This window comes from Amia ocellicauda, chromosome 19 (genome assembly GCF_036373705.1).
Source record: "Amia ocellicauda isolate fAmiCal2 chromosome 19, fAmiCal2.hap1, whole genome shotgun sequence".
In the NCBI taxonomy this organism is placed as follows: Eukaryota; Metazoa; Chordata; class Actinopteri; order Amiiformes; family Amiidae; genus Amia; species Amia ocellicauda.
In genome coordinates, this window is record NC_089868.1 from 23088481 (window position 1) to 23332273 (window position 243793).

The 243793-nt window shown below is 41.9% G+C and overlaps 15 protein-coding genes across 33 annotated transcripts in view; 9 read left to right on the top strand and 6 right to left on the bottom strand.

Annotated features, from left to right (window-relative positions):
- nos1apa (nitric oxide synthase 1 (neuronal) adaptor protein a) overlaps positions 1-36101 on the top strand; it is an 87493-nt gene extending 51392 nt beyond the window's left edge. For both annotated transcript variants that reach the window (XM_066692561.1, XM_066692562.1), the window contains exons 6-12: positions 1743-1884; positions 2722-2879; positions 13284-13442; positions 19787-19952; positions 20404-20553; positions 30310-30643; positions 31565-36101. In XM_066692561.1, the coding sequence (XP_066548658.1) occupies positions 1743-1884; positions 2722-2879; positions 13284-13442; positions 19787-19952; positions 20404-20553; positions 30310-30643; positions 31565-32138 (1683 nt within the window). In that variant the 3' untranslated portion in view covers positions 32139-36101. The remainder of the gene's footprint in view (positions 1-1742; positions 1885-2721; positions 2880-13283; positions 13443-19786; positions 19953-20403; positions 20554-30309; positions 30644-31564) is intronic.
- A 4583-nt stretch (positions 36102-40684) lies between these two features.
- Positions 40685-53048, bottom strand: uhmk1 (U2AF homology motif (UHM) kinase 1). The gene is made up of 8 exons (XM_066692566.1): positions 52399-53048; positions 51043-51335; positions 50735-50926; positions 48746-48840; positions 48085-48161; positions 47711-47809; positions 47502-47590; positions 40685-47121 (listed from the first exon to the last, which is right to left on the bottom strand). Exons 1-8 carry the CDS (start codon positions 52703-52705, stop codon positions 46975-46977), a joined length of 1299 nt encoding a protein of 432 aa, XP_066548663.1. The 5' UTR covers positions 52706-53048; the 3' UTR covers positions 40685-46974.
- Positions 52504-63517, top strand: uap1 (UDP-N-acetylglucosamine pyrophosphorylase 1). Of its 3 annotated transcripts, none has more exons than XM_066692563.1 (11): positions 52504-52626; positions 55568-55873; positions 56962-57166; positions 57992-58167; positions 58262-58434; positions 60072-60265; positions 60608-60748; positions 61431-61619; positions 61944-61985; positions 62673-62739; positions 62931-63517. In XM_066692563.1, exons 1-11 carry the CDS (start codon positions 52587-52589, stop codon positions 63021-63023), a joined length of 1626 nt encoding a protein of 541 aa, XP_066548660.1. In that variant the 5' UTR covers positions 52504-52586; the 3' UTR covers positions 63024-63517. The 3 variants fall into 3 exon arrangements, with proteins under 3 accessions (XP_066548660.1, XP_066548661.1, XP_066548662.1); XM_066692565.1 differs by lacking the exon at positions 52504-52626 and adding an exon at positions 54926-55055; XM_066692564.1 differs by lacking the exon at positions 61944-61985.
- A 1985-nt stretch (positions 63518-65502) lies between these two features.
- On the top strand, positions 65503-95969 carry ddr2a (discoidin domain receptor tyrosine kinase 2a). Of its 2 annotated transcripts, none has more exons than XM_066692024.1 (17): positions 65503-65688; positions 81315-81395; positions 86573-86675; positions 86767-86998; positions 87410-87557; positions 88034-88139; positions 89033-89216; positions 89359-89602; positions 89701-89772; positions 89911-90047; positions 90239-90452; positions 90743-90966; positions 91065-91192; positions 91319-91516; positions 91638-91872; positions 92598-92747; positions 92931-95969. In XM_066692024.1, exons 2-17 carry the CDS (start codon positions 81317-81319, stop codon positions 93060-93062), a joined length of 2586 nt encoding a protein of 861 aa, XP_066548121.1. In that variant the 5' UTR covers positions 65503-65688; positions 81315-81316; the 3' UTR covers positions 93063-95969. The 2 variants fall into 2 exon arrangements, with proteins under 2 accessions (XP_066548121.1, XP_066548122.1); XM_066692025.1 differs by having other exon boundaries at positions 65627-65688; positions 86559-86675.
- A 613-nt stretch (positions 95970-96582) lies between these two features.
- hsd17b7 (hydroxysteroid (17-beta) dehydrogenase 7) lies at positions 96583-101868 on the top strand. The gene is made up of 9 exons (XM_066691756.1): positions 96583-96680; positions 97301-97504; positions 97609-97701; positions 97875-97989; positions 98889-99083; positions 99194-99298; positions 99537-99593; positions 99702-99800; positions 100085-101868. The coding sequence occupies exons 1-9, from the start codon at positions 96646-96648 to the stop codon at positions 100217-100219; spliced, it is 1038 nt and encodes a 345-aa protein (XP_066547853.1). The 5' UTR covers positions 96583-96645; the 3' UTR covers positions 100220-101868.
- Positions 101869-109873: 8005 nt separating this feature from the next.
- serbp1a (SERPINE1 mRNA binding protein 1a) lies at positions 109874-117946 on the top strand. Of its 2 annotated transcripts, none has more exons than XM_066691758.1 (9): positions 109874-110239; positions 112002-112212; positions 113063-113203; positions 113324-113395; positions 113669-113743; positions 114851-115028; positions 115568-115633; positions 117305-117502; positions 117696-117946. In XM_066691758.1, exons 1-9 carry the CDS (start codon positions 109984-109986, stop codon positions 117753-117755), a joined length of 1257 nt encoding a protein of 418 aa, XP_066547855.1. In that variant the 5' UTR covers positions 109874-109983; the 3' UTR covers positions 117756-117946. The 2 variants fall into 2 exon arrangements, with proteins under 2 accessions (XP_066547855.1, XP_066547856.1); XM_066691759.1 differs by having other exon boundaries at positions 113327-113395.
- Positions 117947-121491: 3545 nt separating this feature from the next.
- il12rb2 (interleukin 12 receptor, beta 2a) lies at positions 121492-133248 on the bottom strand. The gene is made up of 15 exons (XM_066691757.1): positions 133071-133248; positions 132031-132288; positions 131224-131341; positions 130851-131023; positions 130176-130321; positions 129044-129185; positions 127402-127481; positions 125655-125859; positions 124909-125103; positions 124676-124777; positions 124432-124587; positions 124102-124242; positions 123637-123742; positions 123290-123365; positions 121492-122154 (listed from the first exon to the last, which is right to left on the bottom strand). Exons 1-15 carry the CDS (start codon positions 133141-133143, stop codon positions 121657-121659), a joined length of 2469 nt encoding a protein of 822 aa, XP_066547854.1. The 5' UTR covers positions 133144-133248; the 3' UTR covers positions 121492-121656.
- Positions 133249-136814: 3566 nt separating this feature from the next.
- Positions 136815-151972, bottom strand: il23r (interleukin 23 receptor). Its single transcript, XM_066692708.1, has 16 exons — positions 151757-151972; positions 150424-150550; positions 149716-150000; positions 149317-149440; positions 148592-148743; positions 148167-148309; positions 147019-147178; positions 146682-146764; positions 145770-145980; positions 145467-145649; positions 145056-145154; positions 144459-144614; positions 143330-143482; positions 142711-142810; positions 139523-139613; positions 136815-139223 (listed from the first exon to the last, which is right to left on the bottom strand). Exons 2-16 carry the CDS (start codon positions 150473-150475, stop codon positions 138564-138566), a joined length of 2652 nt encoding a protein of 883 aa, XP_066548805.1. The 5' UTR covers positions 150476-150550; positions 151757-151972; the 3' UTR covers positions 136815-138563.
- A 3344-nt stretch (positions 151973-155316) lies between these two features.
- On the top strand, positions 155317-160949 carry LOC136714747 (uncharacterized). 3 transcript variants are annotated; one of them, XM_066692355.1, is made up of 9 exons: positions 155317-155400; positions 156809-156896; positions 157267-157454; positions 157607-157734; positions 158071-158177; positions 158450-158594; positions 158827-158935; positions 159289-159463; positions 159682-160949. In XM_066692355.1, the coding sequence occupies exons 2-9, from the start codon at positions 156822-156824 to the stop codon at positions 160756-160758; spliced, it is 2004 nt and encodes a 667-aa protein (XP_066548452.1). In that variant the 5' UTR covers positions 155317-155400; positions 156809-156821; the 3' UTR covers positions 160759-160949. The 3 variants fall into 3 exon arrangements, with proteins under 3 accessions (XP_066548452.1, XP_066548451.1, XP_066548453.1); XM_066692354.1 differs by having other exon boundaries at positions 155323-155510; XM_066692356.1 differs by having other exon boundaries at positions 155323-155510; positions 158830-158935.
- A 1251-nt stretch (positions 160950-162200) lies between these two features.
- On the top strand, positions 162201-174979 carry slc35d1a (solute carrier family 35 member D1a). 2 transcript variants are annotated; one of them, XM_066691731.1, is made up of 13 exons: positions 162201-162408; positions 163425-163458; positions 163568-163654; positions 165599-165666; positions 165764-165835; positions 165948-166016; positions 166289-166391; positions 167267-167359; positions 169249-169316; positions 169925-170003; positions 170131-170213; positions 171385-171437; positions 172622-174979. In XM_066691731.1, exons 1-13 carry the CDS (start codon positions 162212-162214, stop codon positions 172630-172632), a joined length of 1017 nt encoding a protein of 338 aa, XP_066547828.1. In that variant the 5' UTR covers positions 162201-162211; the 3' UTR covers positions 172633-174979. The 2 variants fall into 2 exon arrangements, with proteins under 2 accessions (XP_066547828.1, XP_066547827.1); XM_066691730.1 differs by having other exon boundaries at positions 171385-174979.
- A 562-nt stretch (positions 174980-175541) lies between these two features.
- Positions 175542-182581, bottom strand: mier1a (mesoderm induction early response 1a, transcriptional regulator). Of its 6 annotated transcripts, none has more exons than XM_066691858.1 (13): positions 182516-182581; positions 181264-181288; positions 180651-180796; positions 180372-180563; positions 179998-180127; positions 179714-179778; positions 179541-179613; positions 179287-179438; positions 178948-179029; positions 178590-178684; positions 178146-178273; positions 177661-177788; positions 175542-177240 (listed from the first exon to the last, which is right to left on the bottom strand). In XM_066691858.1, the coding sequence occupies exons 1-13, from the start codon at positions 182522-182524 to the stop codon at positions 176948-176950; spliced, it is 1518 nt and encodes a 505-aa protein (XP_066547955.1). In that variant the 5' UTR covers positions 182525-182581; the 3' UTR covers positions 175542-176947. The 6 variants fall into 6 exon arrangements, with proteins under 6 accessions (XP_066547955.1, XP_066547956.1, XP_066547953.1 ...); XM_066691859.1 differs by lacking the exon at positions 182516-182581 and adding an exon at positions 181858-182479; XM_066691856.1 differs by lacking the exon at positions 182516-182581 and adding an exon at positions 181604-181843 and having other exon boundaries at positions 180043-180127.
- A 650-nt stretch (positions 182582-183231) lies between these two features.
- dnai4 (dynein axonemal intermediate chain 4) lies at positions 183232-189238 on the top strand. Of its 2 annotated transcripts, none has more exons than XM_066691852.1 (17): positions 183232-183544; positions 183706-183880; positions 184048-184238; positions 184350-184462; positions 184565-184721; positions 184855-184994; positions 185094-185267; positions 185354-185542; positions 185715-185884; positions 186075-186161; positions 186304-186455; positions 187318-187472; positions 187753-187880; positions 188101-188199; positions 188368-188594; positions 188734-188887; positions 189092-189238. In XM_066691852.1, exons 1-17 carry the CDS (start codon positions 183495-183497, stop codon positions 189140-189142), a joined length of 2412 nt encoding a protein of 803 aa, XP_066547949.1. In that variant the 5' UTR covers positions 183232-183494; the 3' UTR covers positions 189143-189238. The 2 variants fall into 2 exon arrangements, with proteins under 2 accessions (XP_066547949.1, XP_066547950.1); XM_066691853.1 differs by having other exon boundaries at positions 185736-185884.
- Positions 189239-191741: 2503 nt separating this feature from the next.
- On the top strand, positions 191742-193307 carry insl5a (insulin-like 5a). Its single transcript, XM_066691981.1, has 2 exons — positions 191742-191987; positions 192693-193307. Exons 1-2 carry the CDS (start codon positions 191816-191818, stop codon positions 192851-192853), a joined length of 333 nt encoding a protein of 110 aa, XP_066548078.1. The 5' UTR covers positions 191742-191815; the 3' UTR covers positions 192854-193307.
- A 495-nt stretch (positions 193308-193802) lies between these two features.
- dynlt5 (dynein light chain Tctex-type family member 5) lies at positions 193803-196847 on the bottom strand. 2 transcript variants are annotated; one of them, XM_066692387.1, is made up of 5 exons: positions 196657-196847; positions 195886-196006; positions 195399-195490; positions 194795-194919; positions 193803-194531 (listed from the first exon to the last, which is right to left on the bottom strand). In XM_066692387.1, the coding sequence occupies exons 2-5, from the start codon at positions 195996-195998 to the stop codon at positions 194328-194330; spliced, it is 534 nt and encodes a 177-aa protein (XP_066548484.1). In that variant the 5' UTR covers positions 195999-196006; positions 196657-196847; the 3' UTR covers positions 193803-194327. The 2 variants fall into 2 exon arrangements, with proteins under 2 accessions (XP_066548484.1, XP_066548485.1); XM_066692388.1 differs by lacking the exon at positions 196657-196847 and adding an exon at positions 196131-196223.
- Positions 196848-198805: 1958 nt separating this feature from the next.
- sgip1a (SH3GL interacting endocytic adaptor 1a) lies at positions 198806-243186 on the bottom strand. 4 transcript variants are annotated; one of them, XM_066692070.1, is made up of 25 exons: positions 242922-243186; positions 237421-237465; positions 220556-220619; positions 220038-220062; positions 219592-219648; positions 219353-219458; positions 218647-218816; positions 215030-215041; positions 213356-213380; positions 212963-213020; positions 212377-212453; positions 211851-211937; positions 211071-211145; positions 210385-210951; positions 209753-209877; positions 209439-209592; positions 208646-208705; positions 207144-207203; positions 204593-204704; positions 204294-204449; positions 203785-203917; positions 203255-203457; positions 203059-203123; positions 202745-202909; positions 198806-202496 (listed from the first exon to the last, which is right to left on the bottom strand). In XM_066692070.1, the coding sequence occupies exons 1-25, from the start codon at positions 242962-242964 to the stop codon at positions 202474-202476; spliced, it is 2667 nt and encodes an 888-aa protein (XP_066548167.1). In that variant the 5' UTR covers positions 242965-243186; the 3' UTR covers positions 198806-202473. The 4 variants fall into 4 exon arrangements, with proteins under 4 accessions (XP_066548167.1, XP_066548169.1, XP_066548168.1 ...); XM_066692072.1 differs by lacking the exon at positions 208646-208705 and having other exon boundaries at positions 209466-209592; positions 242922-243185; XM_066692071.1 differs by lacking the exon at positions 208646-208705 and having other exon boundaries at positions 242922-243185.
- Between the last annotated feature and the right edge of the window lie 607 nt (positions 243187-243793).

Here is a 243793-nt window from a genome sequence, read left to right on the forward strand (position 1 = left end):
CCAGGAGAAATTGGAAGGAGAAGAAATGATTCCAAAGCCGTATTGTGATCATGCCTGTCCAGATTGGAAACTTAATAGACTGTACTTTCCAAGTTTGACTTGAAAATTGCAGCATTGTTCTGAACGGTTGGAAATTTAAAACGGTATAATGCCCACAGTGATATCACTGTTCTGCCTGACTGCTGCCACGCTAAATAGGGCTTCTAAACCCTGATGTATTCAGGAGAAAGTGTAAATCTCACCAACTTGAAATTGAAGTAATCTACATAACATTAGATCTTAATACACAGACTTAGAACATGTATGGTTGACATATATGGCTGGGTCAGTTCCATTGTTAAAGGTAATTACACCACATAATACTGAAATGTAATTCTGCTATTGTTCCCTTCAGACATCTGGGGTTTATATTGACTCCAGACAAGGCAATTTAGATGGAAAGACCCTTTCTTTATACACCTCATAAGAGATTATTGCTCATCGGAGTTTCATTACCTCTGCTGGCTCATTTGACTGAGCTTGCAGTTTACACCCTACCTAAGGTCATAAGACACTCCCTGGCCATTTTTGTTGTAATGAAATGCAGATGGGTAATTTACATTCATGTTTTCATTTTAATTTCATTCGGTGTAGAAATTAATGTCTGGTACTGCACAGTTAGGAAAAAGGTGTGCTGGTATGAGGACTGATTTCTCAAAATGTTTTATTTTGCTTACAGGTGTATTTGCTATGTGTGTGTATTTCTTCACCTGTTCATTAAATGCAATTAATATCAATCCACATTATAAAGCAATTACATCCTCTTAAAAGGCAGCAGCTACTTAGGTGTTTCTCTGTTTGTTTTCATCACCTTTCGGTTTTTGTGGCTTTGACTTCTTTCCAGAGCGAGAGAGGCACTAATTTTCTCGGACTATAATTATGAGCATCACAATTGATTTGCAGTCCCACTGATGATACTGTTTAATGTAAATGAATTGATTCATCTCATGACATTGATGAGAGATAAGACAGACATCACTAGCAAGTTGCTAAAATAATTCTGACAATTTATCTTTATTTGCAACATTATAATGTGCTGATAAATACGCATGAAAGACCCCACATTAAACCTAGAAAATATCTAAAGAGACGTGCTGCGTTATGTGATACCCAGCAGTTCTGTGACTTTTGTGCAGGGTTACAACAATCCATTGTGTACAAATCCCCCAGCTAAATTACAACTACGTTACTGATCTCTACAATACAATAAATATTTGACGGATATCATTGTTGTATTAATGCTGCAGTACACTGTAGACCAATGTCACTGCTGAATTGTGACTACAAAACTAACCATTATAGGCCAACCGGGACAGCAAAATAATAACAACAATACAATACATGAATGATATAGCATAACTGAGCTGCAACTATGATACAGTACATTATGTATTGCTGTTACTACTGATGAAATGGGCACTTCAATACTACAAGGAATATTTCCACAGGATACCCAGCCTTTGTCATTCATCTCGGGACAACGTAACGACTACAGTTCTTTCAACACCACTTGCATTTCTGAAATAGAACTACAATACAGACAATATATTTTGATACCGATATAAGAGATGATCTGCTAAACTTCTTTATATACATCTCTGTTGTCTTAAAGCACAGTGATCGTCTGCAGTAGGTTTGTGAATACAGCATCTTTACATCTTCCTACCCGTCTGCTTTTAAAACCTGCTCCTCTTCCACGCCAGAGTCAAGCCATGAGGATCGTACGGACGGTGGGCCAGGCCTTCGAAGTCTGTCACAAGCTCAGCCTGCAGCACACGCAGCAGAACGCGGACGGACAGGAGGACGGGGACAGCGAGAAGAACAGCGACGACTCGGGGGTGCCAGGTACAGGCGGGCACCGGGACACTTATACGTCTCGGCTGAACGGTTACACTGACATGACTTTCTGTTGTCAAATTGTGTTTTCATTTAAAGCCATGCAATCTGTACGAATATGTTGCCTTGCAAAGATAGAGAAAAACATCAGTCTGCTTGCAACAAAAGGACATTTCCTTCTATAGAAAACTGCTTTTTTTTCTGTCAGTAAGAGTCATGTTTTTAATAGAGAAAAGTACTTAGTTGCCATAATTTTAGGAGTAGACAGTCTCAGGATTGTTCTGTTTTCTATTTATAGGTGTTTCCAGACAAAGGCCCCTGTTAGTGAGATGTCTTAATTGCAGGTTTCCTATTATCCTATTCTCAGTTAGGAGATTCGGGCAATTTCAAAACTCAGCTACTGTTGAATTCCCTCTCTTAAATGTAGGTTACATAAAACACCCACACATCCACATGACAGTAACATTTAAAGACAAAAGTAAAATGCAAAATCATAAAATATCTGTGAATATTTCCCTTTTTATGTTTATGTCACTGAGGTAGGGCTCACCTACCCTGTGTTTGCTCACAACTATGTAGTGAAAACATTATTTAAAGTAGATTATTCTTTTGAAAAACATATTTAACAAATATTGCTTGACGTACGATAGTTTTCCATTTATAGTACAGTCCTTGCAGCTTTTTTCCAGACGAATGTTGATCCCTTAGGTGTGGATCAGCCTGTATTAATCAAGCTCTTATCAAAGTCCGCTCTGCCGCTATTTTAAGCTTCTCCAATTCATTGTAAGTTCATTAGCAGTCCCCTTGGTAGAGGCTATTTACATCACAATCAAATATTTATTCCAGCGCGCCAGCTGACGGGTGCGGAGAAGACCGTGGCGGAGGAGACGGATATCGACGCGGAGGAAGTCCCCTTACCCGACAGCACGATTGATGAGTTTAACCGCGGGGTCACAGACCTGGACGCGGCCAAGAAGGAACAAGACATTAGTAAAGAGAACAAGGTACTTTACTTCTTTCTGATGGGAATCGTTGAGGAAATCATCAAAGACAGAAAATGTACATATTCAGTATTTGTTTCAATCCTACTAAATAGCTTTTCCAGTCCTGATAATAAAGCTTCCACCGTGTCATGTTTCCGCAATTAAATTCTCCTGATAGAAGACGTACATTCATATTAATTCAGTTCTATTTGGATTTTACAATGAGTTAAAATGGGTCTGTGCACTCTTCTCTGTCCAAAGCCTCATGGTTACAAAACCTAGCATCTTCATCCCGTTTTCAAGGTACAGCATGAATATTGTCTGTCTTTAGGAAGGAAAAAAGCTGCCCAGTGTTTTGGCAGACGGCAATTTCTTCAGTCTCAGAAGAGTCCGCTGAGACGAGGAGCGAAACAAGCTGTTCCTCATCGAGCATAATCAGCTGTGAATATTTTAACAGAGGAGGATCTGAAGTTGTTATGAAAAACAAACATCAAAAGAAAATAGGTGCGAGCTGTAGGGTTTTCTGAAAAGCGATATTTAGCGCCTCGGATCGTGATTGCCTTCACACCCCTTTTCCGATCATTAAAACGAGACCGTTCAACTCGACTATCCACTCCGCATCCGCCTCAGAGATACGAACTGGATTCAGATGTTTTGAGACTGAGGGCCAAGTTTCCCTCCAGCCTCATTTTAGGAAGGTTGGTGTGAGGTCTACGTGTAAAATGTTTAAAATGTTGTACTTTTACGTTTGACGGAATTGCAGAACATATCTACACCACCAGAAGTGCATTTGTGATTAAACTTCTAATGGTACTGGGAAAATGTCTTGCAATTCTTTGAAATTACTTTTATTATCGACACAGTGACAATAGACATTCACGAAACAACAAAGTGAATAAGCATTAAAGCCCCGTTGATGGATATTTATGGCTCGCATTCTCTAGTGTATGGGGTTTGGATACAATATCTGTTGTGTAATTACTTTATCATTAATAGGGTAGCTATACTTTCCAGTTCAGAAAATCAAATAATAGGGTGGCACAATTGTTTAATCCAGATAGATGCAATCAAATTAAATCTTAATGAAGCGTAATGTGTACTTAAGCAGATTGACTCGCAGTCTTTTATTGTTATGTGTATCATTTGATTAATTAAACTGCACAAGTGTAGTAAAGTGCGCACCTGACCGGAGTAATGGTCGATTTCCAATCCGTTGGTGGTGATGGCAGTTTCTGATTTTATTTTCTACTTCATTCATATAAAGGAAGGCATCGAACACTGTGTATTTATTTCATTTACGAGCGGTGTTGCCTGAGGCAGAATGAGGCCATACACTGTTCGTGTAACACGGAAATATCATGCAATACATTTAAGTGTGTCAGTTCTTATCAATGTAAAGACATGTTACGTAGTCTCAAAGAAGAGGAAAGGAAAGCATACTGTATATCAATCCTGAGATCCTATTAAATTCTCTGCCTTGCTGGTGGCCTGTTTACTTTTGAGTGTGTGTGTGTGTGTAGTTGCATACATAGAATGATGCCTTGAAGATTAAACCGCAGTAGGATACAGATCTTTACTTTGCAATTCGTGGGTAGTTCAAAGTTTTGATTTGGCCCTAAAGTAGAAGTTAGAAGTGGATTAGGAATAAACCTCACTCAGTCTTTATTCACATACAAGAATGGAATTGAAAGACTTAATTATTCAGTCCTAAAACTCTCCGATATCTTATTGTGTAGGTGCTGTTTTAATTCATGACCAAGCGACTAATCATCTTGTTTGATTATGACCCCTGAACTGTGCTTTTATTAAACATGAGACCGGGAACAGAATCGGACAGATATTCAATACTGTATGTATGCTAAATGTACATTACTCGCTCACCATTTACAGAAGAAGAAAACTAAATATGTCCCTGGCACAGTAACATGTCTAGGAGTTTATTTATTGTAATTACTGCTACACAAAATGTGCATTATTTATTCGTAATAGTCGTTGCATTGTTTTGAAACCGAAACATTCCCCAAAACCCTCACGGCAGTTTCAAATTTCAAATAGATCTGCGGTTTCTGTTTAAAGTAAATCTGTATAACAAATTGGTTAAACACATTTGCTTCTAGCTTTTTATTTTCTGTTGCCTGCAGTTATTTGTAAAACACAATCTCTGTTGTACCCAACAATATGGCTTTCAGAGATTTTTTAGATAACAAGTTACCAAGCTTTTATGACAAAACCTTTTTCATTTTTTTTAGAGACACTGAGACTTTTTAGCTGAAATATTTATTATAAACTCTTACCTGTTTCTTTGCACTTATTGTATGCATTTCATGTGAGTGATATTTAATGACAGATATCCTCAGGAGAGTTTAAGAAAATTGGCAGTCCCCCCTTCGCTTCGTTCCTAGTGCATTCACACAACTTTTAAATAACTTATAAGATGTGTTAAGACTACGTTGAGTGCCCTCAGCACTACTGTCTATCAAATCCCAAGCTTTAAATATATACGAATTAGTTTTTCAGCTTTAGTCCAAACCCACTGGTGCGATTGTTGGCCGAATATTAATACTAGGGAATTCATATTCTTTCTCGACCCTTATTTAAGTCTTGTAACTCTCTGAACTTAAAAACAGATCTGGTTCAAGTAGATTTTCCCCGTTGTTTGGATTCATATTGATTGAAATATAATCAATGTATGTTTTCTATTAATTTCTGGTGTAGTCTTTTTTTGGAAATGCTGTTTTCCAAGCACTACAGCCCTGGGGGTCGGACAGCCGTCGGCCTGACCTCACAGAACACGGGAGATTTGATGCAAACATGAAATAATAATAGCATTGACTGTAGTTTATTTATGAGTCTGAGTTTTCAATCTGGGAAGTAATCCTTTCAGAAGCTGCACTCCATGATATTGTTTTCTGTAAAGCAGCCAAATAAATAAATAACCTGTAGAAAAGAAAACAGTATAGATGTCTTACAATTCCTTCTATCTATCCATCTATATATATATATATATATATATATATATATATATAATGTATATGTATATATATATGTATATGTGTATATGTGTATATGTATATATGTATATGTATATGTATATATGTGTATATGTATACGTGTATATATATATGTATATGTGTATGTATCATCATTGGGAATGATACTTTCATGTGTTTCCTATGAATACCAATACCGGGAACAGGAAGCAATTACTGTCAAAGTACGTCAGGCCAGCAAAGGCACAGATATAATAAGAGTTTGATGTTTGATTCATTATAAAGTACGAAGCCACTGGCCTACTGGCCTTTATTCCTCGCTGGAGGTGTGACCCGTCGAAGCTCTAACATTTAGGATGCTATTCATGTCCTCCATTTGTTAAATGTTCTGCATTTAATATCCTTGTAAGTGGACACTCCGATAAAGAAAGAAAGAAAGACGCACTCGGCGCAATGTGCTTGGTGTCGGGGTGACACCTGGTGCAGCCTTTTATTTTATAATTGAATTTCTGTGAAATGTCTGAAATTTGTTCTCCTATGATGTCTGCGCTCCGAGGTTTTATTAATTTCAGGGGAAATGATTAGATGTACTTTTTAAGAGCTAGAATGTCTTCCAAAATGTGGTCCTCGGGAACTAATTTGTGAGTAAAAACACTATTATACTTTTATATTATACTATTATAGAAGAGATGTGGTTTTATTTCTGTTAACTCCAGACTTTCAAGTTAGACATCACAATCATTTATATCTTACAGGTTATTTCTACCAGATATGAACCCCTGTTTACACTAGGTGTTTTTCTGTGAATGTATAAGCTGTTGTGTTGCAGATTTTATTAAATGTAGTTGCGATTCTGTTTAGAGGTTGGTATCTCAGGACTGATAATGTAATCAGGTTATTAATTTCAAAATAATTCTCTATATAAATGGGATTACATTGCATATTTCATAACAATATAAAAAATAAGAATAAAAAAAATACCACAATACCAATGTTGTTAAACCCCTGAAGGAGAACAAGTTGTAGTTTTTTGCCCAACGCTGGTCTTTTAAATTTGTGCAAAACGTCAGACTTTGAAAATTTAACAAGAAATCCCTATAACTAGGGCATTTTCACACAAACTTCCAAAGCTGCACCCTGAAATACAGAAATGCGAGCAAAACTGTGTCGTTTATATGGAAGAACACAGATCTGTACTTTTGTGTTTCTTTTGCAAATGAATAAAATATCACAGATTCATATCTATATTTGCTCAGCACAGCTTGGTCACTTTTCAGACACAGTTTCTGGTTTTGTTTTGTGTGTTTTCGCTTTACGCTTGTCTATTATGTTTGCACTTACAGTGTGCATCTCTAGGGCCGCCGGGAATCTTTTTACACCATCAAAGTTGTGTTGTCGTCGCCTTTGATCTAATATTGCCTTTATTAACCGGCACCCTGGAGAACTGGATCTGAATACGCCGAGATATAAACAGCATTTCCTTCCAGCGGTTAGGTGTCTGTACCTTGTGAGTTTCCTGCAGATGTTGCCTTTCTGTATCTAAATTGTCTAGTTGTGCAGCTCCCCGGATTTCAAATAAGCAATCTGACAGTTTGCGCTGTGAGATGTGTTCAGGGCAGATTGGAAATGACAGTTGTTTTGTGGCGGTGATTGCCATTTTAAATGAAACTATAATTTATCATTTTATCGTCAGACTGTTTCCAGTTTCTTGTTCATCCGGCTTCAGAGTCCAATCTGAATGAAGCTGTGTGGATTGGACGTTTGTGTTTCTTTTTTTAGGGAGTAAGTGTTAGTATTTGTAGCCAGTTAATAACATTGTCAAATTGTATCAACTATTGTATGTTTTTTCCAGCCAATTCAAAATCCTTGAAGGTTATTTCTCTCCTTACAAAACTAAACATTATACAGTTTACAAATAAGGAAAGAGTCCCATTTAATGATATTTACCTTGGTTTCATACATCAGTTTATTTTTCCTGTAATTGATAATTGCATAGGAGCAAATTCCAATACTGACATTATTATCGATCAAGTTTACAGAAAATGCATTTAAATTATATAGCTGTGAAGAATTGCTTCTCTTTGGTCCCTTATATGATGTAATTAAAATATAAATTCAGTTCAAAAGAGCCACTGATTTGATCTAATAGTATTTATTTTTCAATGTCCTGATCTGAGCTGGGATTAAATCATATGTTTGACCCTCCCTCGAATCGCAAATTACAGACCCATACTCGGTGTCGGCTTTTATTTTGGTCAGAAGCTTCTTTCTTCTGCAGATGAAAAAAATAGACACATCCTGCCATCAAATACAGTGCTATAATTTGCAATTAGTGGGTGGGTCAAAGTTTTGATTTTTATCCCAGCCCGAGTCTTGGAAAAAGAAGCCCATCTCTGATCTCTGGAGGCTCATGAGATTCAATTAGTGGCGTTATATAAAACGTCTCGGATGCCAGTTTTCTCTGCTGTGTTTTTGGCTTCATGTCTGGACTCTTGCAGATGCATTGTTTACCACCGTTATTACACTATTGCTTGCAGGGGAAAAAAAGGTCTGCCAACAGAAATACAATCTGCATGGAGACAGGAGACGCTTCTTCACACAGAGAGTTGTCACAATCTGAACAAAACAATTTGGGAACATTCAAAAACAGACTGGATAGGATTCTTGGATCACTTAGTTATTAATGGACACCAAACCCGCACAATGGGGCGAATGGCCTCCTCTCGATTGGATACTTTATGTTCTTATGCATGGCTAAGATAATAAGTAAAGTTTATTATATGCCTTTATATAATATTATAACAGTACAACTGCCAGAGAAGCAACATCACGGTGTCTTTGGTTGAAAGCGAGAAGCGAAGCCAGTGCCCATGTCAGCGTCCTTTCATGACTTGGATATCAGTCCAGTTCTTGTGTAGCCAAGCAGAGCGATCCTGTGATGCCCCTTACAGATTAATAATCCTCCCTTTAGGTGTTTTATAAGATGAACACAGGGACTTTTCACACAAGCTGGCTCAGTTCTTTAGCTCAGCTCTTTTATGAATTTATTTTGTATGGGTGGTAAGAGTCTCCCTCCAGCTGTGACATTGAAAGTGTGTGTTTTTATGTCACTGGAATATATTAATGCTGTGAGACGTTATTAATTTTTACACGCTGTATGACTCAGGTGTTTAATTTTCTTTTTACACTGTGATGAAGTAAATGTCTCCATTTTAGGATTCAGGGGCTCTTCTAGAATTTTATGCTGGCTATTGTTTGAACCAATAACTGTGTGAAAGAGAATCTGTTAGTCTAGTCATATTGGTGGTGATAAAATAAGAGTACTACATTAAAATAAAGAGCCCAACCTATCATGGGATCAGTCCATCTCTCTCTCTCTAATACTCTCTGGATAACTTGGCAGAGAGATGGATTGCCCAGATTAAATACTGCCAAGAAAGTTAAAGGAGATCTGAATAAATTAACGGGCCTAGAAACTCGGAGAGTGATGCCAGCTGTTTGATCCTGGCCAAGCTAGTGGCTGGAGAGGGAAAAATAAATCTTTATACTGAATATTGTTTAAAAAAAATCGTACGCAATGGTTTTATTATACTGAGAACCGCATTAGTTCATGTAACTCTGTGGGTCTGTAATGTTTTGGCAAATGCTGGTGTTCAATGGGGATGAGTGCGAATTGGGAATGAACCAAATGTTTCACCTTTAGATTTGTCGATTTTATAAATGCGTTTCATTTCACCGAGTCGTCCTTTTCGAATAAATTGTGTATCAGATCACATTACTGTAGACAAAAGTGTATTGGGCAAACATCGTGGTTAGTGCAAGGGATGAATGAAAGCGAGAGAAAATAGTTTGACGTCTGGATATAAATGAAAACACAACTCGGTTCCAGAAAAGAGGGTCAAGGAGGGGAATAAAAATGATGTGCTGCTACGGATTAATATAGTTCGGTCTGAAATATGGGAGGGCAAGAGTTCAGCTCGGTTTTTGTGATTCTGCTCCCTTCCTGTAAACAAAATCGCAGCCGAGAGCAAATCCAATTTATTAAGCCGGTCTTCTCCGTAAGATTACTCCGCGGGAACGATGGGAAGCAGTGACATTAACTGTGCGGTGGGGAGACAACCTCACCGAATAGGTTTGTCATCTGTGAATGAAGAAGTGAAAACCAATGTGGGCCTCAACAATAGTGGGAAAACAATATCGCACTGTTTTGGAGGATCTGAGCTTTCTTTTTCTTCGTTTAGGTCTGTTTTCCTACTGTGTTTCAATCGTTCCACTTAGTGCTGCTTATTGAAAACACATATGTTAATCGGGTGTCCGGTATGATGCAATTTGGAAATCAGACACTACTTTTGGGTTTGTTTTAGGGATCCTGTGCTACAGATCACAAATGATATCAAAGTAATAAATGACTAGTGATAAACAGCAAAAGCCTTCATTAATTAAATAACTGCTTTCCTTGACTACATCCTGAAGGCCAGCTACTTCCACCTGCCTTGTGCGATACTCTGGAATGCATCCAATGTGTACAAAACAGAACTGAAATCCGACGCACATTTAATATCATTAATATCAATTTGGCATCGCCTTGATCATCGCTGACAGGCCGATATTCTCTCCTTCTGCGGCACCTTTAAGCTCCAGGGTAATGCTGGGATTAAAATTTGATGTGCAGCTTTATTTTGCTTTATTTTGCTTTATTGAGGTGATACAGCCTTGGCTTTATTCATTTGGGGACCCTCGGGGTATTGGAGGATTGAAATAGGCAGTTGAATCCAAATGCCACCGAGGTTAGCTCTGATTGCTGAGTGAACAATCACCGTCTTAATGTGTCGTGTCGTCCACGGATCGGAGGTTAAAGGTGGCACTTGATATGCATATAAATCTCAAACTGAATTATTAGTAATAATATTATGAAATGTACTATAATAGCGACCTTTTCTTTTCCCAACCCTTTTCTTGTGGACTTTCCCGTCTCCTAAGGCTTTAATAACATGTTGTTGTTTTGTATCCCTCCCCGCCCGCACCCACCCACCCCCCAAAATAACATTTCACTTGTGCTTGATCAATGGCACCTCCTGCACTGCTCAGTGGGAACCGAAATTGCAAAGGTGCATCTCTCTCCCCGGTGAGTAATTGAGCAGAAATGCTAAAAGAGCAACACAAAAAACGTGTTTATATACAAGAGGTGGAATTCCTGTGAATTGTAATGGTGTGCGAGGCCGGGGAGACGCGGGAGGGTGGGAAGACTAACCAGCCTGCCACATCTTGCAATATTACAGCTCATTAACCCATAGCTGCTCCTGACAACCCCATCCGTCAATTTGTTTCTTTCCTCCTCTCGGCCAGTAATAGAAGTGTAACTTTTCTTCTCCGCCGCCACGATAAGGGCTTCCACGGGAATGTAGCTTCTTAAAAAGTGACACCGTTGCTTGGGGAAATGGCAGACGGAGTTCTTTATTACGTCTTTGTGTGGACTCTTAACTGATCGCGGGCGAGAGAGGCATTTTGCACGCACCCGGCTCTCATTAATATCAATTACCTCCGGGTGCGTTGTCTGATAGTATCTTCCGAAGTCTTCTGTTGTTGTGCGAGAAGGTAAAGCTGCTCCAGTGTGTGTGCGCAGAATTATTTAATTTGCTCTCTTATGGTTCTCAGTTTCGATGTGTTTGTCGCGCTGCTCAACAGCTGACCGTCTTCGCTCGGAGATGAAAACGGCTTGCTCATTGTCCATTGACACGTCGAGGTGTCGAGGGTTAGTGTGAACAGGTGTTGTTTACCAGGTACGGTTCTGCATCGCGTTCGGGTAAGCATCTGCTGTTGGCTCAATCTGCAAGAGCTGAAGCATCACCGTGCCAGATCTATCCCTGTTTGTTCTGATTGGAAAAAAAAAAAAAAAAAGCAAACCTGCAAGAAATTTTAAAAAGACTACGTAGCCACAATGCCAAGTAAAGTATAAAGTAGGATTTGACTAATATACCTACTTTAGTTTGGAATTTTCCATGTCCTTGAACATCTTTTGCAGATGCCCTGATTGTCAGAACCAGGAAATAGTAATGTAGTGTGTTATATTGCATAAACAAAAAAACACATTTTAATTTCAAGTATACGCTCGCCTATATATTCGTTTTTGACGGGATACTCAGCTTGCCTCCACTGATAATACACGGAGGGTAGTTTAAATAAATCGTTTTTTTTTAAGACAGTTTGATGTACTGTCTATGGTCTGCAAGTCATATAGGCCAAGAAAGTATGACTCGGGAATGGGAGCTCTCGGCACAGAATTGGATTATTTTAACACATTTTATGGAGTGATTCAGAAATAGATTTATAATGTCTCTCAAACTATTTTAACTCTCTAGTGGAAAACCGTATTAAAATGTTTTCTTAATGACATTAAGGATTACAATTTCTTAATTCTGTAATATTCACATATAGAACTGAACTGTGTATCTATAAGGGGCATTAAAACGTCTAACTTCGTTGCTCCTTTTTCATATAACCAGACTGTCTATGGACAGGCCACGAAACTGCAGTAATCTCGGGTCACACTCGACCTCTAATAAATAGATGTAACATAATGAAATTGTCCTCGGATGCATTTAACTATATTTGGGAGTTCAAACCCTGCCTCTCGGAGTTACAGGATTTTAATCTCGGACCGGGAAAACAAATAACCCACAGCTCAGGGAAATATGACCAATTTGTCACTGCCATCCAGTGCACCGTATTTGATCAGCCGTTTGTTTTCATCCCTGGTTCAGTCTTGCCCTCTGAACCCCGACGTGCACCAAAGAGACACCGGCAAAAGTCATTAGAGGAAGTAGCCAGAGCAGAGATGCGTCTGGATTACTTTTTGTATTCGGCACAAACTCCGGTCAAACAAATGAAATGTAATTCCTTTTTATTCCTTGTGCTACAATCTGGGTTTAAATCATAATATTAATATTCATAATAAAAGTTTTCTCATTAGATTAGCTTCATGGTTGGTATTTGGGTTTTCATTTTCTATATTTAGGTATTGGTAACATATTTGTAATGGGGGGGAAATCAAACTCAAACCCAAGCAGTTCTTCCAACAGGGATTAATCTCCTCATGAATACTTATTCATATTGTCCTGACATCTCTTCTTCCTCAAATGAATTATTTTCTTTCTCCATTCACGGTTTAATTCAAACATGCATTTTAAATATATCGTGCGCTGTCGATTTTTACTCTGTAATTGCACTGGCTCAATAGAAGTAGCATTCGTTTAGACAGCCTTTTTAATTTTGTTTTTAAGTTTTAAGAAAAAGAGAGACGGCCTGACACTTCTAAAGTTTCTACGCCTTGTCTGTTGACCCAATTCCTGCCCCGTTTGCTAACTTGGTTCACACTCGTATATAACTTTATTGGAGTAGATTTGCCTAACCGTGATGCCCCAATCGTCATCCCCAGGTCTCGGAAGACAACATTTTGCTGGCGACGCCCAAGATGCTGCTGCCGTCGTCCAGCCAGCTTCCGGCAGGAACTCCCCTCTCTGTGCACCACCAGATTCAGCTCCTGCAGCAACAACTGCATCAGCAGCAACAGCAGACACAAGTGGCAGTTGCACAGGTGAGACTTCCATGCATGCAATGTTTCTATACACATACACATGCGATGCCCATGAGACGGCAGATTTCGGCTTCATATATCGAGCCCACTGTGTTTTAAATCACTGTGAGATAATGAAAGGTATTTGTAGTTCCCTGCCTTCACATACCTCTGACTGTCTTAACTGTCTACAGGTTGTCATCAAAGAGCACAGACTGTCCTTCAGAGTAGAGAGGGGCTGTTCTTTCACGCAGATGTGGTACCCTGCATTAGCTGTATTCGAATGTCTAAAAAACATGTTCTTTCTCATCGATGTAGGGGCACAAATTATAATCCCCGTGGTGGCACTAGAAGTGAATGCTTTCTGTTAAAGTATTATTTGCCTGTTGATAGGAGAGGCAAAACAATGTGCGCCCTTTCCTCTCCCCTGCCTACTTCAGTTTCCTACTTCTGGGGTCCTTCATCTGTGGGTTTTTCGAATCTCTGGTTACACTGGGGTCCCCTGTTGTGAGGTTAATTGGGGACGTGTGATGGATTTCAAGCCCTACTTAGCCCTGTATGCTGACGTAGCGCACACTCAGGGCTACAACAGGAGACCTAGTGAGCAATACTCTCAAAATGAATCCGACGCGGTTTATTTTTACTTTCTTTATCATACCTCAGTGAGGGGAAAAGGAACAGAAATGTGCATATGAAATCAGTTTCTGGACTAGGCAGAGGGAATTGTAGCAGACATGCCTGTTCGATATTACATTCTCTCTGGCACTCAAACAATCCCATCATACACTTTTAAACAAAACGTCCTTTCACTGACAATCCGAAACTTGACCCGAGTCACAAATTCCCTGGCACAACCGATGTGAGAGAAGTGCGACAATAAGTGAGTACGTTTTATTAAAGGCAGGTCATCTCGTGAAATAATAAAGGAGTGAACAGTGTGGGTCTCTCCAATCAGCATGACAACGCAGCATCACGGTGGAGAATACGGATTAAGAATATTATTTAGGTGCTTCTCTAATTACTCGCCTTATTTGCATTAACTTTGAAGGAAATTCAAACTGCAGTCAGGGTTGTTTCTACTTACTTCACTGAATGTGGTTTATTCACAGACTCACAGAGTTCAGTTGGACAGTGTGGACGGGGAAGTGTACAGTGTCCACTATATTTGTTTGAAATGTGGACTTAAACATATGGTCCCACCCCTCTGTACCTTGTCTGCTCACCCTGGCCGTGTCACATCCTTCTTCCTGTCCCCTCGTGTCTTTGCTCTAGTGTCAGTCTATTGTCCAAATAATAAGCACAGCAAGGCGCTAATGAGATAACAGACTGTGTTGTCCTTCGCTTTAGAGCCCAGACAGTTTTAGCGAATCTGAACACTATAAACACTTCCCCAGGTGTGGTATCGTCTATGTTTTCCAACTGGGCGTTATTGAGGAAATGACTAAAGTCCTTTGCCAAATTGCTCACCTCCCTTTCGGCCTGACATCCTCCCTCGTTCGTTGGCACACGATCATAGCATTTTCCACGAATCACAACCTTGGCCGGACTACATTAATCCGGGCAATTCTGGACAGAAGTTAATTTCTGTTGACTCTTGGCCTGTTTCGATGATAAAAGCCTTTCTCAGAGTGCGGTTGACAGGGTTCAAAGGCTTTGTCACAGTGGTCCCACGCTTGCATGATGTTAGGATCAGGTTTTGTTTCTCTTCGTGTTGTAAAACTGTCGCAACACATCGTCGGGAGACTCGGGACCCAGATTTTGTGTTCTGTTTTTAATTAAGATCATAATTTCAAGGTATCATTGAACCCCGAGCGCCCAGTCATGTATTAAAAAGGCATAAGCGTGCTGGTGCGACTAGTTCCCAGCTGAGAAAACATTAGAGACACCTTGTTAAATCTGCAATTACATTTAACCCGAGTACATAATTTCATGCCATCGGAGAACCTCTTCGAATGTGATGCTCGTTGGTTCATGTAGGTTTCATATTCTCTCCATAATTACTAGGTTTTCATTGCTGCCAAATATTAGTATCGATCTCTCTCTCTGTGTGTTTGTCTCGCTCTCTCCCTCTCTCTCTGTATGTGTCTCTCTCTCTCTCTCTCTCTCTCTCTCTCTGTGTGTGTCTCATGTATGATTCATATTCTAGGTTTTCATTGCTGCCAAATCTTAGTTGTATCCCATTGATTGTACACTAGATTAGTATCAGATTAACTTGTACAGAAAGAAAATGGCAGCAGAAAACGTCACATGTTCATACAGTCAGCAAAATCTTGCTTCTCAAATTCACGTCTTGAAGAGGCGATTGATGTCCATTTATCATTTATTAAAAGGCTATGAAATGGAGGAACAATAGATCAATCTAAGCAACTGATGTTTGCAATTTACCCCGGTAGTTTTAGCAAGTGCACACAATAAATAAGTGAGATCGCTGGCCTCATAAAATACTTATCGTGTGTTCGTGTTGCCCTGAGTGCCTTCTCTTGTTGTGTGAATCCCAGCTTTGAAATGCTCCTCAAATAGAAGAGCCTTGTTGTAGTCACTGCAAGAACTTGACTGGACCGGTTTCACCTCATGTTCAGGGAAATTGTTGTAAACACCAAAGCCCATCGGCTGTAAAGTACATTTGACATCTGAAGCTGCAAACACAAAACCAGGGCTTTGCCGGGGCTGTCGAGAGGGGAAGGTAAAAGACTGATTTCACAAAAGCAACACGTTGTAATCCTTCAGTGCTTTTTTGGCACCGCCGCCGTAATATAGAACTGCTCTCATATAATCATGACTGCCGTTCCCTCGGGGGGGTGCGAGGATGTACTGTAATGCTTTCAGTGAGGCTAGGTCATTTTCATTTGTTGCCAAGTGCAGGAATCAAGTCCGGTTTCTGAAATGTAGTGTCCGATGGGGGGACGGAGGGGAAGAAACATTGCCTGCGGATAATGTGAAATATGATTTTGGTTCCTGATACGCACACCTCTAAGATTGAATAACCAAGTTACACAACCGAGTTCAATGTTTCTTCTCTCTCTGTCCCTCTGTCTGTCTCTCTCGCTCCCAGTGTCCCTCTGTCTGTCTCTCTCGCTCCCAGTGTCCCTCTGTCTGTCTCTCTCGCTCCCAGTGTCCCTCTGTCTGTCTCTCTCTTTCTCTCTCTCTGTCGGGCTGTCTCTCTCTCTCCATTTGCTTATACTGTACTTCTGTTTTAGATTAAACCTGTGTTTACTCAACTCATCTACTGCCAGCAAAAACAAGAGCTTATAAAATCTAATATAATCTCGACAAGAACTCGACGATATTTCTGATTTGTTACTTTTTGTTGTAATATTTAGCCAAAACCATGAGTTTTAAAACTGAACCAGATTTAAAATAGTTTTACCTAACTTTGAAAGTTTAGTCAAAGATCATTGATTTTGTTTGTGAGCAAATCGGGGTGGTCTAAAGAAATGATACAAAATTGTGTGGTAGCTAGGCAATTTGTCAAGAAAACACATTTCTAGTCGAAGTGGGTCTATCACATTAAGACCACGCTTAAGCAATGCCTGTCTCCTCCTGATTAAATTCTGCGGCAGTTCGCCAGCCAGCGCACGCAGACGGCATAATGTCGGTTCTGCTGGGTAAACAGATGCGAGCGTTTATCACAGGAGCCAAATCGCTGATGTCCTTGATACAGCGCGGCATTATAATCGTTTTAGGATTCGGCAACTCATTGTCTTGACTCAAACAACTTAAATATGGAGGAGCCCACATCATGAGTCTCGTATTATATTACACTGGGAGGATTTTTATTCATATCACAGATCGAGCAGAGACAGCCAGACCCGCACACCAAAGTAATAGCGAGAGGTGCTGAAACATCGGCACTTCAGACATCTGTTCAGCTCTGTAGTTGTCTACGTTTGTTGCTGTCAGGTTTGCGATACCTTTGAAGTGACCTTTCCGGGGTTGATTTAACTCCTCTGACCCATGCAGGTTACAATTAATCAGATTATTGTGGAGAAATAGGCTATGAAGGAATGCTGTTATGGTCCATAGACAATAAGTGTATTTCTGAAGAGATGCTGCAAAATGGTGTCTTAAAAAAACACGTCAACTTATCTGTCAAGGATTTCACCTCAATTAGGTATCTTCTGGGTGTGAAAAATAACAAATTGAATTAGTTTAAACATTTACTGCCCTTGTGATAGTAATATGGAAAAATTGTTACATCAAACAATACCTTTCGTTTCAGGTTTCATTTTGTTCACCTACATTATAAAAAGCCACTCAGGTTGTGAAACACTAATGTCTCTTGTGGAATAATGTGTTACTGATTAAGAACATCTCATCCTCCATGGGTTCTCACAGCGTCATGACTACATGCCGCGTATTTTTTGCACAGAACGGTATTCTGTGAGTTCCCGGCTCCCATTAGATCGATGAGGGCTGATAAGTAATGGTTATTGCTGTTGACTGTTAAATGACTGTTAACCTCCCTAATGGCTCAGTGCTGGGGCGGCTGTTTGTCCGGTATAGAAAAGCGATGTACTCTCGAGTGCGCAGGGCCGATCCTCTCTTCAAAGCCCTTGAATGTGTTCCCTTAATGCCACTTAGCCTTATAATTGCAGCTCTCGAACGCAGACAAAAAATAAACGGATTAGGACTGTTGAGGGCCACGTGGAAAAAGCATAACTTTGCGGAGGCCAAGAGCAATCTCGGCTCTGAGGTTTTAAGCTGTGTGATGTTTGTGCAAACTTTGTGTCTGTGAAAAATCGATAGCAGGGCAAGGGCTGAACTTGAGCTTTACGGTTTTATTTTATTGTATTTATTTAATCCAAGACATAAACTGACAACCTAGAATGTCCGGAAAATCGAATTTCACATACAATTTATTTTATTGGTTTATTTCCTGGTTTGATTTTCCCTGATATATAAATATTACTTAAAATTCTTTTAAGATGTTGCCCTGAAATGCCCTATATGGAATAAACCTCTTCCTCATCGATACACAATTGCATCTCACTACTTGACCCTTAGAACTAAGTCCTAATGACAGCGTATTGAAATTTCAATAACAACATACACATTTGAGAAATAATGAGAATAAATCTGTGCATCAGGAGTCTAACAGAATGAGGGGATGAAAGTTACATTTATTTTGCTTTTATAGGCCTCTAAAGATTATTTTTAAAAGCATAGTTATTTGTATAATTATGAATTATCTTTATTCAAGTAATTTAATTTCCTTTGCCGCAAAAAGACCCTGATGGCATTAATCACTCTTGTGGCTGCATTGTCATTCTCTAAGCAGTCTCTCTTTATGGAGCAATAATCGTGGAAGAATACAATAGCAGAGGAAAAAAAATTGACAAGAATAGCTACCCAGGAGCACAATTGCCTGCCGTTAGTTTCCAGTTACACACAACTATCAGACGCATTATTTTTCTGAGGTATAAAATGTGCTGAGAGAATGAAATCCTCACTTTAAAGAGAGAGAGACTCGTATAATTGCAGGCATTGTTAGAAGATCGCGAAACCCAGGAGTCCACTTGAGCTCAGACTGTTTCTAGTGGGTTCGGGATTTGTCTCTTTGAGTGAAACTCCGACAATTTGCATCCCTAGATCTGTTCAGTGAGTTTGTTTTGAGTGCAGTTGAGATGCCACAATACTAAACATCAATGCACACAACTAACATGGATTCTTGTGAAGAATAAAATTGCTAATTATATATAAACGTGTCTGTGTGTTACTCAATGTAATGTGTGTAGTTGTTGCTGACTATCCTCTGAAACATAGATGCGCAATTTCTTATTTCTTGTTTTCTATGTGATAAACTTTTTTGAAACAGGTAGATAACTTTGGCCAGTCTTTTTATAGCATCTTAAAATGGGTTATGGAAAGAATGAAACCTCTACAGGTTTTTAGGAATTAATGGAACGGGCATTGAATTATCCCACTGTATTCGCTTGACATTTTACTTCTGACTCGGTGCTCTTCTCTCAATCTCTCATGACACTTTTATTGAAACCAATGAAAGTTTTGATCCAGAGACGTTTCTCGGTCTAAATTATTCATTTGAAAATGGGCCCGTATATTGAGGTTTAATGGCATTCAAAATTTAAAATTTCTAGGAAGGAAACCATTGTATTGAATTTTAAATGAAGCTTGTGTTTAATTTTAAAGGCATCTGATGGGGCTGAATTGATTTAAAAGGACAGAGCAGCAAATCTTACTGATACATAACCGTCTGTTGCAAAAGCATTGAAGACAAGTTCTGCCCACAGACGGGTCTAGAGAGGCAGGTATCGGATCGGACCGCTCTGTTGGGCCCCAAGATGGAAAAGTATTGTGTGATTGATGTAGAAATCCCATGACTAGAGCAATGTCTATTCCCACAGGTTCACCTGTTGAAGGACCAGCTCTCAGCGGAGGCCACGGCCCGAATTGAGGCCCAGGCCCGGGTCCACCAGCTCCTGCTGCAGAACAAGGATATGCTCCAGCACATCTCGCTTCTCGTCAAGCAGATCCAGGAGCTGGAGCTCAAACTGTCCGGACATGACTCAAGTCAGTGGTGGTTCTTCTTCACTGTTGTCAACATGTTGATGATGCCAATAATTTAGGTCCAGTTCACCAAACTCATACTAATGTCTAGAGGTTTGGAACTGAAGACCACATTGCTTAGACTAACTCAGAGTTCATGTAAAACAGGGGCCGGTGGCATAAAACTAGTAGACTAGAGTAAACTCTTAGACTGGTCTTAATTTGACACTTTGGATAGAGATCATCGCTGTTTTGGAGAAGTGTCCGCCATGTTTTTTTCTTCTTCAAGTGTCTTAAACTTCCCAGAATGCATTGCGTGATTGACTAAGTGTTGCTTGTTTTAAGCAACATTCTGTCGTTGGACTGACTCATAACTATACTAAGACTTACTCTATGTTTATGAAACTGGCCCCAGATCTTTCCCAAGGAACTGTAATTATCATTGACCATGTGACCTCTGGCTTTCCTCCCACAGTGGGCTCTCAAGACAGCCTGCTGGAGATCACTTTCCGAGCGAACGTGCCGCCGGTGTTGTGTGACCCGACCACGCCGAAGCCCGAGGACGTGGCCCTGCCGCCGCTCAATGACGGGACCCAGCTCTCCCTGCCCCTGGGCAGCCCCCTAGGTAGGGACAATTGTCTGGTCAAACTCGAGTGTTTCCGGTTCCTCCCCGGACCGCCGCAGCAAGAACAGGGCAAGGGGGCCCCCGTGCCGTGCCGGGAGGAGTTCCTGGGCAGCCTGGAGCTCCTCAAGTTCAGAGAGTCGGGGATCGCCTCGGAGTATGAGTCCAACACGGACGAGAGCGACGACCGGGACAGCTGGGGCCACGAGGACGGCTCTCTGCGGCTCTTCAACGTGCTGAACAAGCAGGGGCCCCCGGACTGCCTGGACGACGAGATCGCCGTTTGAGCCCCTCGGTGTTCGATTGAGTTCCCTTCTGGTCTGAGCTTTCACAGTCCTACCTGCCATTCAACGCACCCGTGTGATTTGTGTGTCCGCCTGCGATCCACCTGCACCGTCCTTCTTCTTTCGCATATTCTTGGCAATAATTTAGCAGCTCATTCAGAGTCTCCACACTCGTTGTGTTGCTGTTGTTATTTAATTGGAAATTGCTCTCCCAGCAGCCTTGTCAGTATATTTTTAGGCAGGACTTCGGCAGCCTAGAGCGGTGAATTGGATGAATCTGGGTGACTTAATGAGCACACTGTAGGACTTAATTGCAGTTTCTTACGGACGTATTACTCTTGAGAAGTAAAAACCTTGTATCACCCAGTGCTAGGCTTATACTAATATTTATACTTTGCCTTTTTGGGAAGATACTTTAGGTGATATTGTAAAGAAAGGCTAGTCTTCAGACTAGACTTCTGAAACCAAATCTCTCACCTGGAGGCAGTGCTTTATGTGCTGACAAGATCATTTCACACGTTTGTAAAGCATTAATGCACTACTTTCAACCCCAGCCCCATAACTGTTTGTGTAGTGGGCCATCCTGTAATTACGAAATGTGCTTAATTTGCTAGAGTTTCTATTTTCCCACCTCAGATGCTCCTGTTTATTGGGTCATGATTGTGCACGATTCTGTTCTGAGGGAACTGAGATACTGTGTCACTCAATCAACAGAATCCACACAAACCCGAGAGAGATGTCATGTCTATTCATTTGGGATTAAGCTGCCATTTGTCCTTGATTTCTCAGTGTGAAACATCTTAAAAGTGTTTACAAAAGTTAACGTCCAGCAAGTAAAACTTCCATACTGCTGTAGGGCCAAATAATGAACTTAAAATTTTTAGAATGTAAGGAAACATTATCCGTTAACTTAAGGGAAGGTTTGCATCCTCTATGCAGGATAGTAATTGATCCAGTTAAAGGATATGTGGTTGCATTTTATCAATAAATGACAAATAAATCGGGACATATATATATATATATATATGATGAAAATAATTTGGTGTTGAACACCTACTGTATTTTAAATAGCACTGGTTTTGCCTTTAACTATCAGTGCTCTGTCGTTTTCTCTTAAATGTTTTCCCTGGGTGGTGTTGTGCCATCCAATCAATTGTATGACTAGATATCCACCTAAAATAATCCTATCGTTATATCTATTTAATGTTACGGATTTCTTGTAAGAGACCATGTCCGGAGGCTCGGAAGAAGGATTATTTTGACCATTGAAAAACGAACGAGCAGAAAATCTGGTGACTTGACTTCGTATTATCCGGCTTCATTTCTGAACTCCAAAAAATGCACAAGGGACTTTATAAAAGTACAACGTGTCTTGATTCATGTTGACATGTCTTTGGTGTCACATAAGCCAAATACAAGCGCGCATTTCACTGCAGTACAAGAGAGAGAGGGCTGTTGAATGTGAACCAGACTGACAAGCGATAAGGACTGCCGAACGACTCGAATCCTCAGAGCGCGGAAGTGAGCGTAATGAATCCCACGCTCTCGAGACCGCCAGAATCGATCATGGGTCTCACGAAGGCCAAGGTCCACATGTACTGTGTTACCAGTGCTTTGCCTTAAACTGGAGATACCTTTGTAAATTGTGAGTTATATTTTTCTCCCAAGATCAGTGTAAATCTCAAAATGTCACCGTTAGACCAATCGTGTGGTTAAACGACTGCTTTCATTCGTACCTCACCTTCCCGGCGATCCCCGGTGCTGCCGCACTGCGTTTCCTGCGCTTAGACGAGCCGAGACAATATTTCCAATGCCCAACGGCGGGAGGAGGGTTCGGCCAGCGTTTGCCACAGCACATCTCGTACAAGACGCCTCTGTTCGAAGCTCGGAGGTCGTGGGCGGGATGCATCTTTGGAGATAGTTTTATATGAAGACAAGATGCAATCAGAAATCTATAAAAAAGAGGAAACTACAAAATGTGAACTTGATTATTTTTATTATAATTCTATTTTTGATGGGAAAGCCCTGAAAGAAACGCTGTACAATATATGTATAGATCAAATGCACTTACTTACAGCGTGTGGATGAGGAAGGTGTCCAAGGACATTAAACAAGGTTATTAGAGAAACTTGGCAACTGTCATCATATCGATTTTTGGATGCTTTTACTATAAATGAATATGGGTTTGGAAATGCATTTACTGAACTGGTAAACTGTGACCTGTAACCATATACAGATATTTTTCATACCGAGGGGTGATGTGACTAAGACTTTACAATATTTCCTTCACTTTATATGTCTGGTTAATGTAACGGTGTAAAATGAGCCATTAATTCTGTATTATGTCTTTTTCTGGTGGTCACAAAATGTTTATTTATCATTTAACTTCTGTTCTTGCTGACCAAAATGTCAAGTTATCAATACTGTACATCTTTATTGCCAAATGGTTGATGTTACCAGCATGGATATAGTTCCCACCTTCTGTTTCACATCTGTAGACCTGCTATTATTATATTTCTGGTGTCCTTGTGCTAGTAATTTCAAATGCAAGTGTCTTAGCCGTATTTTAAAGTAGTTTTTTTACTGAAAAAAATGTCTTTGTTGTTCACTGCCCTGTCTCTCGGCGTGCCCTGATCAGGTATCAAGTCATTAACATGGTCCTACCCCGCACATGGGGGAAATGAAGATCTAATACAATTTCCTCTGAGACGACATGTGAGTAGACAATTTCTGAACCCGCATTGACGTCGGCACATTCCTCTGAGTGAGGAATCGGTGCAGAGAAAGGAAAATGAAAGTTGGCAGGCTGTGCTCCGTCTGCAGCTAAGCAAACATCTACTCAATACAAATACTTACTTTTTGTTCTGTTTTTCCTCTGTGATATTCTAGTAGGAGCCATGGTAATGTAATAGTTATTCTGTTGCTTATTATGTTTGATTAAGGGAATCAAGGATTGAAAAGAAGGGATCAAACTTCACTGAACGCCATGTGTGATTTCAGTTTATCTTCCAGTGTCTCTTTGATTGCACTGAATATTTCTTAGTAGCATGTCAAACATCTCCCTGGTGCCGTAGAGACCCCGGATGTTTTGGTGTGCTTTGTGAACCCCAGCCCGCATTGCTACCCATCCCAATGTTGTGTTTTGCGACGTGCATGAAGTGGAGAATGTCTTTTCTGCTGGAAACGTTGGGTTGGAAACCTCGTGATATTATCGACGGGCTTTGGCACAAGTGAACAGCCCTTCATGGCAACGGGGACTTTACAACGGATGTCTTTAAAACTGGATTTTATTTTTGCTTGGCTGCTGGTGATCCTAGATAAGAGTGGTGCTGTTCACTCCGTCTCGTAGGAATTTATGTATCAGGCCACCCTGGATTTCCGAGATTAGCCATTTTAGAGAATACAAGCCTGAGAACAATAAGGCCCTATTTATTTTTTTATCTTTAAGCTGAATAAGGAATTCCCTTCAATGTTCGGATGAGAGAGGATCCTGCAGTATTCTTCTATTGATTGCATCATCATTCGGGCCCTGGGTTTTATAAGATGTATTTTCCACCAATTGTAATTCAGCTGCTTTGCGCTAGAGGTCCTCGCCATCTCCTCGGTTATAATAATTGAATTTGCAATTAAGAAATAAGCATACTGTGCATTGACTAATTGGAAGAATTAAAACGAATTAGTAGAAATGGTAATTGAACAAATTGAAATGAAGAGAACTAAATATTGAGTCAAAAAGATTGCAATCAAACAGCATTTCATTTGAGCTAACGCACCCAACAATATACACCTGGTATTCTGTGCACCGATGGGTATAATTTATTATGCACAACTTGTAATTAATCTTTAGACCACAATCGACACAATAGACAGACGTTTGTCACACTTAATGTGCTGCTTGAGAACAACTTTGCATTATTATTATTATCTTTGTCATATATATGTTATGGCTTTGGTGTTATGAATTCAGTATTTTATATGATTGTTTTGGGAGTCAGTGCTGTATTTAGTTTTTACTCTTTTGAGAACCAGTGATTCATTCCTACTAGTACATTAAAACATTTTAAATTATTTATTTGAACATTCTAACAAATTATATTGAGTAAGACGTATTAGTATTAGTATTAAAGGGATGCGTGTCCCTTTAAATAAATGTCCCTAGCTGCTGCCCTTAAGTGTTTTAATTAAGCAGACTACATGGCCACCTTGTGGAGGGAGGGATTCACTGCAACCTTAGAAAGCGTGTTTCATAAAATGCATGGCTCCAATCATTGCACATTATAAAATACGTCAAAGAGAAATAGATATTAAAAAACATAAATCAAACAATCTTCGCCTAAGACTGGAAAGTCATTTCATATTCACTTGGCGACTGAAAGCATTTTAGCAAAGCTCTTCACAAATAATCTCCATCATCCCCCACAACCTTGTAGAGGTGACTTATATTTTCTTTTCATCCAGTCCCATATTGTAGCTCCTGCGTGACATTTGCAAAAGCCAGGAAGTTGTTGCCGACGAGGCACATTTAGCAAACTGACTGCCATTGTGTCAACTCGCGTCCAATGCAAGCCCCGCTTAATGACGGCGCCCGGGCCCACCATTCATTCTCGGAGGGACATAAAGCAGTATTGATCTGCGTACGCCTTGAAAGCATTAGACTGGGAGCTAATCTAATGAAGCTTGTAATGAAAAAGACACAAATACTTGAAATTACACTAAGGGTTATAACTCTCTGTTGAACTCGCTGCGATTTCTGTGACTTTCAACATTTTCCTTGCAAAGAGAATGCAATTTATTCCGATAGTTGCAACTATTGTAACATCTTGGCAAATTAATAGTAACAATAGTGGAGACCATCATTATCTATTGATCCTATAAATATCTGAATATCATGTCTTCATATCCTATACCAAAAGCAGGTTGTTTTCCTCAAAATCTAATGCTCTGTTTTTGTTTCTTCGTGAATTAATGGAGCACATGGCAATTTCCCGGCACTGTACTCAAGTACGACGTCCCATTATCATTCAAAACACTTCCCTGCAGCCCTGGAGGGGCTGATTGATTAAGAGGAGCCAAGGACGCTGTGCATTGCGATTTAAATATTAAATATCGAGGTGCAGATAGGAAGGAGGATGAAGGCTAATTCTTTGAATGCATTCTCAGCGGATCGTATTCAGCGAGCTAGAATAATGTCTGCACCTGCTGAGGCTCGTAGAAAGGGGAACACATCATCGGAGACGGCAGATATAGAGCCCGTGGTGAATTGTTGGATGAAATATTGATTAGATCGCCTCGATAGTGATGGAGGTGGGAGGGTGAGATAAAAGCAGCTGTATCAGACGGTTTTGATTTGCGTCCAGTGAAGCCTGTATTTCATGTCTCTAGAAGTTCCTCCCCAAAATACTTTTCCTTTCTTTTTTTTTTTCTTGCGATGCTAACAGTTTTCGACTAGGGCAGTTTCAGTTTTCGGAAATCCATTGAATAATGAATTGGAGAGATGTGAACACAACTCTTGATTTACAAAAACTCGCAAACTTGCACCAATTTATCGGATTCCTTAGGACTTTGTTAGTGTTATTGTGAGATGTACTGTTTCTGTTTTTGTACATCATCTCCCATCTCTTCATTCGACCACTTCCTTTTGCCTCAACACCTGCCACTGAAAAGAGCTTTATCCTAGGATGGCTTTGGTTAATTTGCTTATTTTTTGCAATAGATCAGAGTACAGTTGTGTGAGGTTAGGATTATCAATGAGAAGTACATTTAATTCCATTACAACCACTGATTTACCCTGTGGCTGTTTATTTACACTCAAGCTTCTGGTGCAAATTGGCTGCAAAACTAGATCTAAGAAGGGATTTATAAAAGGACAGATATAGTCATCGCTTATTACTTTTGTGTTTTTGCGGTTAGTCATTCATGCACTGAAATACATTATATATAATGTGTTTTCTCAATGATCCAAGTGAAATATATGACCTAGAAGCTGCTGCTTGTTCTAATTGTTGCTGTGCATTGAAATGTGAGAAACACCGACCGGTTTTGGTGCCATGATGTAATTTGTGCATTATGAAAGGCTTTAGTCTAGCCTTGTTTTCTTTTTGGTGTTTTTTCCCCTCCAGATCAAACTAACTGCAACTAAATTCTTAAATACACACCCAAATGCTCAGAAACTGATCTCCTCCTAATTGTACTTGTATCGAGCCAGGCTGACTCTCTGTGTGGCTAATTGGCTGTTGGACTTGACCCCGGCAGACCTGCTCATTAAACATTTATCCCGACTGTCTCCCGTTATATTTAATTTATATTTAACCTTGTGCCTCGCTTAATAAATCCGGCCGGTCAGATTTTGTTGCACCTTATACATAATTAAAAACCGAAAAGGATATCACCATTTCTATAACTGTATAGTATTGCCAGGGTTCAGTTCAGGATCTCGGTATAATTTGTTTAATGTGTTTTATTGGGGTCTTTAGACTTTTAAAGTGAAGTGAATATGTGATTTATACAGTTCTTACATAAAATATATGGTTCTCACCCACAGAAAGTGTTCAGAGGAATCAGTGTTCACAAGCTCAGTGTTTGTTTATGCTCTATGTGTTCGTTAACCTCTGGAAATGCTTGAGAGAGCTAACATTTAATAAATTGCAGGTAGCGCCGAAACCTCCCACAGTTACTTAACTCTCACACAATCTGACCAATTACTTCTGTGCGGTAAATTAAATGACATTTACTCGTTTGTTCGTGTTCATTTCCAACTGGCATGACCTTGTGCGCTGATTTAACGATTCGTGAGATGTTTTGATCTCTCCCACCCCCTCCTTACTCGAGCGTATGTCTCGGCTCTTTCATTTGGGTCTTCACTTGTGCTCCGGTCTGGTAGAAATATCTGAACGGGTGTGTGTCTGGTTTTGGGTGCCAGGTGAAGCAGATTCAAGGTGGCAGGAGTCAGACGGCTCCTTTCAAACCAGGAGGTTGTAGAATTGGCAGGGGGTGAAAGTATTCAGTTATTTTTCCATTCACAAAAGGAGATGGAGTAACTTGTAAGTCTTCTACAGCAAACAAGGGTATCATAAAAGGGAACTTCGGTTTTATGTGACGTTTATCTTTTCGTGGTCTGAATAACACAGATGGGCATCGGTCGATGCCAACCTCTGCTCATAGCCAGTCCAACACGATTCCCACTGCTCCAACGTTGAACACGGTCCCGGGCACACGTTCATGTCGCGTTCCTGTTCCAGAGTTTTGTATTCTCACCGAGAGAGCGGTTCTTTCACACTTTGTAAGTCCTTTTAAGAGATGTGTGGAATGGATGCCCTGTTGTCACTTATATTGTACAGTTTCTGTTAAAAACACCGATGGGAGTGTAAGTGCACTTACTCTGTATCTTGTCACGAACCTTGCTTTTGCTGAATAAACTTTCTTTTCGTACTTCTTGCACTCTTCTCTGTTTTTCTTTCTTTCCTTCCTTCCTGCCTTCCTACCATTTAACATGTAGTTGCATCCCTACTCACATTCAAGTTTCTTCTGAGAAAATAATTTTACTCGACATACAACACACCACAATTCCTTGTCCGTTCATCAGAGTATTGTGTGAAGGCTGAACCCAGCTTTTTGTGGAAGGATATTGTGTATTGAAAAATATTGAAGAATGACACTTCAGAGGACTTCCTCATTTATCTCCCATCTAGAGGTCAATGGCTGGTATAGACGCATATGGAAATTGATGGATAGTAAATGACACGCAATACAGCGATAACATGAGCAATAGCACGGTGGGAAACGGACATGCTTAGTGCTGGCTAGGGAGGGGGATGTAGCAGATTGTTTCATGCATGTGTTGATGACATTTTTTTATGCGCGTTTAATCCGAGAGGGAAACAAAACCCTATCCTATACATCTGTTTATAGCCAGTGCTTTACATATATTGCAGAAAACTGTGTGTACTGTTTTACCTGACACTACCTGACACATGCTATTTTAGTCGCACCCTTTCAATACATTTTAAAAAATAAGATTAAACAAAACAATGAGCAGCAAAAGCCAGTATCCGAGTCCTGGAAGGGCTACACGCCCGCTGACTAAATAAGAGCGTGTCCGTCCCAATTAGCGACAGCCATTAGTCTCCTTCCAGTCAGGAAATCATCCCCGGCGTGTTAACCGTCAGTAATGACTCGCAGTGCTGATTGCAGCCGATCAGACAGGGCTCCGGGCCTCCAATGTGAAGGGAATCGCACCAGATATAATACATCACACTCATGCCAAGGAACTAAATGTTTGTTCAGAAACTAAAATATCATGTCAGCGTGGGCAGTAATAGATTTGCTGTCACTTTTCATGGTTATTGAGGTTTAAGTTTTGTAAATTCTTCTATAGCTGTTGAATAGCTTCTGTGAAAGCTTTCGACGCCACAATGAAAATGTTTTCTCTGGCTTGAAACCTTAGCAATGCAATGTTAATATAATCATCTTTCTATTGCAGGCACTGTTCAGTTTTGTTTGCGTGTATTCAATTATCTGTCAATATAAAGTCGAGTATGAAACCGAAAGATAGTACTATAAACTCAAATCTCTGAATTTGCTTAAATACGTTCAGCTTTATTTTGAATCCGAAATTGAAGTCAAGGCTGCAATTTGTCTTTCAGTTTTCATATGGAAACTGGACAGGGTTTACAGTCAACATCAGAGCAACTTGGTCTTAATTTGTAATACTAAAATATGACTAGAAACATAACCTCTGATTAATATTCAGTTGCAGTACAGAGAACCAATAAAACAGCTCTTAATTACTATAGCTAATTAAACTAAATTACATTCTCTCCAATCCATATCAACGTTGTCCTGACTGCTGCTTTAATGTTTCCAATAACTTGTCTCTTCATTTTAAAGAATGTTTTGCTTTTTTTATGTCTTATGTAAATGCTTTCCGAGTAACTTTTCTCCAAGAGGTAAGAATATTTTAATTGAAACTGACATTTTTTTGTTTTGTTTTTGGATGAATACTTTATAAGTTGCCCTGGTTTATAGTGCTTGGTAATGCGGTCGTTGTGTGTTTTGTGCCGTCGTGTGCTTTGCATGGGTTGTTTTTGTTCTTTCGGTTGTTTTAAATATGTTCTCCACAATTTTGTATTCTTTCTTCACCTTCTTTTATTGTTTTTTCGATTAACTTTCTGTTGCACACACCAGACTGGTTTTTAGTTACACTATTTTGTCTAAAATGTTTAAATTCATTGCTGCTATGACATCAACATGTACGGTTTCTGTTCTTAGTTAAAGATAATTGTGTATGATTTCTCTTTGTTAGAAACACTGCATTGTGACAACTTGATATCTGTAAACACCGCTTCATATATAGGAACACACCCTTCTCTGCTAAATGTTTCTGAATAGCAGTTCATCTTGTGAAATACTTCATTAATTGAAAATAAATCCTAATAATTGGTCAGTAACGGTATATCTGTGTCTCTCGACTCTACAGTTGACCAAAGCATGTTCGAGAACTCAAATGCCGCACACACGCCGAAGCTCCCGAACGCCAAGTCCGCCTCGTCTCTCAACAAGCGTTCCCCGGCCTTCGCCTCCTGCTCGGCCGGCCCTGCCGATTCGTCCGGGGGCGGCCAGAGGACGGGCAGCAGTCAGCACCTGAAGAACGCCTTGAACCTGGGGAAAGCCATGGGGGCGAAAGTCAACGACCTCCTGCGCAGAAAGGACCAGGCCAGTCTGGGGGACATCGGGGTGACGGAGGTGAACATGAACGTGGGGGCGGTCCTGTCCAACGCCGAGGGCCCGGCTCAGGGCATCGCCGAGAACAAGTGAGTGGAATGAACCCAACGAGAGCTTGACGGGCTATATTCAAGGACAGATGTTACTAATGAGCCTTGATAAGGATACTCTGAGCATTTCAAAGGTCATCGCCACATTGAAGAAGAAATTAGGTCAAGTCTCAAGGATTGGGTCCGTATATAAATCAGAGTTTCTGATATCACTGGTCTCAGCCGCACTCCATGAAATGCTTTTATGGAGACACATATGTGGGTTAATGTTAGTTAAATGATGCCTTTTACATGACTGATTCATTTTACAAACACATTTGAAAAGGAGTATATTTGGTAGTGTGGCCCCTTGCGTGTTGGCAGCCGTTCTCCTCTAATCACTCACAGCCTCGTCTGAATCAGGAGCCAAACCGATGTTGCCAGAGCAGATCAGTGCCCATGAGATTGGCTTCCGCTGTGGGTTCGGTTTTTTAACTTTCCCCGAACTAAAACGTGTCTTATTTCGCATCTGTAAATCGTATCCTAATGGGAAGCAAGTGGAGCTTAATGCAGCTGAGTAAAAGGCATCATCTTCCAGGTGCGAACAGTAGGTATAATCGTCGAGCACGCATGAGCATATTGTGATGATTACCACCTCACCAGAGGGTCTGGCCCTTTCGGTCCGCAGGGGTTCGATGGCCAGCTCAGACTGCCAGCCCCCCCACAGCGATATCAAATATTCACTGACCTAATTTCCTTAAAGGAACATAATTACAACAGAAATTGGCTAAAACCTCGTATTCCAAAAAAAGAAAACAAGGCTTTTAATGTCATGTTTCATGTTGAAGAAGCAACCGAGAGACCAGTATCAGAAACACAGAAACCTCCTTCCCTCGCCTGCTGTAGACGCTGACAGGGTATTTCCACCCCGTTTGATTCTCACTCAATCTAAATGTTTTTTGTTTTGTTTTTGTTTTTCAGTCACGCGGCACTCGACTGGTTCCCGCGCCTGGACCCCCCGCCTCCGACAGGTAAGAAACGCATGCCCCGTGCCCTGAAGACCACCCAAGACATGATGATCTCCTCCGCCCCGGTAGTGACGACTCCCGACGCTCCGGACGCCGCCTACTCGGCCGCCCCCGACAACACCCCACTGATCACAAGCGACAAACCCACGGAGACGCCCGAGGAGAAGGAGCCGGGGGACAAACCCGGGTCGACCGGCTCCCACAGCCAGGAAGAACAGGGAGGAGAAGACCTCGAGGTGGACACGAGCCTAGGCAGCCTCTCGGGACCGGGGGAGGAGAGAAAGGAGGACTCGACCCATCTCATCCTCTCCGTGCCCGACCTCATTCACAAAGGCGCCCTCGAGGGGAAGCCAAACCCGGAGAGCAGGATGGTTTCCACTCCATGTCCGGGGAAAGCAGGTCTCCGGCTCAGCGTCAGCGAAGACACCCTGCTGGAGAACGGCACTGTGGACTGGGGGGCGACCAAACGGAGATCCAACAGCGTCGACAATGAGGAGCGTCACCCGGACTTACTGTCGTTCGAGTAAAGCCACGACTATTCAAACCCACACGCTGTTGGTGGAAGGATGGACCGATCTCATGGCTTCCTGATGCTGTGTAGATCCTACTGATGTTTTTATTTAATATAGTTTTTTAACTGATGAGTTGTAGCTATAATCGCTATTATTATTTTTAATGACATTTCCCTGTTGCTGAATCGTCTCCTACCGAAGCCTTTGTAGAGAGGGGAGAGACCAAAGTTAGTTTTTAAAATGGCATACTACTTTGACCATGATCCTAGTGAGGTAATACCCAGGTTTTTTGTTTTTAGTCAAAGGATTTATTGATTATTATTTTATTGATTGTTGATTCATATTGTTTCCTTTGTTCTGATACCTATATTCGAGCAATAGTGCAAGTTCATTCGTAGATGTATTCTGCTGCTCGTCTCTTTTCAGAGGTCGGGTTATTCAACCACTTGCTAAATATGAAAGTGCACCACTGACTGAGCTTAGAGCTGAACTGTTCACATTTTATTTTCTAAATCATTGATCAAAATCATTGATGCTTCATCCATCCTCCCATTCATGTCTCATATCTCACATCCACGACCTACGGGACGAAATCTTTTGTTATAACCACTGCTGCGTCTATTTAATAATGGACTCGGACCACAATAACAACATTCCCAAACGCCTGAGACGAACTGGTTTGATCGAAAGGCATTTTGAAAGAGCCTTTAGGGGTTCCTGAGTAGTTCAACCAGTAAAAGCCACTATTTTTGGAGGACAGGTTGAGCTCTATAGTCCAGACAGCCCAGGTTAGGCTCTGGACGTCTGACTGACCGGGACCCCCCTGTGTGGCAGTGTGCCATTGGCTGCTGGAGTTGGGTGGGCTTGATTAGCAGTTGGCGGTTCCAAACTGAACTGGTATAAAGAAAGAAAAAACTTAAATAGTTGTTTGTTTACCCCAATGATTCCATGGAACTGTTTCAGTACTAAATCTAATAAGCACTCTTTTTATTCCCCCCTTCCCCAAGTCCTCATATGCTTCCTCTGATGGAAGAAAACTACATTTGTAGCAAGTTTGAAACCTAAACCACGTAACCACTCGGAAAGGAGCACTAGAATTCCAAACTTAGATGTTACATTGTTTCTATTAAACGTTTTCAAAACGCAGCTGAACAGATGACCATCGGTTCTGCTCACGTGTGATAACGGACCCTTTAACGGGCTTTCTCCTAAACGAGCGTAGTATCTGTGAGGCGTCGTCACATTGAAACGAGGCGGAAAGAACAAAAGGTCTCTGGGTGAGACGAAGACGAGAACCCGTTCTGTGGTGCCGCTCGGTGGTATGAGCTCAGTCATCACTTTAAACTGAACCCGTTTGGAAATGTGAAGAATGCAGCAGAAATCCGGACTCAGTGGATCCTACACTGAGATAGACGGGAGTGTGTGGGTGTATGGTGGGTGTGTGTATGAACAACAACAGCAAGAATATTTCACTAATTTGGACGTTCTCTAATCAGGAAATGTGTTTTAATTGTTTATCTATTGTGCAATTTGTTGCACAAAAACTAGGGGGGAAAAAACGTCATCTAATTCCATTTAATGTTTCTCGATGACAGGTGCGTCTATGATATATACGTGACCACGTTTACAGTATATTAAGTTATATAATGAAATATGTTGTGTAGTTTTTGTTTTGTTTGAAACCACTTATTAGTTGAATGGGTTTTGTGAAAAGAAAGCTGTGTAATCGAGTTTAAGTAAGAGCTTTAGAAGTATGTTAGAAACGTGCGCCCCACTAAAGCAACACGGGGTGACTTTATATGAAGAAGGAATGAGGAATGTTTTACACTGTTATGCATTTGAATTAATATGTGCAAATGTAATTTAGTTGTTTGATTTTATTAGCGGAGAGAAATATTGTATAACTTTTTCCACTTTCATGAAATTGTGTGTAGATTTCACTTTGTGTTGTTAGGGTGCAAATTTCATTACCTAAAATGAAATCACTTATTGTTTAACGAGACTGAGTCCTAATTAACAACCTTTTTGTTTTATTGTTTGCTGCATTGATGTAGACCATAAATACGGAGCAGTGCGATTCTGCTGAACCTCCCACGAAATGAAGGAAATTAAAAATAAATGTCTATATGTTTATGTGGACTGCACTACCATAGATTCATTGAATCATACCTTGAGCAGAATTTGCGGTAATAAAACAGACATTTGGTTTATTTAAGCTGTTGCCGGTACAGAGACTGACCACTAAACATCTCAATATCTTTTCTCACCTGTATGTTTTGGGTAACTATAATGATGCGTCTCTCTCCTGATAAAGTGACGCAAGACTGAGGTCATTATAAACATCTAATTTAGAGGAATTAAAACACACACCTCTATGAAATACGTGACATTAGACTCAAAGACTAAGTTAATCTTCACAAAATGCTTTAATATTGGGATAGTTTTCCTCACCGGAGAGAGACCATTACAGCTGGTTCGCGATTTCTGTGGCTGTCGTTAAGTAATAACCGTTTTTCACCAGGGAGTTCTGTTTACACAGCAATGTCTGATAACGTAATGTTGGGATGTTGGATCGGACTCAAGATGTATCCTGTAGATTAAAAGGCAAAACAATGCATTCATAAAAACCTCTGCTAGCCAGGAAAGGTTTGAAATTAAGTATTGTAGACTTTGCTTCGACACTAAGGCCAGATTTGTTTGTGACACAAGTACCAAAAGGAGCCACAAGCTCTTAAAATCTGTATTCAAATGTTTTTTGAATTTTTTTATGCTTTGACTGTTTCAAGTTATAACACTACAATGTTCACAACTTAAGACAACTTAATAAGATAACTTGGTCTTGGGAAAACCGAACAGAACCTTGCATGCGATTTACACTTTTTAAACCTGCTTTCCGAGTACTGAACGTTTGATTTGTCGTCAGCTATTTTTACTGGGCCTTTTTCCTGTCTGTTTCAGGCATATCCTGTGTGGCTGTGTGTTATATTTGTATTTATTTGTCCACCAGTGCCAACATCCAGATCACGATGATTTGTATTTGCCCGAAACAAAGGACAACCACAGATTGTGAATGTTTGTGATGTTTTCAGTTTTTTTTACTGTCTTGCACTGCCCTGGCCAGCCTGTCATGATGTTTTCACAGTTAAGATGTAAATGCCAGATGGTGCTCTCGCTTACTGTCCAACAGCAATGCCTCGTAATGAAGTGTTTATATAGTTCGCAGTGGACAGAAGACCTGTCAGTCTTCTCACCCACTAGATCTGCGAGAACCAGTACAGAGGTGAAAACACTTCAGTGTGGTATAATATTATTTGAGAGGAATATAAATCGATGCCAATGCGTATATGACGCCAATATGCAGTACTTAGGGCTTATTAAAAAACATTTAAACTATACTGTAAATATCTCGAAGGGCTTTTCCTCACAAGAGCAGCGTGTGGTGCTCGGACAACACTACGCTGGTTTCTTGACAGGTCTGTGGCAAGAACTGCAATTGGACTTGACCATAATATCACTGAAACACAAACACTAATGCAGCTGCGGTGGGGAGAGGTTTTGTAAAGCCTTCTGCATCAGAAGGTGCGACGCTTCATACCTGCTTAGCAAAGATTTGAACCAATAAATGCAAAAAAAAAAAAAAAAACTGTAATGCCAGATCTCTTGTGTTTTCCACTCGACTCTGTGATGAAGGGATGTACTGCTTGTATCCATTTTTTAAATCACCTTTGAATGAATAAATCTCTTACATTCCATGATATTCGATTAGCAATCAGGTGTGAGTTCAGTGTGCCGGCATTTTGTAAACCAGTTGAAATTATGAATATGTAAATCAGATTGATTTTATATTTATTTACTTACCTTTCTGTAGCCTGTAAACCAGAACCCACTGGCCGATTCAGGCCTCTGTTGATCATTTTCAAACCTCTTTTCTGTCAGTAAATCTGGAGTTTAATTTAATAAAACATTATACAAACTTGACTTGATTGTGTCTTAAAAGCGTAACATTTTCCACTTGTTTTTCCTCATCTCTCCGATCTTAAAACTTCACATTTCTCTTTCGACATGGAGAGCGGTAAGTAAAATCCCCATCTTTGTTCTAACACGTGGAATTTTTGCATGGAACACAATCTATTACGAAGCAAATGGATTAAACACGGGATTGAGTTTGAGATCATATCACAGTTTGAAGCGATAGAACTTGACCATCCTTAAAGGTTTGGCTAATTCATATTGACATTTGTATTATATAATCACTTAGGGATTGACAACATTAGATCCTATTTGCGGAGTGAAACGGCCTGGTGACGAATAGAGGGAATTAACGGACATTTTAATGTGATTCTGAATGTGATGGATTGATATATATAAGATAGAAAATCTATACATTATTCAAGGTGCACTTTTTAAAGGATTCCACGCAACTTTAAAAGAAAAGGGTTTCTCTACATTTGCAAACTTTTCCTGGAGAAAGAACACGTCAAGTCTTAATAGCCATTCAGGTCCAGTCCGCACTTAATCAATTATATTTATTGTTCTGTTGTACGGAGTAAATAAAATGCAGCCATTTGACGTTCAGTCCTTTCAAAGCATCTTTCCTGTCTAAACTACGGCCCGAATGTTAGGATCCACTGAATGAGACTGTTAATTTGAATTAAAATGCTGATATATTTCAGAAACTTGACGATGATGACTAATCTAAGGATCTGGGTACAATGCAGAGCCCCCCTGGGTGATATCAATGGTCTTTTCATCCCTTTAAAGGTGTCTGATGCCACAGTACTGTAACCGGTCAGGTGCATCTGGATGCAGCTCAGCTCTCGGATAGGCGCCGGATCCATCAATAATTCACACGCTCGTTTTTTTTGGACTGGGCTGTAATTGGGCCTCTAGGAGCTCTGGTCCCTACAGCGCACACTTAGTATTCAGGGACAAAAGCGCAGGTTGGAAATGAACACGCCTAGGGCTGTGTTCGCAGGGTTGACGGGTTGAAAGCTTGTTTGTAGGCGAACAAAGCAAAGGCTGGGTGAAAACGAAAACCTGGGAAGCTAAAAGCGCTGTAGCTAAAATCCTGAAATCCTCAGAGCGGCTGAGAATGGTTATAATAATCAACCAGGAAGTCCCCTCTCCTACGATTGCTGCTGTTTCTCGACACCGCTGCTGGGGGACGGCAGACACTAATGAGCCCTCCGAGCTGTCAAGACACTCGCCCGCCTGTCCTCAGATTGTGAAATGAAACCGGCAAAGGCTAAGTGTTAACCGGAGAGCGATCCCAATTATATCGCCCAGCTGTTCAGGCGTCGGGGCGGTGACAGGAGCCGTTCTCCGTGCCGCTGCGTCTCACACGGGCCTTCGCTGGGGACTCGGTGCGGGGAAGTGGCACAGCCTGGGGTAGTAGTAGATTAAGATCTATTAAGTCACTCAGGAATAAGCTAATGAAATATATAAGCAAATGCTGAATAATATACTATATTGTGTGTATTGCTTTTAAGATGGATGCTGTCTTTTTCTGTACCCAATAGGGATGGGGAGACGCCATGTTTTTATTTATTTATCGGTTACTAAGAGGAGCTGTAATGCTGTAGAGATGATGACTTTGGGAAGGAAGCGATCTGTGGTTTTATTTTATTTCTATCCTCTTTCACTCCAACGCGTTTAAAGGAAACATAATTAATAGCAGTTGAATATTTTAACCGGATAAAATTTGAGTGCTCTTTCATCAGCCAGACCGGGGTGGCCGAGCCGAGGCATAACACACCCATTCATCTCGAAACGTAACGGGTTTTGGCAGCCCGGCAATATTCCTAATCGCGCCCTTTCCTGGAACGGCAACAAAGACGATGCTTGAGGAAGGATCTCGGAGACAGAAGTAAAAGCTTTCCTCCGGGTGCGGCGGCGGCGTCTCGATATGAAGTCGCCCCATTTTGGATCCTGACGAGATTAGGGTGATATTCTGCTTTTTAAGAAGCTTCTATTCATTCTTGAAGAACTTCAATTACCATTCGGCCCAGACGCACTGATTGTGTGAGACACTGTGTGTGAAAAGTCATTATGATTCATTCCTTTATAAAAACAAGCCTTGATGATAAATGTTAACACTCGAGGAGAATAAGACCATGAGAAATCTAATGACAGAGAACAGTGGCAGGTAGGGCTTTTTCCATTTCATTTATTTTCTTTTGTCGTACAACAGGAGAACACAACGGTACGCTAAGCTGTGCCGCCTTGAATGTAAATGTATTCAAAGCCAAGATGCCCAGATTGTACAGTTGTATAATGTGCCCTTTTGTGTTTTCTAAGGAGAACGAGAAGGGCTTCAAGGAGAGTTTGACGTCACGATCAGACGCTTCTTTGGTTCTGCGCGGCCCACACTCTCAGGAGTCCAGCTCAAAACGCGTGCCCCGAAGCCACGTGTGGGCCCAGATCAGTGTCCGAGCAAGCAGGACCAGTGCGGCCATGTGAGGCCTGGGCGTGGGAGGTGTATTCGGACGCCGGAGGTCACCCATAAAGGCCTCGGGTGCAGCTTAGCCAGGGAAGCAGTGAAACTCATCCTCGCAGAGCGTCAGCAGAGACTCGTGTGTGTGAATCATATTCATCCAAAGCCAATTACTGCTCAATATAATCAAGCTATGATTCTCAAGATGGGCAACTTTTAAAACAAATTATATAAAGGATACTTTCTCCAGTTGCTCATCTGAGGTTTGAGAAAAGAGAATAAATCCAGCAACAAGTTTCAACAGCAGCCCGGCATGCATTAATTATATAAAGACAATCTTCCACAGCTTGTATTGGGTCAGTGGGCAGGCGGGAACGATATACATAGGAAAAAAAAAAAAAACGACAGTTCAACGGAAGAGACCGGCACGCCCTTCAGTTCCCTTTAATAACTTCCAGCATTCAGGGGCCGTATTTAAGAACATAAGAAAGTGTCCAAGCGAGAGGAGGCCATTCACCCCATCGTGCTCGTTTGGTGTCCATTAATAACTAAGTGATCAAGGATCCTATCCAGTCTGTTTTTGAATGTTCCCAAATTGTCTCTTCAGCCACATCGCTGGGGAGTTTGTTCAGATTGTGACGCCTCTCTGTGTGAAGAAGTGTCTCCTGTTTTCTGTCTTGAATGTCTTGAAGCCCAATTTCCATTTGTGTCCCCGGGTGCGTGTGTCCCTGCTGATCTGGAAAAGCTCCTCTGGTTTGATGTGGTCGATACCCTTCATGATTTGAACTTGAATCATCATTTATAATAAACAGCGCTGTTGAGAGAGCATTTTCCCCAGTCGTACCTCCTGGATGTCGGGCTCATCATAAAAAACAAGTGCAGGAGCCCAAGACAAGGCGGACTTTATTGCCTGGGCTGAAAATAGTGACCTCCATAACCCGGTTTCAGAGTTCAGCCACTCGGGCTGAGGGGCTCGTCTGTGTCGCCGCACAACAACGCCAGTGTTCAGGCTGGCGAAACCAAATCAAAATAAGAACGAACACTATTTGTTCCTTGTGGGTTTGACAGTACAATTCGGTTTTTCTTGTGTTGAATTATGTGAACAAATTAAATTCCGATGGGTGAATGGCAAGTGTGTGGTCGTGATGCTTTTCTCTCAAATTTCAGCACATACAGAGATTACTCAGTACATCTGACTCATTTTAGACACACACATGATCACATCTTGGGAAGGCCTTCGCCCAGCAGTGGATCGGCAGCAGCTGAAGATGATGGTCAAGATGTAAATGGTAAGTGTTTAAAAACACGCTGAGATATAAAAGTACCTCGGCTATTGGCTTCACTTGCATTCTGATAAAATGAGACCATTACCGTTTAATTGATCATGTTCTGGAATTCAAAAAGAACAACTTTTGAATTATTTTGTGTGAGTACAAGCATCAATATTGTGTGTTGATCTTATACAGAAATCTGCTGCCTTCTAGTGGCTGTATAATATTACAGTATCTTTTTTATAATTGTCAACTACCATTGTTTTTGTTGGTACTACTGGAACACATTGAATAGAATAATAGTGATACTAAAGTCTTAATAACAGTAATATGTATTTAAAAACAACTTCTTGTCAAGACATCATTAATATGCTCAGCAAATACTAAATTAATTGTTCTCCTTGTTGGACTTCCATCACCTCGACTTTAATTTGCCAGTTGAGCAGTAAGTCCAAGGTCTGCTTCTATTTAAGCATTTTCTTATATTATTCCACCTTTAGACGGAAAACATTTTGATTTGTTTTACTCTGATCAAAAAGAAAATCCGGAGCATAAAAAGAGAGAGAAGCCACACAGCACTGTAAATACAAGTATAAATTAAGATCTAGGTTATTATATTTATGAACAAAATCTCCCCAAAGAACAAACCTCAATACCATGTAGAAAGAGAGGAAAATAAAACAAAACATGTACAGGCCCTCCTTACCTTAAGAGATGAATTGTACAGAACGATGACAGTCAGGCTTTGATCAGAGTGGATAGACTATCATTTAAATCAACAATTTTAGAGCCAATATGTAAATCTATTCATAAAGTATTTCTGTTTAATAATGTATTAAATGAAAACTGACAAATGCTCATGGATGACAAGTTCTTTATTGTGAGATACACAGATACAGTAATTGGATCAAGTCAATAGGTTTATTTTCAGCTATGTGCCTTAATGGAAGATATTCACACATACTCAAGTTTGCTCAGGTGGTTTTCCTTGTATTGTTATCTACTGAAACACAAATTCTGCAGGACTGCGGTGTCTCTGCTTTTCACAAGTACAGAAAACCATATCAGAAATGTCAGCTCTGACTGATTAAGGCAAAAAGTCATTTAAACGCTTTAGTAGAAACAAACAGCAATATAAATGGAATGATAAAACCTATGGATGAAACAGCATTACTAGGAACAAGTGAGTACTTTCGATACAGAAATCTATACGAAAGAAGGGTGTGTGAGTAGCGTAGTGCCAGAGTTGTTGTAGAGGAGCAATATAGTATTACACTTGAAACACGCTGTGTAAATGGTAATAATGAGACTAATATAGATTTAGTTTCTGAGGATGCAGCGGTCTTGCTTGATCTAAAACGTTTGCATTTCTTTGGTAATCAACACCATGCATGCACTGTAGTCTGCAGTATTTTTTGTAACATATAGTCAAACTCGCCAAAGAAGCCTCGGTACAGATCACATCAGCTGCTCAAAAGTACGCCTTGATGGTTTCCTACTCAAAAAGCAGTTCATAGCAAATCGACATAAGGTATATTTACGCATGTAAGTACCAACAATTACACTGATTTTTAGTATGGTAAAAACAGCAGCTGTAAACAAAAGGATTTGAACACTCCTACTTTGTAAAATGTACAAGAGCGAAATGAGACGAGATGCTCACTATGACTAGATCTCGTTACATTTAAATATTCATCCTCTAATGTAACATGAGAACATCCACACACCAGTGCTAAGAGGTTAATTATGCAAGTACACTTACCACACCTTTTAAATAGTCATCTATAGTGCATTATAACAATTGGAAACACGGCCGAGTACAAAAATAATTTAAATATCGACAACGGAAAAAAGAAACTCAGATTTAACTGATTTCATATTTTTTAATGGCATGCATTTCATTCTATTATAAAGACGGAGACACATCTGGGACTGGAATTTCTGATTTCTCATCAAGGACTAAGGATTGCAATGTTTCCAGTTTGGATAATTGTCCATTTAAGGGTGAAATCCAATCACTGAACACCTCCCACTTAGAGACGTTACTTTATTTCAAGTCCTACATTGAAAAGCATGAATCGGAAACTAAAACGCCTTTTCTTCCTGCAACTTAATGGAATCCAATGTTTACCTACCAAGAACGCTGACAGGATGTTATTATAACAACGTGTCGCTGCACAAACAAAAAGCAGCACCTTCCTTGCAGGGTCAGGACATCATAATGAAATTACCAGCTCCCACCACAGAATCATAAGCTGTTAATAGTCATGTGATTCAATTACTATTTATCTATTTAAACAGTTGCTTGATTTATGCTTTCATGAAGGTAGACGCCAGAGAAGGGTAACCCCAGATCAAGACAATCGTATCACTTAGTTTAAAGATACTTTGACAAGATAGTATCACTTAAAGCCTGTCAAAAACAAAACAAGTCACTTGTTCTGCATTACAGGATAGAGACTATATTTCCTGTACAGTAACAGTATAACCTTCAATGTTTATTAATAAAATAAAAACGCACAATAAAAAACACACTCTCTTCTATAAGATGCACTAAACTAATCACATGTCCAAAGTACACAGTGTATCCCATCTTCAGACTGAACTCCAGGATTATAAATGTGCAACATTATACTCACAACTTTAGTTAGGCTCTATTTAAAACCTTCACACAGAGGTAAACAACACAGAACTATACGAGTAATTAATTAGCATTTCTGTAGCTGACCTGGTGTTCTAACAGCTCAGCAAACGGGAAAGCAGTTGCAAATGACTAATCGTGGCACTTTTCACAGTGTTTTCATTGTGTGTTTTGTTTTTAATTACAAAAGATCATTCACAATTAAGATTTCATCTCCATGGATTAAACAAGAGGGAAAGGAAAGTTAGTCCATCAAGTTAAAAACAAAAACGACCTCAACTTCTGCTACTGATTCCATCATCAAATAATGTTTCCCTGCTGTCGAGGCCGTCTGATTTGTTAAAGAGGAGGAAACTGCATTTCAAGTTCACACAGTGTTTTCAGAAGACTAGGTCATGTACTCGAATGATGCTCAACGCTCACACTCGTAAACAACTTAAAAATAGTTATCTCATACGGTTTGTTCAAATCTTCTTGCCTGTATGCTCAGAAAACAAACTTTAGAATATTGACACACACCCCAAAAACTTAATCCTACACCTCTGACACAATTACTCAGTGCGAAACACTCGGCCATCAAAGAAAAAGTAAATCGTCCATTAAACACGAGGAATGTGACTTGGCCAATTAAGGTAACCCTCGTAATTATTCAGTTTATATAACTGCACACCGAGAACAAACCCAGATGCCACGCAAATCATCTCGGAGTTTAATTTTGCCAACTTTCCTAATCTTTCTCTCTCGATTATTGCTAAATGGGGTCTGATGATCACAGGGATTACTTTGCCTGGTTTCTTGAGCTATTAATTTGGGTTGAGTTTGGTACAGTTCAACCTCTTTCCTGTCAATTGAAATGATTCGAAATGGACCACGTTAGCCCAAAAAGGCACCTATTTTGTTGGACTTCTGAATTTAAAAATGCAATAAAATAATGAATTCAAGTCTGGGAAATGAGTCCCTTGATTGCACCCATATGTAACAAGCTTTACAGAGATACTGACACATTTGCTACAATACCTTCAGCCTAAAATACTCTTTGCTACAAATCAAGTCCCTTTAGGTTTTAACAGCCTTGTGAGAGATACCATTAGTGGTAATTGAGTATGTCATTTAATTTTCAGATAAAACAAGTGAATTGGAAATAATGTGACCAAGAAGAGTGTCTCCTTCAATCGGAACAAGACAGTAACAGATGTGATCAAAGTATATATTTTTTTAAACAGAACAAACACTTAGTAAGGCCCTGGGGTACCATGAGTTGAACTGCATATTCGGGGAAGTTATCGGTGCAGGTGTGCAGGGCAGTACATTAGTAATAAGCCGCTCTCAGAGTTTCTAACACTAATCCATGGATGAGAATTCATGTTTTATTCATGGCAGGGGATCGACCGGCAAGTCAAAGCGGCCGAGTCCGATTGAAGGAGGACGGGAGTGAATGAAAGCTAACTGACCAAAGGCCTGACCTAAAATCCCCAACTTCTCCTCAAACACAAGAAGTTCTTGTTTTAAAGTTATTGTGATATATTACTGTGTGCTTCCCATCCATCAGACCAATATATGCTCACATGTGTATATATATATCACAATGAACTACTACTGCTACTACTAATAATAATTGCATATTTGGATGCCCTGAAACTTAAACTATATTCAGTATCTACAAACAAGTTGTATGTGTTTATCTGCGGTCTGTTTAAAAGTAGATCTAAAACAAATGTATCGTACAAGGCCACACCCTTCTCGAACAAGATTTCAATAACCTGTCACGAATTCGACTTCAGGTCGACTTCAAGGTCAAGAGCATTATAATGACATAACTACAGAAAAAACAAGCCCACAGCATGAAAAAAAACACTATTTACTGCAGTCTCCAATAACCTATTTCCTCAGCTGTGCTTATGTACTTGTAACATGTTTTGGAGAACGTTTATCAATATAAGGAGGCAGGAATATATATATATATATATATATATATATATATATATATATATATATATACTCTCTTTAACACAACCCTGATATATTAAGAAGAAACGATTTGGCACTTGTATCTCTACACAGTGTTCAAGTAAACAATGGTGGATTATTCTCGGGACAATATGTACTATAATGAGACGTTTCTAATGCGTGGGACAGAATGACAATTTCACCCAAATCCCAGCCTCTTCGTGCAGCAGCGGCACAAAACGAGGGTCTCGGACAAGGAAATCATTCTCATAACGATCACGGTGCATCAGAGAAGTGTGTGCGAAAATCAAGGTCACAATCAGGGGAATGTGGAAATGAATTGAGGGGCGGCAGGTCTCAAGACAAAGGCATCTGTCAGCAGCGACGACTAGCAAAACGGGGTAAAGGCAAAACGTTGTCTCTCTCTATTAAAACTGCATTTTACAACCAGGGATATTTGACAGCGTTTTTTTTATAAGAGTTTGTAAACCCTCACCTATACACGAGTTGTTTTCGTCTACCGATTGTTGCAACCATTTTTTGGAATATCAGTTTTATTTTCTGTTCTTTTGGTCCTCTTTACAAAAAAGTTTTAGCACAACAGGTTAACAGATTGTGTCACATTCTGCCTTCTCAAGTCTTTAGTGAATGAATCCACAAGCAAGCAAATTTAAAGTGCATTGGTTGCATACTTCAACCAGTACACATCTTAAGAGATCTTATTTACTTATTCTCACATGATGCCTCACTTTAAACTTATGAAATGTAGCCACCCACCCATTACAAACTGGAAATGCATTAAAAGGAATTCATGACAAAGCAAGAAGTCTACGTTCATGAAAAAGCCACCAATTTGTCATTTCCAAATTGGTAAGATTGTCAAAGGGGTCAAAGTATATTAAGGTTTCGAACTTGGGGGGCTTTTTAAATCCGTCCCGTTGAAAAACATGCTTTGGTCTAACAGTTCAAACATGATCAGACAAATACCAAAATGAAATGGACATACAGCTCCTCTCCGCAGAGTCTTCACAAAATAAACACACTCATCACACTGCATCAGATCGGCGCTGATGAAAACGCGCGCACACGCGCACACACGCACACACACACACACACACACACCTGGAAGCACGGCACTGTCATATGATACAGAAGGCCAGCATGCTTTGTATTTATTTATCCACTGTCCCACCGATCGCATGGTCATTGTGTACATGTGAGCATTTGTATATCAACCTCAAGCACGCACAACATCCAAAAAGACCCGATTAGTCATGCAGGATCGCAAACACACACCAGGCCTAATCTCCCAGCGCCCATTGAGTCTGCTCTGTGTGTTCACCCAAAACCCATTCAATTGCTCCAATCACTGACCAAAAAAATACAAAATCCTGCAGCAGGTAGGGCGCCTAAATCCCGTCCTCTAATCCGTGGGCACTCATTTTCATTAGAAGACAGAAAATAAGCGCAGGATACAAACATCTGATGATGCTGGAGGAGTAGATTTGTCTCTCTCTCATTTGTGATGCATCCTTCCATTGAAAGCGGACACTGAAAACAGCTTCTGAAACCTCTGAATAATACTCCAGCGGCCGCACCAGCTGAGAGGAAGGGAAATGCGTTTTAACTTCATTCAAAGCTTCTCTCGCCCGCGGGATCTAATTTACATGCCTTGTAATAGAAGATCCATAAACCCATCTTGCTCCAAGACCATGTAAACTGTCGCCACTCAAACCAAGGCCATAATGGGTCACAGACTATTGAAAATGAGATTATTCTTTCATCAGACCGCTGAACTGCGAACCTGTTCCTGGTGCGCACATAACATTAATCTCGCGTTGCTTGTTTCAAAGAAGATGGAGATATTAAAGTGGCGTTTTTCGGTCTCTGATTGGGTTGGAAGGAAGCAGACCCCCGTTGTGCATAAATAACAGTCGGCTTCTCACAGCATTTTTCTCTTTTTCCGGTCAAGCACATTCCAACTGCTTCTCTTTCACGTCAACCATACGATCGTTATAAAAAGGGGCACTAATTGTCGCTTCTTCGTTATAAAATATTGTATCTATCCTATAATAAAATATACAAGTGCAGTTTGACAAGTACCACCCATTAAAGAAAGTGCTTTAGTTTCGTCACACACGCCTGTGCTTTAAACTCGGCAGAAATCGTTCCTTCGGATATCAGGTTTACAGGGGCCGTTGTCTAGATAAGCCTTTTCAAAATCACTCCCCCCATAACGCACACGAGGTCGCCAGCCGCATTTCTGACACCAAGAAGACCGAAATGATCACGGTAGTTTGTTTATCCGACCCAAACGTGGTTTTTTTTTATTAATTCGGAGAGAAACTAAAACCGTGGATAGGTGTCCAAGAATGTGTTTAAATATCTAAACAAAGAGTTACTCAGTGTTTACATCACCTGTCATATCATAAGCTCCTTTTCAATGGATGCCGTGGGGCAGCCGGCTCGATTCAAATTGGTGCGTGTCGAATAAACAAACTGCTGCGGATTAACTACCACGGCGGAATCGGAGGAGCTCGAATGATTGTGTGTGCAAGTTTACTGCACCGTTTGGTACAAGTACCCCCTCTTATAGGCACTCAGGGGATAGAAGGTGGCCACCACGAACTTCCCATCAAACGTGCGGCCCGTCAGCATCCGTTGAGCCGCTTTGGAGTCGGCGGCGTTTGCATACTCGACAAAAACCTGCAACACAAACGCCGTGAGTCAACTCGACAGCATGTTAGAAGACACAGGCGTAAAGATTCAATTGTGTACTTGTTTCATGTTCAATCGGCTGTCTTTTGAGTCTGATCTTACTTGCTGTCTAAGACTTGGAAGTTGTGTAGCTGTTTTCAGTGGAAAAACAACAAAGACGCACTTCACAGTTGACATTTAACTCTCTCTCTATCTGTCTGTCTCTCTGTCTCTCAGCAGACTTTACTTTTCCTTTGAGGACAGCACAGCTAAACTGCAGCTTGGGACTTCTTTCATTCCAGTTCAATTAGGGGTAAAGGTCAATTTCCGAGTCCAGTTGATAGATTTTACACAAGGAAAGGGAAAAATATCTGAAGGCGACGTTATACCTGGCCTTTGCCTGGATTCTCCTTTGGGATCAGCAAAGAAACCACTTCTCCGTATTTCTGGCATTCCTCCCTCATGTCTTCGACAACATCTGACGGGAGAACAGATGATTGAATGGCGTTCATCACGCCCACAACAGAGCATCCAGACAGGAAACCATCGTTTCGACTCGGCGTGACATTACAGACGGCGGCGGGACCGGGAAATGCACCTTCGTACTCCACCTCGTTGTGAAGGTGACTGTCATCGATCACGTTGATCAGCCTCAGGACGGGGGTGGGAAGCAGGCCCAGATCTTCAATATGTGGTGCTCGAGGGGGGAAACGGAGAGGTGAAAATCTAAACACAGCTCATCTAATGACAAAACCCAAGAAAGATGGCTCCATTTTATTTTAAAGCGATTAAAAGACTTTGCACTTCAGTTAAAAGAGTGAAGGGGGGAATAAAAACGGGTTTGCAGATTATTATTTACCAATAAGGTTCAGATTGAATGGATCTGTGACTATATTCAGGTTAGTGCGCCATTTTAAAGTTGACGTTTCAACTATTGAAAAGCTAATTACGAAGTTTAATTCGTAAACTTACCAAAGGGAATGCTGAAGAACGGACTGCACAGCGCTTTTTCGGCCGTGGTTCTTTGTCTTGGGTCGTTATGAAGCATGCTGAAATGAAAGATATATGGAAAAATATTCACTCAGGGCATCAATCCTGAAGCCACATTATTATTATTATTATTATTATTATTATTACTTATTGGCACACTTCCTTATCCAGGCCAACTGGATATACCGCAATTTAAGCATTACAGAAGCGCAGTAGCATAATCAATATAGTTAGGTCCTTAAATATTTTGACAGTGACACAATTGTCATCATTTTGGCTCTGTACGCCACCACAATGGATTTGAAAGGAAACAATCAAGATGTTCTTTAAGTGTAGACTTTCATCTTTAATTTGAGGGTAGTTACATCCAAACTGGGTCAACGGTGGAGGAATTGCAGCCATTTATATATGTGATCCCCCCAATTTTAGGGGTTCAAAAGTAATTGGACAAACTAACATAATCATGAATTAAATTGTGAGTTTCAATACTTGGCATACAGAGCCAAAATGATGACAATTGTGTCACTGTCCAAATATTTATGGACCTCACTCTACATCATTCAATTTAAGCATTACAAATGTGAATTACACATATAAACTATAAAGATAGAATAGCAAACTAAATGACGTCTGAGTTCCTTACCTCTTGATCAGGTCTCTTAAGTGATAGACTGGGATAGCCGAACAAACCACAATTTTACTGGCAAAGATATGGTCAATTATGGTATAACTGTTAGCCTACAGAAGAAGAAAGACAGAAAAACAACAACAGTGACTCCAAATTAGTGCTGGGCAAGTTTTATTTTTGGCGAAATTAAAAATGCTTGTATGGCGAGTATCGAGTTTTTGTAATTCTTATGCAAGTGTATGTATAGCAGCAGATCCGGAAACCATGGAATGTGGGAGGAGTAACTTTTTTTTATGAATCCAATCACTTTGCAGGAAATGCCTGTCAATCTTTGTGCAATCACTTGCAGAAGACACTTCTCAGTCATTTCTTATTCGGCCAATCGCCTTCCTCGTTTATAAAAGTGAGGCAGGAGAAGGAATGAACAGGAGATGCGTCTCCGTGGTGTGTTACTATCGAGTAATTTGTGTTTGTTGTGTAATTTGTGTTACTATCGAGTAAATTAGTAGTTTTGAGGTCTTAATCAGAAGATGCGACTGCTTATTAAGTTGTAGGTTTATTGTACAAACAGACGGGTTTGTGGAATTACGATCTTGAATGTTACACTCGCGACTACAATTTTATTTTTAAAGCAATGGAAGTGAATGAACGAAATAAGTTATTAAATGCTTGAATTACACAGTAGAAACAGAAGCGAAAGCGGATATACAGACAGGTGACAAATTAAAGAAAAAACCTGAATAAGTGAGTGGAGGAACATAACGAATGCAGATGCCTCCAAACAGCTGTACTGCATGATACAATTAAGCAATTAACATCCTCTCATGCTCTGTGGCATGTATACAAATGCTGAGCAGGCCCATTGACCTCGACTTTGGATCAAGATGGCAAGAGGAAAGGATCTCAGTGACTTTCAAAGAGGGGGCATTATTGGGGCACGAATTGCAGGAGCTTCAGTCACAAAGACGCTCAACTGGCTCGTGTTCTGGACAAGTTCTGGAGTGCATGTGTGGGACACCAAGAGAACGGGACAGGCATGACTGCTGGACCCCTAAAGTAAGGGGGTCCGGAGGCTCTGTTATGCTGTGGGGGGCATTTTCCTGGCATGGTTTGGGTCCACTTGTCCCCTTAGAGGGAAGGGTCACTACAAATCATGACAAAGTGACCACCTTTATCCTATGGTGACACATTTCTATCCTGATGGGAGTGGTCTCTTCCAGGATGACAATGCCCTCATCCACAGGGCACGAGAGTCACTGAATGGTGTGATGAGTATGAAAATGATGTGAATCATATGATATGGCCTTCGCAGTCATCAGATCTGAACCCAATTGAACACCTATGGGAGATTCTGGACCGACGTGTTAGACAGCGCTCTCCACTACCATCATCAAAACAGCAAATGAGGGAATATCTTATGGAAGAATGGTGTTCATCCCTCCAGTAGAGTCCAGAGACTCGTAGAATCTGTGCCAAGAGCATTGAAGCTGTTCTGGTGCTCGTGATGCCCAACACCTTACTGGGACACTGCATGTTGGTTTTTCCTTTAATTTGTCACCCATTGGTATATACACAGAGACATACACACATACATACATATACATACTTATACACATACATACACACACACACAGTTTCCCACAGTGCTATTCAAGCTAATTATAACTTTAAGCTTTATTATAATTATTTTGTATTAACACGTGCTGTACCGGTAGAAACGAAGCGTGAATATAGACCTACTCTGGTAAAACATTTAACAAGACAGCCTAGCATCTGGTATTTGTTAGTTTTGCATATTTAATGATTGTTGTTTGAATGTCTTTGGTCTTATTTTGTAGCTTGATTGGAGAAAAACTAGAAATACCAAGATATATATCGTCTATCGACCCTAACTTCTAAAAATATCGAGATATTATTTTTAAGAAGTATCGCCCTGCCCTACTGCAAACAGGGCATGACAAGTTTTAGGGTGTGTCTACAAACAGTCAAGTCTAAGACCCTGACCTTCCATTCCTGAGATCGAACAGTTTCTTTCAGTTTCATTCCTGAGAACATTTCCAGCAGGATGACTCCCAGACTCCACAGGTCGACGGCCGAGGTGCATCCGGAGTCGCTCTCCATGCCAGCCTGGGCCAGGGAGTTCTGGATCTCCGCTTCGGGCGCACGGTACCCGTCCGTCTGTATGTATTTCACATCCTGCAGGGGACAACAGAGCCCTCTTATGATACGTGTCAACTACAGGCCCAGATAAAGATCCAATGACATTCCCTTCTGCTCAGTGTCCTGTCACCACCGTACACACCGCGCTTTACCTGATTTCCCTCTTTGAAGCTTAGCCCGAAGTCGATTAACTTAAAGCACTCGTCGTCGGCGCTCCACAGGATGTTGCGTGGTTTCAGGTCGGCGTGGACGTAGCCCTCACAGTGCATGAAGGACAGGGCCTCCAGGATGTCTCTGGCGCAGTGCTGGATCATCCACATGGAGTGGCCTTGGTTGCAGGACCGCAGCAGCAGCTCGGAGACGCTCACGTCCAGCAACTCCAGGAGGAGGCAGCGTGCCGACACGTCCGAGGAGTTAAAATTGGTAAACACGCCGTACAGGGTCACTGCAAGACAGAAAAACGCCAATCGCACAGTTCACTAAGGAAAGCCACCACCTACAGGGAGAGTGTGGTGTGTCCGTTACAGAATGCTTGCTTGGTTCTAGAATTTAAATAAAACTTGTTAAATAACACACTGGGTCAGAAATATACTCTTCACAGATAAAGACCGAGATACTTTTATGGCACTTGTTTTACAGTTTGATAAAGTTTACACGCCAGATAGAAACTGTCCTATCTGACAATAAATGCATCATGTGGAATTATTATAAAGAACCCCAGAATAGAGTACCATCAGACGCCTCTCTTATCAGCATTTAAAGTCCAACCACTGCGGATTATGATCGTGTACGTGTAGCCTGGAAGCAATGACCTGATACCCTTTGTTTTATGAGAAAGACTCCCTACTTGGAAATAAAAAAGGCACAATAAAACAGGGCTGGATTTATAGAGATCCAAACAAAGTGTTCAGAACATGTAAACCCAATAGGAGTGTGTGATTGTGTTGGTTTGTTTTATTTTATTTTAATGGAGGCACCAATTCAGAGTGTGATTGGCATCCAAAGCAACATTTCAGTGGTACTTTGTTTCAGGTAAATAGGGGGGGCCGACCCTGATCCCAACCCCTATCCTGCTGGTTTAAGTAATTTCCTAAATCAGAGCCTTTTAATTATTTTCAACAATAGGGGTTTTGAGTTAAGTATAAAATTGCATAAGGAACTGATTGTATTAAGGAGCCAACTTTTTATCAGTTACACAATTTAAAAAGTGATTACTTCAATTAAGGGTCCAATTAAGTTATTGAGAGCTCGCATACAGGCTCTTCACCCAACTGACTAACCAGATGTTATGAATTCAAAGCTACTGGCACACAATACTGATCTACCTGAATGGTGCTAATTTTAATCTCCTTCCTAGTTCCAGGTACAAAACTTAAACCAGTTGTCCCCAATCCTGGCCTTGGAAGAGCCCCTACCCCGCTGGTTTGTCCCCCAAAGGATGTCTCACTGACTTAATTGCACCCCCTGGCAGTAGCACACGCCCGGGGGTGGCCCTGGCCGGTGTTTACCGATGTTCTTGTGGCCGTGGATGCGCTCCAGCACGGCCCTCTCTTTGTGGTAGCCGTAGTCGCCGCCCTGCTCGTCCACCTGGAACTCCTTGACGGCGGCGGACGTGGAGCCCAACGAGGTGACCCGGTACACGGAGGCCGACACCCCCTGGCCCAGCCGCTCCCGGACTTCCCACGCCTGGCCGAAAATGTCAAAGGTCGGCGTCGCCGGCGGCTCGGGGTTCCCAGGTGAGCTCGACCCCGGCTCGGACACACCTGGTCGGGGCGCCTTGGACAGGCAGCCGTCAGAGCCGCAGTGGGCAGCCATTGTGCACGGAAAATAAATATAAAAGCGCTGATTGTTTTCAGGAGAAACGGCCGCTTCTCGTTTCAGGGCCGCATAGTTAAACGACAGCAGCTCCTCCGCGCAATGGCGTCGTGCGTTTGATTACATTACAGATGGCTGGAGCTCAGTTCGGCCAAGGAGCTGCAGCTCAACCCATATCCAGGGCCGACATGTTTGTATTCAACCCGGAATCGGAAAGCGTACACGTCGCACTGAGTTGAATATAACTTTTGTTTGCATTTTATTAAATCGTTCGTCTTCTAATTGAAAGAATTTGGGAGCAAGAAAAAGTCACAGAAGCATTTTATTGGTTTGTTTAGGTCGCCATCTTGGGCGGAAGTGGTGACCATAGAGTTTGGACATTTTTAAGGTGACTTCCTGTTCAGCTCACTAGCTAAACCTGTGAGTGTTATTATGCAAACCGACCGCCATTTTGCCTGGGGACAGAAAAACCGTTCCTATGGCAAGAGATAGAAGCGGAGATATGTTTTTTATTTAACTTTAATCTAATTATTTAATCAAAATGTTACGTAAAACAAGTTCTTTTTATTAATTAAAACAACACTCCGTCATTGAAATTACTGTATTATTGTCCGATTAAAGGCAAATCCGATTTTTCAGTTATATTAAATTTAACAATATGTAATGTCGTACTTGTCATTCAAATTACGTATTATTTTACTTTGTCAGACATAAATCACTTTTGAATATATGTAAAGCCTTGTGATGTCAATGTTGTCCTGACTATTCAGGGTAATTTACGGACAAATTAATATTCCCAAAAAAAAGATCTAGTTCATTCTCATGTTAGTGTTTATTGAAGGGAATAGAGAGAAGCATAGCATATTTTAAAAGAAGAGTAGATTAACCAAATGCATGTACACAGCACAGTTTAATTTCTATACATTACAACAGGGTAAAGTGGTTTGTCAAGTGACAAAACATGTAATATTATATATGCATAGATTACAGCAGTTCAGTTCAAGCTGGAACCAAGAAATAAACATTTTGCCACATAAACAGATAAGATTTAGTGCATAAGTTCAAAGTAGAACATTTATAGATAATACAAGATAACACGATACAACAAGAGGGGCACTCATAAAGAAATAAAACAATCAGCTGAGTCTGAAACAACTGACCCATGTCAGACATTAATTTTAATGCAATAACACAACTGAAAGAGTGTGTGTCCCACTTTATCCCATGGATATGACCATAGTGTGCACTCTGGATTGTAATCTGCCACATGCCCCTTCCCTTCCAATATCTTATCTTTAACAACTACCAGCCATTACTAGTTTATACGCAATAAATCCTTGGGGTTTAAATAACTAACACACCCCACTGACTAATGAGAAACATGGACCCAGGCACATTGAAAAGCAGGCGCTGGTGATCTTGCATGAAACCACAACATTGTACTGGCTAGGCAACGATCAAAACAATATCTATTCCCATTTGGTTAGTTTGGCACAATGTTTGAAATGAGTGGGATTTGTTTTTGCCCAGTAATGATGAGTCAATCTCTCTAGTTGCACGATGGGTCGACTGGCCTCCCCTCATTGGTAAACTTCATCTGTGTTACTAGGAAATAAAAACACTCACATATTCCCACTGTGTCAGTGTGTGCTGCCCTATAGCAACAATATCAGGGATAACACAGAACTACACCGATACACTAATGCAATGAAATACCATTTCTATAGCCTGCTTTCACAGACTGCTCTGCCTAAAATATGAATTAGGCCAAGACTGGGGCCAATTTGCTAATGAGTTTCATTATTTAGGACTCATAACTATAAACTAGGGCTAGTGAGGCTGACATCATCTGCAAAAATGTGCCCTAACACGTCTTGTAAGATGATGGTGCTTTTAAAGATTGTGTGTGGGGGGTGTGTAAAACAAATACTACCAAAAATACTGTGGTTTTAATAGGTCATTAAAATGTAGGCCAGGATCATTGTTGGGCTGCACAGTGAACACACACACGTTTCACACGATTCTCTGAAATTCCGCGCAGCTTCCGCCATGCCTTGCTCTTAATGTCACTGGGACGTTCAGAGTTGCGCAGCTCTGCCCGGATCTGCGCGCTGCACCAATGGGAGCGCTGGGATTCTGCAGACCTGCGCAGAGGTACGAAAATCGGCGCAACCGGAGCACTTGAGCAGTCGTTTCCGCATGCGTGTGCGTTTGCGCAGGGAAGGGCGCTGCCACGTCAATTGACGGCTGCGGGGAGGCCGATCCGGGAGGCGTGTCCAGCGGGATAAGACCAGAAAGACGTACGGTATAGGAGCAGTTGGATATATCTTACGAGAGAGCGGAGTGCATGGTATGTACAGAGTATGATTTTATTCACGTTTAATGTCTGCTGTGTCTCTTATGCGTCTCAATGCGGATCCCTCTCTCTTAAGACATGCGCACTCGAACATGCTGTGGTCCCCGGGCCGCGCAGTCCTGAATGAAATGGGATGTTTCAGTTAAAGAGGAGAGCAGCACCCCCACCTATATGATTTGTGCATCTGTATTTCATATCTCAGAACTAGACTATCATTAACATAACTTGGGCTTGTACTCATAATAAATGCATACTTTGTTTCCAGCTGTGTTTTTATGATGCATTTAAATCAGTGACACTGAAGTCAATGAAGGATTTATCGAGTTGAGTTGATTTGTAATCGTGTCCTATTGATTACTGTCCATCTGTGCGTTTCTGTCCAACTTTGTGAACCCTTCTCAGGGTCTGACTAACCTCTCATGGCTTTTTGAACCGTGCCACTATTGTGGACACGGACCAGTGTGTGTGTGAGCTGATGCACAGTGGCATCCCTTGTGTGGTTGTAGATACAGAGGAGACCACCTTCTTCCCAGCGATGGACGTCAAGAAAGTTAATGAGAGGCTGACCGCAGCAGGACAGTCCCATCTGCTGCAGTTCATAGAGGATGTGGGCGAGCAGGAGCGGGCCGAGCTGCTGAGGGACCTGGGCGGCATGGACCTCCAGGAGATCAACGGCTTCTTCCACAACGCCATGAAGGTGTCGGACCACATCAAGCAGGAGAAGGTGGATGAGAGGATGGAGGCCGTGCCCAGGGAGGTGCTGGGCAGCGTCACCCGGGACAGAGACCGGCTGAAGGACTGGGAGAAGGAAGGTTAGTGCTGTCTGGTTGGTTAATATCATTCCCTGTTTCTCTGTAGCTTGGGCAGCTTCTCAAACTCCTCAAAATGTGTGCATTATGGGTTAATTAATGTGATAACTCCTGTTATTATTCATATAGATGGTTTAGAAATAGACCTTCCAGTCTAGTACAAACAGGGCTCTGTCTTTAATAAGAAACTGCCAAGAGGGGGCTTTGGATTTAATGACTGCATCTCTTCTGTGTGCTTCAGCTCCTCTCGCTGGGGACCGAAAGAGGTCAGCGGTTTACATCTGGTCTCGTTTTCGCTTTACGCAAGTCTCGGACAAATGCGTTAGTCAGTGCAACCCAACAGATGACAAACTCGCATTTGAAGTCACACCCTCTTCGTTTTGTTTTATTCACAGCCTCTTCTCCTCGCAGGACAGCAGTGTGTTACATTGCTTTTACAAACCCAGACGCGATTCTTAATCATTTAATCTCAGGGTGTGAACCTGATGTAACTTGGGGTCATGTTAATTGTGTTTATTGGCGTATGTTTTTCTCAGATACTACTTCCTTTTGTCAGTAAACCTTGATAGTCCGCCCTGGGAGCTGAGATAAAGTTGCAGGCTCAATTATTACAAGACTCCAGGAAGAATTGCAGGAAATACACCGTTGACCTTAAGCAGGATTTTTCCCCCTCATTTCTTATACATCTTATATGAGCTTTGATACACACCCTTGATATCTATGCTTACCTTATAAATAAACCTTAAAAATAAACTAAACTGTAGATATTGTGCATATACCTTGAATACAGGTTTATGTTTTTTTCAGTGACAGGGATTGTGTGTGTGTTTATTTGTATCAATTGATTGGAGTGTTTAATTGGCTACTATATTGCAGTTTTTTCTTGTAGGTTCCTTCATACATTTGGAACTTTTTAAAATAATTTAACAAAATGTTTGTTCTGTAACGCAGATTATTTATTTACCTATACAATCTTGCTCCCTGCTTTTCGTTCCTTTTAAATAATATCTCAATCGCTGATGATCTCCGCCCCCACGCTTGACAGTTTTGTTAAGTTTACTTGAATCTTTTCTTTCTTCTTCTTTGTGAAGGTCTGCATCGCATTTCCCAAAGCAAAGTGGCCGTTCTCCTCCTGGCGGGGGGTCAGGGCACTAGGCTGGGGGTCTCGTACCCCAAAGGCATGTACGACGTGGGCCTGCCTTCGCACAAGACCCTGTTCCAGATCCAGGCGGAGCGCATTTTAAAACTGCAGCGATTAGCCGACGAGCGATTCAAGACAAAGTGCAGCGTACCGTGGTAAGTAATACTCTCGGAAAGGTACTAGGCCACTGACATTGAATACGTCTCTCCTTGCTGTGTTGTTTTGTGTACACGCGTGTCTGTATGTGTTACTGTGGTTTTACAACCTTCCTCAGAGGACTGTTTGTCTTCATCTTGGAATCTGAGGTGTGTGTTTCCTTGTAAGACACTATTTGCATACTTTTGAAAATGAACTTTAATACTGAGACACTTTGCTAGGCGAGAACCTCCCTATTCTATGTTACTCATTGGATTCTTTAACTACCTTTCTTTCAGCCGGTATAAACCACAGTAAATAACATCATTGGCTACCTTAAAGTAAACTCTAAATTCAATTGTTGAAACCTGCATTCTTAAGATTCTTTCCAGGGTGTATTAAAGGTGTCATCTGATTTCAGTTTGTGTGTTTCCTTATTGTGGTCACTGTTTTAATATATTTAAAATATTCAAGAATATTCTTTATGCAAACTGAGAGAAGTTTCAACACAAAGATGCGCTGACTGTGAGATGCTTTCAGCAGTTTCGCCTTAACCCCTAATCTCCCTTAACTATGTTATGAGTCAGAAGTGCCGTCGATACACCCAGGGTGAGAACAATACAAAACTTTGACCTACCCACAAATCGCAAGACTGCCAACCTGTATCCCAACGTGGTTTATTTAATCGGAAACTGCTTTGTTCTTTGTTAAAATATGTAACAGGATACAGGTTTGTTCTTTGCAGTGTGTTGTCAGTGTTTTTATTTGATCTCGGCCCAAGTAACTCAAAAAGCTGTGTGGTGTTGATGTTGAGAGTTAATCGAAGATGCAATCTCGTTGATCAGGTATATTATGACCAGCGGTCGCACGATGGACTCCACTAAAGAGTTTTTTGCCCGGCACAATTACTTCGGCCTGAAAAAGGAAAATGTCATCTTCTTTCAACAAGGGATGCTGCCGGCCATGGACTACGAGGGCAAGATCATCCTCGAAGGGAAGGGCAAAATTTCCATGGCGCCAGGTATTGCTTTAGTCTTCCTAATCCATTACAAGGTCTTGTTTTATGCCGTTATTCTGGATATACTGATCGTGATTTCCATTTAATATGTTACCAGACGGGAATGGGGGTCTGTACAGAGCCCTGGGGTCCCAGCACATAGTGGACGATATGGAGAGGAGAGAGATTGGCTACATTCACGTGTACTGTGTGGATAACATCCTGGTGAAAGTCGCCGACCCCACCTTCATTGGGTTCTGCGTTCAGAAAGGTGCCGACTGTGGAGCAAAGGTAGGCGATGACAGTCCGAGTGCAGGCAAAGCTGCCACAACGTCCTGGGTTACTTCAAAACCTGCAGACTGCACATCGAACACAAGATGGTGCTAGAAGCTTACAAATTGTTAATTCCGTGCTCGGATATCCTCAAAGGAGTTTAGACTATGGCACAGGGGCCTTGTGAGTTTAAACCCTGCTTCGGTACATCTTTAAACTTAACTTTCAGAGCTTGTGTAGTTCTGGAACTGTGTGTGTGTGTGTTTTCCACAAAAATTGGCATGCCTGGAATGAGGGAATTTGTCGGTTTTCAGTTCAGCTAGGGTTGGCGTTGGAGTCGCCAGTAAACTTTTATTGAGGCTTGGATTGCTTTTCAACTGACCTAACTCTATTGGCTTGACAAATGTGTTTTTTTACATCAATTAGTAAGACGTTTATTCTCTTATTTTCCTCAAACGTGAGTTTTCCAAGAATTCCACCTGTTTATCCGTGATTGTACCCTGGCAAACACTGCCCTGCATGAGGGATCTTCATCCAAGAGAAAATTCGATGTAAACAATTCCTGAAGTCGCAAATAAATGTTGTTTTCTTCTTATTGCAAAACATTATGATTGCCCTCGACAGTAAGATTGGTGGGATGCCAGTAAGTGTGGGTGTCTTTCAGACGTCAAATTCTAAACAGATGCTGTTTTGCACACGGATATCATTAAAAACCGCACTGACTCTTTGTACGTCGATTTGTGTATAAGGTGACATGAGGTTTTGCTTTATTTCTTTAAGTTTCCACACAAATGTATATTATTTCGTCCTGCCTTTATAAATACACTGATAATCATGTTTTGATTGCTGTATTAACGGTGGCAGTCATTAGCCTGACGGAACATTTTGGATGCACTTTACGCGAACGACGCCAAAAAAACGCTTATACGGCGTACTGCGGTTAAATGAGACATTCAAACTGATTCTTCCCATGAGAAAAAGACTACTTGCGTGTAACGTGTTGTAGTAACATGGGGGGTCCTGCCTTTCCAGTTTCATCCCGGTCTGGGTTAGCCCTTTCCTTAGTTTTCTAAACGCATAATACATTGATTACGAATGCAGTTTTGGTTTTAATTAATTCATCGTGTTTGGTAATTTGACAGATGGTCTGGTAATAAAGGGAAAGTGGGTGTTGGAAAATATTTTATATGACAGGATTTATGTCTCTCTAAACCAGTTGTTTAGGACTTTTTATTGCACTTGAGATCTGTCGAGGAATTCGGGTCACTGGCCAAAGTACTTCACTGTGTTTTTTAATTTCAAACATTGAAAGCTAAGTAACAAGGTGAAAACAAATCCCAGGAAATTGTTCATATCCAGTGCATGCTTTTTATTAAGGTTTCATCCTCAGCTAAATAATATTAATTGCACCAAAGACAGTGTAAGCTGGAAGCTATTATTCATTGAAATCTGTTCCTCTTAGGTCAGCGAATGTATTGCATTTCCTGAACAGAGTTGCGTTGCCAAGAACAGTTCAAAATGACTCTAAACTTTAAATTTAAGCATTACGAGCGCAAGTGGCTCATGGGAAATACTTCGACGGCACAGAAACGGTTCATGGAGAAACTGTCTCAGGATGTCTAGCAGGCCTCGAATCTGTCATTACGCATCTCCAGGTGGTGGAGAAGACCAACCCCACGGAGCCGGTTGGCGTCGTCTGCAGGGTGGACGGACGCTACCAGGTGGTGGAGTACAGCGAGATCACGCTGGCCACGGCCGAGAAGCGCAGCCCGGACGGACGGCTGATGTTCAACGCGGGAAACATCGCCAATCACTTTTTCACCTTGCCGTTCCTGAGAGACGTGGTCAAGTGAGTCGTTGGGTTTATCATGAATTTGCATGTGTGTGTTGAGGAAAAAAGACCTCCCATTCAGCTAAATTCACTTAAATGTAATTACAACATATGGCAGTCGACTAAATATGCAAACCTGTAAGACTGTAAGTTTAGCCTGTTATTTTTTCTAGCATTTAAGTTTAATTTGTACCACAGTTATGTTTTGTTAAAGGAGGGTATTTAGTATCCTTTTCCTATTCCAGTTGTCTGTCTGTACGTTGGTATGTTCATTCAAGCTACTATTTCTGCCAGATGTTTATAGATCCCGAAGCAAAAACAAACCTTTAACGGCCTTTTCGGTTTTTGTTTTTCCATCAGTATTTATGAACCCCAGTTGCAGCACCATGTGGCACAGAAGAAAATCCCGTATGTGGACATGCAAGGACGGCTAATCAAACCAGACAAACCAAATGGGATTAAAATGGAAAAATTTGTCTTTGATATCTTCCAGTTTGCCAAGTGAGTTCAGTGATTTTCCACCCTGGTTTAACATATGTGCGGCTGGCTACCCGGGCTTTCCCTTTAACTCGTAAGGAACAGTTTTAACAGCGCTGCTCAAGCCTGAATACAGGGAGAAATGTTGTGTGTATCGGTTTGTGAATTCAGATTAATGGTTTTTAATTAAGAAGTGTTTGTGGTGTTGGCAGGGAAGAGTTCAGTTGCATTGCTTAATTAAATTATGGAAGTTATCTGTATCCCTGCTGGCATAAGAAAAAATACTTTATTATTATATTGTAGTATTCGATCCTAACTGTTGATAATGTGTTTATCAGACACACTGTTATTTTTTTGTTTCCACCATGCAATTCCACGTGATTTACTTCTGGCTGAAGAAGGAACATCATGAGAGTTAAAGAAAGCATTTAATTAACTTGCAAAACCTACTACTTTCTTGTCCTTCTCAGAAGCAAATGTTATAATTTAAGTAAATGAACAATAGTTGCATCAGGTGGTTTAAATTGGGGCGGAGGGGACTCAACTCCGTGAGAAACGCATCATCTGATATCTAGATGGAAAACTATGATGTGTCGAGGCTTCATTCCTGGGGAACGGGATTATAACGAGGCCTATCCCGCTGAGACGCTAGTTTCCAGTCTTTACGTCAACAGTTAACACTTTTCACCACTTGTGCCGCCATCAGGACCTTCGTCGTGTACGAAGTGCTGAGGGAAGACGAGTTTTCCCCCCTGAAGAACGCAGACAGCCAGAACGGCAAGGACAACCCCACCACGGCACGCCACGCCCTCATGTCACTGCACCACCGCTGGGTGCTGACGGCTGGGGGGCACTTCATCGACGAGAATGGCACCCGGGTCCCGGCCATCCCAAGGTGAGCTCTCGCTTTGTACAAATCGATCACCACGTCCATAAAAACACACATGCAAGAGATGATGATGATGATAGTTTGAATGAACGTTCTAGTGTAGCTAATTTTTACATCCCTGCATTCTAAACATTACGCTGTTTATTCTCAAAAACACAATATGAAGTCATGACATCATCTCTCATACATAATATAACAATAATAGCTTCATATTGTATTAATACCATGTTTGGTCATTCTATTATTTCTATTAATTTTTTTTGTCCTCTTTAACAGTTTGTCTTCTTTTGGTTCTCATTAACCACATTCGTTCCTGTGTGAAATTTCTAGAAATGGACCTGCAGGAAGTGTGGCACCTGATGTCAATCAGAAGTAAATATGTTCTGGGTCGTATTTAGTGCATGGTGACGGGGCTTGTCTTTAATTCGGACACAATTAGTTGTGAATTGCGAGTCACGGGTTTGCGGGTGGAATTAACCGCACAATCTGCAAGGCTGGTATCGTCAGCTTCTTCACTGGCTGGTCGTAGAGTTACTAACCGAGGTGCATGCTGGGAGAAAGGTGCTGGGGCATGCTTTCTAATCGGTGATGTAAAATCTTTCCTTTTTTAATTTTGTATTTTCCTGCTCTTTCCATTGAAAGATTGTTACTGTTTTCACTCTTTGCTCACGTATCCTCTGGGAGTTCTGACCCAAAGACATTTCTGATGTGATGATCTTGACCTCTTTTGATTGTGCTTCCGTTCACTTGCAAAGAAAATCTTGCAACTTTAAAATCTTTCATGTTTTTGAAGAGAATCTAAAATGGCCGACAAGTTCTCACTTCAACACAAAAGTATTGTGTTCAAAGATGTGTTGTTTTAGCAAAACGACACACACGGACAAGTCCACCACATCTGACACTTTGTACAGTTATGGTTTCTTTGATTGAAACTGGGTTGCTTAAAAAATGAAATACACATGACTGAAGATCACGCTGGTTTCGAATCTGCCTTCTGGGAAAGTGTTTACAGTTTAAAAAGGAAACTGACGCTCATAATTTCTCTCCATTTTGGTTTAGCTTGAAGGATTTGACGGATCTGCCAATCAAATGTGAAATATCGCCGCTGGTTTCCTACGGAGGAGAGGTAAGCTTGAAAGAAATGCCTGCACGACATCTGCAAAGCTGGGTGGGTGGTTATACAGTGTTTTTGCCAAATTTAAGGTACTGCCGATATGAGGATATTGTAGGCATTCGAGCAGGTGTCTAGAACAGCGATTAAATCTGGTCCGTGTCTTACTCTCCAATGAAAGGTGAATAATTCTAACTGTGTTGCAGGGGCTGGAGAGCATCGTGAAAGGCCGTGAATTTCACCCCACTCTGATAATCGATGAGACCGGAGTCCACGAGCTGGTGAAAAACGGCATTTGAACGCAAAGAGAGAAGCGGAAGACCAAAAACAACTCCTTCATCTCTTTGCCATCTGCGTCTGAAAACTGTGAAGGTCCTGTGCAATAAAATGAAGGAAGACAGCCTCGCCCGGCTACACAACAAAAGAAACCGTCTTAAGATCAAGCTATTTATTTTCTGAAGACTTATTTTTTTATTCCTGTAACATAGGTAAAATAAGTGCTCTTGGGTTTTAATTTGTCATTTGTATATAGACATTCAAGATATGTACGTTTGGTTTATGTAGAGAATTTAAATTCTCCTTTTTAATCATTCTGAAGGGCTTCTAAGGTACTATCTGCAGTCTTCTTTGTGTTTTGTCTTTTTCTCTGTCTTAAATTATACGATGGCATTGTACGTGTCACAGATTTGTCCTTCTGTACGTACCGCACAGCCTGCACAAATGCTAAAACTAATCTTGTGCTGGACGACTGCGAAAGCATTTTAATAAAATTGTATTAATTCTTCTCCGCGAACTTGTCTCAATCATTGTGTTATTTAGTTTTTTGAATACGTTTTATTACTTTCCAGTTGTGTCCGTCAGCGCTAGAGATCCAGGCGCATTCAATCAGACCTTCCATCTTGTGGTTTATGAGTCAGTGTCGTGGGCCCCAGCCTGGTAAACTGGAATAGTGATCCAGGAATGATCATACGTTACTCCGCTGCGTAATTATCCGTACTTTACAGTGAAGATGTATGATTTTTATTGTTTAAAAAAACATGACAATAATACATGTTTTCCAAACTTAGTAAATGTTCCTGTTTGTTTCCTTACCTGTTGAATGTAGGGTGATTTATTTTATTTTTAATTCTATGCAAATGTCCATTAACAGTGCAAATCTTTGAATAAAATGGAAAAAAAACAAAGCTAATAGTCAAGACCTTCACTAGGCAAACCAAGCCTGAAGACAAAGGCATTGTTCAGTTTGTGTTTATTTGATACAGTGCTATTTAAATTGAGCAGCACCTCAAATCACACACACACATATTCTTCTCTTCTCACTTTGCCGTGAGAGCGGGAAATATAACCAGCACTTCCAAAATAGCCGCTATGGCACCTAAGCAAGGAAGCAGCGACGACGGCATACAATCACACAGTGTAGCTTCACTTGCCTGTGACGACGGTCCAAATTGGATCGTGCAGTGTTGCTTATTTTAGAACTAATGAGAAACACACACTTAATCTATTTTTCCAGCAATTTTCCTTTCTCTACCAAATAAAAAATGCTTTACAGTGGCTATTATACAGGAGTGAGAGTGGCCTGTTAGTGGGGATCGGTCATGCATTCAAATGGAAGAAAGTTATAACCAGACGAAAACGGGAAACCCCAAACACCTTCCTTTAGCACCGAGCGATTATGATGTCATGGTTTTAATATAAGTGGGATACTGCTCCCGATGTGTTAATTTCACCTGTATGTGTGTGAACTCTGGGGATAGAGGTGTTTGAGGGTGATAGAAGCTGCCATACTCTCCGTCACAAGATAAAAGCGTCAAAATGAGCTTCTGACAAAAGTTGTCCCATGCAGTCAAGAGTTTACACTCCCCTACTTTTCCTACAATCACCAAAGGGTACACCCTGCTTCACATATCAAAGTCTCAGAACCACCATCTTGCAGAAGACTTTTGCATAAACCTTTCTGTGTTGCTGGGAAAAGCATAAAGTTGCCAGGATCTCCATGAACAGACAACACTTCAACAGTTGCAACAACCCAAGGGGGCAATTCATATTTCTCAGCAAACAAGCTACACGTTAAAGCAATGTTTTCTCACAACAATATTTCAGAAAACCAAACCTCTTTCGTCGCTCAGACTAGTCTTTATCCAAAGCTTTCACTCATAATATCCCTTCCTTCTCTTCTTGTGAAATATTTATTGAATGACATGCCTTTTGATGTGGCTTTCCCCTCCACTGGGAAGCACATTATGATGAACTGTTATTTCCCTCCTTGAGCACAATATAATAAATCAAATGTGTATCATATTGTGAGCAGAAAATGAAAAATTGTGACTATTATCAGGTATCAGGAAAATGAAAAGTAAGTAAATAAATAAAACAAGAGCTTATTCTGTGAATGAGGACATGTTTAAAATCCAGGTAAGTGATATGTAATATTAGCATCATTTAGCATTAGATTTCTTTTCAGGAAGTTATTTTTGCACAGAAAAAAAAAGCTCTTACAGATTGTAATGCTTAGATTTATTTCACCCTTGCATGGATTTGTGCTGTAGGTACAGCATATGAACAGTTAAAAGTTCTCTATTTTAACATGAATTGCTTCTGCTGTGAATTATAGTCTTTTCAGAATCTCTTGGGCTGTAAAAAAAAAGAGGCAGAGAGAGAAAAAAAGATCTCCAGAAACAGTGCCGTGATTGGTCACTTGGCTTGTCCTAATTGAAACCTTATGTGAAGCATGTGGAATTCTGGGACTTTTGGCGGCTTCCCAAGAATCCTCAGAATGTATTTTTTTTTTCCTTTTTTTTTTCCTCTTCTTCTTCCAGGGACTTCTTACATCAGCCCACTTTGCCTCAGATAGCCGCCTGTAAGGAAAAGGTCTAGGTTTTCTCAAGTCCACTGATTCTGACAACATCTAGTTGGATTACAGGCTTCCTTGGACAAATGGTTTGAAAGCAACAGAACTGAAAAGTAAGTTTTTCCTTTAATAACATGTATGTTAGTGAATTCTTAAGAGCTCTTTATGTGCTTTTGTGGTTTTCAAGCCAGGAATGCAATGATGTGACTTGAAAGTGTGGCAATATAGATTTCCTTTTCTGTGTCCTTTTCTATTGTTATCACCAAAACAAGATGCTGGGGTGATTCAAATGCAGGATCCTTGACTTTGTAAAACTCTTTATCCTTAATTTCCCCCTCTGTTAACTGCTGTTTGCATGGCAGGCTAGAATAGAGGATCACCGAGAGATTGATGCCTATTTGAGTCTGGAGTTGAGGTGGATTGGAAATTAATTGGTTTTCTATGTGGATGAGACAGAAGGATACTTCTAGGATAATTCTTTAACAGTGTGATGTGTTACTTCTGTGCACATATTACAATTAGAAAACTTAAAGAGTGGATTGTATTGTCTGTATTTGTGTACTTTTCATTCAAGTGGTTTGTTGAGTTTAAAAGTTGTATACAGTAAAATTATTGATGCTGAATTTGGCATAGGAACACATTTAAATATTTTAGTTGATTGCAATATTTGCTCTGGTACTCTAATTTAAAATGTTCCCTGTGTCTGTAGGTGTCAATTAGTAAGACGGGTGGTTAGAAGACATACACAATTTATGTGACTTTGTCAGTATTGTTTATTAAAATGTCACGGAGGCAGTGGTGTGGAAATGGTTTATACTATAAATGCTAATAGAAAATGAAATTGTTGTGACTTATGTATGTTTCTTTTCTTTTCTGTAACATCTAAAGCTCTACAACATATTTGTTTTACTCCTACCCACCCTTAAAGGAAAGTTCACCCATTTTTAATCAGGTCAGAGTCCTGGAAACTCTCCTACACCTGTCTGGTTTCCCCCTAAAAATAGACACTCAATGAAATTAAAAACAATTTCCTGTAGCTTTAAGTTTCTGTAATAAAATCCATGTGCTTCTTTTCCCAGTGGGGGACTTTCTTGTTAAATTTAACCCTTATCCCTGTAATAGTAAAAATTACATTAATACAAATAATAATAAATTCATGACAGAAAACATTGTTAGGATGATGTATTATGTACAGATCAGCATGGTTTTATAAAACAACAAAATATTTTACATAAAAATCAGAGCTTGCATACAATTATAAATTGCAAATAAATGATTGCTATTTTAAAACTAGACAGCAGAAAATATTTACATAGACTCAATAGCCTGGCAATGAGGCATTTATTCCATTATATATTTCTTTAGTTACTGGCAATGTTTGAGGGTCTCCCTGCTGCTGATTTCTGTGATTTGGCAAATGCCATAAGAATGTAAGATTCTATTGCGAGTTTCTCAGCTTCAGTCCAAATACAGGTTAATGTTTACTTTCACAGCTTTGGTTATTGGAAAATGAAGTGAAAAGAAACGAGTCCCCCCTAGGCCACAGTCTAATACGTCACTTTGAAACCCTTCAACAAGAAAATAGATCTTGGATGTGCATTTTATTTTCTGTGGGGCCGCGTATATTATTTGCGTCCGATTTATTCAAATTTTTGCACAATGATTTGTTAAGAATACAAATGTATTGCCTCCTATGCAGTTTATCTTTCTGTTTCAAGTGTAGAGTTAGTTTTAGTGTCTGACAGTGCAGTCTGTTTAAGGGTATTTTCTTAACTGTTTAGCATTAATGGTTGTTGATTTTATCAAACAATTTCCAAAATCTGCTCCTAACCTGTTAAAATAACTGGAATTCCAAAACACATTTCAGTGGCTTGAATGGCTTAAATCACGTATTGCCATATAAACCAATGTAAAAGTTTTAAGATCTTATTAGGACCACCATCAGATTAAATGTATTTCAAAGCTCAACTGAGTACTGAGTGAGAAAAGATTATGTAATTCAAATTGTTTCCCCCCCTGTGGCAAATAAACGAGATCCAGGAAAACATGTTGTAATAAAACATTGCGACATTCATATTTTACTTTTCAAAACAATCTTTCCACTTCCATGTATACATGTATTTGTATGACTAGTAATCCTGAATTGTAAAATATAAATTAATTACAAAAACAATCCAGCACTCATCTCTTACGCAAGTGTAACCTTGACCTTCCTGAGATATCAACACTTTTCCAAATTAATTAAAATCACGACCCTTACATAACTTGTTTGGAAGCTACAATTGTATCCATCTTTTGAATGTCAGATTATGGTCCCGATTCCCCACAATTGTTATTCTCGATTCAGTGAAACAAAACATTCCACTAATGTAACTATTTAGTCTTTATCTAAAAAAACAAGACCAGCATTTGGGACAGATGTTTAAATATGTGGTCTTCTGATTCATTAGTCTTCTGGTAACTTCTATCATAAACTAGCATCTCAACCAGCTTGACCAGTGAACCAAGTTCTGTGAGGTCTCAAGTCTCCAAATAATGGTGGAAACATGGTTGCTAATGCTATTCTGTGCCTAATGATTTCTTAGCTGTGTTCAGAAGGAACTTTAATTGATGTTCTTCTTCTGAGAGTGATGTAAAGTGCTGTAGATTGGAGGGTGAAGACAGACCACTACTCAGCTTTCGTCCGAGATACCTGTACCATCAGCACAGGTGATAAGATATTGAAATCGTAAAGCAAACATGCAGAAGTCTGGAAGAAAAGCCATCACTTTTCGCCTTCATTGGATAGTTAATTAATCTTCCAAATGGAACGAAATTAATAACAAGATGCATTTGTAGAGCTTAAAAACGTGCTGAATTGACAGAGCCGGTCAGTAAATGTGAACCAGATTTTTCCCAAGCTCTTAAGAGGAATGCTCTCCAAACACAACACAAAGCGCACAGTAAAAAAAATTAAAGCTTTTTAAGTTTGTTGTATTTTCTTTTCTCTCCACAATATTATAATAAATACATTTAAATTGAAACCTGAATTCATTCACTCTGTTTCATGCAGAGGCACTGCACTGCGTCGAATAGCGCTCCAGACAAAAACAATGATAATAGATCTTCAAGTCATCATTTGAAAGTGTTCACAGTAACCCGCCTGATTGTGTCTGTTTATCCTAGCAACACAAATGTTTTCAATCACAGTCATTTGACGCAGAGAAATGTATCCCTCAAATATAATTTAGAAAATCTCACTGGAAAGAAATCTGTTTCTAATTACAACCCGTTTTAAGGCGTACAGTGTTTTAAATTTGATCTAAGACAATGTGTGTATCTTCAGCTCTGCAATCTGAGCTAAATATCTGTGCATCTCTGAGATATTCCTTTACATTTTCAATTAAAACACGCACTCTGTAGTGAACGCCAAATGAAGAGAATTTGTTTCCGTCTCACTGCATTAAAAAACCCGTCATTCTGCTCACAAACACCACTCCCTGCTAAAGCAATTACCCTCTCACTATTTTAAACAATCCACGAGGAACGTATAATTATCGGTCTCTGCATCTTTCTCTGGTTTTATACTTTATGAATTAAGACTTGTGAGTGGAATGCTGTCATACTGTCGGAGGCCAGGGGTGGCGCCGTCACGGGCCTGCTGTCCTCTCATCGTGCTTAAAGGTTTAATTATTCAAGAAAAAATATTGTTAGACACAGCTGAGATGTTTGGTTTTTACTCCAATTTAGTCCGCAGAAAGTATAAAAATTCTGTTATGAAAACCTTCTTCGAATGCTTCAAGTGTTCAAGTGCTTTTCCCCTCGATGTCAGGTGGCAAGGAGTTTGTCTTCTCAGCTCACACCCTGGTTTTACTATCAGCAACTGATGTTCATGAACAGTAAAAGGATCCCAAACAAAGTTGAGACATATCTCCCAGTTGGCCAAATAATATTTGTTTAACAACCAGACTACTGTTTTCCAATTTGGAAATGTACGGCGTATAAAACAAAGTGTGACGTCTCAATCTCAAGCAGTCTCATACACATGCAAAAGGACGCCAAGCTTAACACGTGCAAAACCTTAAGGTCAGAAACAACTCCCAGGCCCTTGAAAATTCATAATGTCTTACTGTTTTTACGCTACACACACCTGTTAAAAATGACACGTACTCAATGTATGAATGAATAAGCTTTTAGAAGTGGAATTTAATTTAATTTAAATGGTCTGTAATCTTTAAATAAGTGTGCACGCTTTAAATAGAGATCTTTGGTATCCTGATATGGTACTGCTGAAATGTAAATGAAAAAGCAACCTTATCCTTCTGTCATTCATTTCAAAATCACAGTCATTGTTAGGATACACACAATATGTGCAAATAAATAAATACCTGTTTATGGAGAGAGGTTTTGTTTTTTATTGTTTCTATTTTAGGCCATTGTCACTGATGTACTTCAGGGAGGAAGAATGCCCAGCCGTTGCTGTCACTAAAAGATAGCTACACCTCTGGGGGTCTCATACGGACCTTTGTAGAGATTTTTTACTAATACATGTGACCAATCTGAGTCTTAAAGATGCAAACCAAACAGCCTGGGATGTAAAGAAGGAGCTAAAATACTTAAAGGGATGGCAGGTAAAAGTACCCTGTGTAAAGATTTAACCGCAGATACATTCTCCGATGATTAACCACATATTTTGGTTCTGACATGCCGTGATAATTAAACAATCTGTTCTTTGTCGGCTGTTAAGCTGTAAATGTCCCGGAATCCATTCCAAATTGTATCCAATTGAGCTGTAATTGCTTATTTGTAATACTAGGGTATTTGCGTTGTGTAGACATAGATAATAATTCAGGTCCGTGCATTCTTCTCACCGTCTGAATCATGAAAAAATATTGTGAATTAAGTGGATATCAGTCAAGGGGTATGAATGGATTTATATCACATTCCTTGGGTAGCCGCTGCAGGGTGAATGGTTTTCTGTTAGGAATGGAAAAGTATTTCTTGGCTGGCGTTTGTTTTGTTCCTTTTCCATTTTGCAAATTCTCCAGCTTCACAAAAGGCTGAGTTCGAGGAACGGCAAGACCTGCCCGTTAATCAAGAACTTAACGTAATGCTGAGAACATTAGGGAGCACCTGTCTGAAGTTAAGACGCATTTATCACAGGTGCAGAGGCCTAACAGCAGCCTCCCTCAGACCTCGGACTATTTAAAAGCAGCTGGAGTTAATTTTGAGGGATACACTCCGAATGAGAATCAGATGGGAAACCTGTTGGACATCAAAACTACAGAAGCCTCTCTGATATCATGGAAAACTGCCCCACAGAAGATCACATGGTTTTTGCAAAGTTTATCCCCCTTTACATAGATTTGCTCGTGCTGATGAATGTTACTTAAATTAAACAAACATATTTCAAATAAACAAATTGTGAGAAGACATATCTCACCTTGCACAGAGTACGTGAATTGTCCGTCACTGAGTGTAAAGATTTCCAAGTTGTCACATATTGCCAAAAAACATAAATATCTCAACGGCAGCGTTCTCCGCATAAACACCCGTTTTTTATGAGTCTGCACACCTTAATGGTGGCAGAAAATTTTACTAGCATCTATTTACGTGGCATCAGCTGGATCCAATTAAGGTAGAAAACGCTATTTTATTCAGATTTCATGCATTCCCATAAAAATAAAATATCCTAAGATGCTATGCGAAGGCCTCGGGGGGAGAGAGGTCTCAGATGAAAAGCACATGTGCTCGTAGCGTCTGTGCCTTTTAATAGGAGACAGAGTGCGAGCCATTTGCTTCCACTCCAAACCCGGGCCTTATTAAACCCCCTCTGCATTGTTTGCTCCCTAATTGGAGCACCCCTACGTTTAACGGCCCGTCATCGACGCAGGGACCTAGGGGGTGGTGTTCGAATCTCGTGGAATGAAATACAGCACAGGTTCGGTGTTTTTTTTTTCCTTAAAGGGAGCGTTCTTGTGCCGTTCGGTTTCGCAAGGGTACAATTTGGGATTTTTCTGTGTGTTATTCTAAGGATACAGAGAGAGTTATCTGATACTGTTGTTTTTAGGTTGCAGTAATGCTTCACGTGTTTCGGGAGCTGGTAATGAATAAGTTACATTTCAGATAACCCTCAATTAAAGTGTTATGCATGGATATGTATCTCAACTATAGATTTCTAAGTATTTTTTTTTAATTACCCCCATCCACAACATAAAAAAGAACTCCATACATTAAAGCATAAAGATTTTATGATGAATATGGAGCTCAGAGCATCTGGCATATGTGTGTCTTTTGCGTTAAACATCTATCCATCATAAAAAGTAGTTTTGCTGATTGACTAACGTTCATCAAGACTACAAATCACACCGTTCATTTCCTGGTTCCTCGGTAGAATGTACGAGCATCGTTTTCCAATTTCCAGTTGACGATCACTTTAAATTGAGTTGTCTGATTTCGTCATAAATAACCATTTCATACATGTAACGGGGATGCTTGACTGCTGAGGGAAATACCAGCGGGATGTGTAATAATACCCAAGCTTACAGAACTGTTTTCCCCAGAATTGTAATAGTTACAAATGAATCCATAGCCTGGCTCTTGCATTTCAAGTGTCTGCAATTACTGTAACTCACCAGAATGTGTGTTTGCTTCTTTTAATTTATTGGGAAATGTATTTTTACAGTAATCACAGGCCTGCCGAGGCTGTGTTGCTTGATTTAGGAGCCTGGATTGATGCCGGGGCTGCTGTGTATTAGGAGAAGGAAAGTTGTAGGCCTCCAGTTATTCATTGTACCTGACAGGTCTGCGCAGACGCTGGTCAGCACATTTATACATGTATGAACAGCTGCATTTTAGTGGTTAATGTCTGTAGTCCCAATATTTCCTATAATATGTGATTTCTCTTTAATATTCCTGCATAAAGACTAAGAAGAATAGGTTCAACAGGATTTCAAGCCGAGCTTTCAAGTGCCTCCAAGGCCAAAATCACAGGCGCTTTAGTGTCAATGATTACATTCTCTCTGGGCCCAAAACACTTTCCTTCGTGGGCCACAAATTACTTGCAGATTTTTTTTCACATCGCGGTGTTTCGAGAAAATTGTAAGCTTTAAAATAATCATCACAAACCCAAGCTCTACTTTCAATCTTGCGTTCTCTTCTGGAGCAGGACGAAACCCGGAGTCTTTCTGCTCCTGGCAAGATACCTTTTTATTTCTTTCATCTTAATTAAAGATTTGACTGTAATTAACAATCGGTTATACTCGGTCGTATGCTAAAGAGAGGCAACATGAGTTCAGTTTAAAGATGCCTTTTTATTGCTGAGGCTCGAGTGAGTGATCTTAGTGCTTGCCTTGGCATTCGTCCGCCTGTGGTTTCCCTACAGGCCTTGTACTGATAAATGGAAGATGCATTTATAAACAGAAACCATGCAAAATAGCTGCAGTGGTGTCTAAAGAGCCACTCGAAATTTGCAAACAGTTTGCAAACAGTTTTCCTGAAATGTGTGCAACTGTAAGGCCCCCAAACCACTCCCTTCACCCCAGTTCCAAGAATCAATCATTCTTACTTTTCCAGGACCATTGTGAAAATATGTACCTTTAGTAAAATAAAGGAAACAAATTGCTGGAAACAAATTGATTTACAGCTGTGCAGGCGAGAGGAGACAGCGAGGATTAAAAACAATCTATTCCACTTCCATACGTCCTCTCATCATTCTACGATTTCAGTTATCCAATTTAGGGAACTGCTTTGTGCTGCAGAGGGACTGAAGAGGACAAACACAAAGTAAAGGTTCAAAGTGAAAATTTGAAAGTGAAAGTGTGCACTATATAAGTGGGCCAAGGTTTATTAAATAGATACAATGTTTATTTCAACTATTGTGTATTGAGTTCTCCAGGTTGTGGATTAATGGTGTGAGATGAAGTAATAACTGTCATTTATTTATATAGCATTACAGTGTAATTAATATATCTATACTATAAATAGCTTCCAATGGTACCTCACCATCAAATGAAAGCTGCAGTTTAATGTAATATACAATGCCCTCCCATGGACACAAACTCTATCAAAGAGGCAGCCTTGAGTTTGCCTTCATCCCATGCCTGTAGATTTCTGTCTAAAGCCTGTGTGGGTTCCCCTCGCTCTGCAAGAGAGCATTTCCACTGGAAAAGAGTTGTCCTGGCGTAAACCCACTAAACTAGCTTACCAGAGACAGCAAAACTGATCTTTTCGTACTTTAATACAAAGTCAGAAGCCATCCAGAGCTGGTTTAGAGCGGTATTGACATTGCAAATGTCTCCTGGGATCCCTCTCTTCTGTGAGGCTGCTTTGTGTCTTGTGTGGGTTTTTTTATTTTATTTTGGGAAGGAAGTCATTCCAAGAAAGGCCAACAATTTCTAAAAAATAGAAAGAAACTGAAACAGGCTGTCCTACCGAGTCGACAGCGGGAAACCCAGCGTATGAATTCTGTACCAACAAGATTCAGATGTAATTGATATAAGAGTAAGCAGCATACTGAAAGAAGCAGAAGATGGTTCATAATACCTTGCGTACAGTATTTCACAGTGTACGATTTATATTGGGGTGAAAACTACATTCATAGTTTAAGAACAAATGTGGGGCAAATACTGTCTGACAAACATAACCTCACATAAAGTATCTGTTTAAAGTTAACGCTGACAGAACAATTGTTATTTCACTAAAATCATCAAGAATTGGAAATTAAGAAATCAATACTTATATATCTAAAAGTCTAACTTCTTGAGTGTAACATGGACAGTAGAATTTGTGTTGTTGTAGTTGTTATAAATAGGTATAAATATTTATACTTTAGGTGGTAAATTGGTGAATTTTAAATCTGTACGCCTAGCAATAATCATATCCCCATTGTACATGTATACTTATAATAACACTTAAACACTCCAAATCAAATATATAATTTAGCCCTGGTCCTGATCTGTAATCGCTTCGGGCTTTTTCCCGCTATTTGTGATGGTTTTAAATGTTGAGATCTAAGAGTCCGTGCACCTCAAGGAAAATATTGACAGGAGAAGAAGAGAACAGTTTGACACTGGACTCTGCTGCAATGATTTATTTGAAGTCCCAGTCTTTAAATCACTGCCATGTATTTTATCAGTAGTTCAGTGTTACAGTCGAGGACACCTGGGTTTTGCGACTGTCAGCATTTCCAGATAAACCCCCTCTTTTATTCGCAAAACCAAAAGCAAATGACAGAAGAGCCTTGAAGTAACCACAAGGATATGTCAGTGTATTCTCATCTCAGCTCTCACGTACCAGAGATCTCTATAATTAACCTCCTGCGCGTCCCTCCACAAAGAAACCTTTGATTACAAAATCAAAAAGAGGATTTGCACTAAGATGTTTAGTATTGTAAAAAAAAACTAGGAGTCATCTGAAAAAAACCTTTCCAGTGGTCAAAACTGTGTTTATCTTCGCACATCTGTGTTACAATTACGCTCAATCAAATTTCTCAGCTTTAGCAATCATCTGATGTGTGTACAAGTGTCTATTAATTTAAGTATCTGAAAAAAGCATCACAGCAGCAGAAACATTATGACCATTTTGTGTATCAAAAACTTATTTTATATACTGTTAGTCTTGTTTCTGGAGCCGATTCCGATCCGTCTATTACTCTCTGTGTTTCGCTGACCAATACATTAGTAATAGCCTTAAAACTGCTTTCCTTTCAAAATTACTCCTTTGGTAATAAAGTCGGTCGGGGGGGAGCTTGTTTTTGCCAACCTGCTGAAAACCACCTGCACTCACTCGCTGCCAGCTTTTGCGCCTTCCAGGACAAAGCAAGCATCCATTTCAGGTCAAGTCTCAGAAGCTACGTCTTCTTTTTGGTCCCAAACATCACCAGATGTGAAGTTGTCAGTCATTAGGGTTTGTCTGACCGAGGTTCGAGGGATTTGAACCCAAAGCTGTTCTCAGAGTTTCAGGCCTGTTTGTTAATGGCTGCTTTCCCATGATTTTCTCCCATTCGATGATTAAAAAACTGTCTCACATTAATTTCCCTTTCTTGTCATTTTGTAGGTCCTGAGTTAGGCAGTTTATAAGTAATTCCCAATGTTTGCGTGTATGTGGGCAGTTAGCAGGTCTGATGTGTATTTATATTATGATTATATTCCAGACTCCACAATTGTTACATGTTTAGGTTTTAAATTATTATTAATACCACGTCATTTAGCAGAAGAATTCAGACTAGAGTTGCGACACTAACCAAATGTTTTAATCCAGCAAGAAGTGCAGTGTATGCAGGGAACATTTTCTCTCATTTAAAACAACTTCCTTGTGCAAGTTGTGTTGCTTGTGTATCGCCAGTAATAACAATGTAACTCATATGCTATTGCTGTGTGGTTATGTGTCAGAATTCGCAAACGCAGCTTCAGTGAATGTATCGCCATTTTTGTCAATATTTGAAACGCTGAACGATTCTCGACCATATAACCTGGTGTCAGTCAGCATCTTGTGGGACTCGATGCTGAGTTTTGCTCGGGTTTCAGCCTCTGAAAGACCCTTTCACTCGCCCTGCTCTCTCCCAGCGTCGGGCCCGAGAGGCACGTTGCGCTCCGCATGCAGGCAGCGCTGACCACGCCAATCCCCACGAATAATGGAGGCTTTCAGAGCCGAGCCCCTCGCTGCCGGCACGGCCGTCCAGGTGACTGGAGACATATGAAAGTTCAGCACATAAATTATGTTAATGCCGTGTTTAAAAATAGTCAGGAGAGTGGGGCCCTGAGCTGGCCTCTCCTGTTCGCTGCAGTGTGTCCAGAGCTGGTCGTCTCTCTCGCTGGAAAGAGAGAGAACCTGAAGGACTATAAAAGTGCATTACAGTAGTGCAGCTGTGTGTTTTGGAGATACTGTTAGAAGAACTCTTAGACCCATTCTGAAGGTATGTTGCACCCTGTGTGAGTAGAAGAATGGACAGAAATTCACAGAGACCTGTGTTTCTGTGTAGATCTCATTCAGCATGCTGCAGTTATTAACTCACTAATGTCAACTAATACGCCAGTCATATCCAGGCATATCTCCGTGTCAATTAGCATGCAAGGTCTCAGACTCCACTACCAGACATTAGAGGTAGAGGAGTACAGTGGCTCTTGGATGGCTGCGATATAAAACCAGATAAAAAAGGCTGTTGAATGGTATTTGAGTAATTTTGTCATTTCTGCAGTGTCCGTCTGCTTGTGGGTTCTCATATTTCCTACTCCACAATCATTTCAGTACGAATCCATTAACGTTGTGCAGAATTTATGGCTTTAGTGGAAACACCAGTGTTTTACTTGGTGCGTGAGCCCTGTTTAAGTGTGACATTGTTAAATGGGATGCATACTCTATTTAACTGGTTCAAATAATGAGAGGTTTTGTGTTCCTCACTCTTAGCCACCAGTATTTGAATATTAAAGTATCCAGTGATTTGTGCTGCACAGAAATACCAGTGTGACCATCTGCCTGTGTTGTTCTTCAGCTTTTTTTAGCGCACTATAGATGACGTGACCCAGTTTCTTTCTTTCCATGCATTGTCTGGAATGTGCGTTGGATTTTCAGTAGCTTTAGCAGATGTATCTCTTCCACTTAATAACGGCTCTATGAATCTTTCTGCACTTTTTTCCTAAAGGCTGTGCAGTTCTATAGCATGCCATTTTAGAATATAGAATTACATTGCTGTGTCTTTCATTCATTTTCGGTCATTCAGAAATATCCAAGACTAAGATTGGCTGGCTTGGATTATGAAACGGACCTTCTTAATAGCAAAACTGGTTTCTCAACCTCAAGAGGTCAGATTCTCTAGGCAGGGGGTCACAGGTGTGTTTACTATTAGTCTCTCAGAGTGATGCTTCTTCACGTCATTGTATCTGTCAAAGTATACCATTTGAATATTAGAGTGGATTATAATACAGTGACTGAACAGGGCTCATATATTAATACAGTCAATCAGGGCAAGCTGAACGTTTTTGATTTCAGAAATGCTCCTACAGCCTACTTCCAATAAGCCACGCACTGTGAATTTCCTATGTCAGCTGATCGGTGATGTTACTATAGCAGTGTGACTGTTGTGGAATAATAACTTCCTCTCAGGTGCAGAAGGACAGCGATTCTCAGACATGCGTGTGGCGAGGCGGGCTCAGACACGGCCCCATGGAATAGAGGAGAGAAAACATTCGCCATTCCTCGCACCTCACACACAATTATTTCCATTTCAAGCCCCCCCCCCCCCTTCACAACATGAATGATATATTGTGACAATTATATTAACGAGAGAGAAAATTAAAAAGCATGAAAGACAAATACAAAATGCCAAATGTGACGAACCATTGCATGGAACAAAAGGTATCGGCACAGGGCTGTATTCACTCCGACTTCTCCACATGTTTTAGATCAGAGGAATGGATTTTTGAGGCTGAGACATTTCCTTCTATTAACGAGTTCTTAATTGCTTTCTTTATTTGCAATGCTGCCGGCTGGGATTGTTCTGCAGCTCACTGGGGCTCTTAAGTCAACAATTTCAAGGAGTTCGGAAGTGTCTAACATTGACTGTGGTGGCAAGTGGATACTGTTACACATTTCCCTGTAATGCCTTTTTATGTATCTATTTTAAATTCGTTTTTATATCTAGTTGTTCCAGAAGCTGATGAGCATCAACAACAGAATACTTTCTCACCAACAGATAAATAGATAGATTTATTTTATTTTGTTGTCATTTTAAGAAAGTGTACATTAAACTGTATGAATCATGGGGAAACAAAGTTTATTAAAGTTTTAAAGATTCAAAATGATATATTCCATTAACACATATATGAATGAAACTATTTCATATTAACAGCCTTTAAAAAATATATAAATGATATAAATCAAATGTGCCTTAGTGGGTCATACTTTAAAACCCTGCAGAGTTTATATGTGTCAAAGAAAATGTGTATGTTTTCATAGATGAACACATTTTCTTTTGTGTAAAAACTAAAGTTAATATTATAGTCATTATGTATTTTATTGCCAGGTTAAAAACAAGGAACAGTCCGATTGTAATAAATACGGAAATTAGTAATAACGTAGCCTGTTTATATCCCATTCCTGTGCCACCCTCGTCTCTCTTTATGGCGCTATTGCTGGTGACCAAGGTCAGTCGGAGCAGTTGTTTTCTCTTCCCCGGCTGGATCGAGCCCAGCGGGATGGATTGAAGCCAGAGTTTACAGCACCACAAATGTTAAATAAACAAGGTCTCCCCCCCGAGAGATAGTGCAAGTTGGCCGGGATTGTGCTGAACTGGGCCTTCCTCTGATAAAGAACAGAAAGCTCGGTGTGGGAAAGCAGACCAGCCTCCCCCTGTGAAACAATAGGGCCCTTGCAGACTATTTCATTTCAGCTGCATTAAGCCAAGCAGTAATTATAGAGCGTGGAGCAGAAGACAAATGGATCACAGTGTGCTTTGATGCTGTGGAGAGAGTATGTCCGTCCTCTCTCTCTCTCTCTCTCTCTCTCTCTCTCTCTCTCTCTCTCTCTTACGCTCTCTCTCTCTCTCTGCCTCTATCCCTCTCTCTATCTCCCTGTCTTTCTCTCTCCCTCTCCCTCCCTCCCTCTCTCTCTATTAATACAATATTATTATACTGTTATTATTACTTTTAAACGTAGTGGGAAAATGACTTCCGTAGACTGGCTTAACCGAAAGTAATTTGATTTAACACCATGTATAAGTTACAAAAGTGAAGCAAAGCACAGCCTACGATTTAGAATAATTAAAAAGTGATTAAAATAATTAAAATATGACAGAATTCTGAATGCTACGCCAGGAGGTCTTGAGATCTGACCTTCGGTAGTGCGCAGTGAGGAGTAATATGTTGATAATAATTTCGTATTTTGTCTTGCTGGTTTGTATTGTTATCAATGTGTGACGTGTGGGGAGACAACATGACAATCCCAAATGCTTAACGACAACATATTGTAAGACAAAATATACATTCTGTAGCCATTTCTAAAGCAGATCAAATTTTGTTGGTAGACTAAAACATTTTTCCCCATTGGTGTAATAGACTGCATAAACCCTTTATCTTCCAAAGTGTTTTCTTGTTTTAAACTTGACATATTTAGAGTGGTAAATCACACACCAAACACCCTCCAGCTTGTGCATGTGGCATAACACAACCAATAACCAAAAGAATATACATCAGGAGTTTGTTTAATTGAGTACAACGTTATACAACATCGACTAGTAAAGCCGGCTACTTGTAGCATCCTTAATAGCATCAATCCTGAAGTGAAGCCTGTCCTTTATCAGAAACAGATTCAGTAAAGCGCACAAAGCCGGTCCTTTATATGTTTACCCATGAGCCCCTCCTCCGAAGAGCCATGCAGGGAAAGTTATGTTTGGCTGAGGATAAAGACTCAAAATTCAAAGCTTTCTGAACTTATCCCGCTGAGCTTTTTAAGCAAATGTTATGCTACGATCTCGTTGTCTATAAATAACAGATGAGTTCACCTAATCTCGTAGTGGACGTGGGATGATGCATTTCTGAAGCATTGAAACGTGTCAGAGCAGAATGTGTGGTTGTATTTTTATAGCTAGGCCTGCTCTGCACGAAATGAAATAATAACCAGCGTAAATACGCCACTGTCTGATGAAAGTTGTGCATTAGCACAGATAATGTTCTGTGCCATCCTGTAGTTATTGTTTGAAAATAGGCAGCTTCTTTATGTAAACAGAGAAACCTTCCTATTTAGTTCTGTTTTACTAATAGTACATTAAAACTTGTACTATGTTTTAAACAAATCCATTAGCAGACTCGTGGGAAGCTTTCATTAAGTATTTTTCAGCCACTCTGTTATTGCCGTCTGAAGGATTCTAGAATGCATTTGTAATTGGACAGTTTCACACGTCAGGTTCTTCTATTGGCTGCTCTCGTGCCGTTGCCGGTGATTGGGTCTGACAGCCCTGGCTTTTCTAGGTGGCATGTTGGTCTCTCCTCCCTGTTCTCATGAGCTGAGGTAACGTCTGGCTGAAGGCAAACAGAAATGTTGAGCCACCTGTGTTGACCTTTTTGCTGCTGTTGTATTTGCAGTTTTCTTTCTGTGAATCCTTTGCACTAATGCTACACATCTGTCCGTTGTTTTGACTGAATTATCTCTTCACTTTGCTAAAAATGACTCCAAATCTCCTTAACCCTTAGGTAAACAGCATGATATCTAAGCATAGGTCACATTTAAAGGTCTAGTAAATTGGGGTAATATATAATACATTTAATGTTTAATGTTTGTGACATTCACGTCAAACTGGGTTCTTACTGAAACACCTCATTTATATCACCAGAACTCAGTTACTTGTAAACGTCCTGGGTTATTCGCTTGTTTTAAGAACACCTATGACATCCATGGAAAATCCTGGGAAATTCCACTTTCTGAATATTATGACATCTCTACCAAATCAAAACCATGCCGGCGATAAAATTGACTTTTCCGGTGCAATCTGGCTGTTGGCCTGGTTTTCTTATGAGACGAATGATGTCCCACCGCGAAACAGATTCTTGGTCAGTTACTCATGAATCGCGATGGCCGAGCGATCAGAGTTTAGTCGTCTTATTAGGCAAAAGCCTCGCCTTCGATGCGCAGTGTAGAAGGCGTTTAAAATGTTGCTTAAACATATCAAGACTCTCTCTGTCTTCTCCAACATGAACCCCTTGTCTTGAAGTGTACGATGATTGAAATGTGGGGCGAATATGTATTCATGTGTGTGTTTCCACTTTAGGGATGAAGATTGGTCAGAAGATGCACTTCCTTCTGTTGCTGCTCTACCTATTACGGGCCACGGAGTCCCAGGTCAATCCAGGTAAGAGACCTTAATTCGCCCACAGATGTAAACAAAGGTTAGACGACAGCAAATATTCATTTTCTTTTTAATCCTGCTCAAAAAGTTAATGCAGGATGAAGTGGGCAAGATGTTTTACCAGGATATGTTTCCCAATAAACGTGGAGACATGTCTTTGTTTCTGTTTGGTATCTTCAGTAACTTGGTGATGGGGATAACATTATGAATCATATCACTCTAACGCTTATTAAATTGACTTTATAATGGACAAAAGAAGAATGGCATCCCAGGCATAATAAGCACAGGAATGCCAGTGTTTTTAAAGAGTCCTTTTACAGCTGTGGTGTGGCACTTTATTGCCTTCAAAATGGGGATAATTGTACAGTACGGGATCCAGATTAACATTACAGTTTAATTACTGTCCTCTTCTGGCAGACTACAAAGAGAGCCAAACAATTCCCTGGAGCTCGTCTGGCACAAATCGACATAAACAAAGGACATGCAAACGTATCCTAAACCTCCGTACGCTGAGGGCAGTCAGGGAAATATAATTCCTCTGCTGTTTGTTCTCATATATCAGTTTGGAAGGACATCTGGACACACCCTCTTTAACCCAAACTGTATTCACACTGAGTGATGTGTGTGGCTGTTTATAAGAATGTACTTATAGGAGCATTCGGCTAGGGACACTTGATACTTTTAGATTATTTTACAGTGATTTGAATAGTGTCAATATCATGAACACTGTGCTGATATCATTAGCGACTGTGAAAGTGAGTACCACACAAAAGGTAAAATAGTCTGGTGTAGTTGGGGGTATGAATATGTGAAATTATAGTAATTTCCATAAGTTTTCATAAAGGAAAATGTGCTGACTGTGCAGGACAAACTGTTTATGCATGTAATTGCAGGAGGCAGGGAAACACACACAGATACAAAACAAGAGGCTGACAATTTCAGTCAGGAGAATGCCAGTTTAGGGGAAAAACATGCAAATAATGTCATTATTTCACTTTTTGTAGCACGTATTATTAAAAGGAACAGGATAGGGAGTCTAATTGAAGAATTACAACTAAAAAAATTACATTGGTCAGAGAAAAACATATACTAGCAATTCTCAGGACATCCAAGTCTAGTCGCACAAATCTTCCACTGGCCTTTAAATGCTGCTACATTATTGTGTGTACTTTATCGCCCGGCGATCTGTGTCTCCTGCAACCTCTGGACAGCGTGTGGTTTCCTCTTCTGTCCCTTAACCAAAGAGCTTAACCCATCATTGACACTCAGCAACTTCCCTCCTGATGGATCGGACCATGGCACGTTCTCTGTGGACCCCACCAGCCTCTTCTCGGCCCTGTACTTCATCAACGCAGCCGGCTGCAATAATGTCGTTTATTCTTTAAGATCATGCGAGGTTCTGACCTTCACGAGAGTTTATTATTCCATGTAGTACGAGGGAGGGATGTGTTTACAATGGATTCAGTAATCCGACTGGAGTCTGTGGCTAATGCATACCAGACATTTTCACAGCAGGAAAGTACATCGAAATTAACTCTGTTTTTCGCCTTTTTATGTATTTCCGGACCGTTTGTTGCCCACTCATACATCCTATAGATGCGTACTTATTTATTTAACATTGTCAGTGAGAATGCAGGGGCACATTCCAGTCCTACAAATACAGTCCACCGAAATCAGTCTGTGTTTCTGAACTGAGAAAGTAAAGTAACAGTCATTACAGTATGTTTTATTTCCCAATCATGTGTGTGCCTTCGAATACATGGACATATTCCATCTTCCTGCATTTTAATTGCATCAGTCCTCAACTCTACTATCTGAATACTATTAAATATAAATGGCTGCATCTGCTGAGATGTTTAAATTATCCTGGGGGTATTAATTGAAGATCTTATCATGTCAAAATGTAAACATTATGTGGAATGGATATAGTGAATTGTTCTCCTCGATTCAACTTTTCAAGGATATATATTCTTGTAAATCACTTTCTTTAAACAAGTTTTCTCTTGCACGTTTTATATATGTCTGTTTTTTAATCTCAGTCAATCTAGGTGAACATTTCTTTCGGAAACACACTAGCAGACCTCAGGAAAATGTCACAGTCATTTAAACAAATTATTTAGGAATGAATATGTGAGGCATTTGTGTCTGATCTTAACCCCCCCGTACTTGTGCCATGTCAGCATTTAGAATAGTTCAAAATAATGCCAGTGGGGTCGCCTCGATGCAACAAAGACGAGGACGGCGTTTGAATCGCGGGGAGCCCGGTGCATGTGAGAATTTCTCGCTGATGATATGGTGTGTTTGTTATGTGTGAGGGCTGGAGCCAGTGGTTAGACAGCAAACACCAAGGAACAAGCAGGCCTTTCAGAGAGCCGGCTGTGGAAAAATGAGAAAATGAAAAAGCAGTGTGGAGCTCGGAGCTGTTGCTAGGGTTTCCGTGCGTCTGCCAGAGCCAACAGGCCGGAGAGATGGGTGAGGGGTTCGCTCGGTAATTGTAAAGTCAGACAAGGCTGGTATTTTTCCACTTTGAAAAATGATATTCTTAGATCCTTGACCAACTGAAATAATTGCTGTTGTTAAAAAATTGTGCTCAGGCTGCCCTTTGTTCTGAGCAGATCATCTGGGTAAAGATCCAGGAAAAAAGAGAAAACTTAAGTGTCAAAACCAACATTTTCTCAGGGAATGTACGTCCGCCAGGATTGTACATGAGAAATATACAGTTTTTGTGTTTCTTCTAACAGTGCAGAATGAAAGCGTACACTGTAATAATAAATCTACGCTCAATTATTTATATTTTATTCTGCTCACTGGCAGTTCATTTGCTCATAATGAGTCACACTTCGACAATCATGAATCAAGGACACACACGGGTGTGGGGTTTTACTTTCAGAAGCATTCAAAACTGTAACGGACCATCTTTTCAGAATTCTTTGAAGAGAAAGTAGACGGGTTTTGGAAAAAAAAAATGTCAGAAAAAAATAGTATCTTTGTGCTTTGGTGGCTTCGTTCCCTTATGACATCACTGATTAATCTTGCAAGTGTTTCCATTCCAGAGAAGTTGGCAATAATAATATATCCATATATATATATATATATATATATATATATATATATATATATATATATATATATATATATATACAGCTCTGGAAAAAATTAAGAGACCACTTAACATTGATTTCTGAACTTGGAGTGGTCTCTTAATTTTTTCCAGAGCTGTATATATATGCAATCTTATAGGAGTTTTAGTTTTTCTCTCCTTAATTTTGTTTAGTTTCAATCTTTATAGTGCTCTGTGGCAACCTTGCGAAGGGCGCTATACAAAAAAAATTAACTTAACCAGCTGTAGCAAAAGTGATATAAGAAAGTTATATGAAGAAGGATGTTTGAAGCAATATTAAAATGTCATTATCTTTGCCTTTATCTTAATCTTATTATTATGATTAATTGTCGACATCATGATTGTTTTAGGGATCTATCTATCTAAGAAAAGCACTGAGGTACTGAGAGATTCACTGTCACATCTGGAAGAGTTTTTTTGTTTGCAATTCAGCTTGTTTTGGATTATATCAAGTCGGAGCTGCCAAATTGAACCCTCTGAGGTTTCTCCATCTTGACTTTTAAGCAAACCTTGAAGGGGGGAAAAAAAAAAAGGAAAAAACCCCTCACCACTGTTCTTGCTGTTGCTGGCTGCTTCACAAAGGCCTTTTTGTTATGATCCGTGACCTGCTGGACTGGGAGTCCCTACATATTCAGGGCTTCAACCTTCCTGTCCTGACCAGCGCAGATTCCACCAGAATGATTTGCTTTGACCGCTGAACCAGAGCTAAAATTAAAGGATTTTCAGGAATTTCATTTCCTGGAGATACAAATATTAACCATAGGCTGAGAAGAAACACAGTTAACCATGTCTCTTCCTCATATAATGACATGCTGTTGACAGACTATATCATGTTTCTGCGGTTACCCAAAATGTTGAAGCTAACAAATAAGAAATGGAAGAGCGCTGAGTCTTCAACAGTTCAAGACAACAATGCCACAATAAGATGTTTGCAGAATACAAGGGCCCTCACAAATGCTGGTCAGGGTGTGTAAGAAACTGGAGTGCTGTGTGTCTTCTTATAAAGCAATAAAACGTTGGCGTTGACAATATTTGGCAGTCATCTAGTAGATCACAATCACTTCCTGAAGAGTCTGGTTTCTGTAGCGGTCTCCCGTCCTCACAGAGCCCAGCAGGCCCGGGCTTGTTGACCCTTTGAAGTCAGAAGATATCCAGAATCTATGACATGTAATTCATCATCCATTCATCTACTCGATACAGTTCTGAGTGCTTTAATACCAATACTGAGACACGTCATCTTAATAAAGGTATCATTCCCCTTCATATTGAGGCGTATGCTTGTTGAACTACCTCACACAGGTGATCCCCAGAGATACTTCAGTTCTGATCTTCCCCTTTGCTGAACTGTAGCCAGTGAATATACAGTAGAGACTTTGGCCAAAGCTGCCCCACAACTATTCGCCTTTGCCCCTCGACTCAGGGGCCGTGGATATTTTCTGTCTTTTATTGAAGGAGGATTATCAAAGACCCTTCCTGCTCGATGAAATTCTCTGTGTTTCTCAACTGCAGCATTAAAAAAAGTAAACTTCTAAAACATCTATATTTATTTTATTAAGACATGAAATGCCTACAGGTCTAAAAGACCACACATGTTATATATATTTTAACCAACATTTAATAGCCAGCAAGTATGTCTCAATTGTTTTCACTGGCAGAACTTACATAAAATAAGTCACGGACTTCGCTGCATTGAAATAACCACATTTCCGGGAGTGAGACAGAGAGAAAGCATTGCAGCTTTGCCTTCGCCGGGACCCACAGGTTCAAACTGTGCTATAGGAATAAAAACATCTTCGCTTTAAGAGTTTCTGGTGCTTATATTTTGGCCAAGCAACAAATCACTTGTGTATGGTAGTGTTTTGGTATTTTTGGAGAAAGCAAAGTACAGGTTTTGGTTACTAAATACAGCATTCGTCACTAGAGACTGAAAAAAGTTGAAAAGTCTTTCAAATGGTGTTTTCCAGATGCGCAGAGGGTCTTTCAATGAAATATCCGACATACATCTAGATCGTATTGCTAAATCTGTTAATTTTGTTTTAATGAAGTACTGACATTTTAGGTGTGTGTCGCTATCCCCTGGGCATGTCCGGCGGGCAAATCCAGGACGAGGACATCTCCGCATCCAGCCAGTGGTCCGAATCTACGGCAGCTAGATATGGCAGGTGTGTTGTCGAAACCATCACATATATAAACACACTTTGTGAGACCTTGTAATCGGGGTCAGAAAAACCTCAACCCCCTGTCTCTGCGCAGGCTTGATTTTGAGGAGGGGGACGGCGCCTGGTGTCCCGAGATCCCAGTAGAGCCGGACAACCTGAAGGAGTTCCTGCAGATCGACCTGCGCTCCCTGCACTTCATCACGCTGGTGGGCACGCAGGGCCGGCACGCCGGGGGCATGGGCAACGAGTTCGCCCAGATGTACAAGATCAAGTACAGCCGAGACGGCAGCCGCTGGATCTCCTGGCGCAATCGGTTTGGGAAGCAGGCGAGTGTGAGGGCAGCAACACAGGGGGAAAAACAGGCCTCCTACCTCCATGACAAGATCCTTACGCAAGCAACCAGGAGACCCCCAACTGTTCCTAACTTGTATTGGCCCTTAAAATGGTGCCCCTCTGCATGCCAGTATTCAAGCCCCTGTTCTTGTGTCAGCGGCTGAGACATCTTTGGCAGAGCCGAACGAGAAAGACACGTCTGCTGCCTTCCGTACGGCAAGAGCAGTGTAGAGATGGTGTCTCGGTCTAAAACGTTGAGGGCAGGGCAATGATAATTTCTCAAAAGAAGCAGGAGAAAACTTAACTGCTCTGACTGTCTCCCACATGTGTTACACTTCACTGTAGCTTCAACTTGCTGGCATATACTAATGTCAGTTTATCCTTGTATTATTTTTCTGTTAAAGATCATCGAGGGGAATAAAAACGCCTATGATATCGTGCTGAAGGACCTGGAGCCGCCAATCATCGCCAGATTTGTGCGGTTCATGCCGGTGACGGAGCACTCCATGAACGTGTGCATGAGGGTGGAGCTCTACGGCTGCGAATGGTTAGGTGAGATATGACGGCTCTGTTTATCTCGGCTCAACACGCCCACGGTGAGGAGTATTACTTCTCCAGATGACAGCAAGGAGGATAAATGCGTGAATTTGGTTGGGAAACCCTCACAAAATGTCATATTTATTCCAGTACTTCCTCAGTCTGTCACGTCAGTAGTTTGCATTACATATGTCTTATAATCATTGTTTTATTTTAAGAAGAGATAAATAAATATACACATTCACATCTGGCACTGCGAATTCAAGATCTGAACCTCAAAAGATACTAAACATTAAACCAGAAATCAAGGTAGAAGAAGAATCCCTTAATTCCTGTCTTGTTTATCTTTCTCTCCATGTGAGTTCAGATGCATATTTAGTGGCACAATGTCTCTCAATGAACTATTGCACTACTGGAATTGCATTCATGGTGTAAGGACCTTCTGCTGGAGTTTCAGTTGTCATACACAATGATTTTCTGACCCTGTACAGATGGCCTGGTGTCGTACAATGCGCCTGCAGGACAACACATGATCTCACAAGGCGGCCACCACATTCACCTGAACGACTCGGTCTACGACGGGGCCGTGGGCAACAGGTGCGACATCATTTTAGTAACACTTTACATCAATAGTTTCTGTTTAAATAATAAGAACATAAGAACTTAAGAAAGTGTCCAGTCGAGAGGAGGCCATTCAACCCATTGTGCTCGTTTTGTGTCGCTTCAGCCACATCACTAGGGAGTTTTTTCAGATTGTGACGCCTCTCTGTGTGAAGAAGTGTCTCCTGTTGTCTGTCTTGAATGCCTTGAAGCCCAATTTCCATTTGTATCCCCGGGTGCATGTGTCTCTGCTGATCTGGAAAAGCTCCTCTGGTTTGATGTGGTTGATGCCTTTCATAATATTTGTAAAACAATTAATTATATGTGTGTGTTTGTGTGTTTAAGGTACAGATGCAGTAAAACACCGTATCATTTAACCTACATTGTTTACTTTCAGAAATCACAAATCTACAGCATTATGTCGCTATACCATGTATATTAATAGCAAACTAAATGGCACGTCCGTTAAATGTAAACATAGAGGAGAAAAATACTTTATCCTGCTGTTTACACTATACGATAACAATTGTTTCACATCCTAGCCTGCAATATATATTCCATGGGGTTCGTATTACAGTCTGGAAAATGGCCCACAGTCACATAAAACTTTAAAATGCATCACTAGAGGCACCAATCATTCTCAGACACTTTCTTTAAAAATTATATGATGAAAAAGTAGTTTCTGCCACCTAGTGGTGTATTTCTACAGGTCAATATTAGGAAATATAGCCATAGTGTTTGCAACTACAGCACATAGATAAAGAATATATCTTTATAGTACCTATTTGAGAGATTATTTGTGAGCAGCAGTAGTAGAAATAATAATAGTTCCTGTTCTGTGTTGTTTCCTGAGCTCTTCTGGTCCAAATATGTTGTCTTTTGTCTCCCAGTATGACTGAAGGTCTTGGCCAGTTGACTGATGGTATGTGTGGACTGGATGACTTCACCCAAAGCCACATCTACAGCGTGTGGCCGGGCTACGACTACGTGGGCTGGACCAACGAGAGCTTCTCCAACAACTTTGTGGAGATCATGTTTGAGTTCGATCGGATACGCAACTTTACCACCATGAAGGTTTGAGCCTGCCTTACAGTAGTACCGCTGCAGTGCTTTGTGGGTGGAGGGATTGCTGGTGCTTGTGAAGGAGTCTCATTGGCCGTGTCGGTCCACATCGGGACGTGTTCACGAGTGTCGTTGCTCTGTGGTGTTGTTGCAGGTGCACTGTAACAACATGTTTGTGAAACGGGTCAAGACCTTTAAGCGGGTCGACTGTTACTTCCGCTCAGAGACCAACGACTGGGAGCCCACTGCCCTCTCCTTCAACCCGGTGGTGGACGACGTCAACCCCAGTGCCCGCTTTGTCACCGTGTCTCTCCACAACCACATGGCCAGCGCCATCAAGTGCCAGTACCACTTTGCCGATGTGTGGATGATGTTTAGCGAGATCACATTCCAGTCAGGTAGGGCAGGAGCAGAAGACACTGCAGAAATATTTAACGAAATACAGGCAGTTGCCATTTTGGTTTAATAAAGCCAACCATCCCTTACACTCTTTCAGATACGGCGGTTTATAACACAACGCTAGCTCCTCCGAACACCCTCCCTGGGACTCCGACCAGCACCCAGCCAGGTGAGGGCCACACTGTATCCGTTTTACCACCCTGCATGAAACACAACTTCACTCAAGTCTCCCAAAGGTTTGTGTATTCGTAATACATTACTAACAGCGTCATTATTCCTCCATAATTCCCTCTATTGTCTTCGTAAGGGGACGACCCAACGCACAAAGTGGATGACAGTAACACGCGCATTCTGATTGGCTGCTTGGTGGCCATCATCTTCATCTTGGTGGCAATTATTGTAATAATATTGTGGCGACAAGTCTGGCAGAAGATGTTGGAGAAGGTAAAGAAATATCTTTGTTAGGAAAGTACTTACGTGCAAAGTAGAGCATTGTGGTGCATGATATACTCATATTCATATATTTATCGTGATTCCTTGAAAATGTTCTTTGACATGAGAATCATCCTGAAAAGGCAGCAATTCGTCCAGAGAGTTGTTTGGATTGCTGTCTTCAGTCGGTCTCCTTCTTTCAGGCTTCTCGGCGGATGCTGGATGATGAACTAACGGCGAGTCTGTCGATACAGAGCGAGACCTTCACCTATAATAACAACAACCACTCCTCGTCGCCCAGTGAGCAGGAGTCAAACTCGACATACGAGAGAATATTCCCTCTGGGTCCCGACTACCAGGAACCCTCTCGCCTCATCAGGAAGCTGCCAGAGTTCGTCCAGTGTACAGAGGAGGCCGGTGAGCAAACGCTACCCGACACTCACACAAAGCTGTGCCAAGCAGGGAAGGAAACGGAGATAAAAACATCCAACATCTCGCTATACACTGCAAGAGTAACCTATAGTCACGTGTGTGTCATTATACCATCATCAGTTTGACTAGCGCTGGTTACAGTAACCCATGTAAACATCTGTAATCTGATTACAGTTTCTATATGATACGTGATCAACCATACCTTAGATCTGTCAGATCGCTTGGGATAACTGTGTAACTGTGTATGTGTGTCTGTTTGTGTTTGTGTCCTTCAGCGGGCACCAATGGGGTGAAGTCTTCTCAAGCTGGCGCCCAAGAAGGGGTCCCTCACTATGCGGAGGCCGATATCGTCAATCTGCAGGGAGTCACCGGAAGCAACACCTACGCCGTCCCCGCGATTACTATGGATCTGCTGTCGGGCAAGGATGTGGCCGTGGAGGAATTCCCCAGGAAACTGCTAACCTTCAAGGAGAAGCTGGGGGAAGGGCAGTTTGGAGAGGTCTGTGTCTTGGGCAATACCACAGGACGAAGTCAGACACAATGAAAATAGCTTGCTTGTGTTCATGCTTCACTTTTGGCCTGTTTCCTTCGACCCAGGTGCACCTGTGTGAAGCCGAGGGGATGCAAGAGTTCATGGATAAGGATTTCTCTTTTGACATTTCTCCAAACCAGCCGATTCTCGTGGCGGTGAAAATGCTCAGAGCAGATGCCAACAAGAATGCGAGGTGAGAGCCTTATCAGAGAATATGTGCTCGATCTTCTTGCAATTTACTTCCTCTTACTTAAACCCAACACTAAGTTAAGTCATTTCCGATGAGAAACTGATCAGAATCCTCCCTTTTCCTTCGTAGGAACGATTTCTTGAAAGAGATTAAGATCATGTCCCGGTTGAAAGACCCCAACATTATCCGTCTCCTGGCGGTGTGTATCTGCAGCGACCCCCTCTGCATGATCACGGAGTACATGGAGAATGGGGACCTGAATCAATTCCTATCCCGCCATGAACCCGAGGGAGAGGCAGCCTTGCTCAGCAATTCACCCACTGTAAGGTAAGACTGTCAGACACTGGGTTTCATGTCGTGCCCAATGTGAATTTCATATCACTTTATATCTCTTTCCTTTCCCAGCACTATATTAGTTCACATTGCCTCCATGCTCTCCTGATTTCAGCTTCACCAGCCTACATTACATGGCGACCCAGATCGCCTCGGGCATGAAGTATCTCTCGTCCCTCAACTTCGTCCACCGCGACCTCGCCACCCGCAACTGCCTCGTGGGAAAGAACTACACCATCAAGATCGCCGACTTCGGCATGAGCAGGAATCTGTACAGTGGGGACTATTACCGCATCCAGGGACGAGCCGTGCTGCCCATTCGCTGGATGTCCTGGGAGAGTATACTACTGGTGAGGACAAGGGGGCCTGGATGTGCTCACATGTCCCTCATGCGGTTATCCAGGAACGTTTTGGCCTAGCTTTTGATTTCAGGGAAGTCATATACACACTGTATGCTTTGCGATGACGGTGTATAATTGTCGATTCACTGATTATTTACTCCTCTCAGCCCGAGTCAAAGCTATATTATATGATATATTCTGAAAATTTGGATTTGAAGGGTTTCTGAAAATTGGAGACAAACACCTAACAATAACAGAGGCCCTTGCAAGTGTCTTAAGAACATGTTTATTCATCATTTCTTCATTACATAAGAACATCAAGTCCCCACGTAGTCTCCTCTGTTCCAGGTGAAAAGGTTCAGGTCCTCAGTCTCTCAATAGGACATTCCCTTCAGACCTGGAATAAGTCTGGTTGCTCTCCTCTGAACTGCCTCTAGAGCAGCGATATCTTTCTTGAAGTGTGGAGCCCAGAACTGTCCACAGTATCCAGATGAGGTCTTGGACTCTCTAACTAATTTAGGGTCAAATATCTTTTGATTAATATCTTTATAACCTACCATTGAAGCATCGGGCACAATTCTTGAATGGATACCTTCTGCTCGTTATTCTTAGTGCAACTCAATTTGCATTTTACTCAACGAGCAATACCACATAACGTCAGCTACTTAGTTCTGTGTTTTCCTGTTTAGTGACGTCATTAATAGAGGTGGTGATTCCCCCATCTGTCTCCCCAGGGCAAGTTCACCACGGCCAGCGATGTGTGGGCGTTTGGCGTGACACTGTGGGAGACCTTGACCTTCTGCCGGGAGCAGCCGTACTCCCAGCTGTCGGACGAGCAAGTCATCGAAAACACTGGGGAGTTTTTCAGGGACCAGAAACGACAGGTAAGAAGGAGGTGGACCACAGACCGACACACGACCAAGCTGACACAAAATCACATGTCCCTTTAGAACCTCCTGGAAATAAATCCCGAAACTGACGTAATTGATGAGCTTGTGGTCTGATTTTCAGATGACAAATCTGTGTCGTTATGTGTGTAACTATTTAATTCTTGCATCTCTTCCCAGATCTATTTGCCTCAGCCTACCATTTGTCCAGACCCCATCTACAAGCTGATGTTATGCTGCTGGAGGAGAGACACAAAGGACCGGCCATCATTCAATGAGATCCATCGCACCCTCCTGGAGAGTCAGACTTAAGGGGGTGCTGTACGTGCAGAGACCCCCCTCTGCAAACTGAACTTGTTACAGCACTCAAGCGGAATAACTTTACACAGAGCGGGTGTCTTCGGTTAGGGATGGGTTAGGAGGTCCTGAGAGAAGTTGAAGGTTACAAAAGTGTTGTTTTTTTACAAGCGTGATGTGTAAATATGTATTTGTGAAGCACATCATCTTTGGGATGGTGTACAGAGCAAATAAGGAACATACCTGAGAGGTACTTGTCAATTTAAGAGCTAAAGCTAAAGGGAAATGTAGCAGAAAGTCTCAGAGCACTATATTTAAATATCTTTTCAATGTCGATCACTTATTATAGTCATAAAACCTTTCATGAAGTCATACGACGTGTGCCTGAAATTATTCCGTTGTTGTTTTCACAGGTATTCTCTCTCGATAAACCAAAACCATTGTGTTTTTCTCTAAGAAAGAAACACAAGAAGATGCTGTTTATTTTTAAACATTGCTTGACTCTAAACAGTGCAATTTAGCCAACAGATAAACTGTGTAGTAGAACATACAAAGTAAGTAAATAAACTGCTCGTATAATTAATCTTTAAATAAAAACAAATTGCATGTTTCTCTCCAGAACTGGGACCAAGCAATTAAAATGCTGGTAACACTGATGTATGGAAGAATTGCTTTTTTAAAACAAAACGATTATGTATTTAGGGATTTGTGTAGATCTCAATGAATACAATCACAAATACCAGTATATGTTATATAAATATTTATATGTATTATGTTTTTTTGTTTGTCTGTTTATCTTTTTCTTCTGCAAAATAATTCCCCTCTAAATGTAGCTTTAAGTTCAGCTATATAGCATGGATTCTTGAAAGGTAGACGTGCCCTGTGCTTATAGTATGCAGTGTTTGTATTTGTTATTTTGTGTATTTGTACAATATTGCCAAATATTAGCAATATTCAATGGAATCATTAGAAGGATTTATGTTTTTTGCATCAGGTTTTGCTGTTGTGGTTGCTCTGGGGGTGGGAGGGCAGGCTGAAGGGAGATAGAGGGGTTGGGGGGTATTACTTGTATATATGGCATACCTGTTTGTTCTGAGTTATTCTGACCTCATTTTCCTGTGGGTCCAAACTGAATAAACGCTTGTCATACCATCGTCTTGATTGTGCAGGGACAGGACTGGGTTATATTTATTTTTTCTATGCTGAGATGCTATTCGAGATTAATGGTGAGGATGAAAGTTTTACTGTCTTTTTCATTTGTTACACAGAAAGCATACTTATTTTGCCTGTACATGTTATTAAGCTATTGCCAGGGGAAAAGTCACCTTAAGTTCAGAACTGGAACTCTGCATTCTTTGTAATCGATATTGTAGTTTGATTAAAAAACTTCCCGGGAAGCAGTTATGCTCTGGGTGATGGCAGTATGAGATTTATGATATTATATATCTATCAGACATTTAAATCCATACTACTACTAAAAACGTTGCATTTAACAGTGCCCAATGTTCATTCTAGTTGAAAGGGATAAAGTATCTCATTTATATCTCTTATGTATTATTTTTCTGATGAAGTGTTCTCAGATCATACGGTTAAAAAGGAGTGGAAAAACAATGTATGTTTGTATCATGTATTGTTAATTTATTATCTCATAGTACAACATTGTATAAATGTTACTGTATTCTTGGTATAAGATATATGAAACCCAGGTTATGGTCATTTACAATTATAATTACTCCATTAAGAGTTAATCACCCAGATTACTGCTAACATCGAACTTGCCTGTTCAATATTGTTATTTGTAGTTCATGGTATAATTGTAACTAACCATAATAAGATTTCATATATAAAATGATACTTTTTTGATTCTGTAGAACCCTTGAAGGATATTGTTTTGCTTAAGATACTTATACAAAGAGTTGCTATTGTTAATATTTCCTCACCTAAATATCCTCATGACAAATAAACATACCATTCAATATGTGCAGCCAAAATAACCTTCCCTGAAAGCAATTATTTGTTCATCACATTGATACTTTGTAGATTTGCTGCGAATGAAGGAACAGATATGGTTGTGAGAGAAATGGAAATGTAGGTGAATCTGTTAGTCTTAGATGCACTGCAATGGTTATTGCAACGAATGAGTAAAGCAGGTGTAAAGTTTATCACAAAGAATGTGAAATGTACTGTTTATCAATGATGTTAAACGTCTGTTGTTGTGTATCATCTTCCTTTAAAGTGAAATACCATTTAAGCTATATATTCCCACTCACTGGAAAATTGAAATCAAATATTCAAAAAGCAAAACTGATTTATTTTCATATTAAACACTGTGCTAAACTTGAAGACATCTGTTAATTGATACAGATATGTTACCAAGATAGCAGGTAAAGTACTATCCCTATATTTCCCCCCAACTTGTTATAATGAGTAAAAAGGAATCAATTACAAATGTGGTTATTTGTAGTGACCTTAGTCTCAATAAAATGTTTTTATTTTGTGTGAACTTTAAATCTTGTGTCTTTTGAACACAGAATTTGTAATATATTTTGTAACTGGAAGATAAAACTATCCATACTGTACATAGTCAATACATTACAATTGCAACGTAAAATGTCATTATTCAAGCAGCATGAAAGGATGAAATGAGCTACTTTAGTGGAAGGTGCACATTCACAGTCCCTCTTTGTATTTGTCAAGTGTTGTTGTTTGTGTGTTACAGAAAGTATCAAAGGTATAGTCTGGTGCAGTGCATACTGGTCTTCATTAGCAAGGAGAAAGAACCAAAAAGTAATGTTTTAATTTGCTTTTCTGATGTTTTCAATGCCATTTTCCAAAATGGATGACAAAATATATAATTTGGTTTATTTGTATTGGTAAACATTTGCCATCATCATTAAAATAAAATAAGTTGCCAAAACTCAAGTTTGCATTTTGTTTTTTTCTTAGTAATATATTGTACACTTAACAACAGATTGCTAAATCTAAGTGACATGAAGAAATCTACACATCCCAGGACGAGAAAGCCAGAATCCATGGCACAGGAATCCCTTCACTTAGGCAGCAAAAAGTAATACATATGTTACAAATCAAAGCAGTGGAATAAAATGTCTCTCTTTTAGCCACAAAGCAGCTATTTCTCAATCTAATACATTATTCAATTATGAGGTATTTGGAGTTCCAATGTGGAACTTTCCTAGTTCCCATATAGACTGAAGTATCCCTTTGTGCGAATTGTGACAATATTTCCCCCCTGTTATTCTACACCCCGTCGGACGCTCTGCACTGGTTTCACAGACCTCGATTAGCACTACTCTTGGACTACTCCACCTAAAATAACATTCGACAGTCCAGGATTTGTGCTAATCTGGGTCTGGGAAACCAGCCCTTTAAGTTTAGCGCTGTTGTACCTTTTTGGTCCTCGGCACTCACTGTAGCTTGATCCTGGTTGGCTGAGCCCCGGATGACGTACCATCACACCATAGAGATAGGACGACAGGCGATGGGTGGGCGGGGTTAATGGTTCTCAGAACGCTGAGATAAGACATTGTGTCAAATGTTACTTTGTTGCCGGTGACTGATTTTTCTGAGGGTCTCCGCTATGAAGAAGGTGGTCCTGGTGACGGGTGCCAATAGGTAACTTTCTGTGTTTTATTTTATTTTATTAGCAGTAAGCGAAATAGTATCGACTCATGTAGCCAGTTCGTTGTTTGTATGTATGTATGGAACCTTTATGGCATGAATCAAATTACAGGATACGATTATGATACAGATGGTATGTTATGTTACAATGGTAGGTTTTATATATATATATATATCAACAGTGGGATTTTTTTATCTAGTTTGTTATTTTTCTTACAAATATTTCCCATCATACAACCAATGTCACCTGACAATAATTGATTTTGAGTGTCAGAGTTTTAAAATATTAAACAGGATGGAATGTCAGTGTACCATTTGTAATTGAGAGAATTGGTCAGGGGTCCGAATGCTATTGCGAGGCACTGTATTTATATATATATGTATATATATATATATATATGTGTGTATATATATATATATATATATATATATATATGTATATATATGTGTGTGTGTGTGTATGTATGTATGTTTATAACACAAACATAACACAAACAGCATATATATCTATATATGTGGAATAAGACATATTTTCACTTCCATTTTGCCATGAAGGGCTCTATATAGTTATGCTTTGTACTGTATTGGCAATAACGTCCTTGTCTTCATCGCAGTGGTATTGGTTTGGCCCTGTGTGAGCGCCTCCTCTCCCATGACAGCCAGATCCACCTGTGTCTGGCGTGCAGGAATATGCAGCGTGCCAAGGCCGCCAAATCTGCCCTCCTCGTCTCCCACCCGGACGCTGACATCTCCCTGGTGCGCCTCGATGTGTGCAGCATCAAGTCTGTGTTTGAAGCGGCGGAGGAGGTCAAACGGAGGTATTTTCCTCGCCTGTGATAAGGGCACTGACATGCATTACAAACAAAATCACATCAAAAGCAATGTGATGTAAAAGCAATCAACATCCCCTGTTCTTTTTCAGATATGAAAGACTAGACCGTCTGTACCTGAATGCAGGGATAATGCCCAATCCACAGATCAGTCTGAAAGGCTTTATGAACGGCTTGTTCTCCAGGTAAGAGTATCTGTTTGTGTGTATGTGAACATGTATGTCTATTAGTGTATCTGTCCAATTGTTAGTCCTCCTGTCTACTTGTCTGTCTGTCCCTTTTTTTGCACTTCAATGTATGAGTTCAACTCAGTGTCACAGAAAGTCTCTCTCTCACTCTCTGGTGTGTTTTCCCGCAGGAATGTGATTAGCATGTTTGCAACCGGGGAAGGTCTCCTCACACAACAGGACCGCGTGACATCAGACGGATTGCAGGAGGTCTTCGTCACCAATCTCTTCGGCCATTTTCTACTGGTATGATGAATCCTCGAGAGTTTATTTCCCGAAACATAAATTAGCAGCACCAGTTTGGATTATGCATGGAAACATAATTGCACTCTACCTGGAAATATATATATCGAGGGACAGTGAATGCATTTTAATTGCTTATGAACTCGCACAAATATTTCTATTATAACGCTAACGAACATGATAGGAATTTCTGCATCATGGGGTAATATTCACTGCATTTATGTTAGATGTTTCATTGCATTTCAGGTGCAGGGGACTTTAAGATGATCTTCATAATTTTCAAATATTTTCTTTTAAAGGCGTGGTATTTATCAGTCCCTCTCGGCCATCAGAGTTAAGTGTAACAGATCTAATGTACTTCTGTTACAGCCTGGTGGCTAAGCAGCAGAACCCGCTAATTATTAATGTTCGGTTTCTATGTCTTGAGCATTACACGTGTGGGACATTATTCCTTCATCAACACGGTTGTCAAATACTTCCTAACATCTGTAGTACTTATCGTCAAGACGAACATAATAATAATGTAAGGCTTTTGCCAGTAGTGCCCTTATAATGAATTGTACAGAGTATACCGGCTCTGTACTGGATTGTTTGGCGTTCTCTGTCTAGAAGTAATGTATCCTAATAGACATCCATTCGTGAGGAACCTTTGTGGCTCTATGAAACATTAATGAATGGCAGTCCAATCTGCTTGGGTTGTGGACTCCCGTGAACAACAGAAATGTAATTGTTTGCCTTTTTACGTGATTTAGGAATGGTAGTATCGTTATACAAATGAATAGCTAAGCGCAGGCATCCTGTGTTATGTATATATATATTTATATGCTGTAATAACCGCTAACTCCACACAAGACTTTTAATGCCATGACGGTCTCTAAGATATTGTTTTTTTTGCAATGGAGATCAGGGATCTGCAGCCGCTCCTGTGCCAGCCCGGCCACGTCTCCCAGTTGGTCTGGACATCATCTAGTAATGCCAGGAGGTCTGCGTTCAGCCTGGGAGACTTCCAGCACAGCCAGGGAGTGGAGTCGTACAGCTCCTCGAAATACGCCTCCGATCTCCTCAGCGTGTCTCTCAACCGGCATTACAACACACGGGTAAGTGCGCTATATGCCGAGAGAGGTTTAGTGATGTCCCAGCCCTGCTCTCTGTCTCTCCCTTCTGTACAAGAACCATCTTTGATCTGTCTTTCATTTCTGTGTTGCAGGGCCTGTATTCCTCAGTAATCTGCCCAGGACTTGTGATGACCAATCTGACTTATGGCATTCTCCCTTCATTCTTCTGGACACTGATCATGCCCATTATGTGGCTGGTGAGCTTGAGGATTATCTCTATGTATTGTTTAGAAGCCAGAGTCCAGTGAATTGCATATATTAAAAAATAGATATTGTTCTTTAAAGTCCCCTGAGTTCCAAATTCGACTCTACCTACTGTCAGTTGCTCTTTATAATCAGAAGTTTTCACCAGTTCTGTAAATAGCCCAGGGGAAAACAATCCCAAATCCATCTGCTTGTCTGTTTAAAGACCTACTTTCATTCTCTTTCTCACAGATCCGCCTTTTCACCAACACTTTCACACTCACTCCGTACAACGGCGCAGAGGCCCTGGTACGTATTCAGATGTTGATTATTGCCTTCGATTGCATTCGAGGTCTAGAGTGAATCTTTTCATTTCATTCATGTCTTCATTTGATCTGTTTTGAAATCTTGTTCCAGTTCTGGCTGTCTACGCAGAAACCCGAGGCCTTGGACCCTCGAGCGAAGTATCACAGCATGACTTCGGGGCTGGGAAACAACTACACACTCCCCCGAAAAGTGAGAGAACTGTTTACCCAGTCTGGAGTAATAAGCGCTAATGGAGATCTTAAATTAATATGGATTTGTGTAAGCGTTGCTGTAAGGAATAACTATAAAACTTGCTACTATGTATGCATTAATTAATTAATTTGTAACAATATATTTAGTGAAGACGGCAAATCATACTTTTGGCTGTTCTGCCTGTTTTTTATTCGTTAGCTTCCAGTGCCAAAGGGGGTTTCTGTTCCTCGTGCATCTGTCCATTTTTGTTCTTTGTTGATCCATTTATGTTTTCATTTCAGATGGACATTGATGAAGAAATGGCCGAGGCCTTTTATGAGAAACTACTGCAGCTGGAAAACCGAGTCCGGAAGAAACTAAAATCTGAAGAAGATGAACTAGATGCTTACAGAAGTTACCTGCATCAAATTGAGTAGTGTTGATACCTGATCTCTCTCACCTCTTTAGCGAGTTTTACATTTATGATTCTGTTACAGGCATCACATTCCAAAGAAGCTGTCGTTCTATTGAGTTCAGCTTTTGATCAGGGGTTGGTTGCATAAAACTATATTAGACTTGTCTTAATTTGACAGAATAGTCTAATTTAAGTCTTGTTCGTAACGTTCTACAGAAAAATATACAAATGGATGAAAATAGTTTGAAAGGCAAGCCAGATTGCTGAAGTTACTCTATTTGCATAATGGCATGGACATACAATACAAATTAAGGTCAGGTACTCATTGCTTTTGTGTTTAGGTGATTTATTATTAGTTGCACAGGGAATATAGAATTTGCCCTTCATGCTTTAAGGGAGCTGAATGGTTTGGGGTTTGAGATCACTGATGCAACAGGCCTGTCTAGTCTTGCCCCTAGTGAGGCCAGACTCTGTGGAAATCCCAGTAAAACGTTTAATTTCTGGATGGAGGCTTCTGGGAATCCTCGTTATTTCCCTCTGGCCCATGGCAAGTGGGATTAAACCGGCGGGGGAAAGGAACATTTTAAAAGCGAGGCATTGACACTGGGACTGTGCCATCCAGATCTGCATACTGAACGCTCTAATTCTGTACTGTGAAGCTGGCACTGAAATAGCTGTGTGCGTTAACCTGCGAAGGAAAGGCATCAACAGCCACTTCGCCAACACTGTGATCTAGCCGCACCATATGGAGTGAGAAAGTGAAGGGCATAAGGTTTTGCATATTTTATATTTGTTTTATCTAAGAGCTCCAAAAACAAGAAGTACAGCAAACACTTTTTCTAACAGTTTTAGTTAAGAGTCCCACTGGGTTTACATAATCCCAGACAGTCTGTGGCAGAGTTGTTACGTTTTGTTGTACACTATTACCGCATTCTCAGTTGTGTTGGAATCAACCTATATCTTATCAATGCTTGCATCTTCTCATGAGCTTCTTAAAGGAACCTTCATTCAGTCAAAACTCGAAATAAATCAAGGCTGTAGCTATCGAGTTTGAAAGTTGCAGTTTAGATACATTTCATTTTCTTCTTGTGGGTTTTTTGAAAGGTTAACAGTGAACATGTGCCAACCCTCGTGCAGCAGAGAATAGTATTTCCTTTGTTTTAGTGGAAACTAGATTGACCACGGTTCAAACATTAGATAATAACACTACACCCAAGGATGCAATTGTCACTGAGGGAAAGACAGGATAACACAAAAGTCAAAGGTGATGTATGTGCTTCTTCTGAGAGTATTAGGTCTTTAAAGACAATGGAGTGGCTATACATGCTTATGAGTTTGGTTATGAAATTGTACTACACTGACACAAACCTCAGACTGTTCACTGTTCAGCCTTTTAGGATTCATCATGATTAGTTTCAATGAACTGTAGTGCAAAATATAATAATAATTAAGTGCTTGTTTAATTCTAAGTACCTGGTAATATGCTGCTATCTAATGATTGTCTTATAGTCCATACTAAGATCTAATTGTCATACTATTGTACTGTGGAACCAAAATATGGCTTGGTCAATAAATGATACATACTAAAAAGCAGTTGAATAAGAATGAATTATTTATTGTGTCTGCATATTTTGAATATGATCTCAATTAAACTGAAAGGAACATGCCAAACCTACTGCCCCAGGTCTGTTTCTCAACCCTTGACAAAGCTTGGACCTATCTAAACACAACTGCTGTGATGACCACCAATACAGTAGTTACAATGCAGGTGAGCCAGCATACGATGGCGATGACGTAGTAGTGCCGACAATACTCTCGACAGTGACACACGATGCATAGTGAATGCAGGGTCTGAGTGCATTGTGCTTTTAAAGCCCACAGTCTTGCAAAGGGCTCGTCTCGCTGTTTTATCAAAGTGGAATTCATCTGCGAAGGGTGTTGCTCTGCAGAGAGGGTCGGGTCCATCGCTGACAGGTCAGAACGAGGGTTTGGACGGTTGAAGTGGTGGTCCATTGAATTCTGGGAGACTTCTGTAGTGGCTAGGTGGCAATTTGGGCAAAGTGGTGTCGGCATCTTAACTTCCTCTGAATCACATACGGCCTGAAGAGAATAATAAAAATGGCGGGTGAATCAGAAAATCACATTTGATATATAGAGAATTTTATTGGAGGTAGAGTTGAACATGCTTTTACTAGTTTTGATCAATCTGTTCTACTGGTTTCATTTAAAAAACCTATGCTTTTCAATTGTTTATTATAATTTTATACATTTTCATAGATCAGACAAACACTATTAAACTATGCATGAAATTATATACATGGAAGTCATGTTCATATGACTAGACTTTGTGAATAGCTACTGTGTTGTGATCGGGTCTTATGTGAGGAGGTTGCAAACTCGTAACATATACAAATTCATGCTCCCTCTCATTTGCTCAACACAGAGACATAAAGAGCTTTGAAATGGTTAGAAAATGAAAATAATTCATCCTTACATCTTAACAAAATGAAAGAATATATCTGATAGATACATTTTAGTCCCAACAACTTCACTATTACTGGTAAAACTAAAAAATGATATATATAAAGAAGTTCACACAAACAATGCATTAGGCAGCTTTACATAAGGCAACCACATCAGTGTAGAGATAAATCAGGCCAGGTTTTATACTTATGTAGGGCTTGCCTTAGGTTTTCCATTTTCTTTTCAATAACAAAAAACTGAATTGTACTTTTGGCATCAAGGGTGAGTGCTTTGACTGAACAAGTTACATCAGAAAGCAGCCTGAAGATATACTTCACAAAACATGTTTCTGACCGATATAGTGCTCTAAAGCACATCATGAGTGTTTTAGCTCTGCACCGGTGTATTAAGAGTAAAATCCAGCAATGTGGGTACTCTTCATTTAAAACAAGTAGTGAATCGTCTGTTAAAATTGGGATTTCATAGGTACTTACTTTCACAACAGCGGGAAATCCATTTCTCTCTGTTGTTTGATGATGTAAGTCTGCAGAAAATAAAAAAACTAATTTGTAACCCTTAAATTAGTACCAATGTATTCAGTGCCATTTTTAAAAGAATCTAAATAGACACTTGATCATACTTTGGGAAAATTGTTTTACGCAAACAAAACTCCATTGGTTACCTAAACAAATACCTGTTCAGTTACTCCAGCTGTGAATTAACACTTGTGCCCTGAATAAACTGTCAAACATACTAACTATGCTGGACATTGAACTGAACTGATCTGAGGTCTGATGAGACAACTGCAGTCGGCTGTCTGTCAGTGGGTCATTTTACGGGAAGGCAAACCAGTGGAAATTAGATTAAAACGAGATAGGTGGCGGAGTGAGTTGTTTCATTAGTCTTCCCCCTCTTCCAGCTCAGGGCGTCCACTGTAAATCTCCCCGCCCCTTTACTCTTGAGATATGAAGCCCCTAAACCACATGGAGAAGATCAGTATATGGTCAGTTCTAGTGCCAACAAAGAACCATTGTCCAGCTTAGCAAATAGCTGAGAACAGGCTGCTCAGCCCAAATTAAAAATGACAATGCTGTGGTTAAAGACACACCATTAGATAGTCAGATTGATGGGCAGCTTTGCATGTAAGCTCTACAGCTATGAACAAAGATATACTTTTCATACCTACCGTAAACACACCTACCTCCACAAAGTACATCCTTTTCGATGCTTCCATACAGCTGTGACAATGAGATAGATGCCTCCCTGGAACTGGCTTCCTTTCCAACCCAATGTGCTTTAATCTGGACTCCACCAGCACAGTATTCAGCAGGTAAGTGGTCCAAATTCAGTCTGGTGCCAACTGAGAAGTCAGTGCTTGGTCTTTGCCTCGAGTCCTCAAAACATGCCGCACCCAATTTGGGAACTGAACTCTCTAAACTGAAATTCCCATTTGTGTTACTGTAACTCAATGCTTCACTGTGGCCCTGAGCGGATGTTGGATGTGGAAAGCCTGTCAGAGCAATTTTTCCTCTTATTGAACCCTTCCCTTCACTGTCTCCTCTGAGGGCACAGTGAGATCTGAAAGGTGTGACTCCAGGGTGTATCTTGCAATTCCAGAGATTCATGACCAAAGGGTGCCTTGATAAATTACACCCACCTGAAGTCTTTACCCACAAACCACTCAGCTTCTAATGTTTGTTGTATCCATTCCTCTTGATGTGAGATGATGTATGCTCCGTCGGTGAGCCAGGAGGCTTTAATGAATAGCAGCACATAAGGATGTGAGCTAATATTTAAAAGTGGTGTTCTTAGCCTGTCATGCTGCCGGAGCCAAATCGATTAAAAATTGATGATCCTCCTCATTTGATTTTAATGACTTGGAAGGGAGTGGATATCAGAGAAAGAGTCTTGCCAAAGCTGACAAAAACTGGAGGGGGAAACTAGAGAAAAACTTTGAAATAATAGATCTCTGAATGCTGGATCACACAAGGATTTAAATCATCAGCACAATAAATATTCCCCAAACATTTCAAAGAGGCTACTGTAACTGAAATTAGTACAGGAATCAAATAACAAATGCAAGATAGTGATAACAATTTCACTGAGCATGAGGGTGGATCAATAGAGAGCATTTATAGATACACTCTTCTTAGACGCCGGGAGGAACTCTTTGAGAGATGTGGTCCTGAAATTACACTAGACTATGCAGATTAATGAGCTCATATTTCACTGCTCTGCTGCAGCTTTGCTAAAGGTGAAACAGAGGATAAAATCATATTGTTGACTAATGAGAAGCAGGCTATTTACACCAAAGGTTTTAGAAAACATCTCAGTTTCCTAATTCGGGACATTTTCAACATATATACCGACTTAAACGCATATATTTCCCCAATTAATATTTGGAAAAGGACCAACAGTGACAGTACAATTCAAGAAACAGAGAAAAACATATACCGTGCACTGCCTAAAACAGGAGATGCCCAATGAATAAAAGATCAAAAACGCTTTTCTATATCGCATTACATCCTTTCTAAATGAAGCAGAACTACGCATGTGTGGGAAATGTATACCTAATATTTCTTCGTCCAGATACATTTGTAAGACCCTCTTTAGGCAACTCACAGATCCAGTGATACAAAGATCCTGAAATAAACAGAGGGATGCTATTTCTTGAACTTGTTTATATGCAAAACACATTTCAGATGGATGGTAGGTGAATGCACAAACCACAATTAGCTGTCTAGGATGTGTAAGTCGCTCCGAAGAAAATGAACACTATGCTGCAAGTTTAGACACAATAGATCAAACCTTAAGCTACTTTAGTGGGTGTGATCAGAATAACGTGCCACCTCTCAGTAGTTTTAAGATCTAGTATTTTAGGTACCTAATTTTCCAAAGCATTTTCAAATTGTGAGTATTATTATTATTATTATTATTATTATTATTATTACTAAATTCGTGTTGCATTCAGGTGGTTGGTGATTAATACAATTACCACAGCCGCTGCATGTTATAAGGTCTGTTATTTGAGGTGGTCCAGCTGTTGTAGAAATACACATCTGTGGCATCGCTCTTCTGCAGACGAGTGGCACTCATGTCTGGAGGTTGCACGGTGCGGATTTGCTCCAGTGGGATGCCCGTGTACTGGACGCTGTTGGACATCTTGCAGTGAGTTTCGGGGGCTTTGGTCGCCTCCGTCTCCTCTTCCTCGCCGCTAAGTTTGGGGTTGCAAAATGCCCACACCATGACGCAGAAGTAAATGAAGAAGGTTGCCATCACGATGAACATCAGCGTGTAGGACTCGATCATCGCCTCGGTCACGATGGACGTCATCTTGGTGGATGGACCGAATATTGGTTAATTGCACTCAACTGACTGATTAGCGTAGTGGCAGTGGCTTCCTTCTGTGGAGATCTCGGTCATTGTGTAGCATGAAAGCTGGAGTCGGACGGGGCGATTAAGTTGATGTGAGCAGGAGCCTGTCAGCTCCAGCCTCCTGGAATAAAATCCGTTTTAAAACAGAAATCAATACCGCCATTAGAGAAGTCGGGACCCGAACATCTGTCTGCCTCCACCGCTGTCCAGCAGCCTGAGTGTCTGATGCCGCTGGGAGCTGAGCCGAGTGTCTCTCCTGCAAAAAATAACTTCATAACTGTTCTTGTGACGGGATCCGTCATCAGCACCTCGCTCACACCAGCAGCAGCAGACATAGAGAGATCCTATAGGATGCCTGCAGAAATCCGAGTAAAGACTCCTTTTCAAGCAATTAGTTACATTGTACTTATCAAGATTTTACGTTTACGAATGCATTTTCAGTTAAACATATTCATAATGATACGATCTCCTGTAGCAATGTGTCATCTTTAATCTTGCCTATTTTTATTATTTTCGTTAGAGAAGTACACAGTATTTTGTCTGGATCTACTTGTAGCAAAACATCCCAAACTGTCTGTGCTCAATCTGTTGATTAAAGGTTTTAAAAACTGGGTTCAGGGTTTTTGTCTTGTTTTATAATGCTGTTGATAAAGGTAGATCTTTCAAGAGGGAACTATTAATCAAAGCTCATTCGCATGTGAAGCAACATGCACTATATTGTTAAGAAATGTATTTTTGCATGCCCCAAAAAAATGGTAACTGATCAACTATTTCCATTTATTATATACCCAGTGGTACATTATTTTCTGGAGGTAAAGCACTCTGTTTCTATTGGAACAAATAGGGGCACACCCTTTTCTTGATAAATGCAGGCTGGTGTTTGTCAGTTTGGCAATAGCATGGCTTTCATGGGTGGGGCAGTGAAAGCATAGTAACGTCTCAGAGTTCAACTTGTTTGACTGGATTGCTGTCCAGTGCTAGCCTACTGCAAGAAATGTACAATTCGACATTGTATGCGTCTGTATCACCTCACCTGCAAGTGTTAAGCTGAAGTTTTTATATTTTGTGTCAGCGCAAAAAATACATACAAGGTTATAAGTAATACAATTCGAATAATTCACATTTTACATTTTGAATTGAAGTAGTAGATTATACTGAATGCTTCCTGTAATATGACAGGACTCTAGGTTTAAGAATTCAGATTGAAATGATGTGAACTCATTCCCTTCAATTTAACAATGCATAGAGACCTGGGATCTGTGGTGAGGGAGAGATGAGTCTGTTCAACACTGTCAGTGCTTTAACACCAAGGTAACACTGCATTTATCACCTCCAGGTTATATTAAGTATGTGTTAAACACTATTTAAAGCTGCTTACACAGACAGCGATAGTCCTAGAATTTGGTTACATAAAAATTAGGAAGACAATGCTGATGACCCATGCAGTTCTGTATACACTCACCTAAAGGATTATTAGGAACACCATACTAATACTGTGTTTGACCCCCTTTCGCCTTCAGAACTGCCTTAATTCTACGTGGCATTGATTCAACAAGGTGCTGAAAGCATTCTTTAGAAATGTTGGCCCATATTGATAGGATAGCATCTTGCAGTTGATGGAGAGTTGTGGGATGCACATCCAGGGCACGAAGCTCCCGTTCCACCACATCCCAAAGATGCTCTATTGGATTGAGATCTGGTGACTGTGGGGGCCAGTTTAGTACAGTGAACTCATTGTCATGTTCAAGAAACCAATTTGAAATGATTGGACCTTTGTGACATGGTGCATTATCCTGCTGGAAGTAGCCATCAGAGGATGGGTACATGGTGGTCATAAAGGCATGGACATGGTCAGAAACAATGCACAGGTAGGCCGTGGCATTTAAACGATGCCCAATTGGCACTAAGGGGCCTAAAGTGTGCCAAGAAAACATCCCCCACACCATTACACCACCACCACCACCAGCCTGCACAGTGGTAACAAGGCATGATGGATCCATGTTCTCATTCTGTTTACGCCAAATTCTGACTCTACCATCTGAATGTCTCAACAGAAATCGAGACTCATCAGACCAGGCAACATTTTTCCAGTCTTCAACTGTCCAATTTTGGTGAGCTTGTGCAAATTGTAGCCTCTTTTTCCTATTTGTAGTGGAGATGAGTGGTACCCGGTGGGGTCTTCTGCTGTTGTAGCCCATCCGCCTCAAGGTTGTACGTGTTGTGGCTTCACAAATGCTTTGCTGCATACCTCGGTTGTAACGAGTGGTTATTTCAGTCAAAGTTGCCCTTCTATCAGCTTGAATCAGTCGGCCCATTCTCCTCTGACCTCTAGCATCAACAAGGCATTTTCGCCCACAGGACTGCCACATACTGGATGTTTTTCCCTTTTCACACCATTCTTTGTAAACCCTAGAAATGGTTGTGCGTGAAAATCCCAGTAACTGAGCAGATTGTGAAATACTCAGACCGGCCCGTCTGGCACCAATAACCATGCCATGCTCAAAATTGCTTAAATCACCTTTCTTTCCCATTCAGACATTCAGTTTGGAGTTCAGGAAAATTGTCTTGACCAGGACCACACCCCTAAATGCATTGAAGCAACTGCCATGTGACTGGTTGGTTAGATAATTGCATTAATGAGAAATTGAACAGGTGTTCCTAATAATCCTTTAGGTGAGTGTATATATATAATGCACAGGAACAGGAACTGGCTGCTGTGTTGCTCTACAATGTATCTGTCATGTTACTGTAAATGTATGCTTTTGCTCCATACTATACTCTATCATATATTACCATGTTTTTATCATAGTACTGCACACTACACTTTTAAGCTGCTTCATACCACACGTTGTCTTTGCCTTATTGGGCTTGTACTTGCATATATTAAATACAGTGCATTGTGGAGTCAAATCTACATCTGTGACAGTTGCATTTAAAGCTAAAAACTGGAGCCAGTGAAAACTATAATAATAGAAATCATACAACTCTGTATGATATAATACTAATATGAAATTATCCAATAGCTAATGTAGGTCAGTCTGAATAATAAGACATCTAGTATTGTGCCATCAAAGATTGCCATAAATACACTCATTACATCTTGTCAATTAAAAAAAGGCTGGAAACAAAACCATCACCTTACTGAGGGTGCTCCATTATATCTGTATTTAGCTTATTCCCATTCAGAAAGAAATACAATAAATCAATGACAGGATTAAGTCATTGCAAATTGGGCTTCCCGATTATTTTCGAATAGGCAGATCACATGTATCCACTAATACCTTCTAACGAGATCAGCTTTATTTAAACATGTGTGTCACATTTTCACTAACAGGTTGAAGTCATGCAATGTAAACAAAGCAGCATGAGGGACCGTATTTATATTGCAAACAAAAGGCCTCTGGCATAAACCTCTCTGACTGTCTGACAACAAGCTGCGTGAGATAAACGTTGATGCTTTATTATATATTTTTAAAACCTGCAATGCCAATATCATCCTAATCCGTTGTAAAATAATGGAAAAGCATGGTAAATGTGATGTGCATGCTGAATGTTGTGTGATCTGAATTGCACGAGGTTGGGGGATGCTAATGCAGCACACTGACAGTAACATGCTCCCATACTTTCAGTTTACAAACAGCATGCCATGCTAAACTACTCGTTAAAATGCCCAGACGGCCTCCTTTCGAGAACAGAAACAAGCGCTTTAGTTGCAGGGCGCACCTGGGACTTGTAGTTCTTCCGCTCTGGCGACCTCCACGTTAACCCGAGCCCGGCCTCTGCGGGAAAACTACAACCCCCACCCCGCCCCGCGCCTCAAGTCCCGGATGTCTATCGCGCCGGAAGAGAAGAAGGTCTCTTTCCCGGCCATCTTGTGGCAACATCCAGCGAGCTGTTCGCTTCAAGCCTCGTAGAATCGGAGGAGAATCCCGCTGAAGGGGCGCCATCATGCCCGGACATCTGCAAGAAGGCTTCGGCTGCGTCGTAACCAATCGGTTCGACCAGCTATTAGACGACGAGACCGACCCGTTCGAGGTTTTGAAGGCGGCCGAGAACAAGAAGAAGGACGGGGCCGCCACCGGTACCGCCAAGACGGCTGCCCAGGCCGCCAAGCAGCCGAAGAAGGAGTCGCAGAAGGACAGGAAGAACCCGCTCTTCGACAAGAAGGAGGAAACACAGGCCCCCGTGCCCCTGAAGAAAGAAGGCGAGTATTTTCCCTCCTCCCTCAGGGGCCGCCTGGACTGCGTATCATCCCAGAACATGGAAGACGGGGGTGCCGTGTAAATGTGACTGCGTAGCCCCCTCCCCCCAGCGAGGTCAACAACATGGATCCTGCGCCGGCCGCGCAGAGGGCACTGCCATGCTGCACGCCTGAGGGAGAAGGGAGGCGTGTGGGGCCGAGCATGTCCACCCTCTCCCGGCGCAGGCATTGTCTGGCCTGGCAGGAGGCTCCGTTGGCCAGGGCGCGGAGGGCGATGCGTTAAAAGAGCGGGGCGGGAGAGGAACGCGATCGTCCGGCCTGCGGTGCAAAGTGGTCCCCAAACCCCCGTGCGGGAGAGGGTCTGTGGGGCGGGAGAGGGTCTGGGGTGGCGGAGGGCCTGACGCCGCCGCTGCTGCTAACCTCGTGGTGGGAGTTTGGGGCAGGGCGGGCGAGCGAGCTGTCACCCTCCGTGCAATCACTGGCGGTGGGCTGCTCATTATCCGAGGCGTGGGGCCCGGCCTGGGTGTGTTTAAATAACAACAACGCAGGGAGGAAAGCGTCGTTGCGGGTTGACGGCCGGGGAAGTGCACGCAGATCCCGCCGCAGCGTGCATCCTCTCCGGCGCGGGGCGTGGGGTGGGGGGGCGGTGTGCACGCAGGTCTCGCGCCTGTCCGTGTGCGGGAGGGTGCCGCTCGCACGTGCTCTGTGTTTCCGCACTCGGGTGTGCGGGGCAGCGGCACGTGCGTGTAACGGGGAGGGAGTGGATGTGCGGCCGCGGTGGAGTCATTGTGCTGTCGGTGTGGAGATCGCCCGAGCTGGGGGGTGAGGGTGAGCCGGGGCCTGTTTGTGTTGCCATTTCGGCACCCTCGCCTGCTGTGCGTTTCTTGTTCCGGTTATGCGGGGTGAGTAAAGCGTGTTCCCAATTTAGGCGAAATTTAGAGTCCAATTGGGTAATACACGAGGAGCCCTAACAGGTGCACATCTGAGCCGACAGCTGCCGGAGTGGCTTGTGCTGCATAAGGTCTTTTTTTTGGTGGGGGGAGGGGGAAGGGAAGGGGACGGCCACCATTTAAAACGCCAAACTCGTGTTTTATTCGAATGCGTAGATCTAGAACGCCCGGGTCGCTTTAAATGGTTCTATTTATCTACGTTCCTTCCGCGCCGTGACGTCACGCGTGTATCCCGTTTCGGTACATAATTCAATCGCTTTCACTCGCGCAGACGTTGTGTGGTTTCGTGTGGCAACGGACGTCTGTGGTTGCAGTGCAGTTTCATATTTTTTTTTCCTCTACTACCCAATTCATATGCAAACACGTGCATGTGCTGTGCAGTGACTGGAGCGCTTGCAACCTCTGCGAGTCTGGGTTGTGTGCAAAATAAAGTGCTGTTGAAACGGTGCATGCTGGTGTCTCATGGAAGAATTGTGTGAGTCACTGGTGCATGCATTGGCTGTATAAAATGCTTTGGTGTGCCATTACCACTGAATATATGGATATGGTGGAGTTAAATTTAGATTTTCCAGAATTTGAAAAGGGGGAACACAAGTTTCTTTTGAATCACCCTTAACGTGTTTTCTGCTTGTGTGCTATAATATCAGTGTGTACTCTTTGCTTGTAGTCTAAATGAACCGTATTTTGTTGTTTTCATAATGTACCTGTTCTTTATTAGTCCATTTACATTTAAGAGTATAAAAATAAAGCTGTGCCAGTGAATGAACACTGAATGGAGTCCTCTGCCCGGCTCACCAGCTGTCTTTCTATTTCAGGTATCAGGAGAGTTGGCCGCCGGCCGGAGCAGCAGCAGCAGCAGCAGACCCCACACCAGGGACAGCAGCCCCCGCAGCAGGGCTTCCAGCAGCAGGGTCAAGGAGAGGGCAGGCCTGGAGACCGGCGGCCGGACAGGCGGCCCCCTCGTGAGCGGCGCTTCGAGAAGCCCACTGAGGAGAAGCCCGAGGGCGGGGAGTTCTCTGTGGAGAAGTAAGATAAAGGGAATTAGATAAAGCATATGGGGGTTAGAGATTGGCACAGTCGTGCCGGTTTTAATTTAATAAACTTAGAGACTAGACAGCATGAGCTTTTTAAGTCCTTACCCGTTTGTTTATCAATTTTAAAGTGTGTGCTTTGTGGTTAGTTTAAATTATTTTCAAGGGTTTTGGTGACTAAGCCCAAGTTTTTAGTTCCATGCTATTCCAGGTGTGGATAACTTCCTCTTATTTAGATTGACTTGATAACTATTTTGTCCCATTTGTTGAAGTTCTTTCGCAGCTCTTGGTAAATTTAGCACCAGCGGTTTAACAGATGCTCCTCAATTTGACTGCTAGTGAAAACTTTTTGTTGAAAGCCCTGTATTCTTTTTCATAGGGATTTGCCAGTTTTGTGAGCTTCGGTTTATGCAGGTAAAAACGCTATCAAGGGGTCACTTGGCAATTTTAAGCCCCACGGTGCTGTGGAAGGTCACTGCAGTCCTAAGGTTGAGGGTTCACGTGGTGTTTTATAAAAACAAAACCGTTAAAACAATTTATTAAAAATATTACCAGACTCTCAGAATAAAACCCCTTCACTCATCAGTTAACTGGTGATACATGTCTAATATACTGTATCACATGGGCATAGTTTACACTGAGGGTTGGCCTTCAGAGTCTCATCTTTAACTTTGTCACACAAAGGTAATTTCTACTCTGGCAGAACAATTCTCCCTCGAAGTTCTTCTCGTTCCAAGACAGGTGTGTTTCTGTTGTGTTGTGTTGTCTGGGTAAATCTGGGCTTCCCAAAGAGGTTCAGTCTGTTGCGTGTCACTGTCATACTGAGAGACACCCTTCTCCTTCAGGTCTGTGGGTGACCGGCCTCTGCGGGGGCGTGGTGGTGGACGTGGGGGCCGCGGCGGCCGGGGGCGTGGCATGGGCCGCAGCGACGGCTTCGACTCTCGTGGCAAGCGTGAATTCGACCGACACAGCGGAAGCGACCGATCGTAAGTGATTCGTAATGCGTTCGGTTTCTGTTCACGACGTATTTTTTAGCTATTGTTTGTTTTTGTACGTCCGTGCTTTTTGTCGTGTCAAAGCTAAGTTGGGGTTTGCTTTTGTTTCAGCAGCCTGAAAGCCGAAGAAAAGCGTGGCGGGAGTGGATCTCACAACTGGGGCACCGTAAAGGACGAACTGAGGTTGGTTAATGACATCATAACTTTCTGTGTACCTTTTTAGATTTCGTACAATTCCGCCATCCAGTGTTTTTGCCCTAATTGGAAAATTTCAGATTTACGAAAAATGTACGTTCGATACGTACAAGTACGCAAAAAATGTAGTTACGCAATGGAATCCTTGCTTACATCAGGGAACGTGTGTGTGTCCTGTATGTGTAAGATTGTGTATTTGTGTATTGCTGTGGTATAGATGTGCAGAATGTCAGTTTAATCCTGTTAATTTATGAATCCTAGCGAGATTGATCAATCCACCGTGACCGAGGAAACTCCCGAGGGAGAGGAACACCCCGTGGCCGACTCTGAAAACAAGTGAGTAGGGGGACAGAAGCACATTTTTTAAACTGGAAGTGTTTGAAACAGTCATTTGCAGCAATATGCCTCAAAATTAAAACCTTGGCCGAGGCTAGTAAAAGCAAGAGTAGATATTTCTACCCAGGTGGTCAGGCGTGTGCTTTAGAACTAGAGCCCGACCGATTACAAGTTTTTTGGGTCTGATACCGATAATTGGGAAGCTAAAATTTCCCGATTACAGATATATCTGCCCATACTTACTTTTTTGTTAGCATGCAAAACAGACATTTCCTAGCAGGGACCCCTCAAATCTCTCCCTGTCAGAGAAATTGTCAAATATTAAACGCATGCTAAACGTATTGCAATACGAATCGTAGCCAAAACACACATGTAAGATTTGACATTTTATAAATACCATGTATAGTTTGTTTTATCCAACATTATCTGAGACAGATATGAGACATTCACTCATTTTCTTCAGATGTTTCTCTGTGATCTGTGTTTGCTTTGGAGGCAGTTTTTGTTTGCTGATATCCATTCAACATCTTCAGCGAACATTTACTGTTTTTCTTTATTTCAATTTAACTTTTCAGTACAAATTTGCCTCCATGCCATAGTATTCAGTACAATTCAGTCATGATGAGAATAAACAATCAAAACCATGGATACTCAAATACAGCTTTCAACTTTCTGTTGGTTATGAAGGTGTTGGTGAAACATGCTTATTGGTTGATGAGCCTGTGTTTCTCAGTGGGTGTGTTTGTTTCACCGGCGCTCAGTAGTGTGGAGACACTGTGGAGTCGGAAGCTTCCAGAGAAAACGAAAGCACAATAACTGTTAAAGAAAGATAAATTTATAATAACGACTGTAAAACTAAACTTATTTGTTGTCTGAAGTCTGACGAAGGATTTTATGGTAATTTGAAAATCCTATTTAGCCAATAGTTTGAGAACATGTATCGGTGAAATATGCGCCGATACAGATATTTCTGTAAAAGGCAGATAATATCAGTACTCCAATACATCTGTTGGGCCCCATTTAGAACTAGTCCACCGCTCTGTGTGGCGTGTTTTATCCATACAACTCTCCCCAAGCTTTGCTCACGCCTCCCAACTCTTCCCACAGGGAGAACGAGGTGGAGGAGGTCAAAGAGGAAGGGCCCAAGGAGATGACTCTGGACGAATGGAAGGCCATGCAGGACAAGGAGCGCGCCAAGGTCGAGTTCAACATCCGCAAACCCAACGAGGGCACCGACGGCCAGTGGAAGAAAGGATACGTTTTGCACAAGTCCAAGAGCGAAGATGTAAGTGTCCTGCGTGTTTTCCTGATGAACTGTAGCAGTATTTTAAAAGTATTGATAGAGATTATAGCTGGTAACTGTATTCATCCTCTTTAGACGGCCCACTTTTAAATGTACAGTTCGAAGTCTTGTCCGAAAGCTATTTTATGTTAAAAATATACCAAAATAAATGCAGACTGAAAGGAAATGGTCAGTTTTAGTGAATTAAAGATTGAAGTGTAACCCAATCAGTGACTGGACAGGCCTGGGGCGTCTAACATTGATAGCAGATAAAAATGCATGAATATATTGTACAGGGTTCTCCAACATTGTTTGGCAGAAGATAGAATTTGTAAAAAATTCAGCCCATAAAACTTGTGTAATACTAATAAATGTCCAGATTGTTGATATCAAAAGGTGTTCTAAAGTAAATTGGCTCCTTTTGATGCCCTTTGATCTCATTGTCTCTGAAGAGCTGTTAGTTTAGGAGGAAATGTTCTGATTGGTGTGATGTCACTGAAAGCCATCCCTTCTCACGGCCTTTCTCTTTAACAAACAAACAGAGACCTGCTGGTACTTTAATCGACAGTGCAGAGACGGAACCCGAAGCACCTGCCTTCTACCAAAAGGTGCTTATGAACCCCCTTACCTTCACTTGCTTACCTGTCCGCAGCGGTTTCTGCGCTGTATATTTACATTTGAACTGTGTTTAGCGCTACTCTGCTGTGCTTTCCTGTTGTAACGCACATATATTGAATTATAAGCCCTATTTACACACACAAGGTTGCCTGGAATACAGGGAAATTGAATTAATCTTATTAATCCTGTTGAGTCGAGTCATTCACAGCTGTTACGTGAGCCTCGCTTGAGCAGTTAGGCTTCTGATTGATTCTACCAGGTTTCTCAATGCGGTACTACATCGGATCATCCTTGCGTAGTGCACATGTATGTATACACAGTGTTTGGCACATAAAATTAGGACAGCAGTATTAAGAAATGTGAATCTATTGATCTCTAGCAATAATATCCAAAGCTTAGCATTAAACGCGGTGTGCATATCTGATCTCTGGGTTTATCAGGTCATTCCCCCCTCAGAAGTGAAATAGTCACTACCCCCTCTTGAGAGAGTTCCTAGATTTTACTAACAGTCTGCTTCGCAGCAATAGGGGCCTTAATTGAAAGCAGCATGTTAATTTTTTCCCGTGTGCATATTAAGTGCTCTTATCTGAGCGAACGTCCCTTGCTTATGCTGAAGTGTGGTATTGAGACACTGTTGTCTGCATGTCCATGTTGGTGAATAGAGGTGTATGAAGATCCACTGATTAGGAAACGCATAACTTTTCTTGTGTGCGGTTCAGAAAGTCTCCCGCTCGCGCTGGTACAATAGGCAGTTTGCCCGGGTTGTTGCCAGGCATAGACCCATCCTTACACGGGAAGTGTGGACCGTGACTCTCTTCCTGTTCCACAGATGCATGAACCAAAACACCAAAATGAGCGTAGCAACTTCTGGTTGGTTTGGTGGCTACAGACAGTTGGCATCACCATAAGTGATCCATTTCTGCGTTGTGACTGTGGATAATCTGACTCTTCACGTCCCCAACGATCTCCCCTGCCTTGAATGTTTTCCAAGCTCCTGTGTTATAGGACAGATGGACGCGCACACACACACACACACACACGGTTCACATGAATTAGATATTTGCTAGACAAACTTTTAATGTCATCCTTCATAGATGTGTATAAATAAGCAGCCAGTTTCTCTGTACAGCTTCAGACTAACTGTGCATTCGGTCATTGATATCCAGTTAGAACTGACTAGCATGAAGGTGTGAAACATTCTAACGACATGCAACAATGTAACACAATTAAAACAAGCCCGGTGTTTGAATTCCCCACCAAAGCTTTAATTTTATCGGCAGCGACCCTAAACGCGGCAGTCTCTTAACATCAGACTGTTATTCCTGCTTTCGTTCGTCACTGTTGAGGTAAGAGCCAGCGGGAGGCGTGCCGTTGCGTAGGGGGCTTGTGGAGGTAAAATGTTGGAGAACCCTGGCGTTGTGGGATGGGGAAGTCTGACGCACACGCCCAGTTCTACATGCATTCGCAAACACACCCACACAAGCAAAGCCATGCGGAGAGTGAGGACTGTGTTTGATGTGCTTGAAGTTTGTCTGCGCTTCAGTAGCAGTGTGCCGCCGCGCTCTCGTGCGCTTCGGATCGACAGTGATTTAATTTTGTTTATGATCGCAATGCTGTGCCGCCGCTCTGAAACACGCAGTAACCCCCGTCTCCCGCCTCAGGCCCCGGCCGATGAAGCCTCCGGCGAACACCACTTCCGGAAACCGGCCAACGACATCACATCCCAGCTGGAGATCAACTTCGGAGACCTGGGCCGCCCTGGGCGTGGCCGCGGGGGACCCCGTGGTGGCCGAGGTCGTGGCGGTGCCGGGGGGGCCGCCGGCGCCACCAGGCCCGTGCGTGGGGGCCGGACTGACAAGGTGAATATCCCGACCCGAGACCGGAAATGGACGTTCTGTACCAAGCGGGCAGTTCAACCTCCGCACCGTCTGAGATCTCTGTCCTTCGGGGAAACGTGCCTCGGCTTTACTCGTGTTTTCCAATATGTTTGCCCACTTGAGTTTTCTTCAAGTCGTGATCTAGTTCTAACCCTTTCTTCCCCTCCTCCCGCAGCCTGGTGGCATCTCCGTTCCCAACGTGGATGATCCGGAGGCTTTCCCAGCCCTGGCTTAGAGAAGTCGCCGTCGGCCCAAACCTTAAGCCCTCCGCCGGGCCCTCCTCTACGAGGCTTGCATGCTTATGGATCCTTCAACTATAATAAAAAGAAAAAAAAAAACGAAAAGACTGTCATCCATACCATTCACACCTGAGGACTGAATTTTATCTGTTTTAAAAAAGAAAAGGAAAAAAAAAAAAGGAAAAAGGACTTCTCTTGCTACACAGAAGCAAAATATTGGTAGAAGGTTTTGTATTTAGAGAAATGGTAGCAGGGATGTTTTCATACAGTGATTTTTTTCAGAGATTATGCATTCTTCATGAATACTTTTTGTATTGCTGCTTGAAAATATGCATTTCCAAATATAGGTGTGAAGAGTGTGTATCAGTTAGTTAACTGTGTCCCCTGGCTTGCTTTTTTCCCCCCCCTACAGACGACAAATCGAACGGAACTTTGTAGGAATCATCTACAGCATCGACAAGCTCTACCAGAAAGAGTATTGACATGAAAAAAAAAAACATGACTCCCAGTACAGGTGTACCGGACTGGCAAACGAAGCTCTCGGTGTGACATTTTTAACATGTTTTAACAGTTGTTTACCTGCCGATAGTGAGAGATGATGTGTTTCTGCCAGTCGGAGATACTCGCTGGTTTAATTTTAAATCACTCCCTCATCCATCGCTCTCCTCATACATTCATTCTTCACTTTAGAATTTAGAATTCCGCATAGTTCCGACAGTTTCACTGGAATCAGGGCTTAAGGTAGGTAGCTGGTCCCTGGCTCATTTAAAAAGCAGGTTTTCAGGAAGTGGATTAACCCAGGGATCAACCGGCTCACCGCGACCGCTTTCAAAAAAAATAAAATGACCACTTACATTCAAAACACTTTCACTCTATTTGCTCATTAATTTATTGGGGGTGGCCGACGCAGGTCCGGTTTTTGTTTCCTGTGAACGCCGCTGATACCGTCAATGTATCTCGCTCTTATTTGACGAAACCCACTCAGTTTCCACCGCCACCAACATAAAGGTTTAATCTCTCTTCCCCCGACACTCCGTTTTGGTGTTTTTGAGATTTATTTTGATCTCCCAAAACCTTTTTAACCTTGATACAGCAGCAGCATTATGGCATAATTCTCCTGAAAGAAATGCGCAATTGTTCGATTGGGAACAATTCGGTGTCCGTGTGTGGACGCTAATCCCGCTAATTGGCATTTGTGCCGATTTCCATTTTTACTCGGAAAATGGTAAGTGTGATGAAATCTGGATTGTAGTTTTTAAATATTTAGCACCCAAGTGGTGTCATTTAGGTCTGACACTAATAAGCAGAACGCTGTGTATTTAGTGTGAAAGTCTACCTGGTGATGTACATACAAGGAGTGGCCGGAGCAGACTTTCTATTGTAGAGCTGTTGGGTCCAGACAAGTTTGGGTTTCTTGTCTTAAACCCCTTTTTGCAAACATCCCTGTTCTAATAAATGGCTTGGAGGTGTTCAATGTGTTCTGCCTGAGGCTGTGAGTAGTGTGGACTGATTACTGTTTCATTCGTGGTTAAAAAAAAAAACCAAAACAATCATTACAGCTTTGTCTCGATTCATTTTTCTTGGGTGGTTGGTTTATACAGAATACAGGCTGGGTGGGTTTTATTTTGAACCTGATCTTTTTAAAAGTTCCACATTTGATGTATTGCAAGTTTTGCCTTTGAATACGACCTGCTGGACTGGATGTTGAATTCAATTGGGAGGGATTTTGTCCATATGGTGTCATTGATTTGTATGCTGCCTTATTTAGAGGAAGGATTTGGATGTGTGGGTTCATTTTCCTTGCCTTCAGTGTTGTTTGTCTCTGGTTTGATCTGAAACTGATCCTCTGTATCTGCACTGCTGTAGACAACTCTTGTATGTGTGTATGCGTGTGTTGATGAAAATATGAGTTGTTTTTACTAAGTGGCAGTAAGCCGCAACATATTTAACCTTTGAATGGTCTGTGGGATTCTTACCTTGGCGGTTATGGGTCCATCTTCTCTTGCTGTTTGATGCTACCTCCTTCAGCTTAAGCCACACTTCTGGGGAAATTGCGATCCTGAGGTTTGGGTAGCATGCCTGGCTATCTTGAAAGAGTTTTATGTTGGTATTTGAGGTCAGCATGAATGTTTTTAATGGAAGCTGTAGATGGGTTTAGAGTTGTACTACACATGTCAAGCTGACAAGTTTCAAATCATTTCAGTTACTGAGCACAGCTTCAACCTCTGAAGTTTTACCCCCCCTTTTTTTTTTTTTGGATAATTTTCTAGGTTTGTGCCGCAGTCTCCGCTGTTTGGTTACAATGCAGTGGCTCCTTAAAGGAAATCCTTTTCGAACTGGAAACGAGAACGATTGGTGCCTAGAATTTAAACTTCCTGTTGGATTTGTGAGTCATTCGGCAGACGTGTATATAGTAGCTTGAAGATGAAGGCAAATGAGTGTTTTGCACTTTAAATGTATTATTTCCTTACTTTGTTATTTATCTTCACAGGTATTAAGTCGCTGATTTAGTCGGAAGCATCGTTAGATTAACACCAAAGAGGTTTGGTGTAGCGCTGTGGTCTAGCTTTCGTTTGCCGTTACTGTACCATGGTTTGTACGAAGGGTTTAAGTTTTTATGTGGATACTGAGAATAAGCTTATCGAGATTCAGAGATCTGTACAAGTTAAAAGAGCGTATCCATTATTGGCCTTGGTTTACAGGTTACTTGTGAAGAGTTTTGAAGGTGTTAAAATATCGTACTGTCGTGTTAAGTTTGCTAGGGATGAATGCTGGGTAATTTAATTAACGTCAGAGGACTTTTACCATTTCCTTCAAAGATGCAGTTCAGCTGCATCCAACTTCTATTCTAAATCTGTCAGTCCATACAAATCTGTGTTTCGCAAGCTGGTCATGTTTTTATATCGTCAGTGCGATTAATATCGTGGGCCTTGTACACCCGCCACCGCTCCCACGCTCGGTCCAAACCCCACCCTCGGTGTTCGCTGGCCCTCTCTGAGAGTGACTCCTTCAGTGTTTCAGCTTTTTTTCTTCTTCTGTGAAGTATCTTTTTAGTTGGTTTGTGATTGGATTGGGATTCAGGAGGTGTTTAAAAGCTGTGAAACTTGTGAGCAGCACAGAGATCTATCACAAAAACGGGACCCTGTCTATAAAAGGTGAAATCCTGTCCCCCTTCACATTTATGATGAAAAGATTTACGGATCTTGGAAAGCACAAGGTTAGTTCACACTAAAAAAAAAAAAAGACCAATGTGGTGCTGAACATTGATTTGGCCGGCATTTCTCATTGATTAAACTGAATCTCTTGGAGTATTTTCAGTATTAGAGACAGTCATCCACAGGAAATACGGACACCAAGCAGACTACTTGGGGTATAGTTGTAAAACATTGTTTTTATCTTATGATTACAAGCTGTTATGGTAATTTCCCAATAAAATATAATGAAAAGTATTTTGCTGGCGTATCTGTGGGTTGTGCCTGTATTTTAAAAGATGGACCATCACAGCTAAATGTGTCGACGCGTAGAAAGGCACAAATACGAGATTTAAGATCTTTTTACACCTTGGAGAAAAACAAAAACAAATGTTGACTACTATTCCATTAAAAATTGGGTTGGTCATCTGGAGAACTGAGTTATGAATTGTTAAAGCCCTATACATCCAGTTATCTGGTACAATTATACTTTCCTGCTTATAAATATTGGTTAGTGAATGTAATTTCCGGTGTCACAATGTTACATCAAAAATAAATGTTTTTATTACATTTAAAGCAGTCTGTTATTCGCCAAACTTGCTTTTAAAATTGTAAGATGGATGCGTGGCGTAATGTGCTGTCATCGCTGTGCCCGTGCAAGAAAACCACCCAGGCTAGGTCAACAAACGCCCGATATAAAGACACGTCACTCCATGAACGCACTGCAGTCGATTTTAACCGCATCCAAAGTGAGTTTCCCCCCGAATCTCACGACGGGGTCCAAGAACGGACTGCCAGGGTAGGACGAGAAGCTTTCCTCCATGAAGTCGCTGGATTCCTCCTCGCTGGTTCCTCGGAGGAGCGCGTTGGAAGGGATGTAGTCTAAAGTCATGTCTGTACTGAAGGACTCCTGAGTCTGTGAAGAGATCTCCGACTCCTGGGACAGAGTCTTGATGTATTGGCATGTGAACTGGCCTTTATAGGGTCCCAGCCCCCGCGACCGGCTCGCCATGAAGGGGGTCCGAGGGGAGTCGGACTCGTTCGACTGCTCTTTCTGCTCGGGAGGCAAGAGGTTTCTCTGCGTCTCTGTGTTGTGTGTGTCTATCGGGTCTTCGGGCACCTCCTCGATTTCCACCATGTGCGGTTCGTCGTCGCTGGAGGTGGACTCGTTCAGATACAGCTGATAAACCAGCTTCATTTGCCCCTGGTGAAGAACAAGAAACTCGTGAGATGGAAGATAAGCTGTAATGATTAATCTTAGAAATTACGAAACCTTTAAAACCTCTTATTAACTAATTTGAATCTTTAGCATATATTTTTACAACTATTAGAAGACACAAGGGAAGTAATTGCTTAGAATTCAGAGTGTCAGAAATTATTCAATTCAGAATTCTATAAAGTTTCTAATACGCAGGAGACAGATTTATGTGATTTTTCATCTTGGGTCCAGCCACAAAACCCAGGATACAAACTGCAGTGTTTATACTAGTGTTTGTGTTGAAGTAAGACAAACTGATGCGTTTAAGGGTGATTGATTTAGTTGAATGTGTGTATTACAGAAAATAGTTAAATTCAGAAAACTGAAACATTGGTATTGGACTAATTTGCTATAACTATTATCTCAAAGATTCAGAAGTTTTTAAAATAGGAAAATCTGGAATGTGCTATCTATGTATTCCAATGAGGGCAGAGATGGTTCCAGTGACATTTAGGTTGATAAAAGAGCATTTTGTGAGTATTTTAGCTAAATTAAGCACCGAAATCAAATTTAGCGGTCAAATTAACGTTGTATTAAGGTCTATGGTCGGGTCCCCAGTAAACATAGGCTTCTGTTAACAGAATCGGGGGCTGCGTTGTAGAGGTCTAGCTTCAGATGCTGTGGTTTGACTCTAAAATGGGACAGGAAACCCGATGCAGTGATGTACAGTGTAAGGTCTCCTGTTGACGCTGCAAGGGATCATCACCATTCAAAATCAAGATCGTGACTAAGTTTTCATTATGGATGGAGACTGGTGGTTTCCGTTTGGGGGCTTGGTGTATGTATTTTTCATGCCTGTCTGACGAGAGACTGCCGCCCTGAGTTTACTGGTCTTTCCAACAGGAACGAGTGGGTGTTCATTACATTAACAACAGCAGCCCACTACAGTGCCAGTCTCAAAGCTTTAAACTGCACCACCACTCTGCTCCAGCAGGTGGCGTGATCTAACAATGGATTTTTATCGTAATGCCATTTCTGTCATTTAAGCAAGTGTTTTGATGCACCGACTCGCTTTAACCCCCGAGATGAACTGAGAAACCAGTATTGGAAAGAAGACTTGCTTCTAAGTCTCCACACGTACCTTGACCGACGTGTACTCTTTGGCCCATTTGCTGTTAGCAGGATCGGGGATATCGGCATGTGTGAAGCAAGACAACCTGAAATAAAGTCCGAAACACAGCCGGCTCTTATTCGTAGTGAACATTGCTGTACATCCTATGTGAAAAATGTCTTCTGAGTTTGAGAAGTAGTAAAGATCTCTTTCCTAGATCTTTCCCTTGCTATGATGTCATCTTTCTTCCAGACGTGGCTCGTGAGATGATGGTGTAATATCCCAGTTGTGTTTGAAACATTATGCATGTGAAAAACGGGGATTCGACGTGTCGGAGCCCTCGACACTCTAAACGGAGCAGGAGGATGATCGCTTACCTCTGCCACACAGACGAGAGACCGCATATGTAGCCCGCGACCAAGCAGACGAGGATGGACGCGAACAGCATTGTGGGCCATAGCGGCATGAGCGGTCCTTCTGCTTCTGCAACACAAGCGCACATCTCTCACTCCACTGCTGTACAACACGACCACAGGCTCAGAGAGACTGTCACACTACCACAAAAGTGCACAACAGATGATAGGTTTAGCAGACAGCAAAAGTAGTTTTTTGTCCAAAGCAACTTGCATTAAAAACTGATGCAATTCGATTATACATTAATATCCTTGCTTTAAGGGATCAGTCTAAAGCAATGATTTGATTTGATTTGATTTGGATTTGATTGTGGTCTGTATGATTTCTAAGTGCTAGTAAATGTGCAAACAAAACAATATACATATATAAATTTGCCTTAATGTTTATATCTGTGCATCACAATCTCGTAGCTGCTCTTCAGGCCTTACGTTCGGCATTGACTGTAAAGCGACAACTCTCTCCTTGTTTTCCTTCCCCGGCAGATGTTGACGCTGTCATCCACAGGTCATAGGTTGTGTTAGACTGCAGGTTATTGATCGTGTATCCTCGGTGAGTGGCGTCTATTGGACCTGAATCGGTTACAAATATCAGAATGTAAACGGTAGGACATTTCAGATATGAATACACAGAAGCTTGTGATTTGATTGCCAAAGCAGTAGAGGACTCGATTGTGCTAAAATGACGAGCATTCGCCTATGATCACAAAGAGCACAGAATTAAAAACTAAAGGTACGTTTCACATGTCGTCCAATCCATACCAAGCTTGTGCTGCCATCCAGTGCTCTGGTTTCTGAGGTATATAGTGTAGCTGGTGATGCATCCCATTACGTGCTCCTGGGGAATTTCTCTCCAGGTCACAGTTAAGCTTTTGTTGTTCAGCTGTTTGATCGTCACCTTCGGGCCTTGTCTTGGAACTGGAACGAGAAATGCAACGGTGAGATGAGACAAAATTCAAAGATATATTTTCTTTCTGTTTTGTGGTATTGGAGAAGTATTACTTACCGGTTTGCCAAGAGTAGGCATTCACAAAATTGGCCCTCCCAAAGCCCTGGTCATACAGAGCATAGACAGCCCCCTGATAGCACTCACAGGGTTGAATGTTTTCTGTAGAAGAGAGAACCAACAGAGATGCTGATATACTGTGAACCCTGATTAATAATACCAAATTAATGTACAGCTGTCCATGTTATATTCCCTAGCTGTCAGACCTACAGGAGGGTACTTGAGTTGCATACCTGATATGACCATTGAAAACTGGTGACGGTCGAGCCTTTTCCAACTGATGTTCGATTTATTGCGTTTCTGAGCTTTGAACCACTCCACGACATAACCACGCAATGGCAAGGGGGTGCTCTCTGGGGGCTCCCATGTGATCGTGATGCTGTGGTTGCTGTGTGGTCTGCAGGTTACGTTTCTTGGGGCGGAAAACGCTGAAAAAGTGGAGTGAGTGTGTGTTCAGAGGAGACTACGTGGGGACTTGATCCAAGTCTTCAAAATCATGACAGGCATCGACCACATCAAACCAGAGGAGCTTTTCCACATCAGCAGGGACACACAGACCCGGGGACACAAATGGAAATTGGGCTTCAAGGCATTCAAGACAGAAAACAGGAGACACTTCTTCACACAGAGAGGCATCACAATCTGAACAAACTCCCCAGCGATGTGGCTGAAGAGACAATTTGGGAACATTCAAAAACAGACTGGATAGGATCCTTGATCACTTAGTTATTAATGGACACCAGACGAGCACGATGGGGTGAATGGCCTCCTCTCGATTGGAGACTTTATGTTCTTATTCATGTTTTAAAGCTCAAATTATAAAATAAGCCTCAAAACTGCAGACACATGAGACGTTTCCATTGAATATAAGTCATGTTGACGTTTTGTGAAGATCACACTGTACTCGGTGAAATGAAAACCTTTAATCGAAACACGACTGCGACGGCACATTCCCGCCCAGGTAACTTAAACCATTTACCTCCTGTTAACGGTAGGCTGAAGGTGGTGGGCGGAGACTTCCCTCTGGAGTTGCGTGCCGACAGGGTGACGGTGCACCGGGAGCAAAAGATGGGCCTGCTGCGGCTGCTGTTGGCAGGGTACTCTTCCTGCTTCTTCTCTGCTTGATCCTCAATGACCATATCATAGTGTAAGACTGTCCCCCTGGCTTCAGACTCTGATAGTTTCTGTACAGAGAATAAATCACTATAGCGCCACATCCTCTTACAACAGTCTGATGATTTACAAATCAATACACAACACTTTAATATCTTATTATTATTATTGTTGTTGTTATTAGTAAATGATCATGATGAGAAGATAATCTCATTCTCTCACACTGCTTTTGAAGTGCTGGGCAGTACAGTCACTTGGTTCCATGCCATCATTGATCACCAAAGTGTTAGCTAGGTTTTTTTTCTCGCAGACATAACAAGGTGTCTCGGTCTATGTTGATTAGGCTACAATGTCATTAGACCAGATGATTCAAGCCTTTCAAGGTTTTGAATTATCATGCATTTCCTGGAACAGCCCCAACCCTGCTGGTTTGTGTTCCAACTGAGCTCTCAATAACTTAATTGAATCTTAATTGAAGATAAAATCTGCTTAGATTTTACTTTCTAAATTGTGTGATAAAAAAGTTGGTTCTTTAATAAGTTATTTATACAATTCTATACTTAACTTAAAACCCCCACTGTTTAAAATAATTAAACTGCTGATTTAGGAAATTATAAGTTCAATTAAGGGTTCAAATAAGTAATTAAGAACTTGGTTGGAACAAAAACGGGCAGGGTAGGGGCTCCTCCAGGACCCAGGTTGGGAACCACTGTCATCGCACGATGAACAACAGATCTCAGCCCATAACCTCTTCACATCTGAAAGGCTCACGGTGACAATAGATACCACTAATTGTTTGTTTCAGGTAAATCACATTGCATTGCGTTATGCTTCCAATTACACCCTAACAGAGCAGGGTGGGAGGGGTTCCATGAGGCATTTCTTTTAAGCATTTTTTCATTTTATTGTAAACTGAAACTTTCTGTCTGTGTGGCATTGGTTTCATTTTCACACATTCGAGGTGCAATTGACTTGTATGTATGTTTCCTCACTACAACTTTCTAAAGCTGAGCGGCTGTCAAGAGTTCTTCACTCAGTCAGTCAGTGTCACTTGTACTCTAACACGTTGAGAGCCTCTTAAAATTATTACTCTACAAAATCTAGATCAAAGAGTGGAAAGAGGCTTCATGGAAAATGCCTCAATTGTACGTAAGTATGCACTACTTGTCTCCACAAGTAGTTTAGTCATATGGTATTGCAGTATTTCCTGTTATTAAAGGTGAAACAATTCCTAGAAAATTAACTCTGTGACTCTGATAAAGTATCTGTACAGGTATCGAGCACTAAAAACAGCAGGCAAACAGTTCAGAGACCAGAAAATGGTTTAAAATCCTCCTCTAATTTCACCTGACAGATCAGTTTAGAGAGAAAGAGAGAGAAACAAAAGTTGGGTATTCTTAAATGCTCAATTAACTAAATAATTGGTTATACAGGTTGTTGATCAGCAAGAGGTTATACATTTCAAAGAATTCTTAGTCTGATAAGCTGCCATTTCCCATTACGAAACTTCGGTATCTCCTCCGACATCTTGGTGATCTGACTATGGATGGAAAGTGTGGTTTATCTCGGCCATATTGAACTATTTACAAAGATTAAAACAAACTCATACTTGCCTTCCACACCAGAGTGAAGGACTTTTCTCTGGAGTCTGGCGGATCCACAATATACCAGACATCCAGTGGTCTGAGAGGCACTGCAAAAGGGCAAAGCACTGCAATGAAAATTAAACTTCTCTACACATTTCCAGGGGCATTATGACACATTCATACATGCATATCCACTTGAAATCACCATGGACATAATACAATGTTTGTTGACAGAGACAGGCTTCATTACAGTGGGTAGCTCTCGGCATAGCCAACAATATGCATTCCCACATAAACCACTTAGTTTGAAGCCCATACTGGAACATCTACAGCATCAAATACAAAGCCTTTTATTTTCAAAGATTTAAAAGTTTCCTAAATAGAATAAATGTAAATCAAACATTCTTAGCCGCATAAACGAAACAAGGACGTTTCCTATCGATGAGTAATTTTCAAGGAAATCCCGAAGAGCCAACTGGCAGAAGTGACCTCAAACACCAGACACAGGAAACTCTAAGATCATATACCTAAGACTGACGGTGGTGAATGTGTCAGAGAGGTTGCTATTCATTCAATAAAAGTAAAGTAAGCCCATTTATAATTTTGATATATACATTTAAAACCTCTTCTAGGAAACAGAAGAGGTCGCGATCAATGAATATAATGTTTGGCTCAGCTTTTTGATTGAAACCATCATACCCCTTTGTGCCTAAATGTGCAGGAATGCTTGCCCACACAATCGCACATCAAACGCATGCAACAAAAACGCTTAACCAACAGACACTCATCATTTGTGCTGAAGGAGACCGTTAAGTTAATCTGTCTTCTCAGAAAGAAATGTAAGCCCTTTTCTAATGTCAAGGCAAATGGTTTCATACTGTATGTAGCAGTAGCCCAATGGTACTGAAATGTCTATATACTTTGAGATGTACTTAGAGATACACTAGTCATCTACTTAGTATCATTCACTTTTGGAGGGCTTCGAATCAAAATGTCTGCCGGGTTACAATTGATCTTCGGAAGCCCAAAAAACAATTAAAAATCATATTTTTTCACAGCTGGGGCAGAGGACCGGTGATTCCTGCAACGTTATAATAATTAAAGCGAGCCCACAAAGGAATCGTTAAAAAATCAAGTCCAATCATCTGTCTGCCTTATACGGAGTCATCTTCAGCGTCCTTCCTCCTCCCGTGTGTCACAGGATTACTGAGAGGAAACGGCAATCTGACACGATCGACAGGACTCTATGATTAATACATTTTCTCAGACTTTCTTTCTGACTTAATCAACGTGTTATCTTTTACTTTCCCACTTCAAGCGAATATAACGTCTGCAACTTAGCCATCCATCTGAGAACATGAAGAGAAAATCGGTGCTTCTTCGAAACTTCTAGCTAGCAGCAGTGAGGGGCTTTAATACACAAATTAATCACACAAGTACTTTTACTATGAATAAAATGTTAATCCCTAAGACATAGTTCTCCACCGTGCATCTAGATGGTATCAACATCTTCTCACTGCTTTGCTTTAAAGTAGCATTGATTATATTTCTTCAGATCTCTATCATATTCATAATGTACACCATGTGCTGAGTCTGAACTGTGAATTCATTCAAACCCGAACCGTAAACACTATTAGAAAGATTTGTAAAGTGTAGTTTCAAAAATTACCTTCTTCCCCGGTCTTGTTGACGGCTGTGTTGCTCCATTCGCTCCATAAACCTTTAGCCGGGCCCAGTTTGGTCCGAGCTCTGAACATGTATGTGGTGAAGGGCTGAAGGTTCGAACAGTTAAAACTCTTGCTGGCTGTTGCCTGTAAGTAATGGAAAAATAGTTACTACTTACAAGTTATAACTCAGTTTTCTGATGCTAAGCAAGTAGACAGAGTGACCCTTACATTTTAGATATAGATAATTGATTTATTTTGCTTCTATATTAGAAACAAACACATCTAGGCTTTTTCTAGGCATTGTATGAACAGCAGACTACATGCAACCAAGAGTTAACACCCCCAAGACCCTCCATCACGAGACGAATCTTGTGGTCTATGATCTGTGTTCTTCAGTGGGAGGTGTATGTGTTCATTCATGTTAGAACTCATTTTGAAACCCCATATGGTAATCCACACAAGAAATGTACATTCTTAATATTTCCCAGATACATGGGTTAAACATATTGTAAACTCTTTCTTAAGCAATGGATCCAATGAGAGGTTAGAGGTTTAGAAGTCCCTTATTTTCTTCTTCAGTGCATTTAAACATTTGCTGTCTTTCTGTAAGTGCAACTTCCAAGGTTTAGATAGAGTTGTTATTATAGAAACATCATTCTGTCAGATAGGACATAGTATATAATGTTTCCTTCTGAAACTGAAGGCCTGTTCATTGATATCTGTGCTTGCTGTCATATTTTCTTTCATTTGTGTGTGGTGGATGTTTCTATTGTTTTGTTGAATTGTTGTGGTTTTGTTACTTCCCTCTTGTCTTTACTATAAACGAGCATTGGTTCTCAATTGTCTAACCTGGCTAAATCAAGGTTCAATTAATAAATAAAATGGAGAGTATAAGGAACATGCATCGATAGATTTGTTTTAGCCCAGTTAAACACACCTTCACACAGATCAGGCTTGTTACGAAGGGTGGAAATGCAAAATGGGCGAATTCCAAAATAAAATCAAAGTTAACCAGAGGGAATTTGAGCACCCCAAAAAAAATACCACCACTTGGGAAAAGATGAATTTCTATCAATTAATGAATAAATTAGCTGCAAAAGTAGACACTTTACTTGGACTCTATTGAACTCTTACATTGAAAATATGGTTCCTCCAAAACGTGCTGCCGTCTCTCTGGTACTGGACCTCCAGCAGCTGGGTGCTCGACACGTCCTCCCAGTGCAGCACGCAGTCCCAGGACAAGCAGTTCAACAGGGTGATGTTAGGAGGGCGCGGTTTGACTGCCGGGGGAAAAGCAGGGAAACACGGTGGACTCGGATCAGAGTGGTACCCAAAATGGCACAGTGTCTCCGGGCCTGTCCTATAGGTTTACTAAATCAATGCACGACGTTTCCAGATTGATTTTGATGACAAAAAAGCCAAATGGAAATGAGCAACGAATGCAAGTTGAGTCAAATTACATTACATTACAACTTGACAGAGACACAGAGAGAAATCAGACCATTGCCCTGTGCTGATCAGAAAAAACTCCCTCTGAGTCCTGAAGCAGAAGTTTTCTAATCAGAAGTCAACTTAAGACCAAATCATCTGCTTGCTATGATTCAGGAGGATGTTAAAAAAGGAACAAAAATGTAAAACAGTCTTCCTGGTGCACCAAACATAGATTCGCTTTGCAGTGTAGAAAATAGAAACAGAAGATGTAATAAGAGAGAGTTGTTTTAAATCAGCCAACTCTGACATGCAGATGTTATTTTTCTCTTTACCTTGTTAAGAACCATTCATAATGTTGTTTGTACCCGTCATACATACCTATATTATTCAGAGTGATGTTTAGAATCGGGGAAGATGCAGATCCCAGGATGTTGGATGCTGTTACCCAGACCCAGTATTGCGATTTGGACCCAAATGGAGGAAAACTCACAGATGTGGAACCAGAATACGGGCCCCGTTTTATTCTGCTACCGTGAGATTCAGTTTCCACCCTGAAACAGACGACAGTAATCTCATTCTCTCGCATTGTTGGCGAGAAGAAAGTAGAAGAAAACATGTTTGGTCTCATGAAGTATAAAGGTCTAAGTCTGTTTTGGTGAAGGCTGTTCATTTTAGGGAAGTCTACATATATTAGATATTGATTTGATAAGCCAAGTGTCTCAAATGAAGGAGGCGTTTTGTAGTCACTCACCACAGCTGAGAGACAGTCTGAATGTTGTACGTGCGTCTTCCCGTTTTCCACATGCAGGTTATGTTTCCCAGTTCTCCATTCTGAATGCATGTTAGGTTATGGGGCACATCAGGTGGGTCTGTAAGGCAACCGCAGAATGTGCTCAGTGCTGACGTTTTTAAAGGTCATGGTTTTACATTTCACCTCATAAGCGTCATAAGCTAAATAAACATACTGTCTGAATAAACAGAGGCATGTTTCAACTGCCAAGCAAACTAATTCACAAAACAAAGAGAAACACAACTTTCCGCCCGAGTTATTTGATCGCTGTCCCTGTAATTAGCAACGTCTCTTTCACATTTTGGTTGCAGCTAGAATTTGTTAGACTGAAATTAAGAAATTATTATCAATATACCATAATCTGTAGGTAGTTTATTTCTAAGGCAGTGGTTCCCAAACCGGTCCTGGGGGACACCCTACCCTGCTGGTTTTTGTTCCAACTAAGCTCTCAATTACTTAATTGAACCTTAATTGAAGGTTGAACCTTAATTGAATTGAAAATCTGCTTAGATTTTACTTTTTAAATTGTGTAAGAAAATAGTTGTTTCTTCAATAAGTTTTTTAATATAATTCTATACTTAACTTAAAACCCCTACTGTTTAAAATAATTAAAAGTCTCTGATTTAGGAAATTATTAGTTCAATTAAGTAATTGAGAGCTCAGTTGGAACAAAAACCAGCCGGGTAGGGGGTCCCCCAGGACCAGTTTGGGAACCACTGTTCTAAGGGAATAAGAGTAATGAGTAGGATGTTCATATGCGACACTTACATCCAGCTTTGATGTCCAGTCCACACGGCTCTGGGCTCTGTACATCGTTACACTGACACGCAAACACGGTCCTCGGCTTGGTGAAGTTGGGCTTGATGGACACCGTCGTGGCATTGTATTTCTTAAGGTTGTAATTCTCCGCTCTGTCCTGGTAAATCGCCTTCTTCTTGCAGTGGTTTCTAATAGTGCAGTACACTTCCACCATCGTGCCCAGCTTGACAAATGTACCGTTGAGGGTAGACACTGTACAGTCATACCCTGTACAGAAAAAAAACGGCCACACATCATACAGGCATCATAGTGTTAGTAAGTGTAATACATTTATATGCACAGTACACACACAGATGAGCAATACTGTGCATTGTGTGGCCCTAAAATTAAAGACTATATTTTGTGGTGTTACTTCACTTCAAAATGCTTTTTGAAACAGAAAACAAATCTAACATGCAGACGATTCCTGACATGTTAATTCAAATCCAATCACCCTGTATATCTTTACCTGGGGTTGGAGGTTGATCCAAATAATTCAAAAGTATGTTTTTTTAAGAAAGAAGCTAATTGTTACTCTCTCAACCCTCAAAGGAAATTCACATACATTAATTTATATATATATGTATATATAGGTCTATATATTATTGCATAAACTGAAAACAGTCACTTCACCCCCAAATAATCTATATGCATTTCCAAAGAGTTTAATTAATTCTGTTTCCACCAGGTGCAATGCAGTAGTTTTTAGAGTTGTATTGTGGATTTCCCCCATTGTCTAATCCAAAAACCTGCTTTGACCAGTGTGTGATGAATGCCGTTGCAGGTTAAAACAGTTCTATCTGAACTATTATACTTAAACAGAGTCATTACCAAAAGACACAATGAATCTGGGCTAAAAACACAACATTAGTGGATAATTTTACAGTTCACTAAATAAGCACAAGTCCAACCCAGATCACAATTACAGCAGCACAATATGGTGTATATGCAATAGAAAAGTTGCAACAATTCAACTATTGTTTAGAGATGTGATGAAGTGTATTACATACGTGCACTGGCTCCACTACTGTGCAGAAGGAGGATGATATGAATTGTAAACCAATAGCCCAATATGAGAGGCATCTGGCTGCTTTTCACAGCAGTGGCAGCGTTGTCTGTGGGATGGAAGAGGGGCTGTCAGGGTGTCTGGCTTTCTCATTTTCCCCGGTACATCCTTTCCCCCAGTGTAAAACTGTGATTATAAAGATTATTAACATTAATGAAGAAGAAGAGTTATAGTAATTAATATAATAAATATTGATAATTGGAGAGAGACGTTTATAATATCAACAGAAACCTTAATTTAATATATACATACATGCATCAGGTAATGACAAGCATGCAAGTTTTGTTTTTGTTGTTGTTTTGTTCAACAGTGATACCCATGCATTAGATTATTAAGTAATTTGTAGATGTTGCACTTCTCGCATGAGTGAAAGTCTCTCTTTCTGAAAATCCTGTCCAAGATCTGAGAAACCCAGGCTGCTAAGGAGGACTACAGACTGAACTTTTCCGAGAAGAGGTGAGAACGGGTTATAAGCTGTCTAAGTGTTGTTGTTGGTTTTATTTATCTCTGTAAAGCCCATTATGACACTTATAGTCGCCGGGTGTAAATCTAGACTGTCTGCACCGGATAAGATAAGACGGCAAACAATTATGATCACTCAGCAACTGATTTCCCATTTCATCTGTCTAACTGTATTTACCTTTGAGCTTAATTTAACGAGTTTTTTAAAATAAACACTATGGCTATGTGTCTTGTACACTAAAGTTAGGCTAGAACCCGTTAAAGGAGATCTAAAATATTTAACTTGAAATAAACAGGAGTGCTTACAGAAATCTATATTCGCATGCATAGTTTTGAAGAAATGAAGAATAAATAACCCGACAGTACTTGCCTATCCCACTGGTGCCGATGTCTTCATCTTGGTGGACTGTGTGAAATGGGGAACCGTGCGTAAAAGCGCACCGCCCGCTCCGCCGCGCACCGTGGAGAGAAGTGCGCTCAGCGGCGGGGCTCTGATGAATCAGCCCTGCGGTGACAAAGCACATCCATCCGTGTTTCATACTCTCTCACGCACAGCTGGCGCCCCTCATGTGTATCCTTCATTCAATACCGGGAGGTGGGGAAACACTGACCAGGGCATAGCTTTATGGAGACTAAGTCGTGAACATGCTAGCTATATCTCTATTTCGTGTTGGAAATGAGCTCCGGGGGTTTGAATAAACAGCAGGTGTGCCGGTAGGGGGTATCAAATCCCAAATTCATAAGAGGTGTGTTTTAATATACTGGTTTATTTTTTGTTTTTTGTTTTTTTGTAATCTATCTATATTCAATGTATTACGTTTGCCAACTGAATAAAATGGATTACAATTATCCTCTAAAAAGGTAACCTGTATAGAAACATTCCACAGGACATAATTCAAAGCAGTGGTGATTTTGAAACGGTTGTAGTTAAAGTGTATCTCGGCGTGGAGTTAATCTTCACTGAAAGACATTTTTCTCCTTAAATTGTGTATCTACTCCCACAACAACCCCCTTTCTACAACCCTGCAGCACTCCCACCGACTCACACATACACATCTACAACACAAATGACTTCACTGCCCCAAAGTGATGCATGTTCCTTTAGCGTCTCTCTCTTATAGTACTTACAATATCCAGCTCTGCCTGGTTTCTAAAAACACAGAGAAAGCCAAATCCAGGATCCAATGGTGGCAGAGAGCAAGGCTCACAGAGTGAGAAAAAAGAAAAAAAAGTGATACCCAGGGGTACTAGAGAGGGAATTCCCCAGTCATTTTATGCTATTTGAGCACCATTTCATCTTTGGTTATCTACAAAAAGAGAGAGAAAAGATTAATGTTTCCCTTCTGTGCTTTGCCTATTAATATTGTGAAAGTGAAAGTTTATTAATCATTATTCATATTTTTTTTAGAAACAGGAAAAATGTACGCAATTTTCACTACTACTACCTTTACAATCCAAAAATCTGCTTCCTGGAAATTCAAAAGTCAGCTCAGACTGACAATTTCTACCTAGAGGAAAATGCTCAAGTGCATTAAATCAGAATTGCAGTGATGAGATTGGATTGGAGTCGGCGATCTTCATTTGGAGAGGAAACTGCTAAGTATTACATTTCTCATATAGTCAAGGCGAGGTTTGAAGGTTGTCTGCTGTGAGTTTTTTTTGGTTTTATTTGGTATTTCTAAAACCACCTGCTGTGTAAAAACAGTACACTCTACCTTCAAAGGTAACAGACAGTTTGACAATTTCTGGATTTTTCAAACCCAAAACAAACCTAACCCCTGTGCTGAAATGACTGTGCAAAGGTTAGCTGTATCTAACGGCAAAGGTCAGTGCATGATGCCATACTTAAAGTCATTCCCACTTCACAGCAAATTAAGAAGTCAATTGTAAAAGACCATAAATAATACCCAAATCCTCAAGCAAAGTCCACACATAAGTGAAAAGCAACACTGGGCAAGATCAAAGCACCATCTGATAACCAGAGAGACAGTGGTTAAGTTGTACAGATATGCAATGCCTGTCTGCATCGCCCCAGATTAAGATTTAGATTCCATCTGTAAACCATTCTGATCTTTTTTTACCTGATGTGCAGAAGGATGTAGATGATGATGAAAATTAGCCATACAGGGATAACTGTTTACGTTCAAAGAAGATCTTTTGCTTCATTTATTTTTTTAACTATTTATTTTTCAGCCTCCAATGCACACATTGCTTTTAGAAATATGTTTCTTCAGAAGCCGGAAACCACAATGTGTGCTGGTCAGAGAAGTGCCACATGTTAAAAGCACGGCACTCAGTGGTGTAGTCTTTCAGTTGTTTTCTTATCAGAGGTTGTGTGTTGCTTGTATTCAAACCCATTTGCTTGTTTTGGGTCTGTTTTCATTTTCAGTGGTAAGAGAGGGCGATTCTAAACCCTCTTATCTTCCAGAGACTGAAACTTTGTGGCACAAACATAGAGGCTTTATCTCACATGTAAACTTTTATGTAACATTTATGTAACACAGAGCAAGTCAGATGAGACACAGAGACACATTCATCTTAGTAATTATGGGTCTGTTAGGTCCTGTTATCTGATTCTGGCGAGGCCGCAGATCTGTCGATGTCGATCAGTTAATGTGATTGCAGGTTTGTGTCAAAGAAGCCTCATCAGTGACTTTTGTTAATGATTTCAATGTATTTATCACTACAATCTATTTGCCTTTTGCAAACCCCAGTCTGTCTTTGAAGGAGAAACACGAATACCTGCTTTTTTCATTCATTCAGTCAGTATCTAGAAGGAAGCGACTGTAGGGACTGTACAGGAAATTGTGAGCACAGTTTTATACGCAGGTGCAACTTACAGTAACAAACTACGAACTGCTCTGGGTTTTAAAAATATGTTGTTTTTCACACTTATTTGCATCAATGACTCATAGCACGTCTATTTATAAAGTTATTGCAGAAGTGTCTAATCCACAGGGCTGGCTTTTACTAGAGAGCTTATTTCAGCGGTGTCAAGAATTCACATTATTCGCTGTTAATAGCAAAATTAATAGCAAAGTACAGGAAACTTTCAAATTCTGTACTTATTTATTTATTTATTTATTAATCTTCTGATGATAAGTATTAAGTCTACAAAGAGATTAAATTCCCTCCTTACTTAATAAAGTAAGGTTTATTTTAAAATGTAGATGTGTTGGTGATAAACCCAGAATCTCAGACTCTATATGCATCTAGAGAATTTGCAGAATTTTGATACATTTTATTTAGTGTGCAGAAAAAAACCCTGTAAGTGCATTATTTGAAAATGTACCATCAAATCTCATAACTCCTTGTTTCAAACTTAGTGATAATTCATATATTAAAACAAAATTAATGCCCAAAACACAAAGAATTATACAGTGTCTTTCAAAAGTATTCAGACCCCCTTACAGTTTTCACATTGTGTTGCTTTAAAGCTCTGCGGTCATGACACGTTGAAGTAGGAAGTAATATGTGTAATACAAACAACACAACAAGAAAGTAAAGAGATCATTAATATGATATAAAAATGCATTAGTCCGTGCATAAGTGTTCAAACCCTATCAGTGGCAAACCTAAATGAATTCAGGTGCACAAAATGACCATAACAAGCCACACGATTAGTTGGACAGTGGTCCTCAAGATTTCAGAATAGAAACATCTGTCTCTGTGAGGTTTCCAAGCAAAGATTCAACCATGAAGACCAAGGAGCTTTCAAAGCAAGTCAGGGATAAAGTCACTGTCAGGAGAAGGGTACACATGTTTTTGTTAACATCCGAACTTGAAGAGAATCAGCTGTAATTGCTGCCAAAGGGTTGACGGATCTGAATACTTATGCAATCAACACATTTCATTTCTTTCTCTTTCGTTTTTGCTGACATATACTAAAATGTATCTGACGCTTAAAAGTCTTCAGTTTGAGCATTCAAGTCATGAATACAATATTAAGTTAATACAAAATGTGTATACATCATTGAGTCACAAAATGGGACCCCATAGGAAGGGTCCAAATACTTTTGCAAGGCTCTGTACATAAAATAAAAATCTCCACTTAAATGGTCCTTGTTTTATCTTTGTTAGGGTGTGTTCACACTTGGCAGGTTTGGTTAGATTAAAATGAACTCTGGTGCGATTGCTCTGTTAGTGCGGTTCATTTGAACAAGTGTGAACGCTGCCACCCAAACCTTGGTGCACACCAAACAAGCAGACCGAGACCGCCAGAAAAGTGGGTCTCGGTCCGCTTCCAAATGAACTCTGGTGCGGTTCGATAGATATGTGAATGCAACATGGACCAAAGACGTGAAAAAGGACCAGTAACAGGATGTGATGTCACAAGAATGACAACAAAATGAGCAGAGGGCAAACATGGAGCGATGAGGAGGTAAAGTTCCTTATTAACATTTGGTCCGACGAGCATATTTCCAGCATACTCGACAAAACGCACAAAAATGCTCAAGTGTGTTCAGTGATAGGTTAAGGGAAAGTGGGTTCAACAGGAGTGTGGAACAGTGCGCATAAAAGTGATGAAGCTGCGTCAACAGTACATAAACAGTTTTACCTCCTTTATACATTTTATGTGCTCCTCGTTTGTTCTCAACTGGTGTGAATACCACAATATAAGCAAACGAGCGCATTTAGCCCAGGAGACAGCATGGTTTTGGATGTTCGGCTGCAAAAGGATGACACGCAAATCCGTGAAGCGTTCCATTTTTTTTTTACGATATTCGGCAAGTTCCATCGCAAAATATACGTCATAAAAGCTGTCCATTCAGGTTGTGACCTTATCCTTATGCCTTTTGTTTAGGTTCAGTGTTAAAAATGCCAGTGTGAACGCTAAGCGAACCAGGACTAAATGTATCATTTTCATTTTTGGTCCGGACCAAGAGAACCAAGAGAACCAAACTACAAGTGTGAACACACCCTTAAAGGCAACTGTCCAAGATAGATTTCAGCTCAGACACGGATCAAGGCCTTTTTAAGCACGTCTGCAATCACTGTCTGCAAACACACCCTGGGGGAAATAAAAGGTGTTCTCTGTGGGGTCCAGTTCAGAAGAAGGGCTCAGACAATTCGCCAGCTCCTCCAGGAGTAAAGTCTGCCCCTGGTCCCAGTCATCTGCAGAGTCGTCCACAGAGTCGTCCGCAGAGTCGTCCTGCCCCGCGGTCAGAGCCTCCAGCTGCGCTCTCCCCGTGAACCCGGTGCCCTGCATTGGGCTGCTCACACTCGGGTGGATATCTCCTATTGTGATCGGCTTTCTGCTCGGTCTTCCGGGTGTCATGTTCAGGACCACGCTGGTCAGTATCCCACAGTCCACCGCGGGAGAGACACTCCCCGTCTGGGTGGGGTATATGTCCATGAACGGCGGCACGAGCCACAGATTGTCTGATCCCTCGGACGTCTCGCTCTCCTGCTCCTCCTTCGAGAGCTGCGGTTTGTATCCGTATCTTTCGGCGGGAAACACGTTTGTCTCTGGATTTCCCACGCTGCCAGCCACCGCCGCCGCGCTCTCCTCTCTGGAGGCTTGACCGTGAGGACCGCTGTGATCTGGAAACAGAACGAGCTCTTCCACGTTCGTGATGGGGGGGTCGCTGTACATGGACAGCCAGGAAGAGTCAGACTCATTCCTTTCTTTTTCCTGGGGAGAAGAAAGCAAAATGAAATATACCAAGCAGTACATTTAATGTGTGAAGAGATACCAGGCGTCCGGGGAAGAGAAAATCATTTGATGGGGGGCTGATAACGATCTGAATATTGTATTCTTTAATCAGATACTAGTTAAGGTATTTGTTTGTTTTGTATTTGTTTAATCATACTTCCCAGTCCTAATTGTGCCACACTCTCCCTCTTTGTGTTTGCAACGTTTTCACTAAAGATGAACAAAAAACTGTCTATCAGCAATGTGAGGCAGGTGTGTTTATAAATGCTTCTGCTTACCTCAAACAGCTTTATAACAGTGCTGTTTTTAGCCTTAGGGATCTTTTCAAACAGCCACTTGGGTCCCCAGGACATACATATCCTTTTAAGTCTGAAAGAAAGAACATTGACAGTGATATATATATATATATACACTCACCTAAAGGATTATTAGGAACACCTGTTCAATTTCTCATTAATGCAATTATCTAACCAACCAATCACATGGCAGTTGCTTCAATGCATTTAGGGGTGTGGTCCTGGTCAAGACAATCTCCTGAACTCCAAACTGAATGTCTGAATGGGAAAGAAAGGTGATTTAAGCAATTTTGAGCGTGGCATGGTTGTTGGTGCCAGACGGGCCGGTCTGAGTATTTCACAATCTGCTCAGTTACTGGGATTTTCACGCACAACCATTTCTAGGGTTTACAAAGAATGGTGTGAAAAGGGAAAAACATCCAGTATGCGGCAGTCCTGTGGGCGAAAATGCCTTGTTGATGCTAGAGGTCAGAGGAGAATGGGCCGACTGATTCAAGCTGATAGAAGAGCAACTTTGACTGAAATAACCACTCGTTACAACCGAGGTATGCAGCAAAGCATTTGTGAAGCCACAACACGTACAACCTTGAGGCGGATGGGCTACAACAGCAGAAGACCCCACCGGGTACCACTCATCTCCACTACAAATAGGAGAAAGAGGCTACAATTTGCACAAGCTCCCCAAAATTGGACAGTTGAAGACTGGAAAAATGTTGCCTGGTCTGATGGGTCTCGATTTCTGTTGAGACATTCAGATGGTAGAGTCAGAATTTGGCGTAAACAGAATGAGAACATGGATCCATCATGCCTTGTTACCACTGTGCAGGCTGGTGGTGGTGGTGTAATGGTGTGGGGGATGTTTTCTTGGCACACTTTAGGCCCCTTAGTGCCAATTGGGCATCGTTTAAATGCCACGGCCTACCTGAGCATTGTTTCTGACCATGTCCATCCCTTTATGACCACCATGTACCCATCCTCTGATGGCTACTTCCAGCAGGATAATGCACCATGTCACAAAGGTCGAATCATTTCAAATTGGTTTCTTGAACATGACAATGAGTTCACTGTACTAAACTGGCCCCCGCAGTCACCAGATCTCAACCCAATAGAGCATCTTTGGGATGTGGTGGAACGGGAGCTTCGTGCCCTGGATGTGCATCCCACAAATCTCCATCAACTGCAAGATGCTATCCTATCAATATGGGCCAACATTTATAAAGAATGCTTTCAGCACCTTGTTGAATCAATGCCACGTAGAATTAAGGCAGTTCTGAAGGCGAAAGGGGGTCAAACACAGTATTAGTATGGTGTTCCTAATAATCCTTTAGGTGAGTGTATATATATATATATATATATACACCGATCAGCCATAACATTATGACCACCTGCCTAATATTGTGTAGGTCCCCCTTTTGCCACCAAAACAGCCCTGACCCGTCGAGGCATGGACTCCACTAGACCTGAAGATGTGCTGTGGTATCTGGCACCAAGACGTTAGCAGCAGATCCTTTAAGTCCTGTAAGTTGCGAGGTGGGCCTCCATGGATCGGACTTGTTTGTCCAGCACATCCCACAGATGCTCGATTGGATTGAGATCTGGGGAATTTGGAGGCCAAGTCAACACCTTGAACTCATGATTCATCAGACCAGACCACCTTCTTCCATTGCTCCGTGGTCCAGTTCTGATGCTCACGTGCCCATTGTAGGCGCTTTCGGCAGTGGACAGGGGTCAGCATGGGCACCCTGACTGGTCTGCGGCTACGCAGCCCCATACGCAACAAACTGCGATGCACCGTGTGTTCTGACACCTTTCTATCAGAACCAGCAATTTGAGCTACAGTAGCTCGTCTCTTGGATCGGACCACACGGGCCAGCCTTCGCTCCACACGTGCATCAATGAGCCTTGGCCGCCCATGACCCTGTTGCCGGTTTACCGCTTTTCCTTCCTTGGAGCACTTTTGATAGGTACTGACCACTGCAGACCGGGAACATCCCACAAGAGCTGCAGTTTTGGAGATAATAATAATAAGAATAATAATAATAATAATAATAATAATAATACATTTTATTTGGGGGACGCCTTTCTAGATACTCAAGGACATCTTACACAAAGTTGACCTATATAAAATAAATTAATACAATAAACATAGATTACGATGGAGAAATACATAGGGACTGACAGTTACAAAGGAAACATCAGCTAAGATGTAGCCATAGGGCTATAGAACGTAGGCTTTCTTAAAAAGGTGAGTTTTTGAGTGACAAGGAGACCAGCAGAAGAGGAACAGAGGGAGCGGGAAGGGGCATAGGCTGGGATGATTAGGTGCCAGGTTATGAAGGGCTTTGTAAGTAAGAAGGAGCGACTTAAAGACGATAGGGTAGTGCACAGGGAGCCAATGTAACTGGATAAGGACTGGTGTGATATGTTCAGATGATCTAGTGCAGGTGAGTATTCTGGCAGCAGAGTTCTGGACCAATTGTAGTCTATTGGTGAGTTTAATAGGGATACCAGTAAGGAGAGAATTGCAGTAGTCCAATTGGGAAGTGACCAAGGCATGGATAAGGGTTTCAGTGCTGGAGTGTGACAATGAAGGATGAAGCCTGGAGATGTTGCGGAGGTGGAAAAAAATGTCCGCGTAATGGCTTTTATATGGTGTTCAAATGAGAGCATGCCGTCCAAGATGTCCTCCCCTTCAGCCTGTTGCAAGCTCCTCACACTTTCCCCAAGTGCATGGACACTGTTCTGGCCTCTTCCTCTTTCGGTTGTGAGACAGTGTTATGTGTCAAACCCTGCCCTCCTCTTGCTCTCTGGATGCACCCACGATGAGACCGCCATCGGAGACTGTCTATCACTCTGGCATGCTGGACGGTGCTCCGAAGGTGGGGGACACCATCTCGCTGTGGTCAAGCCATTGTCTCGCCAAAGAAAAACGGAGCTGACAATTTCATTTCTACTCTTTTTTCCTCTTTCTTTCCATGATCAGTTTTGTAGTCTTGGCTCAGAGGCCATACATGTTCAGATCTGTGGGCTGCTGAGATATCATCTCGTCATCATAACATCATCACCTTGGGTGTTGAAAAAAGGTGACAAAGTGTTCAAAGTAGCGCATCTGAGATTCTCACAATGCTGTTCACGCAGTATTTAAATGAACAAGGCATGAACTCTGTTACCTTTGTCTGATACAATTCCAAAACATCAGGTTGGCCAGAACAGTTACGGGGACAACGGCTATGAGGCAGAGCAGGATAACGGTGGTGACGTCAGTCCGATCTGGAAGAGAAAAATCAATAAAAAGTGTTTTATGGGTCACGGGTCTGTAGAAACATTTCAAACCTCACTAATTACCAGCAAGCTCATTAAGCAATCAATAAAAATAGGATGGGAAATCAGAAAAATCGATTAACAATCAATAAGTGGATTTGTTCACTACATTATTGCTTGTTCTTTGCTTTGCGTGGCTGACTGTTTTTCTTGTAGCTTTTACTTGTGAAAGAAAGCACTTCAGCCTGCAGTTATGATGTCGGTTTTCCTAGCCAACCGCTTCCTTTTCGTGTTTTACCGTTCATGCAAAGAGAAGCAAAAGTTAAACAGCTGTAGCCTTTAGTGCTCAAGAGAATATGTTTATGTTTCAAAAGGACGCACTTGAGTGGATTCATAGAAAGCGGACACATTGTTTCTACGTGAATCTAACTCAGGATTGTATGAGGTGTGGAATGGTTATCTGATTATCCCAAAGCTAATCTGGTCAATGGCATGGGGTCAAATAATCTATTTATAATGCATACTGACCTGGCTGCCTTGGCCTCTGAAAATAGAACACTTTGTTGGGCCCTCGGGGACCTTCCCCGGCTGCAGTCGATGCGGTCATGTGAATTATGTACTGCGATCTGGGGTCCAGCCTTTCCAACCAGAGCTGATGTGAAAAATTGCCCGGAACAGAAACTAGAACCGAAAAATAATGGTGTGTTCATTAGACAGGAAGGACAATAGACTCTTCTTGCAGAAGCGCTTTGGAATAGGCTGTTTGGAAACTTTATATTATATATACATACATACACATATCTCTACTTTCACTGGCCAAGGGATTGTGGTTGTACTAAGACCTGTGAGACCCGAGAAATAGACAATAACAAATGAAGGCCAAAATGTGGATCAAAAATAAATGCTGTCAAGTTGCAATGAATAGTCACGACACCAATATCATATTTGCACTTTACTGGTGGTGTTCTTCGTATGGGAAGTGTAAAGTTTACAGCTCATACATAAAGTTAGGGGGGGGGGTAGATATTGAGAGAGGCTTGAAAATGCACAGGAGGCAAGTAAACAGAGCTCTTTGTCAGAAGTGCATGCTTGTAGCCACACGTGTTTTCCGCTCTGTGACTTTCTTTCCTGTTCTGTTCACAGCAGCGAGCTAATTATAGCTGGTGGCCCACAAGCGTCAGCGCCTCCCTGCGTTATGATTAACACCAGCCAGGGCGGCTCGACAATACAAGTGCTGCTCATGCCAATCTCCTCTACTGTGCCAGTGCCCTCATTTCACAGGATTGAAGAGAATACTAATTATTCGCACCATTTGCTGTGTGAAACTCTTCCACCTTCTCAGAGACATTTGTCGAGTTTAATTGACCATATGTCGTTTTAGCTGAAACTGACAGAGCCACCTAGTGTTTTTGAAGAGAAAAAAAAGGTAACTGTTTCAAGTGATGATTCAAATTGGGAACCGAACTGAGTTACTGGAACTCGGATTTACATTTTCAGGAAGGATATGTTAAAAATCCCTCTGAACGTTTTATGGGTTGGTGTTCTGCAGAGATAAAGGGCAGGTGAAAGGCTACGAGACTTCCAGGCATCTTCTGTACATGTACAGCACACGTGTGTACAAACACACACATGCATCCGAACTTACAAAGGCACTTACTGTTTTTTAAAAAGGCCTGCTCTGGGTCTTTCATCAGATACACTATATAGTTTCGGATAAATCCTCTCCGTTGGTGTAGGGGAATTTCCTCCCATTGGATTAGAATTCGTCTTTCCTCAGTTTTGAGTATCAACACCTTTGGCCCAGCTAGTGGTTCTGAAACATTATAAAACAAAGCATTCCCGTCAGTTTCCTGCAGCAGAGAAACCTGCAACACGACACTTAATCTGTGGTAAAGATACACTGCACTGACACATTTAGATAGCATGTAACTGTGTTTACACTATGCAAATGCAAACTGATTAGTAAATAATATGTCCAGATATCACTTTGTAACTGAGCAGGAGGCTTGCAAAGGCTGACCACCCAGCGCTTGGGGATGAGCAGACAAAAATGAGGTGGGGGAGGGGGTTGCGGCCAACAAAGGAAGTTGAGGAAAGCTGCTGTTTTTAAAGGCTCGACGTGCAGAGGCTGTGAACTGATACAAATGTATTTGGCAAGAGTGAATGGTTTGATGACTTTTGCTACAGCCACTAGGACCACAACTACTACTACTACTATTACAAATAAAAATAACATACACTGTTTTCAACTTACTCTCTTCCTGTGAATACCCTTCGGCAGAGGCAGGCTGGCTCTCCCCTTGTGCTGTGACGGCGAACAGTAAAATGGTAAACCTGACTCCAGGGGAATTGGCTGAAAAAACAATAACGTTTATAGCTGTTGTGAAAGCAGGTTGGGGTTTGAATGATATTAACATATAGATATACAGTGCCTATAGACAGTCTGCACCCCCTTGAACCCTTTTCGCATTTTGTTGAGTTTAAAAGAGGATTTTGTTTCCACTTATCTACACATTAAAATCCACACTGTTGAGGTGAAAACTGTTTTTATTGGGACCAACAGAGGGAACCTGCAGGGCCTGCTGAAATCATGTGAATCACTACACTTTCACACAGCTGGGGTGGACACTTTCCCAAAGATATACTTCAGGCACGCAGTTCTCACCTTCGATATATGCCGAGTTGTGATTGGCTGCTACCTTTTTCCATTGTATGTCCTGGTCATTTCCAGTCCACTGTATGATGTACCAGAGCGCCGGTTCATTCTGGTACCAGTATGATTCCCAAGTCAGGAAGAGCGCAGAACGACTCACAGATGTCAGATTTGTAATTGTGGGTTTCCCAAGAACTGCAAAGCATTCAAAGACAATTAATACTAGTGGCAAACAATCATAATGACGTTAATAATGATATAAACAAATGTAGATTAATGCTGGTAAATATGGTGGCCGCAGCCCGGACGTGATACCTGTCTGTCCGGTGATGAGTTCAGCGGCCGGGGAACTTCCTGCGGAGGTGAAGGTGGTGACCAGAAGACGTCGTACGGCAGGCGGCAGAGTAACCGTGTACTGAGTCGCATTGGCCTCACATGTATGGACGACTGAATCGTCCTCAACGTCCTTACGGTAAAACACCCGGTATCCCTGAATCTGTCCTCTGCAATCTTGAGGAGCGAGGGGCTGAAAAACAGACACACATTTAATATTTTATAGAGGATATTGATTCACATGAAGAAATTAAAAATATATATAGTTTCTGCCAGTAGAGGGCGCTGCAGGCAGAGAGATGACTGAGTAAAAAAGGAAGGACATAGATGTAGGGAATCTATGGTCTCAAACATTTACATAAATAACTATAATTACTAGAAAGTGCCATCACCCCTAGTGGGAGTTGCTGGACATTGATCTTCTAAACAACATCAGTTAACTCAGGGGAAATACAACAGTACTGATTTCAGTTCTGCAAAATGACTTTATGAACTGTAGAGCCACCTAGAGTCGATAAACAGCAAGGAAACTGATTCTGCATTATAGAAAGAGCAAAGAATGTGTACTATGGGAGAAATTTCATTTTCTGGAAGGAATTGAGAGGATCTATAGATAATGATTCCCACACGCAGACGCCACAGTACGATATCACTGTTTTGGAAGGTGATAAAACTGAGAAAAACAAACATGTAATATGTTTAATCATTTTTAAATAAATAGGGATGACTCACTTGGGTGGTATTACTGGTCCATTAAGAATGAGCAATAGTTTATGGGGTGTGTAGGAGTTATGGGGTGTCACCAGCCTTTTAAATAGCAGAGATTTGCTAAAGTAAGGATTTAAACACATAATTGGTGTAGAAAGAGAAATGTCCCGGATTCAGGAACAATACCTTCCAAAGAACCGTCACATTCCGTGTTCTGGTGCCCTGAATGCCTCCAACGATCCGCCACAGATCCAGTCTTTTAGACGGTGCTTAAGACCAGGGACAGGATTTTGCATTATTCAGGGTGGATAAGGTAGTAAGAAAAATGCAGGACACAAAGACAAAAAAAAACTAAATGTTCCGCAAATAAAACTCGTTGCAGAGGAGCATTACAATTCTTACGGCGCTCTTGTGTCCGTAACGTGATTACTAACCTTACACATGCAGTGGCGGCTGTCCAACAAAATGATTACTGTCTCTGGCTGCTTGGGAGCTGAGAAAATAAACACAATAGCTCGATTACCTGCTTCTGGGCTCCTCACGGTGAAAGACGGGCCCCATCCGCTGCACTGGGACGTCCGGTTCACCACACAGGCCTGCATCTGAAACGCATACTGGGTGAAGGGCTGAAACCCTCTCAGGACGAGAGTGCCCTCGTTGTGATCAGATTCCTGTTGATGCACCTACAGGAAACATTGGATAATTGATTAAGAACATAACATAACAAAGTGTCCAGTCGATAGGAGCCCATTCGCCCCATCGTGCTCGTTTGGTGTCCATTAATAACTAAGTGATCAAGGATCCTATCCAGTCTGTTTTTGAATGTTCCCAAATTGTCGCTTCAACCACATCGCTGGGGAGTTTGTTCAGATTGTGACGCCTCTCTGTGTGAAGAAGTGTCTCCTGTTTTCTGTCTTGAATGCCTTGAAGCCCAATTTCCATTTGTGTCCCCGGGTGCGTGTGTCCCTGCTGATCTGGAAAAGCTCCTCTGGTTTGATGTGGTCAATGCCTTTCATGATTTTGAAGACTTGAATCAAGTCCCCACATAGTCTCCTCTGTTCCAGGGTGAAAAGGTTCAGGTCCTCAGTCTCTCAGTAGGACATTCCCTTCAGACCTGGAATAAGTCTGGTTGCTCTCCTCTGAACTGCCTCTAGAGCAGCGATATCTTTCTTGAAGTGTGGAGCCCAGAACTGTCCACAGTATCCAGATGAGCTCTAACTAGTGCATTGTACAGTCTGAACATCACTGCCCTTGTTCTCAATTCTACACTTTTGACAATACACCCTAATATCCTGTTTGCCCTTTTTTTTTATTGCTTCCCCACATTGTTTGGATGGAGAAAGTGAGGAGTCCACATAAATCTAGTTCTATTCCTCCCATAGTGTAACTATAGTGGACATTTTTGTTACCTTCATCTAATACCTTGCATTTGTCCACATTTTATTTAATCTGCCAGGTGTCGGCCCACAACTGAATATTATCCGAGTCCCTTTCAATAACATGTGCTGCTGAGATTGCAATGGATAGTGGAGTGTTGTTTGTCTAAAGTACTGATTAATTCGCCTTTGAACAGCATAAAACTGTTGCCTATTTATTGATGTGTTTCATGTGTCAGCTGGTTAGTGTGGTGAAGTTCATGAACGTGGTGAGGCCTCACAGGGCGTTTCTTACCCAAACTCGGTGGCCGTTCCCGGGACTGTGTCGCACGCTAACACTCAGAGATTCAGGGGTCTCTGACTCATTCCAATGAACCACAGCCTCTTCAGAACAATTCACAAAATCTACGCTGGTTATCGTGGGTGGGTTGGGTATTACTGGAATAAACAGAGGATTGTTCTCAATTGAAAATGTGTCCTATATCTGGTAGAATTAGAGACCTGATTAACACTTTTATGTGCTTGGTGTTCAGGGTGTATTGTAATCTGATTCCTTACTTCTTATCTAGTTCCAGCTGCCTGATTCTCTGTAGTAACTTTACTGTTTAACTTTCTGCATTTGTTTTATGCGGTAATCTGTAGTTTGTTAATAACTGCATCAGAGAGTTTAATTAATGCTTCTACTACTACTAATAATAATACCTCCAATACCATTCTTACCTATGTCTTTAACTCTTAGATGTATGACGTCAGAGAGTGCTTCTCCAAGGAGATTTTTTGCCTTTATAGAAACACTGAACTCGTTTTCAAAGGAGGACAAAGCCACCTGGATTTTCTCTGCATGATCACTCTGAAGAGAAAAGGTTTTGGTCCTGTTTTTGAAATGGAAAAAAAGAGGCAAAGACAAACCTATTTAATCAAAATGCCAACAGAGACATACATATTCACATGAGTAGAATATTTGCATACATATTAATGCAGTGGAGCAATTCTTTAAAGAACTCTTCACTATATTTACATAATTACCCTCGCACGTTTTCCGCTTTCAACATCATTGCTCAATTAGACGCTTACATAAGAATGAGGGACAATTTGAATTGCGCCCTCTGGTGGCATCTTTTATTAACTTGATTTGGTTGTCTCGTCATCATTTTTCAATTTTCATCCTCAAACTTGCCACATGTGACACCAGAGAGTGCCCCAAATAATTTAAACACCCACTCACATGCTTAAGTCAGAAAATTATGAAGACTGAGAAGCAAGATTGTGATAAAATTATTACAATACTGAAAGCAAGAACCATCTGATACTTTTCAAGACTAGAAGCAGACTCCCTTCTCTGTCATCTCCACTAGTAAAGAAACAGGCAGTAAACAGGAGAAAAAGATGAGCAGGGTTATTAAATATGATCTATCAATACAGATACATAAATAAAAACAGCGTACTGTTCGAATGTCACCGTGTAGCTCGTGGCTATATGGGTTTCCTTCCCTTTCTTCCAACTGCATAGCATGCTTTTAGAGTCCCTTCGGGTCAGACAACTTACATTTGTCGGATTCTCTGGGGGATCTGAGAAAACAAACACATTTTGTGTTGTGCCGAATCATAGTAAAACCTTCTTAGAACCGTTTACCTATTTATCCATATGGTTTTCGATTCCATTCAGTGAAGTATAGTTATGAGCAATAAACAGCCTGCTTCTAACGTTCACAGTGCAGGGTTCGCTTTGACCATTATTTTTGCATACAGAGATATTGCAAGATTAAGATTAACAGGAAATGTGTTTTTTAAAGACTTCAGATAAACAAAAAGTAAAATAGTTTATTTAATTCCTTTTAACCTACATCCTGGTTCGATGGTCTGGCCACAGATGGGCGTCTTTATATCTCGGTGAACCACATCACACCTCAGAGTGGATTGAGGGGTTCGGAAGTTCACCAGGTGAAGCCTGACCGTTGAACAGTTCACTTTTTCCAGAGACGTCTGCTGCTCTTCGTTCAGATAGATCTGCAATCTGTCACGGCAGTTGACCTTGAGAGAATGGCAGTAGACGGTGACGTTGGAGCCCATGAGGAACACGGGTCCAGGCTCGATACGGATGAGTCCGCGAGGAACCAGCTTCAGACCGTCTGTACAGAGACACAGAAGCAATTCAGTAACTGTGGCCCATTAACCAATCAACTGCAGTTTAGCATTCATAAGAATAGAATTGATGAAAGATGAATTTGAATGCCAAATGTGAAGTCTGAAATATATCGATTAGTTGTTAGTATGTTGACACATTCAAGCATGTGACCAGCAAGCTGTTGCTTGTGGGAGTGCCTGTATGAGATTAAAATACTGATATGCAAGACACAAAACTGGCCAAGGAGAAGTGAGAAATGATATCTTCTTCTGGAGCTCACCATCTCGACACTTTTCTCACATCAACATTCAGCTGTCCTTATCTCTTTTATTCTGTTTGTTTAATATAAATAAAGTAAAAGCTCACTTTCGTTTCTCAGAACTGGTAAGGCATTCGTTGCAATACCCTGAATCCAAATCCTACTCACCTCCCTGCTGACAGTAAAGGAGAGAGACGAACAGCAGCAGTGCGTTCCACATCTTTCTGGAGCGTCCCGTCGCAAAGTCACTCGAGATCAGACTCCATGATCACCCACCCGGGACACCTGTAGGTGTCTTGAAAGAAAGCGAGTGAATAACATCTTGAGAAAGTTATAAACAATGGTCGAAGCAGAGGCCTTACCGAGGTTTCACTTCAAGCAGAGTTGATGTTTACAAAGTTGTGGCTGTGTGGGAATGAGTCTGAATCTGGGCAGTGTGAATCAAGAGACACCTGTGGCTTGTGGCTGCGAACCGGCTGAAAAGTTGAGCAAATAGTTGTACATTTGTATATCTGAAAGTGTCTCCAACTCATGTGGTTAAATCCACCCAATAAGCACCTCACATCTGTAGATCTGTTTATTGCAACGTGTTTCAGCACTTGTTTTATATTATGATAAAATCTTCTTCATGAGCTGCAGAGACCAGTGTGGCAGCTCACATGTTTCGATCCCTTGAATTATGCACAGATTAATCATGGTGAAAATGTATCACCTGAGCTGGAGACATTTTCATAAATAGTTTCCTTTCTGTGGTAACACACACACACACACACACACACACACACACACACACACACACACTTAAGGACTGATGTAAAGATCCTTGAGAAAAAGCCAACAACAAAACAAAACAATTTCATCATTGGACCGTACCTCTATGGAACAACTTTTACTCGTTGTCTTAGAAATGCATTTCAATAGTGACTTATTCTTCGAAAGCAACAATACTTGAACTATGAGAAAAAGAAGATGAAGGAGAATGAGAATAATAATAATAGAAGAAGAATGTTTAAGCTTCTCTATCTGTTTGATTAAAAATAAATGTTTTCATCTCTCTCACTGAAAACTGCTTTGCTCTGGAAAACATCTGACCTAGATTTGTGGCCTTCAGCACATGCTGAGACTCCTGCGCAAACTTGTAAACCTTTAGTTTAATGGTTTCTCTGATGTCCTACATTAATGTGCATCTTCTGGTTCAACACCGAGATGTGGTTTCCATAACCTGTTTCAAACTGGATTTCCTTCGTCTATGAAAAATTAGTATTTTGCACATAAAAAATTTATATAATTAGGCACTGCAACTCTAGATATCAACAATATTAGCAATGTACCCTAATAAATAAACAAATAATAATCTGAGGACATCGACTGGCTACTGCATTGTCCTGTTGACTGTTAATGAAGACATACTTTGGACTCAAATCAGGCTCAGAGAAACTTTCTGCTGCCTTTTTTTATTATATAATTGAAAGCAAAACAAACAGAGAGAGAGAGGTCTTACTTTGTGGGAGCTGTAGATCAGATGTAGACGGGAGTGGAGGACGGATGCTGGTCTCCAGTGAAACGGCGAATCTTTATCCATAATCTCAAGGCTGACGCAAATCCACAGGAGTGTAGATGTTGTGTATCGCTGAAGGAAAGAGGGACGGGTACCTGGCGATGTGTGCTGTTGTTTCTCAGGCCAGCAGCTCTGTTGCTCACATTGTGCCTGAGCCCTCTTCAGCAGACTGCATGTGTGTGAAGAATTTGCACGAGAAGCAGCGTCTTTAATCTCGCCCTAGATTTGGTGATGTGCTTGTAGTCATTTTCCATGAAGTCCCTCCTCACTGTGAGGGGGAAACCCCAGAGGCCAGAAGCTGAAAGATGGTGTTGCGTTTTAACATTTTTATATAGATCCACAAGGTATATTTGTATGTGTGTTGTTGTCGTTCCTTTTCTTGTATTATTAGCTTTACTGCTGTTGTTTCTATTTTGAATACGAATCCTTAGAAGTTTTGTGTGGGCGGTTGAGCAAACATCTCAAAGCTTCCTAACACCGAATACACCCGTGCAATAGTTCACACCTTTTAGAATCTGAGGAAGCGACAACCCCAGTGAATGAGTGTCACACACACAGATACCTCTTTATTAAATCAGAAACATTTATTTCAGCGGTTATGTTTGTTTTGTTGAGTTTTTGCAGTGTATTTGTAATGTTGTACACCTTCAAGTCTTCAATGTTTTCCATCAAAAGTGTTCTATGTTGTGTTGATGTTGACCGTCTTTTCAGAATTACATTCCTCCACCCATTCAATATCTGTGTCGTATAAATTATGCAATATGAATGTTGTGGACAGTTTAATCTTGCTCTCTCTCTTTTTCTTTCTGTCTCCCTCTCTCTCTCTCGCGCTCTAAAAATATATATAAAGGTGCCAAGTTATCAAGGCTGCATCACAATTGTGTTGACCTTTCGGCGCTTTCAGCTATTTCATAAATTATATCTCTTTCTTTTTGTTTTGTTTTCTGTATTACTGTATTGAATCAAATATAGGTCAGATCATAGTCTAGCACTTTGTACTGTTTTTGCATGAATGATATGACCTTTTAGGGTCTTGCAAACTTTCTGTTCAGGTATTACTGTTTAATGTGAAAATGTCAACCTTTAACATTATAGAGCGAACGACCAACAGACTTGTGTGTGTGCATGTGTGTCTGCCACTTTATTTTATCTTTTTTAGATCTATCAGGAAAATAAGTCTTTCACAATGGAAAGAAAACAATGGGGCAAAAGTGAATAAAACACGTTTTTTTAATTATTTTTACACATTCGACATCCTGTGCTCGGAACAAAGGGCTTTTGACGTTGATTTGATGTAGCTGAGGTTGTGCTTGCGCTTGTTCATAACCTGAATTTCAATATAGAAAAGGTATCTGAAGAAAATGGGTAAAACCACGTGAGTCATCCTAGCACACGTGTATGAAAATAATTTACTGAAGAAAAACTTCTTCACATATACTTTAAAACTACATTTTAATCTTTGAATGTTTCAGAATCAATACCGCTGTGTATGCATGCCTTCAAAGGTACACTTTCTCTTTCCTATCAGCATTAAATCAGAATGTTTTTACCAAAGACACAGCGTGGAAAAACACTCTGGCAGGCAACTGACAACAGCATTTTATTTCCTTTGTTTGTTTTTTATATATATATATATATATATATATATATATATCCTTTATAATTTACTAGTGTTAAATATATATTTCCTGTATAATTTACTTGTGTACACATTAATGTTAACAGTTGTTTAACTAAGTTTATAGTGATCAACTGTTTATTATTCCTGCTGCTGACCTGATCAGCATCCTGATTCGTGTGGGAGAGAACCTGCACGTGCTTTTATATTATTTATTGATTAATTGGTTTATTTCTGTGCAGACACCCTTATCCAGGGGACTTACAGTTAAAACAAACATTACAAAAGTGCAATAACACAAATCAATATAGAATTCAATTTACACATTACAACAGTACAGTGGTATACTCAATGCAAAGTACAATTTAAGTGCAGTAATGCAATTAAAAGCAAAACCCATAGCATACACCCAAGTTCAAAGAGGAGGTGCAGATATGATAAAGTCTTAGGCATATGCTAAACAGAGGGTGAAATAGTGCCAGATCTGCATTTTATTAGTCATTTACAAAATTTTAATAGTATTTAGTGTATTTTAATTCCAAACAACAACAAGAAATACACAACACAAATGAATAAACAACACAAATGTGTTATCAGACTCGATTTGATGTTCTGATTGCTGTGCAATAAAGGGTTGTGTTGCACGGTAATTAGGCAACATAACTTAACTTGGAAGAGGTAATGCCTGGTTTTAATGGTAATGTGTTTCCGTTTAAGGGCAATAATGAAAACCCAGACCTGTCCCTAAGTGACTATTGAGAAATATGGTCACCATTTTGTTGTAATGTGCAACTTATAGGTCATCCTTTCTCAATTATGGAACAAGTTACAACCTGTTACTCAAGCACAATGCATTCTTAATTAACAACATTACTTTACTGTTTTTTTAATACTTTTATGACAATGAAATGGTTGTGCCAAGCTCCCATCTCATATTAAACTGAACTTGAATATGACAAGTAAACTACCACACCTTAGAGATAAAAAATAAATACAAAAGTTGTGAAGATTAGGACTGTGCTCAAGAAGTTCCTGTCTCTTTTACTGACTTAACACAACAAAGTAAATATTTCAATCTGCTTGCAAGCATTTTACAAATATTTCAAAGTCTGAGTCTCGGGTAGTACTTCTGTAGTCAGCAAGAACACATTAAACATTTTATAGGAATTTGACAGCCTTCATAATGTAGGTTATCCGAAGAGCACTTTTACAAAAATCTTTTGAAACTCTGGGTGTCAGAAGTGTTAACCCGACTTGTGAACACTTCACCACAAATGGTGTTGCGCTATGAGAACTGTAACAGTGATGTGGTCACACGGCCTCAATTTCTTAATCACATTTACCGGTGAAAAACAATGCAGGTATCCGCCAGCAAAGTTAATCTAATGCCTTCAATTCAAGCATAAAAAAGCTTGGGCTCCACAAGACAAATGCAGCTTTGATATTTTGATGCACCAGTACAGCTCATCTATCATTGCATGACAACCTAAATGGTTCTTTTCAACCTTTAAACAAGAGCAATTAAAACTTTTATATACTGATGAAGTAAGAATGTAACTAGTGTATTTTCCCCCCTCCTGCACGGTACACTATTGTCAATAGCTACCAATACCAGAGTAAACCCATTGAGACAGGTGAACTTTGTATTAGAAATGTATCATCCTGAACAAACAGAACTGCAGTTTGACATGTAATAGTTAGTGAACATAAATATGTGCCACGTTGTGCTCATATTTTACATTTTAACCAGGTAAACAAGACTGGAATGAGCCGAACCTCTCGTTCACATTTCAGTCCACCCCTCCCGTGATAATACAGTGGCTGGTCTTGATGTTGCCACAGTTACAATTGTGACGCTTCCCCTAGTGTTGGTGTCCCTCTGTGCCTCTCGGGCCGCAAGGAGAGCAGGAGAGGCACAGCAAAAGCACAGCCTGAACTCAAACAGCAGAGCTTTAACTTTGTCCTGAAGGTAACTCTAATGGTGGACATGTTTTCTGCAAATCACTGGTGAAGAACAACATATAAACAGCTTGTATCATGTAAAGAATAGCCAATAATAGCAGAATCGACGAGCAGGAGGTGAGTAGGACAATCTGACCAGTGGCTGAGGAAGTGCTGTAGCGGTTGTTTCAATGATTAAGACAATCTAATCATATTCAGCATTAAAAACAGCAGTATGGGTGCCGTCTTGTCCTGTTTCTATTTCAGGCACGATAAGAACAAAAACCATAAAGTTATTTATAAGCCTCCTGGAGCTTTCTGTACGATTTGATCACTTTTCTCTCGGCGCTTTGCATTCTGACAGCCAAAGTCAATCCCAGAATGCAGCACAGTAAACATTGTGGTGTGATGGGACATCTCGACCTCAGAGTTCGATCGCACACTGAGTTAGAACAAGTAGCACACTGTTGGCGTCACATGAGGGAACCCGAACAGCCGAAACCAATTATGGCGCAAAACACAAGCAGTCCCATTAGTCCAGATCACAACCATATGTGGTCTCCATCCAGGAGTCGAGCAGACGTAAGCAAATCATTACAACAGAGCTGTCACCATCTCCATCTCTGATCATCACAATACTGCCTACCAACAGAGGGTTGTGCAGGAGATTCTTGTGCCCTAGATAATGTTTTGCTGTCCCTGCTAGAGATAAGGATCTGTGCGATGACCCGATAAGTGTCAGTACTCAGTCAAATATGTCAAAGTATGTTGGTTCAAGTCTGAGGTGGGAGATGTGAGATAAAACATTTGAAGTGTTGAACATTATCTAAAGGAAACTGCTATCAGTTGGTTAGAAACCTTCAGAAATAGCTCGACACTCGAGCAGCAAAAATAAAGACACAAAACAAACACAGCTGCATCTATTTTGAACACGTTATCTGGAATCTGGGTTTACCCTGCTGAATGGGTTTAGATTGAAAGGATTTTGGCTAATGCTGTGTGGCTATGCAGGCTTTTGTAAGTGTCCTTCAAATATGGCAGGTTGATTGTCAAGTGTTCTCTTGTGGTGTGATTGTAGGACCGTGCCGCAGGTGGCAGAGATCACAGAGCAGTCTTCGGGTAGATGACTAGGTGACTCGAACTGGGTTAGTCAGGCGTGAAAGTGTCACCATGGAAAAAGTAAAGCAACACAACACACCTCGGGGGAATCCTTTGTTCGCAACAACCAGGAGGACTAGTTCAGTGCGACCGGGGAAAATCAAACAACCAGAGTGGAGAAATAAACGTGGGCTCGCCTGTCACCACAGCGGTTTCACAACACCTAGATTATGCGTTAATTGCCCAGGATTGGAGTAATATGTGCAGGAGAGAGATTTTTTGGGGTGTGTGAGGGAAATTGTGTGTTTTTTAACAATCAATGTGTGTTTGTTCTTTAGCCATTGCTGAAAAATGACAACTAGATTGCTGGCCTCATTTAACGCCTTGGACCGTTCTTCTCAGAACATTTTGGACAAACATGCCCGGGTGAGTAAATCCCTGTTAAACATAAAACAACATGTTCAGAGCAAGCATATATGTTGTGAAAGTTATAAAAGAAAAACATGGATTATAAATAACCTTTTAAGTTATGCACATATTTTATTATATGTAAAGTAATAACTGAACATGAAAGATTGAATCCTAGTCATGGATATTTGCACACCTAATTATATTCAAATGTAACCAAATTATTAACAATCATAACAAGCACACAGTGGAATTTGCACTATTTGCTCTGTCTGATGATGTGATTTTAGTATTGTACACATATTAACTTGTACTTACAATACACGCCAATGGTAGATACAGACCTCTTCGTCTAGTTCAATATTTCAATCCTTGTTTTTTTTTTAAGAGTCGACAGCTAGGCAATGTGTCAAGCAGAAGCTTTGCTGCTTGTCATGAAACCTCAAATTCACCCCTAACCTGCGCCTGTGGGTGGGACTTCGACCTGCCCAGCACCAGAAGAACCGACATCTCCAAACCCAAAACCGCTAAAGACATTATAAACGAGGAGCAAAGACTACTGCACGAGAAAATAAGGTATTCATGATCTGTTGCTTTTCAAAATAATGGTACCAAGCAACAATCCTGCATAAAATAACCAAGAAGATGCAGCCAGGGGTTGTTTATTGAGGACTTTACAAAGATTCCTGTGCAATGAATCTTCTGGTCATTTATGGTTTGTCTTTTAGGACAACAAGATCTGTGAGACCTCTGTCTGTGTTCAAGAGGGGACCCAGGCTGGAGCACAGTGGACAGCCCACCGTCAGACCCTTCACCAGCCCAGAAGAGCTCGCCTGGAGACAGGCACACTGGAAAGGTTAGGAAGATGGAGGGAAAACATTGTCAAATGTCAAAGTTTTCCTTCTTTTAATGAGCTGGACACATTGCCAGAAGAATCGATCAAAGATGGACAAAGGAAACTGTTGAATGGATCCCAAGAGATTAAAGAAGATCTAGAAGATGAACGCATAGAAGATGGGAAGATGAAAGCAGAAGCTTTGCAGGCGTGACGGGGAAAAGAGAAGCTGTAGATCGAAGACAGTGGAAACATCTGGGGGAGCCTTCATCCAGCAGTGGATTGATACAGGCTGACGGTGACTGTGAAATTTTTTGCATACTTTCCATTTGAAGAATTCTCTTCTTTTCTTCACAGGCAAGCAGAAAAGTCCAGAGGAAGGGTTTATGGTCATCACAATAAAAAAATCTCAATCCTTGAAAACGGGAAATTGCACAGCACGGAGATTGAAGTGGTCCAGAGAGGTAACTCCAGTCCAGATACAAAATAACGTATTTGATATGATTTTCAAAAATTCTAGAACTAAGACAACACTGGTTAAAAAAATACAGATTTAAAAACGGCATTCCGAGTGTTTTCCTCAGACAGTATCACTGATTATATCGTTATAATATCTTAGCGTTTCCTTCATGAGTTCTGAAAGTCTTTTTGTTAAATCTAATTACAGTACATGCTGAGAAATTATGCTTTATTTTTTAACAATTCCTTATTAGATTTTTCTAATGTTGTTTTTCAGGTTGAAAGAGTCCCTCGTTTAGAAGCATTGGAGAGCAGCCAGGCCCAGGTGGGTGCGGCGCTGGCCTACACGGACACGTCTCACTGGTCCACCTTCTCCGCAAACAGCCACCGCGCAGAGGAGACGCCTGTCAGCGCGTTCACGGGTAAAGCAAGACTGTTGTGATGTCTGAAGAATAAATACAGTCTAAAATCTATAAGTACACTTAAATCCAGTTCATATTGCTCTCGTTTTAAGGTCAACTTAAGTGCTTTTCGTCCCACTCTTGTCCCGTTCACACAAAGTGGTACACAGAAACAATTGACACTGCGTTTAGATCTGTCACCACCAATCAATGGAGATGTAGAGTAGATGTCTTCATTGTCTTATTTGTGCAGCAGAAGATGATGGGCAGTACAGTATGCCTGGGTCAGCGGGACGATTAGTCGCACAGCAGCTACAGGAAGGAAACGTTGTGCGTGTCGGCATGAACGGGACATTCAGAAGGTGAAACATTTGTATTGTTGTTATTTAAAACCCAAGCACAAACACAAGGATCTTCAGATGTCATTAGTAATTATTGTAAAGACTAGGCTATTGTTCTCTTACCATATATGCTCAGTCTCTTGAATTTATCTTTCTTATATTATCCTGACCACAAAAACATATCTTAAACCAATTATTCTATTAATACCCAGAATATATTGCAGCATCCTTATCTGCATGGTTTTGTTTCATAAGATGCTATGAATTCAGGTACAAAAGAGAAACTAGAAATCGGTTGAAAATACCCAATTTCTAAGAATCGCACATAGATTTGTTTTGGTTTTAATTAGTATTTTGTCTTCTAATTGAATCAGTTCAGAGGGAAATGCTGAAAAGGACACTCTGGGAGAAGAACACGTCCGCGGTCTGAAAGATAAAGCTGCTGACATCACTTCAGCAGTCATTCCTCTCAGCTTTGAAGATGAACTGGAAAAGACGACAGCTAGGATACTGACACCGAAATCCCAGGACGTATACTCGCCTCTTCCGGTAAGAATGTTTTACGGTTATTGTTTGTATTTATTGATTAATCTGACCTGTCACTATGACTAAATGTAGAATGTGTGTATCTGTAATCAAAATCAACTTGCTCTTAAATTTAAACCGTGCATAGTGGGAGTATTTTGTACCGTCGGATGTTTTAAATTGTGAGGTGTTTAATTGTGTAACATTAGTCTCAAAAATATATTTTTTCTCCAATTTCACAGATTGTCAGTAGGACTTATCCCGTGGTGTATCATAAAGATTATCAATACAAACCTTTCAGCAGTCCCAGCTTCCACCATCTTGATCCTAGAGACTATGTGCAGCAAAGAACTGTACGGATGACCAACGACCAAAACACGTTCCGTTCTGCGATAGTTCGAATAACCCAGTCGATGCAAGAAGAGCACATGGCTCCAAAGGCAACACGCAGGGAGATGATCGAAAAGCACTTCGCACTGAGACCAGAAACAAATCTGAAAAGGAAAAAATCGGGAAATTTGAACAATCGGCTGTTTTCCGCTAACGGGAAAATGAATTGCCGGCCAGAGTACAGAATGGTGTCTCAGGAGCTTCCAATGCACAATGTCTTATCTTCCATGCTTCCATCCAACAGAGCCCCATTGACTCTCACCATTGCCTCGAGGTTCAAGCACGCCTCATCTGCGGAGGTCGGCCCGATCCGGAATGGCGTCAATCCAACGCAACCTCTGGAGTTTGAGGCATTTTCGACGCACTTCTTAAAAGGGGTGCAAGTGTCAATGAAAAGGCAATTGATGCATGGGGGGAATCAAACACCTTCCCTTCCAAACAGGAGCCTCTATGTATCCCAGGAGAACAACATGGACTTCATATCCATTTCGAAACCACTGAAGCACAGTCAGAATGAAATCGATCAGATTCTCGGCAGACGGTTTTCCGAGGAAGTCCTCTTCCCAGAAAACTTACAGTCCCAGTCGGAAAATACAGAAGATTCATACCAGATTAATGTTCTCCTGTCAAGACCCAACAGCGGCCTGGAGAACAGAAGGAAATTCCAGGAGGAATGCCGGCCGAGAGAAGCATCACCAGTAGACGTCCCTTCCCCAATACCCGTAAAGATTGACGAACCAGAGATTTGCCCAGAGCGCCCAAACACCAGTGGGGTCCTTACTAGGCAGGCAACGGAGGTTGAGCACCAAACAGATCCTCTACCTGAAGAAGAAACTAAGCCCCCATCAAAAAACCCACCTCTCTTTGACCCACACCAAGTGATTAGCATCCCAACCGCCGAAACCGAGCCCAACGCCGAGACTGACTGAGCCGCCGAATTTGATGATTCGCACAAGCCTCTCACTGACGGAAAATCAGCCTCAACTGACTCATACTGTAGCTCTCATCTTCAGCCGCAGATGGCTTTATTGACCTGCTTATGTTAGGTATCCTGTTTTAAAAAAAAACTGATGATGCAGGGAAGAAGTTGTACCAGATGGTTCAAGTTCACAGATTAAAATGTATTTGAAATTAAAATTGTGAGATTTTCTTTCCTGGTCAAGTATTTCCTGAGGTATTTATATATATATATATATATACATATATATACATATATATATATATACATATATATATATACATATATATATATATACATATATATATATACATATATATACATACATATATATATATATATATATATATATATATATATATATATATATGTATGTATTATCACTACTATACATAGCTTGCATATATCACCTATATAGGTTAATTATTTTGTGCATTTATTGTGTGTGTTGCTGTAATACATTATATTGTACTATGATATGTGTGTTTTGGTATTACAAATTGATTATTCCAGTTCGACCACTGATTTCAGATTGAAGCTTAAACAAACACAAAATGCACACACAGTAAATGTGTACAAAATCTAACAAGAAGTCCTCAACCCTCACAACTTTATGTGCTCGGGAAGAGAGATTTTGTAGAAAATAAACCATTTTCAAGATGCATAATAGTTTTTTGTTTCCACACATTTAAGGCAATGCTAACAGTAACAGCAGGAGTTATAGCTTTCTGTGACACAATTTAAATATTCTGTGCCGTGAACTGTTAGTTGGCTGCACCAGGCAGGCTGACATTGTTATTTTCTCTTTTTATTTTGTATTTCCTACGATTTTACAGATTCCCATAAACACAACCTCCCCCTACCATTGTTTATACTGTGTGCAATTCACTCTACACAGAAACACATCAGTTCAGTCTAGATATAACCTCTGACCTCGAATAGCAACAGAGGCAAAAGGAGCATCCCTGATCAAACCCATATGGGAATCACACTGGCAACCCGGAGGATGTGGACCATCACAAGCTGACTGGCCAGTAAGTTGCTTTTGCAATCCCCCCCAGCTTTAAAATGATCCTCAAACACGTGCACGTCTAATTGGTAACAGGTGATCAGAAATTGGATCGGTTCCCATCCCTTTAGGATTTTATTTCATTTGTATTCTGATGTAAGCCATTAAATGCAGGTGTGCCACATAACTGCCAAGGAGGGACACCATTGTTTCTGAGCATTATTTCCACACACCTTAATCCTAAATCAGTGCAGAGAATGTCCATATAAGGACGCATCTCTTGCTTTGGGTGAGATACAGCTTCCAGGCCGGGTCTGTCAGGATGCTCGTCCTGTCCGCCAGGGGGGGCCGTGGAGTCGCCAGTATAAATACCAAGACCCCCCTCTTACGTCACGACCACGTGGGCTGGGCAAGTATGGCGGAAGTGCAGAGACGTCAGCCTGTGCGGGTTAAAGGAGCGGCGGCCTCCGAGAGCGGCTCACACCGGAATGAGGCCGCGGGGATGGCGCCCGAACCGTTCACGGTGTTCCTGAAGCTGTCCGCCGCCGTGTTTTACGGGCTGGCCTCGTTTCTCATCGTGGTGGTCAATAAAAGCGTGCTGACGAACTACAGGTATGCGGCGGCGGCGGACTTTGGTCGCAGGGCTGCGCTGATACTTTGTTTCGCGGCGGCGGAGGAACGAATGGGGGCGTTCGAGCGGCTGCAGATGCGCGCCGGGCTGCGCCGCTCCGCCAATGGGAGCGCCGGGATGGGGCAGATCTGCGCAGGGCTGCGGGCGTCTGCGCCGCTCGAACGCCAGCTGTGATCGTTGGCTTTGCCCAGTTTGGGTTCCCGTGCATCGCCTGGGGACCTCGACAGAGATGTAGAGATGATTTTAGTTCCTTTTCAAGGACAGCATGCATGTTTAAAGTTGTATTGTTATGGACGCTGTTTGAATGTATCTGCGTCTGCGGGGCGTTAAAGAAACATTGTAGCTACACTTTCCCAAATCTGTCGTTTATTTCCAGTAGTGTAGGAGGAGGTAGGCGATGTCTGTAGTTAACACTGGCATTACTGACCTACTGGCTGAATGCACAACTTAGTTTGAACTGGGATAGTGCATGCCGTGTTGCTATTCTACCACATCTAGAACAGCTGTGTGTGTGTGTGTATATATATATATATATATATATATATATGTATATGCATATGTATATATAATGTGTGTGCTATATGATCACACTGGAATCCCACTGGAATAATACACATCTTATGCATTGGGAATATGGTTACCCACCCAGTTAGAAGTGCATGAGGCTTCATATATTATTCCTTTGGCAATCACTCATTAATTAAGAATTAGTGCCTATTATTGTTGTTACTATACATGTACTTATGTACGTGTGTGTGTGTGTTTAATATATTCAGCTTGCCTCTTGTGCAATCTGTTTTAGTAGCTGCTGGAAAACAATTGCAAATATTCATACTATTGTTTTAAATCCACCATGTGTTTCCAACTAAACATCTGAATTAAAATCTCACAAGTAGTTCAGAAGAGTGTTTCTGCATGTTTTTTTTTTTTTTACTACTTCTCTGTAATGTAGTGTTTATGTAGTCCACTTCACGCTTGTCCGTTTCTTTATTTTCAGGTTCCCGTCTTCATTATCCGTCGGGATTGGACAAGTAAGTGAGATACTGTGATTTTCGGGAATTTCACACCAGAGACATCAAAGGGCTCTGTTCCTACTCTCTGTTCATCTCCGTCTCTCTCTCTCTCTCTCTCTCTCCGCAGATGTTGGCAACAGTAGTAGTTCTGTGGGTGGCAAAGGCATTCAGGGTAATCAAATTCCCTGATTTTGATAAAAATATACCTCGCAAGGTGAGTCATTTTAAGTGTTTTGTTTTTTTAATAAGCGAGATGCATCCGATTCATTTTGAGCAGCCCCCTGAAAATAACACTCTGCACTGTGATGGGTGGATAACAATTCTAAGGATGTGGAAAGACATCTGTATAGGTCTTTACTACACACTAAGATTAAAAAACAAATACAATAAATTTGGCAGATTTTAAAGAATACAGTGAACCACATACACACACCTTTTTCTTACTCAGAGGTTTTGGTTTTCTTTAGAGAGGAGTCGATTGGTCGTCACTGGAACCCAAGTTGTGTAGCAGGTTTTTGAGCCGCATTTTTTTATATATAGTTGTTGAAAATGAAGGCTACTCCTCCAGGCTGAAACCCATTAATTCTTCTGGGTGCTTCATCAGAGCAATTCGCGATGACTGACACCTCCGGGCTTTTAATTTTCCTCTGAAGGGATGCACCACAACATTCTTCTCTTGCTTCATATTCTGGAAATAAACGCACAACAGTTTACAGCTAAACCAGTTTTCTGGTGTTCGACTCGGTGAAAATCAAATATTTGCTCTAACCTGATTTGCGTGTTTGTAGCGAGTTTAGGACTTGAAACTATAGGGAAGTAGAACAGAAAATTGTATTAATTAATTTCATTTTTTATGTACATTTAATGATATTTAATGTCCTATAGTTTGTCATCTATATAGATTGCTTTTGCCCCCTGGCACCCAAGTGTTTTCCATCTACCTACATATCCTTTAGCATCTGTAACTATTATTACACAATCTGTGTGGTAAAGACCTTCACAAACAAGTGCCTGTTCTACACACTTTCATTCATGTAGTTGTGCGATTGCAAATGTTCACACTACTATATATCATTCACAGGAGGGCTTTGAAAAACCTTTACCGTAACGCTGTTGTGTGTTCAGCCCGTGACCCATAGTGAGCGAGAGGTTTCGCAGTGTCAAACCGTCGTACTGTAGTGCAGTGCTCTGAAACTCGAACCACGCCAGTCACAGCGGAGCGGCGCAGCAGACCCGACACATACGCTGCCGTCTGGCTAAAAGGGATCTTTGTTCGTCTGCGTTCTGCAGTGTCACGGACAGGATATCTCGCACAGAGGGGTACAGTTTAGCTCGGGTGAAGAAACCAGACTCGCAGACCCTTCATTTTTATATTCCTGCGCTCTGCGAATAGAAAGTAATGTCTTGACAAGAGGACGGTGTTTTACTGAGTTGGTCATAGTTGTCTCTCATTTGGTGAAATCTGGAAAAGTCCTGTTGAAAAGCACTGTATTGAGTGTTTAAAGACCTTTTCATAAGCATTTGTGACTTATCATTTTAATATCAATTATATATTTTTCTATGGCCAAGCACATGCTTTTTTCCAGATTCTTATTTTACTTGCACACTTCGAAGTGCAGTCTTGCTGTGTGTGCTGTGTAATTGTCTTTTCTTTCCCTTTCTGTGTTGTGTTTCTTGAAATGATTGTTTTGCAGGATAAGGGCGGCTGTTAAGAAATAATAACAGTCCTGCACTGACCAGGTCTCTGCCATTTACTTCTGCGTCATTACTTTCCTCATGAGGGTAATCTTCCTCAAGGGGTTGTTGGGTGTGGAAATGAGAGAGCGGAACGTTATTGTCACGACAGAAAACTGTCTCATCGAGGGGAAGTTAATAAAAGAGCAGGGATACCTTTCACACATAGCCAGAAGTTTTGCTAATTAAGTTCAGCTTCCATGCAGATGGCCTGGACCTGCTTAATTATTGTCAGACGTCACCCCGTACGGTATCCAATATAATTTGATCTCATTCATATAATTTCTCTTGTAGTGAAAGCTCCCCTCAAGTATTTTACATTGAATGTTTGTGTTTTGGGAACCCATTGAACCCTTTTCTTTAATGTTGTGTAATTGGGTTAAGTGTAGGGAAATGTGCTAATCCTGTTTTTCGTTTGTTGCAGACTTTTCCTCTACCTCTCCTGTATGTGGGAAATCAAATAACGGGACTGTTCGGAACAAAGCAGCTAAAGTATGTGCGTCTACTGTGTGTGTTACATTTTATCACGTTGCTCAACTTATTTGCAAAGCAGTGTCTCGGGAGTGACCGCCTCGTTTCCTCTCCGCAGTCTGCCCATGTTCACGGTCCTGAGACGGTTCTCCATTCTCTTCACCATGATGGCCGAGGGATTCTTGTTAAAGTACGTTCGGTTTACAGTCGACATTGTACCAGGATTGTTCAAACTGGCTTTAATGGTCACGTTTGTTTCCTGGTCTTATTCCCCTCGTGTTCACTTTCTTTTTTTCTCCCAGGAAGAAGTTCTCTCGGCCCATCCAGCTCACGGTGCTGGCGATGATCCTTGGAGCTTTTGTAGCTGCCAGGTAAACTTTACACACCAGAGAAGAGGTCCACGTGGGGTTAGCAAAGCACACTGTAACATAGGAGGGGAATATACTGTCTCGTGTTGTCTACCGAGGGGGGGGGGGAAAGTCCTTTTAATGATTGGTGTGCTTCAGATTTTTGCTCAAATCATCCTCTGAAATGAAATGCTTAATTCTGTTTGTAAATCACGCTCTGCAACTTGTTTAATCCTGTCAATAAATGGGGAATTACTGGGAGGATGTTCTGTTGACCATTCGGTTACTTTGTTTAGCACTGATCTGTCCTTCGACCTCCAAGGGTACGTGTTCATCCTGATGAACGATGTCTTGACGGCGGCGAACGGCGCGTACGTCAAGCAGAAACTGGACTCGAAGGCAAGGGTTTGAATGCCGTGCCTGTGTGTTTAAATAAATTCACTTGCATCGCACGCACGTTAGAGGTTTAATTTTGTTGATTGCCGGGTGATCAAAATCCTACGTCTGCTCGGATTGAGCCTTTATCATGAGATTACAAATGCTGTGGTTTATGATTGTTTGCTTTACTAGATTTCAAGTTTTAAATCCCTATCTGAGGTACAATTTGTCACCTAGAATGTACTTTCCGAGTATTTCAGATGGTAAGAAGTATGTTTTATCCTCGGCCTTTAAATCAAAACCAGGCGATCCTCCGAAGACCCCAGATGTTTCCCCTGTAGATAATTGGTTACCTATTCACTTAAGACCTTAATGGTGGTGTAAACGCCAGCGTGGGAGCCTGTGGGCTCTTGTGGATCCTTTGTGTTCAGGTTGTTGTCCTCGGGGTGGAATTTCTGCCCATCGTTTACTTCTGGAGGATCCCTGTTTACTTGAAATCTTCCTTGCAGTTGTAACTCCAAAAAGGAGTGAAGGGAATAAGGCTAGATCATTTTCATATATTTAGTATCGAAGACAAGGGCCCTAAAACAGCCAGCCAACTTACTCACCTCTGGCATTTGTTGGGAGGAATTCAAACAGATTTAGCCTTGGCTACACCCTTATTCATAGATTTGAAAAATTTTTGTTTACGTTGTCTAGTTGATTAAAATAAAACGGATGGTCTTTACACATAGGAATTGCAAGCGGTGACTTTTACAGACTATCAGCAACTGGTAGATAAAGAAACTGCTGTAGCTTCATCAGTAAAATTAATTTTGAGAGACTGGCTGCTGCTTTATCGCTGAATGCCAGTGCTTTAATGTTTGCTGTTTGTTTTTGCTGTTTTTCTCTCGTAGGAGCTGGGGAAGTACGGCCTGCTCTACTATAATGCATTATTTATGATCTTCCCGACTCTGTTGTTTGCTTATTTCACTGGGGATATCCAGATGGTAGGAACTGAGTTTAATCACTACTACACGATTAACCTTTGTGCTTAAAGAGATCTCCCACTATAGCATGTATTAGCCTTTTTTTGTTTGTTTACCAGCCTAAAAAAAACACAAACCTATGAAATGCAACACAATCTGTCATAGTTGAGTATATTGACTGTTGAATATACATGCTTTGCAATGTGTAACTTTAGTTTTTTCCACAGTTTGTCTAGAAAAGACAAGAGGGGGTGCCAGGTCCTTTTGAGAATCTGTCCTTTCCTGTAAATACTTCTATGACTTTTGAAAGTTAACCTGTGGCTCTCCATTGTGTACAGAAAAGCCTCTTGATTGTCTTAAGATAGTTGAAGAGTGAGATAGCATCTAATTTCCAGGAAACAGTTTGTTTTTATTGGACTTTCTCTGTCGTTTGTCCTCCTTCCGTGTTGTAAAGCGCCCTTATCTTGACGGAGTAGATGCGCCAATAAGTTTAAGTCTCTTCTTCCTTGTACTGAAAAGAGGGAAAAAAAAAAAAAAAAAAAACAAGCAAGCCAAAGCTTGGTCTTTTGTACCAAGTAATCTTATTAAGCAGAGGAGTGTAATCTTAAGTAAATCCTTATCTGTGTTTGTCCTGGTCTGACTGGGGATGTGTTTAGTGTTGCCTCCGACCTCAAAAATACAAACGTCCATGTAAAAGTTTCCAGTTTAAATTAATATTATCCTTGTTACTTTCAGTCATCGCTATAAACCTGCTATACTGGCTCGTCAGTGGATTTCACTGGTCTGTTGTACACAGTTTAGTAGTGAATTGTATTCCTCTAAACTGCATTGACATTCGGCAGGATTCGGCCGTGCCAGAATGAGTCACCACATCGTTAGATTTTACACGAGTTTATGAAACGCTTTATTCATGAAGAGACTGAGCTCAGTCTTCCGTCACCACTGGAGCGGCCAATTTGTGTGTTCGAGTGCGTATATATAACTGCTGCCACCCCAGACCCCTGCCACGGCGCTGAGGTTGCGTAGCTCCCCGTGTATCCTTGTGCGGTCGTGGGAGCCCGATTTACGGGGGCCCTGCTCCCCCGGTACACGCGCTCAGCTGCCACTGATCCGAGGAAAGGGCGCCCTGCCAGAAACGCATACAGAGTGGCTATTATACGAGCACCTGGAGTTAATAAAGAGACCCCTGAAGCCGTCTTTATTACATGACTCATTAAGGGCATTTCATACACCTTCTCTTCTTCTCCTCCCCCCTTCAGGTACAGATTTGAGATTTGATTTCTTGCCTGTAGTCCAAACTGAGGGTTTATTTTGTTTTTCTTCTGAAAGAGACATTTAAGAGACTGGTCATCTACCTAAATTGTGCAGTGCCTGTGTGTCGGGGGTCACGTTTCTGTCCTGGTGATTTATGGAGCCGGAGACGGAGTAAGCCTCCCCTCCCCCCCACAGCTGGGACAGGGTCGTCGCATTCCTGTCCGTCGTCTCCCCGTCTCCACAGTCTCTCGAATGTCTTGACCACGTGGTGCTCGACGTCCAGATGTGTCAGGTGTAGAGGACGAGCAGTGTTGTAAAGACTGATTTAAAGAGGCAACTTTGTCCTTATTGGTGGAAATAACCTGGAGTAGTTGTGATTCCCCACTTGTGCGTTTGCTAAGTGGATTAAGAGACGTGTGTTGGGTCGCCCTCCAGTGATCCCCCTTCAAAGCAAGTCAGGATTAGCAGTAAATTGGAGCGTCTCGGCCTCTGTGCGTTTGCATGTGACAGCTTCCTGTGTCGGTTGCTGGATTGTTGATATGCTTAAATAGTTTGAGTATTTCTGAAATAAACTAAAGGAAATGATGCAAGTCTGTCGTGTCTGCCTTGGTCTGTCGCTCTCCTAGTCACCGAGTGTCTCTCCCGTCTCTGTCTAGACGATGGAGTACGATGGATGGTCCGATGTCCTGTTTTTGTCTCAGTTTGTCCTCTCCTGTATCATGGGGCAAGTATTGCTTTGTTCTCGAATCATTTAAGAAGGTTTAATTGCATCAGGCTGAATATTTTTTAAGAATTAATCAAAATAAATGGCCAGAGAAGTATTTAAAATTGTGCAGTTTAAAATGTACATTGACTTAAAAATTCAGTGTATTAAGTATGTATTGATAACGGATTTAAGAGTCTTATAAATGTTTCTAGTTCTCTTATAGTCTAGGACAGGGGTCCCAGCCCTGCTGCTGGAGGAGCCACTACCCTGAGCTCTCAATTACATAATTGAACTTATTTCCTAAATCGGAGCCTTTTCAATTTTTTCAACAGTAGGGGTTTAAAGTTAAGTTATTTATGCAATTCTATACTTATTAAAGAACCAACTCTTTTATTACACAATTTAAAAGGTAAAATCTAAGCTGATCGTTATTTCAATTAAGGGTTCAATTAAGTAATTGAGAGCTTGGTTGGAACAAAACCAGGAGGATAGAGGCTCCTCCAGGACCAGGGCTGTCTAGGAGATTTGCTTCTGCCTGTCCCGTGTAGAAACTTCATATGAACTCGTGTGGATGTCTTTGTGAGGGCATGTTTTGATCATTTCTCTCTCTCTCTGTCTGTCTGCAGGTTTATTCTAATGTACTCCACAGTGCTCTGCACACAGTACAACTCTGCGCTCACTACTACCATAGTTGGCTGTATAAAGGTAAGTCACAATGCATCGAGTTTACAAAGAAAAATAAATAAATAAAATCAGACCTACACTTTAACAAAATAATGAACCCAAGTACAATACATTTTTAATAATGAGACTAATCCTCTTTTTCTTTCAGAATATTTTGATAACCTATATCGGGATGGTGTTTGGTGGAGACTACATCTTCACCTGGACTAACTTCATTGGATTAAACATAAGGTATTTAAAGTCTGAACGTTAGAAAGAGAGACGCGTGACATTTTCCTTTTGGCTTCAGAAAACAAAACAAACTGTTCATAATACTTTCCAATGATGCATCTCTGGATAATAACAGGCAGTGATGTGTTCTCGCATTGCTACCGAACTTTTAACCATCATACAGCACTAATGCATTGCACAAGAAATTCCTCTTCCTTCCATTAAAAGTGCGAGATTTAATTATAGGCTTAAATGATGTATAGTTCCCCACAAAATGGCCGGGGTCTGGGTGTCTGAAAGGGGAGAGCTGGTAGATGAAGGCAGTGACCCATGTTGGACTCGTCAGACTTCTTCACAAGGAAGCAGTGAAGGATAAAGCTCAGGTTCGTCAATTAAGTGAAGTTTACAGAATCCTACATCAATCCCCGTTAGATGACATTCTGAAGTCTAGATCTAGAAAAACTACGTCTGTAATGTCATTGCAATGCAAAGAGGCTCCCACCCTGCATTGCTGGGCTGCCTGTGGCTCATGCCAGGATCCCGACTCGATAAACCGCTCCTCAGGACTGAAAATCAATAAATCCAGTCTTTTAATTGTACAAAGTGTAGAGGGAGAAAACTCGAGCTCTCTTATTGTCCAGTTTGTATTTTTTGATTAAGTTCTTGTGTGTAATTATTGAGTTATGGAAATATCTGGGGATGTCAATGAATTGCTTGCTCTGGCGTGCGTTTTTATTACTCCTAAAGTCCTTCACTACTGTCATACGAAGTGCGTTTTGTATCGAACATGTGAATAGGAAACCCTTGAACATTTCGCCAGAGTGCACTTCCGTTTCTGAGCCCGTGATGTTTATCTCTGTGAGGCAGCACCTTAATCTGCTCTTCATGGTTTTCATTTATTGGCAGTCTGTTAAATCTGAGGGTAGGTTTTAAATTTGGACACTGTATTTATTTAGGGTTATTGTTTGGTTAAGTACACGGTTTTCTAAAGCTCTCGACAAAGGGGGCTTAAATAAACGGCCACGATGACTGGAATTGTTTGTCCTTTGCAACAGAAATGGCAGTTCCTGTATTTTAAACCACATCATGTAGCTGCAGATTGTGCAGCTCTGAGCCATTTCAGACCAAATGATCAATTGTACAAATGTGATGTTGCATTGAATGCCGCATAATTGTTTGTTTTTGTTGACAGTATTGCGGGGAGCCTGGTGTACTCCTACATCACGTTCACAGAAGAACAATCAAGTAAGCAAAGCGAAAGCGCCAGCAAACTGGAAATCAAAGGGAAAATCGCCGTATGACATTAAGCCAACGCTTCTAATTGTCGTGTAATTGAACTGCTTAATTTATTTGGAACAAACGACACGCGTATGAACAAGAACAAAACCAAACCGCGCCGCGGCAGCTGGGAGTGCGTCGTTCTCCTGCACAAACTCACTAATGAGCTGCTCTGCGCAAGGAGGAGGGTATTAAAAAGAGTGATGTTTACGCAGTTCAGTGGACGACCCCCCCCCAAAATGCCAAGCCCCTCTGGCCAGAAGTCTGTGTTAAATTGTGTTGATATTGTTTTGGGGGTTTCTTTACGGTTTAAAGAGGTCTGTTTACATTGGGACCAGTCTGCCGGCATTGGGGGCAAGAGCTAGTCCGTTCTTTGGGAAATGTCTTGTTTATATGAACACCTGTGGGAGGAACAAGTGACCTAACTGCTGGATGTTTCTGGAGTCATTGTGGGGAAACGTAATCTCTCCAATCAACTAACATCTCTCTCTCTCTCTCATCTGTCATCCTGGTGGAATCAAATTATTTTCTCTTCCCTTTTCGATAATCTTGAAGCAGCAAGTTTTATAACGGTCATAAAAGACCTTTTTTAACTGTTAATCATGCATACGGTTGTGTGTGCATCACAACCGACATTCACCTTTGAACGCACAATGTAATAAATGCACAACAACGACAACATGCTAATCATTTACCGCTATTAATCACCGGTTCGATCTTTATAACCATTTTTCCAAATTATGCTTAATTACATAACGAGGAATCCTCGATCTGCATTTAATGTATTAATCTTTTTTTATAGATGTTTTAAAATACGGTTTCATTTGGCCGTGCACCTCTGATGTCATAGGGTCTTATAATCTGATAATTTAAGATTGTATTTTATATTATAATCTGGTATTGGAGACTTCCTTGTCCTTGTGTTGGAATTTGTATTCATTAAGTGAAAAGGCTCACTGTGTGGGACATCTTGGTGCAAAGGCTGAAGTGGAACCTTGTTTTTGTGTCATTGTAGTTCACTGCGGTCTGCAATGACCTAAACCATTAAGTGCACTTTTAACTGTTTACAATTAAGTGTTTTTAAAGTAACGCGTGGACCGGCTGGCCAGCCAGGTGTAACTCTCCTCATCTCGAATCTTTTATTCCAACAGAATCGCAGTAATGGGGAGCGCCACCTTGTGGGCGATATTGAAATGCCAGCCCCTGTTCATGACGTTTTTTATTTTTAAATATTAAAAACCATATTAAAAGTCCGGTGTGTTTTTTTTAGGAAGTGCTCAAAGGTAATTGTTTTTTTTATTCATCTCCCCCATTCAGTCTTTTTTCTGTCCGATCTTGTAAATAAAACTTGCTCCTTCCTGTTATCTGGATCAACAGGCTCAGCTCTATTGGTCTCCTCTGGGTAAATTGAAAACGATTCAAACCAATAGTTTTCCTGCCCAGAGGTGTGTGTGGGTTTGAGCCGAGCGATGCTGTCAATCTCAGGGCCCTGGAGTTTCGGCTTCTGTGGGGAAGCTGTGGGAAACATTTAATTTTTAATTTAACCCAGACTGTCCATGTGAATTGTCTTTTTAATTTGTTTCCCCATTTCCAATCACCATTGCACTTTCAATTGGTCTTTTCAGAGTATTATTTTACACTGCGTCTCAAATACAAGTGTTTTTGTGGTTTTCACTGTTACATTGTATACTGCCTGGAGTTCTGCTCCCTATGTCCTCAAATCATGGCTCGTTTTCTACAGTGCGGTGGAAGATATTAAGGTGTGGTTTTCTTCAGATCATTGAAAGAAAACCATTTACGTTAGTGATTGGCTGTCTGAGGACAACTGAGTTTTGTGTGTTGGTTTTATTTCCTTATTTTTAAGGAAGAAACAAATAAGATCGAGCTCTCTGTATTTGCCATTCCCCAAATATTTATACATGCATATCTATGTCCTTAAGTGTGTTGTTTGTCATCCCCCCACCCCGCAGGGAAAGCCATGTGTTAGAGATTTGCAACCTTGTGTTCCCTGCCTCAATTTCAGGGTGTAATTGAAATAATGGCCCAAATAAGAACCGAATGTTTCAATTACATGAGCAGGAACGGGGTCTTGTCATGTTCGTATTTAATAGAGGGGAAGGAGGACAAGGTTAAGAGCATTGTGTTTTAAATGCGTGTATCTGATCTCTGAACACAGCAGATGTAAATATACACTCAAGTGCCTATTTTTAGTTGTAGTTTCTGTCACTAAACTGGGGGGCTAATCTGGTAAAGGATCAACACCGTTCCTGCAGTTCTTCGTGGAAAGAACATTTTACATTTACTCTAAATTTGAGTATACTAAGTAACGAGAATGTAGGTTTACCTGTATTCGGCTTTATAAGAGTTGCCCTTATTCTAAAGAGGTGTACGAACCTTTTCTTTGCCATCTTTCTATCAGAGGATTCGTGTAATCCGTGCAGCAGAATAAAAAATACACTAATTAAATCTGTATATATTTTGGAGGCTTTTCTCAAGAGAACCAAGAGTCGTGGGAAGTGACCTTGAGACCTCTAGTCTAGACGTGACAATTAAGGAAAATATGCATCCTCCTAATTGTAAATAATAATAATAATAATAATATTGTTGAAGGGAATGACATCGCAAAGCGATCCCAATCTAAAGTGTTGGGTCTGGGACAAGGTCAACAATGTGGTGGATTTGATTGATCTGTAGGAGCCCTTTATGCGTGGATTTCCCTCCCAGTGTGTGTTATTGCAAAGAATGTTGTTGATGTTGAATCATTTTTAAATTGTCAGATTTAAATGGAAATGATGATACACTTGTTGGAGAAAGTCTTTTGTGAGGAGTTTGTTTATAAACTGAGGGTAAAATCCTATATTCAGTTAGGAATGCCAACGTGAAAGAGTCTAGCCAAGCTCAAGTCTGTATTCCTGCTCCCCCTGCATTCGCACGGCAACGTCAGGCTTTGACTTGGTGCCTCGGAAAGTTAGTTTAGTTTGGTCTTTTAATCCACGTGTTACTTTTTAGATTCAGGTTTCCTCCTTTTAAAATGTGGCGTTTAACACCAAGAATGTATAAATAAATCGAAACGGAAGCAACCCTGCCCAGGCCTGAAGTGACTTCTACACACTTTTCAATCCACAAACCCGACGGCTGGTTTCCATTGGGTGGAAAGAGAGCTCGGGGGGTTGGAGCTTGAAAGCACAAAAATAGTTTTCCATTGTGAACATGAAGGGCTGCTTTCGCACCCAGATTAGCAGCAGTCGATGTTATTTCAGGTAGAGGCCGGCGCTAATGCAGGGCTGTGGGAAAGCAGTCGTGAATGTATGCACTTTACAGAGTGAAACACTTATATACTGTTGTATATGTCAGCTAACATTGTACAGTGGAGACAGGACTCTGTATTATACAAGACTTGTTACAGAGGAACGCTTGCCCAGAGACCTTGAGCAAATGTTTGTTCTCCTGCAAAGTGACTTTTTATTTTTCTGTGAAGGATGTGAAATAAAAATATCTATTCAACAGTGTGGGTGTGTTGTAGCTTGACTGAAAGGGGGATGTGCTTCCCTTGCCTGCGAGACGAGATTAGCACAGTGACTCACTTCAGCAGCTCAAGAATGGACGGTTTGTATCGCTGAAAATAATCGGTTGATCAACAGCCCCCCCTTCTGGATAGACTTTGGTTGGCCTTGAAAAGACATTTTAAACCAATTCAGTTGCCACTCTCTGCCCTTGTTGCCATTTTAAACCGTTAACCTGATGCCGATTTCCATTTATTTACACAAACTTTAATCCTACAATAAAGATTTGGGTGTTAAGTTGTGTGTGTAAACAAATGACTACTCTCAATACTTTTAAGGTAAGTTTTGAACTAGTCTTCAGAGAAGCTACAAATCAGTTTGAAAATATTTAAAATTAGTTAAATACATTTTCAAACACCACTGATCTGTAGCTTCTCTGATGAAGTTCGAAATCTACCTTTAGTTTATAATTAAATTGAATGGCTTGATTGTGGGTGGCCGATTCCCAAACTGTCAGGGCATGTATGCACACAAAACAATCCATAAAACATTTAGATTTAAACTGGTATGCATTTGAAGACACTTTAATTCACAAGTTGCTTAATGGAGGGAAACAAACAAAAAAATACAGCCATTGATCTTGTCAGAGAAATGAATCCAGAGCAGAATTATAAATAAATGACACCCGTTTGAAGGATTCTGAAGCCGCAGCTTTGACACAAAGGGTGTGTGTATAAAAACAGCGGATGTCTGCAGAGTTCAAGCATGAAGTACAAGATAGTAACACTATTTCAACATGGCCAGACGGCAACAAACTAAAGACTTCAGACAGTTCAGCTGCAGTGACTGCGGTGAATCCCCGGCCGCAGACCTAGTGGTGACCGATTAACAGCGACCTACATCACATGCTAATTGTACTGTTGATTGGAATCATGTGGACACTGATTAGTATTCATTTAGTTGCACCGAATCAGTTCAAAGTCAGACGGATCGATATCGGTTCTGCTGTCGCTCGTCTACATAAGACATTTTGGTTCGACGGAGGAAAGCGATGTGCAAGATCGGGTCGGGGGTGGGGGACGAGGAATGTCAATGGATGCGACGGCACGATTCATTTATCTTTTCAAGAGCACTGGAAAAGTTAAAACCACAGCCTGTGAAGAATAATAAAAAAAAAAAAAAAATCATCAATAATCAGTATAATATTTGTCTCTCATAATGAAAGCATAAGAACTGTACAAGGTAAGAAAACTATACAAACTTTACAGAAAGAACGTCTCGATTAAGTACTTCCTAGAAAAGAAAAAGAAAAATCTCTCAAAGTCTACAAATCTGGAAAAATACAGCTTGTATTTCATTTGCCCGATAATCAGTACTATTACAGGACATCACTGATGCCAAGATCACATGAACGCGCCGCGTGGGGGGGGCCAGCGGCTCATTCGACTCCTATAAAAAAAACAAGAGGGTACGTGTAAGGCTTCCCGGAGGTCTAGTCTCTTATCTGCTTCGCCGGCGTGCGGTCGCCGCACACGCGCGTACGAGAGCGACAAAAACAAAAAGTGCAAGAGTGTGTGCCTTCAGCTCCAGGATCGCTCTGAACGTTGCGAGAGATTTCTGGATCGCCAAACAGTGACCTCTTGCAAAATGGCTTAAGAGCAATTATTATTAATAATATACGCTTAATAAAAAATATAAATATCTTTTACATACAAAAATATTATTACCAAGAATCTGCAGTACAAACAGGAAATACATCTTTTGTTTTTTAAATTTAGATAGATAGGGCATAATACGGCTTTAACAGCGTCTTAAGTTTTGGATAGAAAACAAAAGGAGGGATTGCGGGGACATGCGCTCGATACAATCAGACGAATTCTCCAGTCACGGGAGGACCCTAACGGCCCCGGAAGCCCAGCTCTCTCTCTCTCTCGTTAATTTGGTTGCGCTCTTTGAAAGCCACTCTGCAGAAGTTCAGTCTTTCTGGGTTAAAGCTTCTTCGGGCTCCGAGGGCCCCGGGGTATCTGGCTCTCCGGACACGTCCCCGTCCGCCCGCCGTCTCTTCGCCGGCTTCTCGCAGCGCTCCTCGTTCTCGTCCACGGCGGCGTGGCGGTCGCTCAGAGCGTCTGGCCTGCCGACACCGTTAGTGTCTCTGTCGGGGGTGGGGGGCTCCTGGCTCGGGATCGAGGGCCCGTTGGCCTGAACCGCTTCGCTCCTGACTTCGTTCGCGCTGGATGGGGGTTCGCCGGCACCGTGCGATACTATTCCTGTGAGAAACCAGCATGGATAAAATCAGACATTTTGTTTAGCTCGTGTTAATGAACCAAATACTTTGAAGCCGCCATTCCCATTTTTTAAAAGGTGAGACGGAAGGTAATTCTCACTGAGCACAAGGGATCACATTAAAAACATCTCCAATTTCGAGAAGCGAGAAGCGATTTCTTACGGGGAAAGGACAGCACATTTTTACATTTTAAACGTGTAGGACACAGTCATTTAACACTTAATAGCTTCTTAATAAAGGAAAACAAATCCAAAACCTGAAGACAACTCATAGAAATGCTATTGTTTAAAACGACCTTCCAATTTAAATTTCACTCGGGGCGAAAGAACCTGCAGCAGTTCTATTACAGTTCTATTCATTCTAACGGTTCTAAAGGTTCTAAGTGGCTCGGGCTGACGCCTACCGTTCTGGTTGCTGATGTCGTCCCTCTCAGAGTAGCTGGTGCTGCTGTTGGAGGTAGTCGGGGGGGGGGACGCGGCACGGCTCGACGCGGCACTCTCCGTCTCGTCCAGGAGCCGGTCCATGTAGTCTCTGGACATTTCAAAAGACAAAACCAACACCGTCTATATACACGGCCTCTTGGGAGAGCTTGTGAACGTTATACAGCAGGTCTTGAAAGACAAATAATTTGTTGAAGAAAATCTAACCTACAAGTTTAATCTATCATGCAGATAATTAAAACTGAAAACTCTGTGACATGCAATATAACATAGATGGGCTTCACAGTTTATACTGAAAACAGGAGGATGAAAATATATAACGACTGAAGGGACGATAAAAAAAGCTGCTCTAGAATATTTAACACGGGGAAACAAGTCCCCAACATCAGCTCTATTCCTCTCTTTCTATATCTTCCCTAGTTTTAAATTACACACGGAAAGCACTTACGTCACACCTGGATGAAGGTTGTATTTCCTTTTGCCAAGTCGGGTTTGCTGTGCAAAGAAATCATAACGCTCAGATTTCTTCCACATGTAATAAAAGGCCACACACTCGCCTACAGATCTAGTTCTCACCTGAAAAAGTTTAATTTATCAGCAATTAAATCTCTACACAGATACAGGGTTATCAACACAGTTATCAACAATTGTACAGTTCACAATCAGAGCACAGGTTCAGTAACAAATGCATATTAATATTTACCCTTCATATATCAAGTTGAATTACAATTTACTTATTTAGTAGTTCGTCCAGTTTCTCTTTATTGACCAGTTGACATTATAACAACATGCACAGCTTCCAGTTTTCATCCATGTATAGTATTTACAATTTAATATCAATAAAGAACAGCAGGTTTGCATTAATGCACAAAAGAAAGGATATAAAGTTCACCTTGTTCGCTTGTATCAAATGAAAATCCTTCCCATAGGCTTTGAGACCTTGTTCAAAATTCCTACATTCCTCCTCCGTCCAGACAGACAGTTCTTCTGAAGTGGAGAGAGACATGCTGACTATCGAGGCTCACAAAAACAGGGCATGCGCACACTTGGAACAGAAAGGTTTCTAAAGCCAGAGAGTACTCTATCACTGCTTTGATGAGTCTTAAAAGTGAACAGCACTGTTTCTTCTTTAAAAAAAAACAAAAAAAACATTTTGAACACTTCACATTTCAAACGAACTACAAAACATCACATTTATTGCATTTATTAGTTACGGCACCTTCAGGAATGTAAACAATCGTTCCACTCACCTCTGGCTGCTTTGACATTGAACCGAAGTCTCCGCAGGGCTTCGTCAGTATCGAAATTACACTTGACTAACTCATAAAGGGCCTGGAAATGCAAACAAGGGGGGACAATTCATATATATATATATAAGAAAAATAGATTGTAGTAATTCCCTACACCTTTCCCAACAGAAGCATTAACAAAAATTGTTCTGAGGTATAATAGACAAAGAGTGCCAAACTTAAACAAGACAACGGACACAGAATCCCAGATGTGATGAAACATCCGTCACCGTTTGCGAAATGGGTCTTCAATACAGCCGAAACGACTTCCACATTTTATGGGACTGAAACCCGCCGTACCTGCTCGTTGTCCTTGATGTGACACCCCTCGGGAATGGCATCCACGCCCTTCTCCTCCCCCGTGCGCTTTGAGGCCTCGGCCAGGAACTCCACAACCTCGTCCTCGGCCAGGAACTCTGGATTCCACAAGAGCTGGTCGTCGTTCTCGTACGCTGCGTGGACGAGCGGAGGGGGCGGCGTTAAGCACAGATAACCACTGACAAGCCGTGACCAGGCACGTCGTAAAGACGGGCAAACGCACGACGGTACCGCACCTCTCTCGTTGTCTTTGTATTTACTCAGTCCGGACGGCGTCTCAGCCTGGTACATCGAGCCGACCATGATCTCCTGAAAGACACACATCGATCACATCTCGTGTCCGAGCAGTTTCCTCGGGGTAAACAGACCTGTCCGTGGGATCTGTTTTCAGGGTTACCCTTCCGTTTACCTTTTTCCAGTCCTCAGAGGGAATATAATCTTCATCCTCCTCCGATTCTTCTTCAACATCGTTACCTGATTTTATAAAACACGGAGAGGGGGACGTTACTGTCAAAGTCAAAGTTTAATCTGAGGTATTCTAAACATGATAAAACACTTTCCGCCACTATAGAGAATAGATTAAAAGGGATTAAGCACGTTCTTAAAAGGCTGTGGCAGCTGGAGATAAACTGAATCAATTAATCAATTAACACAAGACACCAATAAAAGTATTACAGTAAACTAGCTACATACTTTCAAAGTATTTGCATCTCCGCGGTCGGATTAACTCGGCTGTACCATGGGAGGTGACGGAGGGAGTCTGGTCATCGTTAGAGGACTGCGTCTCGTCCTCCTGACCAGACGAATCCTTCACCCTCTCATCCTGGACGAAAGAGAGAGAGTCAGTCTTAACAAATGTACTACTGGTTAATGAATTCCAAATATTACCCTCAGTTAAAAAAGGTGGAACATCAGCCACCAAAACGAAAATGTTCTAGAACCAAAAGACCTTCTGTGAGTTGTTCTGTCAGTTCTTTTTATGGCCATTTCAGTATTAAAGTTATATAATAAACGTAAAAGTCATTCCAGGTATAATTTGCCGATTCCGAAGCGGCGTCGAGACGCACCTTTGAATTCCTCTTCGACTCCTCGGTGCTGCCGCTGGTCTCATCGTGATCTACGTCTTCCACGTCCTCCTCCTCGTCCTCGTCCTCCTCCTCCACTTCTCCATCTTCATCCTCCTCCTCCTCCTCCTCTTCCTCGGGAGAGCCCCCGTAGCCATACAGGCTCAGGAGCTCCTGGATGGGCATTTCACCTTCCTGTGGCAGAGAACATACGATGATGGTGATTGCAGAACCAAAGACTAGGAGTTGCGAACGGCTGGCAGCCGACGGGACGGGACTTACCCGGGCGAGATCCTCGATCTCCGCGCTGAAATTGGTCTCCCCCTCCATCAGCTCTTCCTCCTCGAGGGTGCGTTCGTCGTCGTAGTCGTGGATGAGCATCTCGGCCGAGGGGTCGAACTCATGGTCGTCTGAGCCAGCTGAACCTCCTGACGCACACGGGACAAACGCACAAGGGAGATGAGTGTCCCAGGACTGGCCAATATCCCGCAGGAATACGAGGTACAGATGGGGGTTCAGCAAAAAGATTTACAGAGGACTGTGTGTGCATACAATCCAATCCAAAAGGTTGTGTGGTCCAAATAGTGTGAATTTACACTGTCTGCCTCTGTAGTATAAAGCCTTTGAGCATCTGTACGAACTGATTTGATTATTCCCAGTGGAAGTTGCCATTAAAACACACAGAGGACAATGTTAAGGCTCTATTCTCTTGTCCTGTGAGTGAGTACATCTATCACACACACACGATGATTTTTTAAATATGAATGCAAGCACAATATTTGTATGGACTGATCACATTAGCTTGGAAGAAAGTTCTTTCAAACATGCATGTAAAACCCATGTGAAAACAGCCCGGCATGAGTCAGTTCAGCGAGAACAATATAGATGCGTTTACCTGGGCTCGAACTCCCAAAGGAGGGCTGCAACAAAATGGAAACAACAAGGTGAACTAACACGATAAACACTTGTCAACATGAAACAAGATATAGATTACAAGATTATAAAATCTCTAGTCGACGCATAACAACTGCAAATACTATCATCACTTTCAATTTCACGGACAATATCAAGAACAAGCAGAAAAATCAATAGCCTTCACGGAAATGACGTTAAGCTGGCAACACAAGATACGATTTAGGTCAACGATAGTGTCTGGGCTGGGGGAACTACTTTAAATACAAAGGTGAACAACAAGCTAGATGCTTTCAATCAATCAATCAATCAAACAAACAAACCATAATACAATCCATATAACACGATGCTATTATTATATGGATAGACACCATTTTCAGTTGCGGTAAAAACGCAGTTACCATCACCTGACACTTATTCATATTTACACAACACAGTACAGTACACAGCACGCAAAGAAAGTGTAGCAAAGACGAGACAGAGTATCAAATCTCAGACGCAACTTCAACTCGAAACAAGTGACGTCACCACGCCAGCCATGGCTGCCCGTCCGCAGCGGGGAGATGCGCTTACTGACCCGTGTGCGCCGTGTCTCCTCTTACAAGAGCGCAGGGGCCATTAAGACACGCGTTTCTGCCCCAGCTACACTGTGCATAGACAGGCTGCGACGGGGATCCTCTTTACAGCAGAGAAAACAAAACCAAACTAAAGTAAAAGCTAGTACTGTGCCAGGACAGATTTAAGGCGAGAAAAAGCACGCAAAGTCTGATCTGTGCACGCATGCAGAGGTTGCAAACGCACAATGAAGCCTCGGGCGCAGGCACAGTGGCACTTAGCGGGCCTAGTGGATGCAACTGGAAGTTTAGGGCTCGAAAAGCGCGCCTGAACTGTGGGAGCACGTAAACAAGCGGGCGGTTTCAAAACAAGCCGCTTCCAGGCCCGGCCCGGCCCGGGTCCCAGCGCCAGGCGGAGACAGCCGGCGGGTCCCACACGGATGTGCGCAAGCGGCGGGGTTTTCATTTAAAACATGGATATATTACAGAAGTTTGCAAATGCCCTCTTTAAGGGGCACAAAACGCAACAAGTTTGCACGGATTTGAAAACAGGCGTGACGTCGCCAGCGCGCCCCGGCGCTGCCCGGGTTTCTCTCCGGACACGGCTCCCCCGATCTGGGCGAGCGTCTTATTACGAAGCAGATCCCTCTTGGAGAATATTTATATGAGTTTCCTCCTTACCTCCGCCATGTTTGCTGTGCCGAAGGGTCACATCGCGGGTCATCGCCAGGTCCCGGATGGAGCTGGCCCCGCCCCCTGGCCCCGATCATGTGACGGCGGCGCTTCCTCGTCCGCCTTTGTCCGCCGTGTTTGTTTTAAACCGCTTTTCTCACATAAACACGGCGCGCACACACACGCACCGCCCGTCTGTGTGTGCCGCCGTGTTACCCATACACTATGCTCCCGATGATAGATCCCCTGTTCCCTAGGAAAGAGCCCCACACGCCGCCGCCCCCATCGGACAGTTTGCACAGCTGAGCTCTGCGGTGCAGGAGGGACTGTAGTGTAGTGCACCGCTGGAGGAGACTATGCAACTATTTCATCTTCTCGGTTGTTTCTAGTTGTAGTAAAACACGCACATGCACCTCACTGGGGTGTGACGTCCTGTAGTAATACATGCACTTCATTTGAGGCGACTTTCTGGTTCATTTCAATCAGCGCTGAAACGCGTGGGATCACGTGGTTGGATGCACACACCGGCCGGCGTGTCAGACGAGACGCAAAATGCACCCGAAACAAACAAGACAAGCATTGCAGCACACGATTCTAGGTTGTGCATACATATAGGCTGCATTTCAGTCTAATAGCTGACCTATCATTGAAAACCATGTGATGACTGGCTATATTAATGCAACATTAGTGATATAATCAGTCTGGTTGTGCAGACGCAACATGGTGTGTGCTGTGAAACTGGACTCCAAACGCTGCGCTTCCGCTTTACCGGGAAAATAAAGCACGCAACCAGGAAATGGACTGGAGTGACGGGAGAGCCGACCAATCCGAGGCGAGCTCCGGTGAGGTGGGCGGTGCCTGTTGCCACGGTAACCGCCGATGCGGCCGTTGGCAGAGAGAGAGAGAGAGAGAGAGAGAGAGAGAGAGAGAGAGAATTAAAACTATTGCTCTTATTTCGTATTTACCGGGCAAACAAACATATTAAAACATGTCTACTAGCCCTGGGAAGTTTAAGAAGCCGACTATAAAAGTGACCACGTAAGTCTGCCCTCTTTTCCAATATGTTAGGTCATGGCATACCCTGGCCTTGTTTACAGCTGAGCAGGACAGAGCATTTCCACCCTCAGCAGTAATGCTCTCTGTGTGTTCGTCTCAGCCACCGCCATGGGTGACAATGACGTGACGTTTACATTGATTAGGTCTTCCAGGCTGACCATCAACCCCAGAGCGCCGAATGTATCCGGCTCGGCCATGAACAGACTGACCCACAGCACCGTGTACCGCAGCACCACGGGCTCCATCAGCCGCAGAAGCGTCAGCCTGCAGGGGGACGGCCGGGGCCTGGATAAGAGCTCCGTCAGGCCTGCCGTACAGGTGCCCCCATCGACGCACACCTCCAAAAACATAAGAACATGAGAAAGTGTCCGATCGAGAGGAGCTTGTTTGGTGTCCATTAATAACTAAGTGAACCAAGGATCCTGTCCAGTCTGACTTTAAATGTTCCCAAACATTTTGTTGTGTGACTTGTGCTTTCTCTCCAGGTGTTCGACGACCACGGCAGGGATGTCACCCCCCGGGCCCTCTTCCAACCCGAGCCGGGCGCCGTCCAGCCGAGGCTGAGCAAGATGTTCGTGGCATATGACCTGTCGGCCAGCGCGACCTCTGACCTCTTCTCCACCAAGTCTGTGTACCAAACCGGCGCCGACGCCAGCTACACCGCGCCGTTCTCGAGGTAAACGCCAACATCTTAAAACACTGCCACGCTGGTGTGTATCTGAAAGCACGTTTGTTTTGTGGCGTCCGTTTTCTACCTGTAATTTGGGATCCATGTGTTTGGTTTCAGGTCAGTTGCCGGAAGCAGCACAGTTTCTAGGTCAATGCGGTCAACTATGGAGTCAATGGGCGAGGAAATTGAGTATCAGAGCGCAAGACGTGATACTTCCACGAGCCTCTCAGGTTACCGTCCTCAATACACGTAAAATAGAGCAGGAAAGAGCCAATCTAAGCTATGTTGAGTGCCTGAAATGTTTTCCCTCCTGTCCTTCGATGTTTGCGCAGGTGTGCAGTTGAGACGGGAGGAGGTGCGGGAGCAGATCACGGAAGACATGTTGGATGATGTCGTGGATCGGTATCTGACCGAAACGGAGACCCTGTGGCTGCTGGACATGCCTGCGGTCACAGTGTCAGTGAACTCCGAAGAAGCCGCAGCGATCAAGTAGGTGTTGTTATCCACAGTTTACTTTCATTCATGGCCGCCAGGGTCGCTGCACGAATGAATGTAAACTGTATATCTTTTCATGTCCGCTGATCTAAACATTCATTTTGGTGCTTCTAATGTTTGTCCAAAGAGAGAGAAACGACAGATACGCGGAGCTGTGCAGAAACAGGGCAGGGAACGACCAGTATGTCGAGAGGACAATGCAGACCTTTAACGGGGCGCCCAAAACAAAGGAGGTCCAGTGTGAGAAGGTCTACATGGCCGATGCAGGTGAAACGACTCGCGGGGGGACGTCCTCGCCTCTTAAGATGGGCATCTCACCTGAAATCGCATAGTTCGGTTCTGTCACTGTCTTTCTTTTAAACGCAGCTGTGATGGCCACCACCTGGGACATGTACGATACTTTCCAAGACATCGCTGCAGAGGCGGAGCCGATGTCCGAAGCAGGGCGGTCGAGTCGTCCCGAAAGCGCTTTGAGCCACAGGGTGGACGCCAGCAGGGCTGCTGATGGAGCCATGTCCATCATAAGCGCAGCTTGTTCAAGTAAGAGGGTTAATCGGGGTGACAGTGACGGACTAACTCTGCCGTGATTCAGATTCATGAGCGAGAGCCTCGTCTTTGTGTTCCAGCCAGCCGCTCGAGCTCGGGAAGGTCCATGGAGCCCGATGCTTTGCCGCAGACGCCCACAGCGCCAGACCCGGCGGTGATCCTCCTGTCTAAGAAATTCCAGCAGGATCTGATTGTTATGGAGAGGATTCTGATGCAGAACATCTTCCAACCCAAGCTGGCCGCCTACAGACAACTGCCCATCCTTACAGGTAGCCGTTTAACGGCGTACAACTGCTCAATTCAGTATTATTATAAAGAAATATGCTCTGAAATGAATAAACGCAAATAGTGATCACTTGTATCAGCTGCTCAGCGGAGCTACTCTCGGAGTTCATTCACATCTTTTTATCATCTGTGGTACTATTAATAAAAGGTGTATAGATCCTCACTGTGTATCTGTAGGAAGCGAAGAGGTGGTTAAAGAAGAAACGAAAGGCGAAGGGTCTTCTGAGAAGGCTGTGGTGCCAGCCCTGGAGCGCCTGTGGTCCTTCTCGTGTGAGTTGACGAAGGGGCACAACGTGAGCAGCATGGCCTGGAACAAGAAAAATGTGGTACGTATGTGTTCTCTCCTTCCAGATATGTATTGTGCGTGTTCAGTTTGTGTTCACGTTTTGGTGTGTAGAGGTCAACCACAAAAAAAAAAAAACGTGTTTAAAAGAGTCACGTTTGGGAACATTTGAAGATGCTTGGCAAATAAGCTCCAAGCTGACTTTGGTCTCCTACGTCTTCTTCCCCATGTAGGATCTCCTGGCTGTGGGGTACGGACAGTTTGATTTTAAGGACCAGAAATCCGGCCTGGTCTGTTGTTGGTCGCTGAAGAACCCCATGGTACGAAAACTGTCTGTAGCCATTCTTTTATTAAGGACACGTGATTAGAAAAGATCTTGTGAAACCCGACCTACAGTCTGTCTGTTAAAGTTGATATCTAGCGCGCTATTAATGGTATCAAACTGTGTTTCTGCTCGGTCAGTGGCCAGAGAGAATCTTCCACTGCGAAAGCGGGGTGACGGCCGTGGACTTCTCTGCCAACAACGCAAACTTCCTGGCCGTGGGGATGCACGACGGGGGAATAGCCATCTACAACGTGCAGGGCGAGGAGAAGAGTCCCGTCATAGACAGCAGGTGGGGCTGTGAGCTGACAAAGAGGATCGCTCTCTTAGAAACAAGACAGGGGCGCTTTAATAACTCTCCCACTGTCTGTGCGCCGCAGTATCCTGGGAAAATAGTCAAAGAAAGGAGTTGCTGTTGTTCTTATATACTTTGTTTGCATATTTCTGTAGAACATATAAAACTTTGTTAGGGCTTCTTACTTTCAACATTTAATTGCATAGAAAAGCAATATTGAATAAATGAAAGATGTGCCGATCGAGCTGTGATTTAACTGAGTAACCATGCTTATTAGAGTTATAAAGGCAGGTGGGCAGCGCTCAATATAGTGAAATTGCAGTAGCGCATGTTTGCTTAATAATAAAACTGCATTGTGATAATTAATCTTCGTATAGCTCTATGACAGTTCTATAGCAGTTCAATTATTATTTTTTTAATCAGTGACTCATCTCATGATTTTAAACAGGAAAGAAAGCATCTGTATGATGCAAAGGAAGTTCACCTCCGATTGAAAGGTCGTGCCCTTCATAGCGAGCCGCAGGAAAGTCTGAGTTCTCCGCCAAGTATCGGGAACGTGGTTGTTTTTTCCACGGTTTCTCTCTCTCAGAGTTCTTGGTTTTGCTTTTCCACCATTTCCAGTGAAAGAATGATGCGTTTCCCTCTGGCAGCAACGACTGGGCCGTAGTGTTTGTTTTTAATGGCCCTATTGCTCATCTCCCTTCTCTTTCCCCTAGAAAAGATATGTGTGAAAAACAAAAAAACAAAAACAAAAAAAACACGGTAGTGGAAAAAAGCGCGTCTGGATATCCGTCTGTAGTTTCAGTGCATTAACCCTGTGCAGATGCATTGTACATGTTGTATCGTATGTGTTCCTCAGCGACTGTGCGAACAAACACAGCAGCCCGGTGTGGCAGCTGCGGTGGGTCGAGGACAGGGGGCCGTCGGGGGAGGACAAGGGGGAGACACTGGTCTCGGTGTCCGCGGACGGCAGGATTAGCAAGTGGTACCTCAGGAAAGGCCTGGACTGCATGGGTAACTAATTAAAGGATTAAAATGGTATCTCTGAATGAAAACAATGATCAACAATCCCTTCTACGGTTCATAGACATTGATAATAATAACAGAAAGCCATTAAAGGTGGCATTTGATTAATAATAATTGCACATTTATTAGTTCCTTTTGGAGGACTTTTGAGAATGAGACTAACTTCTTTTACACAGATTTGTTGATTTTAGCATTAGTTAATAATAATAGTTAGTACCTCTCTGTGCGATGTGTTGTCATCTTCGTAAGGTTCATGTTTTACTCACAGACCTAATGAAGCTGAAAAGAACCAGACCGAACGAGAAAGCCAAGAGAGCCGCGGGCGAGAAGGACAGGAAGAGTGAGGCGCTGATCTCCCGACAGGCACCGGGGCTGTGTTTCGACTTCCACCCCAAGGCAAGTGCCAGACCCGCCTTCCCTCGAGCTGTTTAATCGATTCAGACTGAGGCGGCTGCGGCGAAGTAACGCTGCATTATCCGGGATGAGTCGCGTGTGTCTGTGATGAGTCGACACAGCTCGGGAAGTCCTGTTTTATAGACCGGTTCTCCGTTTTGATATTCACAAAGAAACTCGTGTTCTGGGGGTCGTCTGCTTGACTTCTTCCTCTTCCTCGCAGGACACAAACATCTACCTGGCCGGAACAGAGGAAGGTCACATTCATAAGTGCTCTTGCTCGTATAACGAACAGTATCTGGAGACGTACCAAGCGCACAAGGTGGGTTTGGGCTTCTCATCCACTCAGATAATGAACCAGCTGCGCTGCATCTCTCTTTCATCGCAGGATCCAGTCTCCCTCCCTTCTTTAACACCGCGATAGCATTTTTAAAGCTGAGAGAGAGAAGAACATGTTAAAAAGGCCACATCTGTCTTTTTCATTCCCCAGGGCCCGCTCTACAGGGTCACGTGGTCCCCGTTCTGCCCGGACGTGTTCCTGAGCTGCTCGGCCGACTGGACCGTCCAGCTCTGGAAGCAAGAGCTGGCCACGCCCGTGCTGGGCTTCTCCTCCACCCACAGGGCCGTGTTCGACATCGCCTGGTCCCCGAAATCAGCCACGGTGTTCGCGGCAGTGAACGAAGGACGGGTGGAGATCTGGGACCTGGGGGCCAGCATGTGAGTCTTCATACGTGACAGCAGATCATTCACTGTCACCTTGCGAACAGATACGGCACACACTAGACAGATTGATCTAAAGACGGTAAGAATCCATGCATTAACGCGACACCTTGATTGCTTGTGTGACGCGTTTCAGCCTGGACCCCACGGTGGTGAGCCCGGCCAGCCCGGGGGCGACGCTGACCTCCCTACTCTTCGCCTGCCGGACGGACTGCATCCTCATCGGGGACAGCAGCGGGCAGGTGGTTGTGTACGAGCTGAAGGACCTGCCCGGTCGAGATGCCACCCAGGTGAGCCGCGGCGTGTTTTGAGAGCATCATCTCAATCTGCGGTTGCTGTTTGGCGAGCCTGCTGATCTTCGCTCAAGCTAATGTCTTGCACCAATGCTTTCATTTTGCCATTTCCACGTCTTCGCTGTGGCTCTCAGCGGCGCGTGGTGAAGGACTAGCACAGAACGGTCATGCTTACATCCTTTAACTGCTCTCCGTTCACAGGGGAGCGCTCTGTACGACATCATCGCCTCGACCCTGGCCAGCCAGCTGTGAGGAAGTGTCCATGCCGAGGAGACGTGGATACCCGCTTGTCGTTTGTTGACGTGTTTATATCTAAAAAAAGCATTAATAAAATTACTCTTTCCAGTTTTGATGGGTCACTCTGTGCGGATTGTCAGAAAGGTATAATGGCAGACAGACAGTCTCTCCTAAACAACAGCAATCCGATTACAGTATTTTGACTGTCTTCCCCAATTGGCATTACCCGGAGATATACAACTTATTATTTGAGTTTTATGTCCAGAAAAATCTGATTTCCCAACAAACTGATGCACGAGTTCAAGAGGATGCGATTAGCGGACGGCAGGAGACGAGAGGGCTGCGCTCGGGTCATGGTCTCTGTAGGCCGCGTTGGGTGACTTGAACGCCAGCAGAACCGTGACGGTATGCTCTCGGGACGACCCGCGGGTCATGTGTGACAAACGGCGAAACGCAAACGAAACGCAACCCAAAACGCTCACTTCCCTGCACCTCACGGGTCCAAGGACTGACCTACGGTGTGCAAAGTCATGCTACATGTCATGAGACGAAAAAGGTACAAGGAAAGTTAGGCGTGTCACTGGTGTCGTTCAGATCCCTCTAATATCTCTGAATCGATTCAGGTTATTTTGTTACGATTTGCTTAAAAAAACAACTAGACTTGGTTACGAGAGACTGACGTCCGGGATCGAACCAATAGATCAATGATTAGCCTCTCGTCTCCTTTTCTCATTGCTGTTCGTCTACCGAGTTCCTCTAAACTGATCCAATGCTAAAATTACTCCGGGAATAGAAGCATTCATCAAAGAGGAGTCATTCATTATTTCGTTTCAAACTATTTCTCCATCAGTTCTGTGGAAAAATGTCGTTCCTGCGAGGACAAGGCCTCTACAGCCAGACCATCAGTGTGAGAGCAGACACATTCCAGGACAGCTGTGGGGAAACACTGTGTGACCAACAAGTGCACGGCTGCAGCAGAGCGTGGGAAAGACCGTGTTATTTCTGTAGTTCATAAAGATTCATCATCCTGGAATTAATATCACGGAAGAACTGTTAAATGTGTTCTCTCACCCTGGCGTTGAATTACAGTTTGACAAATGCACTGTAAGTCATAACGGGACATTTGAATTGTGTTGGGACGAACAGTGTAATAATGACTCAGTACCTGGATGTCTGCATCGCGTAGAAATCTGCTAGTTCAATATTTCATTTGTTGTAATTAAATTTGCATGGAAATCGAGGGTGCATTTTTAATTCGGGCTTTATTAGAAGACAGTTTCGAACGAATGTCTTCTCCTAATACTATAAAATAGGTTTAAAACACACTAAACACTAATGCTAGACTGAAAAATACATTGTTCAAGCAGGATTTGTTTTTTGTCACCAGTAAAATAACGAATACATTAAGTTTCAGTTATCCACAGCGACACAGTCCTGAATATACTTCAATTGAGAGTTTTCTTCTCAGTAGGAATATACTCAAATAACACAGAAGTCACACAATGTCTGTTTCCTTGGCTCGTCAAGCATCACACACACGTTCAGATCACTTGAACACACACATTCCGGTTTAAGAGCCAGGACGAATCCAAAGACGCTGCGATTGCGCTCGTTACGGATGTGTTGACGAGATCATTACAAGCTTTTAATGAAGTATCAGGCAACTCCGGTCCTCTTTTAGAAATTCCCGCTTGAGTGTTTATTGTAAAGCGCTTGTGATAAAAGGTAATTGAGTCTCCCCAGATGACCATCATTACAGAAGAGTGCTCCAGATTAGAGCCATAAACCGGGCTGAGTGCAGAAAAGCAGTTTTAAATGCCAGTCGTTAAACTGTATGTTTTTTTGTAACCTGACATTTTGGTAAATATTTTGAGCATCATCTCTCTAAACCAAACACAATTAAGATACAAGCAAAGATACTGAAACAAATGTGCTTCAATTAACCTTTACTAAAAAATAATGTCTTCTGCTGGGTACATCTTTATCAGATAGTTTGTCAGACTTTCCAAAAGTAAGAACGATCGTCTCTAAAGACATTTCACATTTACTGTAAGGTGTCAGAACATGTAAGACATTATTATAACTATTACCACAACAACACCACAAATACCAATATTCCAGCAGAGTTTTGTGAATGTAAAGAATAAAGACCCTCAATTACTAACCCTAAACCAGCTGTAAACTGGTAAATAACTAAATACACGGACACTGAAACACAAGACACAAGCAATAAAACAATCACTTAACACGTATGACCTCTTTTTAAAAAAAAATGTTTATGAATCATGCCAACCACGGGCCATTTGAGTTTAAAACCATCAGGCCATGTTCAGGGCGAAGTCAAAGTCATCCCCTCCGCAGACTTTGGGGGCTTTACAACGAAAAGAAAACAAAATGCAATATCTATAAAGTATGTCATCCTTGAGGTTGTAAAGTGCCGGTTCCAAACAGGGAGTCGCTTTTGGGAGCCACAAATGGCATCATTAAACATTATAGGACATAAACCGATTTGGTCGACGAGCAGGCGGGGAGAGATCCGAGGGGGCCTCAGCCAATCGCACGTGGAGAGGATGGGTATAAATGCTGGGAGAGCAGCCGCAGGGAGACCAGGAAACCAGGAGACCAGGAGACCAGCTGACCAGCTTCTTCATCACGAGGGACAGGAGACTTCTTGCGTCCGAAGCCACGATGAGAGCCGTGATCTTGCCCGTGCTGCTGCTCTTGGCGCTGTCCGCCATCGCCCAGGTCCAGGGGGAGGTGAAGGTGGTCAAACTGTGCGGCCGGGAGTTCATCAGGGCCGTCATCTACACCTGTGGAGGCTCCCGGTGGAGGAGAGTGCCGAGCGAGCGAGAACTGGCCGGTGAGTCCGTCGCTGGAGGGAGGGAGGGAAGGGAGGAGAGGGAGGAGAGGGAGGAGAGGGAGGTGGAAGGAAGCCCTGGTGTACATATTTATTGTAGTGCTTCAGTGACTTGGCCCCTGGGCTCACAGAACTGTATTTATTCTCTTCAGTTATTCTTTTGGCAGTTATTCTTCTGGTTATTTCTTGGTGGCAGTTTATCCAGCTTTCTTCTGTTCCTCTTAGTCGTCTGTATAGTTGATGGACCAAAACCAAAGCCTGGGTACCGTACGCAACATTCATAGAATAGACTTAGATTGATTATGATATCTATCTGTTTTTAAGACTTGTGACTGTGCCCGGCAGCTAATAGGCCTAGACTAAGGGGTGCCACAACTGACCGTAAATCTCGGCAGAGCGATGGTTTTATTACGGGCGGCAGATTGAGTCTTGCAGAGGCGGAACGATTAACTTATTTACTAACAGCATGAGACCTGATTAGATCCCGACTATATCAGGACAGAAAAAACACTAAAGACAGACGGCTGCTGGGCTGTTATTTCGGTGTCGGTTTTGGGACGCTGGCTTTAGCGGGGAGATTAATAACGACCCGGTAGCGCCGAGCGAATGTGTCACCATGAGAAAACTGGTGTTTATAACCAATATAATCATCTAGAGTTTTGTAATCTGTGTAAACCCTTCAAATTGACGCGTCTATTGATCGTCCAGGCCCGGACGGCGAGGATGTGGACTCTCAGGAGGTCCCCCCCTACAGAGCGCCGGACGAGCCGGACCGAACCCTGCAGGCCCGGCGGGACCTGAACCAGCTCCTGACCACCGCCTGCTGCCAGTGGGGCTGCAACAAGAAGGACCTGAGCACGCTGTGTTGAGGGAGAGGCGTTCATCTCCACCGAGAAAGACTTGCACTGATCCCACCGACACGCAAAACCCAACACAGAGAAACGCCGTGAGAATTTTGCTTTGAAACGAACCTAATTTAAAACACACAAACCCTCTTGAATCTAACTCAACTGTTCATTCTAGTCATGCTGCAGTATTTTCTTCACATGCATTGTATTTATGCTTTCAGCGCAGGTATATACGCTCCAATGAAAGCTCAACTGTTTACTTCTCAGAAAGCCAGCCCACTCCCGGACGAAGCGGCGTGTTTTCTTATGTACAGGACAGATTGTATTCCACACCACAAAGTTCCGTTTCCAGTTTAGGAACTCGAATTGTAACAATCAGGGAATTTGATTGGGAAAAGCCTCCCCGCAGTGTGAATGATCTGAATGTCTTGTATTTTCCGATGTTTGCCTAATAAATACTATTGCATAACCTCAACATGGTCTAGACTGGAGTTAAAATACACACCCAGGTCGACTCTGAATTCTGTCTAACTCCCACTTTTCACACCCCCACTTCCACCTCAGAGACAATATGGACAATTTCCCCACATAACATCCTGAGTTTTATTCATCTCATTTGCATCCTTAAGGGAAAGTAAAAGTGAACTCTGCCAACAGTCCACTCCATGAACACAAAACACAGAGATTAAATGGTCAGTGCTTATCATTGCTGTTGCACTGAACATTTATGGGCTGGTTTGTAACATCATGATACTGCAACTCCTAGAGGAAGGATAGTTAATATTATTCAAACATGTACAAGAGCCATTTCTTGCATTTTTCTAACTTGTCATGTAGCAAAATCATAGAGAAAAAATAGTTCTACTGCAATGTGAATAAAACTACAAACGCAGGTCACAACAGAGAAAGACGAGTATAAGAGTAGAAAGATTGTACTGCACAATAATAGGATGTAAAAATCACTGCACTGTTTTCAGAAATGTATTTATTATACATTATATATCAACGTTATCATTTAAATCTTGTTTTTAATTGATTAATTAGTAAATATATCTTCATTGACAACGCACAAGCTTTTATGGCAACACTCGCTGAATAAAACAGGTCAAACGTGTTGCAGATCTTTCAAACCTGATACACAAATGTAGCTTAGAAATCTTAAAAACAAAAGCAGCAGCACAAGCATGAAAACACAGACAGTTTATGTGCAACATTGATTCTGAACTCACAATTTACAAGTTGTACAAGCTGGATTGATTGGATTGAAGCAATTATAACGATGGAAGCAATAATATTCTAAAAATTTTTAGACAGGATAATATTTCATAAGCCTTTAACCAGGAGGTGTAAGTGTGAGTTGTTTATTGGACGAACAATATAGATGTATTTTTGATCAGGTGTGCACATGATTACCCCAGTTCTTCTCACAGTATCATATACATAGAACCATCAATCAGAGTCGTTCACAATGACGGCGAGTTGTCTGGCCGTCGTTCTACTCAAAGTAGACGGCGTAGACGTTTGCCACAGCGAACAAGGAGTCGTTTCTGAAGGAGTAGGAGGAGAAGGTGTCGTTCGTGGGGTCCCAGAGACAGCGGCTGCCGACGCGCATGTTCTGCTCGTTCAGCTGCCCGATGCTGATGAGGACAATGATCTTGTATCGCGGAATCATTAAGTCTTTCACTCTGGCTTTTATGACCTAAAAGGCACCAATTACAACAGAGAGAGGAGTGGATGGATTTGACAGATGTATTGATCATTTTCAACAAGACATTTAGCGAAAGAAGAGTCATCTTTCACCTCAGCTGATGGGAATGATTTGTGAAGCGGTTAAAACAACTGCGTGACGGAGATTTGAAATGTGCCTCGATCACCCACAGTCTGAGCTCAGTCTTGTCAATGTTGTATGAAATGGGAGTGAAAACTGTAAATATGACTTTTTGACACAACACATACACTTACCTCGGATATCGTCTTGGTCATCTGTCTGCAGAGCTCGGCCTCGTACCTCTCTTCCTGTAGATAACTCGTCAGCACATCCTTTAAGATGTTGTTGACAGTGGCGACTGGAAACCTCTTAGCAGGGGCTGAGAAAAGGGGTGAAATGTAATTATAAACACACAATAGCACAATTAGCAGAACAATCTGTATTCAAATACATGCTTTTTAGCAGATGCACACAAACAAAATCAAGCAAAACAAATCTATAAGTGATGCACTGACTATCTGCATTTGTTTGAGTAGCAATTTTTCCTGAATGCAGTAGATGGCACTAACAATCTTCTCATTACAATTTCAAAGCCCGCAGGCTGGAGAGAACAATAACTTATTTCATAATGAAGTCTGAGGAGCAAATGGACCCATAAATTGTGTTTAAAAAATGCATTCCTTATTTAGAAGAATGCTGAAACGGTGGGGTAATATATATAGTCACTGAAGGCTCGGTTTACCCTTATTTTAATCACATTGGCTGGAGGTTGTATCAGCTCAACAAGAACATCTATATACATCTCAGTTTGTCCTGCACACACCTGAGGTCAGGAGCTCCAATGAAAGCATCCCTCACCTGTCTGGAACGTGTTCTCCATCTGCACCGCGGGTCTGGGGGCGTCATCGTGGTGGCCGGGCTCGTCTATGTAAGACACCGTGCTCACGGAGCTGGGAGAGACGGGACAGAAGGGTGCACAAGAGCTCTCACAGATCACAGCATGGAGGCGCGGTGTAATGACATGCTGCGCTGTGATGACAAGGTCTGTTGTGGTTGCACGGCGCTGGCTGCCACTTCCCGCAATTAAAACGCTTGGAAATGTCCTCCCCGCTCATTAACGATTAGGATAATGTGCACTTGAGAGTGTCTGTGGGGACGGCTCAGTAATTAAGGGGTCGCAAAAGAGGCTGCATCATTTTGCCAGACTTCCCCTAACAATGAGGCACTCCATCTGAAACGAGGAGTGTGCGACTCTGAATTGAATCGCGAGCATCGGCCGGCCGTTTACTGGTCATCCCTGCCTTGAGAATCGTGTCTGTCTGAAGGTAAGGGGAGAACAACTTACTCTTTGGTTCTGCCCGCGGTCTCCTTGGCCTTGACCTCATGGCTGCTCAGGGAGGAGAAGCTGCCTCTCTTCTTCAGCAGGCGAGCGGCTTTGTCTTTCGCCACGTCTGACATCGCTGGACCTGTCCGAGGCGCACACGAACCAGGATCGGTGTCCCAGGAGGAAACAGACCACACAGCAACATTAGACGTCAACACCCTTCCTTCACACAGACATTGATACAGGTGTGCAGAGAAGAAACTCACAGCTCAGTTTGTGTTCTTATGTTCATACTTGCTTTGTATGGCTCGTTATGCACTAGTCAGTTAGTTACAATCCAATATGAATGAATGCATTTGGATTATACCAACTGGTAAAAAGCCCCAACTGACACACTGTGTGTTTATTTGGAATATTAGGCAAAATAATGATCATTTCAACACTTTCATTTGAAGCGTGTCTGTCTGTAAACATATTTATAATAACAGATATTAGCCTACAGAAAAAATCATATCATAATAATAATAAGCACACGCATTAGTTAACACATTGACCACAATGAGCGTCCAAGATAACAGCAGCAGGAATACACGCTCTGCTGAACTGACGCGTCCCGTCTCCCGGTCCTGCCCGATACTCGGACTGTATCCGTCTGTGTGCGGCTGCGCAACACTGTATCTGCACGCCCAGCACAGAGGAGGCGGCCGTGTGGCTAAACACACCGTTTAAATAACGCTAGCAAAGCTGCCCAGGCAAGTGCGCACAGTACGAGCGCAGGTTTGCGGGTCTTACCGCTCCGAGGGGCGCAGGTGTGTCGCAGGTGTGCGGGTCTCTCCGCTCCGAGGGGCGCAGGTGTGCGGGTCTCTCCGCTCCGAGGGGCGCAGGTGTGCGGGTCTCTCCGCTCCGAGTTGCACCGCAAACAGCCCGCAGCGGCGCGTCGGTTGGCCTGCCAACCTGTGTGTTGCCGTCAACACGGGCGCAGGCGCAGTGCCAGCTTGCAGTGCGTCCGCAGACCTGCGCACATGTGCACAATCCCGGCGCTGCCATTGGCGGATCCGTGCGTCTGCGATGGACGGATGCAGTTTGTACAGACAGCACGGTTAGCAATGCAGGAAGAAAGAACGGGAATCTGCAGCTGAATGCGACCAGAGACACTCTCGATCACTGGCACTGTAAACGATACAAAACAAGATCACGTTTTTTGTATAGCTCACAAGGCAACCATTAGAAAACAGCCCCTCGCTTTCAAATACGTGTGCCAAGTATTTTTCCCTTTGCAAGATATTTTCTTATTGTTTTATTATTACTTCTACTATTATTCCGTTCGGTTAGCCACTAACGTCACATACAGTTCTCACACTACACATGTGATGCTTGTCGCCAGCTGAATATTTAATTAAACAATTAAACAATTAACAATTCTATCGCTGAAAGCCGATAGCCAATCAGCAGTGACTCACACTTCCATAGCCAATCACAAGTTATACTTAGCTAACCAATCAGAATTAAGGACAGATGCTCTTGCTCTAGATTTAAAATACAGATACACTAAGTCTAGTAATCGAATGCTTATTCTCCGTTATAATACTATATAATACTAATACTGGCATACTACTACTGCCAATAATAATAATTTTATATAAAATGAGTGTGGGGACTAAATTATTCTAAGCCAGTTTATTTTCCTAGTTTTAGGCTTCAATATGACTGCTGGGAGTTTATGGAGTAATGTAGGTGAACATAACTTCAACACGTTGTCACCACACTGTTCAACACTCACCTGCAAATAATCATGGGCATACCTTTACCATTGTGTTACATCATGTTGGGAGCTGACAGTTCTTTCCTAAATGGCATAGGTAGCTGTTGCTCACTGTACATTTTTCACAAGATTCAGTCTGATTGGCAATGGCACCACAATACCCCATTCCTGCTCCCATGCACACGATGCACTCTGGCGTAACTGATCACATCTGTCCTGAGGTTTCATACAGATGGCGCTGTGAGTGCAGAGAAGTGAACTGGAAGAGACCCTTATGTGCCGACTTTGAAACAAGGATTGTGAATGCAGGGAATTTGTCTTCCTCTTCTTCCTACTACAAAATAATAATAATTATAATACAAATGTCCACTATAATTACACTATGGGAGGAACAGAACTAGATGAAGTAACGCATGAGAAAGACCTAGGAGTCTATGTGGACTCCTCACTTTCTCCATCCAGACAATGTTACACTGGACAATGTCAGGGTATATTGTCAAAAGTGTAGAATTGGGAACAAGGGCAGTGATGTTCAGATACTGTGGACAGTTCTGGGCTCCACACAAGATATCGCTGCTCTAGAGGCAGTTCAGAGGAGAGCAACCAGACTTATTCCAGGTCTGAAGGGAAAGTCCTACTGAGAGACTGAGGACCTGAACCTTTTCACCCTGGAACAGAGGAGACTACGTGGGGACTTGATCCAAGTCTTCAAAATCATGACAGGCATCGACCACATCAAACCAGAGGAGCTTTTCCAGATCAGCAGGGACACTCGCACCCGGGACACAGATGAAAATTGGGCTTCAAGGCATTCAAGACAGAAAACAGGAGACACTTCTTCACACAGAGAGGCGTCACAATCTGAACAAACTCCCCAGCGATGTGGCTGAAGAGACAATTTGGGAACATTCAAAAACAGACTGGATAAGATCCTTGGATCACTTAGTTATTAATGGACACCAAACGATCACGATGGGGCGAATGGGCTCCTCTCGATTGGACACTTTCTTATGTTCTTATGTCTAATTATTGTTGTTGTTACACTGGGCGTACTTTCCATACAGGACCTGTATGGTTATGGTTATCAAATTGAAACACTGACAAAAAGCCACTTTAGCAAGAACACAAGAACAACATTTTTAATCTCCACATCGACTGCAAAAGACTGAACGACCAAACTTTAATTAATATCCGTCACTTTATTTCCAAGAAAACTGACACTGATTGACATCTTAAACAGGTATTACATTATGGTCATTCTGTTTATATAGGTTTAAAACTTAGGTATTTTTAGATGGGAAATCCATTTTTTTTTAGAAGTACATTTACATTAAACAATTGCATATTCAGTATTCTGTGCAATGGATAAGATGACACGACTAAATTAAATAACTTTTTTTAAAAAAGGAAAATATTTACAGACAGGGTATGATATTCATACATTTTACACTAACCTATAAGGCGAGTTACATTTACACAGATGACATTTTTTCTCTCGTAGATCCTTATCACACATTCATATTAACAGCAGCCAATGCACAGACAGATGTGCGATTCTTCTGGAACAAAAAAAATATTTTATTTCGTCGAATAGTCGTTTTTACCCAGTAAGGCTCTTAAACTAAGCGAAAGCAGGAACTCCAAGTTTATTTTTATTGCAACGGACAAGACAGTTCACTAGTCGGAGAGAAGATCTATTGAAGCCCTATAAGCCCCGATGTCTCCTGGAGTGGCAGAGGGAGGATGAAATCAAGGTTTAGCGTTTGTGGGAGCAAAGCGACGGGGATGCAGCGGAAACCACAGTATTTTAAATATGAAAAGTGAGATTATACCACCTGATTTAGGCAGGAAGACCCAGATGCTCTGTATTGTAACAGTATCCAGTGTGTCAAGATAGTTTGTGGAAATCGTTTATTTGTGAGTGTCTAGGTGGCTCTTTCATGCCAATAGAGAATAAATTAATTATATCACACAATAATATGTCGTATTTTCATGACTATACAGTGCCAAGGCTTTACTAAGTGCTCACGAGGTTTTATTTCCCCTTCCAATAAAAAACAAAACAGCTGTCACATTAATATTCTAGTGTGGTGGATATTGTACGTATTCTGCATTTACTGTGGCTTCCCTGATTAGTATTCAATCATCGTTAACAGCCGAGGATGCAAACATATACAGGGACGTTTAGAGAAACACCGAACTCAAAAAACTCCGAAAACAGAGAGCTAAAAACACCCGAGTTTTCAATAACAGATTCATATCTATAGAACAGGGCCCTGCTAATCACAGCTGCCGCTCTTCTCTCGTTGAGGAAAGCCGGAGCAGAAGAATGTGTCTCGGCGTGACTACTGTTCCTCGAAGACCTTTTCTGAAGCTGGAATAAGCTTGTTTATTCTGTACAAACCCTGTACAACACAGTACTTGCAGATATGTCGATAATATAACCTAGTATAAAAACAGTATATGGCTACATAGTAATATAAAACCTCTGACAGATGCATGGTGTGTATCAGAGATATTATATATTGCTGTAATTTTTTGTCATTCGTAACAGGGGGGAACAATCTAATCATACAAAAAGATCTACAGATGAAAAACACCTTTACTTTTACCCATAGATGTTTTAGGATTCAATAATGGACTCTAGGAATGGAATGGGATTATTTCTATCATTGTACACTAAATAGAGTTTCATACCTATCTATAAACATGGGTTGCACTGAGGAAAGTAAACTTGATGCACCAAGTGTTTCCTTCAGACGCAGTTAGAGAGAACTGGTAACAAGGAAGCAACTTTTATATTAGATTTAGCTCCAAACGGTCGTTAAAACACCAATCTCGTTGGGGGGGGGACTTCTACAGATGAACTGTCGACAGTGGTTTTACAAACTCCTCTTCAGAGACGCGAGGGGCTGGGATCCTGGGAATGAACTGCCAATAGGCTTCAGAGAGTTCGGCGTAGGGTGACATCCGGCGTCTGTTCTTTCCTCTTTGATGAAAAACTGACCTAGTCACGTCACAAATCAAGTCTAAAAATCGAATGTGGCTCATCGGACGACAGAGACTCTACATGTGTTTTACCCCCCTCAGTAAAAAGTTGTGTACAAGATAATGCGGTTAACCTGCAAGGTGTTGGAAGTTACTTTAGTGTTTACTTTTTAATGACAGGGCATTATTGTATACATCTTCCTTGGACATCTTTCTCCTTTCGGTGTCTTTTTAATATCTCACAGAGACCATTACAGTTTGCAAAATAAAAGCCATGGATGCAAGCAGTCATTTTATTCTGTTTAAAGTTCATGCCCTAAATGATTAATATGCAGCGAAGGAATCCGGTACAAACACAATGTCAAGGGAGAGTGTTTACAATGTCAAAAGCTGACAGTCCATGTTATTACTATCAATACAGTTCTGAATAGCTCTGCTCGTCTGAAGCACGACGCCTCCAGTTAGACATTTCATCTTTTCTTTTTATCTCCCGACCCCAAATATACAGCTAAAATCTTCTGTTGCACTTGAGTTATAAAATTATATCTGAAATAAATAACAAAAATTATACCGTAGTATTATACTGTACACAGGTTACCCATCTACACATATAACAAAAAGAATCAGAATATTTATAACTCCAGGGATTCTAGATTGTGGAACCATTCAAATTCTAATCATATACAGAATCACATTTTTACAACAAATCGGTATTATCCATAAATAAAAATATAGTGCTGTAAAGTACTCTGAACTCTAACACTGCTGTCTGTGTAACAACAACAAGCTATCCGACAAAACAAGGAAACACTATTCGCCCTTTAGGATATAGAGTACCAATTTTAAATTACATCTTTTTCTGTACAATTTCAAAGGAAAACGTTAAAAAAACGAAACATTGCAACTGGAAAAATTAACGAGGAATCACTGGAGATGCCTTTTGCACTGTATTATTATTCACACTGTGGCATAAAAATGCTAAACAAGAATTTAAAGAGACCGTTGAAATGTTTAGTTTCAGAGACCAGACCTTTTTCTCCGTTTTCTCCCTCGATGTAGTGAAATGCTTCTTAAATGAAGCACTGCGTCCCTGTCTGCCACCACCTATGTCCATTCACAGACTCTGCTCAGCGGGAGTGAGTGCGTTTACAGATGGTACGATGACAAATGAAAGACAGTACCGTCACACTGGTGGTCAAATAAAGCTCGCTAGCTACCCACACGAAACAATATGAAAAACAGCGACACTGGCATTTTTGGTCTCTTGAATTGTGGTTTTGTTCTTCTGTTGCTTACGGTCCACTAGTTATTTTCAGGCGCTGGCACTACTGTACTTCCAGGAGATTGAACTGTTGATCCAGTCAGTCGTGTGAATCGGGGAATATTTAGCTCACACAACAACATACCGTTTCAGATCATTTGAGCCCGGATGATGGGGCTTAAAAATAATAATGATTCTCACAGATAGAAAGTGACGTTAAGAGATGCACACACTCAAGTTTTTTTTGCCTTCCCCAGCTCAGCCGTGCCTGAAAATGCCCAGCGGACGCCCGGTGTGTCGTTGTGCAGGAGTGGTCGGATGCACAGAAAGGGTTTCAAGTTAACGGTTGCTAACCTCGTAAAAGTCTAGTTGCTGCAGTACAGATGTTCTGAAATGGATACATATTACAAATACAATAATTACACCTTAAAACTGTCGACGACTCTATATGCAAGTTATATAATACTGTCGGATTGGCCACCTCGTGTTTCTTGTAGATATAAAGGGTTTAAAGTCTGTTTAAACTGTCCTTGGTTTGCACCCCTCACCCAATCCAATGAGATGATTTTCACTGTGATGTTGAGTGGCATCCAATGGTCTAATTATCGGCCAGGTATTTTCCTGAAAAATAAGAATACAAAGGCACACATGCTATACCAGACTTTATATATTCCTTACACTGTAAATCACAGTCTAATGTCAAAAAGAAAACACTGAAATCTCATGGAAATGCAGATGAACTGAAATATGGTAGGGATTTAAATTATACTTTGAGAAATGTAATGTAAATATGTGACTATTACATGTTTTAGTAAGACTAGTCTTGCGTTCAGTCCCGGTTTGACCTGGTCCTGAAAGGGAAGTCATACCTGCAGCGAATCTCTTCTTGATGAGTGAGAACCTGTACCCGGCCCCGACCAGCTCGATGTCACAGCCGGACAAGGTGCTGCCCTCGCTGGTGAACTGCACTGCCAGGGGAGAGGGCTGGCTGGGGCCCTCAGTCAGCTGGAACCTGGCCAGCAAGGAGCCCACGCCTAGAGCGACACAAAGGACACGGCGTGGTCAGCCGACGCCCCCCCGCAGGCGCCCCACCGTTGCAGGTACTGTGGGATACGCCAGGAAGGGCGGACAAACGGGTAAAGGCTCTCAGATGCAGCCTAAGCAGAAGTATTTTGAGGTTTACCTCCGTTTTCAGACTTCTGCGAGATGTCGGGGATCTTCCACAGGATTCTCTGCTGCTCCACATTCCTTAAGAAAGGAGATGAAACCATATTAGTTGACGGCACAATCGCATTTCCCCAGCCACACTTCCAGGACCGGGACGGGTTCAAAGAGGCCAGCGTTCCTGTGCCTTCGAATCCAGGCAGTCCCGTTCTTACCAGGCGGCGGGGGGCAGCACGGCCTGTAATTTGGTCACTCCTCCGTCCACCGGGACCAGGAACTGGACGTTGTTGAGGGCCACGGGGGTGGTCATGGCCTCGCTGTTGTATTTGTAGTCTATCCGCAGGTCGGTGCTGCCCGGCTCGCAGCGCCAGCTCACGGCCAGGTTCATGGGGGTGGACTGGATGCCCTGTGCCGATACCTGAGGAGCACAACACATCTTCACATTGGCACTAAGGCAGGAAGGTAAAACAGACATCTGAGTTGATAAAACAATACTTGAACCTTATTTTTGGCAAACTGCATTCAAAAACACTTTTATATATGTTTAAAATGTATTTTCTTGATGGAATCACAACAGATACTGCTGATAAATTAATATATTCTTCTTGGAAAAGAGTTCTCTGATCCCTAGAAGATGTTTGTTAACCTTTTATAAAGCTTTTTACTTCAATATATTTGATCTCCTTAGGGAGTTCGTATCTGTTGCAAAACCCCGTCCCGGACAAAGCCTGTAACGGACTCTTACCTGATACTTGAGCATGTCAACATTGTAATACGTCGCCTGTGGTTTCTGCTCGGCCACTTTCTTCAAGTGAGTCATCAGGTTTGGCATGTTCACCCAGAACTCCTTCGCGTTTGCGTTAGATTGCGCAGAGTCGCTGTGGAATGACACGGACACACGACCTGAACAACTCCGCATGCCCCTCCACACTGTCAGCAAATCACACTGCTCTAGCGACATCAGAATTAATAACTGATTACATTAACCAATTAAAATAAAAGATTCTCCACTAATCCACTGAACTGCATATAACACCTCAGAGACCAGCCGATGGACTCTGACAATCAGTGAGCCGAGAACATGCTTGTTATTTGTTATTTATTTGCTTTCCTAAAGTGTTAATCATCTAAAAATAACAACAGGCACCTCTGAGGTCGGGTTTATCTTGTTATTCATTGCAAGGTGCTAAACCCACAGTACTGTGTGTTAATGCGTGACTCTGACTGCGGGATAGTGCGAGGCGTGCCATTTACCAGCACAGCAGCTGTGGGTTAGGGAGGACATGCTCCAGCCGGCTGTAGTTTGTTATGCTGAATGTTAGAACGGCCGGGGAGGGATTATTGGCAAAGTGCCGGGTGATGCCAGCTGGAAACGAGAGCACCATCTCTCCCGTAATCTTCACCACGCACCTTGAAGGGAAAAGGCAAACAGAGGCATTACAACGCGGCAGCCCCGGGCTCCCGCAGAGAGGGGCGGCCGGGACATTGATCTACTTCGAACACTGCAGCGTGGCGGTCACAACCAACCGCTCCGCGATTGGGAACTGGCTTACTTGCTGGGATCGGCTCCTTTAAAATAGGCGTTGACGGTCTCTGTGAAAGCGGCCGCCACGGGGAGAGTGTCCTGGGCCCCCATGGTCAGGGGACTGGGCCCTCTGGATGAGCCTGCAACACAAAGCCCGACGGACAGCTCACTAACACAGCTGCTAACAAACAATACACAGACCTCACAGGTCCAGACAAACAACCACTTCTCCTTTGCAAACGCATCTTTTATCCCCGTTTTCTGGCGCACAACATTCCCATTCTCTGACTCGTTACACTGGGTATTGTATTCATGTATTTATCCTGCTTTCTATTCACATGAAAAAGATGGGAATGGAAAAATAAAAACATAAGAATCGAGACGTCAGCGCCAATGGAGACGCAGGGCTTTGCGTTTGAGTAGTGCTTCTGAACTAGACTTTGGGCTGTGGGGATCTCATCCACTCTTCTGATCCATGAACTCCCCTGTGCTCTCTATAAAGCGTACTCTTTCTTGGGTCAGACTAAATGTGTGACTGGCAACAATCTGATATCAAGGCATTAAACTGAGGTAGACTTGGATGGTTTAAAATGGTTTAATTGGGAACCTTCACACCTATAAGAAGGAGATTTTTTCAGTACAGCTAGGTCTAAAAGGTGAATCGGGATTAGTCTCCTGTCAGTCGTACTTAAACACTTTTGACTAGCATCTCTACAGTACATACATTGAGGGAAAAAAGTATTTGATCCCCTGCTGATTTTGTACGTTTGCCCACTGACAAAGAAATGATCAGTCTATAACTTTAATGGTTGGTGTATTTTAACAGTGAGAGACAGAATAACAACAAAACAATCCAGAAAAACGCATTTCAAAAATGTTATAAATTGCTTTGCATGTTAATGAGGGAAATCATTAATGGAAATCATCAATGATCATGAGAACGGTGAATCAGCCCAGAACTACATATGAGGATCTTGTTAATGATCTCAAGGCAGCTGGGACCATAGTCACCAAGAAAACAATTGGTAACACACTACGCCGTGAGGGACTGAAATCCTGCAGCGCCCGCAAGGTCCCCCTGCTCAAGAAAGCACATGTACAGGCCCGTCTGAAGTTTGCCAATGAACATCTGAATGATTCAGAGGAGAACTGGGTGAAAGTGTTGTGGTCAGATGAGACCAAAATCGAGCTCTTTGGCATCAACTCAACTCGCTGTGTTTGGAGGAGGAGGAATGACCCCAAGAACACCATCCCCACCGTCAAACATGGAGGTGGAAACATTATGCTTTGGGGGTGTTTTTCTGCTAAGGGGACAGGACATCTGCACCGCATCAATGGGACGATGGACGGGGCCATGTACTGTCAAATCATGGGTGAGAACCTCCTTCCATCAGCCAGGGCATTGAAAATGGGTCGTGGATGGGTATTCCAGCATGACAATGACCCAAAACACACAGCCAAGGCAACAAAGGAGTGGCTCAAGAAGAAGCACATTAAGGTCCTGGAGTGGCCTAGCCAGTCTCCAGACCTTAATCCCATAGAAAATCAGTGGAGGGAGCTGAACCAAACGTCAGCCTCGAAACCTTAATGACTTGGAGAGGATCTGCAAAGAGGAGTGGGACAAAATCCATCCTGAGATGTGTGCAAACCTGGTGGCCAACTACAAGAAACGTCTGACTTCTGTGATTGCCAACAAGGGTTTTGCCACCAAGTACTAAGTCGAAGGGGTCAAATACTTATTTCCCTCATTAACATGCAAATCAATGTATAACTTTTTTGAAATGCGTTTTTCTGGATTGTTTTGTTGTTATTCTGTCTCTCACTGTTAAAATACACCTACCATTAAAATTATAGACTGATCATTTCTTTGTCAGTGGGCAAACGTACAAAATCAGCAGGGGATCAAATACTTTTTTCCCTCACTGTACATCTTCAAGACCACACAAGTTGACACCACTGTCTTTCACAATAAATCAATGCCATCTTTTGAGCCTAAAACATGAGCTGTGCCAGTTTTCACACTAGCCTTGAGCTGACACCAGACTCAGTACATTTCCAGGTAAAAGTAAGAAAAGACCATAAATATTCTGTTTTGATTGCTCTTCTGTTCAACACACGGACCAGCTGGCATGAATCTGACACAAATAAGTATTCTCTAGTAATTGTATTCAAGCATAATTTAGTAACTCCAAAGACTCAAGCAGAAAACTACAGTGGAGGCTCCCAGCAAGGGCGACAGTTGAGTTTAGTAGTCAAGACTCTGCTACAATCAGTCGGTTAAGAGGTCTCTCGTTAGTGTGCTAAGAAAGGAACAGCGGAGAAACTGAACAGCGTGAAAAAAACAACAACCGGAGAGAGTCATGCAGGATCTGTGCATGCATCGGATGAAAAAGAAAGAGAAATAAAGAAATCAAAAGCCGTGAAGTGTTATGAGTAAAGAAATGACAGGCGGCCACTGCTTGGGGGGGGATGACCGTGACGGGGGCCGGATGGGATGGCGGAGGAGAGGCGGGATGTTAGGGAGGGGGGGGGGGAAAGCGGGACGAGATGGTGTGCTACGTCAACTGCGCGCGACTTACCTTCGAAGGTTAAATAAAACTTTCCTCTGTCAAACCATACCAGGGATGGCTGGTCATTCTCTGTGGGGACGGGGGTCGAAGTGGGGTGGGGGGGTGGGGGGGGGGCAGGGAGAGAGAAGGACAATAGTGTGAGTCACACGGCAGGTCTTTCACACGTCACAGTGGGCGGGAACACAAGCCATTACTCTTTGCGGGGAGATGACTGGTTCCCGGGGGAGCAGAGGTCTGGAAATGGAGCCAGCCGTGACCGCATCGAGCAGATTCGTGACGATGCTTGCATGTTTGGACACTCTTAGACACATGCAAACCGTTCACACTACTTAAAATCTGGCGTCAATCGCTTCATTACGTTCTACGGTTGTCCCAATTAAATGCGTTCAACACATTTCTGCCGTGTTTTTTGCTGATCTATTTATTTGTGAATTCGTTTTATACATTTCATTAAATCTCATCAACTTTACAGGCCATTTTGAGGGTGGACGGGGGCTTTTGCTGCTTCGGTAATAAGTACTTTTATGAGACCGTTTATAAAGTCTCTAATTGTACGCCGCCGAATTGGCAGTTTGGGGTTAGATCAGTGGGAAACTCATTGGATACCACAAACTATAAAGTAATGAATAAAAGCCACTGGTAATCAAATGCTTGCAGGATTGTCCATGTCCTGTTGTTTTATGACATTAAAGGTATCATAAAAATATTTAGTGAAAGGGGGCTCCCTGTTTTGTCCCCCGGCTGACCTGTGGAAGGTGCTCGAGTGTGGCTGGGTGCTCGGAGAGGGAGGTCCCACAGAGACAGTAGGGTGCAGAGGGTAGCACAGGGTCAGACAGACTCACGTTTTGTCAAGAGGTGAGAAACGGGAAAGGGAGGCATGGAAGATGAGGAAGGAGGACAGGAGGGGGGCCAGAAAGATGGCTCTGGAGAGGAGAGGAAAATAAAGTGTCGGAGCAGGCAAACAGATGGAGAAGTGGAGGAGGACGTGTATCAAGGGGTAGGGAGTCAGGGGGAGGTGGGAGTAGAGTAGGGAGTGTCTCTTTGACGAAGACCATTTCATTAAAATCTACCAAACACAAAGTAGGGTTGTTGTATATAAACGATAAACCAACAGTATTATTGCTGATTGACCACTTCGCTTCCCTGCCCACAAAAGATGGGATAGGCCATATTTCTGTTTTCACAGCAGGTGGAAGAAGAAAGAAAGAAAGAAAGAAAGAAAGAAAGAAAGAAAGAAAGAAAGAAAGGAAAAAGAGAAGGACATTTTTTTTTGCATGTAGGATCTGATCCCCTGGGCGTGTTGATGGCTCTGTCAAAATGCAAACCTGCTGTTCATACTTCGGAATCTGTGACCTCCACAATTGTGAGGGTCTCGTGTGTGGGAAAGACGCAATGGAGGGTCTGTGCTATTGCACAGAATGCGTACGCACTAGAGTTGTGTCATTCTGCGGGGATAATGGCTTGTCATGTGGGATGTCAATGCCTCGGGGTCCTGAAGGCTGATACAATACCTGCAGGGGTATCACAGCGCCTTTCGAATGCGGGGAGTTTGTCAACAAATGCGTCATCTTCTGACATCATTGACAAAAAGGGCAAATCAAAGAAAAGGAAACAAACATAAAGAAACATAAATCAAGAAACAAATGAAACAACGACGAACACAACAGCGACTGAGGCGCACAACTCTCACATTTATAACGTTCCAGATGAACGCAGACAAGGAGGGAGAACGTGTTGTGCTGGAAACCAATGAGAAACTGAGAAAAAACTCAAATAAACACATAAATGGAGTTAAAAGATGAACTGAAAATGCTCATCCTCAATCCTATTAGTTTTTCGCTTTTCTCCCCCCTGACTAACAGCTTACATTTCTAATAGCGTGTCTTTAAAACGATATCAAGGATGGAATCGACCGCAGAGACAACGTTATTAGCTTTTCTTCTTCGGTGAAACAACAATGTCGCAACAGCTGTTTCACACATCATTGCGTTTAACAGAAAACATTTACTAAAACAGTAAACATAATATGTAAAAACTGTGCAGAGATTAAGATTTCACATGCTTTTCCAAGATAGCTTCTCAGCCCAGCGAAACAAATGCTACATGCTTATGGTTTAGAAATCTTTTTTTAAAAAGTGATCAAAACAAATCAATGCCTAGGGCTCTGCAATGAATTAAAACGATATCAGGTATTTAGGATCTTACAAAAATGTCAAGTGAACAGGCAAAGGCAGATCAGAAGCATTGGAAACCGAAGGCTGAGAACAGATCAGGCAATTGAAGAAGATGGGAAGAGATTCAGACCTGACACAGAAATGGAGAGGTCTTTACCGACTGTGGGTGTGGTGGCGGCGCTCAGAGAGTTGGTCGACGATATGGAGGAGGTACTCTCGGCCCGAGCCAGAGGCGCGATCGGCGGCGGGCTGGAGGAGTGGATGGGGGGGCTGAACGGCCGGGCCTGACACAGAGAACCACAAAACACAGAGTCAGCACCATTGCAGCACACTTAACGGTCACCCAAGATCTCCTGAGGATCAATTCTGACAATGGACAATTGACTGGACTGAATATACTGTATATTATTCTTGGATCCCTTACAAGAAACTGAAGGCACATACCACGTCCCCGACACCAGGCTTCCCCGGGGGCAGTTTGGGTCGTGATGGTGGCCGGGGCGGAGGGGGCGGAGGAGTGGGGCTGCTGCCGGCCAGGGGGGTGGCAGGGCGAGCCGGGGAAGAAGACCCTGCCAATTGTCACAACGTCACGTTAGTACAGCCACCCCGCTCAATAGCATGCTGTCGTGTTCATCAATCCGCTACTCCTGTCACATTTGATCACCCGCCCTTTCCTTCTAAAGGACTCTGACACCTGTCTTTAAGGTCTGATTCTTCACAATTTACATCCATTTGAACCCCCCGCCCTCAAAGACCTCAGAAACCCCAGTCATGCCATCAGTCATTAAAGGATGAAGCTCCCTAGATCTTTTCTGTAGCCCACAGTGTCAGAAGAAAAGGTTTAAATCAGTGAACAGTGGCATCTTAAATACATTAAAGAACTAAGTATTCATAGTGTAGGTCAAAGAAAAACTCAACATCATAAAACAGTCCCAGTGTGTATGTTTTTCACTCAGTTATACAATCGACCATTTTAAATAATCCCTGGAACTTGTTGACTTGATGCATCAATAAATAGGCGTAGTTCTCGTGCCATTCCTGAGTGAAGGGTTTTACTGTGACCTGGGGACACGTACCACTGCCGGAGCCGGCCCCAGAGCAGGGCCCCGGGGACGACACCACGGTCCGGTAGGTGGGGGGCGGAGGCGGCGGTGGAGTGGCCCGGGGGCCCTGGCTGAACTCTTTGGGGGACGCCGTGGCCTCGACAACATCGTCCCGTGGCCCCGTTGGGTCGGGACTCTTCTTGTCCTCCTCGGTCAGGGTCAGGGGAGGGGGGACGTGGCAGGCGGCCTCGGCAGGGGGGGTGGAGGCCATGGCTTCGAACGGCACGGGAGGGAGGGGAGGGCTGGGGGACGTGGGGGTCCCGGACCCCGGCCTGTCCTTCGGGGGCACCGCTGGGAGCGGGGGGGCGGGGGCGTCCGGGGCGCTCCTCTCCAGGGACTCGTCCGAGAAGCTGACCCACCGGCTGTCCGAGGTCTCAGCGGCCAGGCCTGGGGACTCCACGGGGCCGAAGATGTTGTCCAAGTCGCTGATCGAGGGCAGCTTCCCGCCCCGGCCGTCCTTCTTTGGGGCATCAGCCGGGGCCTCCAGGGAATGTGAAGTCTTCTGCTTTGGGGCCGCATCACTTTTAGGCGCCATGGCGTCTTCACGAAGCAAGTTATGGAAGAGACACAGGACAACAACGAAAAACAATCAGGCCAGTGTCTTTTGAAACATTGTATATAGAGGGAGATACAGAGAAGCCAGTTCAAAGCGCTGTTACCGGTTGTGTCTGAAGATGGGGAGACACACTGTGGGGGGGTCGCTGGGACATTCTTCGGTGGAAGGGGAGGTGGAGCTAAAAAACATAGGAAAAAAAGTCTAATTCGATAGTAACAGCCTGGAAAAGCAATCAGCAGATAAGTACTGCTGTTGGGTACATTATATTTTGGCACCGCACACAAGTCAAGGGTAACTTCATACATTATGACAACTATTTACAGCTGATGACCATGGGAAGATTTTGTTTTTATTTACTGGTTAATGGAAGACATTTTAGTACACATCTTCAAATGAGAAAACTACATTTTAAATGCAACAAAATGCAAATCGTTCTGTTGTTTTTTTACAGGTCTCTTCTTTACGGAATCATCAAATAAATTAAGAAACAAATAAAAACATGTTCCTTCAGAGATCGTTTTTGCTTCACTCCACTAATGATGAGCTCCGAAGCGGGCATGCAGCGCAGTCACAGTAGAGACGGCTACAGGCTCACATCAGAACCACACGGATTCAGAGAAAAAGAAACCGGGAGGCTCTGACGATGAGGCAAAGTGATTGAAGCAGCTCAGTTCCTGTGGGAAATATCTTCATCTGACTTTCATTTTAAATGTATAAATATATATGTATATGTAGTCACACATATATAATTGTATGAGTATGATCTTTTTGATACTGCATTAGATTTAATGTAGAAAATGGTGAATATAACATCTGCTTTGGGGATTTCATTTACTGGACCATCCTCGGGGGGGTAAAGTCAATTTGAGCAGGTAAGACTTACTTCCAGTAGGAAAGGGTCTTGGCAATGGGGAGTCGGGGTTTGAGTCAGTTTTGGGTGCCCCCCACACTTCGGGCTCATCTATTGCCACTACATTAAAGAGGGAAGATAACACACAGCAATATTAGCAGCACCTCAGCAGACAGGAGACGGCATTACATAAGAGACTTGCTGAGAAGAATCAGTCACAGCTAAACAGGACCAGGGGGCAATCACACACTTCCATTAATCCCGTTATCTAAGCCCACATTACTTGGCTGCTCGTCTGACCAGCGGCGCTGTGGATCTCCAGCGGATTAGACTAATGGCGTTGACTCTCTGCCCTGAAGACCAATGGGATCAGCTTCGTTTTTATCATTTTAATATTCCATTATTGATGTCCTGTTTAAACAAGATCTGTCCAGACACCATGCACTCTGCAGGACTGTCTCATTATATTCCACAGTCAAGCAGGTTCCCAGCCCCAATCTCTCCCGACCCCAATCCCACTTCAAACACACAGTCGGGCTAATTGATCTGAGGGGGATACCTTCTGTTTTCTGTGCTTCAAAGGCTGTTTCCAAGGGTGGCCCAAATAACACTGTTGGATCCTCTGGTACTGTCTTACTGGTGGGGCAGCAAGAGTGAGGCACAATCAGTCAGGCTTTGATTCGTGATGCTGTGAAACTCGCAGCAACAAAATTAATTACTCATTAAACAGCACAGTTTAGTTTTCAATGCTATAGTTATCGCTGTGTAATATGATTTAAACACTGGATAAGATGGAAGCTGCAGAATACTCTGTCCCAGGTGTTTTAAACCCTCAGAGCTCATTGACGAGGCTTTTACCAATATGTTCTGTTTCCAACTTCCTTGTTCCAAGATGTAAACATGAAGATGTATATCCTAAAAGCTCCTAAGACTTTAAGCCAAAATAAGTTCATCCCACGTTTGCTCTAACTCAGCTTCAGAGTCATCACTGTACCACTTAGCGTTTTTTATTAAATTCTTCCAGAGTTAAAACTACAAAAGCTTTATTGTCACTGGTGAACTTTAATGGCATTACTATTTCTGCAATCTTTGGCATAGACATGACACTGAGTTTGACCATTTATTTTCAAATGAATTGTACTGACTTTGGAGGCTCTGGGGTCGGGGTGGGTGTTGAACGGCGTGGTCTCGCTATTTCTTCACCTAGAAGGGATTGATTTAATTATATAAATAAATAAATACATACATACATACATACATTTACACATTCATAGAAAATCAACAAACCCAGTAACAGACAACTGAACATGTCTTACAAGGCAAATACTCTGATATATTATTACGTCTATAATAAAAGGATTCATATATTAATAAAACTCAACAAGCATCATAGACTGTCACATTATCAATATATATTCAGACAACTGATCCTCTTCTTAACTCACTCATGGTCAGCAGGATAGCCTTCAGTCTATTGATCACAGACAGACAGACAAACGCACAAACAGCTGTGTCTACTTGCAGAATATGGTACTTACTAGATAAGTGTCTTTTTATCAGGCCCTGTAATTAAAAAAAGACAAAACTTTTAAATAATTAATCTATTAGACACACTCTTGAACCTTCACATCTCTCTCTCCCAGTCTGGCTCAGTACATTGAAGCAGAGAAACATGTCCTAATTTCTCTGCCTGTAGCTCTAAATAACACGAGTCCATCCCAGCACAGAGGTCACTCAGCCTAATGTTCAGCCAGCCCACTGCGATTAGTGCATCCAGCAAAACTGACTTATCTTAGATCAAAGGGAGGTGAATGACTAATTTATCTATCCTTTTATACAAATATAGACTTTCTTTCTTCTGCTTTAATGGTTCACTTTTTATTTTGTATCTGCTTTAATAAACCACAGAAAAAACTCAAGAGATTGAGGGTTCCAGTGCCTGCCACAGATATACGGATCCCACAGTTTTGCTACGAATCTCCAACACAACAAACAGATTAAAACGGCAGATTATTAAACAATACTACACAATAACACATTTTAAACAAGACATTAAACCTGTAGTGACCAGCTTTAATGATGCACCATTTTTGGAGGGTAATTTCCAGGGTCAATATAAGCCAGCTTGAGATTTCCATCAGACAGGAAGCTGACAGACAGTGACTCAACACAGGAGCGTGTACAGTGCGTGTCGGGGAGACCGCATGGCGATGCTTCATTAGACCCGTGCATGTGTGTGAGTCAGGGCCCGGGGTGTCCCGTTCTGAGCTGCCTAGGGTTTCCGAAGATGCTGCCACTGCACATGACATGTCCATCGACGTCCGGGTTAATTCACCCCGTGCTCGGCGGGCACCACTTCAGGTTATGAGGCTGCGAGGGAAGCACAGGGGTGCTCTAAAGGAGGAGGTCCCGAGGCACACGCTTTTCATAGGTGCACACACACAACCCGTTGTAGAGTCTGCAGAAAGCGATGATACATCTTGGTGTTTCTGAGTGACATGAAAGTGAAGCAGACCTGTCTACTATCAACGGCCTTTGAGGAATCTGGGAGTTGATCCTGTAGGTTAAAACAGGCACTCTTTGATGTAGGTTTAAATCTTGCTGGTTAGCATGGATAGTTTGTTCATGCAGCAAGTCTGAATCTGAAAAAGCTGTCGTACAATGGGAGGGAAATCCAAATGCACAGCCCAACACACAACTCCCCCCTCAGTGTTGTGTCGTCTCTGTGCAATCACTCCTGGCGTCACGTGATGCTTTAGCAGTCTGACAAAGGTTTACTGAGGAAGCTTACAGTCTCGTACGCAGATGCACTGATCTGTATGTGCGCATAGACGAGCATTTCCGCCACGAGAGATATGTTCGTCATTTCCCACACGTTGAAATACTAATTGCATTTTAATAACATCACATTGCAGGGATATCTAGCGGTGCATAATTAAAGCTAGTCCAAAAAATGAGCCATATTTTTTTAAGATTGCAGTGCTGTACAGCATATCAGTCTGTGATACTGAATAAATAACAGTAGTTTCAATAAATAACGCTACAGAAAATACGTGAAAATAAGATTCAATCACTGTAAACAGTTTCATCTTCCTCTCTCGAACCGTCTCTCCAAGTCTAATTCTCACTCTGTGTGACCGATTCACGCTGACAGACACTTTAACACATTTTTGTTTAGTTTGAAGCGGTACGTCCTGTAGAAGAGAACTTACCGGGCTACGTCTCTGTGATCAGCAAAAAGGAAGAGAGAAGAGACACCTGGTCAGAGAGTGACAAATCAGTAAACAGACTTTTAACTTAAACAAGAAATTCAACACTCTCAAGTATAGTACCCCCCCGCTCACCCTTAACTTAACAAGTACAATATGATGTCATGTGGAAAAAGTCAAACACACAGTGCATGTTCAGACAACCAGTCCGACCCTTCCCAAGTGAATTTACTTAACTACACTTTCATATGCGTCTCACTGTTATTAAGCAGATGTGATTTCAGTTAGGCCGAGTGATATACAATCGCACTTTGGATCTGTGATTCCTTCCCTGCTGTATTTGTGATTTTTTTTTTCCGTTTCTGGAACCGGCCCAGAAAAGAGGAGCCGTTTCCAAGCACCTTTGACCGAAAGCAATGGCGAATGAGTACAGTGATGTCACCGGTCTGAAGTGTAATCCCTCCTGACACTGCATGTCAGTGTTGATGTATGACCACTTCAGACACCAGTGCTGCGACTCTGTTAAAAGCTATGAAAGTAAATAGGAAAAGGTTTATTTTACACTGATATGTTTATATTTTCCATTACTGTATCCTTTTCAGGTAACGTTGTGAATGCTAAACCTCTGCCTTATAAATGTTACCTTTAAAGGGAAGGACATTAACATTCGAATCATAGCAACTGTAATGGTTTTTAAAATGTCCGTAGTACTTATATAGCCTCCGTAACACATTATGATTTGGAAAAGAGAGGATTTGATTTGATTTGTGAATTTTGGAATCCTTACATTGTCTTGAACGTTAACCTCATTAGTTTTATAACCTGCTTTACTTCCTCTGTCTTATCAGGTATAGGCTACACAAATAAATTGAAAAACACTTGGCTTTCACTGCAGTAGTTTAGACATGACACCGCTGTGAAAAAGGAGAAGTTTCTTTACCGTTCCTCAACATATTAGAAGTTTGAGGAAATACAGAAGCTAGACAGATTTGCACACACACAATAGTGGGCACACAACTTTGCTTTGTGAGAGTGTCAGTACAACAACATGCAAGACAAGCTGTGTGGTCCTTATCGGACGTGGCGGAGTGGTATTGTGACTCATATTGTTATGATATAATGATTGAATACAATCAGAGCAGCGTGGTTGGGGCTGTTTTGATTGATTACCCTTTAATTCTCTGGTACTTTAGACAGAGCTACAAACAGAGAATCTAAGAAGCAAAGAAAGGTCACAACCACAATAGGCCATTCAGCCCGTGTCGCTTGCTCTGGTTGCAAGTAATTATTGATCCCACAGTTTCAGACTATTTCTGGAAGAAAACAAGAAAGGAACTACATGGCAGGGTACTGTGTTCCACAAAGACATCCGTGATGCAAAACAGGCAGCTAAATCTTGGCCAAATCATCTGCAGAAAAATTGTGATATATATTCTACTGTATATAAAGAGTAAAGAGTAAACTGATACAGAAAACAAGGTGGGTGCTGATCGGCCGTCATTGTCAGAAGAGCGAGAACAGGAAGCAGCAGCCATGCACATGCAGTGCCCTGACCCGAGATCTTTTCATGAGCACAGCAGGCAGGGGAAAGGCACGCTTACCGGACTTCTCCTCTACAGAAGCCAAAGTTTGAGAGAGAATAAAGACTATGTTAGCTTCAATCATACCGCTGACGATAAGAGAAAAGTGAAAGAGAGAAACTCATAGGACACAAGATGCTGAAGCCAAGTTTACACCTGAGACACTGCCGAAAAAGCCTGTCACTGTCTGTCGTGCAACAATAACATGAAGGTCAACCATTTCTCTGGCAACTTTTTTTTGGTGTATAGTATGTGCCATGACTGAGGTGTGTCCTATAATGAAACAGAGGTCCTCTCTTTGGTTACCTACCAACTGATTGTACTCTGGACCCGGGTCTTGATTTGAAAGCAAAACAACAACTGAGATCGAAGTATTTTGGAGGATGTGTTCATGAAGAATGTGCATGTCTTGAATGATAAATAAAGTGACTTTAAAGAACTCAGGATCAAAAAGTCACAGCACGACATTCGCACCGTTACAAGACTCCAGATTAATACCCTTTACAAAGCCTCACCTTGCGACAGCGCTGTCTTTTCAAGTGAACAGACACGACGCAGCACCGCTATTTCAGATAGGTTTTCTGCCTTTTCTGCTATTGAGCGGACTATTCAGCTCTCAATGCAGCTGGGAGGGAGTGGGAAGCCCTGTTGTTCTGCGGTCCAGACCCTGTTAACCTCTGCTCCAGCTCCCGTTCTCTCTAACAGATTTCATGGTCACTCTGTGGCCATGGTTACTGCTTGGCAAAGCGGTGTTGCTGAGGCAACGTTTGCCGTGGAGCAGACAGACAGGTTACTCGTGCATTATTCATGAGCATAAAGTTACAACTCTGACAGTGCGGGGCTTTTATATTGAATGGAAACAGTACAAGCAGATATAACCGCTTGTTTTCATTGATGCCTTCTAATTAAAGCTGACGAATGCATCTGTAGACTTCGGTTTGCATTTCGCTCTGTTGCATGTTCAGTGTGTTCCTCCAGTTTGACTGTTTAGACTGCAGTGAATGTAGAATAATTTAACCTTTTAGCATTATATAAATGTCTGTTTTAAAACGTTTAGAACTGGAGAATGAGAACGAGACCCTGGGGCAAAACAAAATTAGTTTAGACACATTTTAAAGGTTCCTCCTGTAGATCTGCGATTGTTTAGCTGTAAATACAACTCATTTTCCATCTAGATAGTGAGACGGACAGACACTGTTCAGATCTGTGCAGTTATCTGTGAACAGATGGGTTAAAAAAAACAACCACAACAAACTATTTGCATTAGGGACGGCATTGCATTGCATTCCATTTTCCAATTCTAAAAATCTGCACGGGGTGTTCTGGAATGTTCTGGAACTGCTGATTGATAAATTAATTGTACTGAATTCCTAGAACGAATTTAATACCTGATAAGAGCATTCTTATACTTTTATACTTTTATTGGTAAATGAAGATGAAACATTGTTCTCACACCAATAGCAAGTTAATGCAACATGAGCGAAACAAGGAAACATCCACATAAAAGCAAAAACAGCTGTATTTGAAGAATAAGGGTCCGTCGGTGTCTGCCACAGAATGCAACACTAGTATAATGATCCTGGCTGCAATGTACACATCTTGCACTCAAATCAGCATGATTGCAATTCCACCGATGACAGTAAACGCATGTGACAGGGCTTCTACTGATGCATGTTCTCCTGCGCGACTCCAGCGCGCCCCGGGCCCGTTTTCCTGTCTGTGCAGAGATGCTTCTCTTGATGAAGGCAATGGCGTGTGGGTGGGTTTGTGCACACTGGCATCTGAGGGGCAGCGCAGGCTTGCGTAATGCTTCGGAATGCGTTAAACAGTGGCTTTGGATATGCATTTATTCTTTTCAAAGCAATTGTATTTTAGGTGTAACTTAACGATCATAAACATCACACCAGACAGACAGACAGAATGGTCAGTGAGTTTATGAGATGGTTAATTAATCTCGTGAAATGATGAGTTAAATTAAGTTGAACCACAGGGTGACACAGCGACAGAGGATGCATGCGTAGAGACAACAGGGAAACTCACCACCGGGGAGGGAGACAGGGCTATGTTGCCTATGGATGCCTTAAGTTCATCTACGGATGCCGCGGTACAGTGTAAGGTGTCTTTAGCTTGTAAGGGTTTGATCTTAATTTTAAACTTCCTCCGGTGGTCCTCCTCCTCTTCTGACTCACTGGACGAGAAAAAGTGCTTTGCTTTGGTGGGTGGTGAGCGTCGGTTAAAGAAAACAGCGCATTTCATGAAACACATCCCAGTCAATGTAGCACCGAGTGGACAAAGGGCACGATTATTTTCCCTGATTGGGACACTAGTAATTAAATCCCCCCCCAGTGAAGTTCTCAAGCAGACCTGTGGCTGGAGAGGATTATTTTCATGCTCTCATTTCAATGTATATGATTTTAAAATGCCCACTGCGATCTTATTAATTTCACACACCACCCGCCCACTGCAGCCCACACTTGTCCCAAAAGCACAGAGTGTCATAATCTGGCATCCTCGGGATCCGCCAACCCTCGACTTGCTTTCATCCATCAGTAGAAATCGCCTCGGCACATCTGACTGGCACAGAAAGGGTTACCAGCCCCAGACTAAACCTGCACGGATAACAGCAAGTCTGGAGCTCGACTCACTTTGCCATACCTGCCATTCCTTCGCTGCCTTATCAATCTAATTAAAAGACCTACACAGGGACACAAATCAACAAAAATACTGATGTTTTTCTGAAAGATACTGCAGTGGTTTCCAGAGCCTTGTGCACTGGCTCTCGTATGAAGGATATCTCCCGATTCATCCTCCGGTCTAATACTGTATCCCTCATCGTCAACTTCGGGGGAGTTCTGAAATAAGGGAAGAATATTGAGAAAAAGTATCCCAATGCATAGCAAATAGAGTAGCAAAACAACTGTATTATTTTGTTTGACTTGTTCAGGTTATAAACATACAAAGAGAGGAGACGAGGCAGATACTCACATATCGCTCCCAGTCAATCTCTGCGTAAAATCCGTTCGGGGCTCCGTTCGACTTTTTCTGCCAGACAGACGACAGGGATTATTTGGGTTATGAGTTTCCCTGTGCTGCACAGATTCAGGCACAGGCCAATACGTTCAGAGCACCAAAAAGCGATTAGCAAATTTAATTTAATTTGCAAAAAAGACACAATAATACGGTTGATGTATTTGCAGGTTCATTGTTCTGCAGTTGCACAGGTTTCCCACAAGGAGGCGGAATTAATGGGCGGCCAATAGGCTCATGGGAAAGCCTTTTTATTTGTTACCAATATCTGTAGCATAAACGTAAAAGACGTAGTTTATATGGATGCCAAGATGCTCTAGAGATTTGAATGAAGAAGGTTAAGAAGCCTCACCACCTGTACAGCTGTAAACTGTGCAGCGCGTACACTGATATATAGTACTTACAGTTCCATCCCTGTCTGGAGAGCCCCTGGAAAACAAACACACAAACAAACAAAAATGAAGTCACACAATCATATTATCTACACGGCTATGGCTCTGAAAACACTTAAGCATGGCTACGTTGATTATTTACTGAATAAAATGGCCGTGCACCTGTTCTGGAGAGTAATACAATGTTAAAGAGTGTCATTAGCCGCATGGCAATCAATTGATATTTAATATTCATACTCATCAGAAATACGTAGAGAAACGAGAAAAGCCAGCGAAACCATCAGGAGACACAGAGACAGAAATTAAATTCACTGTTCATTTCAAGTTAATTGAAACCCGTTAAATACTTTATGTCAGCAATCTGTCCAATGGCATCAGTAATCCACTGCTTAATAGGAAACCAACAAATATTATTCAACTGACAATAATCAACTTCTAATCTAAACACATATACAATATTTTTCCCCTTTATGTACCTTTACTGTAAACAAATAGGCTTCAAAATGTAATATACAAAATATATAACTTACGTGGAGTCAGTGTCCTTTTCTTTCTTCCGTATGCCAAAGGCCTTCCTTGTACGTTTTTTCAGTCCTGTGTAGGAAAATCACAGTCACCACTGAGCAGCAGACACGGACACCAACAGCTTGACTTATATATATATATATATATCCTCAAAACCTCTAAAATGCCACCAGCCGTTTTGCACACAAGAAGAAAGGCAAGTATGTGAACGTGTGTCAGAAATCTGTGGCCGACAGATCAGAGGAACATCTTTAATGAATTATTCACCGGAATACATTGCTATAAATAAAGAGGTATTTTAGATTTCAAACAATCAAAGCCATAGAGAAGACAGTCCAGCCGGAGAGATGGGACTCATTGATTGTCTTTATTCTGTAATCTTATTTAATGTTAACACCCCCCGCCCACACACACACACAAAGCTTTTACTAAATACAAACAAAATGTACCGAAACAAATACACTTTTATAAAGATAAATAGATTGTGCCTGTGGAAAGACGTACAGATGAAATGTATTCATAAAATCTTCCTTTCGTGAAAGGCGGTTGGATCCAGAAGATTTCCAGCCTCCTCACATATTCCTGCTAATCTGCGATAACCTGAACACCACTGTTCTCCTTCACCTGCAAATTACTTTAATAGTTCCAGACTGGGCCCTGTTTTTATGTGCACCTCAGCCTGGCTTTTCTTGCCAGAACCTTAGTTATATACCACTGTTATCAAAAACATGTTTTTGACTGTATGCTTCCACTAGGCAACACCATGCGTTGACACAATATCACCTTTCACTGTTATGCTGACGATATGCAATTGTATTTATCCATGAACCATTATGACACTATAGCTCTAAAAAATGTGTCCCAGTTAAAACATCATGGGTTAACTTAGGCTGAATTCTGATTTTTAATGCTTCCTTATGCTGAAACACAACGTTTAATATAAGGGCCAATAAAACGTATTGGCAATACAATATTGTGTGGCCTGAGTGTTGATTGATGGCTACAACCTCAGTCCAAAAACACCAGTAACTCAGGTGCTGTCTTCGATCCAAATCTGTCTTTTAATACGCACATAAAAAATGTGACCCGAAAAACATCATTACTTCAGCTGCGAAATCTCTCTAAATTAAGGTGTTTTCTTCCTCTTCAGGATACAGAGGAATTGATAGATGATCTCATAACGTCTAGACTCGATTGCTGCAACTCAATTCACACTGTATCATCTCCAAACTTCAGCCAATCCAAGAAGCAGCTGCCAGGATTTGCCAAAAACATAGTAATACCTCTTAGGTTCTGGCATCTCTTCACTGGCTGCCAGTGAAACACAGAACACAGTCTTGTTTTTGAGCTATAAAGTGTTAAATGGGTTAGTGAGCTTATAGCCCTATATACACCTGTCAGCCAGTCCGGTCCCAGGATTCCTGATACCTGCTAGTCCCTAAAAATAGTAAAAAAAAATATATATATAGGAAGTAGAGCATTTTGCTACAGGGCCTGTGAACTGTTGCCAATGTTTGTGGACATGTTGCACATTATGCCAGGCTCAACTCTCCAGCACTTGTTACTAACCCATCTTTTTGTTTCCTCAACATGGATGCCCCCTCCCTCGGCTGGCGAGGAACCCCCAACCCCCCGAAGGACTGGGGAGTGACAAGGACAAGGACTTTGTGATGTTCACTGCTTCTGCTACACTGCCTGGAGGGGAGGCAACCACCAGGCCTGGGCCTTACGCTGTGGACCCCCAGAGATTTACTTTCTCTGTCATCCTGTAAGATTTTCCTCCCCTCTGTGCCTAATGGTTTACTTCACTTTTTGTATTAATAACACAACCTTGTGTTGATTTCGGTGTGTAAAGTGCTTTGTACATATCTACATCATAAATGCATGATAATGTGAAACTGTAATTCAGGAAGGCACAGCAGGTACTATTATCATTGCTTTTAGGGATTCAGCTATCTAGCAATGGGGTCTGCAACACACAGCACTGAGAAAAATGAAGTGCACACACACAGACACACACACACCCAAAGGTTACTTAGTATGCACAGATTGCACCAAAAAGTACTCCCATATTCATGCAACTTTAATACCCTGTCCTCATACATGTCCTGAACCGTATTCAAATTAAAATCAAAATGTAATCCACTGGCGCTAGCAGCTGCTGTCTGCAACATTTCTGTCTGTTGTTAACATGAGTAATCGATTAAGAAACAGGAGGAAAGCATTACATTTTACTAATCGCTGGGTCGCTGATACCCAAAATCGCCTTTCTTTACCAGGCTTTAACCAATCTGACACAAATATGACAACAGAGACACGTGACCATAGTAATCCGTGATGCACCCAACAGCCAGTCAGTCTAAACATATTTTTCTGCATTCTGACAAATGCTTTTGCTGAGTGTTGTTAAGCATATTCCCTAGATGGGTCACAAGCCGTGTTTGGACAGATCCTGCTGAGCACTGAGTCAGACCGGCATGACAGACTGATGTTTCCTTATGGGCCATATCTATAATGGATCAGATGGCATTAAAGGAACAAGGACAACAGTTAATTCAAATCAAGACAGATATCAGGTGCTTTGAGCTGATATAACTATCCTTCAGCTAATGAGCCTCATTATTCACACAGAAATGAGAAACCCCTCAAAACAAATGTGCGATAAAAGGTTACTTGAGTTGCAAGGATCTCAGGAACAAAATAGAGAAGATGTAGGATATTTAAAAGCACGCAGGTCATTTTAATTCAAAATTAGATGAGGTTAATATCTAGCACTTATTAACTATCTCATATTTTGTTGGATTGTGCTCACTTTCAATAATAAACTAGACTTCAATAATATCTCTATATATAACCCCGACTAGCTGTATTGCCCACAACACAGTCACCGTTAATGCAATTCTCTGACATGTAATTGAAAAACATTCCTCCTCCCTTAATGTCAATTTAATAGTGGAAATGGGGGAAAAAAACAGACAACCAATATTCTTGAAACAAACTCTGTCTCAGCTTTGATTGAATTATTTAATTGTTTCAGTACGACTGCGGAAATGTAACATCGTTAGCGGGATCTCGTAAGGGCAGCGTAATCCCATTAGTAATCAGCCACAGGAACTTCACAAAATCAGCATCAATGAACAATATCTTACAGGAGGAAGAGAAGTCATCATTTGAACGCACTGCAGAAAAGTGTACCTAGTAAGATTTGTAGCAGTACAGTAGGGGGCAGACCTGCATAGGTTTAATTATTATTATTAGTTATTAACTAATTCATTCATTCTAAACGTAGTAATTTAACAGCATGTTTTATATATAATCTGGTCAATTACAGCGTAATGTTAATTCAGTCTGGTAAATTATAGTTTGCCATTGTTTAACTGTGATCTATATGATTAGCAGTAATTAAGCGTATATATTATCCTTATGGGGAAGATTAAAAAGCAACAATGATTTCAAGAGCGAGTTCCATATAAGATTAATACAAATTAAAAGAAAAAAACAACCAATCAAAAAATAAATGTTTATAATGACAAACACAGTCGCTTTCTGCCCCTTTCCATTACATACCACAGCCTGACTGTTTCATTAAGATTTAGTCCACTGTTCCTAAATTCACTAACTAATAATACCACCAAGAATTCAATTTAATAAAAAGGTTAATAAAGAAACAAACAAATTACTGGTCAATACTTCACAAAAGCAGCGCCCTGAGAAGGCTAGACCGCCATATACAAGCAAAGACACATACAGTGTGGGGCCTGCTGCAAAAACAGACATAAAACACAGTTTCCCATTGAAAACTAAGACTAACCCCTTCCACGGCACAGCGATCTGTACTACAGCTTTTCAAAGATTTAAAATGGCCTCAAGATCTGCTATGACTCATCAAAGCTCCTTTGAAACTCAGCACAATTTCTACATCTGGACTGAAGCAGAAGCACAGAGGGCCCTGTTACACTGCTGCGCATTATAAACACATCCGAATCTGTGTAAATGACAGGTTACATCACTCACTGACACCGAACGGATCTGTTTGTTTGTGTATCCATTATTCTTGAATGCATAACCAAAACACAAACAAACCTGAAAACACATTAACACTAGTATTATGCTTGTTTGTTCTTTAAATTTTGTTTCTCATCACCAGCAGCAGCCCATATCAATCCCCTGCTGGACGAAGGCCTCCCCAAGATGTTTTCACTCGCTTCGATCGACAGCTCCTCTTTTCCATTTGTTTTTCTGTCTCTCCTTGTTATTCCAGGCAGACATCTTTCCATGCTTCTCTGTATTGTTTTGCTGCTTCTGTATCATTTTGGCATTTAGTGACCAGACTGTCAGAGTGTGGTAGCGTGCATTGATCACATATGTTTTGTATATTCAGAAATGCCCCAGCCTACATGAAAATAATGTGACTATATAAGTGAAGAACCGTGGAATGAATGCACCATTTGAAAGCCACAGCAGCATTCCCTTTAGCTAGTGACTAACACAATAAAACTGGGTCACTGACAAAGAATGTCCCATCTGTATCAAAGAGGAGAACTGGACCGCAAACAAACAGTGTCAGCGAAGCTCGGGACTGCCTTCAGATGCAGAGAATATACACGCTGACGAGATCTTGTCATAAATGCAGGACAGGAGCTTATGGGGTAAAAAGACGTCTCTAATGGCACGCTTATTTTGAAATTGTATCCGGTATCAAACTCAAGCACATTCTTGGGAACATTGCATTATACTTCAAGGTGGACAAACACTTAAACTTTAACCAGCACATAAACTGAACATACTATGCCTTGATGCAATACTGGATAAGATTTTAATATTAGAAATAGATAAACACACATTTTTATAAGAGACTGGCATAGTGGATGATTATTGTAATGTTTTAAAACAACACATTAAATTGATTCAAATGTAAGTACACTAACATCATAGTTATACTACAACTATATCGGGGAGGGTATATCAGCAGAAATACATACAAATTGTACATGTAGGGGGACGGGTGTATCCATTCTCCATACAGAGACTTCATAATTGATACATATACCCTAGAAATGTGTCATTAAAGATAAAAAAACAAGAGCTATTATATTTGATTATCATTTTTATTGTCATTTACAGACATGGCATAATTTCAAAATGAAACTCCAATAGCCTGAATCAATCAATAAGCAGTATTGTTTATGATCATTGTCGATGTTTTCAGCACACTGGCAGCTCAATGTTGGTCAAACAAAATACAGAAGGTGCATCTCTAAATTTGATCATCGAATCGCTAACAATAATCCGTATAAATAATATATTGTATACTAATAAAAATCATATCTTGTATATTAATGTTAAGGGGATTGTATCAGACTCAGTGGCATACTTTGTTTCAGACAGTGTTTGTTAGATATTATGATTGTCTGGGAACAGATTGTTTGCAAAGACGTTCGGTCCTCCTTGAAACAAACAGGGCGTCAAGAAAAGACAACAACAACTCAACGATCATTCGCTTGGACGATCTGGAAAAGGATTTAGCAATGGGCCACTTTAGCAGAATGTAATATACATATATAATGGTGGGGGGAAGCATAGAAGAGTTTCTGAGCTTGTGATGAACGATAATTTGCCTAACTAGATTATAGTGAGGTGAGTAAGAATTCGGTAATTCGAGCAATTTGTCTTTTACATGGATTTTGCCCATCTGTGAAGTGCTCCCTGTAGACAGACACTCTCCCCATCCCTCATGGTAATGTACCCAGCGTGTGGCACTTGAAACTCAGAGACCTTCGCATCGGTGGGGCACTCAAAACATCACTTACAAGGAGAACTGCTTCAGATATAGTCTTCCGTGCTAAAACGTACTATGGAGCATCAATCTCAGGGTGTATGTGGTGACCCACCTATGAAAAGCCCAGTGCACTAAATGAATATGAGACAGGAAGAAATCAAATCAATTAATTGATCCATACACTAAAATATTCAAAACCAATATATGTATCTAGCAGATCATATGAGCCAAATTCGAGTTTTTGTGATAACAAAATCTGTCAACGAAATCAAAGCAATTTCATGTTGTCTCGATCTGTACAAACTGCACTTCCTGTTGTTGACAGGGAATAGATTCACAGGTGAGATTAGAAACCCCTATCATGTGACAGGGGAGGGATTGGATTTCTCAATTATTCTTCAGATCTTTCAGGATGTGTTGTAAGGGCCCTCAGGTGAAGTACATATTGTTTATACATAAATAAATTTCCACCAGAGTATTCTGAAAAAGGGCTCAAATTTCTGCTTCAGATTAATAGACTTTTAGGGAGTTTCCCTTTCAAAACGGCTTATTCCCTAAAAACACAGTCCATCTTATACAGTTTTTTATTATTAAGACCAATATGGTAAATATTTACAACTCTGATCATCACATTGCCTGTGAAGTAGCCCCACTTTAATCTTCAAATCTCAATTCTGGGGTAATAAACTGGGTTTGACTCCCCCTAACACTGTTAATAGTTTGTCAAAGACACATGCATGTTAGCGATGGGTCATTATATAATGCAGTGACTGAGCTGAATGGTTTCTCTTAAAACCTCTGCCTACTGCACATATTTACTGTAAAGAAAAGAACATTGAAAATATACAACAGCACACAAGCACCATGTTATATTGAATCTACCACATCATTTCAATTAAAATAATAATAATGCTGCCTGTCACAAACGCGGCCCTGGCCTTTGTCAAGAAACCCTGGACAAAACAACGACTTTCTTGTAACTCTGCTTCTTAATTGCCAAACGTGGGTATCAGATATAAGCTCACAGCGTCTCTGATTTCAAAGCACAAGGTAAACTATTCGCTTAGCTGGAATAATACAATTTATGATGATTTGATTTCACAAAGATGTTATGAATCATGAATAGTTTGTTTTTCAACAACACTTATGTCAACAAGAGTCTTTAAAATTCAGCCAGAGCAAAACAGTACAAAAAATCTTGCAGAAATAAATACATGATCCACACAACAAATAGCATATCAATTAACCTCACATATGAATGTGGAAGGACTTTCAAATTAAATTTAAACTGAATTAATTTATTACATACATTCTATGGCAGGTGTTTGTTTGTTTCTCTCTCATTTCACCCAAAAGCCCCTTAAGGCCCATGCTAGATTTGTGCAATGACTTGCAAATATGTTGCATGCATTATAGATAGGGCCTGTGTACTACATTCACAGGTAGCAGGAAAGAAAACAATGGGAAGTTCTGAATAAAAACTATACATAAATCCTCCTCAAAGCTAGTTTTTGCACCTGAGAATAAGAGGCTAAATTGAACCTGCACAAATGACCCAAAATATACCTATATTAAAGGTGCACAGAAAGTTGAGAGTTTTATTTACAAGTATACTCAATTTAGAAACAATCACTGAGCATAAAGCGGTGCTCTTTGTAACTCTGTTGACAATGAATGAGGGCTAACGAACAACGATGTTTCCTGATTTAGTTTTGAACAAGTTGCGCAATCCAGGTTCAATACTGGGAAAGGAGAGAGCTGGAGTGAGAACAGACAGGTGCCCTCTTGTCCCTCGCCATTAACGCTTCAGTTCTTGTCATGCATGCAGATTCAGCCCAGACCATTACAAACATCCTTGTTGGTGATTGCTTCCGCACCCCCCCATCATACAACATGCCAAGAATAGTATGTTTTTGGACAGGAGCCCTGTGCTTGCATAATGACTCCCAGTGGGTATATTACACAGAGGCAAGCTATTATTTGTATTATTAATTGCTGTATCACTTTGTTTGGGGAATGCACTGGTAACTGCATCTATAGCAGAGGAAAGAAACCTTCAGAATCCATTTCCAGGTATATGTTAATCGTTTCTCAAGACTAAACCACTAAGAGGCACCCGCCAGCATCATTAGCTTTCCAGCATTGCTTGATTTCTGCTGCAGGAGATGTAGTATGATTCTTATATCAGCCGTAATAAAGCAGATTGAGAGAAAAAGCTCGGTACAGTGTGACAGTAGGTGTTTGACTGGTATATACACAACGAGTGCAGGGTGAAGTTGTTACCTCTTGTCAAACAGAGATGATAAGAGTGGGATTCTCTAAATGCCAGGCCTCCTACCCAGCCATCCTACACTGCTGCACTCTGTCCGCTTTAAGGCAATTACATCACACATCATTGGCAGGGAGAGGGCTTTGGTGCAATTATATTGCAGTGGATGCCCGATAGTGGGGGGGGAGGAGAGTTGGTAAGAGGGCTTAAGGATGATTATACTAAGATTCATCAGTTGAAATACTTTCCACGCCTACTTTTAAAGCTTGCCATCCATAGCTGATGAATGCAATGTGTATTTCTACAAATCAAATATTTGCTACATCCAGTCCTGCACTCCTGGGGAGAGAAAGCACAACAGCAGAGATATATAACAGACATATGGGGAGCAACGCACGTCATCTCCTGAAAAATTAATCGATTTGCCTCTTCACATATATTTTGATTCTGCTAAAGAAGCTATGACAAAATTAATGATGTGCACCTTTTTTGTAAGTGTTTGATACAATTGCGCAATCAATTGGACTTGACAGAAAACAACTGGGTATTCTAAGAGTATATCAGGATGTTGTATTTCTTCTCCCGTACAACATATTAATTTACAATATGTCTCAGCCAGTTTGCATGGATTTCATTCTTAGTTCAGATGTTCACCCTTCAACTGATAACAATCAGATGCAAATATACTTGTAGTTGGTTATTCAGCACAGACTATCTAGATAATCACATCCGAATCAATGATTAAAAACTAATTAAACTGTAAAAGGTTATTTAAAATGAGTGCATACTGAGGCAGCTTTCCACAAAGCGGTTTGTCGTTTTTCTTCTCTTTAATGATGCCAGTTGAGCTCATGTCCACAAAGCAAATATTTCTGTTCAGAAGGTAGACGATGAATAAAACAGTTGTTTAACACAATCCTCTCCCCTTCTGTTTTCTGCTCAATACATTGGAGTCAGTAAATGAAATGCTTCCACAAAAGTGCAGGTCCTCACAGCCTGTGAAAGACCTCAGATCTCAGGAAGGCTAATTTGACACCTAACATCACAAAGCCTTGCTCCATTCATCTCTGTGATTCTCTCGATTGCTTGTGCAGAAACTATCAGCTGAACAACAAGGAACTCATACTTTGTTCACCTTATTTGTTCCCTCTGCACAAAAAGCCCAATGGATGCAGTGCCACTAACACTCAGGAACACAGGAGTGTAGGAGTGTATAGTGTATAAGCGATTTATGAATTAAGAAAGAAATACAGTACTTTGTTTTATCCACACAAATATACTTCACAGATTGCTAATTTGAATTTATTGAACCTACATCTTATTCCTAATCAACTTTGACCAACAAAAAACAACAACAATCTATTTCAGCCCCTACATGAACAGATAAACTTGCCTACTATTCGTATCTATTTCACAACATTTCCTAACTTCTATCTTGGTCACATATTTCATAATCTATGTCCCTGCCTGTCCTCCAAGATGGACAGTAATCGCAGTTTAGTTTAAGCACGGCCATTGCACATCACTATCAACTACACAAACAAGATTAAGGGAACGGTGTGATCTTTGCACTTCCATGTGTGTACTTAGGTGAGTGCTGTGGCATCATCTAGCCAGGATGCTGTGTTCAGGGTTGGTTTAAGATTCATTTGAGCAAAAGGCTCTCTATTGAGGCTGAGGGACACATCACACACGACAGTGGGAGATTAATTTTCCCACTCCTGCTTCTCTCCCACAGGATTCCTCTGCTGCTACACTCTCACGTTTATGCAAAGCAGACTGGTGAAAATTTCATATTGGCATTAGTCACCCTCCAGATCGGATCTATGAGCGATGCGGCTCCTGGTTTCAAAGCTTGTTATGTGTGGACGGTGTGATTCAAACCGCTCGGAGACGCAGCTGAAACGCTTGAAAATGGCAGCCTGGCAAATGTTCTGAGTTGCCGTACGCTCCAACACAAACACACACACTGCTTAGACAATATGGTATGATATTGTGGAGTTTGTGGGTGATAAATCATTCTGCAGCAGCACACTTTGTAGATACTATGGCCATATCTGTACAGTAGGGATTTATTACTATATACTTTGGCATAGAGACATTACGAAAAACAAAGCCAAAAAAGTCCCAGACTCGTACTGCAGGGCCAGTTTTATAAGCACTGTGCTTCGCTCCTGAAAACACAGCAGATTGGAAAGACAGAGCTACTATATATCACGAGAGGCTGACGAAACACTATATAATGCCGGGGAATACAATTATTATTACTAAACTGTATTACATCCTTATGGGCAGTTAAATCGAAATTTAATTTCACTTCACATACATTCAAAAAGCAATAAGGTCTTTTCCCTCCTAGATTGACCCAACACAAGAAAGAAAGCAACGCACCAGTACGACAACAGCCGAAACACTTCTACAAACGAGGGAAGGGGGTGGGGAGAAACCAACACAAGGGCTATAATTTGGGGATGAAGGGTGCAGGATAGCAGAATAATGTGTCGCTTGACCTGCAAATGCACACAACCAAGGAGAGGAACAGAGACAGCAGTATAGGGTAGGTTGGGTGCCCTGGCAGCTTGTGTAGTTTGAGGCCTGGTTGAGCGACGCCTCCTAGTATTCACTGTCACCAGCGTTCACTTGTGCGATGCCTTAAATCCTTGAGATGACACTTCCCACAGCAGAGGGCAGCTAATTCATATGACTCACAAGTTCCTCAAGCACATTACATCATTTGAAGCAGGCTCGTCGGTGTCAGATTTAACTGAGACGTGATGCAAAACACACAGACACAGCCCCCCCACCCCTTAAAACGCAAGCCTCCCAATTTCCATGATGGGAACTGGTCTCTGAATATACCTCATCTGTCTTTCATCGGGAGCAGCATTTCTATTACCTACACACTTCACTTGGGGACTCTGGCGTAGCTCTCAAATAAGCCATCGTGACAAATAACAGAGTCCATGTATTAAGCTAACAGGCAGTGACGGCCCAGGTCTGATTTAAAGAGGGCTTGGTTGTTCTCTATTCAAGCTGTGACAGCTTTTGAGGATGACAGCTGTCCTTATCAGTTTGTGGGAGACACAGTATCGCACACATCTGAAGAGCTCACTAAATAGATTATCTATATACTGCAGGAGCATCGAATAAATACATACATACATACATAAAGAGAAGCAGATCAATATTCATGTAAATCTTTTTTCTGTCACCAGGATCATTAGGGTGTCACCTTAAGCCCAGAAAGGGTTTCAGAGGTGGTAGAGTTCAGGAAGGAGTTTGCTGATCTAAATTAATGTTAGCAAGTCAGTCAAATTGTGATTTTTGATTTTTGTGTCATTATCATTTTGCAGGGCAATGGTTGGATTATTTCCTATTAGGAGACATTGTTCTGCATTGCAAAACTGTTCACAAAGTGTCCCAGAATTTAACAAATCCCAAGCAAATTGAACAATGCAACTATAATTTTCCTTTTCAGAACATATAGGCCCATTAGTCTACTCCACATCTTATAAAAAGCTATTAGGTATTGACACATCGCCCAAAGAAAAACAGGACTCAGAAGTGGATATAACACGATGGATCATATACATGTTGTACGAGAAGTATTGGAAAGATGCAGAGAACATGAGCTTCCTCTGTGCTGGGCTTTGTTGACTACAAGAAAGCATTTGATTCAATAGATACAAACTCAGTCATCAGAGCTCCAAGAAATCAAAACATTAAGGAAAGTTATATAAGATCTGCAAAGGAGTAGGTCAAGGAGACACACTCTCCAAAACTCTTCACAGCAACTCTTGTGTTAAATGTAAAATGTTAAATTTGTTAAATGTAAGAGATCTTCAAGCAGATCAATGGACACATAAAGAAGAAAAAAGTTGTTAACCTTGGACAAATAATCAGGACAAATAATTATGGAAGACATTGAAAGAAGAGCAACATTGGGATGGAGTAAATTTGGAAGACACTACATGTTGTTAAAAGGAAATCTATAAATTTGCCTTAAGAGAAAATGTTTGATCAATGCAGACTACCAGTGCTGGCTTATGGCTCTGAAACCTGGTAACTAAACACAAACATGTTACAGATATCATATTACAAATGACACAAAGACGCACAGAGAGATGTCTGCTTGGAATAACAAGGAGACAGAAAAATAAACAAATGGATCCGAGAAGAAACACAAATATGTGACATCATTGAAAGAGTGAAAATGGCAATAGACCGGACACATCGCAATGAGAACAGATCAAAGGTGGACAAAGGAAGCTGTCGAATGGATCTCAAGAGACGAGCACACTGAAGATGGGAGGATGAAATGAACTTTGCAGACAGGACATGGAAAAGAGAAGCTGTAGATTGAAATGAGTGAAAACATCTTGGGGAGCCTTCATCCAATAGTGGATCAATATAGGCTGCTGCTGATGATATATATAAAATGACAAATGTAATCTGTAGCTACCCTTTAATAGTGAACTGTGACACAGAATGAGGTATAACGGGGCATTGCTTGTATATTTACTGTGATTATAGATAATAACAAAAGAAACCAAAAGAATGAGTACAATCCACATATGAATATAAGCAACCCACAACTATTTATCTAGACAACCTCGCCAGAAAAGAAGAAAAATAACTAGTAAAACAGAAGTTATGAAGCACGTCTCTCTGCTCAACTTTTAACCTTGGTTCGCCTTTCCTTTTGTTTCCCAGCCTACATTTCTTGTAACCCTTTGCAGGCATTCACGTTGTGCAGGATACATCCAACCATAGATCCACACCAACTTTACAGCACAAATTATGGGAAGTATACTGTGTGTGCATTGCCAAAGTCATTTTCAACACGGAGTCACATTTCCAGCCCATTTCCAGATCAGCTAGAATATGCCATGCCATGTGGCTGTGTCTTTGAGGGTTACCTGAGACCAAGAGCCTCCTTGCTAGAACGAAGCTGCATTTCTGTGAGTAATTACTGCCAGATTAAAGCACGACATATTGTTTTCATACCACACTTTTAAGAGTAGCGTGTATTTGGAGAAGGGGGTAGGTATTTCATGGGACGAGGAGAAACGCCACAGACTGAAGAAGTGCCTGCAAGCGAGAACAAGACTGGCTTCTGCCGGGCGGTAATTAGTGAAAATTGTAAAATAAACGGCTTAGGTTATGGTATAATACTCAGCACCGGCCCATCTTTCCAAATACCTCAGAGGCTTCCATCTCTCGGATCATGCCGGGGAGGATCAGACAGCCCCGAGGCGTTGGACTGAGCTCTCGCACAGACACTCAGATAGGGCTGAGCATCCTCTCAAGCCAGGCTTTAACGCTGCGGGGCATAGCTTTTGTCTTCCTCCGCAATGCCAGCAGATATTGTCTTCCTGCGATGTCAACACTTGCTCACTCCAGCTACTTTGTCTTGTATTGCTTTCCATATGCATAATTCCGTCGAGAGGCGTGTTTTTCAATGTATCTGTAAATCACGTTCACCAGCAGATGAGAAGCACTTAATCCAAGTCATGTGCGCCGTCTAAAGCTTAATCGGCATCCATTGTGCGCTCCTACTGCAGAGCTCTGACTTCATAGCCTGTTCGCTTAAGGGAAAAAATACATATATCTGTGGACAACAGGGCTCTTTATATTACACAGACTGTAGGCTGTTTGAGGAACAATTAAGCCTATCATAGCTGAGCTGTCTTATCACTTTAATAAACAAAGCAACAACAACAACAACAACACTTTAGATAAATAAATGGTTGTGTTTTCCAAAGGACAAGGCAGATGGACTGAGTCAATTATAACATCTGTTATAAAATAAGTGCAGCTTTTAAGAGACAGGACCAGCGGCAATGTGCCTATAAAATATAAAGAAAAACCTCCCCACGTGGATGTGCCCAGACAACATGAAATCCTAAATCCTCACAAAGACACAGTTCACTTAGCATACTGGGTGTAAATAATGACAGCTGTATCACATGTGCCACAGATAAAGAGAGATATTCAAATTCCTACTTTAATATAGACTTAGAAACTCTATTATTTAATTGTTTAATGTACTCTGTACTTAAAATGTAATCAAATGTCTGGACTACAATTCAGGTAACATAAAACTAAAGCATTTTGAAGCGTTTGATTACCCTTAACAAATAAAGGCTTTACAAACTTGTCAAAGGGCTAATTAGTAACTCAAATACAGACGCCAGCTTTCCCTGTCATTCTACTGATGTAACCACACACATTAATTATTAATTATTATTAATTTGCCGTGGATCATTAGATTACATTCTATTTAGAGGACTAACAGGAGGTACGGCATGTTCCTCGTGCTCTGCAGATGTCTGTGATGTCTGATGATGGGTGAGACTGAGGTGTTCACGAGTGAACACGAGTTCGTCGCACTGTCCTGCCATTACCAAGCGCTAGAAGGAGCCATTCTGCAAACACTGACAGATTAAGTGACACAAGATTTATTCCCAGGGCTTCAATTACTTAAGTACACTAAATATGCTCATTCATAATAATCAGGATATTCAACCAAAGCAGTACGATAGTTGTTTATTTTCTTCCACTGCCTAGGGGGAATGCATCACTTAATGTTTTAAAAAACAGCCATTTCTTAAATAGGGCACAAACTCACAAAGGCTGCAGTCTGTATTTCAAAAGCAACAACCTGCATGTCCTTTCTATCACCTGTTGACCTTTCACCAATGGATGTCTCTCTCTGAGCATCATCCTCTGTCTAGGTCAGTCATATACTGTGGATTTGCAGGCTACACAAAATGTGTGGAAGAAGCGTCCAGTCTTTAGTGTTCCCCTTCCTCTTCCAGCCATAGAGCTAAACCGTGTGAGCAAAGGGCCCCTCTGTGCACCTGACACCAGCCTCACAATGTGATCAAGAGGGTGTGGCAGGAAACAGACTTCCACTCCAATGAAGGGAGGAGGACTTTGGACAGACTGGAGTGCCACCTATTGGTGCACCCCTATCACTTTTCCTCAAGCAGGCTTCTGACATCTGACGGAATCAGGTGTGAAAGATTTATAGCGGCCGCCATGAGTCAAAGCAGAGGATCGGCGGGTGACTTCCAACGTGCCGGCCTCCATCTCCCTGCAGTGAAACCTCTCAGGGACCCCGCTGAACCCAGCCGCACGAGCCCACAGGCCCACTGGACGCTTCCATGGGGGTAGCTGTGGGGTACTGGGGGTGCAGCCTGTGGGAGGCTTTAGGCCACCAGAAGTAAACTTTAAAAACATTAATCGGAGAGATTAGACTCTTAGTTTACACCTGACTTTAATCCATGCCGCACAGAAACCTTCTAAGCTTCCTTCCATGGTGCTAATAAGGTGCCATGTCTAAGTCAGCCTCTATTTAAAGCCACGGTGGCTGCAACGTTACTGTGGCCAGTTACCTAAGAGAGGTTAATTACACATTTACTTTTGACACATTGTGGGAACTTTATTCTCCCGTAGTGTATATGTGTGTGTGTGTGTGTGTGTGTGTGTGTAAATATAAAACATAACACAGTACTTACATTTAGAATACTTTCAATTATTTGTAATTGTAGTTTAGTTTAGTGTGGTCCATTGACACTGAATCATTTAATGAACAAACATGCTCTTTATTATTAAATGTAAAATACATACAAAATATGATCTATTATTATTATAAAAAAGGCTTGATTAAAAAAATTAAAAACAGAACCTCAGCCCTTATCCAGCTATTTATCAGCTTTATAAATTTCTCTGTATAAACGTGTACTTATTGTGAACAATTTAGAATGACAAACTTCCGTTTCCTACTGAATAATTGAGAGGTTTCTCCAGAAATGTGTAATACATACATTTATTTTTAATTTCTACTCTGAAATGTATTTATTTATACATTTATTTTTATTTATCCCAAATACCATGATGCAATGCCATTTATTTTAAAGCAAGCATAAATGTTTTCCTACAAGGCCTATGCTTCGTTTGGGAAAGAAACACAAATTATATCTATGTTTTTTTTGTTTTATTTAAAGCATTTGTATTTTTAAAGCCTCTGATGTGAGTAGTGATACATACCTGCATTATGAATTTAATTTGAATTGCAGTTCATTATAATCTGAGGATGTTAAAGCCCTGAGTGACAAACGAGCAGACAAATACACAAATAACCTTAGGAAAGATTCTCACAACCATATACAACAGGGCATGATGGCTCCTATAATGTACAGCCACAACAAACTGCATACTGCAACACACACACCAACGTCACGATAGTACAAGGGATGTATGTAGAAAAACAAAGATAACAACCTTCACCCTAAAGACCAAGATCAAGCTGAAAGACACGATCCTAGCAGGAGAAAATCTGAAGCCACAGAGGGGGAATAAAAAAAATAAAATAAATGCGTCAACTTGGATAACAGACCCCAAATACAATCTCTCGTTAATATGCAGTCCTAATGACAGGAGCCATTTAATCCCCCTCTCTTCAAAGCCCACAACTGAAACCACTCGCCGTCAATTCCTGCACAAGCGGCTTGTCGCATGGGGCTGCCAAACCGAACACACACACACGCAAACACCTTTGAAAATGGCTTCAAACCCAAACGATGATAAAGCTGCACGAGATCGGGATGCTACAAAGAGAACCCAGACAGCCAGGAGGTGAGCCCACGAACCCCGGTATCACTAAATAATCCTTCAAAAACAACAAAATAATTAGTCCCACTACTGTATTTGTGCGTTAGACTGAAAGAACAGGGGAATGACTGCTTTGTCACAGGAATGCATGCACTTCAAATCGGAGACCAGCCAGAGCAGAGGAAAAAGGGAAAGAGACCTACCTTCCATCATGATGGCAGAATTGCATTCCTCAATCTCCAAGGAGCCTGAAACGATAGCGGGGAAAACAGAGCCCTAGTTACCAGATGCTGAGACAGAACCGAGGACTGCCCGGCGAAAAAAAAAAAAAGCAACCCAGATGTCAGTACCGGGGGTTGGCAGTTGTGTGGAGAAACTGCTGCCTTGTTTTTTTTTTTTTTTTTTTTGGTGCCTAAAATGGATGGGGCTGTGGTTTAGGCCATGGATGCTGCTGCAGCTGTAACCTACACTATCACAGAAGGATGCTGAGAGAAAAAAAAAAAAGCAAATAAAAAAAGAGCGAGCGAGAGAGAGAGGCGGAGGGAGGGAGGGAGGGGAAGAGAGAGAGAGAGAGAGAGAGAGAGCGAGAGAGAGAGAGAGAGCTCACATGCTCTGTAGAGGCTCGGCCAATCCCTCCAGCTCCCTGCTTCGTCACATGGCTCCTAGTCTGCATCTCCTGACACCAAACCCCTTGAGAATTCCCGACACACACACACACACACAATCATGCACCCCTCCCCTCCACACACCCTCTTCCCGACTGCACCGAACATGTAACCCTTTTCATACCTGGCAACACACGCTGTAATCCTATTGGAACACAGACGAACAAGATTAATTATCGCCCGGTGCCACAATAATTAGGGCCCTGTGCGACGGGATGGCCACTGCCGGAGAGATGTGGCTTAAAAGACGGGGGTTGGGGGGCGAGAAAAGGGGGATTTGTTGTTCCTGTGTCTCGTCCTAAATCTGTCTCTCTCTAATTAAACGTCTTCAGCCCACCCCCTTGGATGCTGGGAATTCTGCTCTGAATGGCAGACTGGCTGGCTGGCTGGCACTGCACTCTTCCTGATGGCCTCTCTGTCTCTTTTCCTTTTTTTCCTGCCTCTCTGGAGCTCAGCTGCCCTCTCTCCTGCGCCTGCTCACCCCCGCTCCTCTGCCATTTGGGATAAAAATCAATCGGCCTGACGTCACATCAGAAACAATTATCACCAGAGCAAGGCTGGCTAAGGGAGGAGCTCCCACTGTTGGGCCCAACCTGCCATGTGAAATGAAGAGAGACAGAGAGAGACAGAGAGAGAGAGAGAGAGAGAGAGAGAGAGAGAGAGAGAGAGAGAGAGAGAGAGAGAAGACAGGCTTGCAATTAATTTCGCATGAAGTAGTGCACCACAGCCAGAGGGCAGGGGATGACCACTAATAGGGAAGAGACAAAGGGAAATGTGTGCTTCAGGATGGATTGGCACGGAGGGGAATTATCAACCGTCCGTAAGCAAATCATCTTGCATGCGAACCCCAGACGTGCTGAACGCATTTAAGCAGGGAGCAAAATCCCAAAGCACTCGGGAGAAAGCCATTACAAAACAACGTTGTTTAAGGATAGAAAATAAGTAATGTTTGCACCATTTGACACTTGCTTACCATTGACATCTCAGACACATCAGCGCAAGTTGGTTAAATCTATTATTCTGGATTGTTTCTGCCACCAAATACCCAAAGGAAAGTCAGTGTGGTTAGTAATGGGTGTATTTCAAATGAAGTAATTCAAATGAGTCAAATTGTATCCATTCATACATATGATGGGAGCACATACTGTAAACAAACAATAAACAAGTCTGAATTGTGACTGATGCTGCATCTGCTTATAACATTTTCTCATACAAATACAGCTTTCTGACATTACTGACACACTTGCAAAGCATTTAATTCATACTGTGCATAGAAAATAAATAGTATATAATTTTATTGTTGTGTCAATCCATTTCTAGCTTCCTTCAGTTTGGAAGCAGACTGTATGTGTATATGTGTGTGTGTGTGTGTGTGTGTGTGTGTGTTATACTTCTTCTAATTCATGATTCACTACACAGTTAGCATGTGTAAGACTGAATCAATTAGAATGAAAAATGGTTGAATCTATCAATGCCTACACGGTGCATTATGCTGTGTCTGGGATAGTTAGGATTGACACGGGTAGGGTTAGGGCTTGGGTTCAAGGCTTCAGAGTTCGACGTGAGTTGGGGTTACACACCACATTGAGGTTACACAGAGTTAGTGCTAGACACAGGATTAAGAGTAAATCTAGGGGTTATTTTTTTTCCAAATCACGGGGGTTATGTTTTTCTATCACTTTTTCACCTCATACATAAATAAATAACGTAACAAATCCCTGGCACACACCCCTGATATACCGTAACAAAATAAAGCAATAAAATAAAACAAAAAACCCTGCATATCATAATACCAGATGCGTTTGCTAAACACACCCATCCCTGTGCAGCTCACTATACAGCAGTCCTTATCCTATGCACTACCAGCCATCAATCGACCTATCTTTATCTCAAATGCATTCTCCACAGTCATGCTTCGGGTCCATGTGAGAGACCCATCTTGTAGCAGATGCTGTCACCGGCTCCTCCCACTCCGCACCCCCGAGCCGCTCTCCGCCGGCGCAGCAGCACACAAGGTGCCTTCTGGAGGCCGGCTCTCCGGCATAGGGAGATTTAGAAAACTGAATGGAGAGGATTTGCTAAATAAAGCCTAATTCCCTAAGCCTCATCTTCAGTTGGAAGTGCTGCGGATAAAGCTGGCAGTATTTCTGGAAAAAAGCATGATAGCTGCTGCGGTAAGGAGAGGGAGGTTCTGCACAGAGACAGAGCCGTGGCTGATCCGGGCAGAAACATGAACCATTCATCAGCGGCAAATTATATAGACGCGCTGTTTTTTTCTAAACGGGAACTAATATCAGAGAGTAGCGCCACTTAATTAGGTGGGCAAACAGCCTACGCTCCGGTGATCCTCTCATCTCACACCACACGGGCTCATCTGGAGGTCTAAAAATAATGCGGCTGCAGCAGGAAGAGGCGCAACGGAGGCAAAAGGAAAAGAGTCAGTGGTGATGTGAATGAAACGCCATTGAAATAATGACCTGGGGTATTTTGTATTATGATGATGAAGGGATTCTGCATAATTTTAATCAATGGATGTCAAGAGTATGAAATCCATTGATATGATCTTGAAAAGTGTTTCCATTCTGTGTTCAAACACTTTTTTGAAGTTGCTTTTTACTGATGTTTACTCCACAGATGCAACCGATGGAGAAATAAAAATAAGTTTGTCACAAAGACAGAGGAAAACATATATGAATCCCATATTATGCATTTATTTAGTGTACAATTCTGGGCACTTTATATTCCACTTCATACAAGCAATATAATTTACTTTCACTTTTCTCAACATTGCCTAACCAACCTAACAGCAAAGGTACCCATTGATACCTTGTTGCTATTGATGTTAATTCTGATAAAACTGCAGCACTCTTTATCATACAGTCATGATGTTTTATTATAGTTATTCATATCATGTAGATGCAATAATTTTTTCCCAAAAGCATGCCTGTGCTATGAATTGAGAAACAAGTAAAATGCACAACCCTCCTGTGCAACAGTGGCAGTATATGGCAGCTACTTGTACTGCAGTTTGTTGATTGTTTACTACTGTCTTAGCTGTGCTTAACGATGTGAAATGTAAAAATTGTGAAAGGTGCCCAAAGCTTACTATTGCTATAGAATCACCAGATGAAAGTGGTGAGCAATTGCACAGACAGGCTTTGGGCAACTTTGAATTATGCAGAAGCACGAGATTAATTACTCGGGAGAATAAAATATGCGGGAGATGATGTGACCCCCTTGTGCATTGAGAGCAGTTATACGACAGGAAACCAATTATCTTATTTGATGCCAATTTTCTATTCAAGTTACATTTTAACTGCTTAGGGACGGGCTTCCCAAACGTGGTCTCTGCTTTCCCTCCAACTCAACCAATAATTTGCTTAATTGGACTTTTTCATTGTTTTCCACTGAAAAAGAAGTTGCAGGATTCAAGTTTCTTTCGGGATCATTTGAAATCTGCAGAAGGAATCTCCATTAAACAGGGATTATTTAGTGAAATGTAAATACTACACGAAAAATAACACTCACATACCTTCTAATAGTATTGAAAGCTCTGTGAGGTGCTGTGTATATAGGATCATCGCCATAATGTGGTGGCCTGCAGCACCATTGATTTTGAATCATGGAAAAATATATCAATTTGAGAAGATTGACTGACATCAGTGCGGGACAGTAAACTAAATCATTAACATAACACCCAAAACCGGCGTTGAATAAATGCTATTCTCTATTACAGAAGGACATTGTAGACCCTGTACATATCTATCCAAGTCCCTTTTAAACACGCCACCCTGTTGAATGTAAACAAAGCATTTGAAGTAGCGCAGGAACACAAATAGATGGCCCGGGGGGGGATGTATCATTGGAAACAAAGCTGCCAAGAAGAAAAGCAAATCATAATGAGGAGTGCAACGGGGCACCCTCGCTGTTGCTACAAATAGTTGCTTCATCAGATTAAACACATGATTCTTGGCAAACTAAACAGTGAGGCGCACTGGACTGGGCAATGGGGTCCCGATGAGTCTCTAAACAGCCTATAAACAGCATGTAATAGCGAATACACTGCATATTGGAAAATGAACGATGGAATAGGCTGTTAATTAAGGAAAACTTCTTGTTATCACTGTAAGGGATTATCGAGCACCAGGGGCTGACAGCTGGGCTCCCTGAGATGGGACTGACAAACATCTTGGCACGGGGGTGGGGATTGCGAAGGCTGTCAATACGAGTTACGGGTGGAATCAGCCTGTTCAGCGCTAATGCAGCAACGAGATGGAAATGGAAATGAGGGCGACTGCAGCCGCCGCCACTGAAAATGACAACCCGCTGAATTAACGTTGCTTGGGCTGCAGGGCACCTTCTGACACGGACCCCAACAATGCAGCCCGCGAGTGCCAGGCATTGTCGAGCGGAGAACAGATTCGCCCGTCAAGCTGGAGGCTCGGATAACGCCGGGCCGACGTTCATCTCTTCGGAGGTAGCATTGCAGGGATGTATTGGAATTGCACAGTGCTGATGACTCTGGATTATTAACACTAAGCCCATTGAGTCACTAAGCCTCACTGCTATGAAGGCAGTAGATGGAGCCACAAACACAACACGCATGTGCCACAGCTGATCTCTGGGAAGGAGGCCTCCTGTTTTCTTGGCACTTTACGTTTTTATTCATGAATCCGCAGTTTAGCATTTACACTGTGCAAGAACTCAGCCCAATGAATGAAACTAGGCCTTAATTACCATTTAACCTTTGTGGTGGTGTGTCTATTCTTTCCCAAACACAATGGGAGGGCCAGGATCACTTACAGTAAAACTATTATTCACACACCCATTTCAAGAGTATATCATCTAGATATTAAATGCATCTGAAGTGCCACACAGAAACAAAACACTATTTTGATCATTAGCAACAATAACAACAACAAGAGACACAGAAATACAACCCCAAACGTGCTCGTGACATTGACAAAGTGCAGACTAAGATAACACGCCGTGCAGATGTTTATCCAGTCCAGTTCGAACAAGACAATCAATCTTCCTACCTGCAACAATCCGCAGCCAACCGGTGCAGAGCTGTTCAGCCATTTACAGAATTATCCATTGATTCGGGATCATGGCAGGTGCTACGGGTGCCTCCCGTCCAGAGCGTGCAGCAAAGGAAACAGCGACGCAGACTTGCATGGGAGAGCTGCAGAAACCTAGGAGAGACAGAGGGAACGTGGCAGTGCAGCAGCGGTCTGCTTCAGTCTCCCGTGAGCCAGAGACATGGAGGAGAACCTGGAAAGAATGCCAATATCGAGGGAGATGTGCACAGCGACAGCTCTGAAGGTGACTTCAGCCCCTCTCCCTGTGACCTGGTGGATATATAAGACAGCGAGAGAATGCTACTCCCGAGACACAGCTGATGAAGCAAGTTAGAGATGAAATATAGTGTAACCCCTTGTTTGCTGGAGCCAAAGATACGAATCTGTGCCTCTAGAAGATGCATACGATCGATACGCAGTCACAGCATGAGATGTGAAATTAGAAAATTTCCCTTTTTAATGGAAGTTATGGAAATATTGTATAGTGCATTTTCAAAACATAGTGTCCATGCTGACTGCAGGTGAGCCGATCGCTTAATTTCAGTTGCACACCAACCAGCCGAGCTCATGCATTATTTATGCCCTGGCTGGGAACTAAATTGTCTCATTTAATCGACCCCAGGGGGTGTGAGGATGAGACAGTGCCATTCAATTCACAAAGCCGGTGTGAGTCACACTTCTGGGGATCTTTCTGTTTTAACGGGCAGGTGAAACCTCGCAAATCTGAGGAGCGCACCTACAATCTCACAAACAGGAATGTATCACCTGTTTCAGTTTCTATAGAAGAGACGCTGGGCTCTGAATTAAAGGAATTAGTTCATATAAAGATA

Coding starts and splice junctions, on each gene's coding strand:
- uap1 (XM_066692563.1), top strand. CDS start 52,587: ATGTCAAAGGTCGGCGTCGCCGGCGGCTCGGGGTTCCCAG. Junction 57,167..57,991: donor ACAAAGTGCAGCGTACCGTG/GTAAGTAATACT, acceptor CTCGTTGATCAG/GTATATTATGACCAGCGGTC. Junction 60,749..61,430: donor GATATCTTCCAGTTTGCCAA/GTGAGTTCAGTG, acceptor TGCCGCCATCAG/GACCTTCGTCGTGTACGAAG.
- uhmk1 (XM_066692566.1), bottom strand. CDS start 52,705: ATGGCTGCCCACTGCGGCTCTGACGGCTGCCTGTCCAAGGCGCCCCGA. Junction 47,810..48,084: donor GTTCTTCAGCATTCCCTTTG/GTAAGTTTACGA, acceptor TCCCCCCTCGAG/CACCACATATTGAAGATCTG. Junction 47,122..47,501: donor AGAATCCAGGCAAAGGCCAG/GTATAACGTCGC, acceptor TTTGTGTTGCAG/GTTTTTGTCGAGTATGCAAA.
- ddr2a (XM_066692024.1), top strand. CDS start 81,317: ATGAAGATTGGTCAGAAGATGCACTTCCTTCTGTTGCTGCTCTACCTA. Junction 89,603..89,700: donor CGAGATCACATTCCAGTCAG/GTAGGGCAGGAG, acceptor ACACTCTTTCAG/ATACGGCGGTTTATAACACA. Junction 90,453..90,742: donor CCAGTGTACAGAGGAGGCCG/GTGAGCAAACGC, acceptor TGTGTCCTTCAG/CGGGCACCAATGGGGTGAAG.
- hsd17b7 (XM_066691756.1), top strand. CDS start 96,646: ATGAAGAAGGTGGTCCTGGTGACGGGTGCCAATAG. Junction 97,702..97,874: donor ATGAACGGCTTGTTCTCCAG/GTAAGAGTATCT, acceptor GTTTTCCCGCAG/GAATGTGATTAGCATGTTTG. Junction 99,084..99,193: donor ACCGGCATTACAACACACGG/GTAAGTGCGCTA, acceptor TCTGTGTTGCAG/GGCCTGTATTCCTCAGTAAT.
- serbp1a (XM_066691758.1), top strand. CDS start 109,984: ATGCCCGGACATCTGCAAGAAGGCTTCGGCTGCGTCGTAACCAATCGG. Junction 113,396..113,668: donor ACCGTAAAGGACGAACTGAG/GTTGGTTAATGA, acceptor TATGAATCCTAG/CGAGATTGATCAATCCACCG. Junction 115,029..115,567: donor ACAAGTCCAAGAGCGAAGAT/GTAAGTGTCCTG, acceptor ACAAACAAACAG/AGACCTGCTGGTACTTTAAT.
- il12rb2 (XM_066691757.1), bottom strand. CDS start 133,143: ATGCCTCTCATATTGGGCTATTGGTTTACAATTCATATCATCCTCCTT. Junction 124,243..124,431: donor TGGATGGCAGCACAAGCTTG/GTATGGATTGGA, acceptor TAACCGATTCAG/GTCCAATAGACGCCACTCAC. Junction 123,366..123,636: donor CTCTCGTCTGTGTGGCAGAG/GTAAGCGATCAT, acceptor ACTTTATTTCAG/GTTGTCTTGCTTCACACATG.
- il23r (XM_066692708.1), bottom strand. CDS start 150,475: ATGTGGAACGCACTGCTGCTGTTCGTCTCTCTCCTTTACTGTCAGCAG. Junction 149,441..149,715: donor CCAGACCATCGAACCAGGAT/GTAGGTTAAAAG, acceptor TTGTTTTCTCAG/ATCCCCCAGAGAATCCGACA. Junction 145,981..146,681: donor ATGTGACGGTTCTTTGGAAG/GTATTGTTCCTG, acceptor TCTGTTTTTCAG/CCCCTCGCTCCTCAAGATTG.
- LOC136714747 (XM_066692355.1), top strand. CDS start 156,822: ATGACAACTAGATTGCTGGCCTCATTTAACGCCTTGGACCGTTCTTCT. Junction 157,735..158,070: donor GAGACAGGCACACTGGAAAG/GTTAGGAAGATG, acceptor TTTTCTTCACAG/GCAAGCAGAAAAGTCCAGAG. Junction 158,178..158,449: donor GATTGAAGTGGTCCAGAGAG/GTAACTCCAGTC, acceptor GTTGTTTTTCAG/GTTGAAAGAGTCCCTCGTTT.
- slc35d1a (XM_066691730.1), top strand. CDS start 162,212: ATGGCGGAAGTGCAGAGACGTCAGCCTGTGCGGGTTAAAGGAGCGGCG. Junction 163,655..165,598: donor ATAAAAATATACCTCGCAAG/GTGAGTCATTTT, acceptor CGTTTGTTGCAG/ACTTTTCCTCTACCTCTCCT. Junction 169,317..169,924: donor GTCCTCTCCTGTATCATGGG/GCAAGTATTGCT, acceptor GTCTGTCTGCAG/GTTTATTCTAATGTACTCCA.
- mier1a (XM_066691854.1), bottom strand. CDS start 181,702: ATGAATAAGTGTCAGGTGATGGTAACTGCGTTTTTACCGCAACTGAAA. Junction 181,289..181,603: donor GTTATATGGATTGTATTATG/GTTTGTTTGTTT, acceptor ATTTTGTTGCAG/CCCTCCTTTGGGAGTTCGAG. Junction 179,439..179,540: donor ATACAAAGACAACGAGAGAG/GTGCGGTACCGT, acceptor TCGTCCACGCAG/CGTACGAGAACGACGACCAG.
- dnai4 (XM_066691852.1), top strand. CDS start 183,495: ATGTCTACTAGCCCTGGGAAGTTTAAGAAGCCGACTATAAAAGTGACC. Junction 185,885..186,074: donor CCTGGAACAAGAAAAATGTG/GTACGTATGTGT, acceptor TTCCCCATGTAG/GATCTCCTGGCTGTGGGGTA. Junction 188,888..189,091: donor CCGGTCGAGATGCCACCCAG/GTGAGCCGCGGC, acceptor CTCCGTTCACAG/GGGAGCGCTCTGTACGACAT.
- insl5a (XM_066691981.1), top strand. CDS start 191,816: ATGAGAGCCGTGATCTTGCCCGTGCTGCTGCTCTTGGCGCTGTCCGCC. Junction 191,988..192,692: donor GAGCGAGCGAGAACTGGCCG/GTGAGTCCGTCG, acceptor TTGATCGTCCAG/GCCCGGACGGCGAGGATGTG.
- dynlt5 (XM_066692387.1), bottom strand. CDS start 195,998: ATGTCAGACGTGGCGAAAGACAAAGCCGCTCGCCTGCTGAAGAAGAGA. Junction 195,491..195,885: donor ACCGCGGGCAGAACCAAAGA/GTAAGTTGTTCT, acceptor CGTCTCTCCCAG/CTCCGTGAGCACGGTGTCTT. Junction 194,532..194,794: donor TGACCAAGACGATATCCGAG/GTAAGTGTATGT, acceptor GGTGCCTTTTAG/GTCATAAAAGCCAGAGTGAA.
- sgip1a (XM_066692070.1), bottom strand. CDS start 242,964: ATGGCTGAACAGCTCTGCACCGGTTGGCTGCGGATTGTTGCAG. Junction 213,021..213,355: donor GATAAAAAGACACTTATCTA/GTAAGTACCATA, acceptor AATCCCTTCTAG/GTGAAGAAATAGCGAGACCA. Junction 202,910..203,058: donor GCAGAAGTCTGAAAACGGAG/GTAAACCTCAAA, acceptor GTGTCGCTCTAG/GCGTGGGCTCCTTGCTGGCC.